Source organism: Ursus arctos, unplaced genomic scaffold, assembly GCF_023065955.2.
Source record: "Ursus arctos isolate Adak ecotype North America unplaced genomic scaffold, UrsArc2.0 scaffold_13, whole genome shotgun sequence".
In the NCBI taxonomy this organism is placed as follows: domain Eukaryota; kingdom Metazoa; phylum Chordata; class Mammalia; order Carnivora; family Ursidae; genus Ursus; species Ursus arctos.
In genome coordinates this window covers 68,647,230-68,924,755 of record NW_026622797.1, presented here as the reverse complement: position 1 = coordinate 68,924,755, position 277,526 = coordinate 68,647,230, and the positions used below count along the sequence as shown (strand labels likewise).

At 38.5% G+C, this 277,526-nt stretch overlaps 5 protein-coding genes across 14 annotated transcripts; 3 read left to right on the top strand and 2 right to left on the bottom strand.

The window, feature by feature from the left end:
• Positions 1 to 24,662: 24,662 nt before the first annotated feature.
• CFAP206 (cilia and flagella associated protein 206) lies at positions 24,663 to 55,544 on the top strand. Of its 3 annotated transcripts, XM_057311204.1 has the most exons (14): positions 24,688 to 24,762; positions 25,675 to 25,706; positions 26,855 to 26,967; positions 27,571 to 27,654; positions 30,278 to 30,368; positions 31,814 to 32,002; positions 32,797 to 32,955; positions 34,190 to 34,398; positions 41,288 to 41,407; positions 42,708 to 42,906; positions 44,590 to 44,730; positions 47,846 to 48,039; positions 51,692 to 51,832; positions 55,086 to 55,544. In XM_057311204.1, the coding sequence occupies exons 3-14, from the start codon at positions 26,860 to 26,862 to the stop codon at positions 55,314 to 55,316; spliced, it is 1,866 nt and encodes a 621-aa protein (XP_057167187.1). In that variant the 5' UTR covers positions 24,688 to 24,762; positions 25,675 to 25,706; positions 26,855 to 26,859; the 3' UTR covers positions 55,317 to 55,544. The 3 variants fall into 3 exon arrangements, with proteins under 3 accessions (XP_026367625.4, XP_057167186.1, XP_057167187.1); XM_026511840.4 differs by lacking the exon at positions 25,675 to 25,706 and having other exon boundaries at positions 24,663 to 24,762; XM_057311203.1 differs by lacking the exon at positions 25,675 to 25,706 and having other exon boundaries at positions 24,665 to 24,878.
• Positions 55,545 to 61,688: 6,144 nt separating this feature from the next.
• SLC35A1 (solute carrier family 35 member A1) lies at positions 61,689 to 94,290 on the top strand. The gene is made up of 8 exons (XM_026511839.4): positions 61,689 to 62,009; positions 63,579 to 63,756; positions 78,119 to 78,278; positions 78,454 to 78,606; positions 88,536 to 88,602; positions 90,610 to 90,786; positions 91,229 to 91,363; positions 93,370 to 94,290. The coding sequence occupies exons 1-8, from the start codon at positions 61,907 to 61,909 to the stop codon at positions 93,495 to 93,497; spliced, it is 1,101 nt and encodes a 366-aa protein (XP_026367624.2). The 5' UTR covers positions 61,689 to 61,906; the 3' UTR covers positions 93,498 to 94,290.
• Positions 94,291 to 95,542: 1,252 nt separating this feature from the next.
• On the bottom strand, positions 95,543 to 151,645 carry RARS2 (arginyl-tRNA synthetase 2, mitochondrial). Of its 7 annotated transcripts, none has more exons than XM_044388892.3 (21): positions 151,552 to 151,637; positions 150,204 to 150,276; positions 137,866 to 137,939; positions 133,430 to 133,532; positions 132,140 to 132,223; positions 125,846 to 125,940; positions 122,586 to 122,641; positions 119,913 to 119,996; positions 117,113 to 117,189; positions 107,812 to 107,970; positions 106,369 to 106,475; positions 105,101 to 105,196; positions 102,216 to 102,276; positions 100,747 to 100,823; positions 100,141 to 100,265; positions 99,514 to 99,581; positions 99,319 to 99,428; positions 98,860 to 98,955; positions 97,655 to 97,729; positions 96,256 to 96,319; positions 95,543 to 95,787 (listed from the first exon to the last, which is right to left on the bottom strand). In XM_044388892.3, exons 4-21 carry the CDS (start codon positions 133,445 to 133,447, stop codon positions 95,701 to 95,703), a joined length of 1,539 nt encoding a protein of 512 aa, XP_044244827.1. In that variant the 5' UTR covers positions 133,448 to 133,532; positions 137,866 to 137,939; positions 150,204 to 150,276; positions 151,552 to 151,637; the 3' UTR covers positions 95,543 to 95,700. The 7 variants fall into 7 exon arrangements, with proteins under 7 accessions (XP_044244827.1, XP_044244825.1, XP_026367621.1 ...); XM_044388890.3 differs by lacking the exon at positions 150,204 to 150,276 and adding an exon at positions 139,916 to 140,001; XM_026511836.4 differs by lacking the exon at positions 150,204 to 150,276 and having other exon boundaries at positions 151,552 to 151,645.
• A 93-nt stretch (positions 151,646 to 151,738) lies between these two features.
• ORC3 (origin recognition complex subunit 3) lies at positions 151,739 to 209,276 on the top strand. Of its 2 annotated transcripts, XM_026511832.4 has the most exons (20): positions 151,739 to 151,823; positions 155,392 to 155,446; positions 159,897 to 159,994; positions 161,706 to 161,850; positions 164,094 to 164,198; positions 165,219 to 165,367; positions 166,629 to 166,762; positions 168,409 to 168,568; positions 170,431 to 170,544; positions 174,291 to 174,424; positions 174,907 to 174,970; positions 184,800 to 184,916; positions 185,790 to 185,869; positions 198,527 to 198,660; positions 201,286 to 201,362; positions 202,213 to 202,313; positions 206,034 to 206,175; positions 207,357 to 207,473; positions 208,208 to 208,287; positions 208,846 to 209,276. In XM_026511832.4, the coding sequence occupies exons 1-20, from the start codon at positions 151,800 to 151,802 to the stop codon at positions 208,949 to 208,951; spliced, it is 2,136 nt and encodes a 711-aa protein (XP_026367617.2). In that variant the 5' UTR covers positions 151,739 to 151,799; the 3' UTR covers positions 208,952 to 209,276. The 2 variants fall into 2 exon arrangements, with proteins under 2 accessions (XP_026367617.2, XP_026367618.2); XM_026511833.4 differs by lacking the exons at positions 198,527 to 198,660; positions 201,286 to 201,362; positions 202,213 to 202,313 and having other exon boundaries at positions 151,741 to 151,823.
• A 5,866-nt stretch (positions 209,277 to 215,142) lies between these two features.
• On the bottom strand, positions 215,143 to 234,354 carry AKIRIN2 (akirin 2). The gene is made up of 5 exons (XM_026511834.4): positions 233,526 to 234,354; positions 218,937 to 219,080; positions 217,112 to 217,261; positions 216,119 to 216,190; positions 215,143 to 215,865 (listed from the first exon to the last, which is right to left on the bottom strand). The coding sequence occupies exons 1-5, from the start codon at positions 233,758 to 233,760 to the stop codon at positions 215,855 to 215,857; spliced, it is 612 nt and encodes a 203-aa protein (XP_026367619.1). The 5' UTR covers positions 233,761 to 234,354; the 3' UTR covers positions 215,143 to 215,854.
• Positions 234,355 to 277,526: the final 43,172 nt, after the last annotated feature.

Here is a 277,526-nt window from a genome sequence, read left to right as displayed (position 1 = left end):
CCCCTATTTCATCTCAAAGGATAGCACTAGGGTCCATTTTAGGAATGCTTGCATTCATGATCCAACAATCTCTAGGCGTGCTGTCGGAGACACTGAGCTTTTCTGCAGGGGGAGACGTTGCTTGAGAAGACAGGAAAAGTGACAATGCCATTCTCCTCCATCACGGACACATCTGCACATATTTTCCTCCATAATCCCAGGGCCAAGCCCCCTAGCTTGCTTTCCTGGCTCCTATTTAACCTAAACGCAATTTAGTATTTCATTTGTTTCTATTTAAACATAAAAAGCTTTGGAATGTTGGACTGGCTCAGTCGGTAGAGCACGTGACTCTTGATCTCAGGGTACTGAGTTCGAGCCCCACGTTGGGCGTAAAGTTTACTTTAAAAAAAACCCAACATAAACATAAACCTTATAACATAAGCCTTATAACAGAGTCTGTTTATAGAAAATCATGAGGATAGGTTATATAAACCTTTAAAAGGAAACATGAAAAAGTCTGTGTATGGGGGGGGGATTGCTGAACTTGAAAGGGGAAAAAAACCCAGTAGCTTTTAGAGGAAATGGCTTTTGATTTTAACAAAATTAATTCCTTATGTTGCTAAGAAATCTGAGCTGAAAATATATTGTATTTTCTTCCTAAGTGATATCCATCTCCCAAAGGACCATCTGTGGTCATTATGATGTCACCTTGGCAGAAACTTGAGGACATTAGTGGATCAGATGTCTTGGGTCTTAATAAAACACCATTAACATTTTAAAATAAATGATTATATAACCTATTCCTACTTTTTTGTAGAGGGGGTGCTTCCAAAAAATATCATCAAACATATTCTCTTTCAATTATAAATGGATTCAAATGTAATTTTTTCCAGGATGCTAATGTCACATTTTATGACCCATTGCAGAGAAATAAATAATTCAGAGTGTTTTCTGGATTACAGGAATCTAAAAGTAAAGCTAGCCTTGAGGTCATGTAATAGTTTTGCAAAACCTAAATCCATCCTAAAGGTCAGCCTCAGATTCGTAGTCATGTTTGCCTAGTCCTTATGTGATTGCCCTACTTAAATAACTGTCGATGGCAGATGTTTTTCATTTTTCCCAGAACTATGATTTTAGATGGAAAAACACCTAGCTGTGGCATTTCGAACTTCATGTCAAAATGCTCAGGTGAAATCTGAAATGAGGAAAGTGATTTGACTCCAAAATATAATGAAAACCTTTAAGAATTGAATTTTTTTTTTCCTATCTTACATAGAGAATTTAGGCTGGAGGTGGTAGGTTTGGTCATTTCACGAAGCATTTGTGGAAAAGCTGTTGTAGTCAGTCACTGCACTGAATCTGCAGGGATTACAGAGATCTATCAGGTAGTGGGAGATGATGGGTTGAAAAACAATAATAACACCGCAAGCCAGATGTAGGGAGTGGTCCAGTGAAGGCATTAACAAAGGGCTGTAGGAGTTGAGAGAAATGTAACAGCCGGTCGTGATCAGGAGGACTGCCAAGGACTAGTTCAGTCCCCATTGGCAGGTGGGTGAGAAGAAGGCAGGGCAATCTAAGCAGAGAGAGATTTATGAGGATGGCACAGTCAGGACGATGTAAACCGTGCGGTACATAGAGGGGGTTACGAGGAGGGAGACTGGGAAGAGCGGTCAAGGGGAATCTTGGAGGCCCTCCAATACCAAGCTCCGGAATCAGGAAGTTACTTGCTAGTCAGGAGCATAATCATGAATATCTTCAAAATGGATCAGAGAAAGATATCCACAGTAAAATCAGAAAATAAAGAGCTCAATCAACCAAATGGCGCTCCAAATCCATGATGCAGGAGGCTCTTTCACTCAGTCAAGAGACACTTCCCTATTTAGAAAAAAAGTAGATGAAAGCTTGTTTGCTATCATTATGTGTTTTTTAAATTTGGAGATTGTTTTCTATTGGGGTTTTGAGAAGACCCAAGATTGTTTTCTATTGGGGTTTTGAGAAGACCCACGGATTAACAAAATAACACATGTGAAAGAGCTTGCAAACAATAAAGACCTATTTTTATGTATTCATGCATTTTTAAAATTCCAGTATAGTTACCATACAGCGTTCTATTAGTTTCAGGTGTGCGATATAGTGATTCTCTACATCACTCAGTGCTCATCCTGGTAAGTGGAATAAAGTCCTATTTATCTCTTTCATCTCAAGTAACATGAAACAACCATTTACACGAGCAGAAGAATAAATAACATTCAGGACTTGGAACAGAAGTATTTTATTGTATAAAAACTACTAATACTCTTGAGGACAGAGAGAGAAGGAGACACTGAACGGCATGCAGGCAGGGAGATGGAGGAAGGGAACAGGGAAGACAGGAGGAAAGGGGAAGACGGGGGAGAAAGGAAGGCAGATGGATGGAGGTACACAGGGTCCATAGAGAGAGACACGGGGTGGGGAATGGTTAGGTACACAGCTGGCAGGGACTTACAAGAACCCACACTTGTTCTCTTTCCTCTGCTGACAACTTCTCTTCTCATCTTCCAACACTGGTACTCCCTCCAAGCTTCTGAGCTGGCTACTTCTTTCTCCTTTCCAAGTCAAGGAATAAAGAGAACCTAGGGGTTAGATTTAGGTCATAATTCACCTGATGACCGGATTCTCAATAGCGTATGAACAGATAGCAATCTTAGGAATCACCTACTTTTGCAAAAGGCTTCATAGATGTATGATTTTACTGCAAAGACATTTCAATTCTCAAAGCGCCTTCACGTCTATTACCTCCTGAGAGCTTCTGGTTACTGTAGAAGGAGCGTCCTTATTCTTGCTGGACAGACCAGAAGAGGAGAAATGGTCATAAGGCCTTCCTGTGTAAGTGATATCCGTCTCCCAAAAGACCATCTGTGGCCATTATGATGTCACACTGGTAGAAACTTGAGGATATGAGTGGATCAGATGTCTGGAGAGTGAGTAGAAACTCTCTCAAGTCTTAATAAAACAATCAATGATTATAGAACCTATTCCTGTTTTTTCTTTGGGGGAGTACAGTTTATTACAGTGAAAAGGGTACTGGGTCAAATCAGAAGACCTGAATTTTAATAGTATTAATGATACTATTGGCTAATAAAAATAGCTACAGTTAGTCAATGCTTCTGGCAGACACTGCGCTAAACCCCTGGAACACGTCATTCCCTTTCCCCTCCACCACGTCTGTGTGAGGTCAGCACCGTTTTTTGGTAAGTGATAGAACTAAGGTTTAGAGAGCTTCAGGGACTCGGCCAAGTGTTTTAGTGCAGGCTCTGTATCGCTCAAACTACTTATAACCTCTTTGGGTCTCTTATTTCCTTATCTGTAAAATCAGGCCACTAAGATGATTTGAAAAAGAATGAAGATATAGTTTATACATCAAAGATAGACAATGTCAGGGGTTGCTGAACTTTTTCTGTAAAGGACCAAATACAAAATATTTTCGGCCTTACAGGCCGCACCATCTCTGCTGTGGCTACTCAGCGGGCCGCTGTAGAGCGAAGTCGGCCACGACCACGCAGAGGATGAACGCGACTGCGTTCCAGTCCATGACTTTCATATCACTTTCACATGTCACAAAATATTATTGTTCTTTGGTTTTTTTTCCAACTACTTAAGAATATAAAAATTATTCTTAGCTTGCAAGTCATTCAGAAACAGGCAAGGGGATGAATTTGGCCTGTGGGCCAAATTTGCAGACCTTTACTTCCTGTAAAGATGGCACCAATATCTATGTCCACAGATATTCCTAGAAAACAGGTGCAACTATAAATTACATTTTTTGTAAATGACTGGAAATAAGTGTTTTTGGAGTAGAAGAAACCGTTTCATCTGTTTTCATCAATAACCAAGGACTCTGCAGTGCCTCGTATTTGTGACGGGTGCCAGGTTAGAAGGACCTGCTGGAACACACAAGAGTCCATATACCCTGGGACTAGATGAGGTCAATTCCTTACAAGCTAAGACCAAATTGATCCCAAAGGCAAGCCCAGAAAAAACTTCTAGGTAAAGAAAGCAATGTTCCTAAATTAAGAAAGAGTTGGTTTTTAAAAATAAAAGTATTCAACAGTCATTTAGTAAAATTAACGGATAACTATTTGAGCATCTACAATTATGGGTCTGGGCTTCTCAAGGTAGTCAGGCTCCTGGCAGCAGCAGGCAACAGGTTTGGAGGCAGCATCATAGACGTGATTGTGAATGTCCCATCCTCGATTTAATCTCCATGTGTAGTCTTCTTGATGCTCTCCCAGTCATTAGCACCTCAAATTACAGTATCTAGAAACAAATGCCCGTCACCACCCCCTAATGCACGCACATGCAACCTCACGTGCACATGTGTGCTGTTTTGTCAGACGTGCTCCTGGCTGGAGGGCATTCATCCGCTGGCTTCTTTAATCTCTCAGGCATTCTGCTGTGAGAATTCTTTTCGTTGTTTGATACCCTGAAGAAAGGAGTTGGTTTGTGGCCACCTACTACGGGACATATAAATATCTTATCCAGACGTTAGATTTAGGATGTGCTGTCTCAAAGATTACTGTTCTTGTTTCCCATACAAGACCTGAGAACAGGTCTCAAAAAATAGATGAAAATTTAAAAATTAATAAAAAAATAAAACACAGGTCTCCTTCCTGGAGGGAGTGGCTAAATGGAAGTCATCTCCCCAAGAGAGCACTCAATGCGTGTCCATCGTCTGTGGAGGAAGCGTGTGTCCTCATACCGGAAACAGGAATCTGAATTCTGTGTCACCCCACGGAAAAGTCTTACTTCTCCCGGACCCAACCCTCTAAGGGCTTAGACGAAAGGTGCCATGTGAGTGCTTTTGCGGGGTAAACACAAGAATGGAGCCTCAGCAGGAAGGCAGGTCAAGAGTCCATTTTGTTCAAGCCTTGGAGAGCTGGCCACATCGTGTAAGCAGATTGCGGTACTCTTTGTTATGCTCTTTCTTTGTTTGTTTTATTACCCTGGGCTTTGGTAAATTCTGACTGAAATGTTCCAGCCTTGCATTAGGATCGCTGTGAGTTTTAAAAGGAACCTGGTAGAAGCCAAGGTGTTAAAAGGGGAGCAGTGCCCCCCTGAGGCCAGCTCAAGCTGGCAACAGTAACCAGTGACCCCACGGGACTGCACAGTGTCTGTGGACACCCTCCCTCCTGCACCACTCCTGCAGACTGGGAGTCGGTATAGTATGGGGAAAGCATCTTCCTCATTGTACAGTCTTCACAATTTCTAAACTCCTTTGCAGATAAGCATTCTCCCATAGTAAGTGTGAGGTGATAGCGCTTAGAGTAAGCCTAGGCTGGAGTATCTGTGACCTCAAGCAAGTTACTTGACCTTTCTGTGCTTCGGATTCCTTGATGATCAAATACGTATAATTTACGTCTCTGAAATGACATATAAAAGGATACAATAGGTTACTATGTAAACACCCCTGCCACAGCGCCCGGCTTATAGCACATCCTCGGTACAAGCTTCCTGTTACTACTCTAGTATCTTGCCAGACCAGTTTTTCATCAGCCTGATTAATGGGACAAAATGACCTTCTTTCCTGGGTCTTCGGACTTCCTGTAAAATTAGTAAACTGTAGTAAAACTCTGGACATCAGCCGGTAGGATCCTAGTGCTAGGCTAGGCACCGTGAGAACTCTCGAAGAATTCTACAACATAGTTTTTGTCCTCTGGGTGCCTATAAACACATCTGAAAAGCCGATGTTGGTTTAATGGTGGCCACAGTGTGTAATAGCCTTGATGATGTTGGGCAGGGTTTTTTCAGCCTCACTAGACCTCAGTTTCCCCTTCTGCAAAATGGAGATTATAATAGTAACCACCTCATAGGGTTATTATGAGAACTAAATAAGTTAATGGAAGTGCTTACAACAGTGCGGACATATGGTAAATGCTGGCTCTTAGCATATGTTACCAGGAAGCAGCGTGTGAATGATGAAGTGTGGACGAGAGTGGGGCCCCAGGGACAGAACAGAGGTCCCAGGAGAGGCCATTGTGTGCTGGAACAATGACAAAGTCTTCATGAAGAAAATAAGACTGCAGCTGAGGTTGTGGTTTGGGTAGGATGGGGACAGGCAAAGACAAGCTCAGGAAGGAATAGTATTACCAAAACACTAAGAAGGAAATTGGCAGGGACATTTGTTATTACAGGGTGCCTTATGAATTCCAGCATGACAGAACCCCTTTTGAGCATTGCAATGGGTCATAAATGGATTTAAGTGCTGATGAATATTTCCGGACTTGCAAAAGAGACAGGGGACGGTGGGTGACTTCTCTCTGACAGTGATCTCATGTCAGTTTCTTGAATTCTACAGAACTGTTGGTCTGGAGCTAGCTTAATGCAGTAATGTACTTGGAGGGAAATGGAAGAATTGTAGCCAGGGGATCCTCTTCTGACAGCAGACGGCCCCTGACATGCAGGTGAGAAAAGAAGCACTGTGGTCTACATAGGAATTATTTCAGTCCTTCGTGTGGCTGCCACATATTGTATATCACGGAGGCTGAATTTGGAAGTAATCCTTTGCATTGATTTTTTGTATGAAAGATGATATTAATGCAGCAGGAGGAGCTCCCTTCCTAGGAGCTGTGCTTACTTCTGAGGATAACAACCTGATTATTGTTCTTTCTGGGAATGAAAGTCACACACTTGGCCTTATGTACTCCCTTAATTCCCTCATAGAGGTTGCTCTTCAGCCTTAAGAGAGCCTCACTTACACACGCTGTAGACAGCAGAAATTTGGGCCTCCAAGCATTCCAACATTAGAGGACGATTTCAGTGGCAGCACTGGTCACACACCAGGAAGCTTTCATTTCACCATGTCTTGATACCTAGTCTCCACACGCCTCAGCTGCATCTCACTGAGCCGCAGAAGTAATAGGACTATTCGTTTTTTTCACCCAGTGGACCTCCTGAAATCCACACGTGGTAAACTCCACTCCATCCTGGTCAGCCTGGCACATTTTCCCATACTGTTTCTCCATCAGTTTGACCTTTGCTAGTGTCCTCTGCTCGGGGTACTGCTGGAGAAAGTATGTAAATGGAGCACATCTGGGTCGTTGAAGATTTAAAATAATAGGATTGCTGTGTTGGGAGGTTATTTAGGACTCCTCTGCCTTCAACTCCTCCTTTTATGGTTTTCTAAAGCACAGAAACAAGAACGGTTACCTGATCCATCAATTCCACCTTTGCCTCCGTAGGCCAGTCCTAAGTCTACCTTCCTGGCACATACACTATCAACTAACTTATTTATTCCAATGGCTGCACCCGGAATGTTCAGTGTAAGCTAGGCTGTGGCAGCAACGTCCTGGAAGGAGCTGAGGACTTGTCTAGAAGCTATATTCACATAGCACACTGCTCTACTTAGATATATTTACTGGGGAAGTAAGATGACTCTAGGGCTCTTGCCCCCGAGGCACCCCTTGGTTCCACCACTGTGCTGTGCTGCTTGGCCTCCCTGCCCAACATGATAATTGTGAAGTTTGTTTCAATGAGAAGATGGAGAATGTGAGGCTGGAGTGTTGTGGAACAGGCAGGTCCTCACCACAGCACACTCTGTTCTCACCCTCTCGGTCTCTTCAACCCTTCTTCGGCTTTATGGAATCATAAAAATCCTGAGGATCTGATAGAACCATGACCCCTCTTTCCAGAAAAAAAAAAATGCCCATGGACATAACACTTTGACTATAGTATCAGGTCCACACAGCCTTAGAAGCTCCCTAAGGCTCTGATTAAAACTCTGTCTTAGAACATCGAGGACACAAAAAGATGGAAAAACATTCCATGCTCATGGATCGGAAGAATTAACATAGTTAAAATGTCCATGCTACCTAGAGCAATCTACACTTTCAATGCCATCCCGATCAAAATACCAAGAACATTTTTCAAAGAACTGGAACAAACAGCCCTTAAATTTGTGTGGAACCAGAAAAGGCCCCGAATTGCTAAGGAACTTTTGAAAAGGAAAAACAAAGCTGGGGGCACCACAATGCCGGATTTCAAGCTGTACTACAAAGCTGTGATCACCAAGACAGCATGGTACTGGCACAAAAACAGACACATAGACCAATGGAACAGAACAGAGAACCCAGAAATGGACCCTCAGCTCTTTGGGCAACTAATATTTGATAAAGCAGGAAAAAACATCCAGTGGAAAAAAGACCGTCTCTTCAATAAACGGTACTGGAAAAATTGGACAGCTACATGCAAAAGAATGAAACTTGACCACTCTGTCACACCATACACAAAGATAAACTCCAAATGGATGAAAGACCTCGATGTGAGACAGGAATCCATCAAAATCCTAGAGGAGAACATAGGCTGCAACCTCTACGACATCGGCCACAGCAACCTTTTTCATGACACATCTCCAAAGGCAAGAGAAACCAAAGATAAAATGAACTTGTGGGACTTCATCAAGATAAAAACTTCTGCACAGCCAAGGAAACAGTCAAAAAAACTAACAGCCCACGGAATGGGAGAAGATATTTGCGAATGACACTACAGATAAAAGACTGGTATCTAAGATCTGCAAAGAACTTCTCAAACTCAATACACGAGAAACAAATAATCAAATTAAAAAATGGGCAGAAGATATGAACAGACACTTTTCCAATGAAGACATACAAATGGCTAACAGAGGGGCGCCTGGGTGGCACAGCGGTTAAGCTTCTGCCTTCGGCTCAGGGCGTGATCCCGGAGTCCTGGGATCGAGCCCCACATCAGGCTCCTCCTCTATGAGCCTGCTTCTTCCTCTCCCACACTCCCTCTGCTTGTGTTCCCTCTCTCACTGGCTGTCTCTCTCTCTGTCAAATAAATAAATAAAAACTTTAAAAAAAAATGGCTAACAGACACATGAAATAAGTCAAGCAGAGAAAGACAATTATCATATGGTTTCACTCATTTATGGAACATAAGAAATAGCAGGGAGATCAGTAGGAGAAGGAAGGGAAGAATGAAGGGGGGGTAAACAGAAGGGGGAATGAACCATGAGAGACTGTGGACTCTGGGGAACAAACTGAGGGCTTCAGAGAGGAGGGGATGGGGGATTGGGATAGGCCAGTGATGGGTATTAAGGAGGGTGCATATTGCATGGTGCACTGGGTGTTATACGCAAATAATGAATCATGGAACATTGCATCAAAAACTGGGGATGTACTGTATGGTGACTAATATAACAACATAAAAATTATAAAAATAAAAAAAATCATTAGCCATCAGGGAAATTCAAATCAAAACCACACTAAGATACCACCTTACACCAGTTAGAATGGCAAAAATTGACAAGGCAAGAAACAACAAATGTTGGAGAGGATGTGGAGAAAGGGGATCCCTCTTACACTGTTGGTGGGAATGCAAGTTGGTGCAGCCACTTTGGAAAACAGTGTGGAGGTCCCTTAAAAAATTAAAAATAGAGCTACCCTATGATCCAGCCATTCCACTACTGGGTATTTACCCCAAAGATGCAGACGTAGTGAAGAGAAGGGCCATATGCACCCCAATGTTCATAGCAGCTCTGTCCACAATAGCCAAATTGTGGAAGGAGCTGAGATGCCCTTTAATAGATGACTGGATTAAGAAGTTGTGGTCCATATATACAATGGAATATTACTCAACCATCAGAAAGAATGATTACCCAACATTTGCAGCAACGTGGACGGGACTGGAGGAGATTATGCTAAGTGAAATAAGTCAAGCAGAGAAAGACAATTATCATATGGTTTCACTCATTTATGGAACATAAGAAATAGCAGGGAGATCGGTAGGAGAAGGAAGGGAAGAATGAAGGGGGGGTAAACAGAAGGGGGAATGAACCATGAGAGACTATGGACTATGAGAAACAAACTGAGGGCCTCAGAGGGGAGGGGGTGGGGGAATGGGATAGACTGGTGATGGGTATTAAGGAGGCACGTATTGCATGGTGCACTGGGTGTTATACGCAGATAATGAATCATGGAACATTGCATCAAAAACTAAGGATGTACTGTATGGTGACTAACATAACATAATAAAAAATTATTATTAAAAAAAAAACCTCTGTCTTAGAAAAAGAGATATTTTTCCTTAAAAAACCAAACCAAAACAAACAAAAAACCCACTCTACCTGCTACATCACATTCTTTCTCTCTTTATGAGAATTTTTTCCCTACAGTAACTGTTAGCACTTCCTTTTTTTAAAGATTTATTTATTTGAGAGAGAGAGAGAGAGAGAGAGCAAGTGAGTGCATACAAGTGGGGGGAGGGGCAGGGGAGAGAGAGAATCCTCAAGCGGACTTCCCGCTAGACTTTTCCAAGATCACACAGCCGTTTATGTCCATTTGTCTGTCTCTTTTGGGGCATACTCAACTTGTAGGTTTAGATGAGCAGATGGTACCTGAGAAAGTCGTGTATTAATTTCCTAGGGCTACAGTACCAAATAGAACATGAACAAAGTGACTTAAAAGAACAGAAATTTATTCTCCCACAGCTTTTAGAGGTCAGAAGTCTAAAAATAAAGTTATCGTCAGGCCCCGGGAACTCTAGGGAAAATCTGTTCCTTACCTGTTTCAGCTTCTGGAGATCGCTGGCATCCCTTGGCTTGTAGCTGCCTCTCTGTCTTTTCACAGTGACTTCATGTGCGTCTTTTATCTTCCTTTGCCTCTCTCTTATGTGGTACTTGGAACGGCGTTTAGGACCCACCCGGATAATCCAGGGTAATCTCCTCGTCTCAAGATCCTTAACTTAATCACACCTGCAAAGACTCTTTCCAAAGAAGATAACGTTGATAGGTTCTGGAGATAAAGGGCCAAGACTGGATGATAATATACGCACACTTTTTAACTGGGTAAATGACAACAGCTTAAGAATGCTGATGGTAGATTAATGTCAGCCTCGAGAGAGGTTTCCATAGCAGTGTTTCTCGACTGTGGGGGCACAATATAACCCCTGGGCATCTTGGAGAAATATCAGTGCCCAGAACCTGTATCAGGCCAATTGATTCAACATTTCTGCGAGAGGGGCTCAGGCGCCAGTACTTTTCCAATAGTCCTCAAATTAACAAAATATATACCAAACATATACACAGGAAACGACAAAACAGTATTGAGAGAAATTAAAGAACTAAGTAAATAGAAAAATACCCCATGCTCATGGATTGAAAGACCCAATATTATAAAGATGTTAAAATTAATCTATAGATTCTAGTTGATCTGTAGAAACCAACAAAAATGTGACCAGTATTTTTGGGAAAATTAACAAAATGATTTTAAGTTTTATATGGAAGGACAAAGAGCTAAAAATACCCGATTTAATCTTAGAGAAGAACAATGGGTACTTTGTTCTTACCAAGATTTATTATAGAGCTACGATAACTAATACAGTATGGTATTGATGCAAAGACGGATAAAAGCCTGCAATACACAATCCAAACAGGCCAATAACAGCACATTTAGGCACACTTGACTTGTAACAAAGGAAACATCGCAATGTGATGAGGAAAGAATGCTCTTTTTTTAATAACTGGTGCTGGATCAACTGGATATCCATATGGGAAAGAAAAAAAAATTGGCTTTTACTTCACACCCAAGATGGAAATCAATTCATAGTATTGTGTGGATCTAAATGAGAAAGTCAAAATAATACAGCTTCTAAACGGCAGCTTAGAGTATCTTCATGACTTTGGGGCCAGGCAAAGTTTTCTTAAACAGAACACAAAATGTATTAACCACAGAGAAAAAGATTGATAAGTTAACTTCATTAAATTTAAATGTTTTGAGATTCCCTGTTATACCTGCTACCAACATCTTATGATAGATTTCTCAGTTCATATTTTATTCTTGCTTTCCAAATTCTTCACCTTCCTTTGCTTTCTTTATTTCTTTCAGACTTTGATCTCATCACAAAGATCCTACCTTTGATCAAAACAGTCTTTTCTCATAATTTATTCTTCATGTCCTTGTTTGGGGAATTTCTGTAATGTTAAAGAGTTTCTTATCTGTTCTACTGAGCCAAATAACTTACTTTTACCACAATAAAAACTTGGATTTACTAGTGATAAGAAAATCGTGGTATATCCATACAATGAAATACTAATCAGTAATAAATGGGAATGAACTACTGATATACACTGCATGGATGAATCCCCAAACAATTATGCTATCTGAAAGAAGCTAGACAAGCAAAAAATCCATGTTGTGTGATTCCATTTATATAAAAATTCAGAAAATGAAAACTAATCTATTGAGACAAAAAGCGGATCCGTGGTTGCCTGAGATGGGAGCGTAAGGGAGGAATGAAAGGAAAAGATTACCCTGCGACAGGAGGGAGCTTTGGGGGGGCTAATGATACGTTCATTATCCTGATTGTGGTTATAGTTATACGGTTATATGCAATTTATTGTATTAGAAGTCTTCAGCAATTCTAATATTGGTAAAAAAATTATAAGCATCAATAAATTATGACAGCTTTTGGTATTTTAAGTCAGTTTGTTATTCAGTCATCAACATAGCTAATCTATTTTTTAAAGTGTCTAATACACAAGTGTATCATTGTCCATCAGAATCAAAGACAAAATTTGTATATGATGCTGAAAAGATAGGGAATTCCTTGCTGGACCCTGTATTTCCTTTGTATTAATTACTTTTTCAAAGTGTGTGTCTCTGGACCACTTGAACTAGAATAACCTGGAATGACTGTTAAAATGTGGAATTTAAGAAACAAAACAGAGGATCATAGGGGAGGAGAGGAAAAAATAAAACAAGATGAAACCAGAGAAGGAGACAAACCATAAGAGACTCTTAGTCATAGAAAACAAACAGAAGGCTGCTGGAGGGGAGAGGGGTGAGGGGTGAGGGGATGGGGTAAGTGGGTGAGGGACATTAAGAAGGGCATGTGAGGTAATGAGCACTAGGTATTATGTAAGACTGATGAATCATAGACCTGTACCTCTGAAACCAATAACACATTATATGTTAATTAATTGAATTATTAAAAATGTTTTAAAAAATAAAATGTATTTAAGAACACAATTTTGTTAATAACAATGCATTGCAAATATTTTCTACAAAATTAAATGGTTTATTACTTTCCAAAAAAAAAAAAAAAAGAAAGAAAGAAAAGCAAATCCCCATACCAGGAATAGCAGGGAACTTCCTTAACCAAAAAAAAAAAAAAAAAAAAAGAAAGAAAGAAAGGTACTTATCTTCAGGAAGTACTGTAATTAATGTAATAATATAAGCATTTCTCTGAAAATAATGGAGCTCAGTATTACCATTACTACTATTCAACATCTAACCAGAAGTTCAAATTCGAATAGTAAGAGATGAAAAGACATGAGAAGTAAATGGAACAACTGACGGGGCCTGACTTCCGGACTTGCTATAGGGCTACAGTAACAAGACAGTGTGGTACTGGTTACAGAATAAACAAACAGATCGTGGAATAGAAGAGAGAGACCAGAAATAGACCCACACAGATACAGTAAGCTGATCTTTGACCAAAGGAGCAAAGGCAATTCCAAGGAGAAAGGATAAGCTTTTCAACAAATGTGCTGGAATAACCAGACATCGGGAACAGAAAAACAACAAATGAACAAACACAAGCCTTAAACCTGTTACAGAAATGAACTTACAACGGACTATAGATCTAGCTGTACAAACTGCAAGGCCCCTGGAAGATGAGCCTGGAAGAGTCTAAGCGCCTTTGAGTTTGGCAATAACTTTTTATTTTTAAATTATTTAATTTTTTGTGTAGGCTCCATGCCCAACGTGGGGCGTAAACTCATGAACCTGAGATCAAGAGTCGCGTGCTCAACTGACAAGCCAGGTGCTCCGTGTTTGGCACTAACTTTTTAAGTAAAGCATCAAAAGCATGACCGTGAAAGAAAAAATTGGTAAGTTGGACTCATTCAAAATTAAAAACTCTGTTCTGCAAAAGAGCTGGTTAAGAGAATGAAAAGACAAACCACAGACGGGGAAAATCTTGGCAAAACACATTATCTGATAAAGGACTATTTCTCAAAATATCCAAAGAACTCTTGAAATCCAACAGCAAGAAAACAAACAACTTGATTTTTTAAATGGGCAAAAAATAGGAACAGATTCCCCACCAAAACAGTTATACAGATGACAAACGGCATTTGAAAAGCTGTTACAACATTACATGTCATTAGGGAGTTGCAAAATTGAAGCCATGAGATACTACTACACACCTATTAGAACGGCAAAGATCCAAAATATTGACAATATCAAATGCAGGTGAGAGTGTGGAGCACATGGAACTCTCACTGTTGCTGGTGAGAATGCAAATGAGATAGCCACCTTGGATGACAGTTTGGCAGTGTTTTAGAAAACTAAACTCACTCTTACAATATGACTCAGTAATTGTACTCTTTAGTATTTATCTAAAGGAGTGGAAAACTTAAGTCCACACAAAAACCTGCACCCAAGTGTTTATAGCAGCTTTATTCACAATTGCCAAAGCTTGGAAGCAACCAAGATGTCCTTCAATGGATGAATAAATAAACTGTGACACATCCAAGCAATGAAATTTTATTCAATGCTACAAAGAAATCAAGCTATCAAGCCAGGACACTTAAATGCATATTGTTAAATGAAAGAATCCTGTCTGAAAAACCTGCATACTGTAAGACATTCTAGGGAGACAGAAAAAGGTCAGTGGTTGCTAAGGATTGGGCGAGGGGGAGGAGAAGAATAAATAGGTGGACAACATCAGAGAACTCTCTTTTTTTCACTTACCCACACTATACTTACCTCCCTAACCCATAGTCTGGTGCGACTGTTTGATCCCAGGCTCTGTTCTTAGGTCCTGGAGATTCCACAAAAGATGTTCTCTGCCTTCAAGGAGCTTATGGTCTAGTGGAGGAAGCAGACAGGAAAATAGACTTCCCTAGAGTATTGAGAGCTCTGCCACATGTAAGTACTGTGGGCAGGGGGATGCAGAGTATTCCTTAATGGGTATAGAACTTTCTTTGGGAGGTGGTGAAAATGTTTTGAAATTAGATAGAGGTTAAGGTTTATGACCCTAAAAACTCAATATTGACAGGTCAGAGAACGCTTCATAAGAGAGATGACTTCTGAAAACATGGGGAAATAAGCCAGGCGAAGAGGGAAAAGGGACATTCAGATAGAGGGAATAACCTATGTGCAAAGCAGGCCAGTGAGTAATCCAACGTGCCCAGAGAATGGGAGGAGTGCGGTTTGGGTGGAGGAGGGAGGCAGTTGCAAGAGCTGAGGTTGGATGAGTGGAGCCGAGGTCAGGTTATAAAGTCCCTTATATGCCATGCCAAGGAGTTTGGACTTCACCCCAAGGCCACTCAGAAGCCTTCATGAGATTTTAAGCAGGGGACTGACACAATCAGATTAATATTTCTGAGATATCATTTTAGTATAGGCAAAGATTTGGAGGGTACAATGTTAGAGTCAGGGAGCTCAGTTAGTTGGCTGTTGCAGTCACCCAGACAAGAAAAGATAGTTGCTTTAATTCAGGAGAAGTGGGGACGGAGAGAATTGAACTGATTTGAAAGACATTAATGAAGAGTTGGTTGTTAAAGACGAGGAGATGGGTGTGGGAATGGGTGGGTAAAAGACAGGGAGACATGGTAACATTGTCCACAGACACAAAATAGGTAAGTAGGGCCTATCAGAGTTCATCACGGGGGACTCCCATAGTGTGCTACCCCTCACTTTCCAGTTGGGAATCACTGCCACAGAGGCTACACTAGCAAAGGTTTTTATGCTTTGGATCCTGTTTTCCCGATGAGGACTATGTGTATGAAATTTACCTGGTTTAAGGGAAAAATAATTTTAAGAAAGAATCACTATTGCCTCCACTTTTTCATAGAGGCTTTAATTTGATTATAATAGTATTCACTGATTTAATTTTTATTCATTTTTTGTTTTTATAATTTTGATTCTTTTGTAATACATGAAAGAACAGGACCCCATGTTTGGGTGGCTACAATATAAGTCTCCATTTCCCCCTGATTAAAGTGGTGAAAATCCGATCCGAGGGTTTATTGTTTTTCTACTGGCTGATTCATGTGATGGAGAGAAAGAGGGAAACAAAGAATTAATGCTTTTGCCTGTCATTTGTTACCTTTCGAGATAATTGACAATTATAAAGAAAAGTAGATTTTGAAAAATAACTTTATTCATTTGAAGTGTAGTTGACATGCAATATTAGTTTCACGTGTAGAACACAATGATTAGACGTTTATACACCTCACGAAATGCTTACCATGGTAAGTGCAGTTATCATCTGTCGTCATTTGTACCCATATAAAGTTATTACAATATTATTGGCTATATTTCCTAGCCTATACTTTGCATACCTGAATACTTGTGACTTATTATTTTCTAACTGGAAGTTTGTACCACTTAATTCCCTTTACCTACTTCACCCATCCCCCCCACCAACCTCCCCTTTGGCAACCTCCAGTTTGTTCTCTGTATCTATGAGTCTGTTTCTGTTTTGTTTTGTTTGCTCAATTATTGTTTTTTAGATTCCACATGAAAGTGAAATTATACGGTATTTGTCCTTCTCTGTTGGACTTATTTCACTTCGCATAATACCATCTAGATCGACTTATGTTGTTGCAAATGGCAGATTTCATTCTTTTTTATGGTCAAGTAATATTCCATCGTGTGTGTGTGTGTGTGTGTGTGTGTGTGTGTACACATACCGCATCTTCATCTACTCATCTATCCATGGACACTTCTGTTACTTCTATGTCTTGGCTATTGTAAATAATGCTGCAGTAAACATAGGGGTGTATATATCTTTTCAAATTGGTGTTTTCATTTTCTTTGAGGAAATACCCACCAGTAGAACTACGTAATCATATGGTATTTCTGTTTTTAATTTTCAAAAAAGTCTCTATACTGTTTTCCATAGAGGGTGTATCAATTTACATTCCCACCAACAATGCACAAGGGTTCCTTTTTCTTCCAATCTTTGCATACGAGTTTTTTCTTGTCTTTTTGATACTAGCCATTCTGACAGGAATGAGGTGATATCTCATTGTGATTTTGATTTGCATTTCCCTGTTGATTAGTGAGGTTGAGCCTCTTTTCATGTGTCTGTTGGCCATCTTTATGTCCTCTTTGGAAAAATGCTCAGGTTCTCTGTCCATTTTTAAATCAGATTGTTTGTCTTTTTGGTGTTCAGTTGTATATTTTGGATATTAATCCCTTATCAGACACATCATTTGCAAATATCTTCTCCCATTCAGTAGCTTCTCTTTTTGTTTTATTGATGGTTTCCTTCACTGTGCAAAAGCTTTCTAGTTTGATGTAGTCCCATTTGTTTGTTTTTGCTTTTGTTGAAGAGACAGACACAAAAAATATTGCTAAGACTAATGGCCAAGATTAGGATGCGCTGGTCTGGGTTTGCCTTCTTCAGCTCCATATAGTATTTCTCAGTGAATTTCCTGGCACCCTGACTGTTAGGAAAGCACTGGAAAAGTGGACACCAATCTCTTACAGGCCCAGGTTGGCCTGGATCCCTTGACTTGCTGCAGCTACCAACATCTCTGCTGGTACCCAGCCCCTGATCATCTGATTTTTACTCTTCATTTTTTAATGTGGTGTTATCAGGTTGACTGATTTGCAGATATCAAACCATCCTTGCATCTCTGGAATAAATCTCACTCAATCATGGTGAATCATCCTTTTAATGTATTGTTGAATTTGATTTGCTAGTATTTTCTTGAGCTTGTTTGCATCTATGTTCATCAGAGATACTGGCCTGTCATTTTCTTTTCTTTCGTTTTTTTTTTTTTTTGTAGTGTCTTTATTTGTCTTTGGTATCTGGGTAATGCTGGCCTTATAGAATAAATTTGGAACTATTCCTTCCTCTTCAATTTTTTGGAATAGTTTGGGAAGGGTAAGTATTAACTCTTCTTTAAATGTTTGGTAGAATTCACCTGTGAAACCTTCTGGTCTAGACTTTTATGTGTTTTTTTGATTACCAGTTCAATTTCATTACTAGCAATTGGTCTGTTCAAAGTTTTTATTTCTTCCTAACTCAGTCTTAAAAGATTATGTATTTATAAAAATTTATCCGTTTTTGGTGGGGTGCCTGGGTGGCTCCGTCAGTTAAGTGCCCAACTCTTGGTATCAGTTCAGGTCATGATCTTGTGGTTGTGAGATGGAGCCCCATGTTGGGTTCTGTGCTCAGCGTGGAGTCGGCTTCAGATTCTCTCTCCCTCACTCTCCCACTCACCCTCTCTCTTTCAAATAAATAAAGAAAGAAATTCTTTTAAAAAAAGAATTTATCCATTTTTCTCTAAGTGGTCCAATTTGATGGCATATAATTTTTCATAGTAGTTTCTTATAATCTTTTATATTTCTGTGGTGTCAGTTGTAACTTCTTTTTCATTTCTGATTTAATTTATTTGAATTCTCTTTCTTTTTTTTCTTGATGAGTGTGGCTAAAGATTTATTGATATTCTTTATCTTTCCAAAGGAACAACTCTAGGTTTCATTGATCTTTTCTATTGCTTTTTTCAGTCTCTATTTAATTTATTTCCACTCTGATCTGTATTATTTCTTTTCTTCTACTAATTTGGGGCTTTGTTTGTTCTTCTTTTTCCAGTTGCTTTAATTGTAAGGTTAGATTGTTTATTTGAGATTTTCTTATTTCTTAACATAAAGCCTTTATAACTATAAGTGTCTCTCTTTAATTTATTTACTGTGTCCCAAAGATTTTGAACATTTTCCTTTGTCTCAAGGTATTTTTTAGTTTCCTCTTTGATTTTTTTTGTTGACTCATCAGTTGTTCAGTAGCACGTTGTTTATCCTCCGTGTGTGTGTTTTCTTTAGTTTTTTCTTGTAATTGATTTGTCGTGTTATATCATTGTGGTTGGACAAGATATGTGATAAGATTTCAATCTTTTAAATTTATTGAAACTTGTTTTGTAGCTTAACATGTGATCTATTCTGGAGAATGTTCCATGTGCACTTGAAAAGAATATGTATTCTGCTGTTTTTGGATGGAATGCTCTGTATATTTGTTAAGGCCATCTGGTCTAATATGTCATTCAAAGCTGCTGTTTCTTATTTATTTATTTATTTATTTATTTATTTATTTATTTATTTATGATTTTATTTATTTGAGAGAGCGAGAGAGCAAGCACGAGTGGGGGGGGGGGGTAGAGGGAGAAGCAGGCTCCCTGCTGAGCAGGGAGCCCAACTCCCGGGCTTGATCACAGGACCCTGAGATCATGACCTGAGCTGAAGGCAGACACTTAACTGACTGAGGCACCCAGGTGCCCCAGGGCCATAGTTTCCTTACTAATTTTCTGTCTGAATGATCTATCCATTGATCTAAGTGGGATGTTAAAGTCCCCTATCTTATTGTATTACTGTCAATTTCTCCCTTATGTCTGTTAATATTTGTTTCACATATTTAGGTGCTTCTGTGTCAGGTGCATCAATATTTACACTTGTTATATCTTCTTGTTGGATTGATCCCTTTATCATTATGTAATACCCTTCTTTGTCTCTTGTTACAGCCTTCTTGTGAGGCTATTGTAAGGGACAGCTCATTTATTATCTGTGAAATAACTCGGTAAACTCTAAAGTACTCTTCCAAAAGTTAATTATATATCTCTGTGAATAAATGGAAATGGAAACTTTCTTAGTAAGGTCTTTACAATATCTAAAGAACTGCGTAATTGCTTTTGTTGATCAAAGCCGGTTGAAAAGCCTTAATCTATCATCATAACAGCTAGTCTGGCAACACTCCAATTCCAGACAAGGCCAAAGAGCTGCTCTTGCCATGCTGCTCCTGGAAAACTGAACAATGTCTGAAGTAAGTCACTTAACATGGCAGATTGGTTTCACCTTATATTCATGATTGGGACCTTCAAATGAACATTCACACTTCCCAATAATGAGCTGAAAATTTTTATTAAGCATACTTCTCTATTTTCCTAGATGACTATTTCCTATTATCCTCTCTCCAAGATTATTCATGGTTCCACCTCTGACCCTGATGAATAAGAACTGGACTTCCTGTCACAAACAGCCAGAAAACTGGACAGAATATGGAAAGCAGTTATTTTCAGATATTGGAAAACAAAGACTGTGACATCTGAGAGAAAAGAAACATATGAAGTTGATTGCCCCAACTTTCTGCCTGGAGGCAATTTCCAGATCACAAGAAAGTGAGTAAACTCTACAGAGTCTGGAAACCCAACTGGGTTGAATGGACAGAGATCAACATTCCCAGAGGCTGAGGCAACTGGAATCCTGCAAGCTTACTGAACTCACTTATCAGTTCTAGTATTTTTTTGGTGGAGTCTCTAGGGTTTTCTAGATATAGTATCATGTCATCTACAAACAGTGAAAGTTTTACTCCTTCCTTACTAATTTGGATATATATTTCTTTTTCTTGTCTGATTGCTGTGGCTAGATCTTCCAGTGTTATTTTGGACAAAAGTGATGAGAGTGAACATCCTTGTCTTGTTCCTGATCTTAGGGGAAAACTCATTTTTCCCCCATTGAGTATGATGTAAGTGATGGGTTTTTAAGTCCACAACATTCTTGAAAGTAATCCTTTAACTTTGAGATAAAAAACATTTAATAAAATGAAGCTCACTTCCTCTAGTATGACTTCCATCACAAATGGTCAGCTCTATTTATTTAAGTTAAGTTAAATCCACTACTGAATGTAGGTTTGTGCTCTGGTGTTCTGACACTTAAAGTCCTTTCTTTTAAAACAAAACTGATAACAGTTCTCATACCGAATTTTTTCAAGGTAACTTTATTCAATTCCTACCCTTTTTTTTTTTTGACAAGATTCTCTGGAGGTACTCTAGGTCTCGCATGTTTCTTTTTAAGTTGCTGTTATGTTAAAACTAGGAAAAATTAGTTCTATAAGGACTAGAAGTCCAATAAATCATGGGAATATGAAATATATTTTCATACTTGATTTTTTCAATAACACTGATAAAGATAATAATAATAATAATAACACCTAAAACTTAATGATCCTTTTATTTATATAGACATATGCTAAATGCTTTCTAAGTAGTACCTCCTTTTATGCTCAACTCTGTGAGGTAGATGCTATTATTATCTATGTTTTATAAGTGAGGATTTGGACTGTTGAAAGGTTTACAGATGAACTGTTACCACTATAATAATGTACGATAAACTCCCAAAAATCTTAGTGGTTGAAGACAATACTTATCTATTATCACACATCTACAGGTTGTCTGGAGTTGGGCTGATCTGGGTCAGGCCCAAGTGGATAACAGTATATCTTACTGAAAGATTGGTTTAGGCAATTTTGCTCCAGTTGCCTCTCATTCTTGTCCTGGGACCAAAGAGCTAGCCAGGGTATGTTCTTGTAATGGCAGTGACACAGGTTCAAGAGGGAAAGAAGAAATGGGGGGTCTCTTAAGTGCTTGGCTCTGAACTTGGCACACTTGTCACTTCCACAGATCCCACTGGGCAAAGCAAGTCCTATAGCTAAGCTCAAAGTCAAAGAGGGAGGAAGGATACAAGTCCGTAGTAAGGGTGTGCATGCCAGGGGGAGCGAGGAATTAGAACCACTAATTCAGTGTAGCACAAAAAGTGAAATAATATTTCCAAAGGCACACCTATTGTAGGTAGCAGTTAGGGTTTGAATTTGGCTGAATGTAGCAGAAAACCTACATAACAATGGCTTAATGAGGTAGAGGTTTATTTTCTCTGATGTAATGGAAAGTCCAGGGGTAGCTAGACAAGAGGACTGATATGGATGCTCTATAATATCACCAGGGACCCAGGCTCCTTTGTGGAGTTTTGTTCTGCCCTCCTTAAGGTGTGGTCCTCATCTTCATGTTCACAGTACATTCTCATTTCAAGCACAGAGAAAAGGGAAGGAGATAGACATAAATGTAAGGGCTTTCTCTGACATCCTATCCAGTGATTCACTTATATTTCACTGGCCAGGACCATCTCACATGCCACCACCCCTAGCTGAAAGAGGGGGCGAGATACCTTTTTCTTTTTTGGCACAGAACACTGTCATTCACAACACAATCACACAATCAGGTTTAGTAAGAAAGAAAAGAAAATTGATACTAAATGGGCAATTAGCAGCATCAGACACATTCAGGAAATATTTGTGCCGGGATTTGCCTCTTCATCTAAAATTATACTTAACATGATGACCTTATTGTTAGCATCTTAAAAATATTTAATATTCTAATTTATAAGTAATACATGCTCATGAAAGACACTTTCGTTGATATCTTAAAGTATAAAAAAGAAAACAGCCACCATCTCATTGCCTAGATATCACCATTGTTAAAATTTTGCTGTTTCACTTTCCTTTTGGTTGTTTTACCTTGTATATTTACAGTTTCCAAATTGGGCTCAGTCTATAACAAATAGTTAGCCCCTCTCACCATTATTTTTTTTCTTCATTTTATTTTATATACAATATATACTCATCATAGAAAATCTAGAAATACTAGAAAAGTATAAAGGAATAAAAATAATAACTTAGCCATACTCAAATAATAAATAAAATAAAATGAATAATAACTTACTCTTACTCAGATCCAAATACTGCTAATGATACTGGTAAATGATTTATACACTTTATATATATATTATATATGCACATATATGAATATAACTGAGGTCATGTTGTATACACATTTTGCATTTGGCTCTTAAAAACATAAGACAAACACTTAAGGTTTTTGTGCACATTATTTTTAACATCTGCCTAATATTTCCCTTTATCAACATTCCTTAAATATCAGGTGTTTAGATTTCCAGTGTTTTGTTATTATGTATCTTACTACTCTACGCATCTAATTTTGCACAAGCTTCGTCCATATTCTTGGAAAATTTTCTAGAAGGGGAAAAATAAGCAAAATCATTTTATACTATGACTTGTGCATTTTTGTGTTTATTCATTTCCTAGTAATCTGAGAGTGTCTTTAAGCAAAGTATATTCTGTACAGTTGACCCTTGAACAACATGTGTTTGAACTGTGCAGGTCCACTTATATGTGGATTTTTGGATAAATAGAGTACAACACTGTAAATGTATTTTCCTTATGATTTTCTTAATATTTTTTTCTCCAGCTTACTTCATTGTAAAAATACAGTATATAATATATACAGCATACAAGATATGTGTTAATTGTTTATGTTATCGGTAAGTTTCTGGTCAACAGTAGGCTACTAGTAATTAAGTTTTTGGGGAGTCAAAGTTATATACCATTTTTCCACGGGGGGGGGGAGGGGTCGTGTGGGGGTGGGGGGAGCAGGCAGGCTGGTGTCAGAGCACCTAACCTCCAGAATGTTCAAGGGTCAACTCTATTCCTCTGCTGTTTGAGAAAAATTACTGGCAGTAGACTGTTTAAAAATAGAACTTTGTTGATAGTGGTTTCTGGTATAGGTTTAATCCTGTTTTGTACTTCAGGTCAGTAGGCAGACCTAACGAACCTTACTGTTAAGGAACAAAACCTTGTTATCCCAACTCCAGTCTGGGTGTGGTCCTTATCATGTACTTCCTGAATGTGCGGTTTTCTCTTCTGACATCTCATACCATCCTGTTACAGACTTCCTTTGACTAGAACATGAAATTAAACTGTGATCCTTTTTGCTATATATATATATATTTCTTTTTTTTTTTTTAAAGGTTTTATTTATTTATTTGAGAGAGCGCGCCCTCAGGAGAGCACAAGCAAGGGGAGCGGCAGGCACAGGGAGAGGGAGAAGCACGCGGGAGGAGCAGCGATTCCAATGAGATTGATCCCAGGTCCCCAGGATCACGACCGCGGCGGAAGGCAGACACTTAGCCCACTGAACCTCCCAGGCGCCCCTTGCTTTTGTTTTTTTTAAAACTAGATACTTTTATATCAACTCCATACAACAATACAACCTCTTGATTTTCCCATCCTTTCCAAACTGGCTTGTGCCTCCCCCTGGCTCCCTTTTAAAGGTCATATAGGTTCCCATGCTAGCAAGTGTTAACCTTAAAAATAAAGCTGCCAGTTAGTTTACCAGCAAAATAGTTTTTTTCAGGAATAACAGACTACTGCAGTTTGAGACAAGAGAGTTACCCAAAACCATAGGCAAATCCATCAAAGGAAAGGAACATTATTTTATTGAGAAGAAAGAGGAAGTTGGGAGGGGTTGTTTTCAATAAAAGTCCATTGGAGAAAAGCGAGCGTTTAGGGGGATAAGGGTTTCTCATTGGCTGAGTTGCAGGGGTAGTCAATTTCTTATAGGCTACAATGTTTGTCTTTCCCTGTTTAGGCCTGTAATTGATTATTCCTTCCTTTTGAGGATTCTTCTGTTGGGGTCTGTAATTGACAATTCTTCCTATAATTTAATGGTAGAGTGGTAGGGGCTCCCCCTTCCAAGCTCCCACTTCTAGCCTCCCAAGTCTGCTTTTAGTGAGATTTCTCTTTGTTTTCTCACAAGTAAATATCATTAAGAAATCTTGTGTTTGACACCCTTAACCACTAACGTGTAACGAACCTGCCTGTCTCTACCTGCGGTTTGGGACCTTCCATATTTTGTTTCTGTTTTTAAAAATTCTTGCCCATCCTTTCCGGGAAAATCTCTGGGGTTTGGACCCAGCCACGCCTCCCCACGTTGGCCCCGCCCATTCCGGCCCCACCCACGCCGGCCCCAGCGTTCTATCTCCATGGTTACTGGGCCCTCGCGGAGTACCCGCAGCTTGCCTGACGCAGGGCAAAGCGGGGGCGGAGGGGAAGAATCGGAGAGACTGGGCTCTAGCTCTCCAAGCCAAGGTGAGCCCCCTCGAGGCTCTGCGCCCTTCGGTACCGCTAGAAGAGGGAGCGTGGGGAGATTGTAGAGCCCCTGTGGCCGGAGATCCCGTGCAGCCTCGGTTGAGACTTCATGGTCGGTGAGAATCCCTTTCCCGGCGCCCAAACTGGGCGGAGACAGCGGTGGTTTCCGGTCGGAGGCGCCCAGGTCCGCCGCTCGGACCTCCAGCTCGCTCTGAGCGGGAGTCTGAGCCTTAGGGTCTCTGCCCGGCGCCGCCCGCACCCACAAAGGCCAGAAGTCCGGAAAGGCGGAGAAGTGGGGCGGGAAGGAAGGGCACCGAGGGGAGTCAGTAGTGACCCCCTGCGCGGTGCCCGGCAGCGCTCGCGAACGCGCACACACGGCCGCGCACACGCGCAGCTCACACTTTGAAGATTTACTGCAAACTGCTGTTTTTAGCGCTTACTTGGTGCCTCGCACTATTTTAACCACTTAGGTATATAGAACTCATTTAGGTCGTGGGACAACTCTGGGGAAAGGGTAGTCATAGCAAATTTTTCAGAGGAAACCGGCTTACAGACACGGAAACAAAATGCCCAGAGTCTCGGCTAGAAAATGATCAGGTCACCGCGGATTCCCGGGCAGTCTGGTTCTACTGGACAAAATGCCAAGTGCTGTCTTATCTGAACGCTAATAATGCTGAGACTTCGCTTTATCTACACGGATTGCCTTTGTTATTTTCTACACGCAAAGACTTCTGTGCTCAGTGACTGATGCTTAGATCGGGAAACTCAGTATCATTAAAACGTAACACCCTTCACTGATTTGTAGTGAATGGAATTAATAACCAGGAGTTCATCTTTCAAAAATTTCATATTTCACATAATATGCTCTATTTTAATTATTATTATTATTATTATTTGCTTTTATGTTTTCAGTCAAAAGTTCAAACTCCAACTTGGATGCGCAGGTAAGAGAATTTAGACGATCCGAGCAAGAATTGTTTCCAAAAGTCCCAAATAATTTTGAAAGATCACTTAGTGAATGTGGTGGAATTAGCATTTCCTCCTAAAAACTGTACTCTGCCACCTGCACAGAGAGGGCTGGAGTTTCTCATTAAATCTACCTCCCCAATACTGTTTAGTCATTACATTTTTAAAAAAACTTCATGATATAAATATACTTTTGGTGACCACTGTCATTTAACTTGTCAGCCTAAAAGCAAGAAACCACTTTATTTTCGATAAAAGGATTGCAATTGGGGATGTACGGATTTGGGTTGAAACCCAAATAGTGTGCCAATTAAAGGAGGTGGACTTAGGTTTTTTTAATGGAAGAAAAAGTTGAGGTAAGTTGTTTTTAAGAAGAGCTCATTGGCGCTATCAAGCAGGGCTAGATTTGTACTTCAGTCATTGGTCAGGTGAAGCAATAGCTCGTCAAAAGTTCACATTTATCATCATGCTTTTCAAACGGGGCTATCTCGTTCTTGCGGACTTCTTGGAATGTTGGCAGTTTGGCTTAGTTCAAAGATTTAGAAAAGAAGACATGTTAGGTATCCCATGAAATGCCTGCTCCAGCTATTTATTTATTTATTTATTTATTTATGTATTTATGTATTTATGTATTTATGTATTTATTTATTTATTTATTTATGTATGTATGTATGTATTTATTTATTTATTTAACAGAGAGAGACAGCCAGAGAGAGAGGGAACACAAATAGGGGGAGTGGGAGAGGAAGAAGCAGGCTCCCAGCGGAGAAGCCTGATGCGGGGCTCGATCCCAGGACTTCGGGATCACACCCTGAGCCGAAGGCAGACACTTAACGACTGAGCCACCCAGGCGCCCCTCCAGCTCTATTTTAAAAATGGCTCTACTTATGTCATTTTCACAAAATAGGAAGTATTTCAATTCCAGTTTGAAGGCCTGGTTGCTCTTTCTGTCATCAACAGATCCTTCATTTTTATAAATACAGAATAGTTTAAATGTTTATAGATGCTAGTAAACACTAATAAGTTCATAAATAATAGTATGACTCTTTACAACTATAATGAGAAATCTAAAGAGGAAAAAAATCATATATAAATACAATTTAAAAAAACTCATTGTTTTATTTAGGCAGAATGCCTCCCACTCAAGCAGAAAGTGTTATAAAGAATATCATTCGAGAAATAGGACAAGAATGTGCAGGCCACGGAGAGATTGTTTCTGAAACTCTCGCTGCTTTTATGGTAAGAATGAATATTTTTGAATTACTGCTTTATTAAAAAATAGCTCTAAGTGGTGCTCATTTCCCTCTTAAAATTTTGTGAAGCTTTCCTAAATGTTATTTGGTTGAAACATATTGAGACTATTGGACAAATTAGTGAAAAATATTTTCTCTACGAAGCATGTCATTCTAGATTTATAGAGACTGATTTAAAAGATCTCGGTTTGTTTTAGAAGCATCAATCATATTGCTCTGTGTCAGAGTTGTAACATGTATTTTTGTTCATGTTGTAAAAATTACTCATTGGCTTGGTGTCTCTATTCTTGCTTTTGGTTTAACAAATACATAATAAAAATATGATAAAATATTCAAACAGTTTCCCAATTTAAAATCTAGTCACTGCTTTCAATTTATTTCTCCGTATAATTTTTCAAACACCATATTCAGATTTGATGGTTATTGCTTCCTTTCTTCAACTTCTAATGAAGGTGCTGATGAATTGGGTAATAAAATCAGCTGAATAATTGACCCCCGAGTAATCAGAAGGCAGTTTAAAAAATGGAAACAAACTAGTTTCATAATTATGTGAAATAAAATTATTTATTAGGTTTTTTCCTACTCTCAGGTGAAAGCTGTTGTCTTGGACCCAAGTAATGGCTTTAACATGGATAGAACCCTCATGAAAAGTGATGTACAGAAACTTGTTAAGGTGATTATACAACAATTCTCAAATTTTAATTATTTATTGGCAATTCTGAATACAATATTTGTATGAGCCATTGTGGTGCAGGCAAATGTGAGATTTATTGTTTCTCATAAAGTCTAGAGATACATAGGTTGTTTTTCTTGGCTTCCTGGAGTCACCTTCATGCATAAGGCTTTCATGTCATGGTTAAACGATAGCTACTCCACCTCTCCGTAGGAATGAGGGGAAAGAACAAAGGGCAAAATGTGTGTGCCAGTTGGGTCTGTCACTTTCTAATCAGAAAGTAATAGCTTTCTCAGAATTTTTCTCATCTGCTTACATTTATTGACCAGAATGATACTGCAAACAGGCCTGGGACATTGATTTCTTTTTCTTTTTTCAGCTGCACAAATCTTTCCCCCAGTCCAGATTGGGGCTGTTAGGAAGGAAGGATGGGTATGGGTACTGGCAGGTGGCAACGTCTGCCACAGTAGTTTAAAGACATCTTGTTATTAATCTGATGTTACGTTGAGAACATTAATTGACTTGTCATATACTATAAAATTGCATAGCACTAAATTAAGATTCAGATAATTATTGATTCAATGTAATTTGTGTTTTCCAATTCTAAAGGAAAAATTAAAGCCATAGCAAATAATTCATAGTTAGAAATCAAGGATATATGCTGGAAAACCAGTTTTAAGAACCAAAGAAGTCAGCAATTTTAGACATTGTTAGTTTTTTTCACTTTTTTTTTTTTTTGAAGATTTTATTTATTTATTTGAGAGAGCATGAGCAGGGGGGAAGGGCAGAGGGCCAAGTGGGCCAAGTGACCAACATGGGACTCAATCCCAAAACCCTGAGATCGTGACCTGAGCCAAAGTCAGACACTTAACTGAGCCACTCAGGTGTCCCATTTTTTTATATGTTTTAAGCTTCATTCACTGGATATAGGTGCTTACATATTTATTTTCTAAATATTCTTAGATGTATTTCCTAAAAATTCAACAGTGTTTTTTTTCTCCCCTGCTTAATGATCTTAATTTTAATTCCTTCCTTCACACAAAGGACTTGAAGCGAGCTTTCCCAAGCTTGTGTATGGGAATTCTCTGGGCTCAAACAAATGGCAGAGAAGATGTTCCTCATCCCCATCTTCTCTCACGTCCAGCAATTCACAGAGTGGAGCACAGGTCTATATGCAGATGCCAGAGGGGTCAGGAAGCGCCTCGGAAGCCTGGACTGGGGAATCCGTTGTTAGGCTGCTCCTGCAGTGGAGATGCCTTGATTCTCCAGGCAGCCTAGAGCTGGGTCTGTCTGTGCTGATGTTAAATGTGGTGGGAAGCCTGTTCTTAGCAATATGACTTTGCAAATGACTGTGACGGACAGTCAGAAATTTTATTGGAAAGCTCTGAAGGAGAACCAAGGAGAGGAAGACAATAAAATTTTCTCTTTTTCAGGGCTTGAGAAGAGTTTTTCTTTTTTCCTCTAACTCAACTAAGTTGGAAAGAATTAAACTCAATATACTTTTAATATGGCAGGTACATAAACTATCAATGTATATCCTGCTTCAAAGGACACAGACTGTTTTCTTTTTTCTCAATTAAAAATCATGTGGACGAGGGGCGCCAGGGTGGCTCAGTTGGTTAATGTCTGCCTTCAGCTCAGGTCATGATCTCAGGGTCCTGGGATGGGCCTGAGTCAGGCTCCCTGCTCAGTGGGGAGTCCACTTCTCCCTTTGCCTCTGCCCCTCCCCCCAGCTTGTGCTGTCTCTCGCTCGCTCTCTCAAATACATAAATAAAATCTTTAAAAAAAATAATCATGTGGATGAGCTAACTTTTGTGTTTGGTAAGTGTGTGTTTAGAACAGTACTTTTCCACCTGGACGGAGCCAGGTGCACAGGCTCCATAAAGGCACAGCGTCCAGGCCTCACTCTGGCATTTCGTCCCCCCTCCCGGAAAGGCAGGGTTGGTGCTCAAGGAGGTGCGTGGAGGTGGTCGGTGCTGATGTGCCTGCCACGTGTAGATATAAAGCCTAAGGGGTGAGATGGGAAAGAGAGGGGAGGAGAGGAGAGAAAAGAAAAATTCGGGTTGTTGTTCATCTGATCTAAGGGGGCAAAGCAGAGAAGTGGAATGAGCCATCGATGTGGTAGGAAAAATGCGAGAAAACAGAGCAGAGGACAGCAGTTTGAAATAGAAGGCAGAAATGTGAGCAGAGGAACAGCTTTTCATAAAATGCAAGTTACCCCAAAATCAGCAAAGAAGAAGTGTTGTTCAAGGCTCCGACTGACCATAACAAGGGGCCCTGGGTGAGCTCTAGGCGGGAGCGTAGCTTCATGGAGCACTTACCCACATTCAGACTGCATAGACTAGCCAAGGGGTCAAGTTTCTTGCCTTCAGTGAGGCCCTTAGCACCTGGTGGTGATGCTAGTGATCTCAGGGAAATAACGTATACTTAATGTTGTCAGTTGGGTCAGCTATGAAGCTTGAAGTCCTCAAAGAGCAAAATAAAACAAAAGGGGTTATTGGTGGATAAACGTCAGAAACCATTGTTTTGATGTTTCTCTTAATTTTTTGAAAATAACTTTAAAAAGTACTTCTGAGTAGTTCAAAAAATATAACTAGAAACACTCATGGGTATTCTTTTCTAGCTTTGTGTGTCTCGGCTGTTGGATAGCAAAAATCCATCCCTGGACACCATTAAGATGCAAGTCTACTTTGATATGAATTACACAAGTCGAGGTAACATATATCTAACTATTTTGAAACACTTTTTGACAGATTCCTATTGTATTTCGGGTAATAAAGGCTTTATTTGGTTGACAAGGAACAATTTTTTAAATCTATCTTTTGAAATTTTTTCCAACTTCGAAGAATATAGTAAAGGTGGAAATGCTAAATAAGAAAAACACCAATGGCCTTTGTGAGTGTTAAAAGTAAGTTCTAATTATTATGCCTGTGACAGTTATGCTTCCAAGTCTATTGTGTTTTAACGGTTGTATCACTAATAATACACAATAATTAGAGATTAAAACAACCAGCCCATTAATTTAAAAGTTTCTAATTTGCTGATTTTTTTTGTTTTTGCTTTATATTGTTATCTTATAATGCTTACCTAATTAGATAACTACACTAAAATGAAATGGATGATGGGAAATTTAAATTTAGAACATATTTCCTTATGTAAATAGTTTAACCCATGCATCAAAGACACATTGGCAACCAGAGGAAAAGGAAAATAAATTCCTCTCTAGACTAGACTGCCTTTGTCCCACTGTAACGCAATCATTACTAACCATTTGGTGATTTTTGTTGTCTTTTTTTCCCTCTATTGAACTTTCAGTTATGCTACATATAGTCATTATATATCTTGCTTTTTTGCTTAATACTAATGAGATGTTAAAGTGCTAAGTAATTATGGAATTGACGAAATTGTAATTTAGATTTTTAAAATTTGCATAAAATTCTCAGTTGCTTTTGTGGTAAGAGTATAGGTAGGTGTGAACGGCGCATGGGTGATACATGAATTATTGCCCTTGGAATAGTAAAATGGGGTGTCTTACTGAGTTAGTTGCAAGAACTGTAGTGCTGGTGAATCGTGGCTCCTGCCACAATGAAGCCTAGACCTCATCATATCACAGGAAGAGGGGAGAGGGAAACAGTTCTTGATGCAACATCATGTTATCGGTAATGCTATTCAAAGGAAATTTATCTAGAACTAAAATAAAAATACACATAATTGAACAGGAAAATTTACGCTACATACGTGTGTATTTCTACTGTATGTGCTTGTGTGGAATGTTATGTGTAAATATATGATAGTATGTGTATTTTTACTGTTTGTGTTTATAACGTATATATTATAAATTGCCTTCTACACTATCTACTTAACTAGGAGGTTTTAGCCCTTTTGGATATTACTGTTTGGGTTGTCTGATGAAAGTGTTCCGTATTTTGACAAAGTATGCCATTTAAAGCACTGCAATAAATCTTTCCTACTAGATTTTTGCCTTGAGGGTACTTGCTGGCCACTGTGTGTTTTGTATTTTGGTTACTACATCTTAAGAAAATACTTGTTTTTCTGCAATAGAATTGCCATACCCAAGCCATTTTTTTCCTCTGGCCCTGCTCTCTTACGTGAGGATTCTAAATCAAGTATATGGAACATTGTCCTTTGCCCATTTTAGAGGAATTTCTTGAAGAACATCACCGAGTCTTGGAGTCTAGGTTAGGCTCCGTTATGAGAGAAATTACAGATAACAGAGCATGTGCTAGAGAAGAATTGGAAAGCCTCTACCGAAAGATTGTCAGCTATGTGCTACTGCGCTCCGGGCTGGGGTCTCCTACCGATATCAAGATTGTCAGAGAGGCGACAGGTAAAACACCTATATAATTTCCATTCCACATGTGAAAAGATGTGAACATTGTATCTTATAAAAGATGTTAAATTAAAAGTATTGAAGACTGAGGTTCCCTTTTTATCTGAAAAAAAAAAAAAATCAGCACAAATAAGAGGCTAAAACTTAGCCAGACTCCTTTTACACTGTGTATCAACTCTGAAACCCAAGCACGGCCCCTGCGAAGTGTGTGTTGTTAATTTTCTTAGCACTGTACCTATCCAGGGGCCCATCACTCCTAGAGAAACAGCGGCGGTGTGATTAAGAGTACCAGGCTGGCTGGGGGATGGGGAGCGCTGGAAAGGGAGATTTCATACTGATGAAAGGAGTTGCTTCTGTCAGCTAAAACGGACGATGGAAAAGGACACTGTTTTATCCTCAGGAAGTATTTGCCCACTTTGATAATTTAAGGTAAGAAATAGGCAAGGTTTCTAGGCTTTTAATGGCTTTCCTCCACAATTATTTTAAAGCAGCGATTTTTCTACTCAGAATCCTATTGGAAAGCTGATTTTAATGTCCATTGTCAAAACATTACTGACGGGTGCTTAATTATTGAAAAGAGACGCAAGACAATGGCATTATTTTCAGTAGCTCAGCTCTGATATGTGATAAATGTTACTATGTATTCTGTAGCCAGGTATCAGAAATTTGAAGAATCATGTAAGTAGCTCTATAAAGACAGGCCTCTAAACTTTCTGCTGAAAGAAACCTGTGATTTAAGTTCTGATATCTTTATTCTACTATTTTGTTGTCCTTTTTGTGGTTTGTTTTAGCCGCTCTACAGAGTGTTTTTCCTCAGGCTGAACTTGGGACATTTCTCACGCTCTCTAAGAAGGACAAAGAACGCCAACTGAAAGAACTCACCAGGATCGTTACGGGGATTCGTTTATTTAACCGAGACTGTGGAAAGGGAGGAGAAGGCGTTGATGACTGTAGGTATATCTAGGTATATTCAGTGGGTATATTTAAAATCTAATGGGCACGGTGAGGAAAATAATGCACAGTATTTCGCTGGCATTCTTAGATTTAAGGTACGCAGGGTCTTTAAATGTAATTTTCTTTTAGAGAGGGAGAGAGAGTGCATGTGAGCTGGGGGAGGGGCAGAGGGAGAGGGAGAGGGAGAGAATGCTAAGCAGGCTCCACACTTGGCACAGAGCCCAATGTGGGGTTCAACCTCATGACCTTGAGCTCACGACCAGAGCTGAGGTTGAGAGTTGGATGCTTAACTGACTGAGCCACCCAGGTGCCCCTAAGGTGTGTAGTTTCGACTCTACCTTAGTACAGTTAGTGTTCATAACAGATAGTAATTTTTAATTTCCAGGGGCGAGACTTGTAGGAATTTAGTACAATGAAGCTAGTGTGGGAGAGTGAATCAGTGGAAGGAACGCGGGGTCTTCCTGAAGGCCAGCCTCTCTAGTTTGTTGGGCTCTATGTTCTTTATTCCAAGTCAGATAACCAAAAGGGAGTAAAACTCAGTGATCTACACATAACAATCACCCTGAGAAGAGTGGTTAACGCAGCTAATGGACTGGAAGGTCCAGGAGGACATATTTGCAAATCTGCAAGTGCAGGAGCACTTATGTGCTCTTCTATACTTAATGCAGTCATCACCTATGAGTTTGAAAGCGCTCATGAAATATTTGATCAGGGATCAGAAGGGACTTCCTTACGTAGGCCCACTGATGAGGTGTTCGTGTCTCTTACTAGATCACCTATCTAGTACAATAGGGTCACTTTTTATATAGTCAAATTCCCATTCATTACAAAGTTTCCTGTCTTGCTAGACTATTCTGTTATTTTTCAGTATCCTGATCAGTTTCTTTTTTTTTTTTCTTTTCACAAAATATGCCTTTTCTAGAGGCCTATGGTCAGTAGCACATGATACCGAAGCCTATCTGTTCTTTAGATTCTTATATATTTTGGTGGCAAAACCTGATCTGCTACCTTTTGGTTATCATTCTGACAATATCTTTTGTTCGTACAGGTTCCCCCCCCCCCCCACCCAATTCTTTCCTTCATGGTGTGGGAAGAAGTGCATGAAATACATGTCTTGTTATTGATTTGGTTGAGAAAAAAACGAACTCAGTGTAATGCTCAAGTTATGATCACTTTCTAGAATTCTTTTTGTAGATTCTTTCATGGTTCTCGATATCCTTTTAAAACCAGTGCCAGCCATTCTGCACGAAGCAATCCCAGCCACCACGCAGCACATCGATGCCCAACTTCAGACTGCCCAGGACCAGGCATACCGCTACACGGCCATCCTCGAGAAAGCAGCCAACAACCCACTCCTGAGTATAGAGCTCCAGCCCTATATGTTAAAAGAAGCACTGTATAACATGCGGCAGTACGAGATCTTCCTTCAGATTATTTTGGTGAGCGAATGTCGTAAGATTTGGCCTTTTCCATGCAAGACAACCACTTTATATGTTGCGGGGCTACCCAAAAGGCAGAATCAGGTCATTGCTTAAGGAGGCAACCTTCATAACTGCTCAATTTATATTGCATCTGTATGGCCGGGAATGGAAATAGAAATGGGGAAGTTGGATTTTTATTTTAATGGAAAATATTGGTAGGAATTGATTTCTAGTAGTTGATTCTCTTCAGTACCCAGTGGAACGATTGTTAGCATGCTGTGGGTAAGCAGTGGTATGTGTGTGTATGTAAGTAATGCTGCATTGTTTTTATACACAGCAAGTATCTAACATATTTTTTGGCAGGGATTGACACCTAAATCATTTTTATGTAATTATTTATTGTTGTAAAAGTTGGATGAAAAGATTTTTATTGCTAATATTTTTAGATTTAATGAACAAGCCAAACAGTATCCCCAAATAGTTGGAAAATTTGGTAAAGTGGTGATTTTAAGCTTTTTTTTTAAAGTGGCAGAGCTCTTTCTTTCAGATGGAAACTTACTCAGAATCCCAAAAATACAAAATAGGTGTCTAGATGAAAGGACTGAAGGACCTTGTCACCAAGGGACATCCCCATTCCACCCTAGGGTTCTAGGGGACACGGTTTGTTAACTACATCTTGGCAGCAAGCTATGTTCCTACCAGTCAATGTTTTTGCTTTGTTTTTTTTTTTTTTTTTTTTTTTTAGCTTTATTGAGGTATAATTGGCAACATTGTAAGATATTCAGAGTGTCCAATGGGATGATTGGATGTACGTCTGCATTGTGAAAGCACTTCTCCCATCAAGTTCATTAACACATTCGTCCCCCTGGGCACTGTTTACCTGTACACAACCTCTACCTTCCAATAACTGTGAGACTCAGGGTCAGTGGACTGTCTTTTACACGAGTGAATACTAATGTCTTGAGGGATGGAGCAGGATGTGTTTTTAACTTGTATCTTAAGGATTTGTTACTACTTCTCGATGCGATCGATCTGTCTCCTCTCCTTACCTTCACTGTAAAGAATAGAAAGATAAACATCCAGATGACTTCATGGCAACAAACTAGGAGGCGGTCCTCACAACTGTCCTGCTATCTAACTGCCTTCAGAAAGGAGGACTCTAGATCAGCTGTTCTCAGCCAAATCATTCTTTTGGGTCGATGTTCCTCTAACACTGAGTTGTGGTTTTCCGCCTTGTATAGCTAGTCAGATACTAAGAGGATTTTACGATCCATTTATCTTACTCCGCAGGAGTAAGAGTCTAACATTTACTTTGTCATCTGTGTTGGGAAGGGATATCGGAAGAAAGAACCTTTGGAGACCGTCGCTCATGAAGTAAGGGTGTTGTGGAGAATGTTGTGCATTATATCACATCTTCTCAGAGCTTTCAGTCACGGGCATATTCAGCTAACTTCCAGTCTGAAAGTCTCATTGGAGTTCTCGTTCTCAGCTAGGGGGACAGCGAATAGAGGGCGTGAGGGACAAGCACGCTCTGCAACCAGAATGCATGGGTCCTGATCCTGACTTTGCCACTTACTAAATCTGTGTCCTTGAGGAAATCGCTTCACTTCTCTGTGTCTTGGTTTCCATATCTGTAAAATGGGTTATTGATAGTCTCCATTTTCTAAGTAAGGTAGAGCAGTGTCTGGCACATAGTTACGGGCTCAATAAATTGATAGTCATGCGAGGCTGATAATGGTTATTAATGCCACCATCATCACTGTTAGGGCTTTAGCAGAGCAGCTCTGATTTTATTTCTGTAGGGGTACGAACTGGAGAGCTCTTATTTTTCTACACAGTATCTCATTTCTAAGCTCTTTGGTCCTTATATTATTGAGAAAGTTAACTTTCTGATCTCACTATTCTTTGTGACTATTTCATGTTAACTTCAGTCAGGGTCAGAATGAGTTCTCTTGATCATCTGACTCTTTTTGGCTGAATCAGTGTTTCTTTTTGTTGTTTTTAAGTATCCAGTCTTCTCCCATGATTCCACCTTAGTTACAGTGAAGGTTGCTTATTACAGAATGGATGTTGGTTTAATCAGTATTATCTCTAGGTTATAAAATATGTCAGTTTATGTTGAGCTGAGAATTTTTCCTATCTATGAAATCTGTGAATATTCTTTTTTATAAAGTCACATTATTTGAACAGATATATTAATATAACTTTCTAAAGGGTTGATTTTGATTTAAAAAATTTTCTTTTGCCAATACTACATGCAGCTTATGCAAACATTTTAAAAATTTAATTATAGCCTGGGTAAGGTAGTGAGTTATTTTATTTTCTTTCAATTAGGACTTTGCTGCAGTAAGCAAATTCAGATAGTGTGAAGGAGAAGAGGGAGGGGTGATTACAGTCTTGTTGACTCAGCTGGGAGAACAGAATCCCATCCTCTGGGCTTCCGAAGTGCAAGGCAGTCACCAAAGAGAGGGCCGCTTACTGTTGCGGTGCCAGTAAGTGCTGCGTTTGGCACGTAACACTTCTTACAACGTGCGAGTCAAGACTTTTGTGGACTTCTCCCGAAGCTGTGTTTGCAGGGCCTAGTCACAGAATAGACAACAGAATAGACAACCCTGGACTTCTTGATTTTTCCTGATGATGCAAGTAAAAAAATCAGGTGGAATTTCTGCTTGTTTTAGACTTGTTGAAAATGTCCGTGGAACAAAGCATCAGGAATTTATCAATTAAAAGGGAACAGGGAAGGACCATGCCGGCATCACATGCTTTTTTTCCCCAGCATTTTTTTTTTTTGACCACATTATGAAAATTAAAAAAAAAAAAAGTGACAGCACTCCTAGAGGACTAATTTCATTTTTTTTTTCACCAACAGTCTCATTAGAAATATGTTTAAGTGTTAGGATGCTGTCAGTTTCATGGTGGCAGATACAAGTTTTTCAAAATGCAAATTTGATCTTCGGCAACAAAAGCCGTTGTTTCCCTGCGGTGATGGACTCATTTTATTTACTTTCAGGAAAGTATCCGCCAAATCGCTAAGGCTCAAAAGTCCTAGTTTGTCGGTCAGTTGCTCTTTCAAGTAAAAATGATGTTCTGCTGGGGGAAAAACACTAGTTCAGCTCAAAATTCAATCAGTAAGTGTTTTCCTCAAGAGAACTATGCATTTTAATGTGCAGAAGTATTTTATATGTACTTTCCATCTCATCACACTTATTAAAAAGCTTGTACTTAGAGATCAAGATTTAATAAAATTAATACTTTTACTGCATCATCAAAGATATTCTTAAGTAAAACTGGCTTTTTTGTGAGATATCATTGACACATAACATTATATTGGTTTTAGTTGTACAACATATTGATTCAGTTTATGTATATATTGCAAAAACATCCTTCACCAACCAGTAAAAAAAAATTTTGTGTGTGATGAGAACTTGTAAGATTTACTTTTTTAGCAACTTTCAAATAAACGATGCAGTATTATTAACTATAGTCACCATGCTGTTACATTATATCCCCAAGACTTACTTACCTTGTAACTGGAAGTTTGTACCTTTTGACCCCTGCCAGCCATTTCACCCCTACCCCCACCTCACGCCTATAGCAACTACCAGTCTGTTCTCTGTATTTATGAGATTGGTTTATTTTTCTTATTTTTAGTTTTTTTTAGACCCCACATATAGGTAAGATCATACAATATTTGTCTTTCTCTGACCTGTTTCACTTAACATAACACCCTCAGGTATATCCATGTTGTCACAAGTGGCAGAGTTTCCTTCTTTATTATGGCTGAATAATATTCCATTATATATATATGCCATATTTTCTTTTTTTTCCCCAAGATTTTATTTATTTATTTGACAGGGGGAGGGAGGGAGAGAGAGGGAGCACACAAGCAGGGGGAGCGCAGGCAGAGGGAGAAGCAGGCTCACTGCTGATCAAGGAGCCAGATGTGGGACTCGATCCCAGGACCCTGGGATCATGACCTGAGCTGAAGGCAGATGCTTAACCGACTGAGCCACCCAGGCGTCCCTGTGCCCTATTTTCTTGATCTGTTCATCCATCAGTGGTCACTTAGGTTGCGTCCTTGTCTTGACTGTTGTAAAGAATGCTGCAATGAATATGGGGGTGCATATATCTTTTCTAATTATTGTTTTCATTTTCTTTGGATTTATACCCAGAAGTGGAATTGCTAGATCATATGATAGTTCTATTTTTAATATTTTGAGGAATCTTCATACTGTTTTTCACAGTGGCTGCGCCAATTTACTTTTCCCACAAATAGTGCACAAGGGTTTGCTTTTCTCCACATTTTTTGCCGACACTTGTTATCTCTTGTCTTCTTGATACTAACAGGTATAAGGTGATATCTCACTGTGGTTTTAATTTGCCTTTCCCTGATGGTAAGTGGTGTTGAGCACTTTCTTGTGTACCCATTGGCTATTTGTATGTCTTCTTTAGAAAGATGTTATTCAGATCTTTTGCCCATTTGTTGATTGGATTGTTTGGGTTTTTTGTTTGTTTTTTTGTTTTTTGTTTTTGTTTTTGTTTTACTATTTGTATGAGTTCTTTGTGTATTTTGGATATTAACCTCTTATCAGATATATGATTTGCAAATATTTTCTTCCATTCAGCAGGTTGTCTTTTCATTTTGTTGATGGTTTCCTTTGCTGTAGACCTTTTCTGTTTGAAGACCCACTTGTTTATTTTTTGTTCCTGTTGCCTTTGCTTTTGGTATCAAATCCAAAACGTCATCACCAAGCCTCATATCAGGAAACTTACTGTCCTTTGTTTCCTTCTAGAAATTCATGGTTTGGGTCTTAACATTCAAGTCCTTAATCCAGTATGAGTTGATTTTCTGTATGGTTTAAGATAGTGGTCCAGTTTTGTTCTTTCACATGTTGCTGTCCAGTTTTCCCAATAACATTTATTCTAGAACTGTCCTTTCCCCATGGTTTATTCTTGCTTTCTTTGTCATGAATTTGTTGAACATATACGATGGATTTATTTCTGGGTTCTCTGTTCTGTTCTATTGATCTATGTGTCTGTTTTTTTTTTTTTAAGATTTTATTTATTTATTTGACAGACAGCCAGCGAGAGAGGGAACACAAGCAGGGGGAGTGGGAGAGGAAGAAGCAGGCTCCTAGCAGAGGAGCCTGATGTGGGGCTCGATCCCACAACGCCGGGATCATGTCCTGAGCCGAAGGCAGACGCTTAACGACTGCGCCACCCAGGTGCCCCTATGTGTCTGTTTTTAGGCCAGTATCGTGCTGTTTTGATTATTACAGCTTGGTAATATAGTTTGAAATTAGGAAGCATGATGCCTCCAGCTTTGTTCTTCTTTCTTAAGATTACTTGGCTACTTGGGGTCTTTTATGGCTCCATACAAGTTTTAGAATTGTTATTCTATTTCTGGGAAAAATACCATTGGAATTTTGATAGGGATTGCACTGAATCTGTACATGATTTGGGTAGTATGGACATTTTCACAATATTAATTCTTCTACTCTGTGAACACAAAATATCTTTCTATTTATTTGTGAGGACCAACTGTACAACTAAAACCTCCACCTAGTTGTGAACGAGTTCTTTTAGATAAATGTAAACAGAGTGATTGTTTTAGGTCATCATGAGGAAAAATCAAAAAAACTTCTCCATGCCTCCTCTGTGAGTCCCTGAAAACATAGCTCCAGGGAGGAGTCTAGAGTATCTTCAGTTACAGGATTAAAGACGTTATGTGTTGAAGTTACTTTGAAGAGCAGATGCAGATTTATTTCTGTTTCTTGTTGCTGTTGCACAAATCTAAAGAGGCTTTGAGGACACCATTTTCATATTTGATTTCTAAAACAAAACTAACAAAGAAGGGGAAAAACTCTATGGGGTAGATGAGAAACTTAGTAGAAGGATAGAATTACATGGGGCATGAAGCAAGGGGAAGGGAGATGCTTAAAGAATAGTATGGGTAAAATTAAAACAGGATGCATGTTACATTTGTGAATAAAAAATTTTGTTAGTTGAAATACAGTAATATTTGCTCTTTTTATGAAGTAATTATTTGTCATTTAAAAATTGTTTAGTAAAGCATGTGGTTTGACTACAAGTATCTGAAGACTCAAATGCATTTTTTTTCTCTTCAAGTAACTCGCTCTTGCACTGTACTGATGAGCCCATACCACTGCCATTTCTGGTCACATCTCAGGCAGTAAATATAATGGGTGAGAGCTGGGCTCTGGCTTCCAACGGTCTGGGACGGAACCATGATTCTACCCTTCATTAAATTAAATTTAATGCCCATGTCCTTGGGCAATTTACTCACCTTTCAATATCTTTGTTTTCCTGTTTATACTCACCTCTTTTTTACACTTACAAGTATTTAATATGATGCTTAGCACACAGTAAGAATAAATGTTAGTAATTGTTTCAGAGTCAGCATTTAACACCTTATTTTCAGATTACTGTTGTCATATCGGAAATATATTGTTTTTCTTTCAGTGATGTGATTTTTAAGATTTTCTGCACCCTTGGATGTAATTTTTTAAAAGCCTAGTATCAAAATAGTTTTCAGAGGAGCACCTCACTAATTTATTATTGAGGAGTGGGAGGGTGACAGCAGAACAGAGCCGAGTCAGGGTCCACTTCTCAGGGAGCTAATTACACTGCATAGCAAAGAGAAAAAGAATTCCTTTGGGAAAAGTTAGAGCCATTGTATTTCAAAAGATTCATCCATCCAACAAATATTTCTGGAGCACCCTCCGTATGCCAGGACTGTTCTTGGTTTGGGGATCCCAGGCGGAATAGAATTTCTGCTTTCATTGTGCTTACCTTCAGGGGATGTAGGGAGCAAGTAGGGCCTAAAACACATGATTTTTGTAGTGCAGTTATAAAAATTTTACTGTAAATTCTGTTGTCTTCACAGTCAGATATAATTACCTGTGCTCAAGAAGTAGAAATGATGATAAAGCAGTTAGGAGCCCAACTGGAACTTTTAAAAATGATTGTAAAATCAAAGACAGCTGTCCCAACATCACAAGTCTTTGTAAGTATTTGCCATCAACTTTGACCTTGCGTAAGGGTGAGTATACCTTTGAGTCCTATACAATTGAATCAGAAGTAATTCTAATTGTATTTAATTACTGCAAATAGAATATTTGTTTTATGCAGGTTGATCGTGCTCTCCACGGTTATTTCGTGGTAGTAGTAAGTCAGATGAGGGACTCCCCTTTGCAGGCAGTTGGTACTAGAGGAGATGCAGCTGTGTTTTGTAGTAGCCGTGGTATCGGTACAGGCTGTGGCAGCAGAGTGAATCTATAATGCAGCATTGGAAACGTGTTCACAGTGGCTGGTTAAAAATTGCCTTCAGCAAAGAAGTGGTGTAACTTGTGACCTTTATGAAGAGACAGAGGATAATCACTGTGTTTACCAGGCCTACACGTGTACAGATTTTTTGATTATCTGCACCATCTTACGGGCAAATCTGGTGGCCCCAAGGAGGTGTAAGATGTACGTGCAGTATTTTTTTTGATGTCATGTTAGTCACCACACAGCACATCATTAGTTTCTGATGTAGTGCTCCATGATTCATCGTTTGCTATAACACCCAGTGCACACCGTGCAATACGTGCCCTCCTTACCACCCGTCACTCAGCTAGCCCATCCCCCGCTCCCCTCCCCCCGGAAACCCTCAGTTTGTTTCCCGGAGTCCATAGTCTCTCATGGTTCATCTCCCTCTCTGATGCAGTATTTTTATAGAGCATTTTGAGGCTCTGATAGTTTTCTGTAACCATTCCTAATACTAGGTTTTAAAAACCAGGAAACAAAAGGCTAAGTTGTTTCGCTTATTAGTAGGGCCTGATTAATTTTTTTTATCTTTGTTCTATAAGTCAGTGACCTTTAATATGAATAAAAAACTTCAACTGAATAAAAAGCTTTCACTGAAGCTCACAAGATATACCCTAAGATGTATCTCTAGATTTTCCAGGTTCTTCTGAATCATGATTGAGTCAGATAAATCTAATAGTAATGAGTCATATTTAGCTTTTTTTTAAAAAAAGAAACTATTTCCCCTTGGCCTTTTGAGGCCAAGCATCCATAAATGTTTGCCTTTTTTGGGTAAATTAACTTTATGACAATCACTCCAAGATAAAATGCATTGAAATAAAATGCAAGTTTTTTTCTCATAAATTATGAGTCCAGTTGTTATGTAGATTTTATTGTTTAACCTCAGGAGGCTTTGACTTATCTTCAGGAAGAATTAATTTCTTTACGAACACGAATTTGTTAAGAATACAGTGATCTATAATTTTATTAGACAGTTACATTTCCTTTCTCTTCCTCAGCCCATCTTCATCGCACTTTCCAACCTGTGGACTAGCTTCCAGGATGAAACTGTTTTGATTAGTGTCCTCAGTAATTTAACAACTCACCTTGAACCATTCCTGGGTGCTCATGAACTACTCTTTCCTGAGAGAGTTATGCAGAATCTTCTTGATGGGCTGACTGTGAAAACTGACGTGTGTAGGGTGAAAGAACACCTGGGTAATAGAAATCATCCTTGACTTCCTCTTCCTCTTCAGATTGCCTCTAGAATAAAGTTCCTGTCTTGTTTTAAAATTTTCATGCTCGGGGCACTTGGCAGCCTCAGTCGGAGGAGCATGGGTCCCTGAATCTCAGGGTCGTGAGTTCGAGCCTCACGTTGGGTGTAGAGTTTACTTAAGAAAAAAGAAAAAGTGAAATTTTCATGCTCTATTTTCCTGATAAGGTATTCAGCATCTTTCTTGATTAAAAGAGTACTAATATTCACCAAGGAAATTCGGGAAACAGTAAGTATATCAACTGAGGACCTTACTATCCTGCAATAAACATGCTTAATGTTACTGTCAGTGTTTTAGTTGACAGTGGTGTTCCTTGCCTGTGTGTTTCTATTGTAGTCTCAATGATTTGATTATTGGTTGATTCGTAGTAGAAAAGGGTATTAATCCTTGCCATATTGGTTGCAAGTAAAGCTCTATTTGTGGTATATCTTCCTCAGAGTCAGGCTGAAATTTGTAAATCAATGAATTTTATCCCTGTAAATTTGAGGTTATTTTAGACCCTTTAGGAGACGCATTGATTCTCATGGAAAGGCTGTCTTTATTAACAAACTGCTTTTTACTTTTTTGGTGTCTTCTATCTTAGTTACAGACAACTTGAAGTTCATGACAAGTACCAAAATAGAGTCTGGGTGTTGTTGCCTAAAACGGTTTTTCCAGAGAGTGAAATTAGATAAATGACTCTCTAAATTTCCTTTTCAAATTCGTGGAAAATAAAAATGAAGTGGTTATTTCCATTCTTAAACTATTAGAATAAAAAAAAACCCCTGAAAGCTAAATTAGAGTGACTCAAAAGCATCCTTCCAGTTCACGTTTTTCCTACTCCTTTTATTTTATTAAAATAGCATATCTACACAGATACTACGTGAAGTTGAAAAATGAGGGTCACTTCGACAATAGATAGTTAACTCAACCATGTTGGCAAAACAATTTCCTTCTTAGGGTTAATGTGTTTCTCCCCATATGCCACAACTTTATATTCAATAGGAAACTACCACGTTACCGATCCCAGTGAACTGGGAGACCTAATATTCTTCTAAAATAATTTAATTAACACTTGCCACATGTCATCACTGTTTTGAGGCTTTCAGGCATATCAGGAAGAAAGAAGGAAGGTTTATTTTCCCCAACATTTACATTCACTTCTAGCTGTGGCCACAGGGGGCATCTGTGGTATCTGGTGTTTTGATACAGAGCCCGAGCCCAGAAGCGTAGTAGGATTGCAAAAGCTAAGACCCTTGGGGATCAGTATTTTATAAAATACGTGTTTTTGTTTGGAGAAAAAAAATTTAGACAAAGTGTTTATCACATGTAAATAAGTAAACCAACCACCATTAGGAAGAACTTTTTAAAGTGTAAACAGCAAAAATTGTACACCTTGTTATCAAAAGTAAGTTACTGAGAGATATTTCCTTGAATCTTTCTGCTCAGAACATTCTCTGGTGTCTCACGAAGAATTGTCCTCGTATATGAGCACTTGGCCACCTAGTATGTTACGAAAAGCTCTGCTATCTTGAGTTGATCTATCTCTACTTTAGTCACAGAGCAGCCAGTCTTTTCTGCTCATTTCCTTGGGTTGTTTACTCTTCTCGTTGGTTAAAGTTTTTCTTGTCCTCCTCTTTCATTTTAGAAGATAGAGTACATCTGGTGGATTTCAGAAAACAAGAATGGCTTTTCCCAGAAACAACAGCAAATTTTGATAAGTTGTTAATTCAGTATCGGGGATTTTGTGCTTACACATTTGCTACAACAGATGGTCTTCTCCTTCCAGGTATATTGTTGGGAACAACCTTACTTGGACTTCCCCATTTTTCCTTTGAATAAAGCGCTATGTTGTCACTTACTCACTTTTGTTTTTTTTTTTTTACTTATTCATTTTTTAAAATTTTATGGGATCTGAGACGCCTGGGTGGCTCAGTCAGTTAAGCGTCTGCCTTCAGCTCAGGTCATGATCCCAGGGTCCTGGGATCTAGTCCCGCATTGGGCTCCCTGCTCAGTGGGGAGCCTGATTTTCCCTCTGCCTGCTGCTCCCCCTGCTTGTGCCTTCTCTCTCTCTGTCAAATAGATAAATAAAATAAAATCTTTAAAAAATACTAATAATAATAAAAATTAAAAATAAATAAAATTTTATGGGATCTGATAGTGAGCTAGGAAAGGAGCCACAAAGATGATCCAGACCATCTTCATCTTCAAGTACTCACAGAATAGTCTGGTAGACTGATATAACCAAGAAATTATGCTACAAATGATAAGTGATGGAATGTGTATGTAATGAAATATGGATGCCACGGTATCATAAGAAGATGGATGACTCATATGCCCAATGAAGGATTCCAGAAATTCACATGGCATTACTAAAATATATCATCTTCCAAAGTAATTACTTGAAAGAGCAACACTAATTTGGCTGGTTATGTTTATTAAACAATATGCTGTCACTTCATGGTTATAGTCCATTAACATAAATCAGGATTTCTGGATAAGTCAGATCTAAGGAAATGGCCAGTATTTTATCAAGTGAAATCTCTCTATGTTGTATGTATTACAAAAGCTTCCCTAAAACAAAGAGTAAACCAGAAATTATTATCTAAGAATTGGAAATAAGTCAGGGGTAGAATGAAAAGAGTGACAACATTATTTATTTATTTATTTATTTATTTATTTATTTATGAGAGAGAGAGAGAGAGAGAGAGAGCACGAGCAGGGGGAGGGGCAGAGGGAGAAGCAGACTCCCCACTGAGCAGGGAGCCTGATGCGGGGCTCGATCCCAGGACCCTGAGATCATGACCCAAACCAAAGACAGTTGCTTAACCGACCGAACCACCCAGGCATCCCTGACAAAATTATTTCTAATTTACCTTACACCATTAACCTCTTCCTTGTGTTTGTTCTTTATTATTTCTTTTGTTATATTTCATAGTTGGTATTACTTTTTTATTAGAAAGAATTATTAGAATTGTGTGCGTATACAGGCTAGAGAACACACAAACGGACTCATTTTTTATGGTATTAGATTTTTCATAATGGGAGTAACAGAAGGTTTACCATAGGGAGCTAAGAGAACAGTATTCAGAGGCCCCGTGAGGATCACTGATACTGGGGAGGAAATAGTCGAGAGCCGTGAAGAAGTAAAACATGACAGAATATAGATGGTTTCTTTCTTTCCTTTTCTTTTCTTATCTTCTTTTCTCTTTTCCTTTCCTTTCTCCTTACTTCCATCCATCCACCCATGCATCCCAAATAAGAAGGGAAGGGAGTCACGAGAGACACAAACACAGAGAATCATGGCCGTGGGGCCATGACAGGTAGCATGATGTAGTTGGAAAAGCTATGGGCTAAGATTCAGGAGAGCCTGGTTTCTCGTCTAGGTCTGTTTGGCCCTTTCCAGCTTCCACTAACTAGGATTCTAATAAAAAAAGAGAATTAGGAAATTAGAAGGGCTTGTGGGGCTCTTGAGTTTCAGAATCCTCTCTGAATACGCTAGTCCTAATTACTTTGTCTACCACATTGTTTCTATTTGCTACATTACTTTTCCGGGTAGCAGCCACCTGCACTGCCTCAGAGGAATTCTGTAGGACTTCCTTCCTTCTGTTCAGACTGCAGACTACATGGCTTAAATCCCAAGGTGACACTGTGCCTTACCAGTTAGGGTCCTTTTCAGATGACGTCACTGACTTCATTGCCAACCAATCTCCCTTGCTCACTACTCCAGCCCCACTGGCCGCCTTGCTCTTCGTGAACATTCCAAACACATTTTCACCTTCAGAACCTTTGCCGTGCTATTCGCCCTACTTGGAAAACTCTATCCCCCACACAGCTATGTACCTTGCTCCTTCATTTCGTTCAGCCTTCCTAGATCACCCAATTTAAAGTATCAACCTCACCCTCTTTCTTTTACTATGTGTTTAGCTGGCTTTATGTCTAATTTTTTTTCCTGCAGTACTCTCTGGCCGATGGTGTATTTGTTGATTTACTGAGACCAGGAACTTTGTTTTCTTTTATATTCTTAGTGCCAGGAATAGGGCCAATAAATTTTGTTGAACAAGTGAAAAAATAAGTAAGACAGTATTACTATTTCTCACCAACTATGTGGATATTTAATAATCCATATTTCAGGGGCACCTGGGTGGCACAGCGGTTAAGCGTCTGCCTTCGGCTCAGGGCGTGATCCCGGCGTGATCGGATCTAGCCCCACATCAGGCTCTTCCACTATGAGCCTGGTTCTTCCTCTCCCACTCCCCCTGCTTGTGTTCCCTCTCTCACTGGCTGTCTCTATCTCTGTCGAATAAATAAATAAAATCTTTAAAAAAAATAATAATCCATATTTCATGTAGTATCTGTTCACAGTGGGAAATACTTTCTAACATAGAAACTTGTATTGGGGGTGCCTGGCTGCCTCGATCAGTGGAGCATGCTCTTGATTTTGGGGTTGTGAGTTCAAACCCCATGTTGGATGTAGAGATTACTTAAAAATAAAAAATCTTAAAAAAAAAAAGACGACGAAACCTATATTTTGGAAAAGATGTCCCATCTTTATAGTTTTTATAGAATTATTTTTAAAACAATGCTTGTAATAGTTTAGTTAAAGGAGATTTAAAAAAACCAGATGACAAGTGGTTCTCATAAAAGATTTTCAAACACCTTATATCTGGATAGTAAATTTTTATATAACCCATACTTTAAAATTAATTTAATATGAATTTCACATAAAATCTAATTTAATAAAATGTATAATTTAATAATGCAAATTGTACCATTTTAGCAAAATGAAAACGTACATCGTATGTTAAATACGCAGTATATAGGGGTTGGTTTTATGCATGTATTACAAACATAGAATCACTTAATATTTCATGCCTAATTCATTTCCTTTTCTTAATTTTCAGGAAATCCAGCAATTGGGATTTTGAAATATAAAGAAAAGTATTACACTTTCAATACCAGAGATGCTGCATATTTATTTGCAGAAAATCCTGAAAATTATATTGATTTAATTAGAGAAAAGGCCAAAAAAAATGCAGAATTAATTCAGCTCCTGGAACTTCATCAACAGTTTGAAACCCTCATTCCATATTCTCAGGTAAGCAGAGTCGGTATTTTAAGAATATATGAGTTTTAAAAGTATAGTTAATTAAAAAGTTAGACTTTGTTGTAGAATGGTTCCTAAGTGCAAGCAGAGACAGGATCCGAAGAGGGCCTTTAATGCTCTCAGAGATTCACCCCTGAAGAGGGACACTGATGAGATCCCTAAAGAATAATGAAAACAAGCTAAGGAGTCAAATTGATGAATGAGACTGGAAAACTCTGGAAGAGAAATACTACATTTAGATAAATAATTGAAACTGTAGTATTTTCTTATCTAAAATTAAAGGAGCTTAGCACAGATAACACAGGTGATAACTTAGAGCTGTCAGGTCTGTGTCTGTCTCGGCCCTGGCACCATAGTGCTTTCATTACTATTGCTTTCTTTTTTTTTTTTTAATTTTTTATTTTATTTTATTTTTTTTATTTTTAAAGATTTTATTTATTTATTCAACAGAGATAGAGACAGCCAGCGAGAGGGGGAACACAAGCAGGGGGAGTGGGAGAGGAAGAAGCAGGCTCATAGCGGAGGAGCCTGATGTGGGGCTCGATCCCATAACGCCAGGATCACACCCTGAGCCGAAGGCAGAAGCTTAACCGCTGTGCCACCCAGGCGCCCCTCATTACTATTGCTTTCTAGTGTGTTTTATTACCTGATAGGGCAAGCGCTTTCCTCTCCCTTTTACTTTTTCAAAATTGTCTCAGATAGTCATGCATTAATCAAATAATTTATATATTTATTATATTGCATTGTCCCATCCATAAGAAGTACCCTTTACTTAGTTTTTTTTTAATAATTAGTAGTTTCATTAATTATGTCTTAATAAAACATATTGGTTTTAGTTATATTTTTTATTCTGCCTACTTCTAAAACTGTATGTGGTCCCCGCAGGGACTGGGAATGATGATAATAATACATGGTTTTCAGTATGAGGACACTTAGTATGGTGACACCTCCACTGAATGAACAATTCTCACACAGAATGGGTTTGTTTCTAGGCTCTCACTTGCGTTCCACTGGCCTAGGCTCTCCCAGTTTTATACTTTTTATTCTTTTGTGCTGTCTTTTCACAAATGACAGTTTTTCAATTTAATATGTATTTTATTAATCTTTTTTCTTTCCTGTCTTCAACATTTGTGTCTTGTTTAAGAAATCCTCAAGTATCATAGATCACAAAAATATTCTCCTACATCCTACATTGTTTTGCAAAAAAGATGGATTTACCTTTCACACCCAAGTCTTTAATTGACTTGGATTTGAATTTTGTGTCTAGGGGGAGGTGAAGATCTAATTTTAATTTTTTTCCATTTGAGTAGTGAATTGTCCCAGACCATTTGTTCAATACTCTGTCTCTTCCCCACATCTACAGTGTCTTATATGCACAGGCTTAATTTTTAGGCTATTTAATTTTTCAGTTTAAAAAAATTCCTGTACCTACACCTTACTAGAGCCTTATAATAAGTTTTGATACTTGTAGACTAAATTCCCCCAGCCTTTCCTCTCTAAAGAATCTTGGCTATACTTGACTCTTGACTTTCCATTATACATTTGAGAATTACATTGTCAAGTTCCATAAAAAACCTTGAAGGAATTAGGAACTTGCATGTCTATAGACAAGAATTATTTGGCTTTGCTACCATTTATTTATAACTTACAGACTTGTAAGATACCTCAAAGACAGTGAAAGACTAGAATCAGATCCTCAGAAAGGTGTGCTATATGTAGATAATGCATCGTTTCCCACTAAAGAACAATTTCTCCCCATTTATTTAGTCTTCTTTTTCTCTTTCTGTATCTTTAACTCCCAGCTCTTCTTCAGTGACCTTCATATTTCAAAGCTGTGGTCCTTATAATTATTTACTAGCCATTTCCTTGAATTGTGTAATATTGCTAATCATCTCGAAGCATGTTTTTATCTATCCAGCTTTATCATAACATCATTTTGAAGGCAAAAATTGTATTTTATGTTAAATGGTAGAGCAATCAGTGATTATCTGTTGCTTGATTTGGAATAAGAAGTTTGTTTTTTTTTTTAAAGATTTTATTTATTTATCTGACAGAGATAGAGACAGCCAGCGAGAGGGGGAACACAAGCAGGGGGAGTGGGAGAGGAAGAAGCAGGCTCACAGCGGAGGAGCCTGATGTGGGGCTCGATCCCATAACGCCGGGATCACGCCCTGAGCCGAAGGCAGACGCTTAACCGCTGTGCCACCCAGGCGCCCCAAGAAGTCTTTTTTTTTAAGATCTTATTTTTTTTAAAGATTTCATTTATTTATTTGAGAGAGTGAGAGAAAGCATGAGTGGGGGGGAGAGGCAGATGGGGAGGGAGAGGCAGACTCCCTGATGAGCAGGGAGCCTGATGTGGGGCTTGATCCAGGACCCTGTGGTCATGACCCGAGCTGAAGGCAGATGCTTAATTGACTGAGCCACCCAGGCACCCCTTGGAGTAAGAAGTTAATCTTGAATAGATAAAGGAGATGTGGTTATATATATATAACATATAATATATATAATGGAATATTACTCATCCATAAAACAAGGAAATCTTGCCATTGCAACAACATGGTTGGATCAAGAGGATATAATGCTAAGTGAAATAAGTCACTCAGAGAAAGACAAATGATTTCATTCATGTGTCGAGTTTAAGAGACAAAAACAAATGGACAAAGAAAAAGAGACAGACTCTTAAATATAGAGCACACACTGGTGGTTATCAGAGGAGAGGTGGGCGGGGGGATGGGTGAAATAGGTGAAGGGGCTCAAGAGTGCACTTATGGTGATGAGCCCTGAGTCATGTACAAAATTGTTGAGTCACTGTGTTGTACACCTGAAACTAATATGACACTGCTAGTTATACTAGATACAAAAAGAGAGAAGCTGTCTTCTCTCCCTTCTCTTCACTATGATCTGAGTTCCTTAAACTTCTACCACCCTCTCCAGCAATTTCATATCCAGCATAATCCTATCTTGTTTAGCCTGGAGTTAATGTTTAATATTTTAATAGTGAGGTTGTGAGTGCTGCAGCAGAAAATCAAAGTATCCAATTAAACAAAACCACCTTGGATAATATGCCGTGTATGCACAGTCTGGGTTTAAGATATATCTTAGGGGCTTCTGGCCAGCTTAGTCGGTAGAACACGCGACTCTCTTCTCGGCATCATGAGGTCAAGCCTCACCTTGGGTGTAGAGATGATAAATAAATGAACTTTAAAAATCCCATCATCCACTATCATTAAAAAAAGATATATTCTAAAGATGTTTTGGTACTTTAAACAAACGTGATTCGTATTCAATATTTAATGGTTATTTTAAACTTCTGTCAGTTTTCAACAAAGTATTCACTTATGCTACCAAATGTGAGAGGGGCATTTGACTTAGGAATGAGTGATGTTATGTTTTCCCCTTCCAAAATATACCTCCCATATTAAGTTCACAAAGTCATGTACAAAGAAAGCCATAAAGCCCAGGAAAGCTACCACATTTATCTCACTACTACAAGCTTATTTTCTCTGCTGTCTTTATGAGTATATTCCATGTTCAAAAATTCTTGTTTTTCTAACATTTTTGTCAGTTTAGCTAACTATTTTTAGTTACCCTAAATAATGCTTATTTTTAATAAGTACTAATTATAAAAACTTCATTTCTTTAGATGAAGGATGTTGACAAACATATAAAACCAATTACAAAGTGTGAAAGTAGCACACAGACGGATACGCACATATTGCCACCAACAATTGTGAGAGCATATGAGTGGAACGAATGGGAATTAAGAAGAAAAGCTATAAAATTGGTTTGTAACAATGTTTTCTAAAATTATTTGTAGGTTGGGGATTTTTTTTCTTTAGCTAAGATAGCAGAAGAGATGATTTTTTGTATATATGTTACATTCAGCCGCATATGAAAACAGAATTAGTCCCGCAAGTCACAGGTCCAAGGCATAGGACGAAAAGGGACAGTTTTGGTCTGGGCAGGGTGGGTCTCTCAAAGGCGGTTGTTGTGATTGGATGGCAAAGGATGTTCTAGATCCACTGAATCAAGTTCTAGAAAGTCGGCATGCAGCTCAACAATTTGTACCAGCGTCTCTGGCCTCTGGCATTCCTCACGTTTGCTCCTGTGGCTTCCATGGGTGTACAAGCTGGCTGTTGACTTGGACCTTGGCCTCATCTTTCTCGCTTCTGCCTCCATGTCACTTCTCCCTCCACTTGGCTCCCTTGGTGTGGGGGTTTCCAAGAAGATGGCGCTAAGGCCGAGAGCTATAGGTTGGGGGAACTTTAATGTATTGTTACACAGAGACTTAGTAATTTAAATTATTTATATAAACTAATAAGTTATATACAGAGTTCTTTGCATATTAATTTGCCAGCTTTACCTTGTAAGATTGTCTTCTAATTTTAAGCATATACGGAAGAATGAAACCATATTCTCAAATTATACCATCCAGTAACTAGAACAATGGTAGTTGCTCGCTCTCTCTTTCTATATCCATCTATTGTGATACTCTGTGAGGTTCTAGTATTTAAAGCACTCTCAGCTTCCTCTAATCATTGAAAGTATACCCTTTTTTGGATTTTTTTTTTTTTTTTTTTTTTTGAGGAGCAGGATATTACCTCTGTGATATCCCAGATAGTGTCCCCTCTTGTTGTCAACATCTTCTCTACAGGCACTGAGCTCTCTTGTCCTTCTGATTCTCAGTCACTTTAATCATAAGAGGTGCTTGTCCTCACAGCATGACTTTGAAACTCTCATCCGTGTCTGACTCAGTGGAATTCCTCCCCCTCACTCTTTTTACAGTACCTCGTCGTTTTAAACAAGTATTTAGAGTATGAAAGAAATAAACTCTTTAATATTTTCAGCCTTTTCTTAGTATATTTTGTCCATCTCTTCAACTGAAATCAGGTATGGAAATAAACAAAGTCTACCCAAACAAGAACAGAGGCTATTTATTCAAAGTTTGCTACAACAAGGGAGTCAATCACCATCAGTTGTAGTTGGCAGAAACGCCAAAGCAGGCAGGAGAAGTGGGAGAGCTTGATAGTGAAAGAAAGGGGAAGGTGTCAGGCATTTTCTGATTGGAGGTTGTTGACATGGGGAAGCTGGAGGTAGGCTAACTCAAAGTGGGGGATCTTATGTGATTGGTTTGGTGGGCCTCATTGGCTTTCTCTGGTTGGTCCTTAGTTGAAAGGTGGGGGCAGCAGAAAAATAGGGAAGCTGACCAACTCCTGCTTGTTCTGGGCTGATAGCTACGGCTACAGATGTTGTGGGTCAGAGTTCTATTGTCATTAATGTCTAGTCTTTGTCCGTTTGTATATTCAGTGTTTCATAGCCTTTTCACCAACCTTGATATTTTTCTTGCCACCCTTTCTGGTGGCAGCTTTTCAACCCCTTGATTTCCTGGGATGAGGAAGGATTAGCTTCCTGGTATATCTTCCACATCCTTTTGTTCCATTACCATTCCTATCAGTTACTCTTCTGTAGTTCATGAAGCTCCATCCCCATGTTCTTTTCTGTTATCTACTAAACTCACTCGAGCCCGTCGGATGGATATACACTAGGTAACAGAGCTGTCACTACTTTGTTCTTCTGAAGCCAGTCGTCTAGCAAGTAACACTGATACGCTAAAAATAGGTCAGTACCTTTTGGTCAGTGGTATAACAGAAGTGAAATAAAAGTTGACTGAGGTATAAATAGGTAAAGGAGAAGAGGGGAATGTTGGCTGGACAGGATATGAGAGGTAGAGGTGCCAACATAGGTCTGGACGGGAAATGTTCAGAGAATGGAGTATTCAGTGGAGCTGCGCTGCATATTGACTGACCCCTCTCTTCTCATTCCTCAACCTCCACTTCATTCTGATTCCCGCCAGAGACCCAGTTATCCTCTAGAGTTGCATCATGTTGAATGCCAGCTCCCCATGTATTACTGGTGCGACCTGCCGATAGGACAGAACTGAGCGTATTGCTTAAAGCTGTCGGAGGAACCAGCACCTCATTAGAGCCTTGGCAGTCTCTTGGGGGGGGGACAGCAAGGCCAGAACTGACTGAGAATGCGAAGTATGGTGCGAGGCAGGCCTTTGAGTGCCAAGGGTAGGTCAGGGGATGGGATGAAGGCTGGAACTGGCTTGGGTAAAGATCATGAAAAAGGAGCCCAGCACTGATGGTAAAGATTAATGGGGCAGGGGTACAAAGAATGTTAGGGCTTAGTCTCTGTGTCGATGCTCAGGACTGAAGGTGCGTCTTTGAGGATGTTCTGTAGTGAACAGTCAAGTTATTTGCTTTTGTAGGGGTCTCTCGGAATGGTCAAATCATGGTAACGAGGATAACGGAATAGCGAAGTCGTATTAATGTAGACAATAAACTCAGTGTGCGGGAAGTAGTTTCAGTTCTCACTCATCCACAGTGTCTGAAAATCTGGAATGTTTCCTCTCATTCCAGGTCTCTACTTTTTAACTCACAGGCTCTAATGCTTCTGAGTTTTTTTCTTAGAGTTCCTTATTACTTCAGTAAATTCTAGTCTCCTTTTTATAAACACCTCTTTGCTTCCCAGCCTGAGTAATCTGTTTAACTTCATGTTTACTAGTAATCCATAAAAAGAGCAAGCAAGATGTAGGATACTGTAAAATATCACCTGAAGACATCAGAACTTTTTATATTAAAAGTCTTGGGTGAAGTCCATTTAAAAAAGACAAAGGAAATCTTAGATTTTTGTCTTTTAAAACAATAAACCAAGTATGGTGGGAAAATCCAAATGGTATGAATCTCAAAATATAATAATAAAGGGATTAGAAGAATATATTAATAAATAATTGAGCTTGCTGTTAAGTTTGAATCTGTATGTTCTTTCTTTGGGTCCTTTTTTAACCTTTTATGTATTTTCCTACATCTTGGCAAGGATATTTATTATGTTCTAGTTTTTCTAACGTTTTAATGTTTTGTAGAAAAATGCTGTGTTGTAGGGCTGATTTCTTTGTAGATTGAGAAAAAAAATTAGGCTGATATTATTTGTTCTTTAGAGATGGGTTAATTCCCGTGTATTCTCTTTCTTTTTAGGCCAATTTGCGTCGGAAAGCTACTCACTCAGTACAAACTGATCTCAGTCACATGAGAAGAGAAAATTGTTCACAGGTGTACCCACCCAAGGACGCTAGCACGCAGTCTAAGAGAGAAGGCGGCAGCCGGGTGCCCAGGCCCCAGATTTACATAGCTGGTCTCTGTGGGGGACAGGGTAAAGTCACCTCTGGGGTCAAGGTGAACTTAACTAGAGCTGTTGATGAGACCTAGTTAGAGACTGAATTTTTGAAGTAGATCTCACCAAGTTATGAGTAGTGGCAAATATTGACAAGTATCTTTGCATCCCTGACAATTAGTTAATTTTGTGGGGCTGTCACATTCATGGGTTGTGTGAATGTTTTCTGGATACTCATGTATGTTTACTGTCAACCTGCTACAAAAAACTAAAAGTTGTTCTCTAGAAAACATTTTGTATTCTATTAAAATTGAAAAGTAAAACTCTGTCCACTCAGCTTTTATTTGTCAGAAAAAGTTTGGCAGCATTAAAGGCTGAAATTATCATGCTCTTTAGATATTAATATATTTATAAGATTATGACTGAAATAGAAGCTTATTTATTTCTAAAATCATATTTAATGTTAAATATTAATATTTTAAAGTCTAGTCAATCTTTTCAGCCTCATTAGCTATTAAATGTTAACATAGATTAAACTGATATATAATAAGACCTCATTAATTTGGAATAATTAGAGCAGAGGTCCACATGAATTTTAAAAATCTGGAAATTTGACGTCAAACCTGGATTTCTGGCCCCTTGAAAAAGAATCAGAGTATCTGGCAGTCCTTGGCTAGCATTCCCGTGAGTAGTAGCTGCGCTCTTCCATAAGACAGGCACTTCCAGCCCCCGTTGCTGCTGCCTTTATCTGCCTCATCCCCATTGGCGGTTGTATTCAGGGCCCATGTGAATTACTGATAGCTGAATTGTAGGGCTGTAGTTTTATTATTGTCTCAACATACTTCTAACACCAGCTCCGAGAAAATAAAGACTCCCAGGAGGAGGGACTGTGAAATATGCTTTAATGACGGGGGATCATTTATATTTAGTGCATTTTTTCCTGCCTTGGTGACTTTTATTAAGGTGTTTATATAATTTTTTTTCTATGTAGGTTAAATGTTATTTATAATATGAATATGTTTCAAAATCCATTTTCTACATATATCATACAGGTAAACTTCAAACAGACCTACTTCTCAGTGCTTATGATTTTCATACCTGTAGTTTAAAAATGATGTTAAAGATAGGCTGGCTGGCTGTTGAGGCAAGGCCTGGGGTGAGGGGTGGGGGCAGGGATCTATCCTTGAAGGAGGTGGGATGGTGAGAGCCAACACTCAACTTTACAACATCAGCTTTTTTATTTTATCTGTTCTGTCAACCTCATTCAATTCTGCAGGATTTTTAAACACAGAAAAGAAGGGCTGGGAAGTCATAATGCGGGATTATCAAGCTAAGGCTGAAAATAAAATTTCCAAATAATAAAAATACCAAACCCAGTTTGAAAAGCTACATTTGATATCGGAAAGTTGCCTGCTAAGTACAACGGACCAGAATAAAGGGAGCTAGACCAGATGGTGCTTTCGTAGGATCTTACCATCTACCCGAGCCCCAGGGCTCTCTAAAGATTCCCAACCACATGCTGGACCCTGAGTCAGACAGTGACCCATGTTTCAACAGGTTGCAGGCCAAATTTATCTTCTCGGACAGACTTGTTTCTCCCTCTGAATTTACTTCTGTGGTCAAAAGCACCACCATCTACTCAGTAGTGGACATTAAAAACCTCTTGACTGCCTTTCTCTCACAGCCCCTACATTTAATAAGTCATCAAGCGCTGTTGATTTGGTTTGAATTGTCTGTGTCCTTCTGTTTTCACCACCACTGCTATTGTTAGAACTTAGTTCTATTACCTGGTTCATTGGCATAATGTTTCTAACACATAAATCTGATCACTGTCACCCTGTCCCCTTTCCCCAGCTTTTACTTCCCTCACCTAAACACCTACCAAGACTCATTTCTGTTACCTAGGGGATAATGGAAAAACTCCTTTACATATTATGTAAGACTTTCCAGAATATATCCATTTGTCTTCCAGTTTCATTTCCTGCCCCTCTCTTGCTCTCTCCGTATACTGTACATATTAGGCAGGTTGAGCCAGACCTTCAGATATGTCATCAGCTTTAATGCCACCACCGTCTGCTCTTGCTTTTCATTGTCACCTGGAGCGGATTCCACAGACACCCTCATGAGATTATATTTGTCCTCAAACAGCCTGATCAGATTTTACCTTTTCCGTGAAGGTTTTCTTCATCACTTTTGGAAGAATTAATTGCTTCTTCCTTTGAATTTTCACTAGATTTTATTTATACCCTTAGTGTAGTACTTAAAGTCAATAGGTATACATGTGGTCGTCCGTTTTCTCCCTGTTAGATTGTGAATTTCTTGAGATTCGGACTGTGTTCTAGCTATTTTTATACCCCTGGCATTTGTATAGTATGTTGTTGGATGAATGAAGGAAGAAAAGGGAAATAAATGAAAGAACAAACTGGAGGCAGGATACTAGTCAAGTGATCATTTTAATAGTCAAGGTGGGAATTGATAAGGAGCTCAGCAGCAGAGTAATCATTGGAAAAGAAGAGAGGGACAGAGGAAAAAGGCGATTATTTTTTGAGAAGTGGTGGGGAAAAAGTTGGATAAGTTGTGTTGGTATAGCTTTTGGAGAACGTTGAAAGCCAGGCAGAGGACTATGTTGCCTGTCTGGAGTCAGACATTAGGAGACCATTGCAGATTCTTGAACAGAAGATTGCGGGAGAGAGATGCTGTGTTTGGGGAGATGGCTAGGAAGCTGTGTTGCAAGAATTAGGGCATGTGGTAATGGATGACATGAAGGGCAAATGTGAAATTTAATGAACAGGATAGAACATCTCAGGAAAAGGAAGGAAAAATCACAGTATGACGTCAGGGTGTCTACCCTAGGAGACCGAGGATAATTGGGAAGAGGAACAGGTTGATCAAAAAAGAGAACACATTCAGTACTAGCAAAATTGTGTTTAAGGGATGACAAATAAAGCAGAGGTGACTGGAATTTGAACTGGACGAAGATAATTTGGGAGGTCATCCCCAAGGGGATGGGGATGGAATGAGGAGGAAGAGACAAAATGAAACCGAGGAGCAGTCAGAGGAGTAGAAAAAGACATAAAGGAATCTCTGTGGCCAAGGAAGTAAGGTCAAGGTCTACTCCTTACTAGCTGTGTTCCTTAATATTTCTCTGCTGCAGTTTCTTCATCATGAAAATTGGGATACTAATAGTTCCTGACTCATTGGGTTGTCAAGAGGATTAAATGAGTTAACCCATGCAAAGCATTTACATGGTACGTGCTTTGTTAATGTTAGCCAAGAGAGAAGGGAGTCTCCAGTGTCTCATTCTACTGCACTCCCATCCTCATTTTGCCCACTTTCTATTTTCAAGCTCTCAGTCAGTGCCTCGAATAATGCTTGGCACATTATGGCTTTCAGTCAATGTCTGATGAATAAACAGAAGAGGATGAGAAATGAGAAAAGGTCAATGGAGTAGGCAGTTGCTGAGCTCCGTTTTAATAGAGTTGGCTTGAGTAGAAGTAAGATTGCAGCAAGCAGAAAATGGTAGGAATAAGTACAGACTAAAATCAGTACTGCTTGCAGGAAAAGGAAAATGAGATTATGGTAGCCAAAAAAGGAGGCAGAGGCAAGGGAGAGTTAAGCTCCAATAAGAAATGTTTAGATGTTGTTGATTGCTACTCATGTTTTGCTCTTTAAGTCTAGACACTGAATTTTACATTGTCTCCTTGTATTTTTTAACTTTCTCAATTACAAACTGCAACAATTCATTATATAGCTACATCCTTAAATTTAACTGTAACTTCCTTAAGCCTTTTGGTATTGCTTACCGCACACCCTCCCTTTTTACTTTAGTACCAATGGATAGAGTAATGGGCTTCCTTTTATATAATTCATTGAGACTAAGGTAGCTCTCATGCCTGAGTGGAGATAGAAGTGAGCAGGATTTCAAGGCAAATGCTGCAGCTTGGTACTGACAATCAGGCATATCAGTAGGGTTTCAGATGGTGATAGCAGTAGCTGTTTGAGACACACTCAGGTTAGCTCATTATCAGGCGAATGACCCTGTGGTTCACATGTTGAAGATGACTGCTTCTTGCAATAACCACGGTTGTATAGAAGGCTAGGTATACATTAAAGAAGCACATTAAGTCAATAGGTTTTCCTCCAAGACTTAGGGTAATTCAGAATTAGAAAGTAAAATTTAGCTCGAATGTAAAGGATGTAAATATCTGCTTGGCCATTCGTTGGGCTGAGATAACAAACAGAAATGCCAGCTGGAAAGTTAACAGGAAATACTATTTCCCTGAAGGGTATGCTCAGTAAAGTATAATAACCACCCTTTCTTCTGAATGTCTACTTTGGGACTCAGTGAAACATTTTGTTCTCTGAAAGCATACACTGTTAGGAATCCTGCTGTTGAAATTGTGATTATCAGTAGGAATGAAACTGCCTGCTTTTGCTTGGAGGATTTAAGTCATTCTGACACAAAGAAGCAGCCTCAATTTCCAACCGAGGAGCAAAGCTCTCATTTCAGGGGGTCCTGAATACAGCAGTCCACATCTGGTAACTTTGGATCCTGGGACTATTCTTCAGTCCAGATCTGATGTTGACTTCTTTATAAACAGCCCTGCTTCAAATCTATCAAAACACTGCTTCCTTTAAATTTCACCCAAGTCTATCCTTCCCCTAGATTTTATAATTCTTCCTTTTTTTTCCAGAGACATCCCACACAATTTCTGTGGTGTGAGATTTCCCTCACTGGAATGTGTCAATAATCCTGACTTCTCTCTAAATATAGGTTTGTCCCTGGTGGTTTTGGGCTAAACAGGTTAGGACAAGAGGCATCAAAGTCTAGTCCAGGTTCATGCCAATGGAGTAGGAAGCCTTTTGGGTATTTAAAATTTATTAAGAAAAGTAGGGTTCAGGGGCGCCAGGGTGGCTCAGTCGTTAAGCATCTGCCTTCAGCTCAGGGCGTGATCCCAGAGTCCTGGGATCAAGCCCCACATCAGGCTCCTCCACTGGAAGCCTGCTTCTGCCTCTCCCACTCCCCCTGCTTGTGTTCCCTCTCTCACTGGCTATCTCTCTGTCAAATGAATAAATAAAATCTTTAAAAAAAAGTAGGGTTCAGCAGCATGATATGTTATGTGAACCAGAAATGCCACAAAAACAGTCCAACAGCATTTTACCTACCACCCTAAATATAATCAGTTTGTGTGTGTGTGTGTGTGTGTGTGTGTGTGAGAGAGAGAGAGAGAGAGAGAGAGAGAGAGAGAGATACTATTCTCTAGCAGAAAGAACTATAGTTCCTTGAAGTATAGTTGATTCCATGACCTAGGACAGGGAAATATCAAGATTGGCTGGAACCTCTTGTTGCCAGAAGTAAAGAATGCTTCACAAATCTTGTGCAGATGTAAAGAAAGGAGTAGACTTACAAGGGCCATATTGGGATAACCTGAGTATCAAAAGGAGAATAATTATACTTAATTGAATTAAGTTGAGACCATAATGATACTCCAAAATGGGAAGAGATAAACTGTACAAAGCAGTAATTGTAAAACAAAAGAAGGAATGTATGATAGAATGTTTTCCATTATTAAAATTAATTTCAAGTCCACATGTGAGTTTTTGGTTTAAGTGTATATATAGGATCATATGCGGTAGGGAACTGTACCAATTACGGGAAGAGGTGAGAAGCACCAGTGAGCACACATACAACCTGGTAGAGGGAAGTTCCAACAGTGTTCCAAAATGAGATTAATCAAATGTCCGACTCTGCAAAGCTGCTTCTAATAGTAATGTGATGCTAACCAGGCATGCATTTTCCCGATAATGTTAACAGACTAGGTTTATCTCTGTGTATGTATATCTAAGACAAGACAATGGTGTATAACAACCGCTCAAACCTCTAAAAAGTCATTTGAGGGAAAGATGGTGCTACAGGAGGTGCAGGCTTCCGGGTATCTCAGATTCTTGTATCCCTGTTCCTGTAAGGGCTGAGGTACCTTTATAGTATTTTTAACCAATCCACGTTATCTAGAAAGCCTTTCATTTTGCCAATGAAGTATTTCTAACATCAATTACGCTAATTAATATCCTCTAGTAAAAGTGAAGATTATAGCGGTTGAAGTGAATGCCTGTTGACACGCCTAATATTTTTGAAGCCCCTTTGTTGTGAGAAGATCATGTAGTTAGAATGTTCGGCCAAGTAAATACAATCAATGACAATGCTGACAATAAGGACACAGTCACAAGACTTCTGAAAAATACATAAGTCATATTAAGTTTAAGTAAGAGGTAACAATGCAAGGTCATGAGCAAGGTGGAAGTTACAAATGTTGCCGAAAGTAGTTTCAGTTACTTTACCGGTTCTGGGGGTTTCTACAACAGCTTTGACAGGCATAAATCACCAAGTCCTATTTGCTACCAAATCACCTCGATGAGGACTACAATTCCCAGAAGGCAACGCTCTCCTCCCTTGACTCGGCTTCCTTAGCCGGCCGGGAGGTGTAGTTTACAGAATGACGCTTTCGACCCGAGTTCTACGCACTTGTTAGCAAGGACTCGGCCGTAAAGGCCTCTCCTCCATCCGGGTCTTCCCGTTGTCGGGGGTAGGTCGGATTGCTGAGCCTAATCTTGGTGCCAGGCTGGGCAGGAAGTCGGCGGACGGTCGGCCGGCGAGGCGCTCTAGGCCCAGGGATTTTTCGTCTCTATGACCACAAGGAGGCGGTGTCGGGTGTCCCGAGGACGGCGCGCGGAGGGGGCGTGCGTCAGTTCCGCGCGGGGCTGTCGGGGAGCCATGGCTGCCCCAAGAGGTGAGGCCGGGGGCTGCCGGGACTGGGAAGCCCGCGGGGGGCGGAGGCGCACAAGCGTCAGCACCTGTCCGCGCCCGCGGGGCTCCGGGGCCAGGCCGAGGCGTCGGGCATCAGGAGTTTGTTTGGAGCCGCTCTGTGGCGTGAGCCGGCTCCGCCGCCTCGGAAGGCGGCGCGGGGCAGCCAGCGTCCTACTGCGGCTGTCTTCCCCCAGGCGGGCTCCGCGCCGGGCTGTTTGGCCGCCCCAGACCGCGCCTGCCCCGACGATTTTGTAGTGGGCGGGGGGGGGAACCAAATTCAGACAGGCCCGGGCTGGGGCGGACCCGGAGAGGGGCCGCAGCGCAGGTCCCGGGCTGGACCCGCATCACCCCGCGGGAGGCAGGACTGTGCTCCGTTCCGGCCGGGGTCGTCGCGGCTGGGGTCTCTTCTGCGCCTTCTGTCCTACGGATGCTCAGAGGCTTAAGGGCATGCTCAGGGCGCGGAGCCCAAGCAGCGGCTGGTTCCAGAAAACATCACTGGGGCATTAAAACAGCGCTGAAACCGTAACGAAATGGAGAAAGCAGTCGTTAACAGAGTTCCTTCCCTGGAGAATGTTGTTTGTGTTAGAAGGAACACTTTGATATTTTGGGTGGAGGGTGAGATTCACCGCTTTCCCCCCCAGGGATGGCACATTAGAGTAATGATATTTGACGACTAATTGCCATTTCATGGGCGTGATTCTGATTAACCCCGAAGCACTTTGTTTTGCTGAGTGGGGTATGTAAGGAACAGAGCTGAATTTCTGTACCTCAGAACTGTAGCTAGGACAGGTTGGGCGACACCCGGATTCCTTCTCCACCCTTCTCCTACAGAGCATTTGGCTTCAGCTCTGAATAAATGTTAAACAGATACTTAAAGGGTACCTTTCTGCATGGGTGCCAAGTTACTTTCCTGGTTGGGGGACCCACGTTTATCATAAAGCCCTGCCCAGGGTCGTTGTCTGTGGTTGCGTATCATGCTCTTAAGCATTCTCCCATTTCTAGTAAGACCAACCTTAAGAGTCTTTTTGTAGCAACGCAGGAAATAAGTGGAAAAAATAGAATTGTTTTGATAACTAACACAGGATGGGGACAGCAAGATTAATGGTGAGCAAAACTTCAAAATGATAGAACTCAAATAATCTGAAATAGTTGGCAGTAATTTACAGATTTAGGCTTATTGTCAATAAATATTTGTTGTGCCTTATATGCCTACTATAAATGTATAATACTAACATTATGTTATAAAGATATATTAAATATGTAATTAAATCCCAAACTAGTGTCAGTATGCTACAGAATCTTGCAGTTGAGGCATTCTTCAGGAACAAAATCTTTGTTTAACTGGTTGATTTTTAAAAGTCAGCTGTGTTTTGTGTATGTATGTTTGTGGTCATGTACTTGGAAAGTATTGTTTTGCAATAAATTTTCAAATGTCATGGGTTTTAAAAAGTATTTTGTGCTTGAAATTGGGAAGCATTTTGAGGTATAACATTAACTTCTATAAACATAATGCTGTCTACTAAACGATATCTTTGTTGCACATATTTTCCAGAAAATGTCAGTTTATTATTCAAGTTATACTGCTTGGCAGTGATGACCCTGGTGGCTGCAGCTTATACCATAGCTTTAAGATATACAAGGACATCAGACAGAGAACTCTACTTTTCAACCACAGCCGTGTGTATCACAGAAGTTATAAAGTTATTACTAAGTGTGGGAATTTTAGCTAAGTGAGTATAAATACTTTTTAGTGTGTTAAATTGTTAATTTTCCACTTAGTTAAGGTATTTTCTTTATTAGAAGATTCAAGCTACACCTTCATATGTTCGATTGCTCTAGAGCTGTGTTTCTCAACTTGGGGTGGTTTTGCTCCACAGGAGATCTTTTTTGGTTGTGTCCACTTGGGTGGTGCTACTGGCATCTGCTGGGGGGAGGCTAAGGATGCTGCAGAACTTCCTACAATGCACAGAACAGCGCTCCGCAGCAGAGACTCATCCAGCCCCACGTATCAGTAGTGCTGAGGTCGAAGAACCCTGCTCTAAACCAGGGGTTGGCAAATTACGACCTGTGGGCCAAACCCTGTTTGCTGCCTCTTTTTGTTGCCGCAGAGACTGTGTGGCTCACGAAGCCTAAACTATTTACTATTTGACCCTCACGGAAAAGAATGACTGACTTCTGTTTTAGAGGCATATGATGATAATAGTAGTTAATGTTTCTTGAGTGTTTTGTGTGTTAAGTGCTAGGCACTGTGCTAAGTGCTTTTCATAGAAATTATCTAATTTGTATACATTTTCTTAGGTAAGTACTATACCCCTGTTTTACCTGTACAGCATTGGCGGTTCCTCAGTATTACACTTCTATTAATATGTGGCAGCACTGGGCTTTGAATTGGTAACACCGTATGAGAACCATTTTAGCTAAGTATACAGTATAAGAGGTTTAGGAATAGGGGCTTTGGAGTGACACAGACTTAATTTTAAGCCTAGATGCACTGTGATTATGACTTTGCGCACATCTCTTAACCTCTCTAAGCTTTAGTTTCTTTATTTTTTAATTGTAGAAAATAATTTAGGGTTGTGAGAATTAAGTAAAATCTGGTGGGAAATTGCACTGGGGAAAGATTTGTGAGATGTGAACCATTTTGGGTCACATGGCAGGTGAGAATTCATACAAGTTTCAAGATGTGAGTTAGTGAGAGTGGGCCACCAGTGAGGAATAGCATGTGTGTAAGCTTTTATGTAGAAACAAATTTCATATAAACACTTACGAATTTCATTTAACAAATATTTATCGATTTCTGTGTTACAGTTCTATCAAAGGTGTTGAATATACAAGTATGAATGAGATAGATATGGTTTGTCCTTGGAGCCTAGGCTTAGAGGAGGAGTGAGAAAATAAACCAGTAAATACACACATGATAACAAATAATCATGTGAAGAAAATACTCTAAAAATGGTTTGCAGAGGGAGAAAAGAACAGAAAGATAACTTGAGGCCACATGGTGGCAAGCTTTAATATATTTGAGTTTCAGGATGCCTGGGTGGCTCAGTCAGTTAGGTGTCTGCCTTGTGCTCAGGTCAGGATCTCTCAGCGGGGAGTCGGCTTCTCCCTCTTGGACTGCCCCTCCCCCACTGGTGTGTGTGTGTGTGTGTGTGTGTGTGTGTGTGTGTGTGTGTCCGCGCGTGCACGCGCATGCTCTCAAAATCTTAAAATTTATCTTTTGGGCTGAGATACTGTGGCAGCTTAAGTTGTTAGGTTGCAAGTAGGGTAAAATCTCAGACCTTTCACAGTTTCTTACTTAACAAGATATTTTTTTATGGAGATTTGGCTTTGCTTAGGAGATTCTTCATTCTGATAATGTCTGATAAATAAGAGGTCTTATTGTACCTTTATTTATTTTTTAATAATAATTTTTATTATGTTAGTCACCATACAGTACATCCTTAGTTTTTGATGTAGTGATCCATGATTCATTGTTTGCGTTTAACACCCAGTGCACCATGCAATATGCGCCCTCCTTAATACACATCACCGGCCTATCCCAGTCCCCCACCCCTCTCCCCTCTGAAGCCCTCAGTTTGTTTCCCAGAGTCCACAGTCTCTCATGGTTCATTCCCCCTTCGGTTTACCCTCCATTCATTCTTCCCTTCCTTCTACTGATCTTCCTGCTATTTCTTATGTTCGATAAAAAAGGCAATGTTACTAAGGCAAAAATCTCTCTCTGTCTAAAATTCAACAACTTCTATATAAAACCTAAGAGTTTAATAAAATCTTAAGGCTTGGCTTCTTTTAAGACAAATATAGGGATATTGGAAGAAGAGGGATAAGGGAACCCATCTCTTCTTTTTATTCCCCAAATTCCAAGGGGAGACAAAATTGTGACTCAAGAATGAAATAGGACTGTAAGGCATGGCATCAGCCATTTTAAACTGTAAGGTCAAATCATGATTCGGTTGTTTTGTAACTGCTAGGAATTTTTAAAAACCAACGTTCAGAAAAAAGCAGTGAGGCCTTTGGTGTAACTCAGCCATTGTGCTGTGTTCTGCCAGCGCACCTGTACAGACTTTGTTTTACTCTGATGCTTTTCCAGCCTTGCAAAGCTTGGTGTGTAGTATTTCTTATCCTTCAGTTATTCAGTGCTATGGGTATGGGCAGTTGTAGTTTATTTTGTGGAAACTTTTTTGATAATTACATAAAAATAAAAGCACAAAATTTTCTAAGAATTCACCAGACAAGTCATAATGGTGCTGAAATAACAAGTGTGGAAAACCAGATACTGTACTTGATCAACGTCATCATCATCACTAATTAGTTGCTGTGTCTGTCGCCAGCACAATATAAAGGCTTACAGGAGAGGCTCTTCTGTGAACCTGCACCTGCAGGGTGCACAGGACCAGCGAGAACCAAGGAAAGTAAAGAATAATGACATACACAGTTTTGGTAGTTGGCATTTGACATGTGGCTAACAATATTTGGCGGTCAAGAAGAATCATTTAAAGCACACAGTTTCTAAGTGGAAAAAGCACTGGCAAAAAATTTACAAAACATGAAACTAAATGCATTTGAAATTATTGGATTTTAAAGTGAATATAATTTTTATGGAGAACATGTTGGTAAATCTTCAAGTGCTTATTCAAAACACATTGGTAGAAACTAAATACCTGCTATTCATAACAAGAAAATATTTTATTTCTTCAAAGAATTTACTCAGAATAGTAAGAATGCTCATTTCTTAGAATGGTAAAAAAGTGAAAGATAAAGGAGAATTATTTCGACCTAGGAAGTCACAGACTGATACTTACAAAATGAGATGAAAGGACAATGCAGTTGCTTCTTTAGCAACATGTGATGAGACCCTTGATGATGAAACTAAAGCACAGCTATGTGGGAAAGATACCCAGTGAAAATGCTGAAAGTTGGTTCTAGATCTTGAAGGGACAGCTAGCTTATATTAATAAGCTGTTAGGAAACTGTAATATGGAAAAGATGAATAAAATACATGGCCAGACTCTGGGCTACTAAGAATGAATTGAACAGTTAAGAGTTGCAGCAAATGAAAGACCCAATAACTTTATATTTGTCTTTTTGATTTAATCCTGTGAGGTTTGCAAAGTAGTAAAAGATTTTCTAGATACTCTCCATGCTGTCATTTCTTTGTACACCTATTAAAACTGGTAACTTAAAAAAAAAAGTGGGTCAAAGGCAAATGGGATGTTACGTGGTTTGTCAGAAACACAAGTTGGATATTACTGATTTGTTCTACTGTGATGGAAAAACTTAAAATATTAGAAAATATTTGTGGTAAGAGATTAGATTTTTGTTTTCAAAGTAGAAGCAATACTTCATCATTTCAGAGAGGATAACAATTTCAGGACATTGTGGGAGAATTTGAAAGAATTATACAAGAAGTAACTAAAAGTTTATACCTTAAAAATCTTCTCTTAAGAGAAGAAAAAGTAAAAAATTAGATCCTGATGATAAAATAAAATTTCTCCCATATTGTGATCTAAAGTTAATATAAAAATTAGTGTGTTACCATATTCTGATTTGAAAATTTTGGAGGAAAGCAAAAGGAAAAAACATGGAACTACTATTTAAATGGAAAAAAAAATTATTAAAGGAAGTACAAGCTTCTTCCCTTCTTCCTACTCTTGACCCTGTGATAAAGTGCAATAATTTTATAGAGTTGACATAAATACTATTTCAGAACTTCAGTTTTATCTGAACTATGCAGAGCCTAACCTCATAGACCAGTTTGGCTGTTTATTTAGTATGGTCTCTACAGTAATGCTCTTTGCTCAGTAATATGTTCAGTCTTGGCTAATTGTTAAAGAAGTACGTATCATTTTATAGTGTGTAGAGATGGGGGCAGAGACTCAGGAAATTTCTTGAAATTCTTAGTGTCTTGCTCATGATTAAGGTTTACTTACAGAGAAACAGATCACTGCCACATCCACATAATCTGTGTTTCCCTTCCTCCAAACATTTTAAACATAGTCATGCCATGTCTGTTTCAATATATTGTTAAAAGATGTGATGGGACAGTCAAGTTCATTCATTTATTCATTTGCTTATCAAGCCCCAGTTATGTGCTTAACACTGTTTCAGATGTAAGAAGTGTAGTTGCAAACTACACTGGCATAGTTCTGTCCCCACGGAGCTTATAGTCTAGTGGAGAACCAGATATTAAGCAAATAAGTAATAAATTTGTGTTGTTAAGAGTAAGTAGAGGATGCTGTAAATAAGTATAATAGAGGGTCTCCATTTGGGTTGGAAGGCTTTCTCTCTGAGAAAGTTATATTTAAACCTAGACCTGAAGATTGAGTAGAAGTTGTGTAGGAAAAGAGCATAGAGAAGGCAGAGAGAACTATGTTTGAAGAACCCAAGGCAGAAAAATCCTTGACTCTTAAGTAACAACAGTAGTGTTGTGAGAAGGGAGTGGGGCTAAGCTGAAGCAGGAGAGGTCTGCAAGGTATCAGAGAGTAAGTTCATGGGCCTGTGAAGAATTTTGCATTGAAGTGGACTTGGAAATAACTGAATGGTTTAATTCAGGGACTAACCATGGCAATCCATTTTGCTTTAAGAATCACATTGATCTTTGAGGAGATGGATTAGAAGGGTGCCAAGAGTTGGAAGTAAGGAAGCTTATTAGAGGCTAGACATAACGGCCTACTCTGAGAACACAGGATAAGGAGAAGCTAATGGATCTGAGTTATGTTCTGGAAGGAGAATCTATAGGACTTGGTGATGGGTTTGGGTACACAGTCGATTCGTACTTTTCCACAGTAGTTTTGTTCTGTGAAGTCACCATGGATACTGAATTAGTGAATATTGATCTAGTGCTCCTAGGGGAAAAACAGTGTTCGGTTCCTGTGAGCCTCTGTCACAACATTTTCATCAACTGATCAATAACCTTGTTTTATGTGTGTTTCTGTTTAAAGACACCTTATTTAATATATGTTGATTCATTAGCATTGAACTCACAGCCAGTAGCACTATAATTCATACCTAAAGAAATCTTATGTAACATGTATTTTCTCCTTAAGGCACATTACAGCTGTCTTGGATTTGGACAGTATGCTTGGGGGCCATTTTAAAGAGCAAAATAACCACCAGAAAGCCCCCAAATGTGGAAAACATGGCACTAAATAGACTACATTAGCTTACGGTATGAGAGCTGAAACAAGGCGGGAGATCATTGTCTTTTTTGACCTCAACTGGGAATGTGTGTATTAGGCAACTCAAATTTTTGGCCTCTCTGTACATGTTTGCCTATGACTGTAAAAGTGCTGAGAGTATTGATTTTGGGGTTACAAATGCACTTTAGCAAATAGGCAGATTCGCACATACAAAACCCAGGATAATAAGGGTCAGCTACAGTAGGTGAGGGAACGGGGTGTTAAGAATCATATTCCTATTTCTTAATATAAAAAACTGGGTAAATAGAGTTATTTTTTTCTGAGACAGGAAGAAAAGCAGATTTTAGGGAAGGGGATATCAATAATTTAATTTTGGGTAGGTACAATATAAAGTTTTTTGTGCCTCTGAGACATCCAGTGGGCTATGGAGAGTAGGCAGTTGCATCGATGAGTCTGGAACACAGAGAGGTCTGGGCTGGAGAAATAAATATGGATGTCCTTATCACATAAAGTATTTAATGTCATGGGATTAGAAGGGCTTGTCAGAAGAGAGTAATCTCATAAAAGTATTCTCAGTTTTAGTGCCCTTTAACTCCATATACCTTAAAGATTCCTAGTTCTTGGACAATTTAACCAGAAACCACAGAACCTGCATAAAGAGGAACACACAGTCATAGGTGCAGTACATTTAGACAAACGGAAGTCAGCTTATTTAAAATATAACAAGAGTCAGTCTGGTCTGAGGCAGTGTCCTACAATTTTGTAAGAATTAAATTAAGCGGACTGAGGTACGCATAACTTCAACCAAGTGCCCAGGTAGGTAAATTAGAATATTTAGGTCCTAAGAATTTATGCAGAGGCAGTTGTAGGTCCAGGGATGGTTCCTGGTGAGTCTGGAGATCTAAAGTCTAGTCACTCATCTCTTGTGTCAGAACTTTGAGACTGGAAAGGGACTAATTAATATAATCTCTGTCTCATAAATCTGACCTGACCAAATGGATCAGCAAGGTTCCAGACTCATGTTTTGAGTGAACAGCAGTCTCTCGGGATTTGAGGTGGTAGGTAGTTTCTGTACCTAGGGAATCCTGTTTGGATAGAATTCATGGCAATCCAGGTCATGTGGCAGAGACTCCATTCTCTTTGGTTCCCTCTCCTTTTCCCTTTCCTGGGGTAGGACTAGTGGGGTTGCGTCCCCTGAAGCATGGGTATTATTAGTATGGGAAAAACCTTTGTAGTCTGAAGGGTATGGCTGGCTTGCTGAAACACTGGAAGACAAGAGCTTAATTTTAATCTCAAATCTTTTCTTTGCCCTGTTTATATATGGTAAAAAAAATAAATTGTAAGTGAAATTCACTTGAAAATTTTCTGTGTGATGTGTTTAGGATATTTAACTTTTTAAAGGAAACACAGACTTGGTTTGGTGAGGAGTGCACTATGTATTGGGGCAACAACCACCATGGATTTCATTTACATTTCTTCAGAAAAAAGTTAAAACACGTCTTTCAGATTGTGGTAAGAGAACAGAAGGTAGAGAAATGCATACCTTGGTGTGGTCTCCTAAGAAAACTGGGCATTAAATGTGGAAAATCCTTACTGCTGTAATATATGATGTTGTAAGTTAAAACCACCTTAGAAAAACCAGAGTAATGCTGCTTTTTGGTGCTATTGTGAAAAATGAATTTTTGAAAACCTAATGAGCAGATATCTAACTATCTTTAGAAAGCAAGAAACTACATTCTAGAATACAATCTGTTAATCACTGTCAAAATGTGTTATGTAAAAGGCCAAACATCTTTTAAGATTGCAGCAACTAAATCTGCTGCATCAGACATTCAGGACTGGTGCTATTGAGAGTGGCAGGCTGCCAGAATGATGGCGTTAAGGAGACATTCTTTCCTGTTTCCCTCAGACTGTGAGGGAAACATGCAGGTAAATTCAGCCAATTTTCATTTCATTCTTGTCCTCTATTTTAGTTGTAGCTATAATTTCATCTTCTGTGATGAGAAATCTTAGGCTGAGGGAAGATTATTTGCCAAAGATACCTAGAAAGTGATTGGCAGAGATGTTCCCTGATCTCTAATTTTCAAATTATGAATCTTTCAGAACAGTGACATAATTGAGTAGTTTTTGATTAGCTAGGACAAAAAAAAGAATGTAGTAGCATTGTTAGACATTTCAGTAATTTTCAATTTTATTTTTTGCTTTTTCTCTTTTATTTCTGAATGCCAACATTTTGCCCATGCATATTTTATATTCTTTCTCTGTATATATTTGTGCATTTTTTTTGAGAGGAAGTTCTATATAAGATGCCTCTTTGTCCCTAGATTCTTCAGTGCATAATTCCTGAAAACAATGACATTCTGTTACCTAATCATAAAATACCAAAGTCGAGACATCAGTATTTATACAACACTATTATTTAATTGACAGACCTTAGATAATTTTGCCATTTGCCCTAATGTCCTTTAATAGTAAAATAATTACATTTAGTTGTCATACCTCTTGATTCCTTTGAGACAGTTCTTCCATCTTTCTTTTTTTCATGTCTTAGACATTGTTGAAGAGCATAGTCTGTATGTCCCTCAATTTATGTTTATTTAAAGCTTTTCATGATTCAGTGTAATCGTATTTTTTGTTTTTGTGGTCAGAAATACCACAGAAATGAATGTGTCCTCAGTGCAGTGTATCATCAGGCACACAATATCCATTTGCCCCATCACTGGTAATTTAATTTTGATTTGATTAAGGTAGTGCCTGCTAAGTTTCTCCACATAAAGTTATCAATTTTCTCTTTGTAATTAATGAATAGCTTGTGGAGAGATACTTCATGGCTAACTAAATACTGTTTCTCCTATCACTTTCACTCACATAAGTTTATTACCCATTGATGTTGCCAAATGGTAACTTCTTAATTCCATCACTCCTTGTACATTTATTAGTTGGCCTTCTACCCTAAGCTTTTCCTATCTTTCTCTGTCTCTTTCTCACACACACAGCATAGATTCATGGATTCGTTGTATGGGCTGGAATCCATTATCATTGTTTAGTTTGATGCTAAAATTATCCCAGATTAGGGCAGTGGGATCTTCAAGCTTCTTCCTGTTTCATTCCTGATTTCCTTTCATTTCCTTTTTTTTTTCCCCATCAATCTTTGAGCAGTTTATTTAGTTAGCATAGGAAGACGTTTAAGGCTTATCTTATATTACCTGCCCCAACCCTGAAATCATAACATTTCTCCAAGAAGCCTTATTTTTTTTTTTTTTTTGAGAGTGGTATTTAGAAACCATAGTCTAGAACACTAGGTGTGCCCATTGCTTCTGGAGTATCATTGCTTCCTGGCCCTTTCAGCAGAGGCAGGAAATATATGTATGCGTGTACATATATACCGGTCTGTTTCTGTACTTCTGTATGTATATGTCTGTGTGTATAACATGAGATATATATTGTTTGATACCTGTAATTCTAATACCACAGTTTATTTTAAACTTCCCTTTCCATATTTGCTCCTTTTCTAATGTGATAAATCTAGCTTCCATTATCCTTAAGATATTTGCTCAATCTCCAAGTATATAAATAGATTCAGAGTTTCTAACATTACAGCTGTGAAAAACCTAACTAAAGTTCACTATTTTTTATGTAGTTCTTTTGGCCTTTAGTTTTAGAGCATATAGTAAAAAGACTGTTTCTTAGACTACTTGGGTTAGTTTTTTTTTTCCCCTTTAGTGTAATTTTGTTATTCACTTAAAAAACTGACAGATTTTGTTTGTATTTAATTTTAGGTTTTCCCATCCTTGTTGATTTTACATATAATTTACAGTAATTTTTGGAATGTGAAATTATACTTATTTTAGTGAGCTAGAACTGCAAGAAAAGGAGTGCAGGGAAGAATTAATGGATGGCTGCTTTGATAAGATTTAAAGTTTACATGGTCTAATTGGTGAGTTTTAATTACGTGTACTTAGCATATGTACATGGTATGCACTGTCTCCACTTTACTTCCCCTCCCACCCTGCTTCAGTGTTTTATCTTAGAGAGTGTTCCACGTCAGTACATAGAAATCTGTCTCATTCTTCTTAAGAGCTGCATGGTGTTCTGGTATATGGGTGTATTATATATACTGGGCTCCGTTGATGGCGTTTGGGTTGTTTACAGTCTAAACAAAGGTGTAATAACTGTCTTTTTACATACCTGTTGTGCATATTTATGATTACATCAGATGACTTTTAAATTGAAGAGGAAATTGCTAAATCCTACTTTTTTAGGGGAGGGGACAGATTTGCAGTTTGATGTTGCAAAAGTTCTATATGTAATTAAGTTGGTTTTTAAAAATCTTCGAGTTATAAATTACCAGTTTCTAAGTTGTAATCTGATTGAAACATAAAACAGTATAGCATTTCAAATATTTTGGTTTTGCAAACTAGTTACTGCAGTTCACAGGAAAATGACTGATTAGCTGTATGCTTTACTAAAAGCTATCATAGCTATTAAAACTGACCGTTTTTATTTAAATCTGTCACTTGTGGGATGAAGAAATGGAAGTGCAAAGCTTTCCCATTGTCTTAGAACAAAGTCAACTTTTTATTGTTTGCTATTCACCAGTCTATAAAGACTAAGTAAACCTAGCAGGATGTGTAAATGTACTATGTTTTGGGTGTGTTTAGTAATAAAACAAATACATTATGTAAGACTGAAGAAAATATTTTACTCCAGAAAAATTATTTTCTAGTTACCTAGAATAATGTAGCCATCAAATACTTATTATATTATAGATTATCCAGTTCTATTCTGTTTCTCCTGCTGGGTTTACATTTTCTTTTTATTGCTAAAACTTGGTTTGTATTTTTTCATAACTTATTACTACACGTAACATTAGATCCAAACATTTACTTAACCTTTCAAACTTCCTTTGTTTCCTTTCAAACTTTCCTACTGTTTGTCAGTCACTCTTCCAGAAGACCAGAAATACTGTTCTTCTAATAAAATCTTAACACTGGGTTTACATTTTTCACTGCCTCTTTGTACCCATGTTGTAATGGGTTTAGGGTCATAGGAAGGAAGTACAAGTCATGTACCTTGATGAGTATTTTTGTCCTCAGATAACCTCGTTATTGGTTACATCTAGTCCTCAAGTCTTTTATGTGAGTTACTCATATTTAACTTTGCAGATGATAAGAAATTTATAAACGAGATTTAACTTTAAGCTCATGAGTAACTTCTGTGTCCCATTTTGCACAGTGCCTTGGTAACTATCCGAGGAACTTATGCCTCCTAGTAGTTCCTGTCAGATCAGGAGCTGGAAGAATTAGGTCTACTTTTTGACCAAACATAGGTCAGAAAGAATTCATTTCAGCCGGTTGATAAGAAATTTTAGGTGGGGGGTGCAGTGGAATCTCTGCAATCAATGTGGAGTTTCAGAATTTCTTCGGGTAACAAAAGGTTGCACAGAGTCTGTAACAGTGATAAAAAAACAAATTGTTTAAATAAGACACTTAATGGGAGACTACATCTAAAAAAAATTTGTTACGTGCTTTTTGATTATACATGCTTATCTAGCAATGTCATTTATAGAACTGAATTTAATACATATGTTTTTTTTTTTTAAGATTTTATTTATTCACTTGTGAGAGAGAGAGACCACAAGCAGGGGGAGCTGCAGAGGAAGAGGGAGTAGCAGGCTCCCCGCTGAGCAGGGAGCCTGATGTGGGGCTTGATCCCAGGACCCTGAGATCATGACCTGAGCCAAAGGCAGTCACTTAATTGACTGAGCCACCCAGGCACCCCAGTATATTTGCTTTTAACAGAAGGTGCTTAGTAAAGGATTTGATTTCTAAGAAAACAACAGGGCAGGAAAATGGAAGAAAAAACCACCTTTGGTTTTTATGTGTTCCTTTTTATAGTATATTCAAGGCTGTAGTATATTTAGAATTGATTGTTTTAATAGTAGAACAGTAGAGGACTAGTAGTGTTTTCTGGAAGATATATTGTTATTTCTTTTAAACTTTAGCAAGTGAAGCTAAATACAGGCTTTAAGAGCTATAGTCTTAATACATGTGTTAAATTAAGCAGGATTTAATCTGATTAATACTGACATCATTTACTTCCTTTAAAACTTTGTGTGCTAAGATTCCCACATATTCTTTCTTATGCTTCCTAAATCTTTTTATTCTACTTTCTGATGTTTTTCTATTCTTCAGCTTTTGTTTTCTTTTATAAGTTATTTTCGCATTTTCTGTTTTTTGTAACTTAATTCAAAGTATCTTATTATAATTATATAATATTGCTGTAGTTTTAAGGGACTACAGTGAAACTTGAACTCTCCAGTAGTTAACATTCTGATATAGCTTGGCTTCTCTAATATCTGCATTAGAGAAGGAACCAGAAAAAAAATACTAAAGCCTTCCTGGCAGTGAACAGTAGCTCCTGAGCATCCAACACAAAGAACGTAGCCCGGAGAGCCAAAGACCTGAAGGTCAGTCCTGATACACTGTATTTACTGGTTACTCAGATTGGCCAGTGATGCCTCATAGGCTCTTCTTTTTATGTGAAAGCTGAAAGTGCAATAGAAGAGATAAGGAGAAAAGTGTCAGGGAGAAAAGGGACCACAGCAATTTTGTTATTGGTGCAGGCATGGTGGTTATTAGGAATAGTAATGAGGGGCGCCTGTGTGGCTCAGTCGTTAAACATCTGCCTTCAGCTCCGGTCATAATCCCAGTGTCCTGGGATTGAGCCCCACATAGGGCTCCCTGCCTTGCTGGGAGCCTGCTTCTGCCTCTCCCACTCCCCCTGCTTGTGTTCCCTCTCTGGCTGTCTCTCTGTCAAATAAGTAAGTAAATAAAATCTTAAAAAAAAAAAAAAAAGGAATAGTAATGAGGTACTTACCTAGTCCATATTCCAACAGGGCAAAACGAGTCTGTGATAAAAAGACCACCTCTTTTCTGGATAGGCAGTAATTCATTTGATACCATTAAAAGCTTAAGGTATCTCTAAGGGGTGGAGGTAAGATGGCATTGCCCAGAGCAAGGGATTAGGGAAGGGATAATAGCCACTCTGCTACAGCTTGGGGAATCCAGTGTAGGAGATCAGTGGACAAGGCAGTGCTATGTAGGAAATGGGTACAAACAGGTACCTCTTAGTAGTTCTTTAGGGAACCACTCTGCAGATACAGCAATATATGTATTTTAGAAGGCATTAAAAGTAACAGTACAGTGAAAGCAGTGTCCTGTATCTTATAGTCCGTAAGACTTAACATCTCTGCTATCTTGTGCTTCCTAGTAAGAAATAGGACATTAAAGAAAATGTTCAGGTATGTTTTCTAATATATCATCCTGTTACGATAGCTCTTTTGAGTTGTACTCCTGTGGGTCTTCCTTCTTATTTTAATTATGTTTCTCTTTAATTTTGTTCTTCAATTCTGTAATTGAGGGAAAACATTCTCTGAAAAAATGTGGTTTGAGGTGTTGAGGAAGTACATAGGCCATATTAGATTTGCATTAAAAATTTTAAAAAGACTGTGAAATGTTTAAAGGGCCAATTTTCAGATACCTGGAAAACTCCACTACCTAGAATTTCTCAGTAGTATTCTTTTTGGTATGCTGTCCTTCTTCTGGGTGGAGTTTGTAGACTCCTACCAGGTTGTGTGCATTCCTTTTCAGCATACACATTTACCACTGTGGTTAGAGCATGTTGAATTTGGCAACAGAGGAAGACCTGTAACTAAGAAGGATGTCTTTTGTTTCCATGACCTAGGCCAAATTTCCTGTCATATTTAAGTATTTTCTTGGGGGCTGAAGAGTTCTACAATGGGTAGGCACAGGTAATAAGTTTGACATTGTGGACTTTCTGCTCCCCTTCAGAACATGAGTAATTATTTTTGCAGTATTTAAATATGACAGAATTCAGTTAATGACTTTTGATTTTGTTAACCAAACATAGCAGAGGCTCACTGTGACTCATTAACTTTGAGTTGAAACAGATCTATTTCCCTACAGAAATATTATGGTCCTCTCTCTTAAGGATATTGTGAATTGCAGTTAGGACCCTTTTGATAAGGACCCTTTTTTTGCTGCTGATGCTTGTTATAAAACATTTTTTTTAATTTTCAGGAAATTTTCAGGACAGGAAATAAGCCAGATTAGCTAGTTTCTCCTGAGAAAAAATAAGAGTAGTTAAGAGCATGTATAATCAGTAAGCATCAAGTAGCAAACTTTATGTACAGTACAAGTAGAGTTTACTTTTCTAGTAAATTATTCCCTGCAAATTTATAGATATGTACTTCAGTTTTATGAGGATATGCTTTGATTTATTGTCTATTTCATAAGCACTGAACTAATTTACAAATATTGGCCTGAATTGCTGAGTCCCTATCTCAAATAACTTCCGTAACTACCAAACCTTTTTCCTTGTAATTTAAATCTGTAATTAAAAAAAAAGTCTTTAAAGATAGCTTTGCAACCTAATTAAAATAATAAGGGTGAACTTGATGTAATGGCCCTTAAAGTGGGAGGGAATAAATTTTTATGGGTAGTACCAGCAATTCTGGCTTCCTGTTATGTCATTATTTAATATGCTTAAAAACTTCTGGAGCTTTGACCAGAGGTTGATGATGGTAAACCTAATTGTCATATTTTCCCAAATCGAACTTTCATACAGTTGTTGGTATGTTTCTTTTAATCTAAAATTAGCTGAAAATTATAAAAACAAAATAAATTTGCTAAATTACATCAGTGGACCTAACATAATACAGCATTCTGTGTGTGAAGGAATCTTATCAAAAGGACACTGCTGGGGTTCCTGGCTGGCTCGGTTGGTAGAGCATGCAACTCTTGATCTCAGGGTTGTGAGTTTGAGCCCCATGTTGGGTGTAGAGATTATTTAAAAATAAAATCTTAAAAAAAAAAAAGATGCTCTTTAATTTTCTTTCTCACCTTTCTCTCTCACCCTTTTGTTTTCAAAGAGAAACTGGTAGTCCTGGTAGATTCAAGGCATCTTTAAGAGAAAATGTCTTGGGGAGCCCCAAGGAACTGATGAAGTTAAGTGTGCCATCATTAGTGTATGCTGTTCAGAACAATATGGCTTTCCTAGCTCTTAGCAATCTGGATGCAGCAGTATACCAGGTAAGTGGAGGTAAATGACAACGAAAAGTGTAGAACCTTAAAAAAACTAAGTTTTTATGGTGAAAAGATTTTTATTAACCCTTTATCACATTATATTTTTCCCATAATTCTGTTAATATCAAATATTTGTGTCAGAGGCTGTTATGAGTTCATTAATTCATTGTTTTGTTTCTAGGTGACCTATCAATTGAAGATTCCCTGCACTGCTTTATGTACGGTTTTAATGTTAAACCGGACACTCAGCAAATTACAGTGGATTTCAGTTTTTATGCTGTGTGGTGGAGTCATACTTGTACAGTGGGAACCAGCCCAGGCTACAAAAGTCGTGGTAAGAAACAAAGATGCTCACCATAACCAAAATAGAAGACTTCTCTAAGTCTTATAATGCTTTAAACAGTCCCATTGATGAATGTAGCACGATTACATTTCTTTGACTGAAAATCATCTTTGCCCTACAGATAGGCTTTTTTTTTTTTTTAAATCCCTTAGGATAATTAAAGATAATATAACTGACTGGTCTCCCCTTCCCCCTTGAGTTTTCTAGAGGGGAATATGCATAAAATATGTTAGAGATGGAAGCTACCTTAATGTAATCAACCCCCTTTGTTTCATGGAGGACAAAATTAAGTCCGAAGAAGTGAAGTAACTTGTCCAAAGTTACACACTTAATAGCTAAACTGTGACTAAAATTGTGCCTATTTCCACAGTATGTATGTTCAGAACTCACAGGCCTCTTTTAGACATCTTCTAAAGAACACTGAGCAATCTAATTTTCAACTTTTCCCTCAACTCATGGTTTTTTTGTTTTTAAAAACTTTTTGTACATACTCCCACTGTCAGTGATAGGGATTAAGGGGTAGTAGTGTTTTTACTGATTATCAATAGCTAAAATAGGGCCAAAAGTGCCTTCCTAATTTTCAGTTTAGAGTTAAATGTTAAGGACATACCTGATCTCTTTTTAAAGTGTAAGACACTTTATAGATTATTTTCCCAAAGAGAATTAGGAAGTGGAACTCTAGTGAATGATCTTCTGGAGTTTCCCTCTACAACCAAATACTCTTTACCTTTTAGTAAATAAAAGACCATGGTTCTCCTGTAAGTATAAGGTGGCTGGGGATGTACAGAGAGCCCGTGAAAGTAGGAAGTCAGTTAATTTTCAGGTAGTTTCTCCTAAAACTAGGTGGAGGTTCCCCCCCCCCCCAGGAAATGAGGTTTAGATGAATATATATTGTCTTCACATATTTAAACATGCTTATATTCTTAGTGGCATTTGAAGACAGTGACCAAATATTCGCTGCACATTTAATTTAGTTGTAGACCCTCAGAAATAATTTATTGGGAGGTAAAGCAAACAGAAGTTAAATATGAACTTTTAAGTAACACTACACACCATTAGAAAAGATGCTGGGTCCACCTCATATACAGGTAATGTATGTGAAAAGCTCAGTAAGCTAAAGCAGAGTATAGGGCACCTTTCCTACTTTTGGGCCACTATAGAAAGTTCTTTCATATTTTAAGCCAAGTGCAGCTTCTTGTAACTGCCTCTTGTTGTTTTTTGTTCTTGTCAGAATAATTCAAATCCCTACTAACTCCACATGATGATCCTTTGAATGTTTGAGGACAGTGTCGCACCACCACCATCCAAGTCTTTCTTTCCTCCCCATCAAGACAGCACTGTTTGTTCCTTCCTCCCTCCCGTTTATTTATTTGAGAGAGAAAGCACGAGTAGGGGCAGAGGGAGAAGCAGACTCCCCAATGAGCAGGGAGTCTGACGCTCGACTGACTGAGCCACCCAGGCGCCTGTTTTTTTCTTTAATATAGTTCCTAAAGATTTCTTGATTCCTGGATTGCCCCAATACTGCCGTATATTTCTCTTCTAGATGCATTCATTGATTATTCCTCAGTAGTCTTAAAACTTCCCACTGTCTCTAGATGTTGACTGAGCAGCGTGAGGTATAACTTGTGAATTACCTCCTTTGTTCTGAATACTAGAGACTTGTTAAATTAGCCTGTAAGTTTTGGGGGGAGGATAGCCATTCTATAACTGATTATACACAAAGTTGTTTCACATACATAGAATTTATATCGCTAACGTGTTATGTGCACTGGGCTTCTACTAAACCAAAATGCAGTATATTTTTTAAGTGTATCTTGTTAGCTTTGGTTCATTGTTCAGGCCTTTGAGGTCTTTCCAGACCTTATTATCCATTATTAGGTTTTTGGGTATTATGTGTTCTACAGATTTGACACGTATGTCTTTGGGTCTTCACTGAAAATTTAGGACAGGACGAGAGTTCTGTGGCTATACTTCTTTTTTTTTTAATTTAATTTTATTTTTTTTTATAATGATTTTTTATTATATTATGTTAGTCACCATACAGTACATCCCCGGTTTCCAGTGTAAGGCTCGATGATTCATTAGTTGTGTATAACACCCAGTGCACCATGCAATATGTGCCCTCCTTACTACCCATCACCGGTCTATCCCATTCCCCCACCCCCCTCCCCTCTGAAGTCCTCAGTTTGTTTCTCATAGTCCATAGTCTCTCATGTTTCATTCCCCCTTCTGATTACCCCCCCTTTCTTTATCCCTTTCTTCCCCTACCAATCATCCTAGTTCTTATGTTCCATAGATGAGAGAAATCATATGATAGTTGTCTTTCTCTGCTTGACTTATTTCACTTAGCATTATCTCTTCCAGTGCCGTCCATGTTGTAGCAAATGTTGAGAACTCGTTCTTTCTGATAGCTGAGTAATATTCCATTGTATATATAGACCACAACTTCTTAATCCAGTCATCTGTTGAAGGGCATCTCGGCTCCTTCCACGATTTAGCTATTGTGGACATTGCTGCTATGAACATTGGGGTGCATATGCCCCTTCTCTTTACTACGTCTGTATCTTTGGGGTACACCCAGTAGTGCAATGGCTGGATCATAGGGTAGCTCAATTTTTAACCTTTTAAGGACCTCCACACTGTTTTCCAGAGTGGCTGTACCAACTTTCATTCCCACCAACAACGTAGGAGGGATCCCCTTTCTCCACATCCTCTCCAACAATTGTTGTTTCTTGCCTTGTCTATTTTTGCCATTCTAACTGGGTGGTTTTGATTTGAATTTCCCTGATGGCTGATGATTTTGAACATTTTTTCATGTGTCTGTTAGCCATTTGTATGTCTTCATTGGAAAAGTGTCTGTTCATATCTTCTGCCCATTTTTTGATTTATTTGTTTCTCGTGTATTGAGTTTGAGAAGTTCTTTGTAGATCTTGGATACCAGTCCTTTATCTGTAGTGTCATTTGCAAATATCTTCTCCCATTCCGTGGGCTGCCTCTTAGTTTTTCTGACTGTCTCCTTGGCTGTGCAGAAACTTTTAATCTTGATGAAGTCCCATAAATTCATTTTATCTTTTGTTTCTCTTGCCTTTGGGGATGTGTCATGAAAAAGGTTGCTTTGGCCGATGTCGTAGAGGTTGCTGCCTATGTTCTCCTCTAGAATTTTGATGGATTCCTGTCTCACATCGAGGTCTTTCATCCATTTGGAGTTTATTTTTGTGTATGGTGTGAGGTAGTGGTCAAGTTTCATTCTTTTGCATGTAGCTGTCCAATTTTCGAAGCACCATTTATTGAAGAGACTGTCTTTTTCCCACCGGATGTTTTTTCCTGCTTTATCAAATATTAGTTGCCCAAAGAGCCAAGGGTCCATTTCTGGGCTCTCTATTCTGTTCCATTGGTCTATGTGTCTGTTTTTGTGCCAGTACCATGCTGTCTTTGTGATCACAGCTTTGTAGTACAGCTTGAAATCCGGCATTGTGATGCCCCCCAGCTTTGTTTTTCCTTTTCAACAGTTCCTTGGAGATTCGGGACCTTTTCTGTTTCCATACAAATTTAAGGACTGTTTGTTCCAGTTCTTTGAAAAATGTCCTCGGTATTTTGATCGGGATAGCATTGAAAGTGTAGATTGCTCTGGGTAGCATGGACATTTTAACTATGTTAATTCTTCCGATCCATGAGCTTGGAATATCTTTCCATCTTTTTATGTCTTCCTCAATGTCTTTCAAGAGTGATTTATAGTTTCTAGAATATAGGTCTTTTATGAGAGTCTCTGGTTAAGTTAATTCCAAGGTAACGTATGGTTTTTGGTGCTATTGTAATTGGGATGGATTCCCTAATTTCTCTTTCTTCAGTCTCTTTATTCGTGTACAGAAATGCAACTGATTTCTGAGCATTGATTTTGTATCCCGCCACGTTACTGAATTGCTCTATACCTTCTAATAGTTTTGGAGTGGCTTCTTTTGGGTTTTCCATATAGAGTATCATGTCATCTGCGAAGAGAGACATTTTGACTTCTTCTTTGCCGATTTGAATACCTTTGATCCCTTTTTGTCGTCTGATTGCTGTGGCAAGGACTTCTAGTACTATGTTGAATAATGGTGGCGAGAGTGGGCATCCTTGTCGAGTTCCTGATCTTAAGGGAAAGGCTTCCAGCTTTTCCCCATTGAGAATAATATTTGCAGTAGGCTTTTCATAGATGGCTTTTATGAGGTTGAGAAATGTACCTTCTATTCCTACACTCTGAAGGGTTTTAATCAGGAAAGGATGCTGTATTTTGTCAAATGCTTTTTCGGCATCAATTGAGAGGATCATATGGTTCCTGAGTCTTTTCTTGTTGATATGATGTATCACGCGGATTGATTTGCGAATATTGAACCACGCTTGCATCCCAGGTATGAATCCCACTTGATCTTGATGGATAATCCTTTTAATGAACTGTTGGATTCTATTAGCAAGTTATCTTGTTGAGGATTTTGGCGTCCATATTCATTAGGGAAATCGGTCTGTAATTCTCCTTTTTGAGGGGGTCTTTGCCTGGTTTGGGGATCAAGGTAATATTGGCCTCATAGAATGAGTTTGGTAGCTTTCCTTCTGTTTCTATTTTTTGAAATAACTTTAGGAGAATAGGTATTATTTCTTCTTTGAATGTTTGGTAGAATTCCCCAGGAAAACCGTCCGGGCCTGGAGTTTTGTTATTTGGAAGGTTGTTTATCACTGACTCAATTTCTTCATAATTAATTGGCCTGTTTAAGAAATCAATTTCTTCCTGTTTCAATCTTGGTAGGTTATAGGTTTCCAGGAAGGATTCCATCTCTTCCAGATTGCTTAGTTTATTGGCATATAGCTGTTGATAAAAATTTCTAATAATCCTTCCAATTTCAATGGTGTTCGTCGTGACCTCCCCTTTTTCATTCATAATTTTAATAATCTGGGTCCTTTCTTTTTTCTTTTGGATAAGTGTTGCCAGTGGTCTGTCAATTTTATTGATTCTCTCAACAAACCAGCTTCTAGTCCTGTTGATCTGCTCTACTGTACTTCTGGTTTCTGCTTGATTGATTTCAGCTCTAATTTTGGTCAACTGCTTCCTCGTGCGTGGATTAGGCCTGTCCCTCTGTTGCTGTTCCAGCTTCTTGAGGTGAGAATATAAAAACTGCATTTTAGATTTTTCTATTCTTTTGAGTGAGGCTTGGATGGCTATGTATTTCCCCCTTAGGACTGCCTTTGCAGTATCCCATAGGTTTTGGACTGTTGTATTTTCATTCTCATTGGTCTCCATAAATAGTGTAATTTGATTTTTGATTTCCTGGTTTATCGAGTCATTCCTGAGCAGGATGGTTCTTAGTCTCCAAGTGTTTGAGTTTCTTCCAAATTTTGCCTTGTGGTTGAGTTCCAGTTTCAGAGCGTTGTGGTCTGAGAATATGCAGGGGATAATTTCAGTCTTTTGGTATCGGTTGAGACCTGTTTTGTGTCCCAGAACATGGTCTATTCTTGAGAATGTTCCATGGGCATTAGAATAGAATGAGTATTCTTTGGTTCTGGGGTGTAGTGTTCTATATATATCTATGAGGTCCAACTCATCGAGTATGGCATTCAAAGCCTTTGATTCTTTGCTTAGTTTTTGCCAGGGTGTTCTGTCTATTTCTGAGAGTGGAGTGTTGAGGTCCCCTACTGTTAATGTATTTTTATCTATATGTCTCTTTATTCTGGTTAAGAGTTGGCTTGTGTATCTTGCTGCTCCCCTGTTGGGGGCATATATATTTATAATTGTCATATCCACTTGTTGAATACTTCCTTTAAGAATAATATAGTGCCCTTCTGCATCTCTAACTATAGTCTGTAGTTTAAAATCCAGTTTATCTGATATGAGAATTGCTACCCCAGCTTTCTTTTGAGGTCCATTTGCGTGAAAGATGGTACTCCATCCCCTTACTCTCAATCTGAATGCATCTTTGGGTTCGAAATGAGTCTCTTGTAGACAGCAAATGGATGGGTCATTTATTTTTATCCAATCTGCAACCCTGTGGCGCTTTATGGGAGAATTTAAGCCATTCACATTAAGACTGAGTACTGAGAGATATGATTTTAATGATGCCATGTTGCCAGTAAAGTCTTTGTTTGTATTGGCTGTGACTTTCTGTTCTGTATCACTCTTGGGGCCTTTTTACTTTTATAGAACCCCCCGTAATATCTCCTGTAGGGCTGGTTTTGTGGTTACGAAATTGGTTAGTGACTGGCGATTCTGAAATGTCTTTATTTCTCCATCAATTCTGAATGACAGCCTTGCTGGATAAAGGATCCTTGGCTGCATGTTTTTCTCTGAAAGAGCTTTAAATATGCTCCCCCAACCCTTTCTCTCATTCCAGGTCTGTGTAGACAGGTCTGACGTAATTCTGATACCTTTGCCTTGGTACGTGAGAAATTTCTTTGCCCTGGCCGCTTTCAATACTGTATCCTTGGATCTAATATTTGCGAAATGCACTATGACGTGACGTGGCGTAGGTTTGTCGTGGTTGAGCTTGGGAAGGGTCCTCTCTGCCTCTTGGACACGAATGTTTGTTTCCCTCACTAGATTAGGTAAGTTTTCAGCTACAATTTGTTCAAATATCTCTTCTAGACCTCTGTTTTTCTCCACCCCCTCGGGGATGCTGATGATTCTAACATTGGATCGTTTCATTGAGTCAGTAATCTCCTGTAACCTACATTCGTGGGCGTGGATTTTTTTAAGACCATCTTCTATTTTCATTTTTTCCTCTATTAACCCATCCTCCAATTCACTAACCCGTTCCTCTGCTTCTGTGACCCTGGCCGTCAGAGCCTCTAGTTTTGCCTGCATTTGGCTCATAGAATTTTTAATTTCTGTCAGATTCACTCTCATTTCTGTCCTTAGGGATTCTATATTCTCAGTAACCTTTTTGTTAATACTTTTTTCAATTCTACTCATCATTTTGAGCATCGTTACTCTGAATTCCATTTCTGATAATTTGGTTACATCCATATCCATTATTTCTGTGGCAGAGGCCACAGGCTCACTGTCTTTTCTTTGCTGGGGGGGGGGGGGGCTTCTCCTTCTTGTCATTCTGATGAGGAGAGGTTGCGGGGTTGTCCAGAGCCCAAATTATTGACTGGGTCCCAGGCCGTGCCCCTTGTTTTATAGGGATCTTAGGGATGTGGGCTTCTTTTTTAAAGATTTTATTTATTTATTTATCTGAGAGAGACAGACAGCAAGAACGGAACAGAAGCAGGGGAGTGGGAGAGGAAGAAGCAGGCTCCCAGCGGAGGAGCCCGATGAGGGACTCCTTTCCGGAACGCAGGGATCACACCCTAAGCCGAAGACAGGCGCTCAATGACTGCGCCACCCAGGCGCCCCGGGTTGTGGGCTTCTTGATTTCTCAGCCTGCCTTCTATGTTCTGGGGGAGGGGCCTGCCGCGCGGATACTCAGGCAACCCTGTTTGGGTAGAGTCTCCGTGTCCCCTGTGAGGGGGGATGGGGATGGGCACTCTCTGAGCCGGTATTTCCAGGCTTTTGTTCTCTGGCGGCTTTCCCTGGCGGTCTGCTGTGCCTCTTCTGAGAGAGCAGCAGAGGCCGAATTTCAGCCTCTGTCACAGAACAGAGGGATTGCGGCCCGTTCTCTACTAATGTTCTGGCCACTTTAACTCCGTTTCTGTTGGTGCTGCTCAACCCTGCAGTGTCCCGGGATGTGCGCCCCACACCCGGCGTCCCAGCCCTCACTTCCAGGGCCGGCGCGTCTCTGTCCTTTGTGTTTCTAACACCACCTGCCGCCCCCTTGTGCTCCCGGAGCTCCCGGTCTCAGTCTGGATGCAGTGAGCACACCGGGATTCCGGAGTTCCGTGAGAAGCCTGGTGGCGCGTGCTCCCAGCTGTTTTGCGGATGCCGACCGCGAGTCCGCCCGCTTCCCCGTGCAGGTGGCCCGCCAGCCGCCCCGCGCGTGCTCCGGGAGCTCCCGGTCTCAGTCTGGATCCAGTGAGCGCACCGGGATTCCGGTGTTCCGCGAGATGCCTGGTGGCGCGCGCTCCCAGCTCACCGGTCTCAGTCCGCTCTCTCCTGGATGCCGTCCATGAGTCCGCCCGCTCTCACGTGCAGGTGCCTACTGCTTTCCGGCACCCGAACGCGGCGGCTCCCTCCCCCTTCCAATTATATTCCGATATCTGTGCACGGTTTCAGGGCTCCCCCTCTTCGTACCTCAATACTCAGCGCTGGAGATGTTCATTTGTAGAGATCCAGATGTATCTTCCTGCGTCTCAGGCTGATTCCGTGGTTATTTAGGCTGGTCTGGTACCTATCAAGCTCGACTCGGGACCAGCTGTAAAGGGGGTCCCCTACTCCTCCGCCATCTTAACTCTCCCCCTGTGGCTATACTTCTAAATCTCTCTTTAGCTGGACTTTTTTTTCCCCTCTTGCTTACTAAACCTTCTCTCTCATAGTTTTTATGGATCTGCCAGGAATTTGAGGGTGTCTTAGTTAGGCTGTTCTGGCTTGAGGCCCCTTAAAGGTTGCCATCAAGATATTGGCTAGGGCTGCAGTCAGCTGAGACCTGAGTGGGCCTGGTGGATGTTTCTAAGGGAGCTCATTCATATGCCTGGTAAGCTGGTATTGGTTGTTGGGTCTAGCTTGATTTTATTCCATTAGCACTTTGCTGTATGAGAATTCACTTAGCTATGATAGAATTGTACTGCTATTCTCACTACATTTGTCTTGTTCACAAAAATACTATGCAAACCTTCAAATTTCTTGCAAAACAGTGTCTTTATGGAATTCCCCTCATCACTTAATGCTAACCAGGAATCCCTTCAGAAGGAAATTTGGTTTGTCTCATTCTTAGGGAAGCCATACTGTGTTCCAGTGATGACCATTACATTTTTGTTGATTTATCTTTTTAGAGAGTGCGTGCGCATGCGGTGGGGTGCAGAGAGACAGAGAGAGAGAGAATCTTAAGTAGGCTTCATGCCCAGTGTGAAGCCAGACGCGGGGCTCGATCTCACCACCCTGAGATCATGATCTGAGCCGAAATCAAGAGCTTAACTGACTGAGCCACCCAAGCGCCCCCATTAAACTTTTTAAGTTAAGTCATCTGTTCTAGCATTTTGCTAGTAATCAATAGTAGCAATAACAGCTGCAATCACCTACACCAGGCTTTCTCATTTAACAATAAGCAATACTTTTATTTTGAAATGTGTCTCAACTCTTTAGTTTCACTGTTACCATTGAGATAGTATTTATCTCTGAGGAAAGACTGATGAAAACTCCTTGATTAGTTTAGGGAAGAAAGAGGAGATAAAGTTGAAACAATAGGGCACATATACATGCATCTTCTAGCACAGAATTATGATTATATACACCTGTCACTCTCTCCTATCCATGAACTACTTAAGAACCAGAGTTGTGTATCACCTTCATTTTTATTCATTTAGTATATAAGAAATATGTCTAGTACATAGCAAGTAAGGTATTAATATTTGGTAAAAATTCAGTAAAGTAGGAAAGCTTAAAAGTCATTGTATCGTCTTACAGGTGTTAGGGAATAAATGAGTTAAACTCTTAACATTTCCATTATTGATGCTATCAGGGCCCTGAGTTAGGGTGGTGGCAGAAGTTAAAATTAAGAGGCAGGCTGACAACGTAAAATACTGTGCTAGGGTACCCACTGTTAGGAAATAGGCACACATGTTCTGGTAAGCATTCACTATGGCTGCAATTTGAGGGATACATTTTGTAACTTAAATGCTTTGGTTAATCTCTGGGATGGCCTCTTGTTTGTTTCTATCTTATTCTATAGGATAGCTGTGTCTGATGTGGCCGTCCTTTCCAGAGAACCATAACACAGATTTTTGTAGTCCTTTGTTTGCTCTCTTGGATGAATTCTATTTGTGAGTCACTAGTAACTTTCAAAGCATTATTATTGCAGGTGGAACAGAATCCCTGGTTAGGGTTTGGCGCTGTTGCTATTGCTGTATTGTGCTCAGGATTTGCAGGTAAATCAAACACATCATTTTATTCTTTAAAATTTTTAAAAAATATTAAACTCTAAATAGGGATCTAGTTTATCTTATTTCATTGTAACAGTTTTATTCCCAGTAAGGTTTATTTTCCTATAGTTTTGTGTCAGCTGTATTTTCAGTAAATGGATGGATGGCATTGTTTAATTCAGTTCAGACCTCAGTCCTTATTCATACTTGCGGTTATGTAAGAACATACATCATGCTTACCATCCTCAGTCCACCTAAGAACCCAAAGTAAATGAACGAAGACTTCCGAAAATGGAGGAAGTTAGCAGTTAGAAAGCCTGAGTACCTCTTTCCATTTTTCTGGAAGTGACACTACCTTCAGGGGAGATTCTGATGCTTTAGGGTGTAAGTTACCAGCTCATTATCTGTTTTTCCCTGTTAACCTCAAGTTCTTCCTCTGCTTTAACAGATTAGGAATTATGGAGTAGGGAGAAAAGGGGGGTGGGGTGGAGAGCACCTCAGAAAAGTTAACACATAGAAGTAACAGCCAAAAAGGGAGGGATGAGAACCAAAGTCACTAACATCAAATAAACATGGAAGTCTAGAGTTGTATGTGTGAGACAAGGTATGAATGTTAAGTGCAACATGTGTTTTAGAAATAGTTCCAACAGAGAAGAACCTGAAAGTTCTTTTTAATAAAAGTGTATTAGTTATAGCTATGTTTGTTATCTTCGTGTTATTTCAAGAGTTAGGATTCTTCTTCCTTTTGACTAGGAAAGGAGGCTGATATAATATGGAAGTGAATTATTGCTTGTAAAAAAATGTTTGATAAGGGGAAAATCTAAACTTGGGAATATACTTAATGATAGCATCATGCTAAATTTTTATTCTAGGAACCAGCAAATTAGAAACAAGAACTGAGTTACCCAAAAAATATGCTACTAGACTTTTAGCACCATTTTGAATAATTAAGTGTTTATGTCCAGCATTCTATTTAGTTCAACCTCTCAGTACACAGTTTAGGAAATGGTGGTTTAATATCCCTTTATGCTTGGAGTAACTGAGCACCTAATAGTTGAGTGGTTTTCCCAGGAAGAATATTAAAAAATGGGAATAGGAAGAGCCATTACGTTTGTTCCCATTCTCTTTTTCTAACACACACTCACCAAGAACAATCTTGTTTTTCATTAGAATTTTTAGTTGATTAGTATTTGAATGGCAGTTTCTAAATCTGTAATTAACTTGGTGTTTATAATGAAAATCTCTGATGTCCTTGTATACATGTATTCATTTTAAGTATAAATCTTAAAGCAGTGCTATGTGATTTTGGGTGTATGTGGTGAGGAGTCATTTGCTCTTTTGGAGTATCCGAAAAAGACTATGGGCCCTCAACCCCAAGAAAATGTATGTATACCCCAAATGTATTACTTAGTGAGGGAGTTAACTTATGGTCCTTCTGACATCATGTATGAACTTGGCTTGTGGAACTCTAAAGGAAAATGACTTCACTCAGCAAGTTCTATTTAAATTTTATTTTGGTTGTGTTATTCTGAAAAAATCCCAAGTGGTGATTATATAGGTTATTTTGCAGAGCTGGGAGTTTTCATTACTAGGCAGATATTACAGGGATATGATTAAGGTAATTGACTCTAATAGTATAGTTTTCCAGCTGACCAAAGGAACTCTATTATTGGCATTAACAGAGCGCTTCTGTGATCTATCTTACTGCTACAATAAAGGCAGAAACTGTTCTTAAAAATAATTTACGAGTCTCCTGTTAAATGTGGGTTGGAAAGTTCCCTCTTTGTTATTAATTTTATATGCTCTATAAAAATACATGTTGATAATGTTTTATGTGCTACGTGTCACAACCAAAAAATAAATGTGCATTTGATGTAAAATGTGTTTGTTCCCTGAATCACATACTTTATATTATCCTACCTGTTACTGTTCTGTTAGCGTTCTAAATGAAAGGCATTTTAAATTAATTTTTAATAGTATCTTTCATATTTGCGTATCTAATTTTTTTTCCAGGAGTATATTTTGAAAAAGTTTTAAAGAGTTCAGACACTTCCCTTTGGGTGAGAAACATTCAGATGTATCTATCAGGGATTGTTGTGACATTAGTTGGCGTCTACTTGTCAGATGGACCTGAAGTTAATGAAAAAGGATTTTTCTATGGTTACACATATCATGTCTGGTTTGTCATTTGTAAGTATCCAGGAATTAAAAGTTCTGGATAGTCTTTTAAAAAAAAGTTGTCTGTTTTAAGCCTTTATAGCATTTTGAAATTGTTCCTTTGATACTGTGAACACCAGTTTGAAAATGTAATTTTGGTTTTATTGATGACTTTTGTGGCATAGCTATCCCAAAGCAATTTTGCCTTTCACAATCAAAAGTATTTAATGTGTTAGCAATAAATGTGTACAATTTAGTAGTAGACCACATAGCTCTCTGGGCATGTGAAAAACAATGTTGTTTTGTAGGAACTATTATTCGATTTTAGTACAAACTCTCTCAGATGGCTACTTGTAAGGAAAATAGTATTTTCCTAGGTAAATTAGTATGGCATCTCTGGGGGTGAAAATTGCTTTACCATCATAGAATGTTTCATTGTTTGAGTGTTAAGATTTTATTTCTTTGTATATACAAGTTCTTGCAAGTGTTGGAGGCCTGTACACTTCTGTTGTGGTCAAGTACACAGACAACATCATGAAGGGCTTTTCTGCGGCAGCCGCCATTGTCCTTTCTACCATTGCTTCAGTGATGCTGTTTGGGTTACAGATAAGTATGTCTTCGTTTGTATTTTTAAGTTTTTAACATAGAAGAGCTTCCCACTTGATTCATTTAATCTGTTCTTAAATATGGCAGCTGGTCCTAGTGTTTACCAAAATTCCTTGTTTCGTTAGTTTATAGTTGTATGGGATGTGGTTCAGCAGTACTGACGTGGTCGCAGTGGTCCTAGAGCTCTATGCTGGGGGTGCTGGTTCTACTGAAGTGAGAGGGCTACTGATAAGCTCTTTTGTAGTCAGGACCTCCCCATCCCCCAGGTTTGAGATACAAGACAACTGAGTAGTTCTTACTTCTGGGTGAATATAGTGTGGTTAGGTATGCAGGGAAATGAATACAAGGACTTTATTTTAATTACATTGCTAAAAGGAATCATTCCCTAAACAAGGCTTTCTATGAGGAAAGAACAGAAAATTCCTAACTTTTGGGCTTTGGTTTTGAAGCAAAATCCAAATCTAAATTAAAGATATCTTTGTTTCATTTAATATGTAATTAATACAAATTTCATTACCATAGCTGGCATTCTGGCACCCTCACTATGCTAGTCCTTCTAATACATATTCCCTTAGCCTGCACGTAGCATTAAGTTGGCTTCTGAATTATTTGAGCAGTGATGTCGACTTAACATTTCATGCTGCCCTAACAGTCATTTTCTTTACTGATCAGTTATACCTCAGTCTGTTAAATAATGACATTAAGTAAGAGACCTGACCTATATTTATGTTTGATTTTAAAACTGACTCTGGTTATAAATACAAATAGAAGAATGCCAAGCCTGTAATCTTAAAAAACCATTTTATAGTATGGTTTAAGTCCTGCATGTACCATTTATTAGTGGTGCAGCCTTGGGGAAATTACTTAACCTGTGTCTTAGTTTCTTCATCTGCAAAATGGGACTAACAGTATCACCCATCTGCTAGGGTTGATTCAGGTGAATGCTCAGAATAGTGCCTAGCACACAGGAAGTCTTCTGTATGAGGCCAACCACTTACCATTTCAGTATCAGTATTTATAGGTCCTCTCTTAGATGTATTTCTTACCTGAATTGAGTGAACTTTTAATTGTAGTTCTGATCCTTCCTTAGCTCAACAAATCCTTATGCCTTTGCTCCTAAGGAATACTTGGGAGCAGTAAAAAATACTTTTGGTCAGTGTCCTTACTGATGGTCAAAGAAATTAATTAGAACATCTTAGCAGTCTTCTAGTTTTCTATTTAGATTTAATTTACTCCCCTTTTTTGAAGGCAAACCTAGTCTTCTCTAGTTAGGAGTGAACTAAAAATCACAGCTTGATGTCATTTCTGAGTGCTTTTTTTTTTTTTTTTAATAAAGCTAATGAGATTGTGATGTACTCTATATAGAATACAGTTCAGTTTTGAACAGAATATACAGTTTTGACACTGATTTTGACGTAAGTGTTTATGTATAAAATACCTACTTGTCAAGTTTGGACAAGCTGTAATTTCTTATGTCCTGATTTTCAGGATTAAGATTTACCAAAAAAAAAAAAAAAAAAAAGCTAACAGAAAATGGAATTGTACTCAGTAAATCACCACCTTATCTCTTATTCAGAAATCTTCACTAGTTTGAGTCATTGGTCATCTAACTTGGAATTCTGCTCAACTACCTTTTACTGTAAACTTCTACAGGTTTTAGTACCTTGGAAAAGCCACGTTCCACTGCTTTTCTTTAAATTAGCATATAGGGAAGTTGGTATGATCTTCAGCAGTGGTCCAGGACAGGCATACTTGTGTTCTTGAAAAGCACATAGTCAGTCCCTTGATTGTACCTTTTTGGCGGGGGGCTGGGGGTTGAGGGATGGGGAGCTAGAATTGATTATCTTTCTAAACCTTACCATCATAAAAATAGAACGCTTAGATTTATTTTCCATATTATCTAATGGTATAAACCTAAAATTGAAAGATTTCAGAATTTAAAATTGATTACTGTTATACAGTTATAAGGACACAAATACATATAAAGCTATTTTATTTTCTTCTTTTCAGCACTCACCTTTGCTCTGGGCACTCTTCTTGTATGTGTTTCTATATATCTCTATGGATTACCCAGACAAGACACTACATCCATCCAACAAGGAGAAACAGCTTCTAAAGAGAGAGTCGGTGGCGTGTGATTTCAGCCTCAAAAGAGATTCCTACCAAGACTAAACTATTTGCATTAAACTAGAGCCTTAAGTCAATCCCAGAAGGTAGCTTAAACAAAAAACAGTATGTTAACTGTGTCATAAGAATTAAGAAGAAAACTGAGTGAATTGCTACAAAGATTTAATGTGACCTGTTTTGGGTCAACCTGTTTTGCTTTAGAATGAAAGAATTTTATTATTGTACATATAATGTATATAAAAAGTATGGAGAGGTATGGTGTTAAAAAAAAATCATGTGAGGATACAATATTTAAGTAACAAGGTTTGGGACAAGGTTAAGGGTTAAAGTGCCAAAGCCATTTCTGTATGAACTGTTTTCTTGTTCAGGTACCAGGGGAGAAGGACAACCCCTCCTTGTTCTCCAATTCATGTACAGTATTTCATCCCAGCAGCAGTAAAGACCTAGCTCTTTTCTTACAAAGGAGAGGGAAAACCAAGATCGGCTAGTTCAGAAACAAACTGAATGTGTAACTTCTCAAACTGAATCTATTTCACAATGCAGACAATGACTTCTGGGTGGTGAACGAGTACTCCTGTAAGTGCTGTATTTGTGCCAGTCATTGTCTGGATTCATGTGTCTTTGCAGTTAGATGATCTACTTTTCTTCAAAAAATATTTCTAATGTCACTTTTGTACTTTTTTTTATAAAGTATGTTTAAAACTATTGGGCTGTCAATAATTTGTGAAATTTCAGTGTTTTTAAAAAATTTTCTATAATGTTAATGGGAAAATTCAGCAATAAACTTTATTTATATGAAACCTATGATCATTTTGGTATTGTGATTATAACCATTAAGATAATGCAAAACGTAAAAAAACCCCAAAACATTAAATTTTTCATTTTTTCTATGTTGGAATTTTAGGGTTCTTTGGTTGCATATAAAACAACTCTTGGCTAGCCTTCAGCAAAAACAAGAGTTTATAAGGACTACAGTCAAGGCAGTGGGGCTCTAGGTTGTAGGAGATAATGTACAGTCTTTTCAGGGAGCTGCTTTTGGAAAGACTGGGCTCTGTCACTGTCCCTGTGTCATTTCACTCAAGATTCAAATACCGAGGCAGCTACCACAGATCTGGGAAGGGAAACATTTCTCCAAACAAGTGGAGAAGGCTACAGGACATGAAAAACATGTCCCAACTGTACATTTTTATTCCATGGCTGGTTTGTGCTAAGGAAATAATAACAAGACTTTAAATAAAAATTAGTAATCTGGAAGCTAATGTATTTAAAATTGAGACTGCATGGATGAGTCTTTTCTAGGACTAAGAAGGTGTACCATACTTGCCAATATACAACTATGTTCATTCAACTAGAGAAGCTTTGGTTTATGCTAATATGCTTCTCTATTTGTAAAAGTAGATTGTCACCAATATTCAGAAGACTTCCAGTAACAACATTTAGAATAAATGATAGCAGTCTGAATGGAAATAACTGGCAGATGAGGATAGCCGTACTGACTGAACAGACTGCATCCTACTTACGTTACCTGAACAAATCAAATCACACAAAATATCCTTGACCAATATAGAGGTACATGAAAGAAATAGTTTAAGAAACTCCATTTCAAATTATGCTTTAAGGGACTAATTTTTATAAAAAAGTTCCCAGTAAAATATGTATACAAGTAACTCCTTGTTACTCAGATCTGTTCAGTCCCTAGCTCATGCAGAAGAGTTACCTGTACAGACCAACGACAGACAAGCATGAGATCTGCTCTCTGGGAGTGGCTGTCAGCTGTATAGGTAAAAAGGCTTAATTCTGGTCTCCCCAAATTGATTCAGAACTAGCCAGTATTATAAGAAAATTGAAATTGCTTTTATCAGTTTTATCTGAGGCAAACATGAGATAATCTCTGTTATAAGAACAGTTTCTGGAAGAATGATGCTGTGAAAACCTCAAGCTGGAGCTTACAGTCTAATCTTTTATCCCCCTTAGGACCGCAGTGAATTTTAGAAGATTTGAGTTAGTTTTATAAAACTCTATTTAGTACTTACTGACCAGGAAGGAACTCAAATGATTTTTTTTTTAGATAAAGATTTAATAAGTTGATAAATCACTTAGGCTTACCAAAATATTGATTCTGATACAGAATAACAGTTTAAATTCTAAACAAGGCATATGAGAATAGATTAACTAGAATTCACTCAGTATTTAGAAAGCTATTTTAATTAGAAATTACATCCTACATACAGGTGTTATTCCAAGAAGTTTCATTCCATTGGCTAGGACAGAACGCACAGCTCTGAAAAGATGAAGTCTGGCCTATGAAATAAAACAAAGAATGATTAAATGTTCAATTCAACAACAGGCTAACTATAAGTGAATAAAGAACATTTTTAAAAGTAATTCTTTCTTCCAATTTAAAGTAGGAACAGTATCTCAGAGTGCGCCAGTGTTTGCTGTCGGCAAGGGAAGACAAATGCCTAGCATCCCTTATGACTGGTAGCCAAGAGCTGGGGAGTGGGAGTGACGGTATCATGTTACCCGAAGTATAGCTTCAGATAAGGGGAACTCCTCACTTGAACACTTGACGTAGGAAGAGTGTTTCATAGTCCAGTACTGGGAAATACATAAACACTGACTGTAACAGTCCAATTCTAATTACCACCTGAGTCCATAAGTACACTACTGTAGCCGAACCACAAGATGCTATTTTAGGAACATTCACAAGACTGACTCAGTAACATTAATCGGAGGATGTAGAGATTACATAGAAAACACTTAACATACCCCAGCCACTTCGGGAGGGCTGTCTTTTATAAGCAGTGTCTTGTGTGCCATAGCTGCAAGATGACTGAATCGGGAAGAAAGAAAGAAATGATGAAGACCAGTAGTAATTTCCTGTTGTAACACACAAGCTTGGTATCTTACTCCCTCAACTTAAGGAAATCGAAAGCCCAGAGCCAGTAAAGGATGTGTGTAACACTGGAAGTTGAGACTTGAATTCACTGCTTTTCTGTAACAGGAAAAGTAAAACACGTTAAACTAAAACTTTAGATTTTGATCGTAATACCTTAAGTTCTTAAGGTTATGATTTCACTGCTTGACAAAGGGGATTCCTTTCTAAAAATTAGTTTTTCTCATTTAGGCATCTTTTAGGATGAAAGATACAACATGACCTGGATATTGCCCCTCTGTACGGTGAGGAGGTGGGGTAAAGACTAGGTATGGGTCCACTGCACACACACTGGCCACTCTTCTCTAAAGTATCTTTTCTGTTTAGGTAGAGCAGCAAACAGAACAATATGCCAGAGAAATGATGCTTCTGACATTCATTTCAATGACTGACATTTAATTAGACTTTTTGGCTTCTTTATTTCTCTATGACTAGGTAGAATTTAAAGGAAAAAAATTTATTTAAATCTGGGGAAGACAGCTAAAAAGGATAATCAAGAAAACAGTACCAATAAATCTGATTTCAGTAAATCTTGAGTAAAAACAAGTATTTCCTTTCTTAAATAGATTTATGGAAAGATACAATTGATCTAGAAGATACTCAACTTCTATTCAGAGTTTCTGAAACGTGCTACTAAGAAATTCCTTTAAACTGATTTGCCTTCCAATTCATCCTCTGCCCTTTAGCTGACTGATTTTTCTATGTCTCTGTTTAAAGTCTTTTTATGGACTCCACTGCCCTGAAAATAAGCTGAAATGCCCTAATACAGGCAGAAGAGCTTTTATACACTCATTTCTCACCCTTCCCAGGACCATGCTTGTAGTTCCATCAACGCGCTATGTTCTTGCTCAACCGTGGGCTTTCTCTTCCTTTTCTGCCACCTTGCTTCTCCTGATTAATATCGACTCCTCTTCTCCAAGAAGCCCTCTCTCGTCCAGCAAGGCTGGGCTGAATGCCGTAACACTGTCTCTTACGTCCACTCTATCCGAGCACATATGTGCTGTTAATTAACTACCTGTGACGAAGCTGTTGGTTCTTATAGCACACTGAATGAATAAATGAACATTAACTGCTGCTTTGCAAAGATGAAGCAAGAATTTCTGTAACTTAAGGCATCTCACTTTTTAGGCCAGGAGGTTTGTTTATAACAAAACTTTAGAAGAAAGAAAGGTCCTTTGTCAGATCACATCTCCAATGTCTTTAATATCTGAAAACAGCAAGGTTATAAAGTACCTTAGAGTTAGAAGGTAACTGACAATGTGCCTGGGTTGAAGGTCCTGAGAAGATCTATAAAGCACCTCGTCGAACCTAAAAGAAATGTGACAGGAGCAGCTGGCAAGGGAAGGCTGCACATATTACACTAAGCTGTTAAGATCTTGGATGTAAGGTTGACTGGACATCATTAAGAGTAGAAGGTATAGGGGCACCTGGGTGGCTCAGTCAGCTGAGCATCTGACTCTTGGGTTTCGGCTCAGGTCATGATCTTGGGGTCATGAGATTGAGCCCTGTGTCAGGTTCTGAGCCCAGGGTGAAGCCTGCTTAAGTTTCTCTCTCTCTCCCCCTCTGCCTCTGCAACTACGCATGCTCTTGCTCTCTCTAAAAAAAGAGTAGAAGGTATATGAAAAAAGACCTTGTGTGCATTTGAAGGTAAAGGCACATTTTTCTTTCTTACAAATTCCCTGATGGCAGGTACTTTCTAAATCATTTTGATATCCCTTACGCCTAGCCCAGAACAAGGACTCAGGCTGTTAAATTGAATGTAAAAAGCCTATGGCCATATTTAAGAATATAATCTAGCCTTCGATGCCAAGAAAACCAGGTTGGCTTTTATTTTCTAACAAAAATTGGTCAAATGTAAGAAAACTGACTCCTCTGATCCCACGAAAGAGCCACTGACCACTGTGTGGCAATCAGAGAAAACTACCTTGTTAACTACCCACATCCTTTGCAGAGACTAGTATCTCCTGACAAGCAGGGCTACGAGAGCTCAAAGCGTGGTCTCTTGCCTAGTGTCAGGGCGTCAAGTAGGTGTTTGAGACTGTGCCCGGAAACCACGAGGCAGGGTTCACAGAAGCTGCACACAGGCGGAAGTTTTCCTTCACTTGGCAAACAGAGTGAGGAGAAGATGATCTTTCCCAAAACTAAACATTTATGCTTTTACACCAGGCTTTCCATTCTCACGCCATGACCTGGAGGATGTCAGGCACCTGTACTGATTCAGGAGTGGTATTTTTAAGCCCCAAGGACTGACCTTAACTGTGTCTTCTACTGTCTGCCCTCAAAGGGCAGGTCAACACTTTGGCCAGACCTTCAGGAAAGTGCTGTCTGGAGGCAGGGGGGCAAGAGCTAGCTACTGGTTTGTTCACCCCAGGGTCAGCAAACCATCAACAGTCATTTCACTAAGCAGGTCCAGACTCAATAGTACCAGAAAACTATACCTGAGAAGATGCTGGAGAATGGAAACAGACTGTGGCTCTTGTAAACAAGCAGTGTTGAAGTCATTTAGATAACCACATCCAAAAGTCTCCTCCAAACTGTTATCAAAAGTTTAAAAGCAACAAAGGATTAAACAAGTCATCCAAGGACACATCATTGCAAGTTGTCACAATACCTCAATTTTTCCTAACTCTGTTTCTTCCTCTGAAAAGAATAATGAATAATGGCAGCATTATTCTGAGTACTAAATAAGGTAATATACATAAAAGCACTTCTCAGATGCTCATTAAATATTTTAAAAACCAAACCTAACAGGTGGTCCACTGTACTTCTAACTAGTTTTGGATATGAGATACTGGAGAAGCCCAGCAAACAGGACCTTTGATCTTAGGAGAACATCAGCCCACCCCCACCCCAGGAAGGCCAGAGGGGCTCAGCGTTTCCCGGCAGACGCCCCTCACCTGTGGAGGCGGGCGTGTGTGTACTGCAGGAAGACTCCTGTGTCCCCACGACTCTGGAAAACACGATCCCAGCTGAACTGATAGTCAGATAAGAGTAAACCTTTGAAGTCCTAGAATGACAAGAGTACATTTTTAGCGCTGGGGTTTGTTCTAATACCAAACAAAAGGGTCTCACAGGAGGCAGTCTTAACAGACCTGAATAATGAGTGCAGCGAGCCCGACCCTCTCTGCAGTCTCCTGTGGGTTCTCCAGTTCTCTGGTAGCTGGAACAGACAAAGGCAGCTATCTTTAACTTACATGAACAGAATCAAGGATTCTGAAAAAATATGCCAAAAATGTACGTTGCCAGTAAGAAGAACAAACAGGTTCACAGTGGGCAATTTACTTTCCAAATTTGGGCTAATTTACCTTGGATAAAGACATTCCCCTGCCTACGTTAAAAGGAAAGAAACACAAATTCACATTTCTCATAAACAGCCCTTATGATACTTTTCCAAGGTTGAACAAAGACATGAGTACTTGTGACCTGTTTCCTATTACATAACACGGGAATGTCACATAACCACTCCAACAGTGGAATGACAACGCTAAAGCTGTCCATGAAAAGAGGCCTAGGGTCATATCAATTCAGATTACTGAACTGAATGACACCAAGCAGCAAGTCTAAAACCTCTGGCACCTCTAATTAGTGTGAGCTATTTCTGACAAGGTTAGTGAAAGTGAAGAGAGGGATGGTCAAAATAAATCGTACTGCACAAAAGTCCCGCAAAACATCCAAGTGGCATGTAAGTTATGACTGTAACAACAATAAAGTGAATTCACTCTTAACAGAAGCCATGTTCTGTAGCATCCTTGATTGAATCTCATTTAGAACATCTTCCAGAAAAGTAACATTTCCTCTTCGAGTCTTCATTCCCTGCACCACTCCAAAGGGCACATGCTGGCACCTGAAATGGAAGAGAACAGAACGGATGATCAAAGTGCCTAATACCCTTTTAGAGAGTAGTCTGAATTTCAACTCTCATAGAGGGCCTTTTCAAAATTAATCAACTGAAACAGGATGTGATTTGTTATATGCCACAAAAGATGTTAAACACACAGCTTCATTTTACAGAGATAACCACTAAGCTGTGATTAAATTACTAGTTGCCTTTGTGAAAAAAGGGAGGGATCAAGAATTTTGGAAATCAAGCCAGTGAGAGCAGATGTCTAATAAAGACACATTATTAAATGTTTATAAGTTAGAAATGAATATAACCAAGACATAAATTAATGTAAAAAACAAATCTGCTTCTACACTAACACCCTGAAATAAAGAAGTGAAATTTGAATGACGACCTTTAACAACTTGGTATATTTTGGGACTTGGCTGACCTAACAAACCCTTAATGATCTAGAGCAGACAGTTACGAACCATGCAGACATTACCTTTCTGCCCAGTCATATCCCATGATCTGCAGCATTTGGAACACTTGCTGAAAATGCTTTTTTTGCCCTTTATCTGTCTTGGGGAAAAAATGTATTTAAAATAACAGTGATAAGTTAACCTACAAAAATAGGTGAGGCGTAAATCAAAATATTTGAGTTTTGACACACCAGAGTCATTGCCAACTGATGTATTTTAAATAAGTACACAAAGAAGATGCCAATAGAAGGTCTAAGCTGAGTGCACTACAAGAGAAGAAAGCCGTAGCACTCGACTGAGTCAGGAGGAAATATGAACTTTAATCTCAGTATACTATTTCAATTCTTTCTCCTTCAGCTATCATGACCTTTATCTCCAAGAAGGATGAAGCTCAGCTCTAATAAGATATTTAATGGCAACTTTCTTTTCTTAGGGGAAAGGGAGAGGCACATGGAGAGGAAGAAAAGGGAAGAGACCAGAATAACCCTTAGCAATAAGAGGAACAAACTACTGATGCACACAACAGCTTGGGTGGATCTCAAAAGTATTCATTATGCTGAGTGAAGAAAGCCAATCTCAAAAGATTACCTACTGTGATCCATTTATATAACATTTTCAAAGTGACAACACTGTAGTGATGGAGAACAGAGCAATGGTTGCCAGGGGTTAGGGTAGGGGGTAAATGATTACTAAGTGGTTGCCAAGAGGGTGTTTGCTGCACCATGGAACTGTTGTCTATTCTGAATGTTATGACGGTTACATGATCTACACATGATACAATTTCCCAACCCCTGCCTCCCAACATATCTAGGCCCACACACAAGTACATGTAAAAACTGGTGGAATTTCTCTCTCTCTTTTTTTTTTTTTAAGATTTTATTTTAGAGAGAGAGAGAGAGCAGGAGCAGGGAGGGGCAGAGGGGGAGGGGGTGGGAGAGAAGTGGCGGAGTCTGATATGGGGCTCAATCTCAGGACCCTGAGATCATGACCTGAGCCAAAATCAAGAGTCAGACACTTAACTGACTGAGCCATCCAGGTGCCCTGAAATTGGTGGAATTTAACTAAGGTCTTTAACAATGTCAGTTTCCTGGCACAAAGTACTATGGTTATGTAAGATACTATCTTTGGGGAAGGCTAGGTGAAGGGTCCATGGAAACTCTGTACTATTTTAAAACTTGTGATTCTTAAAGATTTAAAATAAAAAGTTATTTTTTAAAAAGTGCATTATGGGAACCTATACATATTCATTTCACATAACCATTTTCCTGATCTGGGTAATTTTTTTTTTTATTATGAAGCAATGTGAATGTTTTCACTTTTAAAGAGTTTTGTTTTTCTTTTAACATAGCGGTTTCTATCTTAAATAAACTTAACACTGAATTCCTTTTATATTTTGACAAAATTATTTTTCCATAGTTTTCAACATGATGTATAATTTCTATCTTTGTAGTTTTCATGAGGTAGAGATAACTTTTTTATTGTGATTACCTACCACATAAATCATTGTATCAAAATTATACTTGTCCATTCGATCTATAGCAGCTGCAAGATCTCTGAAAAAAAAATGGCCATAGATTAAGAGTTACTAAGCAGATCTGGGTAAAAATTTGTTTTACCTATTTAATAGTAATGAGGCTTTTCTAATTAAGAAGTCCTATTATCCCACAGCCTAGAGTATATTACCCATGATTATATAATCCCAACTCCACACTTTGATATAAAATAATAGTAATAAAAATAGCTTTGGGAAAAGCAATAATAATAAAAGTACTGTGGAAAGATTAAAAAAAAAACCAAAATAAATAAACATAAGCTCTGGGAAAAGTAGTAGTATTAGGCAGAGTGTCTGTAGGTAAATACTTAATGATTCGTTAATTAAGCCTCTACTGGAAAGAATCACCTAAGTGTCACTTTTCTGCAGTACACTTTCTTAAAGAACATATTCAAAACTCAGGTGATGTGGCAGCTACCCCGGTATCTTTTAGCTACTCTTCTATTAGTACTATCGAGGACTTTCAAAATCTTCAATCAGTCACAAGCAACACCTTCTAAAGCACTGTAAAAGACCATAAAGTCCTTTGACAAAAAGTCAACTCTTCTTTCTCTAAGTAAGACTCAGTTTGCATCTAGTATGAATTAATGAAAAACAAACCATAAACTACGAAATTTCAAGTTGAAATTATGAGAGTATTGAAATTTAAAATTAAAGCTATTTTTGGTTAACAATATACGACACTGGGAAGATTTCTAAAGTTCCTAGATCTTTTGAAATGTTGAGGATCAACAAAATGTCTAGCCCCCACCTCGTGATCTTGATATAGAGCATGCATTTGCAACAGAGGCAAAAGCCGGCTCTTAAGGAACAACAAAATCTTACTCTTTTTTTTTTTTAAGATTTTTTTATTTTGAGAAAGCAGGGGTGTGCACGCAAGCAGGAGGGTAGGGGATGCGGGTGGGCAGAAGGATTGGGGGAGAGAGTCTTAAGCAGATTCCGCACTGAGTGTGGAGCCAATGCAGGGCTCGATCTCATGACCCTGAGATCACGACCTGAGCCAAAAACAAAAGTCAGATGCTTAACTGACTGTGCCACCCACACGCCCCCAAATCTTACTCTTTTTATGTATAAAGCACATACATGCATACAATACATACAAATGTACAGGATATCTGTGATATTAAAATTTCATGAGGTGGGGAAGTAGGAAAAATTGGCAAAAAGGCTCCAGAGAGCAGGGCTACAATGAAAAAAAAAAAAAAAAAGGCTGTGAAACACAAGATTATCCCCCAGATGAAGTCACAAATATAGACCCCTATTGGAGTTTTGGTTTGGGCCAAGGACAAAACAAAGAGAAGCCTTTTGATCCAATGAAATATAAAAGGAGAATGTTAACAAAAAGCTCTAGGTTGAGTTTGTAGAACTTGAGTTTGAAAGCAGGAAGGAATCCAAGGTTATTTAGTTCAGGCCTCTTATTTCAAAGTAGGGATTCACGGCCCAAGGAGGGTAAGTGGTAGTTGTGGTCTCAGAACAAAACTCTAGGTCTCCAGCCTCACCCTGCGCTCTTGTTAGAGAAAAGTGCAGGAGAATACTGACAACTCCTTTAATTCACATCCATATATAGATGTATTCTATAAGGAACCCACTGAAAGGGCAGAAACTAAAGTTAGAGGTGAAAAATCAAACATTTCAACAAGCGGCAAAAAACACAATTATTCTCCCAAAGAGAAAAGACAAAGTATACGCATTAAGGTAAATACACAGAAAAATCCAGACCTAATGAATGTTAGCCCAAGAAAGATAACCAAATCAGGAAAGCTATAATCATTAGGACATGGAGTATCTGATGTGCATGGAAACATTTCCTATAGCCACTGCTTAAGGGTTTCTCTAGGTAATCTGTCCAGCAGTAATTGGTTGGCACAAAATATTTTTCTACTATTATTTTTTAACCTAGAAAAAGAAATGTACTTCTTACATACAGAGGTTCTTCTGACTTCCTAACTCCAATTGTATGGAATTGATAAAGGGAAATGCCAAAAAGTAACAGAAAGCAAGGGATCAATTTTCTAAGGCACAGGAGGAGAATCAGATGGTTGTATAAAGCTGTTGGAACAAATGATGGTAGTTAACAAGAACAGTAAATATCATTTCTTTAACTATGCTATAAAAGTGGGTTTATGATCCAAGATAAAACTCCAGCCTGGAAGACACCAGAGCCTTTTGCCAACACAGCCTGAGTATGGCCGTGTTGGCTTGTGTGCCTTTTTTATGGTCCCCTCTTCTTCTTCCTATTGGCTTTGTCCCAGATATAAGTGCTTGATAATCCAGTTTTTACTGATTAACAGAGACTATTCCTTTCCACAGGGGTCAGTCATGGAGAAAGAAGAAGAAGAAGAAGAAGAAAAAAAAAGGCAAGATGGCTTACTTCTCCCTTGGCCTATTTTACCGCAGTTAGAATGAGGACTGACACTTATATGCACGTAAGATGGTCTTGACAGAGTGAGGACACCACTGAGCCACTATGACCACTTTCTAGTATACATTTCCTGCCAGTGTGCAATTGGAAAATATTTATAGTTAATTATGAGGTGCCTCACTTTTACAGTTTGTAGAACAATGTATTCAGCTGTGGAAATCCTATAATGTTTAACTAACTGTAAATAGTTTTTTCACATTTCTGATGATATCAAAACTTTCCAGGAACTATAACTGGCAATAAACAGAAACCCAATTTATTTTGAAGTGATGACGGCAAGAGATTTAGAAACTAGGATTTAATAACAGCTTTGAGGATAAAATGATTGTTTTAACACTGGTCCTACAACAAAGAACATGAAGTCATGTGCATTCTGATGTTGACCTTCATATTAGATACAAACCTAGTTGCATAGAGAGAAGTCCCATCGCTTCGCATTACAGTACAAACTGAGGAGGGGTCACCGTTCCCAGAAAGATCCACTACAGCTGTTCCTTTTCTAAAAATACAAAAAGGTAACTGAAGAAACATAATAAATTAAGACCTTTAAAAGAACAGTATCTATAACATCACCTTTAGCAAACCAGAAGCTACTTTCTATTACTTGTAACAATAAGCAGTATAACCAACAATAAAAAAAAACAAGAAGGAATCTAACCATGAATCTATTAAGAGTGGGTAAGTATGATGTAATTAATATTTGGTTATCCTATCTTTCTAAACTCTGTAGCTCTGGATAAGGTACTTAGTTAAGTCTTTAACATACCCAGTTGAAAAATGAGATTTCAACTGTAGTTTAACCATGAAACATATTCTTCCAATGCAAATTATAGTATTCAATATTGGGCTAATTTTTGACATGCCAAAAAAATACTCGAGTATTAAACCACGGAATTTTGTTATTGTCTTCCCTGTCTTATCAAAAAGTAGAATCTGTATATGGCAATCTAAGAATCTGCCTACGGACATTACTAAGCATGTTATGAACCACATTCTCCGTGTCTTCCTCATAAAGATGATGAGAGAAAGTACTCTTTGGTACTATGAAAACTGGCACTTCTAAGCAACTGGTTTGCTTCTGTATTACAGATGCTTGGGCTCCTATGACTGGTACTACTTCTGTTTGGCTGACAGGAAGGTCAAAGATAAATTAGAAATCTGCCTTAAGTAAGGGAACAGCATCCCAGTACGTGTAATACAACATGCCATTATCATTCCCGATTCTGTATTAGTTTTTCTGCCTCTGCTTCCTGATTTCCTCATTTTACTCTTTCAAAAGTTTGTATTGTACCTATTTACGTAAGGTGCCTTAAATACATTCTGAACAGGATATGGTTTTTTAAAAAGGCAGGGTTGAGTAAGAAGATGCAATTTCTATTTCCTTTTCTCAGTTATATCATTATCAGCTTGTGTGACAGTAGGTCAGTCACTTGTACTTTCTGTGCTTCAGTTTCTGCATATGTGAAGAGCAGGTAACAACTCTTCTTCCAGCCTTACCAGGATTTTGTCATGGGCAGCAGAAGACTGTATGTAGAAAAGTACTTTGAACAGGAAAAAGCACTATAAAATGCCAGGAAGGCTGCACACCACATTCTGTTGTCCTGAGACTATACCAATACCCATTTTTCACAGAAGAAATAACCTTACTAAAGAAAAGTAACCCAACCATACACTGTTTTCTGTAGGAGTCCTTTACTGTCCAGCAACTTTAAGACTTCTTGAGATTTTTCACGATAAAATGACTCTCCGGAGTATTCATCAAAGTGTACTCCTAGACGCTAAAAGGGTTCAGAAACAAAAGAAAGTTACTTAAATGTCCTATTATCTTGCCCTCAGACAAGACAGGATACTCTATAGTCTGTCACACAGATGGGGAAAATAAGAACAAGTCACTCTTTCGCATCAAACCTTCTGATAACTCCTCCCACACCAGTCAAGTCCTCACAATAGTACTGTGCTGTCTGATACGGCAGTTGCTAGGCCCACGTGGCTATTCAAATTAAATAAAATTGAAAATTTAATCTCTTAACACTACTCATGCTTCAAGTGCTCGACAGCCACCTGAGGTTAGTGGCTGGACAGCACGTCACCGAACATCTTTAGCACAGCAAGAAGCTAGACGGGACCACCCTGGACAATGTCCCCTATTAGGCCCCACCCTACAACCTCTTCACGTTCCTCTCCTTCTGCTCTTCTTCCTGCGTCCTTACTCCAGCCGCATGGGTTTCTTTGACAAAACTCTTTTCATTCAACCCACAGACAGCATACTCCATCTTCCCTCCCCTGCCTCATTTTTCTTCATAGCATCATTACCACCTAACAGACTGTATATGTTCTTGTTGAATTCCCATGGTCTTTAATTTGGTTAATTCTCTGTGCCCATGCTGGACTGTAAAGTCCATGACAGAAGGACTCATATTTCTTTTATTCACTGTTGTTTTCCCACCCCTTAAATGTTTATCAAATGAACAAATTTATATGTATCACATACAGGCCTAAGGAAGTGAAAGGAGAAAAAAACGATTAAGAAAAAGTGAAGGAGGGGCGCCTGGGTGGCACAGCGGTTAAGTGCCTGCCTTCAGCTCAGGGCGTGATCCCAGCGTTATGGGATCGAGCCCCACATCAGGCTCCTCCGCTGGGAGCCTGCTTCTTCCTCTCCCACTCCCCCTGCTTGTGTTCCCTCTCTCGCTGGCTGTCTCTCTCTCTGTCGAATAAATAAATAAAATCTTTAAAAAAAAAAAAAAAAGTGAAGGAATGAAAAGAGAGAAAAGAGAAGCCAGACTGAAACAAATACCAGAATGCCAGCTGATATTTGCCTGTGAAGTTCATAGGATTTTTTCGAAGCTCCAACTTCCAGCTCAAAGAATACTATTTGAGTCCTAATTTTCAACTGAATTTCAAATCTAAGTTTTAAAACACGAGCTTTAGAAGCAAGTTCACAGGGCACCTGGCTGGCTCAGTCAGCAGGGCATATGGCTTTTGATCTCAGGGTCATGAGTTCAAGCCCCATGTTGGGCATGGAGCCCATTTTAAAAAAAAGAAGCAACTTCACTACTTGGTAGTACCGTCAAGAGCTGCAACCCATCACAGGAGAGCAGGAGAGTAGGTGGGCACCTTGTAAATCCGCACATATTCTCCTACGCTGAGGTCCCGAAATTTCTGCCACAGTGCAAGTGCTTGCGTGTCACCCAGTTCTAATCGCTGGAAGAACTCATGTGCTGATTTTGCAATATTTTTATCATCTGTTGCTTCTTTATTAACTTGTACATAAACCTAAAAGCACAACAGTACATTAAATGAAGTACATTAGTCACTGTTACCTTTAATGGAAGAAAACAAAACACAATTCTGATAATTTTCATTTAAAGGTTAGCCCATTGCCCTCATCAGAGTAAAACCTTTTTTTCCCCTCTTTTTTTTGCCATGGGCCCTTATTGAACCCTATAGACCCCTTCTCAATATGTATCTAAATGCGTAAAGTAAAACACATATGCTTATAAAGGAAATAATACATTGAAATAGTTATCCAATTATTATTTTTTTAAAGTGTGATATTGTAATGGAAGAAAATGCTAAATTTCTGATAAAGGTTAGGGAAAATGTGTAATTTTTTACTTCCCTTCCAAATTCACAGACTCTTAGGTTAAGAATGCCTGGGTTAGATTAAGCTAGCATTTTTTTTTTTTTTTTTAACAAAAAGGCAAATTATTACCGCTGCAACTTCTCTGAGAAAAGATCAAAGAAAGTAGAATGGCTCAATTTGGCTAAGACAAGGCCAAAGATTGATGTGGCAGTTGTTTTAAGAAAGATTTTTAAAACTGTTCTCTAAATCTGCAAAAGACTAGGAAAATAGCTGATCTAGGAAGACCTTTGGATAGTTGGCTTACTTACACTCCCACTTAGGCTCCTGAGAACTGTGGGGACCACTTACTTCTGGAGTGTTTTTGCATCATCTATCTTGGCTGGTTTAGTTCTGCCCCACCCAGTGACAGCAATGGAGCTGGATTGCTTAGTAAGGGTTCTTCCATTTCTATGACTCTATGTTCACAGTTTAGTTAATAGTACTCCAGTCTCCAAAATGCAAGATTAATAAATGATACTGAAACATCAACTTTGCACCTCAAGTAGTACTGAAGTTACGCATATAAAGATTTTACTTCTAGGGGCATCTGGGTGGCTCAGTCGGTTAGGGTCCAAGTCTTAATTTCAACTCAGGTGGTGGTCTCAGGGTTGTGAGATGGAGCCCTGTGTTGGGCTCTGCGCTGGGTGTGGAGCCTACTTAGGATTGTCTCTCTCCCTCCCTTTCCCTCTCTCTTTCCCTCTCAAAAAAAAGATTTTACTTCACTTACAGGATGAAACATGAATGATAAATTTACTCTCCTCATATTTTTTCCAGAAAGCTATGAAAGTAGCATAAAAGTAATAAAAATCAGCAAATAAATTACCAAAGAAATATGAGGAATCTAAACTGTTATAGTAATATCATCAAAATATCAATGGCAGATAAAGTGATTTTACTGCTGGAGAGTAAGTACACTGGGACAACTGTAATGTGGCTTATACCCACTAGATACCACCAAACAAAAGGAACAGGGCATTAAACATTTCTGTCAAGGTCAAAATGCCTTACCTTTCATAGATGGTTTGTGTTAGTTACTGGAATGGCAGAATTAAATGAATAAATATTCCCCCCAAAAGTTAAAGCTACCTAATTTTTTTTTCCTCTTTAAAGCACATTGTGCAGAAAAGAGTTAATATAGCAGACCAGAGACTGCTATCCTCAAAATGTCCTGTTCGCAAGGTTAGCCCTTGGCTGGCATCTGGGATCTTGGATTTGGGAAATGTTCCCACCAACCTAATTGATAGGAGTGGGTCACTATGCTTAAGTTATGAAAACAATAGAGTTTATGCTATTTTGGAACATGCTAAGCAGAGGGTGCCTACGTGATCAAACTCCAAAAGAAACTTTGGGCATGGAGCATCTGATGAGCTTCCCTGGCAGACAACATTTCATGTATACTGTTCCAGTTTGTTGCAGGAAGACCTGCGTGTATCCTGTGTGACTCCACTAGGAAAAGACTCTTGGATGCTTAGACCTGGTTTCCAACAGACTTCACCACATATGCCTTTCCCTTTACTGATGTTGCTTTGCATCCTTCTGCTGTAATGAATCATAGCTGTGAGCACAACTATACGTGGAATCCTATGAGTCCTCTTAATGAGTTACCAAACTTGGTGGTGACCTTAGAAGACCAGGCACACATATCATAGAAAATTAATCTCCATGTGCTCCTATGAAATAAGTCCAGAATAAGTTAGCAACAGAAGATGATGATATACATAGGTCTCTAAATGATTTGTGGTTCAAAATCTCTTTCACACACACCCCCATCACACACTCATGTTCACACCATTTATAAGCAAACATACACAAAATATCCTTGTTTTCAGAAAAGGCTTTTTTTTTTTTTTAAATCTAGGACTCCAAACTCAGATAGCCAACATTTAAAAATCTAATATGCATGTGAACTACTGATAAGAGGATTTTTAGAAAAAACTTCACCAGAATCTTTTCCCTTCCTTAAAACTTAAAATAGAGATAATTAAAAAAAAATAAACAAAACTAAACCCAAGAATCTTGGCATTTCAGCAATTTGTAGTTATAAACCAAACATTACTGAAAATCAACTGGCACTATTAAGCAGAACAAGAGAAGAGCCTTAATTAGCACTTAACAATCTGCCTGTAAATGCACAATATAAAACTATAATTATTAACATTCATCACCATTTTAGAAAAGAAATGCATTTTCCTTCACAAAATAAATACTATGTACTTCTGAAATTATAGACAGTTTTAAATTTAGTCACCACAAACTTTTAATGCTTAGAAAGTATGCATTAAAAAAAAGTATGCATTTTGAAGACAGCTTCCTTTTGAGGCTAGATCTAGACACAAAAGGAATAAAAAGGAAATTTTAAATTTGGGTTTAATAATAAGAATGTCGCTTAAGCAAAATGTTCTTGAGGATGGAAATAATTTTTCTTTTAGTTACCAGAATGCAAAAGTGAGCTATATTTCCATTATGGAATAAACTAAGTGTTTAAGACTTTAAAAGGAATATTAACTTTTTCACTATTTCTAGATGATGGTATTCCCAAAAGGCACATGACATTTTATTTCTAGTTTAACTGATTAAGATAATTACAGTCAGCTCTTAAGATGATCTGTCCATACGTAAACAAAGAAGTGCAAAAAATGAAAGTAGTATGTAATGCCCTCTTACTCTCTTAAATTTGATTCTAGAATACCGTTAGCAACACAGACACAGTTTAATTCTTTGGTACAGGGCTCTAACCCCAACACTGGTTATTTTTGTCTTTAAATGGAGAATAACTGCTAAGAATGGTTAGCATTACTTAGACACTAAAGACACTGTTAACTATATATTTGTCTTCTATCATAAAATGCATTTAATTTTGATTTCATTTTTTAGAAAAAACAATGAATTCATGATTATAATTCAAACAAGCAAGCTCATTGTTAGTTTAACGTTGTTTCTTGATCAGAAATTTCTTATAGAACTGCTGGTTGAGATGGATTTCTAATGTTAAACTAAACATTAAAGAAATTCAAACAAATTAATAGTTATAATTTAAAAGATCAATATACCAGTTAATAATAAAATCTAAACTTGCTAGATAAAAAACTTGAAAAGTGATTATCAAGTTTCTCTTCATTGGTATGTCATTACCAGCATATAAAGGCATTTTAGTCTATTCATCTTCTTTCAATATTTGTAATCTCCCATTTTTATTCTTTGTTTATAATAATATCCATGATATCTTATTCCTTTATTCAAGGGTGATAAGGATTAACTTCTATATATTAGGTAATAGTACACAGTGTTACACATTTCTCATGCTAAAAAAATTTTTTTTGCACACTTCAACGGGGTGTGATAATTACTGAACTATTAACATGTACTCTGGCCTTACTCAGTATTCCCATCTTTGTTCTAAGAACACTCAGAGGACAATGGACACTGTAGTAACCCTCAGAAGTGTAGGGTTTAGGGAGAAAGGCTAGTAGCTTTGGAGAAGATGGTCAAGAGCAATGGTAAAGCAGAAAAGCTGCCAGGAGAGAGGAAAAGAGAATTGCTTAGATTGAGGAGGGGATAGGGAAACATTCCCAGGAAAAACAAAAGTTGGGCAGTCGCTGGGGTGGCAGCGGGACCTCTGAGGGAAATCGTTTGCAGTATTCCCACACAGGGAGGCTGATCTCTAGGCCTAAGGAACTGGGCCACAGCAAGGATCTCCCAGGTTAGGTTGGTCATACAAGCAGAGCTGTGTGCCTCCAGGTCATTATGTAGGCTTGCATACTGGGCATATCAGTCAAGACCAGTGTGGACTGAAGCAAAGGAAAGGCCTCCATGCCCATCCTGAGATGCACATTAGAGCCTGGAGAACTCTGTGATTTGGGAGATGAGAAATCCTTAACAGTGACTTAAGTTGACTCTTAAAACCACTCTCAAAAGTATGGCTGGGTTCAGATTTAATTAGGCTTATAATTTAAGAGCTATTTCTTGCATGTAAGTGTTATAATGAGTAAAATACACCCCAAACTAACAACCACTTTCTCTGGAGAAAAGTAACATGACCTAAATAAAGAACTCTTGAATTCACGTCTTTATAAAATAAAAATTTTTAACTGCATAAATAATCCCCTATGTGTCTAGAATTGATTTAGTCTTGAATTATTTTAAGTTTGTGAAATTTTTTTTGAGAATCTAAAGCTAGGAAAAACATGGTCTCTTGAGGAATAGATACTATTCCACATTTAAACAATGAGAGCAAGTAAATATTATCACTCGTGAATTTGGTGTTTTGATTTTGCCCTATTTTCTACTTGACCCTCCCCCCCCTTTTTTGCTACTGATATAGGGAAACTCGGGGTCAAACCGCTAATATACTGCTATCTAGCAATATACTATCCTCTGACTTTCTATGTCCTTTCATTAAATGCCCATCACTGTAATTACCTCAAATCATTTTACAAAGGGGAAGGGTGAAAATAATAAATACTTTTGAGGTCATTATGAACTTAAGAGAAAATTTATACTATTGTATTAATATATCATGTTACCTTTATAAGTGCCAGTGGTAGGATACAGTGTTAATGCATGCTTTATTGGTATAATATTTATCTCTATGAGAGGCTGCTCATATTTTGGAGGCATTTCTATGATTATCAAAATTCTTATTAATAAGCATTATGCAATGAGTCAAGTTCTAAAAACTTCTGTAGCCAAAAAAAAAAAAGAGACTGGATTATACATTCTTAAAACAGTGTTAGATGTTATTACAGTCCATTCAAGTATGGTTTTGTTTTTGTTTTTGAGAGAGACAGAGAGAGGGAGAGGCAGAGGGAGAATCTTAAGCAGGCTCCATGCCCAGCACGGAGCCTGATGTGGAGCTAGATCTCACAACCCTGAGGTCACAACCTGAGCTGAAATCAAGAGTTGGATGCTTAACCAACTGAGCCACCCAGGTGCCCTGAGGTCCATTTTAGTTTAAACCTAGGAGGAACCCTGAGAAATTACTTTAAAAAATTATCATTAAAACAAGTAAAAAAGTAAATGATGACATCCACATACTCAGGATTTAGATTTAACACTTGTTAACTTTTTACCATAAGAAAATTTTTTTTGAAAGTGGAAAGGCTTTTTGATACATGTTTCAAAGCTTATTATGTATGTTTTCCTTGAACCAATACTGTGAATTCTAAACAGCAAATATGTTAGTTATTTAACTTATAAGCTAATTCACGGGGAATAAACTATTATAAAACCACTTCCTCCGTTTCATGACAATAAATCAGAACTAAATAAAAGGTTTTAAATGCTGACCAACAAAAGTTCCAAGTCCACACATAATACAGCCAGACATCATGGGTAAAAAATGACTATAGGTACATAGAAAAACCAGTACTGAAACAAAGCACAAAAATGGAATGCAGCAGAGAAATGACTGCAGGTGTTAAATATTTTCATCACAGAAAAAGAAATACTAAAAACTAACCTATAATTTTTACATACAAAAACTGAGAAACCCAAATTGGGCAGGGGGTACTGATCGTGGTGCCAATCAGAAGGAGGTAGGGCACAAACTGCCACCGGATGGCTGAAGCCAAATTCAGAACAGGTGCGATGGAAGGGTGAAACTGCGACAAGTAAACTACCAACTGTGTTCCTGGTACAGCAATTTGAGGATGAAAAAAGGAAAATGTCATGTAAGTAATTACAACCAATGGAAATGAAGGGCCAGAAAGGCATTCTGTAATGCCAGTGGAGGGCAGGGCAGTGCAGTGAGCACTTGGGAACCAGACTGCCCACGCCAGAATCCTGGGTCTGGCCCTTGGGTTCTTCATCAGTATACTGCATGATGAAGTTAGATTCTGAAGAATGGTAACTAGTGTATCCTACAATAGTTAGTTCTTTCCTGAAGCTATACAGTAGGATTTATATTACACAACTTAATGATTATAGCTTGAAGTCCAGAATTGTGATGCCACCGGGTTTGTTTTTTTCAACATTCCTTTGGCTATTTGGGGTCTCTTCTGGTTCTATACAAATTTTAGGATTATCTGTTCCAGTTCTGTGAAAAAAGCTGATGGTATTTTGATAGGGATTGCACTAAATGTGTAGACTGCTGTAGGTACTACAGATATTTTCACAGTATTTGTTCTTCCAATCCATGAACATGGAACGTTTTTCCATTTCTTTGTGTCTTCCTCAGTTTCTTTCATGAGTATTCTATAGTTTTCTGAGTACAGATCCTTTGCCTCTTTGGTTAGATTTATTCCTAGGTATCTAATGGTTTTGGGTGCAATTGTAAATAGCGTCCTTAATTTCTCTTTCTTCTGTCTCATTGTTGGTATATAGAAATGCAACTGATTTCTGTGCATTGATTTTATATCCTGCCACTTTGCTGAATTCCTATTATGAGTTCTAGCAATTTTGGGGTGGAGTCTTTTGGGTTTTCCACATAAAGTGTCATGTCATCTGCAACGAGTGAAAGTCTGACTTCTTCTTTGCCGATTTGGATGCCTTCTATTTCTTTTTGTTGTCTGATTGATGCTAGGACTTCTAGTACTATGTTGAACAGCAGTGGTGATAGTGGACATCCCTGCCATGTTCCTGACCTTAGGGGAAAAGCTCTCAGTTCTTCACCATTGAGAATGATATTTGTTGTGTGTTTTTCACAGATGGCTTTTATGATATTGAGGTATGTACCCTCTATCCCTACACTATGAAAAGTTTAAGTGGGAGACAGAGAAAGGGACAAAAAGAACCATAAGATCAAATTCATTCAAAATTTAACACAGGCATGGTGTTTGGGGCTGGCAATAAAAGATTAGGAAAACATGCTCCTTCCTCTCAAAAAGCTTACAACTAACTACAATTTGACAAGGGAAAAACCCGGGATCCAACCAAAGTACAGGTTTTCTTTTAGGAACAGGCTAAAATCATTTATTAATATGTGCCTAAAGCTAAAAAATAAAAAAAATTTAAAAAATTAAAAAAATTCCTCATTTATGCTACACGTTTTTGTTGAAAGTAATCCACAATGACAACTATTATTTTAAAATGAAAACTGGGTCTGCAAAAATTAGCACAAAGATAAAAAAACCTGGAGGCTGCCACTTTAGGCTCTGCATTTTTTTCTGTCCTGCCAAGGAAGGAGGAAGAGAGCCAGTTGGCGCCCTACTGGATTTCTATCTTATATTACAAACAGCAAGGTGGGTGTATTTGACTTACTCTCTTTTGTTTATAAATGCTGCTTCCCTATGAAGTTTTAGACAAAGAACATTTAATGAAACCAATGCCACTGTTCCTCGAGGTTTCAGTTATTCACAGACGTACCCCTGCCCTTGTTCCTTCCTTTCGTCCACCCATCAATTAACAACCTCTGTATAGATATGCAATCTCCCACTTTTTGAGGCTCAAAAGCCTGAAGATTTGTGGTACACTGAATAGAAAGAAACATACATTTAAGTTTCTATGGAATTTGAGAACAGACTTTACTAAAATATTTAAAATATTATGAGCAACAAAGACTATTTTCGGGATTAAATAAAACCTTTGAGGTGGGGTGGGAGATAGGAACTTCATATGAAGTTGTACTCTAAATTCTTAAAAATGTTCTCCTAATGACATAAGATCTTCGAGGGAGGTGTTTGTACTTTCTGTGGCACGGGTGTCTTTGTGGGCCTGGAGCTGAAGAAAGGCTCACTAAGCTTGTGTTAAAAAAAAAATACTTGCCATTATTCCAAGTTTTAAAAAATAATACAATAAAAATTCCAGGCACTAAGGTGGCACGTTTTACTTAAAGACAACCATAAAGAATTACTAATTCTGAAACTCTTGCCTATGAACAAAACTCAATGAAAAAGAGAAAAAAAAATCTTTTGGTTAATATTCTAAATCAAAATGTAGGCATTTAAAGTGCAGTGCAGGCCTGGACTCAGGAGGAAATTACAAACCCTTAAAGGTCTTTAAGAATTACAATGTGATTTTTGTTAAATTTAACTACAAAGCCCCAGGACAAAAATCACTTATCAAAAAGGAAAATGATGAAGCATTCTTGGTAGCGTTGGCCAGAGAAGTAAAGCATTATTTTGCTAAGTGCTCTTCCTCACACACAGGTATAACAGCTTTAGTCGATCCCTAGAACGACACCAACACAGCTGATGTTGTATCAGTGTTTCTTCTTGTGAGGCCCAGAAGCCGCAGAGATAACAAGCAGGATGATGAAAAGGAAACACATCCCTGGAGATTAACTGGACAGGAAGACCTTTACTAATGAACTCCAGGAAAAACTGAGGACAGAGAATCAAAGTACCCAAGGACTAAATGAGGCAGAAAAGGAAGGAGTTCACACTGGGCAAAAGCCAGGAAAAGGAGGCAACAAGAAAGGAAAAAAGCACACATACATTCAGAGAAACACATGTATCTTCCCCCACAGAACAAGAGGAAAAAAGTATATAATCATGTTTTTCAAGTCTAAAAGAATTATAGTTATTGCCATGAAGACAGCTGCAGTTACATAGCAACCGACAAAAAAAAATTAGAGAAATTTCTTTGTTGAATCTGTTATCTTATGTGTTTATTCTAAGACAACTCTATACCTAGAGAAATACTGTCCCAAATCAACTAAAACAGAAATATAAGAAAACATGGATATGAAAACGAAAAGAACTCCCTAGTAAACTAAAAGCAACATTTTCAATTGTTTTGGTTCCTTGTTTTAAGGAATATTTTTAAAACCTCTGGGATTAAAATTAATCCAAGCTGCCTGGGACTCTGAAAAGAAAAAACTGAAGCATTTTCTACTATTGTTTCTTGCCAACTTACTTCAAAGAGATGCTGTAAAGGATTGGATTGAAGTTTTTCTTCATAGCCAAACAGTTGGAAGCCAGTTCCCAGAAGACCTACCACAATAATCCGTACATGAAAAAATTATAAAATGGAACAGTAGAAAACAGTCATGGCAGGGAACAGGTATAGTTGTATCAAAAGATCAAGCTCTCATAATTATGTGTCCTGAGAGCACTGCAAACACATGCTATCATCTTCGGCTACCCCATAAACTCACATAAGTTAAATTCAATGTACTGAATCACAAATTCACTATATTGAATAGATCACTGCAATTAACTTCACAGACACCAATAGATTATGAACTCATAAAAGGCAGAGTCTAGGACTAACCTGTCTTTGTACTAACAGTGCCCAACACTTTCCTAGCAGACATAATAAAACAAGCAAAATAAAACAGCTATCCTGGGGAAGGACATCATGATGCTAGAAACTGGATGCTTAAACTTTGCGAAAACCAACTGATGGGAAGTGATTTCAGAACTTTCTTTTTAAACTTGCAGGTGTTAAAATAAAACAAAGGTAGAAATTGGCTTGGTGTTATGAGTTCTTAAACCAATAACTGAAGGAGAACATAAAAGATATAAAAGATAAAACTCAAAACATACCTGATTACCTCTTCCATTCAAGGTGACTGATCAACAAAATTCTTTTTTATCTGGCTATATATGTGTCTTATATTTGTCAATGATTTTTTTTTTGTCTTTGATTATAAGTTCAGCATTCAGGGTTAGTGTTAATTTGAACCTTAATTTTTTTTAAAATAGTAATTGAGGTAATAGACTATGAGTACTTATATTCTTAAGGTATTCTTGCTAAAAGATGATCACAATTTCAGTTTAAAAGGATATATGCAGCCTGGGGTCAGGAGCAATAAAAGGTGGTTTAATTATTTTAAAAACCAACCTGTTTCTACAACTATATCAATTACTAAGCTTCAGATCTAAAGGAGCTATTGTCAGGGGACCTTGCTGACCAACATTTTTCTATAGAGGCTCAGCAAAAAGTGGGATGCTACTGAACACGGAAGATACAAAATATTTTGAAGCTTTAGACAGAACTAGAAGGATGACTGAAAAATGTACCAGCCCTATTCACTTTAAGCAAAAGCAAATGTGATTACAATTCAGGGTCTTGGGAGCGGAATGTGGAAGGATACCCACAGTGCCTAAAAAACGGAAACAGGAAAAGTAAAGGCCAATCCCCATTTAACATTCAACCTAATATATTTTCAAATACTAAGTTTGTGCTTAGAAACTATCTGCCAACTTTCAACAGAAGAGAGCTGAAACACCCAAAATTAAAACTCTTCAACAATGATGGTTATAATGGAAATGGAGACAGATCATTAGCCGTAGCAGTTCTTTAGAGAAACATTGCAATAAAATTCTGTAGCTAAAATTAAAGAATACCATAATCACCATATTTGCTAATGCCTGTGAAATGCATAAATCGGTTAAACTAATGTACAGTGGATGCCATCTATTAAATCTGACTGTTGAGCCTAGAGCCTAAACCTCTGACTACCAGCTGTAGTGAACTGCAGATGGATCTTTAAAATGCAGGGCATGTTTACTGATTCCTCCACAATGAATACTAACGGCAGTGATAATTGGTTCAAGTTCTACGCTTTTTAGAGTCTAAAAGAGATTTTTATTAACTGAAATGAAAGAGAAGGTCGTGATAAATCTGTCTTTGGAAACTCCGATTTCATTTCACTAGATATGATAGAACATAACAGTATTAGTGAACTTCAGAATTGGTAGTGCACGCTGCACGTTATAGAAGCTTTAAAATATTATCTAGCCTTTCTTTTGGATTAGTACTATAAAATACTTCTGAGGACGGATTCATTCATCACTCTTAGTGCTTCCTGTGTGCCAAGCACTATGGACACAAAAATAATCAAGACATGGTCCATGCCATCAGGGAACATATCATATGGCAGGCGAGAGAAGCACACAAATAAGAACAGACTATGACAAGCGTATGTGAGTAGAGCTGGATACTAGGAACGTCATGATGTGAGATGTAGGCAAGTCTGTGTGACACTAGGGCTGGATCTTAAAACACACAGTAGTTGCCAGAGGTTTTTAGAATCTTGCGTATCACATGCTACCAGTACTTCGCTACCGTAGCAACTTCGTTTCATCCTGCCCCTCCTTGATTACTGGTGTACTGTGAGCAAGGAATGGTTCCGAGTAAACTCAGGACGTTAGAGATAATTTACGGCATTCAACTATTTGGGTCTCACTCCTTTCTTCCTCTCTTTTCTTTCTGACCCCCTGCCACTGTACAATTTAAGAAGGAGCCCAAGTATTCCACTTTCTTTTTCCTCTACACCACTGGCTCAGGGTACAACAGATAACCTTCCATGTATGATGGCCCAGGGAGGCTGGACTTCACTTGTTTTAAAAATGACACGGTTGTAGTTGAGAAGGATATACAGAGCTAGACTTACTTCTTCCCTGGTACATTCACTTCTGCATTTGACACATGTAAGCTACTTTTCTTTAATAAAACCACAAAAGCCTGTATTTTTCAGGTATTGCTCTGAATGCGTGAAGTTTCCTCCCTCAAACTTATTTCTGTGGTGAGAATTACTCTAACAAATAGAAAACAAGCTTTATGCAAAAAGCCATTAGGGAAAAAAAAAAAAGGTAAGAGGCACACTTTGTCCATTGGATTCTCCTATACTGTCATGATCAAGTGACATAATATTAAAAGAAATTAAACTTAACAGTGAAATGAAATATCAAATCTCAGACTTACTTACCAAACTGCATGCCCCAATCTCCAAGGTAATTTATTCTGGTTACTTGATGTCCTAAAGCTTCTTTGAGATTTGCTATAAAATTTCCTAGTAATCAACAAAATATATGGTTTCTCATTCTTGTTATCCATTTTGGCATAAGAACCATGTGCTTTTCTATTATCAAAGCATAACACAGAAGTTTTTTTGTTTTGATAAAATTTACCAACTCATTTTTTTTTTTTTTTTTTTTTTTTTACTAAAACATTCATTATGGTGTTTTCATCTATGCTATGGAAAGGGAGAAGAGAATTATTTTGGGGGCAGTTATTCAAAAGAATCTCACAATTTTCACAAGAACTGAATTTTCAGAAGCATCAATGGGAGCTGGGAATACATGTTAGAATAACTGCAATTCCAAAAACAGAAAATAACAGAATCTCAGTAATTAAGAAGAAATAATTTGGCTATGCCCGAAAGAGCCAGAGCCATACAGTGTTTCTTCTCAATAGCTCACTCTTCCTTCTTCCAATCCCTGAAGTCCATCTCCTCATGCCTGCTCCCTAAGAGTACACGGTAGTCCAAGAACTTCATCTTCCTATACTACTGATACTGGTTTAACATTCGACATCTACTCCACTCTCCTAGTGTGTCCTCACCTGCTGCAGAGGCTGGAAGCCTAAAAATTTCATTTCTCAGAATCTCCTGCAGTTAGGGTTTCAGAAGTCATTCATGTCTGCGCATTCAGATACACTTTGCATGAGACTCAGAAGGCAGAAACGAAGTGAAAGGGAAGCTACTTCTATTTTTTTCTGAAAGGCACAGCTGTGGAGGGTTTTTTGTTTTTTTTGGTGGCATCGCTAATAGAGAGCACAGTGTCCTGTCATATGACCTCCAAGGGAACTGAAAGGGTATGGGGCTGCCTCTTTTGCTAATATGAATTCTAGAAGGCATGACAGGACTAGCGGCAGCTTCCTGTGACAGTGGTAGCATGGTTGCCACTGGAAGGGACTGCAGAAAAGGCAGAAGCACCCTTGATGACCAAGCTCTATGGTATGATTTGGGGAGTCACTTATGTTACTTTATCCAAAACTTCTTCAGCACTTCCAACAACTTTGCAAACTATTCAATATCTTGTAATAAATCCTTGCCTGCTTTTACAACAGTGCATTTAGTTTCCTGCAAATAATCCTTCACCAATATGCATATCTGACTTAAACTACTGCAGCTACTTCTCTTCCAGCTTCTCTATGTCTACACTTTCCCAGTCTACATAGTTCCTACAGCAACCTTCTTCAGCTGCTACTCAGACTGTATTCCTACTTTCAATTAATTTTTTAATTAGCACCTTATTATCTTGCAAATCAACCAAATGACACAAACCTAGGGTTTTGGAATGATTTTGGAAAAGTTACTTCTGGTATGTAAGTTTCCATAGACCACAGTTAACCAAATTTACCAAACAGGGCTGTTGTGAAATTAATTGAGCTAATACATGAAAACACTGAACATGGTAAATAAATTCTCAGTATTATCTCTTCCTGGTCCAAATTTTTCCTTAACAACTTTAAACAACTTTATCACGTTCTGTCCATCATTTACTCACTCCTATAGTTTTGACCTACTCATGAAGCTTTTCATATACAGTATATTTTTTATATTCTTTTTAAAATCAAGTCCTACCATTTCCTCTCTCAAAATGCCCCACAGGATCTTTCCAACAATGACAGGTGACTCCAGTTCAATAATGATCTATGCCACAAAGTGCGGGTTGTGCCAATTCTTAAAAATATTCAAACGACAGGTTAAATGACTCTCCCTCAAGCATGCAATAGACAGATTTGTATACCATAAGATAGACTGCATGAGATAAACTTCAAAGTCTCTTCCAATTCTAACTGCAGGTTTTAAATTACGCTAGTGGATCATGTCATGTTTTAAATGAAAATCTTAGCACATACATATACACTGAAGCATTATAGCTATGAAGTATAATAGCAATCTTTCTTCTTATTTTTTTTTTAAGATTTTATTTATTCATTTGACAGAGAGACAGCCACTGAGAAAGGGAACACAAGCAGGGGGAGTGGGAGAGGAAGAAGCAGGCTCCCAGCGGAGGAGCCCGATGTGGGGCTCAATCCCATAACGCCGGGATCACGCCCTGAGCCGAAGGCAGATGCTTAACGACTGTGCCACCCAGGCGCCCCAATAGCAATCTTTCTTAGAACAGTCTTACTTCAATTTCCAATCTTGAAAGCTCCAGTTAGTACTCAAATGATTGAGACTGAGCTTCTTTTTTAAAATTGATATAATTAATGTATAACATCATTTCTTTTTTAAAATAAAGTATATGAACAAAAAACTCTTATGATTATCATTCCCACATAACTGTTTTCATTTTTGCATCTGTCAGATCTTCTCCATATGCATATGTATTTTTAAAAAGTTAAAATTATTAACAAACCTAACAGTTAAAATTGGTTTCTGAGTTAATCTTTTGGTTTTGAAACAAATTTTTTTTTTTACCTCTAAACCAATTTTTCCCATTTTATGTAATATTTAATTAGCATCAAGCTCATATAAATCTGAACTTTGTTTTTTGCCTTATGTTATTTAAGCATTACAGCATTAGAATGCATTATAAAATACAGCCCCGAAGTCATGTTTAGTATTTTCTGTGAAACTAGCGACACTTACCTATGATGGTAGAACGCAAATGTCCAACGTGAAATTTTTTGGCAACGTTAGGTGAACTGCAAATAATTACGAAAGTTATATTTCTGTTCTAAGAACAAAAGCTCTAAAATGAACTAGGTCATGCCTCCACAGTTTAGCATAATTGGGGATTAAGGCCTTTGGTAATTTAGGGCAAAGATAAGTGAAAAATTAGAAATTTAGAGCCAAGCTAAATTAGAACTCAGAATCATCCTTAGTGAAACTGATCCTGTCACTCATGAGGTAGTACCATCCACAGAAATGGCACACTTAGGAAGCAGATACATTTAAGGATAAAAAGGATGAGGAAATTCAGAGATATTGTTTTGAGACAAAAACAATGCACATTACTGGGAATTAAGTTTCATATGCCAGCTGTAAACCCTTTATCCTCTTAAAAATTACTGACCTCAGAGAAATTTTGTTCATATGGATATTATCTATCAAAAGTTGTCATCAATAATTTAACAACAGCAAATGCTTCCAGAGCACTCACTACCTGACAGGCACAGTTTCATGCACTTTACACGTATTAACCCATTTAATACTCGTAAGAGTTGTGAGGTAATCTCTCATCTCTTACTTTACAGATGAGGGAACTGAGGCAACAAAGAAAAAGGAAAATGAAGCAAATGTGGCAATATCTTGATGACTCTTGATTCTGAGTGAGAAGGATGTGGGACTTAATTATACTGTTGTGTTTTGTGTATGTTTGAAAATTTCACAAGTTTCTCAATATTAGAAAAAAATAAATTAACATGAACACAGATAAGAGTGGTAAAATGAGAGCTTAATTTTGATCTGTTTCTAAAGCCTTATATAAAGGGTATTACAATTTAAATACTTGACTCTACATTAATATGTGCACAACTGTAGAATTATGACTCTACAAGAATATTCATTTATTATTTAGAAAGAAAGCAAATGTCCTTCTATAGGTTAAAAAATAAGGAATCTTCCACTTCCCACCAAGACAGAATAACAAGGATTAGATTTACCCTTCTGCCTTAAACAACCATAAAACCAGAAAAATATATGAAACACTGGTTTTATAAACTGGACAGTGAAGGACTGTGATTCCTGACAGAATGAGAGCAAAAAAGTTGACCCCTAGCAAATTAAATAGCAAATTTGTGAGCTGAAGCACAGAAATCTACAGCATGGAATGTTTGTATTAGAAAAGAAGAAAGGTTTCAAACCAGTAAGTAACCTAAGGTTCTCCTTTAAGAAACTAGAAAAGGAGGACTAAAGTAAGCAGAATAAAGTTGATTTTTAAATTTTTTTAAATTTAAATTATTCATGGTAACATGTTTTTATTTAAATTCAATTAGCCAACATATAGTACATCATTAGTCTCAGATGTAGTGTTCAGCAATTTATCAGTTGCGTATAACACCCAGTGCTCATTACATCATGTGCCCTCCTTAATGCCCATCACCCAATTACCCCTTCTCCCTAACCACCTCCCCTCCAGCAACCTTCCAGTTTGTTTCCTATAGTTAAGAGTCTCTCATGGTTTTTCTCCCTCTCTGATGACTTCCCATTAGTTTTCCCTCCCTTCCCCTATGATCCTCTGTGCTGTTTCCTATAAAGTTGATTTTTTAACAAATGACAATAAAATACTATGAAATAAAATAATAAGCCAGTTGGAGAGACACTGGGGGGGGAGAGAGAGATGCCTGGCCAGCCTTCAGGTTAAGTTGCCAGACAAGTAAATGAGCCACCTAGATTTCTAACCTCAGTACAGTCTCTGGATGACCAGAGCTACACATAATAGGAAAGTCAAAGAACCACTGAGCCAAGCCATCCCTGATTTCGTGATCTACGGAGTCACGAACATTAAAATGGCTGTTTCAAGACACTAATCATGAGCTGACACACTTTTCCGTGAAGAATCAGACAGTGAAAATTTTAGGCTTGCAGGCCACCTGGTCTCTATCTCAACTGTTCCATTCAATTCTACTCAACCGTCATTGTAGTATGAAAGCAGCCACTGTAGACAACATGTAAATAAAGTACAAGCCTATGTTCCAATAAAACTTTATTTACAAAAACATGTGGTGGGTTGGATTTTGCCCATGGGCTGAACTTTGCCAATTCCTGTATTAAATTTTAGAGTAGCTTGTTATACAAGAAAAGACAACAAAAATGGCAGGCAACTTTCTTTGAGGGATGGCTTTAGTGTAATTCCTTCCTGGTGTGAAGATGACCTCATGAAGTCCATATCCTTCCTGTGATGTAACTAATGTTTAAACTCAACTTAAAATATCATGATTGGGGTGTATTGGTAGTATAAGATATCTTACTCATAAAATCTGTTTACTCCACAAGAGCATGAGTTTACTCACCAATCAGTCTTGTCATAAACAAACAAGTTTACTTAAGACAGAGAGTCTGTCTTTTTTAAGAATGGCAGAGACAGTACAAGTGTGGAATCCATAAAACCTACTCCTGCCTCTGGTTATCTAGGGGCTAATCATAACTAAGTTTGTTACCATAATAAATTATAATAAAGAATTAGGAAACCTGAAATAATTCCCTCATCAATTTTTAAAAATTCTCCACAGGAATATATAGTTAAGAAAACAAAAGGCTATAACAAGTTCTAACTTTCCGAGTGGGGAAACAGTTCATCAAGACTTTCACTTTTAGGAAGGCAAATACAATAAAATAGAGTATCTCTGATCTCTTCCATGAACTGTCAACTGGTCAGCTATGCTCTGAAAGTGTTCCCTTTCTGTTTTGGTTACCTAAAAACAGTTCAAAAATTAGATGGATGTACTGTACTGATAGCACATCAGAAAGTTATTATGAGGATTATTTAGAGGCATATAAAAACTTCAAGCTATTTTTCCGGTAATTTAAAAATATATACATTATAAATACTACAAGACTCTGTTCTTCGGCAATCACATTACTTTAAAATTCTTAATATTATAGTAACCATTACCTCAGCTTTAAGACTCTACTAAAATGGAAGAACTATTTCTTCCAAAAAAAAGTTAACTATTAAATATTTAATTAAAAAAAAAGCCCATAATCACCAGACTTTTTTTATTGGAGTCCAAAAGTTTTATTCATGGTACAGTGATCAATTCACTGTAATATTAAGAAAATAATATAATCTCACTGGTTTTCTATGTTTCCATGTGTAATTTCCTGAGGCCCCAGATGATAATGGTAAAACACTTACCTGCCCAGCTACCTTGATTAACCAACACATAAGATGAATAGGTACTCACCTGAATTCAACCACGACCTTCTGGGGAAGCCCAGAGAAAAGCTCACTTTTTAATCCATATTTTGAGCCGTCATTGATTACTTGTTGTAGTACTGTCTGAAAAGCAAAAGGCATGGAATATAGAAAAAAATTGCTGTATTCTTAATTACTACGCTTATTCATTCTAATTTACAGAAGTGAGAATTTTACAGCCTTGTCAGTACCACCACCTTCTGTTGCTAATGCTAGTCAGAACAGTAATAAGAACAACTAACATCTATGGGGGCTCTATGCCCTTTTTATACATCACATATATTCATTCTTACAGGAACCAATGATATAGATATTTTACAGATAAAGAAACTAAAGTTTAGAGAGGTTAAGTAACTGCTGAAAGTCCCACAGCAAATAGTGACACCAAAAGCAGAAGGAGCATCTAATATTTATTGAATGTATACTATATGCCAGGCACTGTTCTGACATTTCTTATGTATTTAATCCGCACAACAACCCTAGGACATAAGTATTATTTTTACAAATGAGGAAAGAGAAGCACAAAGAAGTTAAATAACTTTCCCACGGTCATACTGCTATTAGGTCATGTAGCAAAACCTTTTTCACTCCATAGCTAATATGTGTTAACTACTGCATGCTGCTGCTACTTCTGTAATACTAAGGATCACAAGAAATGGTAGAAAACAAATACAAAACTGTAATTCAAATGCCTACTGGCTACATAAATAAAAAACAAGGAAACCTAACAGAAACAACAAAAACATTCTAGGTTCATTTTTAGAAATGTATACAGAACTATTACATGGTTCACAAAATTCATACTTCGTTTTTTGCTAATGGTGTGATGTGTTTATTTATAAATGTATTTATCTTTTAGTGTAGGGGTTTCAATTTATCGTGATAGGCTATTTACTCTTATATTGGTTTTGCTTCACAAACTGGATTCTGAGTCCTAAATATATAGTTTACGATGTGAAAAATTGACTATCGTTAAGAGTTGGTTAAGATGGCCACTTGATGGAAAAGGCGGAGAAAGTAGCAAGAGGTAGCAAAGCAATACTTTTAAGAAGCATCTACAAAGCGCGAGGTTAAAGTCCAGATGCTTTTATGTTATCTTTAAGCCTCACAGTCTTAAAAATGGACATTTCCCATTTAATAGATGCAAAAACTAAGGATCAGAAACAGCATGTATTTGCACAAGGACACAGAAGAAATAATAATCCTTTCATTCACACTATATAGTAGGACACAGAGAGAAAGGATTAATGTATGGAGACATTAAAGAGAATAGTGCTTGTCATACATTAGGGGCCCATTAAATGTTAATTATTTACTCTAAGACTATGGCTGCAAGACTGCAAGGGGGGAGGTAAATATTAGTGAGGAAGAATTCAGAGTCAGATTATTCTAAAGGTAACATCTACGCATCCATTTCACTTTCCATCCCTTTTCATGTAATGGATGGTAGACTCTACAACAGGCAATCACAGGAAGTTAAACTCTCCTTTAACAAATGACCCTCAGCTCACTGATATGTCTAGCACAAACAAAAAAGCAACTTTAATAAAGGACTATCTTACGTGCCTCACTTCCCAACCTTCCATTGATAATCTGATCCATCCGCTACCAAGAGGCTCCTTCTCTACTATTTCACTCCAAGTACTCTCAAAATCAAAATTTGAAATGCCACACCTAACAGAATGCTTAAATTGTTTAATATATTACTTTTATGAGTACATTTTTTGTAAAATAAAAAAGTAAACAAGATAAGGCAAAAGTCTAGAGTCCTTTTTGATCATCTGCCCTCCCCAGGGGACCACTTTTCAAACATCATCTTAGCTGATGACTACTCTCCTTGCAACCATCCTCCCTCCTTGGTTGTAACGATATCACGCTCTACTGACTTTTGTTTCTCAGTGTCCTCTGCAGGCTCCTCTTCTACTGCCTGCCACCCCACTCCCCACCCTGTACTCCCTTCTTGCTTCCAGCTCCTTACTTCATACTTCTCCTAGGTATAAAGTTCTAAGACTTCAACTACTACTTACCTAATAAAATCTCTCCTGTGCCACAGACTGGTATGTCCAACTCCAAGATTGGACATTTCAGGCACTTCAAATGGAATATACTCCTCTTCCTTCTGCATTCTCCATCTCCATCAACTTTACCCCCTCACCCAGCTAACCGAGCCAAAGACCTAGGAGCTCCTAAAATTTACCCTTTTCCTTCAACCTTCATAATCAACCACCTATTTATTCATCACCAAACCATGCACATGCCATCTCCTAACTATCATTATAGTTATCTCCTCTGCCCTGGTTTAGACCCTCATCATCTGTCAGCTATACCACTACTAAAACAACCACAACAAAACAATAATATGTAACTATCTCCTTATATAACATACATATTTAATTAAGTCTGTGTTCTATTTAACTCCTTCAATGATTCCCAACATCTGGAAGATTTTATCAATTTCTTGTTTGATTTTTACTTTACATGCATTTCACCTTTGTTTTTTAACTTTGAGAAAATCGATTTGTTAAAAGGCACATTATAATATCCATAAAAATCACAAGGTAGAAGTGGTAGGGTCTTATTTTTTTGTAATAAATATTAAAATGCGATGAATTTTATTAGTATAATACTAAAAAATTATCAAATGTACCACCTGTGGTACACATAACAGACCATGGAAAATGATGACACAGGAAAAAGCTGAAATTCTTATGCAGGGCATAAGACCCTTCACACTGTAGATTTCATATCCTCCCCATGCCATCTTATGTGCGAACCATACTCTATCATCCACTGAAATCCAGACGATGCTATGTTCTTGACCTTCTGTACTCTGGCTCAGGCTGTCTCCTCTGCCTGGAATACCTGCCCTTGTATCTCCCAGATACAATTTTCTTCTTCTTCTTCTTCTTCTTCAAGATTTTTTAAAAAGTTTTATTTTTTAAGTAATGTCTACATCCAACATGGGGTTCGAATCCACAACCCCGATATCAAGAATTGCATGCTCCACTGACTGAGCCAGCCAGGCGCCCCAGATACAGTCTTTATCTTTAGCCCAATTTGAGATTACCTCTTTACTCCTCAAGACAGACTTCCGTACCTTTCTTTACACGGGACTGCAACTTATACATGCCTCCATTACATCATCCGTCACATTATCATATCCACTACATATTATACTGTGATATTTTTTATGCTCTTCTTTTAGATCATAAGCTCCTTGGGGGGCAGAATCCATGCCACTTTATCTTTAGATTTCAGTAATATAGTCCCCAGCAAATAATAAGCAGAAAGTTTATTAAATTAGTGGGAACACAAAAGTTTTAAACTATAGAATGTCAGTGAGCTAGTAAAATTTCTTGATATTCCAATAGATGAATAAGCTAGAGGCCCATCTATTCATTGACAGGTACACTAAAATGTAAGATGCGCTTGTAAGGACTTCTAAGGAAGCTACTACTACCTATTTGTTCTTTGGTCAATAGTTGAAAAGAGTTTAACCATTCATCCTTTCCATGTGTTCAGCCACTTGGTACTACATGTGACTTGAATGCATCTATTGCCTTCTGGCCTAAGCTCAGTCAGCAAAATAATAAAGAATCAGAGCCATTTAAACTAGTATCTCTTTTTCTGTCTTTTTTCCCCTTAAGTTTTAGTAGAGCATGCAAAATTGAATTTGGCAAATAAGAAATACATGTGTACATGTAAAACAAAAATGATGTTATCCATTGTGTACTTTAAAGGCACACCTAAAAAACAGAATTTTGTTTGCCTTTTTCCTTTTTAGCTAAACTTGTATTTTCTTTTTTTCCCTCCCCTTAATGAATTAACTATTATTCTAAATGACTCTTGAAAGTCATCTGTAAGCTACTGACAGGCGGAAGCTTGGTACCAAAGTGACAGCTCTTCACAATGTATGAATTGGTCATACCACTTTATAGCTTTGAAAAATTCACTATCTAGTTCCAGTGATTTGGCAGTTCCTACTGTCTTTAATTTCACATTCTAGTCTCCTACGTTTGAAAATGATTTACATGAAGACATTATACTGCCACAGTTAGTGATCCAAACGTAAGCTAACATTAAATCATTCCTGGTGCTGCCCATGTTAATTCAATTGCAATGCATGAACAGATACGTTTTATGCAAGGCTAAGTTTCTACATGTGTAAGCAATGACAAATTCATCTCTGCTTGAAAAATAAGTTTCAGACACAGGTCATTGGCTACGTCAATCTTGATGACTTTATTATGTAAAAATATGTATTAATAATGGTCCCAGGTGCACCCGGGTGGCTCAGTCGTTAAGCATCTGCCTTCGGCTCAGGGCGTGATCCCAGCATTCTGGGATCAAGCCCCGCATCGGGCTCCTCCGCTGGGAGCCTGCTTCTTCCTCTCCCACTCCCCCTGCCTGTGTTCCCTCTCTCGCTGGGTATCTCTCTCTCTGTGAAATAAATAAATAAAATCTTAAAAAAATAATAATAATAATGGTCCCAAAGGGTTGAATTTTTTTCTTGCTATGATCTCAAAAATTCATTAGACATGCAAATGACCACTGCTTAAAGCCTGAAAATAATGGAGCCAGATGTAGAATTTAGGTTTTGAGCAAACAAGAATTATCATTAAAAAACTATAACTTACAACACAGGTACATTCAATACTCCTTTTTCAACACAGGTCTATGGGTGTTCACTAGTTTAGGATGTACGTTTATTGTGACACTGAGCAGGGCTACTGTGAGCAATCTGCTTGTTCCTTTAATAAAAATCACACTAACAACCAGACTCTCAAGGCTACAATGAAGGGAGGATTTCCAGGTGAGAAAGAGTAGCTGGACCTCAAAGGCCCAGATCTTGTCCCTCTGCTATCAACTGAGAAGGATTTGGGAATACTTTTAATAAGCAAGCTAGTGTGCATTCCTAAATCAGAGAAAATCTCATAGTTTGTTCATTGTAATAAAGCATGAAAATTTGTGGCCATTGAAATTTTAAATTATTAAGTAAACACACGCCTTGCTTGATATATAAACCATATCTCTGTCAGTTATGCTGGCTGGAAAGGCAAACTCCATCTAACAGCACATTTTCCCATCTCAGGGAAAACAAAAGAGGTAACATACTGCTGCCTATGAAGTAGACTGGAGTTTGGTAGGCACTCTGGTGAGCTGCATTTCTGCTTTTATAAAAACTGAGACTGTTGGGGCACCTGGGTGGCTCAGTTGGTTATAGTGCCTGATTTCAGCTCAGGTCATGATCCGAAGGTCCTGGAATCGAGCCCCATGTCGAGTTCCCCACTGAGCGGGGAGTCCACTTCTCCCTCTCCCTCTGCCCCTCCTCCTATTCATGCTCCCTCTCTTTAATAAATAAATAAAATATTTATTTGTTTATTATTTATTAGAGAGAGAGAGAGAGCATGCATGCCCAGGAGCACAGGGAGAGGGAGAGGCAGAGGGAGAAGCAGACTCTCTGCTGTGCATTACTAAGCCCGACCAACTCAATGCCAGTATATATTTCTTTTTTAAAAAAAAATAACAGCCTAAAGCGTGCACTATGATAAATTTTAAATTTCAATTGAGATGAAACTCTCAACAAAAGATTTCATACCACTGCCTATCCAGCATTATCTGTCCTCCACAATCTCACATGAGACCCAATTCCTTTATGTCATTTCCCCAACTCCTCCTGGCCATCCTGAGTTTTCTCATCTTTCTTATGCTTATTGTATCAATCCACTTTTTTTGTTTTAATACCTGTTTTATTAAAAGAATAAGCTATCTTATAGTTTCTTCTGTATAAATGCTTCCAACAGATTACAGGCTACCAGAGAGCTGAAACCAGCAGTACTTTTCGTGTATTCAATACAAAGTTCATTTATTTATTCAACAATAGTTATCTTACACCTACTGCATGCCAGGCACTGTGCTAGGAACTGGGGATCCAATAGCGAGAAAAACAGATGCTATAAGCCCAAATGGAAATTATAATTTAAAGGGTAAGAGGCATTAATCAAATAAAAAGAATGTAAAATAGTAACTATGGTAAGTTCTGTGAAGGAGAGATACCCATTGCTGGTAGAGCACATAAACGAAGGGGACAGAAAGGCACAGCCCATGAAATATCAAGAACTGAGTAAGCAGGACTTAATTTGGAGTGGCACTCCAGTAAGGGGAATCAGAATGTGTAAGGTTTTGAGGCAAGAGGAGGCAAAGTGTTAAGAACTGGGGGAAAATCACTGTAGCTAAATCAGAGTGAGTAAAGGAGCATAGCTGGAACAGAACCCATTCTTACCTTTGTTAATAGTTCTCTGTTAATTTTGAAATTTACAGTCCCTTGACCAGTGCTGATTTCACTCACCACTGTATCACATTTTAGCTGAAAAGATAAAAAATCAAGTAAAATAAGTACGTTATAAATGAGATTTGTAGTTTTAATACTATCAAATTGGAGCCCAAAGGCAGCAGATGCATCTCATCTCTTAGTCATGGCATCTGGACCTGGGCCTTGGCCAATCTGTTCAAGTCCATCACTCTGACAAGTTTCCTTCTTTTCCAGCCTAGAACACTATTCTATTTTCAGAATCTCTTCCTCTTTCCCATTCCCTCACTTCAAATTCTCCATCTAACATGGAAGGAAGCCAGCATCACTTCACCCCCACCTTATGTGCCTTGACATGCAGTGAACTCTTTTTATCTCACCCACCTTGCACAAGAGCCACAGGACAGGTCATTCTGTCAGGCCCTATGCTGCAGCACTTGTACCCACACATAAAATGGAAATCATTTAAATGCTTGGTCTTTAGTGAATATACCTTAAAATTTTAACCAACTAGATTTCTACTCCTGGTGTGCTTCCTGATAAAAATCTGGTTTGATTTTCTGATCAAATAAATATTTACTCAGCTACCAAAGCTCTTTGATTATACTCATTCTTTACACATCTTTTTCTGTGATAGTGACTTTCATTGTTCCAATCCTTCAGTGTGCCCAGAAGCCTCTGTGTCACATGTAATAACCCTATTTTAAAAACCCTGTTTTTTATGGTATTACACTAATAATTTAAATTTGGTCATTCTCTATAATCCTTTCCTCTTTTAGATACCAAACCCATCAGAGAAATTAGAAATGAAAGAGGTTTATTAAATCTTCTAGCCACTTCTTCTCTGCAATCATGATTCTATTTACATCTAATCATTTTTTCTCATATTTTAATGCTCATCTTCTCAGAAACTCATTTTAAAAATTACAACCCACTGCTCTAATTTATCAAGCTTGTTCTTTTAAATTCAGAAGTCCATCCAACTTCAATCTGTAAATTTAATTAACACTTCAGTCCTCCTGTAAGTAGTTAATCAAAAAATTGAACAATGTCAGCTCAAGAGGAATGCTTTATAACTAATTTGAAAAATCATCTTAACCTTATAGCACATGGCTAAAATGAATTTAAATTGTATTTTCCAAGGTGCCTTTAACAAAAAAACACTATTAAATTCATTATTATGCCTGAGATAGCCTGCAGAGTTTCTTCTTTAAAATAATAAGTTTGTTAAAATGTCTAAAAAAGATAATAGTGCTGAAGTACCTTCTCTGCCAGTCTCATGGCTTGAACTTGAATATCTGGTCTTGAATGGTCATTGTTGTTTTCCAAAATAGAATCCACAGAGAGCTGAAAATCAGCTACTCCTCTAAAGACAGAAATTGAAATAGGATAAAAACATTACTAGTGTAAAAACAACAACAACAAAAAAGACTAACCACTATGGATTCTCCACATCGACACAATTTTATCAGAAGGGAAGGGTTTTGTTTTCAAAATATAAAACAAAGAAATTAGAAATATCAACTTCTATTTATTTAGAACTTTATCTTCTAAAGTTCCTCCTCTTCTATTATCTAATTGTAACTTTATAATATCTCTGTGAGATCGGTAGTTCAAAATGTAATAAAAATGTAAACTGATGTACACACATCTACATAATTACCCAAGCTGAAACATCTTCTGACATTTAATAAGGAATTAGAGAATTAGAAATTAGAGGATGAGACTCTATGGGCAGAATAAATGGACTAAACCACTGTCTGTCTAATCCATTGTCACTGACACAAAAGGATATATTTTAGAGGGGTACAAATGACTTAATTCTTACTCTTGAAATTCAGGGACATGCCTAAAATACCTGATATCTGTTTCACATCACATTAAACCACCTAGTCAACAAAGACCATTAAGAATTTTCTTGGGCCTTGGGGCATGTGGGTGGCTCAGTCAGCTCGGTGTCTGACTCTTGATTTTTGGCTCAGGTCATGATCGCAGGGTTGTGGGATTGAGCCCCTTTTTGGCTCCATGCTGGGTATGGAGCCTGCTTGGGATTCTTTCTCTCCCTCTCCCTCTGTGCCCTTCCTCATCCCTACCACCCCGATCGTGTGCTCTCTCAAAAAATATATATTAAAAAAAAAAAAAAAGACTTTTCTTGAGCCTTAATACATTATCCAGCAGCCTAGTATGGATTATGCTTTACAACTAAACTCACCTACTGACATTTGAGCTGTAACTACAGACCCAAGTACATCTATTTTTTTTTAAGATTTTATTTATTTGACAGAGAGAGACAGCAGCCAGCGAGAGAGGGAACAGAAGCAGGGGGAGTGGGAGAGGAAGAAGCAGGCTGCCAGCAGAGCAGGGAGCCTGATGCGGGGCTCGATCCCAGGACACTGGGAAGACGCTTAATGACTGAGCCACCCAGGCATCCCCCAAGTACATCTACTAATCAGTGTCTGTGTGATCTTGGATATTTTGCTTAACCTCTCTTGTACCTTAGTAAAGTGGTGATGATAATGGTACCTACTTCACAGTGTTGCTGAGAAATTAAATCTTGGTTAAATTATACTAATCCTAGTTCTGATGTTAAATAAAAATGTTAAACAGGCCCGAGTCCTGAGGACATGACAATTCAATTTTCTAAAGATTAACTGAAATTGTGGAAATTCACATAAAGTTTGAATGTATTTATTGTATTTATTCTTACCAAAGGACTGATAGTTTAGCCAAGGACTTGTGCCAATAATGAGCGAAACTGAAGACAGTAGTTTAACAAAATGGGAAAAAGACACGAACACACAAAGATTTAAAAAAAAAATCAAATTAGAAGTAATGAGCACAACAATATTAATTGAAATTATACAGATTTGAATATACCAAAGATTAAATTTTTGGCAAACAGCTAGGATACTTTATATGAGGTATAATAGGACCATCAACCTATAGGATGGCTCTCAAACATCCAGGAAACACCAGGAGGTCACATGATTTTTCTATACTTATCTGTAATTTTATTCTAGACATGAATAATAAATGAATGCATTTCAATTAAAAAATTTTTCTCAGTAGAATCACAAATATTTCCAATTTGTTCCGTGGTAGAAGGACAAATAAAAAAAATCACCCATTTAGTCTATTAACAATAATTAACAGCAATTTATTAAGCTAGGAGTATTTCAAACATGAATTCTGAAATTATATGAAGGGTGATTTGCCAGGAAGGAAGGCCCAACAGAGAAATAAACTCTTTAGGGAGGTGGGCGTGGATAAACCAAACTTGATCTGTTTCCCAGTTTTCCCTTTTGGGAGGTTTTAGTTATATATCTACAAGGAATTTTTGCTTTGTCTGTCTATCTATTTATTTATTTAAATAATAATTTTTTATTATATTATGTTAGTCACCATACAGAACATCCCTAGTTTTTGATGTAAAGTTCCATGATTCATTACTTGCGTATAACACCCAGTGTACCATGCAATACATGCCCTCCTTAATGCTTTGTCTATTTAAAGAGATAATTGTTGAATGTGAATTACGTAAGAAGTCAGAACAAAGCAGTCTGAAGGTCCATCAACAGAGGAGCATTAAAAGTGATATTTACCAAAAACAAATGATGTCAAAGGAAAAAGGGTTCAAAAATCATACATACAGTAGCTTTATAACTATGTTTTTAAATTTTTTTGAGAGAAAGAGAGCACGAGTGCACACACACAAACAGGGGCGAGGGGCAAAGATGGGGAGAGAGAGCATCACAAGCAAGCTCCACAGTTAAGCCTAGAGCCCGACATGGGGCCTGATCTCAGGATCCGGAGATCAGGACCTAAGCTGAAATCAAGAGTGGGACACTAAACCGACAGAGACACCCAGGAGCCCCCATAGCTATGTTTTTTTAAAAGCTGTTAAGACACATTCAAAGAGAAGTATGAAAAGTACACCAACTTGCTAACATATTAGGGATTTTTTTCCTTATTCTTCTATATTTTCCTGATTTCCTCAACATTATGTTTTGCTTTTGTGATAGAAAAATTAATTTACCTGTCAAAACAATCCATTGTGAAGAAGGAAAGTGGGTAGGGGTACAGACAAAACACAACTGCTGTGTGCCAATGACAGTGAGTGATGACACATAGAGGTTTCATAAACTATTCGCTCTACTTTCATATTGTTTATTAAAAAAAAAAAATTTAAAAAGCAATAGCTACTTTTCCACTACTTCTGAGGAGCTGTTTTGGTGTTAGGGTGAAACCCCACAGACTTGAGTATTACTGGCTGGTAACAAAGTCATTAATCCTGTCTACTATGATCAGTATTAAGCAGGAATTCCACCATAGCTGATAATATAATCGAGAAAATTAGGAGGCCCGCATAAACTGATTCATAGGACATTAAATAAACCATATAAACAAATTCTCCTGGCGCTTAATAGCATTTTAGAATAAAGTGAGAAATACAGAACAGTTAGGCTTTGTTTTTGTAAAGGACATCTGAGTTTATTACGACACAGCAGCAGAGATTCTTTTTATTTTAAATCAATTTAATATGCAGAACTTTAGACTTGTAGCCTAGAAAAAGTTTAAGATCCTCGCCAATATTTATTCTCTATACCACCGAAGGTATAGTGAAGTATAGTATCATTAAAGTAGAACTGCCCAAAGGAGCTCCAGGCAGGTGAAGAAAATCTTTTTCAAAAGATGGGCCAAGATCGTTCAGCTTATTAAAGGCCTCTGAAACATAACATAAAAGCAGATATTTTCACTATTATGCAAAATGCCATTTACAAATTTTTATGAAATAGATAACTGGCTTGGAATATCACATTAATCGATGTGTAATTATGAGATCCTCTTGGACTGTGGTTGCCTTTGTTCTTAGAACTCAGTAAAGGAAGTTGCAGCAGGCCCCTCTAAAGATGCTTTCTTTCAACAAGCCCACATGTAGCCTTTCTCTTCCTCTTCCACTTAACTCTTTGTCTATTCTGGGAACAATAATATTCATCCTACCCTCTCTTAAATTCCTGACAAAGTTAAGGAGACAAAATATTAGGTCATAATGGCACTGATAATTATATCTTTTCAAAGCTTGGGGCTTAAATGCCTACCATATAGCTAAGTCTTATCATTATTAATTGACTGAGAGGGCATTTTATCCAAGTTCTGAAATTGTTCTAGCCAAATGGTAAAGAAGTATCAATTAGAAGGACCAACCTTACAAAGAGATATCTTCCTGTATCAAAGAAACTAAGGGTTATATGTAACCAATAGTTTTCTATCACTGGGAGTCCTCAAAGGGAATCAAACAAAAAATCGTAGCAGGTAAAAACAGTACTATAGTAGTCAAGCATCAGATAGGTGTATAATCTCTTAAATCCCTTAAAACCCTGAAATTCTAACTGCAATCTTAGTCCTTTTATTTGCTACTACAGAATTAAATTTTGACCTTGTTGCTAATTTTTCTTAAAGACTTCGCCATAACTGTCATTAATAGCATAAACATCAAACAACATAAGAGTACTAATTTAACGTGCCATGTCAGAGTAGGTAAAATACAGATCTTAACTTCATTATTTAAGTGAATCCGAGTAATAGGTTACAATGTATTTTATGGTTAATTTCAAGGTCTGTTCTGTAAACTGAAGAACAACAATTTTTTTTTTCAATACTGACAAAGTCAGCATTTTAAGTTGTTACAAATACTTAACTCTTTTCTGGAAATTGGAACCGCAGATATTGACTTGATCAAGTTTTCTGGTGGAAGATCCAACACTCTGGAAAGCTAAACATTAAAAAAAAACAAAACAGAGCAAGATTGTTAATAATTTGTACCAGATTCAATGGGATACTACTCATCAATAAAAAGACTATCTAGATACTTAACTTAAATGAGCCTCGAATACACTATGCTAAGTGACAAAAACCTATGAGAGACAGAGAGAGGGAGAGAGAGAGAGAGAAAGAGAAAATCTTAAGCAGGCTCCAGAAGCTTGGTGCAGAGCCCCGACCCTGAGATCATGACCTGAGCAGAAGTCAAAGGTCAGATGCCCAAATGAGCCACCCCAGCCCCAGAGTATATGCTGATTTTTAAATTTAAATCTCAGACTGCAGTCTTTTTTTTTTTTTTTTTAATTCTAGTCTTTGGGAACTACATTACTAAAGCCCTTACAAAAAGGTTATTTCCTTAGGCCATTTTCCTAGGAGTAGATAAACATTTCCAATGCATTTATAGAATAATGGCTATAACAGTTCATGTTTATACTATAAAGTGTTTTGCCAATACAGGTACAGCAATAATATTATATTTATATATTATAATTTCTCCTAGAAAAAAAAAAGGATTCAAATTCCAGCTCTACTTTTACTAGCTATGAGTCCATGGGAAAGTCATCATACATAAATGAGCTTTTCACTATGAAAAATGGGGATAATCTATTAAACTAGAGGTTCTTATAAGGATTAAGAAAAATGTGTCACATAATAAGCATATAATAAATATTATCTTCTTCCTTTAAAATTAAGGTTTTATTTTGGACATAATGTCTCCCAAACTTAACATAACCACTAAGATTTTCTGCCTATCTTAAATATAAAGTCTGCTGGAAAACAAAACAAAACATAGTTATACAGGTCAATTTTAAAGCTTTTCAGCTGACAAGTTTTGAACTTTGATAATAAAATGTTTACATTCAGATGAATAACACACAAAAAATTCTGTTTCCAATATAAACTAAAAGCTACTTAAAAATTGCTTATTTCTGGGGCTCTTGGGTGGCTCAGTAGGTTAAGCGCCTGCCTTCAGCTCAGGTCATGATCCTGGGGTCCCTGCCTGGCAGGGGAGTCTGCTTTACCCTCTACCTCTGCCCCCCCACCCCGTGCTTGTGCTCTCTCTCACTCTCTCCTCTCTCTCAAATAAATAAATTTTTAAAAGAATTGCTTATTTATTATACCTCACTTGCTCCAAAAAAGGCTCTGAGGGGAATTAACACATAAAAATAAAATGGAGGTATAAAATCATACCAGAAAACCTAAGGTAAAGATAGTTACTGTGCTTTTTAGCAACCAGGTACAAAAAGGAATCTAACTATATAGTACAGTGCTGCCTGGCAACAAGCTTTTCCTAAAAGTAAATTCTAAGACCAAGTTATATTCACAAAGATTTAAATACCAAAGCAGAAAATATCCTCAATAGCAGTTTTCCAAAGGCACAGAAACATTTTTATATGATGTAAATTAAAAAACCAAAATAAACAGACTGAGGGAAAAGGAGAACTGGAGAGTCACTTTTTACAATGAACACAGTTTCAGTTTTACAAATGAAGAGCTCTGGATAGGGTTGGTGGTGATGGCTGCGTGTTAATGGACTTAATGCCACTGACTGCACATTTAAAAATAGTTAAAATGGTAAATTTAATGTTGTATATATTTTCCCATAATTAAAAACAAAACAAATTAAAAAACCTAAAAAGACTCTGGGATGAAATAGTGGAATGAAGTCCTCTTTATATAATTTCCCACCTCCCAACTCCCACCCATTATCAAATTAAAATGAAAAGCGTGGAAGAAAGAATGGTGAGGAGAAAGAAAGGAAGGTAGGTAAAAAAAACAGGCAGACTGGTTGGTTCTCCAGCAACAAATATACAGGATAGGCACAGTCCAAAGTTAGAAACTTCAAAAGGGATAGCCAAGAAGACAAAGAGCAGCTTCTGAAGAGGAATGGAGAAGCCCTGTTTGGCAAGGCTCCTAACTTGAATTTACAATTCTCATCAATACCCCAAGCTGGAGAGAAAAAGATGAATCCCATTGATTTTTTTCATCAACGACTGGAGGGAGATGCTATAGAGCTGTGGGAGAGGAGTAAAACAAAGAAGTGAATTCCATTACTTTTCAGAAGTGAAGATTCTAGGCAGGACACTAAAGCTCTCTCCAATGGAAACACAAGACATTCCCCAGTTAAACGGAGATCTTGATATGGTTTTGTGTGGGCAGTAAGAATCAGAGGAGGAACTTTTATCAGAAAGTGAAAAAATATCAGAGCTGGCTAAGCAAAAATTTAATATGCCAAGTCAGAGTTCAGGAGTAATGTATACAGGACACCAGAACCTACCAGAGAGACAAAAGAGTGGAAAAGCCCTGGAGTTTATATTTTTGTAATCACAAAAGCAACGTAATTGGGCCAAGAACAAATCTCAAATGGAAAGTGAAATCTCACACAATGCAGGAACAAACAGAAACGTGTGGGCAGAATGGTCAAGCATGAGCAAGATGAAAAATAGGCAAAACAAGTAGGCAAACTGAAAGTGGGGGAGAGGGAGGAGAGGGAGGGAAAGAAGATCCAAGAACTCTTGTCTAGAAAAATAAAACCAAATGAATACAAAGACATTCATCAAAAGTCTTCACAAAAGATTTGTGATTGTAGTAAGAACTGAAAGGCAGAAAAAGAGATAAAAGGCAGTTTAAATATTAAATAGACAAATTGATGATCAAACATTTTTTACTAAATAATTAAGAAATACAAACGAACATTCATAATTGAAAATAAATAACAGAGGCCTATGATAATCAGAGAATACAGATTTTAAGAAACATAAATTGAAAGCAATCAGAGAAAGAGAAATAAAATTGGATACAAGATAATCCAACCTTAGGATAACTGGTGTCCCTAAAACACAAAAGAGCAAGAAAGAAACAAGCAGACAGGAAGATAGGTACAGTGGTTCTCCAGAAGCATATACCATAACGATAAAGAGACAAAACCCAAAGCCACACTGTTCCAAAAGCGATAGCTGAGGAAAGATGCAAGGTTGTGAAGCAAAACGGAGCAGTCTTGTGTAGCACAGAGCTTCATGGTCTCTCGTCAGAAGGTATAGAGACTAAGCAACAAAACCCAAGAAAAATAAAAAGTATTCATAGATACAGATCTTGGCTCCCCCAAAAGCAAGGCCTGAGAAAAGAACTCTGTGCAGGTAGTTTATTTGGGAGGTGATTCCTGAGGGGGTAAGTGACAGACTGAGAAGCACGAGGAGGAAAAGTTAAGACTGTGCTGTCAAGGTTACTGCTACAGGCAATGGGGGCTTAATTTCCACGGTACCTCCTAAGAAGCACATACAGGTCTCCCAAAATGGTCTATCCAAAAATAGGAAGCAGGAGCTTCCATTCCCCACCCACTTGAGGGTGTTAACCGCCACATTTGACCTAAGTATAGGCTGGAATCAGTAGGCTTTTAGACTAGATGAGGCGCTACTGGCAATAAGTGATTGGAAGCACATGTGAAACTGGTCGCACAAGTGGCGGCTGGAACCAGAAGTGTGACCAAGGTGATGGGAAGGCATAATAGTCAATAAAAGGGAATATCTCCCTGAAATAAGGAACCAAATCTAAATTGTGGTATACTGCTGCAATGATACCCAACAATCAAATGCAAGAGCTAGACCTCCATGCATCATTATGGATACGCCTTTAAAAAACTGAGGCTAAGAAACAAAAAAACCCAAGTTGCAGAAGGACGATTACAGTCTGACTACAACTTAAATAAGATTAACTTGTAAAAGAATACCATTTAGGGATACATTCATAGGTAATAAGTGACATGCATGAATATAATAAACACAAAACCTCACATGGGAGGAAAGAGTTTGCAGCCAGGGATGGGTACCCAGGAGATTTTAACAGTAATAGTTTATTTTTTAAGCTGGGTGATAGGTACATAATAACTATACTTTTCTCCATGATTAAATATTTTGTTTAAAAAAAATCTACAGATCAAAATAAACTACTATGTCAGGAAAATATAATTTGGAAAATTCAACAATGAGATACATCCTGCTTAAGTTACGAAATTTCAAAAATAAAGCACCCAATCAAGAAAACTCCAGGAATGAAATAAATGCACTTTACTTTGTAGCCATATTACCTAACCACAAAGATCACGAACTGGTTAAAGTAAATAATTTAGCAATGATATTATATAGGACGAGATTCTCCACAGAAATTGTAAACTGATATGCTTCACCTGCTCAGCTCTTTTTTTAATCTGAATTGACAACATATGAAAATTGATAAATTTTAAAATAACATTGGATGGTTGTATGCATTTGCATCTGCAGTATCCATCTTTGGAAAATTCAAATTCAGAATTAAATAATCTGGTGTTACTGACTTATTTCTAAAATGAAGATTTTTGTATTACTTCTAAACATGTGAATTTTTAAAAAATTATTTATTTTAGAGCACGCACACGCATGTGGGGGGAGGGGCAGAGGGCGAGAATCTCAAGCAGAGTCCCTGATGAGCAGGGAGCCCCACATGAGGCTGATTCCTGGACCCAGGAGATCTTGAATTGAGCCAAAACCCAGAGGCCGACACTTCATCTAACCGACTGAGCCACCCAGGTGATTTAAACCTTTTGATACTTCTAGGGTTATTTTATCTGAGAAGTCAAAATTTCTTAAAAAAAAAAAAAACAAAAAACAAGTTAGGGGCACTGGGTGGCTCAGTCAGTTAAGTATCTACTTTCGGCTCAGGTCATGATCCCAGGGTCCTGGGATAGAGCCCCGCGACTGGCTCTAGAGGGAGCCTGCTTCTCCCTCTCCCTGCTGCTCTACTTGTGGTATCTCTCTCTCTCTGTCTATGTCAAATAAATAAAATCTTAAACAAGATAAAAATTTTAAAAAAAAGTTTAAAAAAAGGTACCATGAGCCCTTCTGAAAAATCTGCTTATAAAGAAATCCAGCCAATTAAGCCATACCTTAGGAACAGGACTGGTGGTAAGCATCTTATCCAATTCAATACAAAATGTGTAGGAGGGGCACCTGGGTGGCACAGTCGGTTGAGTGTCTGACTCCCTGAGTTTCAGCTCAGGTCATGATCTTAGGGTCATGGGCTCTGCACTCAGTGGGATGTCTGTCTGAGATTCTTTTCCCTCTCCCTCTGTCCTCCCTGCCCCCTTCCACTGTCTCTCTCTCGCTAAAAATAAAATAAGTAGATCTTAGAAAAATAAAATAAAAATGTGTAAGAAACAAGTTGTGCAGATACGGTTAATAGACAATAAGTGTTACACAATTTGAGTGAGAAAGGTACCCAAATTAGGAAATGCAGAGGAAAGTTATACCAACTACGATAATGTCCTCACCTCTAACGGCAAGGATTGATACTATATAAACTAAAAATATCAAATTTTTTTTTAAAGATTTGAGAGCGTGAGAGCGCACGTGCGCAGGAATGGTGGTGGTATAGAGGGGGAGGGCGAAGCAGACTCCCTGCTGAGCAGGGAGCCCAACATGAGGCCCATCCCAGTAATGAGGGAGCAGAGGGCTAGCTAAAGACAAAGCATAAGCAGACACCCTGCAACCTCCCGCCACCCCTCACTCCTGGGTGGGACTTGTATGACATTCTTTCAGGAATCTCCCAACTATCTTAATGTTAATACCTTGATAGAGGGGAAAACCACCTTAACTTGACAATGGCAAGGCCTCTGATATCTTCTGGGTTGGTCCTCTTTAGCATATGAAAGTTGTTTTAAAAACCTTTTTTCTTACTTCCCCCAAATCCCGAGTATATAATCAGCCACGCCTGAAGACCCCAGTGCAGCAGCTCTTTCTGCCCGCGGGCCCTGTCGCTGTGCTTTAATAAAATCACCATTTTGCACCAAAGACATCTCAAGAATCCTTTCTTGGTCGTTGGCCCCAGACCTCACCCCACCAAACCTCACCTATATTCCAAAACCACATTACCAGGACTGCAAGATCATGACCTGAGCTGAAGGCAGATGCTTAACCAACTGAACCACCCAGGCGCCCCTGAAATACCAAAAATTTTAAAAAAGACTCCAAATTGTAATGTTTTTCGGGGTGCCTGGGTGGCTCAGTCGGTCAAGCGTCTGCCTTCGGCTCAGGTCATGCTCCCAGGGTCCTGGGACTGAGGCCTGCATTGGGCTCCCTACTCAATGGGGAGTCTGCTTATCCCTCTGCCTGCCGCTCCCCCTGCTTATGTTTTCTCTTGAGTGTGTGCACGCTCACTCTCTCAAAATCTTAAAAAACATTGTAATGTTTTCCAAAATCTCATTTCATAAAGTAGAGGACTCATTTCAGAAATACAGCAATAATTATTTGAATTGCATTTTAATTTCTCCTTAAGCTCAAGCAAAACTGTTTAATATTTTTAATTTAAAGCAGCATTTTGGTCATGGGTATGTGGGGAATCATAATACTATTATACATGTAGTAGTTGGATACTTTTTTTTTTAAGATTTGAGAGAGAACACGGGCTGGGGGAGGGGCACAGGGTAAGAGGGAAGTGGACTCCCCATTGAGCAGGGAGCCCAACATGGGGCTCGATCCCAGGACCCTGAAATCATGACCTGAGGTGAAGGCAGACACTTAACCGACTAAGCCACCTAGGCACCCCAGTAGTTGGACATTTTCTATCATACAACTTAAATCAAAAAAACCTCAAAATAAAAACTCATTACGATACAGCCCAATTTCTGTAAGAAAGCGTTATCTATCCAGTATTCCTTTTATTCTGCGTGTATATCTGCAAATATTATCTAAAATAAAGGTCAACCAATGTTAATAATGATTATTTATGAGGGAGGTGTTTTTTTTAATTCTTTTACCTCTTTATATTAATTCTTTACAACGGCCACACAGTTATTTTTGCAAAAATGAGAAATATTTTTTTATCAAAGCACAACTTTGTAAGAGTACTGTTAAAAAGATACTTATTGGAAATTCAGCCATATAATTCAGGTATGCAGTTTTCTGGTTACCTAACTTTATGCGGGGTTAAAATGTTCACCTAGGATAATGGATAATAATTAGGTCCCCTTAATAAGGCCTCTGGGATTGTAGTGTGAAGAAGGGGTTCAAAACACCCTGACTTCAGAATTCTGAGGACATAATGTAACAATCACTAACATTTATTGAATGTATACCATGTACCAAACACAATCCTAAACACTATATACAATTCTAAGCACTATGCTTTAATTCATTGAATTCTAATGACAAGACTAAAAAGTAACTAAACAATTTTACAGATTTTAGAGAAGAGGACAGAGATTTTACATACCTATCAAAGGAAAGGCTGGATTCAAACCCATATGTCTTCCGCGGTCAATGTTCTTAATCATTATACCTGTGGGGTTTCTTTTTTTGTTTTTTTGTTTTTTGTGGTTTTTTTTTTGCATTTTTGCACATTGGAATGACCCAGGGATCTTTAGAGAGGGAGCAGGGGGAAGAGCAGGCAGGAGAGAGGTAGAAGCAGGCTCCCTGCTGAGCAAGGAGCCCAACACAGGGCTTGATCCCAGCACCCTGGGATCACGACCTGAGCCAAAGGCAGATGCTTAACGGACTAAGCCACCCAGGCAACCCAAGAACTTGTAGTTTTAAGCAGAGCTGAATGTTGGTGGGCCTCTGAGAACAGGTTAGAAGTGAAGTATACATAGACCATTCCATCAGTCCTGTTGTTCACGTGAATGTGGATGAGTATCTTCCCCACGTAAATATTTCAGCTTGGACTAGATGACAACTGGTCATCAAATTTAATTGCTCCTTGAGGCCACACCTGAAATCTTTTTTTTTTTTTTAATTTTTTAAATTATATTATGTTAGTCACCATACAGTACATCCCCGGTTTCCGATGTAAAGTTCGATGATTCGTTAGTTGCGTATAACACCCAGTGCACCATGCAATACGTGCCCTCCTTACTACCCATCACCGGTCTATCCCATTCCCCCACCCCCCTCCCCTCTGAGGCCCTCAGTTTGTTTCTCATAGTCCATAGTCTCTCATGTTTCATTCCCCCTTCTGATTACCCCCCCTTTCTTTATCCCTTTCTTCCCCTACCAATCATCCTAGTTCTTATGTTCCATAGATGAGAGAAATCATATGATAGTTGTCTTTCTCTGCTTGACTTATTTCACTTAGCATTATCTCCTCCAGTGCCGTCCATGTTGCGGCAAATGTTGAGAATTCATTCTTTCTGATAGCTGAGTAATATTCCATTGTATATATGGACCACAACTTCTTAATCCAGTCATCTGTTGAAGGGCATCTCGGGTTTGCCACGATTTGGCTATTGTGGACAATGCTGCTATGAACATTGGGGTGCATATGGCCCTTCTCTTCACTACGTCTGTATCTTTGGGGTAAATACCCAGTAGTGCAATGGCTGGATCATAGGGTAGCTCAATTTTTAACTTTTTAAGGGACCTCCACACTGTTTTCCAGAGTGGCTGTACCAACTTGCATTCCCACCAACAATGTAGGAGGAATCCCCTTTCTCCACATCCTCTCCAGCAATTGTTGTTTCTTGCCTTGTCAATTCACACCTGAAATCTAAAAGAACTCATCAGCAGTCAAGGAAGCCTGTCTTCTATTCACTGTTAGCAGTGCACCTCTTCTAGCACGTTATGTAAATATAAACTAATGAGAAGAGCTTAAGGCCACTTAAGATACAATTACACAACAACTAAGTGCAGCTTGTGATCCTATACTGGAAAAAAAGACTACTAAAAAACGCAGCAAAACTGGAACACACTATACATTAAATGAAAGTATTGTATGATATTATGTGACTCTAATGACTATATTGTGGCTGTGTTAAGATAAGCCTTGTTCTTAGGAAGTAAATAATTAGGTATCAACAGGTTAAGGAGCATGCTTTATGAAACCAACTCTCAAATGATATGGGAAATGTAAATCATATAGACAGAATGATGAAGCAAATGTGGCAAAATGTTAATAACTGGTGGCTCTGGATAAAAAAAGTATATGGAGTTCTTTGCACTATTATCACAACTTTTCTATAATTTTGACATTCAAAATTAAAAGTAAAAAAATTAAAAAGAACTCTCTGGATTTATTTTATTTATTTTTTTAGGTAGGCTCCACACCCAGTGCGGAGTCCAACACAGGGCTTGTCTGAAAACCCTGAGATTAAGACCTGAGCTGAAATCAAGTTGGACGCTCAACCAACCGAGCCACCCCGCCGCCCTTCAGCTGGATGTTTTAAACTTAACATCAATATCTAAATGAAAAGGCACTGAGAAAGGGAAACAAATCTACACTCCATCATTACATTTCTGAGCTAGATACAGTGAACAGTTTACAAAGGTTATTCTACAGAATACAAAGAATTCGAGCTTCGAGTCAAAAAGCTGGGTTAGTAGTTCAATTCTACAATTTTGTTGCTCTGTAACTTTAGGTTTTTCTTTTCATCTTCCTGTCAGTGTTCTCTATAAAATGGAGACTGCTACAAATAGGATGACTGAAAAGATTAAACATAATATCAAGTACTGTACATTTCGTGTGCACACCGTCCTAAGTGATGGGAGACAAATTTCTATGGGATTCCTAGGTTTCTGCATGTCTTGTAAGCAAAGCATAAAATCTTTCCAAGGATGCTCATATAGCAAACAGATTTGTAAGACAGAAATAGTGTCCTACTGCAGAGCAAAGGGAAACATGCTTACTGCCCATTCTAAAAGACTCAGGGTCCCTCTCTTATGTGACACAGCACCAGGCCTGTGCAGGTATTATCTGACCTTCTTCACATCACCCTGTAGTTAGAAGAGGGGTTTGGGGAACCGACACAAGAAAATGTCGACACTCTGGCTAATACTATTGCTGTGAATAATAAAATCCTTTTCTCTCACCTAGGGATCTCATGTTTTCCGCCACCATCCATGGAACTGTGGTAGACTAGTAGGGTAAAGTCACAATCCCCTCACAGTTCTTGATACTATGCACTTTCTGTTAACATTATGTCATCAGATCTTATCAACAGCCCCATAAAGTTCAGAAAAACTGCATGGTAAAAGTGAGATACTCCACAAACAGTAGCTATTATTGTATTCATCATCATTAATCCTTGCAACAATCCTCTAAACTTGGAATCAATACCATCATTTTATAGTTGACAAAATAACCTGCCAAGATTAAGTCAGTCACACAAATGGAGGGACTACAATTTTAATCCTTTCCACTTTTACCATTTTACCTCACAGTTTTAAAATTATGAACTCATTTGGTGAAGCTGCAAACTTTATATTACATCACAACAGCTTACTTATTCTTTAAATATGTATTAAAAGTCTTCTATGTTTCAGGCACTTTGCTGGTGCTAGAGAAATAGTGAATAAAACATGCTGTCTTCGGGGCGCCTGGGTGGTGCAGTCGTTAAGCCTCTGCCTTCGGCTCAGGGCCTGATCCTAGCGTTCTGGGATTGAGCCCCACATCAGGCTCCTCTGCTAGAAGCCTGCTTCTCCACTAGGAGCCTGCTTCTTCCTCTCCCACTCCCCCTGCTTGTGTTCCCTCTCTCGCTAGCTGTCTCTCTGTCAAATAAATAAATAAAAATCTTAAAAACAAAAAAAACAAAAAAACCCCCAAAAAACCATGCTGTCTTCGTGAAGCCTATAGAGAAAACACACCAAAACAAGGAAAACAAAACAACAAAATAACTAATTCCCTAATAATAATTAATTAGCTAATGAAATAATTATTAACTCATAAATGCTATGATGGAAGCAAACATGGGTCTGAGAGAGCAACTGAAGGACACACTTTTCAAACTATAGATTGTCAGTTGGGTATAAATTCAGTGAGTCCCAACCAGGATTTTCCAAAAAAATGTAGTACAGAAAAGAAGGCACACGCATTATAAAGTAGTGTTCTGTGAAACTTCCATCTTGCACAAAGGGTCATGATATAAAATCATTTCCTTTAGACAGGGAATAATCTATGCAATGAGAACGGAAAGACCTTGGCTTTGTTAGAAAAGTAAAATTATAGTGTGGGTAGAATCCTGCAGAAAGGAAGAACAGGGTGGTATGAACGGAAGTTGGAAAGAAAGATGTTAAGGTTCTGGCAGAGAGTTCGTGCAATGTAGTTTTAAACAGATAAGTGACACAATTTGATTTACATTTGAGAAGTCACTTTCCTTGCTATAAGGAGAACGTATTTGAGGGAGGGCAAGGATGAAAACAGAACCATCAGAATGCTGTTGTAAGCAGATGACATAGGTGATAACAGTAGCTTGGTTTGGGGTGACGGAAGGGAAGGGCAATAGGGATGGAAAAGAATGGATAGATTCAAGACACTGCTTTGAAGACAGAATCCAAAGGACTTGTTGAAGTGAGGCCCAAGAGGCATACTCTAAAATTTCAGTCATATCCAAATATTGTGGTTCCATCAACATACACCATCCTCTCCCATGGGTCTGTTGTTCACACATATGATGTTTTCGGAATACCCTACCACTCCCCAAGCTCTCACTCAACTAACCTGGTACAGTCCTATCCATCCTCCCTTCAGGACTGAGGCCCCACATTACCTTTTCCACAAAGCATTCCCTGGCATTAGGAAGGTGTCTTCTCCATATTCCCTTAGCACTTCACGCATGTTTCTAATACACTGGTTATGGACTGTACTGCGATTAGCTGTTTATACATGTGTATATATATACACATGTATAAAGTTAGTCCAGAGCCATGCCAGGACAGAAGCCATATTCTATTCAACCTTGGGACTGATGATAGTGCTTAAAAAAATGTAGATTCATTATCAAAATTTGCTGAATGAATGTGCCACTTCATGTAATACATTCCTTCATTCCTAAACTAGCAAAGGATCCTCATTCATAAAGATATGTATTGCACATATTTTTATTTAACCTCATTTCAGATCATCCTTCAATGACTCCATGTTTGGAGAAATATATATTTGCTTAGTTTATGTTGCCATACGAATCTATTAGATACCGTCTATTGATCAGAATGTGCTTCTTGCCTTCATAAACTGATAGCACAGCGTATAGGAAAGGGCTGATTTTGAAGTTAGACCCCTGTTCATAAACCAACTCTTCAATTTATTGACCATGTGTAGACTCTGGCCTACCGTAGGTTTTTAATCTCTGGATTTCAGTTTGCTCAACTGTGTAAGGTTAATACTTCTACGTCATAGGGTCATCATGGGGCTTAAACGTGAATGTACAGTAATCAGCACAAATACACACTGCATATTAGTTCCTGTTTCTCCAACTTACCTTCTTTACAAGGAAGAATACAGCCTTTGCAAAACTAAACACAAAATGTTTCTGGTCATGGCATTATCTTGACCTATGGGTTGAGAACAGAAACCATCTTACCTCTCCCCCTCCAAACACAGCTTGGACATGGTCCAAAACCACCTACCCTGGATATAGCCTACTGTCTACATTAGTATGACTTTATTATTTCTTTTTCTTCATTGGCATAACTTTACTATTCTAGGAGACTCCTGCCCAGATAAATAGCTTGACTATTCATTACAGGAACTTCTTGAAAATCACCAATTCTTCAAGAAAAAGGACTAACAGTTTATACCCTAAGACTCCTTGCACTCACTTGCCTTCTCCCAATCTCGGAACTGTGAAGATCAGTAACAAAACCTAATCAAGCCATCTCCTCCACTGCCCTGCCCTCTCACCCTCTGCCTCTGAAAGACCAGCCTTAAACCATACCTCAAATTCTCAAGAAAAATCTGACGTTGCCTTCCCAGACACTACCGAAACTCTGCCGAGGTGTTCTTTCTTACCCCGGTAAACCATAAACTCAGCTTTGTCCTATCAGAAGGTCCCTTGGTGGTATCTGAGAAGCCAGCTTTGGGCAGGGCAATACATCTATAAGCATAAAGACAAGGCAGAGGAATTTTCCCACAAAGTCCAGAAATACTATAAAAATGAACTGAGGGAAATTATATACCAGGCAAAATACGTCCCCTAACAAGTCTATTAATAAAATGGAAATTAGTTTGTCAAGACAATAAAAAGTTTCGTTGCAAAATTCCGAAAGATGATGAATTTCAGAAATATTTTTTTTTGCTGAAATCTAATGCTGAAGTGTTTTATTCCTTTCCTTATTCCAGAGTTGTTCACACAGAGGACTCTAATCAAGAAAAACAGCACCTCACGTTATCTTTGGAGTTACCGAAGATAATGCTAGGACAGGCGGCCAAAATGATTGCAAAACAAATGACCAGTTTCTAAATTAAATCCTTTCGAATGAAAATCCAGATCCATTATCAATTTCACTAAGTGTAAAGAACACTAATTTCTAAAGGGTTCTAATCGTGGCCCAATGACTTTCCACTAGGGTAAAGCATACAAAGCTGTGGGGTGGGAAGGAGTGAGAGAAGCAACATTTGCTTCTCAAGGTTTACTTTCTACCTTGAGAAACCGATTTGGGTCGCATGGCCGACGCTCCACTAGGTCGGCCTCAGCAACTCGAGCAGCTGCATCGAGGGAGGAGGCGGCAGAAACGGTTTCCGTGGAATCCCCCCCCTCGCTGACTGAGGGCTGCCTTGGGGTAGGGGTTCCGCTCGGGCCCTCCTTCTGCCAGTTCCTGGGTCCGTACCTGACAGGCGATGGACCTGCGGAAGCCACAAGCCATGCCGGCCTCCACGAAGCGCGCCCCAACCGCCCGGCTCGACTCCTCGCCCCGCCCCCCTCTGTACGACCCTCCTACGCGCGCCGGAAGCCCGCCCGGAGGATTCTGCCAACCAATCAAGAAGCCGCGTGGCCTGCCACTAACCTCTGCCCTGCTGCCGCGAGGGAGCGCGGGAAATCCCGAGTGCAGCTGCAATCCGGCGGGCCGCGGTGACCATGGCCACCTCTTCGGTGTCCAAGGTACGTGGGGGGCGGAAGCCCACTAGACTCAGCCGTCGCCTCATTGTCTTTTGGAAAAGGGATGTAGCAGAGGTTACGTAGGCCTCAGTGAACCGGCTCGAGGGGAGGGAGTGGCGGGCTGAGCCGAAGCGTCCTTACTCCAGGTGCAGTTGAGGTCAGTTTTGCTCGAGGAGCGAAGACACCGATCTGCCTTGGTTGTTTTGGTTGGGAGACTTTTAAGTTCTAATTGTGGCGGTCGAATTCCCCGAGGATGTGCCCCAATCTCCCTTTTTCTTTCTCATAAATATTTATTGTGCGCCAAGCGCTCCGTTAGGTACGACGTAGAGTAGTAAACAAAATAGACTTAAGTGTTCGCGCTCAAGAACGGCATTAAACACAGATGAACTGATGATAACAAATTGTGGTGTTAGCAGATTGCTCGGGGTCTGCGAAGGCCTTTTGGAGAGATGGACATTTTAGCTGAGACCTGAAAAATAGAAGTTAGGCAAAGGGTTGGAGGGTAGGGAGACTGTTATGCCATAGAGAATGACATGGTTTTTGGCCCAGAAGATAGAAATAAAATGACCTGTTAAAGAAGTTGAAATATCAGTATAATCAGAGAGGAAGCGTTGTGAAAATAAGAATGAAGTCGTAGTGTAGGGGTGTGTGTGTCAGAGGAGATCACATAGACCTCATATGGGCTGCCTAGATGGCCAGGGCTTGCAGGAAGACCTGATAGTGTGGTTGTTAAGAAGATAACCCTAGATCACTATTGTCTAATGTCAGTAGCTGGTAGCCACATGTGGCTATTTCAGTTTTAATCAAAATAAAGTAAAATTAAATAAAATTAGAAATGCATTTTCTCAGTTTTACTAGCCACATTTCAAGTGCTCAATAACCCCATGTGGTGGTGGTTACCATATTAGTGCAGAGACGTGATATTTCTCCTTCATTACCAAAAGTTCTGTTGTACAGCACTGCTACAGACCAAGTAAAGTAAGACCTTTAGTAATATGAGTGCAGCCAGAAGCCCCTGAAGTCAAACTGCGATACAGTTGAGAATGTAGATGAAAAAACTGCAAAGTCCTTTCTCCCCACGTTAAAACTAAATAGATTAGAAGGCTCTACCATGGATCTTATCTTTAATTTTGATTAAAATTAAACTAAAATTATGGGAAGGAGTGTCAGAACTGAAACTACATATCAAAGGGTAACTTAAAGCCATAGAGCTTAAGTTTACAGCAGATTGACTTATGATGCTAGGTTCAAATATACCAGAAGAAGTTTAACTGTCCTCTTGTAGTCTGGGCGCAGGGGTACGAGAGCACCTGGCTCCAGATATCCCAAACAGACCAGCTTCAGCCCCTCGCTGCTGACAAAATCCAAAGTCAGAGAAATGAGCGGTAGTGAAACAAGAAAGGAATTTATTTCAATGAGGCCAACACTGAGAAGACAGCAGTTTATAGTCTCAAAGACTGTCAACAAAGTGCTGAAAATACTTCCAAGTTTTTATGAGGAAAATGTGGGACAAAGGAGGGCAGTAAAGGTCAGGTTGATCCTTGTGTAGGAGTCAATCATGGGCGGGGTCTTGCTGGCTCAGGGCTGTCCTTACTGCTTGAGGGTTTAGTTCGGTTCCCATCAGGAGATGCTGTGCTCACAGGATCTTTTGCCTGTGTTAAGAGATAAGCTGGAAAGAAGATCTTAAATCAATTGGAAAATTTGGGGTCAGATGGAGGTAGTTGGGGTTCTCTTACACTGGTATTTTTTTATTAGGATTGGTACTGTTTTTGTTTTGTGTTGGTTATATTCCATAGGTTTTGAGTGGTCTGCCCCCTAACTCTTTTCAATGCAAAAGGCTCATATTTTTGTGTATCTTGCAGAATTGTGAGGTTTTGTTCAGGAAAGCATTTATGGCATTGTAATAGAAATGCTTATATTGAGATGATGATGAAGGGGACCTTGCATCAATAAGAATCTTTTAGGACTATTTAAGGAGCTCATAGGACTGCTAGCTTTTTTTTTTTTTTTTTTTTTTAACCTATCTAAGCTTCCTTTTCTTTGTGATATTTTCTACCTGTTAGCTCACCTCCTAGACTGCTTCTTCTATCTCAAACACCATCATTTGAGCAGCAGTTCAGAGAGGTTAACCATATTAGTACCTGCCATACATTAGGATCTATTCTGGGCACTCGTTTATCTCCTTCATAGCTCCTTTTCCTTGTACTGAATTGCTGGTGGATATAGAAAGGAGGCAATGACAAGCTCTTTGTGGTACTACAAGATTTTTCTAAATGTGAATGCGTGTTTCAATGGTTCACTAGTTGCAGATATAGGAGTATAAGGCACAGTTTATTTTGGAGCCTGTAATCCAAATAGCCACTTTGTATTTGCACAGCTTTCTTTAGCACTATCCTGAGAGTACTTTTTCTAGGTATATTTTTTCATTCTTTCTTTAATTTTCCATAAAAAATGGCAGTCTTTAGGAAGTTGTACATGGTGCATGGCTGTAGGATGGGTAGGATAAACGCAGGACCAGTAGCTTGGGGACTATATATCACTTGGCAAATAATAACATGAAACTAAATGTAACTAGGAAATTACCAGGAAAATTACTTGACAAGCATTCATTCCATATACTGATTGCCTAATGTGTATGCTAACACTGTCCTAATGTGTATCCTAACACTGAGGAAATAATTATGAATTATATGCAGTCTGTGCTCTGAAGGCACTCGTGAACTACTTGGTGAGACAGAACCGCAAATAACTATGATACGCAGTGAAAGTGATTCAAAGCAAAGAAAATAAAAGTATTCAGGTATTGTGAGATCTTAGGGAAAGGAATAATTCTAACTAGAGAACTGGGGAAGGTTTCCCAGAGCAGATGAGTAAGACTTATCAGATGAAGAAAGATGTATAAGATGAAACAATAGCCAAATTACCTATTTCCTGACCAGGTTATGGATATTTGAAGTTTAATTAAAAAATATTTCTTTTGAAATGAGAGAGTGTCACTATTTTTTATCTTTGTTTTAATGAATAGTACTAATGTTCTTCTTTAAGTTTTATAAAAATGGAACCTTTCTGGGTTTAAGTTTCATCATCTTACATTTTCCTTGTCTCTTAGATTAGGTCCCTAAGAGCAAAATCAAAGATGAGCATCCCATGGGAAGGAGGAGAAAGAAATGGATACTCCCCTTGTTTAAGAATTTTCCTGCTAGGGGCACCTGGGTGGCTCAGTCGGTTAAGCCTCTGATTCTTGATTTCAGCTCGGGTCAGGATCTCAAGGTCCTGGGATTGAGCCCCCTGTCCAGGCTCCGCGCTTTACAGGGAGCTGCGGGGGATTCTCTCTGGCTCCCAGCCCCCCTCTTGCATGTGCACACGCTCTCTCTAAAAAGTAAATAAATCTTTTTTTAAAAAAGAATTTTCCTGCTATAAATCAGAAGAGAGATGATTTCTTAGCACTTTAAAGAAATTCTTTTAAAAAAATCTGCTTATCCATAAAATACTTGGTTAATCAGATTTGTCGATATCCTTGGCTACTTTGACTTTATGCTTTTTTCTTTCTTTCTTTTTTTTTTTTTTTTAGGGCTGCTTTGTGTTTAAGCCAAACTTCAAGAAGAGAAAGATCTCTGTGCCAGTAGGTAAGATGTCTTAATATCGAATTGGCTAGTTTTCCTCCCCTAAATCTTGAACTTACCTAACCCTAGCTGAAGTTAGTAATTCTCTTGTTTAAGTTTGCCTTGCTTACCTTCTTGATGTAAGGTATAGTCATGTTAGTCATGTTCCAAGGTACAGTCAAAGGAATAAGGTACATCCCAGACTTTCAGTCTAAAAGGGAGTCCAAATGTACCTTCAAAAGGCAAATTAGAAAGTAAATTTCCTTCAAAGAATATGTCCCCATTCTTCAAAAGAGATTGTCTTAGGGGTGCCTCGCTGGTCAGATGGTAAAGCATGTGACCCTTGTCTCTGGGTTGTGAGTTCAAGCCCCACGTTGGGCGTAGAGCTTATTTAAAAACATACATAAATAAAATAATAAGGCTAACTCAGAAGGAAATTTTTTAAAAAGGGAGAAACTGTCTTAAAAATATCAGTGATTTCCTGGGGGGCAGTAGGGGAAGTTGACTGCAAAAGGGCAAGAGGTACTTTTTGGACTGATGGAAAGGTTTTCTAGATTGAGAGAGTAGTTATGTGAGTGTATACTTTTGTTAGGACTTATTAAACTGTTAAAATGGGCGTATTTTATCATTTGTAAGTTATTTCTCAATAAAATTAAACTTAAAAAAAAAGATACTGTCTTTCTTCATTTATCTTCAGATACCTGCTTGGTGATTATGTTAGGAAGAATTGACTTTTTCAAACAAATCATGGCATCACTGTCTTAAAATGTGTGTTGTGCTGGTTTTCAATTTAGCTGCAGATTAGAATCACTTGGGGAACTTTTTTTTTTTTAATTGTGGTTGGGGTTTTTTTGAATATAATTGTGTTTTCACATATACTTGCAAGAAAGTGTAGAGAGTTGTACACTTTACCCAGTAATCTCCAGTGGTAATATTTTGGGTAACTGGTACAGTATCACAACCAGGAAACTTAACATTGGTACAATCCATTGACCTTATTTAGATTTCAATTTGAGGAACTTTTTAAAGATACTAATGCCCAGATCCCGTCTCAGACCAATTGAATCAGAATCTCTGGGAGTGGTACCTGGGTGTTGGTACTTTTTTAAAAGCTCCTCACAGGCTTATTACTTACACTCAATATTCAGTACTGTAAAGATTAATTCTGATGGAAAAATTATGATGTGGAATTACGTGTATTCATGCAATAGGTTTGAATTAAAAAAAGAAAAACTGAACTATACCATTGTTTGACTAAGGAAATAAAGAACTTGCGTTTAATGAATAGGATTTTTCTAAATCATTGCATGATGCAGACCTTAGGGTGTTACTCCTTCAGTTTGAGACCAGCTAGATAAGAAACCTGTGCTCAAGGAGCAAATAATAAAATCACGGTTCATCTTGAGGGAGCCAGAGGGTAGAAAATACGATTTATAATAAGAATCCAGTTTCTCTTAACAGAATGAACAGTGATCTCAAGTTCTACACTGTCTTAGACTTAGTTTCAGTGAAACTTTCTATATTCCCTGCCCACCCCCAATAAAAAGTGACAGTAACAGACTTGGAAATAGTGAACAAAGAATAGCTACATTATAAATTGTTTTTAAGTGACTGACTTGTGAACAGACTTCTTTAATGTTGGAGATTGCTAAACTCAAAGTAGTTCATTTTCAGAAAAAATTCAGGTTTTGTTTCCCATTATCTATGAAGGATACAGAGCATGAAATGACATCTAGTATCATCAGCAATGTCATTATAACTAATGAAATTGCTAGCATTTATTCAGTTTTTATTATGTGCTAGATTATTCTCAGCCCTATATATGTGTTACTTTGTTTAATCCTCTCAGCAAACTGTGAGGACTGTATTATGAGTATCTCCATTAAAATATTATGAGGATACTTAGAACTTTCTTAGTGGTAGTGCTAGTAAGCGACAGAGCTGGGGTTTGAACCCAAGTTGTCTGATTCTGGAGCTTCTGGTCTAACCATTACTTGGTACTGTCTCTCATGATAGGCGAGTTTTTGCTTAGAACTTTTTCTGTTGAATTTCGGCTATAATTAAGATTTGTTCAAAGTTTTAGTATTAGTAAACCTAATGTGTACAATTTGAACTTTGCTTTGAAGTGCATTAGTTTTTTTTTTTAATTGGGCTGACCTAAGCCTAGTAGATACTGTTTCAATATGAGAATCTTAGAGGAATTGACCCTGATTATAAGACAGATGGTATACAAATAAGGAAAACATATCCAGATTTTAGCACTTGCCTTCACTGGCTTCAATTCTTGAAACAGATTGCCTGAAGTAGGAAGATGCCCTGCATTTTGCCCACCATCTGTCCCCTGACTTGTAGACACTTGGATGTGTACCTAAGAGAAGACTGGTAACTCTCTCTCTTGTCTGTGTTCTGTGGATGACTGTACATCCATGAAGACGACAGGGCAGGAACTGGAGAGAGAGGGGGGCCGGGAGAGACTGAGACCAGTGGTGGCACCGGCCCTATAGGAGATGTTCACACTGAAGTCAAGCACTGTGCGTAGGAGCAAGAGGGAACCTGTCAATAGTGAGAGCTTATATTCTGTAGGTCTTCTCAGTTCTGATTTGTTTTTTACCTTCCTGATCTATAAATGTTTGAGAGAAGTCATGATGATAAGTTACATTGTCCTGTTGCTGTTGTTTCCCAGTTTCTGACTGTTTTTTGGTTAGTATTCACGTAAAAAATTAATGTCTTGATTTGCCATTTTAACATTTTGTATGATTTTACTCATTAATGACTTCTTTCTTCTATTTAAGGCTACCTTGTTATTTTGCTTTGTCTCTTAATGATGGTGTATTTCCCTTTTTTGTTTGCATTTTTGTACTATAACTTTGTCTATCATTTTACCATATGATAGCTTCAGTATATTCTAGGGCTTTTGATAAATTTAAAAAATATTTGTCTAAAACTCTGAGTCAACTATGAACAGAAGGAAAGTTCCTTAACATAAAAGAGAATCCGTATTCCAAACTACCAGTTAACATTAAAACTTGATGGTAGAATGCTAGTGGCTTCTCAGTGGAGTCAGGAACAAAACATGTATTTTTAGTGTTATTGAATCCTTTAAAAGTTGTAGTTGTTACAATACAATATCTAGCAGCAAACAATAAGAAATATTAAAGAAAGTAGAAAGCTACAAGGAATGTAAGATATTTGATTAAAGGAAGAGACCTGTAGTGTTTTGGATGTAGATTTTCTAACATGTTACAAATATCATTTCTTCCCAAATCAACCTACAGATTTTATTTTATCCAGTCAAAATACTATTTTAATTATTTTTGAGCAGTGGAAAAGTTTATTTGAAAGAATGGCTCAAAATATTTTGAAGAAGAATGATTATGTGTGATGGTGGTAGGAGGGAGACCTGGAATTATCCCATATGTGAATGTACTGCAAAGCGCCAACCATTTAATGATTTCAAGTAGTTCAGGACAGCTGTGGGAATAGACTTGGATTCAGTAGAACAAAAGAAGTTAAAAAAATAGTTCCAAGTGCATTTGTAAGTATTGAGATAAGAAGGGCACCTCAAATCAGTGGGAGAAAGGATGGGTTATTTAGTAAGTGCATGTTACATACTGAGTAAAGCCCAGGTGTGAGTCATGAAATGAACTTAGTCTTTAATAGTTTTAAAAAACAGAATAGAAAACATTTGCTGTCACATGATAAGTACTGTTTTGTGGGACCTTTGTTTTTGTTTCTGTTAAACATCTGTGTGTTGGATTATGATGTAAAATGTATTCCTTGATGAGGATCATGGTTTAAAAAGTTTGAAAACCACTCATATTTTGACAAATGGTGTTTTGATGAATGGCTAACCATTTGGAGGAAAACATTAAAAAAGCATGTAAAATAATTGACTAAATAAAATGCCGGGCTAACCTATGTCAATTGAATAAAAGAGCAAGAATCGTCCTAAGAATCATTTCATAAAGGAGTGTTCAGAGCAAATATATGAAGCAAAGTATACAAGGCTTTCGAATAAGAGCAATGTATATAAATAATATGTTATATATGATATATATAATATGTTATATATAATGTATATAATATGTTATATATAATATGTTATATATAATGTATATAATATGTTATATATAATGTATATAATAAAAATATGTTAATATTAAATGTTTAAGTTTCAGACCAAATCCATTATATACTGTTAGCAATTTAAAAGTACAGATAGAAATATAACCTAAAAATTAAAGATATTTTAATCTTATAATACAATTACTATAGTAAAAATATATAAATAAAATTAAATATAGGATATTAAATGTTACCTGTCTCCAAATATATATATATATATATATACTTAATACATATTTCTATTTTTGATACATATTTCAGTCCCATCCCTTACTGTGTGACTTTGCACAGACTTTCTAACTTTTATTACATAAAAAAGAAACTGACCTATTTCTTTCTGTGTTTTTAGAGGACTATTTTAATAAAGGGAAAAATGAGTCTGAGGACAGTAAGCTTCGATTTGAAACTTATCAGTTGATATGGCAGCAGATGAAATCTGAAACTGAGGTGAATACTTTCTTTAATGACTTAGTATTTCTCTAATAACGTAAATCTCATATTTGTTCCTTCCCATCCTCCTTTCCATCAGTTTTCAAGACTATTGTTGAAACATAGGTAATATTAGTTTAGTATAATCTGTATATTCTACAAAAAACCCGCTCATGTTCCAAGTATTAAGCATAGCTTCAGGTACTGGAACATACATTTATAATAATAACTGCCACGGCATGGGGCTCTTTACATATCCTCACAGCTTTTAAATGGTGGCACTCTTTAAATTGTCCATTCAGTTATTCAAGTAAGAAGTCAAGCTGTTTTTAAACTACTTCACTCCCTCATCCTCATGTCCAGTTTCTATGTTCTTTATATTCCAGCTCTGAAATAATTTCTCTACTCTGGCAGATTCGTAGCTCTAGGGCCAACATCTTGAGTGGACTTGTTTTGTTTGACCAGCACAGTATTGTATTTTTGTTTGTTTGTTTTTTAATGCCTAGGGGAGGGTTATGCACTTCATTTATTACTGCTTCCCCTCACTCTTCATTGCTTTCCACCTAGGGCTTTGCCATTTATATATTCCAAGTGACCCTTGGAAAGTATTGGAGTTTGTGGTTTCCAGCTCAGGCCTTCATTTCTTTTTTTTTTTTTTTTAAAGATTTTATTTATTTATTCAACAGAGATAGAGACAGCCAGCGAGAGAGGGAACACAAGCAGGGGGGAGTGGAAGAGGAAGAAGCAGGCTCATAGCGGAGGAGCCTGATGTGGGGCTCAATCCCATAATGCCGGGATCACGCCCTGAGCCGAAGGCAGACGCTTAACCACTGTGCCACCCAGGCGCCCCCAGGCCTTCATTTCTTAACCTGCATCATGATGATCCTCGTAACTGATGTCTGTGCCTTTGATGTCAGACCCCTCAGGTCTGTCACTCAGCCCCTGTGGCACCAGTGGCCAAGTTAGAAAAGTCCTCCCTTCAGACAAGTACAGCCCTGTGCCAGGCCGCAAGGGTTTTCCCACCTCACTGCCAGTACAGCTTCCCCTTCCACCTCACAGTGCTGCCTGATTCACCCTTCTTAACCCTGATGGAATCATTTCTCTACTTCATATCCCTTCAGTGGTTCTCCCCACAGGATAAAATCCAACCTATTTAACATCAAGTATAATTGTATAGGCCTAGCCCCTTGCTTATTTGTCCAGGCTCATTCCCTACCACTTCTCATGTCCTTGATGCTTAGCTCTGTCTGTGGTTCCCAGGTGCTTGGTGCTTCCTTCCTTGCTTCCTCTACTCCCCATTCCTTCTAACTTTCTTCTCCCTATAGTCACCTCCTCCATCACCTGCCCTAATGCTTTGACTCAAATATGTCACCTCCTTAGCTTGTGTTGGATGGTCCTACTCTGTATTATCACAGCACTATACACAATGTGTTTTAATTGTAAGTGTTCTTGTTCAGTTTTTTTTCTTTCACTTTTTTAGAAAGACTACCTTTCATTTGTAAGGTGGTTAGTAAATGTTGAATGAATAAATGAGATTCTTTAATGAGGGAATCCAAAGTACTAATGACTGGCAGTTTAAGGAAAAGACTTTTTTTTTTAAATTTCTTCCATCTAATAATCATTTTACATGTAATCTTTGGAATTCATGACAGTTTTCATTCCCAAACTTTGAAGGATACATCTGATTACTACTGATAATAATTCATAAAGTTTTGTGTTTTCTTCATAGCAACTACAAGAGGAATTAAATAAAAACCTGTTTGATAGTCTAATTGAATTTCTGCAAAAGTCTTATTCTGGATTCCAGAAGAATTCAAAAGACTGGGGCTGTCAAATAAAACTCAGAGAAATTCCAACTGCTGCTCTTATTCTAGGTATGTATGGGTGTATGTTTGGTTTTTTTAATTAGTGGTTTTGTGGTTGAGGATAGTGGAGAGTAACCTGTTTTGATAATAGAATTAAACTAATTATAGTTTCTTTACATACTTTCAAAACCAATAAAAGTTCTTTATGCTAATCATACATCTGTAAATTAAAAGAAATTGATCCAGGATTAGCTAGTACCTCCTCAACTTTTTGTCAGAAAAATGAAGGGGAAATATATTTGTGTTATTCTTTTTAGTTATTTTATGAGAATATATGAGATCTGTATTTGATAATAAAGGAAACACTGGTGGGTAAATAGATTTACTTTTTTTTTTTAATTGTCTCTTCAGTGGAATTATCTATGACCTTAATTTTATTTCCATGTGCTTAGTTTATCAATCTTAGATTGTTTTATAATATGTATTAATATTATATAATGGAAAAAATTTTTTAGAATACTAGCAAATTTCCTTATTTCTTTTGGAAAGAAAGTTGGATTTGTTTGGATTTCAAATGTACTCTTCATTGCAGTTACAATTTATTATTTATTCAAGGTTTGTTAAACTAGTGGACACTGAGATAAGAACTTAATTTTGTTGTTTAATACTGCCTTTACTACTGTTCATTACCTAAATCTCATTCCTGATGTTCAGGGCAATACTTACCAAAATTCAGTGTACCTACAAATAACCTCCAAGGGATTTTAGTAAATGCAGGTTTTTGTCAGTAGTTCTGAGGTGGGGCCTGAAATTCTGCATTTATAACAGGCCTCCTGCTGATGCCCACACTGCTAATCCCAGGAGCACTCTGAGTAACAACGCACAAGGAATGATTTTTATAATAATTTTATATAATTTTTATAATTTGAACAGCTTTTCAGCACAGCCTGCACTTAATTTCAAAACCCTTTCCATCTATGGATGAGAAACTGAGGCGCAGTGATGACTGGATTATACTGTTTGGTACTTTGTTTCTCTATGCCAGGTTATAATAATTGGAGGTGGGAGTGGGGAAAACGTAATCAAGAGCAATGGCTTGATAGATTGTTGAGAGCACTGTTTAAATCCCTTCTCTGTCTGCTTACTGCCAAAAGGAGAAAAGAAGCTAGTGGAGATGTTATATTTCAAAGTCAGTAGTTTTTGGAGAACATTTTCCAGTTAAAGATATTGTTGATTTTTTGTTTCCAGTAGACCAGTTCATTGTTTTAAGCAACTGAATGTTAAATTGCTTATAAAGTCAGTCAGTGAAAGACAAGATAAACCAGTGTTTTGTTAACCTGCCAAAGTTGTTCAGAGATGGCGGTATCACGATCATAGACCATAATGCATGCTAGGACTATCATTTCGATGCTATAAAAAAAAAAATCTGCGATCAAAGAATGCTTACAGCCCGGTTGCACATTTTCTATTTTCAAAAAGGTATGTGTCCATTTAAAAATAAACTGTCAACATTTTTATTTGTTGGCTCTTCTAGAAAAAAATTTTTTGCTTCTTGGTGGCCTGGATTCTGAACCTTTTGTTTTTCTTCTAGCCAGTTGAAGTTTTATAGTAGCAGTTATAAACCAGTTTCAAGATGCTTGCTCTTGGCACCTACCTAAGTGCCAAAGCACTTTCTAGAAATTACAGATTGTGACGTCAAGGAGAGTTATCAGTCAGTAGAACTTTTTCCCAATGTTATGGGGGAAATTACACTTAACTCTGATAACTACATGCACAGCACTAAACTGATTTGTGGACATGAGAACGCGAGGGGCTTAGTAAATACCTAAAGGACCTAAAGTTTTATTCGTTTTTAGTCTCTTCCCTCAGAAATCAGCTTACTGTATACTTTACCTATTGTGTTTACTACAACAGTCATTAATTAGTGATTGGATTCTCCTCACTTGTTATGTCAGGGTCACAGTAAGCCTGGAATCCATAGCTCTTATTTTTGAATCATTGTTTTAAAGAGTTCTTCATGAATTTGACAAAGTAACGAAATTACTCTTAAGATGTTTTCAAGAGGTAACTACATATCCTCAGTAACTTTTTTTAAAGAGAAATTGTGTAAAATACCTTTTCTGACAAGTATTGTGTGTGCCTCCAAGTATCTGTTGTCAATGGAGGTCTCTTCATTTATGCAGTATATTTTTTTGGTTTGTGTTATTGTGTTTAAAAATATTTTTATTTACTAATCCACTTGACATGTTAGCCTTTTTGTTAAATTGTTAATACTACAAATGATGGTGTAATACTGATATGTTATTCCATAGGTGTGAACGTAACAGATCATGATTTAACATTCAGAAGTCTAACAGAAGCCCTTCAGAATAATGTCACTCCGTATGTAGTCTCATTGCAAGCTAAAGATTGTCCAGGTACAGAATAAATGCCATAATAACCTTGGTGAGATGTTATAAATCTCTTCTGACCTTCTCTCTCTCTCTCTCTTGCTTTCTTTATCCCTTTTTATTTGTGGGAAGAACATGGCACTGCATTTTTGGCAGGGTGAGGCTTATTGCCTATGGCAGTAATCTTGACTGTTGCAGGACTCTGCTACCTTTTGCTTCATTTATTCCAGTCCCACCCCTGCCAGATCAGCTTCACAGTCAGTAATAGTCTCGGCATTTTATCAGATGTGTTCCTTAACCCATTAAAAGTTGAATACGTTGGAAAGTTTGGGACGGGGAGCTGAGAATTAAGGATTGGGGATTTGGCAGCTCTTGTTTAGTCCAACAGAGAATAGAATATATAGGTTCATATTTACAGCCTCAAGTCATCTTATTGTTGTACCCTGAAAGACCAGCATGGTAAAAAAGTAGTCCATCACCAGAGCCAATCTTAGGTATATGAAGCCATTGAATCATAAAGGATGTGGACGCTAAGAGAGTAAAATGGGCTTAGATTTGAACTGACATAAGGGCTTTATGTGCTTATATTACTTTCATATTCATAAGCTGACTAGAACTGATTGATTTTTAAAAATGACTCTAAGGAAGGTTTGTAATCAGTAAAGTAACTTATGTAAGTGACACTTTCCATCTTTTTTTCAGAGGCCTTAAAAACCTTTTACCGTCTAGTGTAATTTAAATATAGATTGTTTCTCATATAGTTCATAATTTTCATATTTACACATTTGCTTAGGTAACACTTTTATTATGGACAATATACATAAACTCAAACTTTGGCTTATTGTTGGTCTGAATTAGTGAAATTTAAATATTAAAGAGATACTAATGAATATTAACGTTAATATGTTATATGTTAATAATATGTTAAAGATGTTAATTGGGTAGAAAAACACATTCTACCCAAATATATACTGATCAAGAACTTTCAGATGTTTCATATTTGCTTTAAAGGGAGATAAACTTTCACATTTTTTACCTGTTTTGCAGATATAAAACATTTTTTGCAAAAGCTGGCCTCACAGTTGACTGGCTGCTGTGTAGATGAGGAATCCAAAGAGGGAAGTACCCAGGTTGCCCAGAAAAAGACACATTGTTCAATGGATTCTCTTTCCAGTTGGTATATGAATATCACACAGGTAAGTGTAAACTGACAAGTTTTCTCTCAGGAAATTGGCTTATGATTGAAGAGGCTTAGAATTATATTAAACATAGTACGGTTTTGTTCTAACAAGAATATGTTTATGCGCTCTAGCTATTAACAGTAGCTACCTATTTTTCATAAGGCTATTAGAATTTAAAGGTATTCTTTTATCAGTATGCAGTCTAATTCCTGTTAAGTGTTTCAGTTCTTGCAAGGCCATTTTATTTGTGGAAGAATGTCATCTAGTGACAAAAGCAACGTCAGGAATTGGTTCTGCTCTGGATGCTACCTCTGACAGTGGATGCGACTTTAATGTATTATCTCTTAGGTCCCTCAGTATTTGCTTTGGTGCAGTAGACCCGTGCTGCCAGTGCCCATTGTCAACTTAATCCAATGAGAAATAGTAATTTTTTTAAAAAAACCTAATTTGTTCCACATTTAGAATTCTAGAGGAATAAATGGTCTGTAAGTAAAGTATATTCAACAAACAGGTAGCTAAAAAGAAGTTCTGCTCTTCCATGACAGTCTCTGGTGAAAATGAATAACCTAAATGATTCATGGAGAACTGCACCATAAAACCACAGCTTTACTTGATGATGCTGTGTAGCCAGATAGTATGGGAAAAAATACTGTGGCAACGTTTTCTGATAAAGGTGTTTGCTGAAGTCAGTAATAAGTGAAGTTTCATTTTGCTATATATAGGGATGAAATTGGGTCTAATGCTTATCATAATAATTTGATCCACAGTTTTAAATATTCGAGAAATCAAATGTACATTCAGTTTATGTCAGGTATCTTTAAAAGATTGAGATTGGACCAGATGATATTAAAGATGCTTTTCAACTTGAAGTTTAGCAGTAGTAGAGCAGCGAGTAGTAGTGTTCATTGTGCTTTTTATTTAAAAATACTAGTTCTCACCTTAAAGCAAAATAGAGCGTTCTTTTAGCAGCAAATACGATCTGTAGAAAATATTCTCCCCATGCTTTTTTCTCTTTTCAGATAGCAGAAAATATAAATATTTCATAGGAGTTATAGATTTTACTGAACCTTTTTCTTCTTGGTTATTATTCCCGTGTCAGACACAAAAAGATTCTGCTCATAACCGTTGGAATGAGTTTCTCTTTATTATGTGGGAGAAATAAAAGAAACTGCTTTACTGTAAAATGTAAAGGGAGATATGTCAACATGTGGCATTGTAGCATCGTTTGGGTGGTAAGGCTTACTTTTAACTCCTTCTCTTCACAATGGCTTAAAAGAAGACAGACCCAAAAATGCCAAGGAAAAAGAGGACTTCTTCTAGCCAATGGCAGTCTCCTCCTGTTGTGCTTATCTTAAAGGATATGGAAAGCTTCACCACAAAAGTACTCCAAGACTTCATAATTATGAGCAGGTAGATCATATATCACCGGGGTTTTACATAAATTTCTTTTTATTACGGAAACATATAACTTTTAACTTGAAGAGCACCCTTTTCCAGAGAAAATGAATGTCAATTTAATCTTCATTTTAATGCCAACTGTGTAGAAACCAGAATGATTTCAAATTCTTTATAATTGAATGTTTAAAGATCTCCTATAAGATTTTCATTTGCTTTTTGACCCAAGAATGAGATCAAAAGACTAAAGGTAGCCAATTTTTAATTAGTATGATACGGCAGTATAAAATGTAGTTTTTCTCACCAAGGTCATCCCATTAATGGATAAACTACTCCAGATTGAGATACGTTTGTCAGGTCTTATTTTCTGATACCTATCCACCCTTCGGAGCTCTGAGTTATATATAGCTCTTCTGAGCAAGTATGTTTTCTAAATAACATCTTATATAATACTTACAGTGAGAAACTACTTTCTTGGTCTCATTGGATTTTCAAGGTAGTGCTGTGAGATTCAGAATTGAGGTAACTAACCCCATTTAAAATCCAGTGACATGTATTTCCCATGGTGTATTTTTTAGGACATAATTTATTTTGGCTTTTTCTATATGTAAACTTGCTCAATAGTTATAGCTACATTTGCGTAAAGCTATATTGTGTTATAATTTACTAATATACTTGTAATTCCTATTTTAATGGTGTCTTTTTTTTCTCTCATTGAAACTAAGATTTCTAGATCCTAAGACTTTTCTTAATGCTAAAACCAAACTGCTTTACATGCTTTAAAAATACAGAATAAGAAAGTGACAGAAGATCTGTACTTTTTTGGAGCTTAAATTTGTGGCTACCTTTGCCATCTAAAGTGAGGAAGAACTACAACAGTAACAGAATCCAGGCACTGTACTTCTGTGAAGGTAGAACTGCATATTGCTAGAACACTAAAAAGCAATAGCCAATAGGAGGGAGCAGGCACACTCATCAGCCATGATCCAAAGAGCTCAGAGAGCCGCGTAGCTATCAAAGACCGTGCTGTTCTACTCTGTGGAAATCGTTTGTGTTCATACTGGTCATGCTCCGAATAAGTCATGTCCAGTAAGTTTCAGTTAAGAATTCAAGGAAAGGATGTAACATCTTTAAGTGGTGTCCTTTAAAATTAGGTCCTACGTATGTGTAAGGAAAGTTTTCTAATGCTTAGCTATTATGTATGGCTGGGTGACCTAGTGTGTGTTAGAAATGCGTATAAATAGAAAGAGTTACCTTGAAAGTTTGTGAGTTTCATGTCCCTGAACTCTTAAAGCATAGGCTGGATATCTGTTAGGAAGACTGTAGGTATGGCTCAGACTTTGAGAGGTTAAATTGAATGATACCTAACTCTTCTAACACTTGAGATTGTATAACCTTAGAGGGAGGCATCTGATCTCTCTGGACCTCTGTATTCTTATATTTAAAATGAAAGGATCTGTTAGTAGATCGATTTCAGAGCTAGAGTGTGTCGGAAATAACTATATTACTTTAACAGAGGAAACTGCGTGACCTAGAAAATTTGAGTATTTGGAATGATACTCCTCAGCAGTGCCTTATAAAGGTTGTCTTAATTTGAAATTTGATGTATTGAAATATATTTCTTAATGAAATTCCACTTTGTATTTTCCTTTGAAAACTAGTCAACATCTACATGAATTTCCACTAATACTCATTTTTGGAATTGCCACATCTCCTGTTATCATCCATCGGTTGCTTCCTCATGCAGTATCATCTCTGTTGTGCATAGAACTATTCCAGTCTCTGTCTTGCAAGGACCACCTGACTACGGTACTTGATAAGGTAAAAAGAAAAAACTGTACCAGTGAACTAGGATGAGAAGTCTGCCTAGAATAGATTATGAATAAAAACGTTAGTGATAAATTTCTGCGTCTCTCAGAGTATGATATTGAATATATTTCTTCACATTTTTTTGTATTTAATGATTTTTAATAGGGTACAATATTGCCTCCTCAGATAAAATACAAGCTTTTTAAAAAAAAAAGATTTATTTATTTGAGAGAGAGAGAGAGAGAGAGGGAGCACAAAGGGAGTGGGAATGGGAGAAGCACACTCCCCGCTGAGCAGAGAGCCCAATGCGGGGCTCAATCCCAGGACCCTGAGATCATGACCTGAGCTGAAGGCAGACGCTCAACCAACTGAGCCACCCAGGCACCCCAAAATACAAGCTTTATAAAAAGAATGTATCTTTCTATATTTACCTACCTATCAGTCATTACTCAATGGAAATTTTTAGGTTTTTAATAATTTTTAATAGAATTTAATGACTTCCTAATAACAGTAACAATGTTTTGACTCTTAATTTTGTATAAAATAATTTGTAATTTTTAGTGGACTCTTTCCTGTCATTGCTGCTCTTGACAGAAAATAAATACTAACGTTTCCTTAGACCTTAGCTCTGTTTTTCTTCCTAAATTAGTATTAGTTCTGTGTTTCTACCTAAATTAGTAATGAACTTCCACAAATTGTTTGCTAAACTCAACTGTTTTAAGGTGTGCCTTATGCCACTTGTGAAGGTAAACTAATGACAACCCTCCATTTTTTTAAAAAAGATTTTTTATTTGAGAGTGCAAGAGAACCCATAAGCAGGGGGGAGGGGCAGAGGGAGAAGCAGACTCCCTGCTGAGCAGGGAGCCCGATATAGGACTCGATCCCAGAACCCTGGAATCATGACCAGAGCCGACGGTCGACGCTTAACCGACTGAGCCACCCAGGTGCCCGACAGCCTTCCATTTATTTACTAACTGCTTCATCTTTTTCCCATGAAGGTGGTATCCATTGGTTTACTGATACTTTGGGGAAAATTTTTCCAGCTACAGTATTTAAAATTGCTTGGTTGGGGCGCCTGGGTGGTGTAATTGGTTAAAGCATCCAACTCTTGGTTTCGGCTCTGGCTCATGGGATCGAGCCCTGTGCCAGGCTCTGCACTCCATGTGGCATCTACTTAGGATTCTCTTCCCCTCTCTCCCTGCCCCTCCTCCCCGCTCTCTCACTTGCCCTCTCTTTCTCTCAAATAAGTAAATCTTAAAAAAAAAAAAAAAATGGAATTGGTTGTGGCCAAATGCAGTTGGCCTTCTGTAACTATGTTTCTGTTTTAAAAGCCTAGAATGACTTTTCATTTTCAGATATAAATTCTTCACTATAGGCCATTGAAAATTAGCTGAATAATACAAATTCAGCTATTTTGTATTTTTTAATAGACATCTGTTGTTTTGGGGTTTTTCATTCAACAGTACATAATGTGTTACTCTTTGGTAATGTATATCAGTAGGGATGAAAAAGAAATCTGATAAGAATTGCCAAAACCTATAGCTTCTTCAGTGACTTCTGGTAGGAGAAAAGGGATTGTATAGTTAATAGATTGTATTTTTTAAAATTAGCAATTGGGTGGAAGGTGATGGATGAATATCTTTGATTCTGGAGATGTATGAATAGCTTCTTTTTTGGTTGTGACTGTTGTATAAGTTAATTTAAAGTTTTGATTGATATTTGACCTAAAAAAAAGAAAAAAAGCGTAGCTACTATTACAGCTTTCGTAGTTATATGTCATAGTATCATTCTTTGCCTCATTACGTATACTTGATATTGATGAAGAGTAAAGGCTAATAAGGAATGTATCCTACCCTTCCTTTTATCTCTTTCAGCTACTTCTTACAACTCAGTTTCCCTTTAAACTAAGTGAAAAAGTGTTACAGATTCTGACCAACATCTTTTTGTACCATGATTTCTCAATTCAAAACTTTATAAAAGGACTTCAGGTAAGAAGACACTAATGGGTGTGAAAGTTCTTGAGCTGATTCTAAATAATTTGCATTAATTTGCATATTCAAACCATTTAATGTGATAAGGCATTTTAAATGGCAAACTCCAAAATAAGTAAATTCATGTAATATTATTCTAGGTCCTATCATTCCTTTGTTACCTTGCAGCAAAATGTAGAGAATTACATTAATTAGGATTTCAAAAATGGAGAAAGATACCCTCCTTCCCCCTGCATTCCAGTGATTCTTAATATTTGGGGGTAGGGTGTAAGGACTTTTTTTGTGAGAGTCTATTGAAAGTTTATATACTTTCTACCTAAGAAATGCTATTTATAAGGGATTAGCAAACTTTCTGTAAAGGATCAGATATTAAATGTTTTTGGCTCTGCATGCTACAACTCTGTTGCATATTCTTTTTCTTCTTTTTAAATAACCAGTTAAAGATATGAAAAACATTTGTAGTTCCTGGGCCGTACAAAAATAGGTGTGGGCCATCGTTTGCTGTCCCTTGCACATGTATGTGTGTTTATTCATTTATATTCTTCTGTATTGGGAATACATTTTTATTAAGGTTTCATGAACTGCCAGAAGAAAATTCATGAACTCAGCTTCATAACATCGGTTCTAATCTAAAAAAGGACCCTATTATCCAGTTATTTAAAAGTTAATATTAATTCCTTCTCTTGGCAACTACCTAAAATACTTTAGCGAGGTATACTCATTGTGAATACATGCCAGTTGTCAAGTTTCCTAAAACTGATATATTAGTAATCTTCAGTACAAAAGTACAATATGATAATACCTCACATTTGTGTAGTGCCTTAGAGTTTATAAATTATTTCTCATATGTATTTTTCTTCCATATAAAACTGCAGTGCTCTCTTATGGCTAATATGTATCTTTTTTTTCAACTTGACTTTTTTTTTTTTTTAAAGGTTTATTTATGAGAGAGAGTGTGTGCACGTGCATGAGGGCAGGGGGAAGGGCAGAGGGAGAGGGGGACAGGTAGACTCCCCGTTGAGTGGGGATCCCAGCAACATGGGGCTTGATCCCAGGATCCGGAGATAATGACCTGAGCTGAAATCAAGAGTCAGATGCTCAGCTGACTGAGCCACCCAGGTGCCCCTCAACTTGACTTTTTAAAATAAGTATTTTTAAAGCAACGAAATATTTACCTTAGCAATACGTGAAATTAAATGATATCAAGATATACTACATTTCTGATTTGCCTCTCTCATACATTTTATTTCATTCATTTATTTACTCAGAAGTATTTATTAAGAACCTACTGTAAGCCAGGAACTATGCTGAGCCCTGGAGATACAGAGGACAAGGAAATCTTGGCCTTCCAATTGCTCATTTGTTTAGTGAAGGAGGCAGAAGAGGAAACTCATAATTACAGTTCTCAGTAGTAAGTGCTGTGAAAGAAACATGCCTGGAGATTCCATTGGAGAACAGAAGTATAGCCTAAGGAATAGGGAATCACCAAGTTAAAATGGGAAGGTATTCTAGGTAAAGGCAACAGTAGAGGGAGATAGACAAGATATAACAAGGGCTAACCTAAGGTAGTGATAGTGGAATTAGAGAGGAGGAAACAGATTTGAGGATGAGCTAGAATCGACAGAACCTGGTGACTAAGTGGATGATAGGATGTGGCAGATAGGAGCATAGGTGACACACACAGGTTCTAGCTTGGCAAATGGATTGGAGGTTGGTACCATTAAGTATACATGTTAATATAAAGCAAAGAGCCGGTTAGAAAAGGATGAGTTTCTTTTTGTATATGGTTAATTTCGGGTATGTTGGGTAGAAAGATTTGGCACTCAGAAGATCTGGAAAAAATAGATTAGGATTTATCATTAAAAGGTGGTGGGTGAAGTCACGTGATGAGGATGAGGCATCATCTAGAGGAGTGAAAAAGGAATAAGATTAGAACTTGATGGCAAGCTGAAGGGAGAGCAATAGGAAAGACTAAAGAAAAACCAATAGAAAGTAGCATAACACTGAAGTCAGGAGAAGAGTTTTAGGAAATAGAAACTGTCATCTCAACATTGAGAAAGCGAGTGAAGAAGAGGACATTAACCAGATTATGTAATCTCTCTGGGTCTCAGTTTTCTCATCTGTGAAATAGGGGATCAGATGAGGCGATTTTATAGGTTCCTCGTAATTTACTAAGCACCTCCTTTGTGTACTAGGCATGTTACTAAATATTTACATTGCTTCATTAGTAGGAACTATTATCCTCAGTTGAGCAGGTGAAGAAACAGAGGCTTAGGTTAAGTAGCTGGGCCAAGGTCACGTAGCTAATAAGTGGTAGAGCCATTAAGACCCCATTTGGCCGGTTTCTTAATCATCAGTAGAAAATATGTGTAAGTCCTGATTTCTGTAGGAGGTACAGTAAGGTATATAATCATTCTGTGTATGTTTAAGTGTTTCCTTCATTAGATGAATTTGTTAACTGGCTTGTTAGTTGACCCACATTTTGAGAACACATTTGGACAAAGTGGTGAAGTGATACTGGATTCTTACTTAGAAAGCTAGCTCTACTATAACTCGTGTGACTTCCTCCCATTCTTCCTCCCCACCAAGCCCCTTACCTTGTTTGGTTTTTACTTTTCTCATGTTTAAAAAGTGATGTTAACACTGGAATAAATATTACCACAATATAATTGGAAAATATAAGTAAGAACTGAGATTTTGTTAATATGTGCAAAAATAATTTAGCACTTGGCATGAACAATGCTATTTGGTATTTGTTTCTGAGTTAGGCTGCCTCTTTGTCTTATAGGTTTATTCTTCCTCCAGAATGAACTATTTTGGAGGATTTCCTCTAGCGTTGGGTTTCTGATCCTCAGCTCTATAGGCTTAGAAATTCATTATCAGTTTACCCAGGAAGGATCAAGCTCAGTACCTTAATACTGATATATAAGCCAGCATGTTAATTTATTAATCTGTAATGGGAAATTCCATTTTCCAGTCCAAGAATGTGTTTGTCTACTACCTAGGGAACTGTGTCTCTGGTATCAAGGTATCTAGAAACTAAACCAAATTGGTAATGAGAAGGTTGCTTAGAGTCAGAGTTTTTAACATTTGTGTAGTCTTGTGAGATATGTCTTACGAGTTACGGTCGACTCTGGAAGATCATTCCCCTTGTGCTGTAGAGACCACAGCATTCTAGTTACTGTGACACTGAAATTTACTAGATACTATACCGTGTTTTTCTCATGAAATAAAACTCAGTTTAAAAAGATGTATTTTCTTTAGTCATCCCTCATTTTTCATTATTCTTTTTTATCAGTAGGCAAAGCTTCTACCATTGTAACATTTTTACTTATTCAGATCAGATTTTTTCACTGATTTTGGATGGGTGTTTTCTTGTATTTGGGCATCTGTTAGACACTGAGGTCACACCCCAGTCCCATCCCCACAGTATTTACTGTTATTGTGAGTTGCTTCTGTAGAAAGCTCATCTATCCATTTATATTAGTTTTTTCTGGTTTATACTTCAGAGATTACAATTTTCTGACCTTGTCCACAAAAATCAGTCTTAAAATATTAAAGATATAGAACCATTTATGCAGTTTGCAGTGTTATTGTGATGTTATTAAATATATTAGTGCCATACTTTTACCGTTTAAAAAAAAAAACCCTGAAAATTGAGTAGGCAAAGGGCAAAAGATTTACTACCAAAATATAACAAATATATTAATCTTCATATTTTTTTATCTTCACATTTCTTTCAGCTTTCTCTATTAGAACATTTCTACTCCCAGCCCCTCAGTGTTCTGTGCTGTAATCTCCCAGAAGCCAAGAGGAGAATAAATTTTTTATCAGATAATCAATGTGAAAATATCCGACGTCTTCCATCGTTTAGGAGGTAAAAAGAGAAGTGCATATTTAACACATAATACAGGTTGGGGTAAAAAAAAAAAAGGATCTCAGATCTAGCTATTTTTGAAGTGGGGAAAAGGAAAAATAACCTTTTTATTTAGAGCACAATAAAGTCCTGTTTCAATTGTGAGATTTCTTTGTTGGACTTGAACTAATTTAGCATAAAGAAAAATATTTTTACAAAGGGACATAATTTGCAGGTTCTCCAGAGTTACTTTTATAAATAACATTTCCAGATTCTGGAATTTACGGCTTTTGTTTATGATTAGATCCCTAGATTATGAAGTATAGCTGATTTAAGGAGTTAAAAATTACCATTAAACCACGAGTGTTATCTCTTGAGTTTATTTTTGAGAAGAAATGAAAGAATGTGACCAACGATCTAAGTAGTTCTTTCCCCCATATGATATTCAGATCTTCAGAATGTTTAATTTTCTCTCTTTTTGTATGGGATGGTGAAAATTTTAGGTACGTGGAAAAGCAGGCTTCAGAAAAGCAAGTTGCACTATTGACTGATGAGAGATTTTTGAAGGTAGGAATGTGGATGTATTTGTTTCAGTTTTATTCTTTTTTTCTTCATGAGAAACGATATGCATATAATGTTTATTCAGTGAATTTATAAAACATATCTGTCCATCCTAATATGTTTTTCACAGTGAATTAGTGGGTCTTGATAATCATACAGGAATGTGACTTGAAGGTGACACAAAACTTTAGTTTTAAGATGACATTTTTTATTGAGAAAAAAGTATTAACTACAGGTTTATCCTGTAGTGTAATTGAAACTGTTTTTAGATCTCAACTTTGTTTCCACATAACAGTTTTGGAATCTGCCGGCAGTCTCATTTTAATGTTCTTTTAAAAGCTATCATAAATAAAGGCACATAGAAGCCATGTAGCTTAGGGACCCACTGCTAAGTGGGTATTGATTTGATTTGAAAAAATATATATTGATTATACAATGCCAGGAGAGAAGTAATGAGCTTAGAAAATTAAGAGTTAGCAATCCAACATAGGGAATATCAAAAGAAGGAGGGTTTTTTTTTCTTTTTTGAATAAATGATACTTGGACATGGTACATAATTCAAAAGGCAAAGATAATATACAGTGTAAATACTCCCTCACACATTTATCCTCCAACCACCCACTTCCCATTCCTAGATATAGTCAGTGTTACTAGTTTCTTACGCATCATTCTAGAAATACTCTTAACATACACAAGTAATTTTACACACTGCCGGAGTTCCCTTCCGTATCGTAACAAGATAAGTACACCATGTATGCTGTTCTGCACCTGTTTTGTTTTGCACTTCATCTTGGAAATCATTCCGTATCAGTACTGAGAGTGGTATAGTACTCTATGGAATGAATGTACCTTCATTCTACTTAGTAAGTCCCTTAGTGATGGACACTGGAAATGCATGGTGTCACATTGTTTTCATATTTTTCATGCCTTTTTTGAGGAAAAAGTTGTAGAAAATTATAATAAAATTAAGATGAGATTGAAGTAGCCCTAGTGCTGTGTGTAGGTTTTGCTCATACATACTATTTTCAAATTTTGAACGGAAGAATATTAGTTTCTAGAGGGCATGTGTGCTGTATAGCTCTGAATACTAATTTACCTCCTTTTTATAAATTCTTGAAAAATAAAGAATGACTTTTTTATAATTGAGGTATAATTGACATACAGTGTGACACTGGACATTGACTTATATTAAACCATTATTTCTAATGCAGCATCCACACTGGGCCATAATGTAAAATCACTTCTAGGCTGGGCTTAATAATCACTTTAATAATCTCTGTAACCTTTTTAGAGCAGAATAAGAAGTTTTCAAATCCTAATGCAGGTTTTTTTGGTAGAGAGGAACTTGAAGAACCAGTGGAAAGGGATGTGTGCATGTTTACTGAGTTTTAAGATTAGATGGATTAGCTCTCTGCTGAGTCAGCTAGTTGCCAAGTGCATTTCCTGCTAGAGTGTATTTTCGGAAGCCAGGAATAGATTTTTAAAGAGTACCTTTAACCACTGAGATGACAAAGGGAGAGCATCTCCAGGCTGATCTGTTGTAGAAATAGCTTGACATTTATCTGTGCTTCTCAGTAACTTTTCATGTATTTTCTGAGCATTTATTTATACTGTACTTGTTCCTAGTGCACTTAGCAGCCCTGTTTGTTATAATCTTTGCTGTATTCATTTTAGGATTGCATACTTTGTTAAAGGCATATTTTCTTGAGATTTACATAGTGAGAAATATGAAGGTGCACAAGGATTTGTACCCTTACCCTAAAAAAGTTACATGCGGGTTACCTGCTAAATTCAAAGGATAGAAGAGATCTATGAAAATAATTAATCAGTGTGTCTGTTGGTTTTTATAGTGTAGAGTGAAAGTATCTCTGTGTATTTTATTCTTATTATAATGCTTTTTCTCTAGTTTATTTTAAAACACATAATCAATTTTTAAAAACATTTTATTTATTTGAGATAGAACACGAGTTGGGAGGGGCTGAGAGAGAGGGAGAAATAGACTCCCCACTGAACAGGAGCCCAACTTGGGGCTCCATCCCAGGACCCTGGGATCATGACCTGAGCTGAAGGCAGACACTTAGCCGACTGAGCCACTCAGGTGCCCCCATAATCAATTTTTGTATGTATTTTACCACAATAAAAGAAATTAGGAAGAACTCTACATGATAATATGATACTACATGATACAAGGGAAGATCCTGATTTTAACCTCAGGAATCCTGGATTTCAATGCCAGCTACTCATTAGCCAGATGTATCTTAGAAAAATCACTCATCCTATTTAAGCCTCAATAAGAGGACAGTAATTCCTTGTGTGATTTCCTCATAGGGTTAGTGATAATCAAAGTCTGTTCAGCAAATGGGAGTGAGTTAAAAACAAATATACAGTAAAACATAAATGTAAACCATGAATATTGTTACTGCTTTTCACTATGATAAAAATTAAGATCAATACAAACACATAGTTTTATATATTATGTATTCTGTATTATAAATATTATATAGAATACTCTTGTGTTACATGGTTATACGGATTATGTTAGTTATATAGACATGCCTACTGTTAAGTTTGTCACTTTGTACCCATTTTCTGCCCTTAGATTCTGAAGACCTAGACCTCAAAGTATACTCTAGAGAAATTTATACTCTTTATAGCCAGATTCTTTCTGCCCTGAAAATCTACTTTGCTTTCCACCCTGATGAACTAAACCAATGGCTCTCAAACTTTAGCGTGTCTCAGAATCACGTGGAGGGCTTGTAAAATACTGATTTCTGGCCTCCATCCCGAGAGTTTCTGCTTTTGTAGCTCAAAGGTGGGCCCCAGGAATTTGCATTTCTAGCAAGGTCCCAGGCAATGCTGATGCTGCTGGTCTGAAGACCGTCTTTGAGAACCACTTGAATTGGACTGATTCCCTAGAAGGAAATGTTTATTGTTTCCTCTACCTTGTTTTCTTAAATTTAGAACTAATCTAAATTCTCAATTACTTAAATGACTCATCTCAATTATCCTCTGACTAGACTTAAAATGTTAAAAAAACAACAACAAACCCTTTAACTCCTTTAGAATTATGGACACTCAGTTTCATAGTTACAGCTTTTAAACTATATGCCAGGTTTCTATTTCATAAACTTCATGGGTTTTTTGAGAGTGTACTTTTAAATTTAAAAATTCAGGGGACTAAAGCGTAGAACATTTGTAGAAGATTCACTAGAAGTTCAACAAAGGCACCACGTTAGAAGGCCATATAGCTGACAACAGACTAAAGATTCTGTGCATTCTTCCATTTCTAAGTAGTCTGTCTTGTGAATGATTGTACAGTGCAGCTGGGTACAGTGGCCAAAAAGTGTATTCTTTTTTTTTTTCATAAACATCTTTTCAGTTTATTCAAATATATATTACAACAAAGTCCAAAGTGTACATTAGTTTATGAATCTATGCTATATCCGTATCTAAAGTCTCTTTAGATCTAACCTTCCTTTTGTCCCCTGCCACTAACTCGTCACAGCAGCGGTACCAATGATCTTGTATACTGTCCCGTATATTGTAGCTGTTTTCTTCCTTGTGCATCATATAGCCCAAGAATGGATATTATCTCTAGAAGTTAATTACATTCAGGTCTCGATTTTGACAAGCTTGCTCCAGAGAAGGTACCATGTGCTTCAAATTAATTCATGCCAAAAGGCACAGAATGACTAGTTACCCTGACTACTTAGATAAAAAGTGTATTCTGACAGTTAAGTTTTTCTACGTTTAAGCCGAGTAAGCTTGCACAAGCTCCCATTAATGCAAACTTCTGATGACTCAGTAGCTTTCAAATCCTGTGGTAGATGTTTAACCAGATAATCTTTAAAGTTTCTTTTGGCTCTAAAATGCTAGTTCATTTACTTGTTCATTAAACAGATTAGTAATAATTTTTTTTCTGACTAGTTAAATTATTTAGATTCCTCATTAAAAATTTTATTTTATTTTAGTGCATATGTTTAATTGAAGATAGGTAAATTATTTCTATGGGTTTTAGGTGTAATAGGAGCAGTTACTGTATATATTTTTACCATGTTTTTGCCTCATAGTGTTGCTCTAGTAATCAAGCTGTTTTTTTAACTTAAACCTTTAACTTAAGAAACAATAGTTCATGAGAAATTAAGCTGTCAAAGTGCCTTTAACAGAACTTTCAAATTCTTCATAATTACAAAGATACGATTTTTATTACCACTTGTGCTGAAATTTTGTTTCAAGTCCAGTATTAAGGAGAGCTTTGAAGAAGATTGTGGCCTCATATCACATTTGCATAATTATTATCTGGTAATAAAAAACATGAGGTCTTGAAATACTGGAATTTTTTTTTGAATAGTGAGAAATTTTTTCTTTCCATGAACAAATGTTTTGGGGGACTGGAATATTAACAGCTTTTCCCAATTAGTAGATAGTTTTTATGCATTGTTTCATTTTGAGTCACAGCCACCACGTATGACAGATGTTTTTATCCCTTTGTGTAGATGAGGAGAGTCACAAAATGATTCAGTAACTTGCCTATCTAAAGTGTCACAGTTAGCAAAAGGAAGATCTGGCGTTAATACCCAGGCCTGACATCAAAGCCCACACATTCTCTGTGACACTTCACTGAAGAATAAGTGGTTGAGGAGAATTAGTATAAGGTGATGCGAAGGTGCCTGAGGTTCTATATTAGTGTTTGAGAAATGGGCTTTTCAAATACTGTAGCAAGTTAACAGTGAAGTTAATTTACAGGAGGCTTAGAACACCACTTGGTATGAGGCGGCTTTGCCCGTTATTTCCGGCAGCAGGTGTCATGCAGCGCTGCACGCTGCTGCTCACATTGAAGCCGGAACAGGAGACTTACCCTTCTCCCCAGCAGATAGATACAGTTGTGTACTTTATACAGATATGGGTATATACCAATGTCATTTGCATAGACACACACTCATACATACACTTTATTTTCAAAAGACTTTTTTTAAAAAAGCAAGTGCTAACACCATAGCTAAGATTAGGTCCATTTTAATTCTGTGCTGTCTACACCAACCACACCTCTATATTATCAGTAATGATTTGCCATTTGTGTTGATCCTGTATTGTCAAGTTACATTATGCTCAGTATATTTAATAAATGACTAATTCCATGTATTTCACATAAGGAAATCAGTTTGTATATTTTTATTCAGATCTTCCCTAAAGCTATTTGGCTTGGTTTCAACCCTTAGAGTTCAACTTTATGTTATGTAGAAAACTTAGATTCAGTCCCTTGCCGGGGACAGTTGAAGTTTTATTATTCTGACTCGTTAATATTTTATGTCTTTATTCCCTGCATACCCTATGTACCCGGCTATATTTTAAATCGGTTGAGAGTAGGAAGTCAGTGTCAGACTTCTTAGAATTGTAATATATTCTTGCTAGAAAGATAAGCTGATTCACTGTGCTCAGTTCACAAATGAAGATGTGCAGCCGAGAGAGGAAGTGAACTATCCAGGGTCACAGAGCAAGTGAGTGGTAGAGCAAGGATTTCCTTTCACCATTCAGTATGCTTTTTGTGGTGATTTGTGTCAGAAGGCACAGAATTAGGTCACGGGTTTGATGGAAACCGGCCTTTCACCTTTGCCTCCACCTCTTCGTTCTGGTTTCTTTGGACAGACCTAAGGGCAGGAGGAGGGAAAATTTCATTAGAAAAAATAATGAAAAGAGAAGAAAGGAAGAAAGGGATTGCAGAACAAACTAACTAGTACTTGTGATCAGAGGCGCTAGCCTGGTAGTGTGGTGGGAAGTGGCAGCGCAAATCCAAACCCTTCATCAAGTGCTCCCGAGCCGGGGGAACGAAAGGCTGAGGCTGGTGAGAGGATGAGTGCTCACGCCCCACTGCAGCTGGGAGAAAGCTGCGGTTTGGCACTCCAGTAGGCAGCCGTCACATGGTGAGACACAGGGAACCAAACACTGTCAGCCAGCATTTCTCTGATGAGAAAAATAATGCTTAGTTGTAGCAAGAGGATGACCGAGAAAGTGCTGTGTTCTTGGACAGCTGATACCTCTTATTTCTAAAATCCAGTGTGTGTGTTCCCCGCGTTTAGTATTAGTGAATTGATTGAAAGGAACTAATTATAAAAATGTACAGCCATTTTTACAAACGTTTTAAAAATCTTCTTGGAGTCACTCTTTGCCCTATACCTAAAATCTGGACACAAGAGTGATATAAATACCATGGAAGTTAAAAGAGAATTGCAAAAACTGAGCATCATGGCAAATGTAATTCTGTCTGATCATATTTTCTTTATCCGTATATATTTAAGTTTACATAGCCATTGATTAGTTTCCCCTCCAGAGGAAGTAACCAGCTCAATAACAACAGAGGCCTTGTCATATTAGTAAGCAGTAATACATGAATAATTTTTAACTGAATGGCAGATGGGATTGATGTGATTGGAGATGGCTGATTTTAAAGGGTATAGAGTAATGTAATATACATATAAAATGTATAGTAATACGTTGACTAGCAACCACAGCCTAATATTAATGTGGTTTTTTAGGTCCATAGCGTTTTTTTTTAAAAACCTGAGCCAGGGGCGCCTGGGTGGCACAGCGGTTAAGCGTCTGCCTTCGGCTCAGGGCGTGATCCCAGCGTTATGGGATCGAGCCCACATCAGTCTCCTCTGCTATGAGCCTGCTTCTTCCTCTCCCACTCCCCCTGCTTGTGTTCCCTTTCTCGCTGGCTGTCTCTATGTCTGTCAAATAAATAAATAAAATCTTTAAAAAAAAAAAAAAAAAAACCCAAGCCAACATACACAAACTGAGACATTTTACATTACAAATTCGGACTTTGGTTTTTTGTTGAAAAATTAGTAAATGTGGCCCACATCCAGCAAGACAACATTGACATTTTATTTTTTTTTTAAAGATTTTATTTATTTATTTATTTGACCGCACACAAGCAGGTGGAGCGGCAGGGAGAGGGAGAAGCAGCCTCCCTGCTGAGCAGAGAGCCCGATGCGGGGCTCGATCCCAGGACCCTGAGATCATGACCTGAGCTGAAGGCAGACGCTTAACAGACTGAGCCTCTCAGGTGCCCTGACAACATTGACATTTTAAATTCACATTACTGAGAAGGTGAATTTTGAATAAAGACTAAAGGAGGTTACAGAGCTTGCCATGCAGGAATGTTGAGGAAGGCAATTCCAAACAGAGACAGCAAGTGTAAAGTACCTGAAGCTGGAGCATGCATGGGTGTTTGAGGAGGAGCAAGGAGTATTGGATAATTTGATATCAGGGAAATATTTGCTGTTCACATCTCTTTGTCAAAGATCAGGAAAGACCACAAAGTCTTCGTGTTTCAAGAATGCAAGAAAGTATGTTTGTTTTTTTTTTTAAAGATTTTATTTATTTATTTGAAAGAGAGAGACAGCCAGCGAGAGAGGTAACACATAAGCAGGGGGAGTGGGAGAGGAAGAAGCAGGCTCCCAGCAGAGGAGCCTGATGTGGGGCTCGATCCCAGATCGCTGGGATCACGCCCTGAGCCGAAGGCAGACGCTTAACGACTGAGCCACCCAGGCGCCCCAAGAAAGTATGTTTCTTTGGGAAATAATATTACTAGGCAAAGTGTATCTCTGTTGAGAAGAATCATCCTAAATACAATTACGAAATGAAACAGTGGCAGCTATGACCAGTGTATAGCAATGATACCAGAGGAAGAATTTAATGAATGGAAAGGAGGAGTATTTCAACAGGCTTTGTTTTTATTTGTGCATATAGTGTGATGCTGCAGTAATGTATTGAGTGGAGAGTTTTCTCAGTGTCACAGCCTGTAAAAGTGCATCAAGAATTGTTGCTCTGGATAGGCGGTAGAGAGGCATTTGGAGATAATGTATCTCAGACAAAGAATTTAGAGAACAGGGTACATGAAGAAAGTTAATCATTTGTGACGTTTCCTGCTATAGCTGATAACACAGATACAAACAACAGTGAAATCTCTTTATGTGGAGAGTAGGTTCCAAAGTCAGTGCAGAAGACAAAAGTGTGGGAGGTCAAAATAACTCTTGAAAATCCCTTAGAAGGCTATAACAGATCTTCTCTCATGTTGGAACCAGAACTCCATTTCCTCAGTTGAGCATCAGATGAAATAGTTTGCTATGCTATGTGAACAAAACAAAACATGTTTTAAGTGTTGGAATTCCACTGGGCATGGGGATATAATCACGCACAAGCATAAAGGGTCTGAGACCATTTGGGAGAAGAGCATGTGCATAATTCTCGTCTCACCCTTACCCAAGGCATAGTTCCTGGAGTATAGCATTGCCCGCAAACTGAAGTATTTCTTTTCTCCTCATCCGTGTAAATTCAGTTCTCCTGCATCACCCATTATTTGTGCATGCAGTTACTCCGCCATGCAAAGGTAATAGGTAGTGCAAGAAGCATGAGGTACAATTATTATTCATAGATTCCTTTCTCTCCAGAATACTTTCTTTGTTTAAAAGCTTTTTAGGCATACGTTAAGCAAACAATTAGTGGCTCTGTGCACTCTCTATGTTATAGCTTATCGTAAAATTAGAATTAAAATGTACTTTCCCAGTGGTGGTAAAAGTACCCTTTGTTATGATAGGAAACCTAGATTTTTGAAATTGCCAATTAACTCAAATACTGGGAGGAAAAACATTTTGATACTAAAAGCTCTTCCTTCATTTGCCCTGTGCTTTCGGATAATAACCTATAGATCGCTGATAAAGGAATTGATGTCTAAGTGTGTTAGAATTTAGGAAAATATAACAGATTTTTGTTTTATATAGGTTAGGTTTGCTTGAATTTATTGATATCTAGGTGTTACTTTCTGCATGCTTGACTGCTAAAAATAATGGGTATCTGCAAGATATTACTGGGGTATAAAACCCAGCCTAGCAGTTAAAGTCCTTCATTTGACTTAGAAAAGAAAAAAATGTGAAGGCCATGCCCCAGATCATAATCCTCTTAAGAAAATGTTACAGGATGAAGCAGTTATAAAAGTATTTGAGATCTGAAAAATACTTGGATGTTGCTAGGATGTAGTGTTTTAAAGTCATTTCTAAACTACTTCGGAAGGGTCTAGAAAACATAATACCCCCATTTAACCTCCCCCTCAAAAAACCCTTTTGAAACTGGTTTGTGAGATTAGTCATCCCATCAGTTTCTTAAGACACTGCCTCCCATATTATACTTGTTGGAGTCTACATTATAAAGCTTAATGGATTTCTCTTTTTCATGTTTTTCTTAATGGTAAACTGAATAAAGCCAGTATTGGAATTCTTAACAAAAGGCAGGCATTTATCAGAGTCACCTGTGGTGTTTCTTCTATAGTCTTTCTTTCTTTCCTTTGAAACACAGTTCTTTCTACCAGTACTTTCAGAAAGCACAGACGGTGAGTAGAACCTCAGCAACTGTTAATGACGTTGATACTGCACTCCCTGGTGATCTCCTCACCCTTCTGATGTCAGCAAGGTAGAAGGTAGTGGGCCTGCCTCACTGTGGCACATGCCAGGTGACTGGCACAGGCAGGCATCTAGCAAGGTGCATTTTTGCACACTTACATTTTTGGGAACCTAGTTATAATGGCAGTGCTGTAGATAGAAGGAAACTACAATATCACATTTGGTGTGTGTAAGGTACCACCAGACTTGGTACTAAGTCAAAGATACCCAGCCTTTATCCTGGATTTTGTGTGCATTACTAATTCTCAAAATTGAGGAGGTTAATTTGTAATTCTGAGTCTTCTCGAATCAATTTTCCAAAAATTATACATATTCATGAAATAGATTTTATTTTCATTACTGACTTGCATATTTATAACGTATCCTGTGATTTTTAGGAGGAAATACAATCATTACTAGAAAACTTACATGCGTACCATTCAAATTACTTCCTGGTTTTGAGATGTCTTCATCAGTTCACCTCTTCTCTTCCCAAGTACCCATTGGGTCGACAGGTAACCAGAACTTCCTCATTTGCAATCTCTGCAGTAAGAATATTCGTAGTTTCTTGCTTTGATTTCAGCAGCATTCAGGCAGCAGTACTTGAAATGGATCCAGATCATGCACTGAGGGCACAGTCTGAATCCATCCCAGCCGTACACATACCGGTCACGGAGACAGTACGTTTTGTTCTGATGGCCACGACTAGAAACAGCCACATGGATCTCGGTGGTGGTGCTTCCCCTGCAATGTATGTGTCCTACGGCATTTCAGCTCTTTTTCTTTCACACTTCTTTGTCTTGTATACTGAGAGAGCTCATCCCTCACCTTACCAAAATGGAGAAAAGAATCTGTTTGAGAATGTTTAATGGTTAACCTTGCGTTGCACCAAGAACTAAAAGGTAGGCAGCACTTCGGTGCTTGCAAAATTATGCCCCACTGGCCTTCATGTCCTACCGTAAACCTGTGAACCATCCGTAGAGTGGATGTTAGTGTAATGACTCTGTATTCTTAAATTCTTGCACCCTTCACTCAGAGGCTTAGAGAACAAATATAATTACATAGGAATGATTTGTTGAGAGATGATTTCTGCCGTTAAGCATTCCTTTTAATAACCACCTATCGTGTTTATTTTATTACTTTCTTATTTCAGTGTGATCAGTGATATCAGCCAATCCCAACATAGTCTCATTTTGCTTTTACGTAAATGTTATTCTTACAAAGCCTGACTTATGTGATGTATGCCCAGTCTGTAGTCATCTAAAGAAAATGGTCATTTTTAATAAGATTTATTTTTTTATCTTGATCGTTGATGATTTTGCCAAACGAGTAGTGTGCAATTTAGTACATGACTTTTGGTTCCTCACAAGTGTACTTGTTACTTACAGATCAGAGAGCTGTACTGCACTTGTTTGGAAAAGAACATATGGGACTCAGAAGAGTACGTGTCAGCCTTGCAGCTGCTGAGGTAGTTTGGTTTGTTTTCTTTTTGTCTGCTGTAAGCCTGCCAGTAAGTAACACCCTCCTGCGGAATTCTGCCTGCGAGGGGGTTCATAAGTAGCCATGTTGTGTCTAATATCTGTATATATGTTAAATTTCTGTTTGTGGTTTATGGTGTTTTTAATGTAACAACCATCCATTTCTTTGCTGGTTTTACCCTGTTTTTGAACTTGTGATTTTTAAAGTAAAAGGGGTGTTTAGTCAAATATTGACACTATCTGAGGAGAGCTTAGATTAGGTATGGATAATTTTATTTTTTAAAAAAATTTATTTATTTTAGAGAGGGAACGAGAGTGCGTGGTGAGGCAGGGGCGGGGGGAGAGAGTCTTAAGCAGACTCCAAGCTGAGCATAGAGCCTGACGTGGGGCTCGATCTCATGATCCTGAGATCATGACCTGAGCCAAAACCAAGAGTCGGACGTTTAACCGACTGTGCTACCCAGGCGCCCCAGGTATGGGTAATTTTAATCTTGCTAGGGTGATGTCATGGCAGGGGAAGTAGTCATAGAAAGTGAGCTCGCCATGGCCCCGAGCAGGATGGGTGGAGAAGCAGCATCACTGGGTAAAATGTGTCCTGTGCAGGCGGTCACTGCCGAACTGGATGAGCAGTGATGAGGCAGTGGGCTTGGTGCCTCCCCCTCCCAATCTGAGCTAGCCCTGTCTGCATGAACACTGGGTATCGTAAATTACCTAATCCTATGTAAGTGAGATCTCTTGGTGGTGGTATGAGATACCACAGATCGCTTACCACCCTGACAAATTTACCTTTTAAAGTTAGAGTCATTTGTTTTTCTTGGCTTTACTTCTTACATATATGGTGACTTTTTAGTCTTCCATAAAAATAATGACCACTTGGATAATGAGAAAAGGGAAATCAGATGTGAGTTAAGTTTCTGCACACAGACTTATAATTTTCCTCAGTGAATATAAATGCTTCTATGAAAGTATCATTAAAAAAAGTCTGAGAACTGAGTATTTATTAAGTCTTGGCTTCCTCTGGGCCCAAAAGAAAAGAACAGATGGGCACAGTAGGAGGAAAATTCACACTGAAAGCACTTTAAGTCCAGAGACTTAATAATACAAATTGGTGATGTTGCAGGTGCAGCTTAAGATAGGACACTAATTTTATGCTATCTGGAGAAATAACTCCCCATGGAAACTAGATTGCCACTGAAAAGCTGTGTTTTATTTCATTTTTTAAAATGCCAGTAAGAGATTTCTGTGTACTTCTGTATGTCAACCGAGACTTCGTTTGCTTTCTATTCAAGTCAACATGCCTGTCTTAACACCCAGTTGATTCTTGCCGAGTTTCCTCTTTATCTTTGTGATTAACGATTTTCTTCCTTTTCCAGTTGAGTATTCTCAGATTCATAGATGCCTTTGTCAGAGAGGGGCTTGTTCTTTTCCTTCTCTTTCTGGCATCAGTAATCTTGGGATACAAGTCAAGGATCAAGAATGCCAAGGCCAATTCCAAACTAGAGTAGGAAAACATGAGCAATAATAGTAATGGTGACAGTCATAACCACTGTTTATGAAGGCATGCAGTGTGTCAGGCACTGTGTTAGGCACTTCCAGTACATTTTCCTGTCTAATACACAAGCACACCTTCGTGGAGATACTATTATCCAAACTTTACAACTCAGGATACTGAAGCACACATAGGGTTTAGATGATTTGCCTGAGATCTCTTAGCTGTTGATGAAACCAGAATTCTAATCCAGATCTGACTTCACAGCTGCTGTCCCTTCCATTGTTCTTCGCTAATAAGATCTAAAATATGGATTTGGGGATCTGAGTAAAGCAGAAGCAACAAATAGAAAGTGAAGTTTCAGTCGTCTGGCTAAGCTGAGGTCAGAAACATAGGAATAAAAAAAGCACTAAGGCTAAAATATGGCAGGTGCAACAAGGACAGGTTAGAGTCTGGGCACTATAAGAATCTGGGAATCTCCAAACTGGATTTCTTTTCCCTTTTGTGGGAATTGGATGTGGACAGGAAGTCAGGGACACTTGTCAGTTTAGGCATTCTAAGGAGCAATCATCTGAATTTAGGAAACCAGACATTCTCATCACCTATCTTCAAACAGTTCAAGTCATGAGAGAAAATAAGATTAAAATGATCACTGAATGTCATTTGGGAAGAAAAACTAAGGTGCTGTAGAAACATAGTCTAATAACATTTCCAACTTGAGTATTTTTGGTTAAGTTCCTTAAAGACAGTATTTCTCTTGAAAAATGCCTTTTATCTGGAAAACTGACATGTTTCACCATAGATCAACTTGATGAAATATTCTGTGACCATTAAGAAGTATTTAATTCCTAATATTTGTGTGGAACCACAGAAGAACAGCCAAAACAATCTTGAGAAAGAGCACAGGTGGGGAGGCATCATGCTTCTTGATTTCAAACTATATTACAAAGCTCTAGTAATCAAAAGAGTATAGTATCGATTTAAAAAAAGACAGATGAATGGAACAGAGAGCCCAGAAATAAATCCACACATTTGGACAATTAATTTATGACAGAGGAGGCAATAATATATAATGGGGAAAGGACAGTCTCTTCAGTAAATAGTATTGGGAAAACAGGACTGCTTTCTTACATCATTCATAAAAATCAACCCAGAATGGATTAAAGACTTGAACATAGACTCGAAACCACAAAACTAGAAGAAAACATAAGCGAAGCTTCTTGACATTGGTCTTGGCAATGATATTTGGGCTTTGACACCAAAAGCAAAAATAAACAAGTGGGACTATTTCAAACTAAAAAGTTTCTGCACAGTAAAGGAGAAACCATCAACAAAATGAAAAGCAGCCTATCAAATGGGAGAAAATATTAGCAAATCATACATCTGATAAGGGATTAATATCCAAAAAATATAAAGAACCTCATACAACTCAGAAAAACAATGGATTAAAAAGTGGACAGAAGATCTAATCTAAACAGACATTTTTCCAAAGAAAACGTATAGATGGCCAGCAGGTAGATGAAAAGATGCTTTAACATCACTAATCATCAGAGAATGCAAATCAGAACTGAGTGAGATAACACCTCACACCTGTTAGGATTTCTCGTCTTCAAAAAGAGAAGAAATAACAAGTGGTGAGGAATACTTGTGCCCTGTTGGTGGAGAGGTAAATTAGTGCAGTCATTACAGAAAACTGGAGATTCCTCAAAAAATTAAAAATAGAACTACCATTTGACCTAGCAATTTCACTTCTGGGTATTTTTCTGAAAGAAATGAAAATGCTAACTCAAGAAGATACCAGCACTCCCATGTTTATTGCAGCATTATTCACAGTAGCCAAGACATGGAATCAAGCTAAGTGTCCCATCAGTGGATGAATGGATAGAGAAACACACACACTTACACACTGGAATGTTATTCAGCCATAAAAAGAAGGCAGTCCTGCCGTAACACTGAACTCGATACAGATTAGTACTTGTCAGAGAACAGATGAGTGCTTGCCAGAGGTTGGGGGGTTGGTGGGCAAAATACGTGAAGGTGGTCAGAGGGTACAAACTTCCAGTTATAGAGTAAAGCATACGTATAGTATGATGACTATAGTTAATAACACTGTGCTGCATACTTGAAAGTTGCTGAGAGAGTAGATCTTAAAAGTTCTCATCACAAGAAAGAAAATGTGTAACTGTGGTGATGGATGTTAACTAGACTTACGGTAATCATTCCACAATATATACAAATATCATTTATGTTGTGCACATTAATATGTTTACTAATATGTTTATTATCTCAATTTTATTTTTTAAAGATTTTGTTAATTTGAGAGAGAGCTCACAAGCAGGGGGGAGGAGCAGAGGGAGAGGGAGAAGCAGACTCCCCACTGAGCAGGGAGCCTGACAGACACAGGGCTCAATCGCAGGACTCTGGGATCATGACCTGAGTTGAAGGCAGACTCTTAACCAAATGAGCCACCCAGGCTCCCCTAATTATCTCAATTCTAAGATGTATTTACAAGGTATTTATAATGGGGGGAATTGTCATGTATTCGTGAGTAGGAAAAGACAGGATTTTATATCACAGTTATTTTTAAACTGTGTGCAGCAGATGTTGATATGCATGTGGGAAGCATGCAGGTATGGCTTTATAATAGTCATAATTTGATATGAATGCATTGGTTCCGCATGTCTTCCATAGACTTTCAGTCAACTCTTGGAGCATGAAGACCACATCCCTATATAGGATATGAGTTGGTTAATTTTTCACTCAAGCATGTATCATTATATATGGATATATTTCACTTAAAACACCATTTGGGTGGTAAAACTGATGCTAACCCAGCAGTGAGCTAGGTGAGTACACTGGGTTTTTTGTGATCAGCTGTGAAAGATCGTAAGAGGAGAAATTTACCTTTCTATTGAAGAAAATTTCTAAACAGCCATAGAAATCAAACACTTGACCAAGAATTTTTCAGATTTCTGAAATTTGAAAATCCTTGCTTCAGTAGTAAAGTTTTAAGGGTTAATAAAAGTCATGGAGTCCTTGGCTTACAGGAACACGATGGAACCAGCTGGACCTGAAGAATATTGTGATCTCGCATCAGTTGCCATGGATTGCTTGGCAGTGATTCTTGGGTTGAGGGTAATGAGAAGTGTGCCGTCTTAGGGAATTTATTCTGCCCCTCGCCCCATAATTGAGAATTACTCATCAAGGATTATCTCATTTTCTTCCAAATAAGGAAACCAGAGCCAGAAACATGGAGTGACTTTTCTGCAGTTGACAGAGCTGGAATTTAAATCTGAATCTTCAAAGTCAGGTCCATTTTTTAGCCCTGTTCCAATTATTTGAGAGGTAGTATAAAAGGTAATTTCTGTAGGTTTGTGGCCAGTAGTCCATGCGCAGAACACACCGCAGTTACTAAAGTGAACCAGCCAGGCAAGCTTCTGTGGACTCAAAACCCCCGTCCTACCCTGAGACGAGGCATCTGGGCACAGAGTGTAGACCTGTAAATGAAAGGAGCCACTGTTTCTAGTCTGCTTATCCCAAGTGTAACCCTATGAGTTTGCTATAGAAACAGATTTGTAAATTGAAGTTGATTGATAGCTGAAGGAATTTACTTTAGGCTGAAAGAAATTACTCTGATTTCTAAGTAAGGCTTTTGAGTTAAACAGTAATATATTAGCAGGTCAGCTCAGCTTTCATTGAGTTAAAAAAAAAACATGACCCAAGTAATAATATTAACATTTGATCACTTCAGCTTAGTTCACAGAGACTAGAGATTTGGAATCTAAACAATGCATTGTTTCCTGACTTTGCAGATCAACTTTAGATGAGATTTAAAGATCTAGTCAAGAAAAATAGCACAGCTCCACAGTCTATGCAGTGCTTCCTAAATAGCATAATTGAACTTTTGATGTTCAGGATCTGTCCATGCAGAAGGTATGAGACTGGACAGTTAAAGTATAATTTCTTTCTTAGAACTAGGATTGCCAGTCCTGAATTTGCATCACCCGAGGTCCTCCCCAGTCATCTTGTACCCTTGTGGTAAAATCAGATAGCTGAATTGTTGAAGCTCATTCTGTAGCAAAAGACGTTGATAGTTGTGGTTTTTACAGTACTGATTTTTAGGCCTTCGTGTGCATAAGAATCAGCTGAGGAGTATTAAACAAGTATACTTTTGCCCTCTCCCCAGAGATCCTGAGTCTCTTGGGAACCTGGGTGTGGCGGGCCCAAGGAATCTGCCTTGAACAAGTACTCCACCACATGTGGACAGGTAGTCAGTCCAAAAGACCACCCTTTGAGAAATGCTGTTCTAGAAAATAAAGGGGAATAAGAAGAGAGTACACAAAAATTGAGGAAAAAATGAAGCCATCAAAGGAAAAGAAAAGGCTATATTGGTAGAGAAGCTGGATGGCTTGAGGGAGGTGATCTCAGATTGGTTCTGAAACTGAAACAAGGTAATCCACTGCTAATAGCAGTGGTTTTTTATCTCAATAGACAAAAAAGATCTGAAATTTTAAGTCTTTCTGTATTAAACATTTAGTGCTTACCATTTTCTGTTAGAAAATGAGCAGGTAGCTAAGAAATGTTACTTTAAAAACTCAGAAATCGCTAATCAAATTTAATTTGACAACTTTTTTCTTTTGAAAAAGAAATGTAAATATATAAGATATATATGATACATAAAAATTTAAAAGTAGTGCATCAATAAGATATATATATATATATTTTTTTAGTTTACTAAAGTTGTTTCTAACCATATGATACAATTTAATTTATTCGTTTTGACATATAGAAAAGAGCATGGTTTCCACAAAGTGAAACCTACCTGAACCAATTTGTCAGTAGAGAAACTATTGTTCACTGAGGCCTGAGGTCATGAAACTATCAGTGGGTGCCCATTGCCTTGTTCATCCATTCAGAAAAGGTTTTTTAAATGCTTGATATGTGGAGCCACTGATCTAATTACAAAGATGACCCTAGTTCTTACCTACACTGAATTTTGGTCAAGTGAGAGATTAAGGTGGCCAAGTAGGCAATTACAATACAGAGTAATAAGTGCTGTGATGGGTGAGGTCTCAGGTGCTAAGGAACTAACAGGCCGGAGGGTGAACTCCGTTGAGGAAGGTCGAGCAGCTTCTCAGAGGAAGTAGCATCTAACATGAAATGTCAAGGCTTAGGAATTATGCATATTTTTGGTTTCTGTTTCACTTGTTACCATATCGACTGCTTTGTTGTTTGTCTTTAGAGCAGATAATCTCTGTGAATATGTTTTTTTGTAAGCTTTTTGTTCTCGTCTTCGTTGATAACATTTGCAGGTTTGAGTTTTTGAATATTTTTAAAAGCTGATTAATGAAAATGTTTAAAACGTGAGAACTCATTATTTAGAGGATTTTTGCATTAGCCATGGATTGACCAGTTTCTCCTTATTGCCTGTCCTCAGTCAGACATTTATATAATCAGTACTTAACCAGGAATTATTGGCTTTCTGCATGATGAAGCAGAACACTCCATTGCCCTGCAGGATGATTGTTTTTAATGATTGCTAAATGATTCCCTTTCTGTCTTAGTTAAGGAAACTTTTTTTTTTTTATTACAACCCATAAAGCTTTTAACACATTAAGTAACACAAGCCTTTTTTGAATCATTTACCTGATGGTGATAAAAATCATTTAATCAGGGGCGCCTGGGTGGCACAGCAGTTAAGCGTCTGCCTTCGGCTCAGGGCGTGATCCCGGCGTTGTGGGATCGAGCCCCGCATCAGGCTCCTCCGCTATGAGCCTGCTTCTTCCTCTCCCACTCCCCCTGCTTGTGTTCCCTCTCTCGCTGGCTGTCTCTGTCCTGTCGAATAAATAAATAAAATCTTTAAAAAAAAATCATTTAATCAGGTTGGTTAAAGATAAATAGCTCTTCTTCAGCATTAATGTGACCTATCCTAATGTGCTTTTTCCTTTCTCTTAAATCTAGTGGGGTGGCTTTCACACTTTTTAATTCTGATATTTTCTTTTCAATTTTATTCTATTTCTTTTAAAGCTAAATGCTAAATGGAATCCGCCAGAATTCAAAAGCATTGTCACACTGTCTCCAGTTCCTCTCTTCTCATTCTCTTTTTAACTGATTTGGTTTTGCACTCTTATTAATAAACTACTTTGATCAAGGTCACTGGTGACCTTCATGTTCCTAAATCTGGTGGTCAGTTCTACGTCTTCATTTGTGTTCACCTGTTATCAGTATTAGCACAGTTTGTCAGTCCTTCCCTTAATGACTTTCAGGACCCGGACTCAGTTTTTCTCCTACCTGGAAGCATGCTCCTTCTCAGTCCTCTTTGATGGTTTCTCTTTTCCCTGCCACCTTAACTTTGCAGTGCACCAGGGCTTAGTTGAAAGCCCACTTTCTTCTGAGTGCCAGTCCGTTATTCCATGTACCTATTTAACGTCTCTGCTTGCATATCCAAAATACATCTCAAAGTTAACATGTTCGAAACTGAATGCCTGATCTTCCTCCCTCTAAACTTAGAATCTTCCAGTGGTCTTTTTATCCTTCTCTTTGTTGAAAGCCAACAACTTGGGTTCTGCCTTCAAAGTGTATCAAGGATCAAACCTCTTCTTGCCACGTTCCCTCACCGGTACCCCCACTGTCCAAGTCACTGTCCTCTCTCACCTGGAAAATTGCAGAAGGTTTCCCTGGCTTCCATACATGTTCCCCTACAGGTTTTTCTCAAAATAGCAGTCAGCACAACCCTTTTAAAAAAATACGTCACTCCTTTGCTCAGAACTCTCCATTAACGCCCCCTTTCACTCAGTAAAAGCCACAGTCTGTACAATGACCCCACATGATCTAGCCCTGCATTGCCTCTCTCTTACTTCATTTCATTTCTTACTACCTGTTCTCTCTTTGCACTTCAGCCACCTTGGCCTCCTTGTTCTTGAACATGCAGACACACTCAGTGTAGGACCTTTGCGTGCATTATTTTCTGTGCCAGATATTTATATGGCTAACTCTCTCACCTCCTTCACATATTTGATCAAATGTCACCTTCTCGATGAGGCCTAACAATCATTTTAAAATTGAAACCCAGCTACTCCTCCCCAAACTTCCCCCCCTTAATTCTACTCAATACTTTTTTGTAATACCAATTTTTAGCATATATATAGTAATATGAGGCAGTGAGATACTGTTTTTTGTCTGTGCCCTACCCCCTCACCCCCCACCCTTTGCTAGAATATAAGTTTCACGAAGACAGGGGTTTTTGTTTCACTGAGATGTATCCTAAATGCCAAGAACAGTGCCTGGTATGTACTGGGCATTTAATAAGTGTTCACTGAAGAAAGGGAGGGAGGGAGGGAAGGTCTTATGACTTACTGATTGTTGACACCCATTTTGAAAACTCAGTTTGAAAAATGCCGGTCTAGTGGCTAGACTCAATCCTTAATTTTCTATTTGGGGTACTAGTATATTTTAACAAACTTTCAGGGATGAATTAAAATTTTCATTTTTTAGTTTTTAGTTAGTTTTGTTCAGTTAGGTTTGGTTTGTCCAAAGTGCTTGTTGGAGTCATTCTAATGATAATGTAAATGAAAACAGTGCTTTTCTGATACTGCCATTTGTGTTCTATAACTTTGAAGTCCGTCATTTACTGTTAGCAGTTTGTCCTTTCAGATTTTTTTCCAGGCACAGACAGGTATTAAACCCCCATGTCAGCTTGGATTTTTGTGGACTTTGGTTGGTTTTTGCTGTGGTACTTACTTGTTTTGCACCTAATACTCTACCATGGACACTGTGTCTTAAGATGCAGTACATGGATGCCAAGCCAGACTTGGTTCAGATCAGTTTGGTAATTTGTCAGTTACCAGACTCTAGACAAGTTACTTAAGTTTTCTTTGTCTTCGTTTCCTCATTTCTTAACATGGGAATGATAATAGTAACCACATCATACAGTGTAGTAAAGGTCAAATGCCACCAAAGCTCATATAAATGTTAGCCATCATCACTAGCATTACGTCATTGTTTGTCACAGCTACATAATATCCCCTGTTTTGAAAATGTAATATTTTAATCAGTTCCTGGTTTGATGTGTATTTAGGTTCTCATTCTTCGCTGTTAAACAGTAGTCACCAAGAGTGAATGCTTTGGTACATTTGTATAATTATTTCCACAAAATAAATACATACATACAGACTCTCTGGGTCTAAACTAATAGTATTTTTCCAAGGTACACTTGTGCCAGCAGTCTATCAGTATTTGTTTCCCCACACTCTTGCTGATGCTAGATATTACCAGGCTTAAATAGCTTCATTTTCTTCTAGTATCTTACAATTGATGGACTAGTTCTTTCCCCAAACCCCATGTCGTAATCGCATTTTTATTCTATCTGAACTATATTGAGGTGTAGTAATCTCTTTTTCTCAAACTAGTTACTTCCAGTGCATCCCATGTCTTCCCCAGTGATTAGAAATGCTATGGGATTAAATTCCCATATATTCCTCAACCTCTTTATAGACTCTTACTCTCACTATTGCCTGATCATTCCTATAAAGTACCGTCTGATTTTAATCGCTGTATCTTACACCTTTTGATATCTTCATAGCCGTACTACACACACTTAAGTATATACAACATTGTTCCCCTTTTTAGGAACGATTATTTTTCCAGGTAAGTTTTAGAATCATTTTACTGGGTTTTAAACAAATACCCACTGGAATTTTGTTTCAAAAGTGTTAAAGGTATAGATTAATTTGGAATGAGTTTGTATCTGTACGGTATTGGGGGTAAAACTTAAAAATGTCCATTTATTCAGGGCTTTCATTTTTTGATGTGTCTTACATATTTGTTGTAAAGTATTTTGCTGTGTTTTCTGTAGTTTTTGTTACCATTTTGAACATGCTTTTTCCCCCATTACATAGTTTAATATAAGATGGATTACATGTACATGTAAGGCATTAACACAGGTGTATGTGTGTACATGTCTTCATCCACGCATCCTTCAACTCTTGAGTACTTACGCGGTTCTTTTAGATTTCCTAACCTTACAGTCACATCATATGCAAATAATAAATTTCATCTTCCTTTGTAATGTTTATACCACTCCTTTTTTCTTAATTTGTTGTAGCAGCTAGACTCTAGAATGATGTTAGGTAATAGTGATGATAGCAGGTATATGTTGATTCTGTGTATGTATAATTTAATTGAAAAAATTTAATTAATGGCTTTATTGTGTTGATCACATTATTAGCTCTAATTAGCCTTTCTTCAAGTCTTGTTTTATATTAAACCAGAGAGTACGATTTTGGAAATTGTAAGATCATTTGCTACTCTGGAAACTACAAGAACATCGTCTTTGGCTAATAATGAAAAGAGTAATAACTCTCTGAATTCTTAGAAGTTTACATCTGATGTGAAGGATCTACCCCGTCCAAGCAAATGCCACATTAAAGGTTATGACTATAAAGTTTGATTTCAAAATTATATGACATGCCATTTTTTCTAGCGCCCTGAAAGTGAGTAATAGGCTGGGCTTTGTCTACCTTGATACTCAGTTTTCTAAGCTGCAGACAGATGCTAGGTGTGGCTGCCTGAAGCCTGGGACACTAGTTCTCATGGTGCTGCCCGTGTGAATTCCACCTCACCTTCTGCCCCTCCCAGCAAGTCAGTGTCAGTGATTCCTTGGACCCAGGAAATGCTGATCTTGGCGATCTGAGTAGGGCTAAAGGTTAAGTGTAACAGATTGTTCAAGTGTATCTGACTTTGAGTTAACTCTTTTAATAGTTTAACTCCATCTGGGCAATGGAAGGGCAGACATCTTAAATAATTAATGGCAAATGTAATCAAGAATTAAATGTGTTGGCTTAGTTTTCTTTGACCTGTTAGTTGCCTTTCATCCCCCAGATAAAGATTACTTAATATTTTGGATAAATATTTTGTTGTTGTGAGAAGAGGAAGAGAAGATTTTATACGTTTTCTTAAAACTAGGCAAAAGTTTATTTTTGTCCACCCCTACCTACCAGTTTCCATATTTATTGGCCGTTTGACATTTTTTTAATTTTTAGGTTTGGGTTTAAATTTTAGTTTAAACCCAGCTTAATTTCTCAGTAGTCTTCGTCTACTTAGCTTTATATCTTTTAGCTAACTTAGTAATATTAATATTTTTCCCAGGCTTTTAATTATGAAAAATGTCAAACCTAAGTTGGTTATCTTGTAGAATGGTCCACATTCTGGATTTGTCTGAGTGTGCCTTCATGATTGATATAAGAACTTAAGATCATCTTAGTCTTCATTACTGAAGTCCCATTTGCTGAGAATAATTTTTATACTTGTGTCTTGGCACTTAATAATTACTAATATTGACCTGATTCCATTTCATTCTGTTACCGAATATGATCTTAGTGGAGAGATACTGTAAGTAATGGCTCTTGAGAACAGGATCCTAATTTTAGAAGATCTGTGTTCTCTCCATTTCTAACAAAGATTTCCTCTGTGGCTTTGAATGAGTTATACAACCATTCCACCTGTGCTATATCAAACACAGAGGATTGCTTACCTCTTAAAGTTTAGTGGATTTACTGACTGATGTTCATAAAGCCCATAGAAGATGTAAAGCATAGCTAAAATGACAATAATTAGAGAAATGATTGTGATTTTTTTTTTTAAATCCTTTCAAACAAGCTTTCATTTAGCCTACGTGTTGTATCCTCAGCAGACATTCTGTCTCATACTTAGATCTGAAGAAAAGGGCCACTAACCTTAAATGCCTGCTGGGTGGTAAGCACTGTGCTAGAGTCTCAAATGCGTCTTTTCACTTAATTAATTTTTAAGCCTCTGTCTAACGTGTGAGATATGTGAATTCTTATTTCCATGTTATAGACAAGGAAACCAGCGGTCAGAGGGGTTTAGTAGCTTGTCTGTATTACAAACGTAGTGTACATGCCACCGTCAGGCTGTGAGTGCGGACCTCTGTACATCTTCTAAGTTGAGCTTCATCATGAGAACTTTTCTAAATACTTCTGAAATGTGTATGTTGAAGATCTCTTCCCCCAAATTTGGTAGCTACTAGTGAAGAATTTACACCATCTTCATCTGACCAGAAACATTTAGTATGCAGACAGTGTTTTTTAAGTGTATTACTTTTCCAGTTACAGTATATCTCCTGTCACTGATTCTGTTCTAGGATGTTGGCAAAGGATGAACTGATGACCATACTTCAGAAATGTTTCCAGGTTTTTAAGTTCTCTTCTGAAAAGCAGCTTGGGAGCACGGCAAAGAGAATAGAGGAGTTTTTGGCCCAGTTTCAGAGTCTTGATGGTGAGAATATAATATCTTGCCAATTCTACTGGCTATGAGAGTCATTTTGGTAAAATAACATGGAAGATCCCACTTTCTGATGTTTCAGAGATGAAGAGATAAGTAGTTCATGGTCAGTCAGCATACCAACCCTCAAAATATCAAATCTTGACCATCACAAATAAGACAAATGGTTCTCTTGCAGATTTGGCTTAAACAATGAAAATCATCAAATGGGCAGGAAAAAAAATTCTTCCCCCAGGTGGACAGTTTAGAGGACTTACCTTTTAAAAACAAAAAGGCAACAAAAAGAAATAAAAAAGATTGGAGAGAGTAGCAGGGCTTTGTAATTAAGGACTCTTTTTAGATGTTTTTTCTTAAGCATTTCATCAAGTTCTTTATAGATTTCAAAAACACTGCATAAATCATTTGTAAGCCTGAAAAATTAAGAGCCGTGAATCACTTTCACAGCACTGAGGCTCATTGGTATGCTGATTACCAAGACATGCATGAGGTTGGCTTTAATCGGATTTATAAAAGCTGGAATCTTGCAGTCCTAAATGAACTGAGGCAGCCTGCCATTCCTAGGGTTGGAGTGGTACAGTTTCCTTGATTTTGCCGGACTGCCGTGCCGCCATTTCTGTATGCTGAGTGCGGGTGTAGCCTGACTGTGTATAGGTGGCCACGTTCTGTGTTCTGACGCAGCCGGACTTCTGTGTTCTCACGGGGCACCGTGGACTGATACTGATCATTCGCTTTTCGTGGGCTCTTCTCACTCTTGTTGTAGCAATAAAGTATGGCATTCTTTAGGTAAGACAGAACGAATGTGCACCCTTTATTTCCCCCCGGTTAGGGAAATTGCAATTTGGGAGGTTGGGGGAAAGAGGCAGCTTGGTGTGTAAGCACATAGATGGGACATGGCATGGTGAAAATAGTTCCCTTGGAATGTCTGATCAGTCCTTTCTAGGATGTTTGGCAAGTAAGTGGTCTTTTGTCTTGAAAATCCTTTGGATTAAAGGAAACTGCTTTTGCTGAAATCCCTGCATATCTCTCCACAGCTGAATGCTAGGTACCTGATGAGTGCTTAGTCAGTGGAGATGAAGAGACAGTTCGCTTGCCTGGAGTGATATGAGCAGCCAGAATGAGGAAATGCAGTAGTAAGAGGGTAAAGGACTCAAAACTAGTGTAACAGCAATCACTGAGTTCAGTTACAAACAGACACTAAAGCCCGGGAAGAGATTGTAACTTGCTCTAGGTCCCCAGGGAGCCCGTGTTAGCGCCCAGGCTAGAGCCCGCTTCTCTTAAACCAGCCCATTGTTTTGTTTGGTTTTTCCCCTCTCATTCATAATTTAAATGCCCCTTAACTGTGGTCACTGGGACAGTGAGGGGACACCCTTAAAGACATAAATTAGGTAAAAGACTTAATATAAGTAAATTAGGTAAATTTCAATCTTTTACAAAATTGGACTCATTTTTATAAAATAAAACTTCAGATATTATAATAAATTAAGCTGGTGAAATAAATTCTGTGATGTGCTAAATAAAGGAATGCAGCTTTAGAAATGGGAAGGTTGGCGATTAAGATCATTAACGTTCGAAAGGTGAAGAATTTTACTAGTTGGAGCAAAACAGTGTCTTGAAGAAATACCTGTGTTTCTCTATTCTCAAAAAGATACACTATTAATAATAAGTGAAATTAAACCCCCCCCCATTGGACAAGTACAAATATTTGACTATATGCTATTTCTGGTTCCTTAACAGTTAACTACATTTTATAGTCTGGGTTTAAAATTACATTTGGAGGGTTAAGTAAGTCAGAGTGTCATAGCAGATTTATTTTTAAGGCTCTGCTATGTGTTAATGGGACAAAAACTTTATTAGATATTTTAATCTTAAATTATATCTTTCTTGAACCAAAAATGATCCATAGTGAAGAAATGTATTGAGACCGGCACACATTCTGCGGCTGCGTCCTCTCGTCTTAGATTTAGTCCAAATACGCCATGGGAGCGTGAGGTTCCGAAAACCTGCCTTCGCTAGGACTGGGTTTTTAGAGCCTCGCACTCTCGGGAAGCACAACCACACCTTCTACCAGATTCGGTCTTCTGTTCCCTTTGCTAAACAACTGTGGTGCACTTTGTTTTAGTAGATGATATCGAACCTTTTACACACTGCATTTTCCCTACTCAAATAGCTTGTGTCAAAAAGAGTGAATTGGAAGGTTGAGGCCAGGTTTGCCAGGGTGTAGGTTTGTGTTGTTGACCGTCTTGGCATAATCAAAGGAATACAGTTTAAATTTGTTTGTTTTTAATGGCTGTTTATAACAGCACAAAGATTTGGAGCTTTTTGCTCTTGGCTTTGGGGCTGGTTTGTATGTTTGTACTTTGTTTTGCTTTCATTGTGGTCATGTTTTTAAAATCCAGTAGCTGGTTTTTTTGAAGCCATCTCTGCAGCGTAATTTATGTAATATTTATTGACCTTCAGCTTCCTGGAGAAATCATTTATTTGATGGAAACTTGGTCCCTTGCCACATTGAAAAAAAATAGATGAAACTTTATTTCCCTTGGAGTAGTAGAAATACTTGTTCTCTTTGACTTGAATGGATTTAACCTAGTTGCTGTATATTGGTTTTGCATTAAAAATTAGAAGCCAAAGAAGAAGAAGATACTTCTGGGTCACAGTCAAAGGGGCTTCAGAAGACAGACCTCTATCATCTTCAGAAGGTAACTTTTCCTTCCAGCTGCATCCTGGCACTCCTTGTTTTCAGAGCATGGTCTAGATTAGCTCTGCCCAAATGTTTTTGTTTTTATTTTTAAGCCACAACCGGGAACAAAGCAGGTTTTGTGACTCATTTATAAACTGAACATCCCGTTTATGTGATCCATTGCCGTCCTCATGCTGTATTTGCGAAGTCTGGAATTTACTAGCCAGCATAGGTGGAAACTGTTCCTTTAGCCTCAGAGAGAAAAAGAGAATCAGCTACTAGTAAGGAAAAACTGGGAACACTGTTGCAGAAAGGAATCTGATTATTTATCCTATGTATTTGTTTTTGTTTATCAAACAGAGAAATCCAAACGACCCTAGCCCATTAATTTTAGATACTTTTGATTTTTTTTTAATGCATATTCAGTAGAGACCAGAAACTGATCCACAGTATGTCCAACATAATCTTTTTCACATACTTCTAACTTTCGGATCTGGGTGGTCAAAGTAAAGGTCCTTCTTTGTATCATGATACCGAGTTATGATAAATGTAAACTTTCAACCAAAGCAAGACAGAACACATTGAATTTATTTTTCCCCTTACACTTTTAAGTCTTTCTCTTCATTGAAGTAGTAGGCACTCTACCATAACAGCAGTGAAGCGAGCTATCCTTTTTCTCCTTGCCTGAGAATCCACTTGATAAATATTTGAAGTAAGAGCACTTAGGAGAGATTCTAGACCTTAAAATAAATAAACAACCCATTTTGATCTGGTTCTTTCTCTACACATTCTGTGTATGGACCCAGGACTCCCTGTGAGGAATTTTCTGTTGCAGAATCACCAGAAAAAATATGTTCTTTCATCCATAGTCCTTACTGGAAATGAAGGAGTTAAGAAGAACAAGTAAGAAGCAGAGCAGGTTTGAAGTACTCAGAGAAAAAGTTGTCATCTTCATTGACAGTCTGGTGAGGTGAGTCTGTTGCTCTTAAAAGCTAAAAATCAGGCTATTTTCCCAACACAACTGGGGTGACAGCTGTCCATAGCCAGTCCAGGACACTTTCTCCTAGATTAGGCTTTGTGCTTTCCAGGTGCCTCCATCCAGCTTAGAATTGTAATTTTGATTCATTTTTCATCCTTATTAAGATGTATTAAGATGTCTGATCAAATGACTAGTTCAGTCCTTTACTGCCAGTTCAAGAATACAAATTAAAATTTGATCTAGGCTGGAGTTGGGGTTGGGATGAGGGTGAAAACAAAGTGTTTTCCCCCTTTCTAGTAACAGAATGTTTGCACTGCACTTTATCCTTGCTCTGTCTTTGCTGGGAGTATGCTGGATCGGGCCACGCCCACAGGACAGAGCAGGCTAGCTGTAATGTCCTCTTTAACCAGAGTAAAGGACTTCTAACTCTAAAGAGTACCAGTGCAACTTATTATCAGCACTGAATTCATGTTGAGAAATGTGCTCCTAGTAATTTGGAAGTCCATTAGCCCTGCATGTATTTTAAGATGATTCCATTTTGGGAAACCCAAGTCATTCTAATTCACAGATTTCCCAAAAGCCAGTTTTATGTAGGTGTGTGAAATTACCCACCGAAAAGCTGCCTTTCAGGCAGTTAGGACATGCTATAGAAAAAACAAGAAATGTGAAAAATAAAATGATTTAGTAGTTAAAAAATAGGAAAAAAAACTTATTTATCATTACTTCTTCTGTTTTTTAACAGCAGTTCAAACAGGAGGCTAGGCATTGAATAAAATCAAGTACTGACTGAAAAGAACAGCTCAGTCACTGAAGACGGAGAGTAGTTTTCTGATAAATTACGTCTTCTTAAAAGTGAAAAGTTCCATTTTCCAGGACACTGGGAAGAGGGTAATTGTTCCTAATCATGGGGGAGAAATTACTAATGTCACGAAGGAGGTCCAGGTGATCAGCCAAGTGTGACAGAAGGAAGGTTAAAGTGAGAAGTGCGTCCTGGACAAGTGACGCAGTACTGAACTGACCTTCTGGAGCTCATACAGTGACCCTTGCCCTGCTGGGCTTTCCTCTTCTGGTAGTGTCTTGCCCCAAGCATCTGGCTCCTTTCTTTTACCAACTTGTGACCATTGCTATTGCTGAAAAAAATTACATGTATTTTAGCATAATTTATAGGCCAAATGTCAGGTTCCTTTCTGAATTCCCAGAAATCCCAAATTGCAGGCTCTGAAATCTAACAACATTCCTTTTTGATCTTTGACCACGATCTTTGACCTAATTGAGTCTGACTTTTTACCTCTCAGAAAGTCTGACTTTCTGAGAAGTCACTGAAATAAAGGTGAGCATGACGGAGCTGTGTTGTGAAATCACAAAATTTTCCGTACCAGGATTTACTATCTTCATCAAGATTGACTATCTCAGGCAGGAAGAGATTAGGACTATAGCATGTTAGAGCCAAAAGAGACCTAAGGAGTCATGTGGCAGCTAAAACTCAGAAAGAAGCCAGGACTTAATGGAAAGTCGCACAGTCCTGGTCTGCTGGCATTCAGCAGAAGTCCCTCTCTGTCGCTCCATACTTTCTCCAGGGAGGCCACATCACCGGTGTTTGAACAGAGCTTGGAGTCCTGGAGAAAAGACATTAGTTAAAGATAAATATAAGCAGTAGACTCCAAGAGACAGAGTTCCCAGTTTACCATGAGCAGTTCTTGATGAAACTCCTGAGAATGGAGAATAAAAGTGCTACTTTCTACATTACTGTTTTTATCAAAATACAAGCTTCAACTTTGTAGCCCTTGTTGATACTAAGTGGTTCCTCCCCATTCCCTCAAAACCACCTCTCTTTCGTTCGGGAACTCTGATCTGAATCCAGAATGAGCACCATGCAGTGCTCTGGTGCTGGGCTCACGGCTTATTTCTTCTCACAGCAAGTAAGGTGCAGAAGTAGATTTCTGTGCTAATTTCCACATTTGCCGTTGGACAGAAATTATCATGTACGATGTTTTGTCACTTGTGGTGGTCAACTAATGTAGCAGCCCAGTGTGAACAAAATACAGGCAAATATTTTATTTTTGCCTCAGATGGAGGTTTTTTCGAGGATATCCAAAAAGGCCTTTTGCCTTGGGAATTACCTGAATTTCTAAACATTAAATATAAAGATGTTAAAAAGGGAGAAGAGTACAAATGTGAGATAATAATTTTTCTTGAAATTGACTCTGCTTGCTTTGTTTGATTTCCAGCCCTTATTATGTAGCAGGACTTCAACAGGGTCTTTTAATGAGTCATTGTAATGATTGGGGAGAAACAGCCTAAGGTTGGTGTAGGAAGAGTTTATGGTCAGAAATTACAAATGGGTAGGTAGCCGTCGAGGGAGGCAGTTGATGTTACAAAACCCGTGCCAGAGGCTACAGCTAAATTAACTTGAGTAAGAGGTTAGCAGTACTTAAGGTATAGAATGCTGATCCTTAGGGCCAAGTCAAAACCACATGCTTTGCAAATGGGTTTTTTTCTGCTTTACTCTGGGGACGGAGCCTTGGCATCTACAAGTGGAATGAGCACAGGGCCAGGAGTTCTCTTGAGATGGGAGGAGTGACATACATGGTTGATACCCTCTTCACTTCCTCTCTTCCTCAAAGCCACTGACCAAACAGGTGGAGCAAGTGTAGTGGGATTTTCTCCCAGGAAGGGAGAAAGCCAGGACACCAGGAAGGAGGGTAATTTCCCTGTTGGCTGGGCAGAGGCAGCTGCTTTGTTCTGCCCGCACTTGGTGGGAAAAGGAGCTGACACACATCTGTCATGTGGCCAAAATATTAAAGCCCAGTACAGGACTAAGCCCCTGAATCGTCATGAAGGCATGTGAGTTAACTACTTTAATCAAGTTAGTGACATACTACTCTTAGCTTTGGGTTGTGTTTGCCAAAGTTTCTCCCTTCCAGTTTGCTCCCCTCTACGCCACCCAAGAGTGATGTCACTGTCATGGCACAGGCAAGCTGATAGGTTCATTAGACACTGAAAGTGAACTTTTTAATGCTTTATTTCCTAAGTTAAGATTTCATTAAAATTAGGTTGTCATCTAACTCATAAATAGGAAAAAAAAAGTTACGGTGGTTTGTTTAACGGAAATCTTAACAATGAATAATTTGCTTGTTTTCCAATATTCTGAAGCTAAAACTTAGCCTTTTCTGCCTTCTTAAAGTAAAATTTAATTCTAACATAGAAAAACCTTCCAGGTATCATTGCTGTGAAACGTATCAATTGAAACATTTTTTCCTAAATTCTTAATCCCAGGTCTAAGGCCTGTGTTTAAACATACTGTCGAGAGCTAAATGTTTGTTGTGGTAAGGAATGTGACTATCTCAGTTTTCTAAATAATTACTTTAAGGAAGTATTCATTAATACGGTAAGAAATTCTACCTTTAAGGTTTTGAGCAGAAATGTAGCTTAGGTACATTCGCTCCTAAACGTTTAAATCAGAACTGAAATATGGTTTCTTAAACTCGAATGAATATGCAAGTTTTAAACAATTACATTGGAAGAGGTACAGTTCTGACTGAACCTGTACTAACTTTGCTGTTTGGCTTTTGTTCCATCTGGTTGGTTTTGGTTGTTGATTTTGCTTTTTAAGTTAATTGCTCAGTCTTCCACAGAGGACTGACAAAACTCTTATACTGAAAATAAACCTGTGCTTATGTAAAAGCGGATACGTCACTTGGGCTGTTTCAGAGACTACCTTCTGCCTCCAGAGACACAGCCTCTGCACGAGGTGGTGTACTTCAGTGCTGCCCACACCCTGCGCGAACACCTGAACGCTGCTCCAAGAATCGCCCTCCACACTGCGCTCAACAACCCTTATTATTACCTCAAGGTAAAAAGCAGATTCAGACCCCAGGCTTTATTTACCACAAAAATACTGTAAATTTGCAGTCCTGAGTAGTGGGGGAGTTGGTAGTGCAGGATTATACCTCTTCCAGGTTTTTAAAAAAATTTTTTAGACTCCATAAAAACCTATGAAGAATGTTCCAGTGTACCATTTCCTATTCCAAAATAGCACTCAGGCTAGCATGTTGAGCATTGCAAGAGAGTACTGAGTAGGAACATATAAATCAATGGTTTTCAGTGATGGTGGTAGTGGAGAGCTTGAATAATTTCATATTTAAAGCACAAAGTATTTTTATTATATAAACCACAAATTAAAATTCTTCTCTTTAATGGTAGGTCACAGAAGAGATCTGGTATGGTTTTAGGAGTCTTTGGGAGATTTAGTACAATCTCTGTGTGTATTTATGTGTGAGATACTTTCTCAGTAAGAACCGTGGGTTTCGAATAAATTAAACACTGATTGTTGCGGTGCCTGGGTGGGTCAGTCAGTGAAGCGTCAACTCTTGGTTTCCTCTCTGGTCGTGATCTCAGCGTTGTGAGATTGAGCCCTGTGTTGGGCTCCACTCTCAGTCCAGAGTCTCCTTGAGGATTTCTCTCCTCCCTCTGCCCTCTGCCCCCCCCCCCGCCGAATAATTAAATCTTAAAACAAACAAACACTAATTGTCTTTGTAGGGGTTAGTTAGGCTCTGCAGCGTTTGACAACATAGTCTTTTCTTGGAGAGCTAACTTACAGCCCTGGTAGTGATGTGTTGGTATTAATAGAGTGTAATTATTGCTATAATTACAAATGTTGCAAGTGGCATTTTACTGAAAATCCCCAAGGAAGTCCATAAATTTTTTATGGAAACCAGAAATGCAGTAATTTCTCAGTAATTAATAATGTATGATTATAATGAAAAAAGAAGTAATTTGATTAAAATGAAAAATACACTTTTCTTCTGATCCTGAGTATTCTTCTAGTGACTAGGAGCTAAGGGGATTATGATGAAGACCTAATTCTAAACAAGAACTAGGTAACTGCTGGGGAGTAAATGCAACTCACTAAATAAAGGAAACCAAAGACTCCACTTACTGGCTTACTAAATTTAGTTTGGGGGTTCATTAATGTCTGCTTTTGTTCCTAATCATTTCTAAAAAGTAGTCATCTTAGTTTACTATTGTTTTTAGAATGAAGCACTGAAAAGTGAAGAAGGCTGCATTCCAAATGTCGCCCCGGACATCTGCATCGCATATAAACTGCACCTAGAGTGTAGCAGGCTGATCAACCTTGTGGACTGGTCCGAGGTAGGTCATGGGGAACAGAGCAAGCTATTTGTCTAACCATCTATGACAGTTCTCTTAGGGTCTTTATACTTTTGGGACTTTGGAACTCATCTTTCTTTTTTTTTTTTTAATGCCCTGTTCTTTTGTTTGGAAAGCATAAATGACCTCATACTGTAAAATCTCCTCCAGAAAAGCAGCTAATTGCTCAACAGTCTCACTCCACGTCCCTTGCACTGATTCCACACCTCGACCAAGCCAGTTCTGTGTTCATGCCAGGTCAAAATATGTGATCTAACCCCACCGTTAACAGTGAGCGAAAGCTAAACAGTGCACGTTTGTTCTGTTTTCCCGCTAAATAAAAGTGATTATTAACTAGCATTTCCTTTATCACAAAAAAGAAAAAAAATACTGGAATAACTATACAACAGATTTAGCAATCAGAAAGTACAAGGAATACATGGCAAGGCAATGGAAGACTAGTTACTAAGATAGTGTCTTTCCATACTCAGAAGGGTATTACAAAGTTAACTCCGTTGAAGGCCTTATTTGACAGATGTCACCATTTAAAAATATGCATAATTGGCACCTTAAAAGAAGAGAAGTTTTGAGAATATGAAATTTGGTGTAATATTTTTAAAATGTGCCCCTATCAGCGGCAGCAGTGCTTGTACCTGGCTTTGTACAGTCATCAAGTGCAATAAAAAGTATTGGCAATGGTAGAGATTTTTATTTTCTTCTGTCTTGTCTCTCAAAAGGCTTTTGCAACAGTTGTGACAGCTGCTGAAAAAATGGATGCAAATTCTATAACCTCAGAAGAAAGGAATGAAATTATCCAGTATCCTTTTAACAAACCAGTTTTGTAATGTCCAAGTATACATAGACTATAAGTTTATAGTTTCTCTAGACCTACAACGGAGATTTATAAAGACGTTTTCCAAACAACCTTATTATTAATATTAACCATACCATCCCGGAATAACTTGTTTCTAAGTATCTATTCTGAATTTAATCTAAAATGAGACCAAATGTAAAATATTTGGTCTAAAACTTCTACTTAGGTCATGCTCCAGAATTCAGCAAAAATGTCCAAAAACTGTCATTTTTGTAATTCTCTATTTTTCTGTGATTATATACTTATAGAAATTGAAGGGGAAGCAATTTTTATAGTGTATGAAAAATTAGAATTAGGTAAGCATTAGGTACTTTACCATTCATGTCTTAATGAAAGTGGATTCTAATTACATTTGATGTTTTCCAGTAAGGGCTATAGTTTCATTTAGCATATGTATCTGAACTGTACTGCAGTTTAGCAAGTGATGTTTTAACATTGAGATTTTAACCTCTTTTTGTCGAAAAATGTAATGTGGTGAATTTCCTTAGCCATAGCTTCCAGTGCTCGGTTTATTAGAGCTGTTTCTGAACTAGAACTTTTAGGATTTATAAAACCTACCAAACAGAAGACTGACCATGTGGCAAGGCTAACATGGGGAGGCTGCTAGAAAGCCGGTGAATGAAGCCAGAAGTTACCACATTAAGCTTAAGAGAAAAAGGAGACCAGTCATATTTACATACCACCAGAAGACTGTTGGTGAGAAATGTGTAATCCTTGTGTGGTGTCTGATCAGAAAGTAGACTGTTAACCCCAAAGGGGAATATATCAAAACACCTTTCGAATACTTTAGAACCCAACAAATGACATGCTTACATTGTAACTAAAACTTCTCCACATTATCACTGTAACTTTCATAGTCATTACTAAATTATAAATACATTGTTCTTGAGCACACACAGTTTACAATGATAATAAATTCCTTTATCCAGGAGTATAAATGTGTTAGTTGATTTAATATCACTCATTCCTGCTCCCCCAGTTTCTTGGACTGGCATTCCTCACTTTAGTAAATTGTATAGTAAGATAAATATCCTGAAGGTTGATTTCTCCTAATGACTATATAGGTTCTAAAACTGCCTCTGCTGCCCCATTTTTTTTAGTCTAAAAACTTAAAAAATCCCAAGCTCTTGGTTACACTTAAAGGCAGTAAATATTCTACTTTAGGATGACCTGTCGTGGAGTTGTAGAGCCTCTAAGACCTTTGCAAATCAAATCTCAATCTTACAAAATCCAGCTGAGGAAAAAGTAAAACCCAAACGAAACGACATCTGGATGGATCTCTTCCATGACAAGAACTCATCAAGACAATGAAACAAAGATACCCGCAAGTTCATTATTTAATGTTCTACTCCCATGAGAATTCTGGGACATATCTTTAAGAGTATTCACTAACTTACAAAAATTACCATGCAAATATGACCACGAGGAAAACATCCAAATTCAGTAAAAACTATCTTGGGTCACAAACATTAGTGCTGTGAAATTGTAGGCCTTTTTTGTGTGTGCTTTGAAGACAAATTTGATGTATAATTATTTTAAAATTTTTATAAAGAAATTGATAGCTTAAACCTCAATTCTGGAGTGTGAAGAATGTATCATATAGTATAGAGTATCTTTGTTCCATGATGGGCTGAGGTGACATTAATGGGTAACTGCTGCCTTCCCCCTCTTCCTGCTGCAAAAACTTAAAAAATGTTAAATTCACTATATCCTAAAAACAAATTGTCAGAATGTTGCCAGGCTCAAAAAGAAATGGAAATTTGAAGGTACCAAATACAAAGAACTGCATGCCAGAACAGAAAGCATCTAGCCCGGTAGAGCTTTGAGAAAGACAATTACCAGAAAGCATTACTCTGAGATGACTGTCTTCTCATCTTCATCTAGAAGACGCCAGGGTTTCTTACGGAGTAATAAACACATGTACATAGGTGCACAGAGCTGTCAACTTGGAAATAAGGAATTTATGAGATGCAAACACAAACATCAACACGATATGGGAAGAAACTGGACAAATCGAGGCTTTTGACACTTTGGAATCCATGTGTTAAAGGCAGAGCCTCTGCCAAATGGGTATGTTTGGAGCAGAGACTCCATTTCTGTTCTGTGAGGTCTCCATGACTCACCTTCATGGCAGCTAGCTCTGTATTTTTTTCAATATTCTATAGTCCTTCCCCTGTAGTCAAGTGTACTGTCATGTTTCATTTTTGATAACAGTTGGTAAAATCTAAGGAAAGAATGTATGAATGATTTTGAGCATTTTCCACCTGTTGCCTTATTTAAGTGAGGCAGTCAGCAATGGGAAAGGTTCTCCAATATTCTGTGCTTGTTAATGTGAAGACACCATCAATACGTACAACAATGGGATTTCTTCCAGCTTTCCAATGGTGCCAATGAGTAATATGAATTTCAACAAGACTCATACAGCAAAATGCTTACACAGTTAGATACAGAGGAACTGGCCTCATCCAGACCAGATTTACCTCTGAGGCACCCTGAGTAGTAGTAGCTTGTTGGGCACTTAGTTGAATTCATGCTACCTAAATGCCTATCATATAGTGAACCACTTTTTCTTACTACCATAAAGATTAGGTAAGAGTAGCAGGATGGAAACTGTTGTGTTTTTATAGTGAATACCCAAAACTATAAAATTAAAGCTCATGAAGCTCATTTGTTGTGATCATTATGGAGCACAAACCCCTCAAAGCCAGCCCTTTTAAATGTCACCTCAATTCTGTGTCTGTTTCTTAATACGGTAAAACCTCATCCAAAATACTTTACAAATGGGATATTCTGATTCACCGAATCTTTGTTCAATGAAATACTAATCTGCAAACTCTGAAGTAGTTTGAAATTCATTCAAAAACTACTTACAGCCATACCATGCTCCAGGCACTGTGATACTTCCGTGAAGATCTTTGCCCTCATTGCATTCTAGCAGAGGGAGCAGAACAGATAACTATATAGTATGTTACAGAAAAAAACAAAAAACCCCACCAAAAACTAGGCTACCATGCTGCAGTTTTAAACAGTGGTCACAGCAGGGCTCATTGAGATGAGTTTTTGAACAACACAAAAGTTGGTAAAAGAATTACCCATGAAGTTTTATAGAAGTGCACTGAAGGTAAGAGAACAGGAGTAACAAAGGTCTTTAGGCAGGAGTATGCGAGCTACATGGGAGATCCGCAGAGGTGGCCAGTGTGGGGTAGGCAGGGTGAGCAGGTGAGAGACTACAATGAAATAAGGTGGGGTGGAGTACAGGTAATTTAGGGCCCTGGAGACCACTGTAAAGTCTTAGATTTTTACTTAGGAAGCTCTCTAAGTAAAAGACTTAGACCTTTACACAATCACTCTGCTATGAGAAAACTGGGATAGAGTGGTGAGACACAGATGAAACAAAGACCAGTTAGGCAATCACTGAATAATCTAAGACATAGTAAAGAGGGTGAGACTTCAGATGGAACCAAGATTAGATGGACTGTTCTTTGGCTGAGAAACTAGAAGAGAGATGCCATTAACTGATTGGGTTGATCAGGAGGGACCGTTTAAGAGGCGGAATAAGTTTGGTTTTAGACCAAAGTTTTGAGAATTCTATCAGATATCCAAGTGGAAATGTCTCCATAGAGAGGTGAATATAATCTTATGTCTCCAGGATTAGATGTGATCACCAGACTTGAATATGAACAGAGGCAAGGAGCCCAAGGTCAAACTCTGGGCCATATGTATGTTTTAACACTTGGAAAAATGGGTAGCAGGGAAAAGGGAAAAAAAGACAGTTATATAGAAGAACCAGATCAAGAAGCAGCAGCCAATAAATTGGGAGGAAAATCAGGCAAGTGTGGTATCTTGCAAGCCAACTGAAGAGTGTTTCAAGGTCGTATGTTGATTAGATTTAGCAACATGGAAATCATTGGTGGTTAATAAGAGTAGTGGAGAAATGTCTGATAGGGAATATGTATCAGATGACCTACCAAATGTCCTGTGAAAGCCATACACTGCGTGATGTAAATGAAGACCACAGCATCATCTTGTGCTCTTGCACAAAAAGTTTAAATAAAAACAGCAGACCTAACTTTCAGTTATTACAGGGAGTGCAAAGTGATCTAAAAGGTTAAATTCATGACATCACAAACATTCAAATAACAGGTCTAGCTGTTTCAGAAAGTCACAATCTTGATTGAATCCTGCTTTAGGGAGAAAAAAAGCTACAAGTGACATTTGGGGAACAAATGGGAAAATCTAATATGGACCGGATATTAGGTATTTTAAGTGAAATAATGGTATCACAAGAGAACTACCTTATCTTGAGGAGATTAATCATGTATGTTCTTTGGAAGTTAAAAATACACGTGAAACAAATATGGCAAAACAGTTTTTCACTTTAAGTGGATCACTAGACTGTTCTTTTAGCTTTTCTGACTTTTTTTCCTTACAGAAGATGGTGAAAAGTGGCAAGGAGGAAGATTAGAAAATTCTTGACTTTTGCTATAAAGGTTATAGAGCAGAAAAATAGAGTAATAACTAGACAAGGGATCACAGGATCAAGAGTTTTTTTGTTTTTGTTTTTAAGACTTAGAGTGAGCACAGGGAGGGGCAGAGTAACAGGGAGAGGGAAACTCTAGCAGACTCCTCTCTGAGCTCAGAGTCTGACTCGGGGCTTGATGTCAAGACCCCAAGATCATGACCTGAGCTGAAACCAAGACGCTTAACCAACTGTACCACCCAGGGACCCCTCAAGAGATTTTTTAATAGCATGTTTACTGTGATTTGGGGAATGATCTAGTAGAAAATGGATACCGTACAGAGAAGACACTGTTTTTGAACGAGATGGGCTTGGATCTAATGCTCCCTACCTAGGGCAAGTGCAGGAGCAGGGAATTGCAGAGCCATGTCTAGGAATAGAGAAGGGACAGGCTATTAGGTGCTTTAGCAGAGTATTTGCTTATTAACACCAGTTACTGAAGTCAGGGATTAAAGAATTCCCAAATAAGACAAAGACAATTATTTCCAACCTTGGCTGCTTGGATCACCTAAACAGATTCCAGTAGTCCTCCCCTCCCCACAACCTTCTAAAGCAGTCTAGGGGTTGGAACCTGGGAATCTTCCCTAAAAGCTCTCCAGTTAGTTAATATTGCTGATGCAATTAATGTCTCATTTATGTTTACCATTTTGAGAGAAGTTCTTGCCATAGGCCAAAGATAACTTTGATATTCTAAATTTCCAAAATCTATTCTCAGATTTTTGAGCAAAAATAGGCATAGGCAAAGAATTATACCTGGTGATATGCCCTTGTTAATCAGGGATTTACCGAATACTTTATAGCAACCTAAGTGTAGTACCATACCAGTATTGGCTTTTACTAAAAGAATGATTGATAGTTAGCACATGTAATCCTGTAGCTGTTTATCTCTTAAAAAGCAATTTCAGGGATCTCTGGGAATTCAGAATTCCTAGGTAGTTAATATGATCTTTCTTATTGAGGTCAACTGTGGTTGGTATTTGGACTAGAGTATTAAACTACTGGGTCCCTCTAATTATAACTAAATCCAAGAAGTTGCCTACATTTTTTATTTTCTGGCATTACCTCACATAACTACCAAAAATCAGTAAGTAGCCTATAAGCTAGGACTTTTTGGTGAGGTAATAAGCAGAAATTTGGCTGTGGAGGAAATTTTATTCTTGATCCAACCTGAATCTAGAATTAAAACTATATTATTTGTGGCTCCATTCAGATTGCTGACTTTCCTTTTAGTATATCTTGCCTTCCAAAGTTTAAAAAAAGAGCTTTTTTAGAAATTTAAATCATGAAAACTCACACATGCTGACTTAAGAGTGGTGGTCATTTTGATCTTACTTGGGTTAAGAAGGGATAAAATGTATTTACATTCACTCTACTTCCACTCCTCCATATTCAACTGCCTGCATTCTCCTCGAAATCCCAATATACCAGTGGTTCTTGGCTGGGGACTGTTTTCTTCCTCAGCCCCGAACACTGGCAGTCTATCTGGAAGTACATTTTTGGTTGTTACAGGTTGGGGGGTGCTACTGGCATCTAGTGGTAGAGGCCAGAGATGCTGCTAAACACCCTATAATGCACAGAACTCCCACAGCAGTGATCTGGCCCAAACTGTCAGTAGTGCTGAGGTTGAGAATCTCAGTCCATTAAAACTAGGTAGAATTATCCACCTTACTTATGGTTACCCTGCACTATACCAATGTTTCTCAAGCACTTAATGGGCACATGAATTATCTGAGGATCTTGTGAAAGCCCTCAAGTCCTGGCCTTGTTTAAACAAAGAATTGGTGAGGTATAATCACCAAAATCAAAAAGGCAAAAAAACCCTTTTTCTTCCACTAATTAGGTCAATTATAAATATATATGCCCCAGTACATTTATGATTGGCTTAATTAGTGGAAATATGCTAAAAGAATTCAACAAAAGAAATCACTGAAGCATTTTTTGCTCACTTCATTATAACAAAGCTATGTTTGGAAAGGGAATTAAGTGTGCTGAATCATGCTTTCATCTATCATCCTGTAAAAAAAAAAAACTTGGATTATACTGCTATCTTGGAGGTAAAAATTCTATAGCTGTTAAAACTGATTTATTCTGTAACATTCTATCATGCAGTCAGTTATAAGCAATTTGGAATCAGAACTCAGTTTTTGAAAATAGCACTCACATCTTAGATTATTTGGTATATGAAAAGATTTTTAAATCTTATTAGAAAATTAACTTCATTGATTCCTGGAAAATGCTTACATTTAAAACACTGGCTTTATTCAAATACTACCCATCTGTACATGAAAGCAGATTAGAAGTAAATGTTTTATTCTTCCAACTATATTCCAGTACTACAAGGGCAGTAAAACAATGACACACTGGGGGAAAAATGCAGCAATAAACATTTGTTAAAAAGACAGAATAAATAAAAACTACCAAAAAAAAAAGAAAAGAAAAAAAAGAAAACTTAAGAAAAAAAAATCCTAGAAACCCTTTCTGAAACCCCAAGAAGTCCTGGAATACGGAAATGCCCTCCCTCCTTCACTATTTCACAGGAAGCACTGCAGGCTATTTGCTTAATAATGTCCTGGGATTACATTCTAAATTATTAATAACTGGTTACAGCTTGGTTGTAGTGCACAATTAAAATCACACTAACTTCATCTGAAGTGTCATTCTACAGTTTTATTTACACAACCAGTGAAGGGCATGTTCTTAGAATACCAGCTTTAATCCTTTTCAAACATATTAATATAAGAAGCCAAATTGTAATGATACAGCAAATGAGGCCACTGGCATTAATACAGGTAGCAAAGGTCCACATCCAGATGGTACTGACATCAGGGAAATTTCCAAAACCAGTTGCTGCCTAAGAGTGGTTGCCACTGACGAAAGCTTGAAATAACCTGTATTCACAGGGGGGTATTGGCATTGCTGCATGTCATAATTAGGACCTCTCGCAACAACTCAACAAGGAACAAGGCAGCCCACAAATGCAGAAAACGTGATTCATGAAACATCTAAAGGGGGAGGAAAAGGAAAATTAGTGCAAAGTCCAGGTCAAAATTCAAAGACATACCAGATTTTCATCCCCAACACTACCCTAGGTATTTAAGAAACCAAAAGTAAGCCTTAGTAAAATTTTGCTGCCTATTTCCTCCAGCCTTTTTCTCCATGATTTTCTGTTAAATTCTCTTGAGTATGTAGATAATTACAATTAATGTTTCTCCTTAAAAGATGGTTTTGTGTTCAGTTCAAAGATGAAATACTTACAACTAGCAGGCTGTTCTCCATATCGTCGCATTATCTGATCATGCGTAAACTTCACAAATGCATCGTATTGTTCTGTAGGTAAAGGTACACATCAATTACATGATTAGCAAATGTGCTCTATTAGAGCCAGATAAACTGAAAAATCTAGTATGAATAGTGAAACAACTATAAGTTGGCCTTTGAATCAGACACATAACCTCAGTAATAATAAAAAAATAATAGTGTTATCAAATGAAAGAGCAGAACTCCGTCAAGAAACCTACATTTTAGTCCAAATCACATGACCTCATGTATAGGCTGGAAGCATATTTCTTAACCTATTAAAGGGTTTGAAATAAAAAGGTATCTTTCTACTCTGAAAGTTTAAGTGATCTATGAGTGGCAGTTTGCAAAGAGGAAAGAGGAAAACAAAAGCTTAACAAAATATGTTCAAAAGCATCCACATGTAACCTAATAAGATGTCATAGAAAAACTGTTACATAACTAAGCAAATTCTCTTGCCTGTATTAGCACCTTCATTTAACAACTTTAGAATAAAAAACTTCTACTTATCCATACCCACTTAAGTGAGTGTCTGGCTTAAAAATCAGGGGGAAAAAAATCCTAATTAATTTACCATGCACAAAAATTGTCTAGACTGATGGGAAAGTTATCATGAAAGATGTAGTCTAAAAATCTAAAACCAAATTGAGTTAAGTACCCAAAGTCAAGTTTTTAGCACAGGAATATCAAAGGAAAAATCTAGTTCACATTACTACTGTTGCTGATCTACAACGGTCACTGATACTATTTCTTGAGTTCACTAAGGAGGGCCATGAGCTACAGGATGGTTCATTTCCTTTCTTGAACTGAAATTCAACTGGTTCTTAGAAAACATACTGTAACCAGGGGATAGAAAGGGTAATTTAATCGACATTAAGGACATGTGGGAAATAATGCATTTCTTACAGTGAGTTTCTGGGAGACTCTAACTAAAACAAGCTCATCTTATACCTGCAAGTTTTGTGTTCAATATTTCTTCATACTCTTCTCGAACTTTCTCTTCACGTTCTTTCAACAAACGTTCACAGATCATCCCAACCTGCCGTAGAGTGAATAAGGGCTGTTCTTTTTTTAATGGTGAGGATGTTGCAGATGAAGTCCCTATGTATAACATGAAGAGAAAAAGCACATGATTTAGAGCCGCCATCATAAAAAGTATCTTCTAACTGAAGATGTTTCGTTTAGATCTTTTCAGTGTTCATATAAAAGCATTTTTTATCAGCAGCTTACAATTCTAGAAAAACACAGCAAGATATATGCAACCTAATTATAAGGTAAAAAGTCTAATGGTGACTGGAAAAAGGTACAAGATACAAACAAAACTTAAAGTTTTTGTTTTTTAATTAATTGTAACAGCTAGGAGAATGTTTGGTAAAAATAAATACTAAGAATATATTCTTAAAATTCAACATTAAATTTTATGGTTCAGAGTCCTTAAAGATTATTAAACAGCCACTTATCATCAGAGAGTGATACTTGATATAAAAGATTTCTTCGGAATGCATTCCTCTTAAAGTACTACTTAAGGAACTTTGATTTTCCAAAAACATCATTCTTCATTTATTGAGAAGAACATCTGAAATTAATCTTTTGAGAACTCAGGATTATGACATCATATACCCATTTTAACATTGCTGCAAATATTTTTATACACACTCAAACGCACAGATTTGTTATCAGTAGTCCTGCTCTGTGTATCTGTCCCTGGTACCCTCAATTCCTCTTTTCATTTGCTTTTTGTAACCTGCATGGCTGGGACCAGTTACTTAATTATACTTGTTAGAGCTGTGTCTATTACAAGATAAAGTATACCAGCTTTACAACTATGAAGGCTATCTTTACTTTCAAATTCCTAGCTTTGTTAGTTGAGGCTGCCCATTAATTGATCCAAGTAAACTGACTAGAAGAATGATGATGAACTTAGTGTCCTGCTGATTTAAGTCTAGTCTCTACCCTCACCTCCCCTAACGTTTCGCCCACTTACACACCTGCCCCCGCCCCCAACTGGCAGAAGTACTGCAGAATTTAGTTTTGAACAATTTTATGTCTTCTAATCTATTTTATAGCTTTTGAATGTTTTGTTTTTAATAAATTCTACCCCCAACATGGAGCTTGGACTCACAACCCTGAGATCAAGAGGTAAATGCTTTACTTAACTGAGCCAGCCAGCAGCCCCTGAATGTTTTTCTATTCTGCCAGGTTTTCTTATCCCTGCTGGGAGGGAAGGGAAAGGGGCAGGCAACTTTGGTCACAAGAAAACTGTTCTGCTGAGAACTTTTCTAAAAATAAGAGCCACTTTTCATCTCTGAAAATCTATCCTAATAGGACAAATGTGTGAAGGTATATGTACAAGGACATTTTTGTAAATGCTTTTAATACCAGAAATTCAGTCTGATTATCTTCATTAATGGTTAAATAATTATGGCAAGTCCAGAAAATAGCATAGTATTCAACCATGGCAAGGTACATCTATACTTAACAGAGAAATACATGGTATATTGTTAATACTTTTTCCTTAATGAAGGCTACAAATCATCATCACTTATGGGGAAGTCCACTTGGGAGATATTCTATCCAGGTGGTCATCTCTGAGTGGTGAGAATCCAGGTAGCAAGTACTTACTTTGTGCCATTTCTAAGAGATCATGAATTATTTGTATTAAGTATTTTTTAAAAACCAAGCAGGAGAAACAGAAGCTTGAGTGATTAAAAACAACTTAGATCACCTTTTCCCATATTAAATTATATTTCCTTTCATTTATTAAGTTTATTATTACCTGGTGAAGCTGGTCCACTGAGGAGAAATGCATGTGGTTGTGCCTCAGAAGTACAACATGGATCTGTCTGTTGGAAACTAGTTTCTAAATGTCTTCTCTTCTGCATGCGTTTATACTCTTGTTTTATGTTGTACAGAATTTGTTCTAGAAAAAAAATTTTGTCAAGATCTAAGAAGTTTAAAAAAAGGTTGGGTTTCCAATAATTAGTACAATCAATCCACTGAAAATATTCTCTTCAAATAATATCCAGAAAACTGATGTTTCAAGGAATTTGTTTCAGCATTAATGGGGGCACTCATTCAGAAACAGCATATACACACCACGCGGAATTCAGCTATTCTATAACACCATTCTCTCTTAGCACTGATTAGCAAAAGACAAATTTTTCATTCAATGTAAAGATAAGGGAGTCTTGTGAACTTCTAGTTCACTTTACTTCACTCAGATTCTTAAAAATCCCAAATTCAAAGGCCACTTATTCATCACACACAGAACTGTTAAACAGTCTTTTTGAAGACCATAAATAATTAGAAGTGGGGGGCACTATGTACAAACACAAACCAGTGAGAACTGACAGTAAGTAGATCTGACAGTGGATGCGAACTGAAAAATTACCACACATTAAATTGGTCATGGCCATTAATATTCAACTCAACAGAACTGGTGACTATGACAGTATTAACAGCAAAGATTGTTACAGTATTAACAGCAAAAAGTGTTGTTCTGAATCTTGGTGGTAAAAACCTGTGTAAAGCGATTGGTACATAACAGGTACTCAAAAGAACTACTATACCACAGTGCCATTATCTTCAACCACAACCACCCAACCAGGGGTAAAATCCTTTCAAGCATATCCTTTAGGCAAGTATAGTTCATTTTAGAAAGACTTCTAATCCAAAATAGTTACCATTTAGGCTCTCCAGAAAATCTCTCCTTGAGGTTTCTACTTCCCTTGAAACAGACTTTCTCACCACCACCATAGCCCCTAAATAAGATTATCCACGTGGAACTACATCCTAAATTTATTAATCCCAATCCAAAGCAAAATTAAACAAAAATTAAGGTGGCAATTATCGGGCAATAAAATGATTTATAAATATAATGGAGTCTAATTTTAGCAATCAATTTTACAATTTTGTGTTAATTTAAAAATGAAAACTTGGCTGAAGTCTAAAAATTTATGTAAGATGAGACTAATCCTTTTTAAAAAAATTTAATACTGGTGGTTTTCTTAGATATATACTTAATTCTCTTTTCTCACATCATATTGTTTCTCTAGTAAGAAGAACTTTGGGGCTTTTGAGAGATAAGACTCTGAGAGGACATCAATCAGTCCCTTAAACATTCTAGATTCTGCCAATTTCATTATTTTAACTGAGGAAGAAAAAAAAGAAAACAAGTTGCAAAAAGATACATCCTGTGAAGAAGATTCCATTTATGTAAATTTTGTGGGTAAGCACCACAGAATCATATTGGACAGTTGTATAAGGGATACTTTATCTGCAACATTTTCCAGAATCTTAACATTTGTTTATATTTAAAATGGTCATTTTCAGTCCTTTTCCATTTATTTGAAATAGTCCATGATTTAAAAATGAAGTTACCGACATGAAATAAAATGGCTGTCTACTGAACCATTAAGCACCTTGATAGAAATGAGTTTCCTAAGAGTCATAAGGGGTCCAACAAAACTGCAACTTCCTCTAACAATCAGGACAAACACAGATATCCTTATTTTTTAATAACAGAACTCTTTAGTAGCAAATAAAAGGTTTTAAAAGTAATGCTATTTTGGTCTCTGACAGCAAGCTTCACTCATTTATCACTTTGTGATCAAAGCCACCACCATTCTGATAAAAAGGGCCATGTACATAAAGCATCCTAAAAGTTTATTCACAAGCAAAGGCTTCAAATGTACTAGACTCAGAGTAACTTGACCTTCACATCTTTTGTGTGACTTATTCTTTGATTACAACAGTTCAAGATTACGTTAGTCTTCTTTTTGCTTCACAAAAATCAAAGGACAACTGTGATGTACCAAAATAATAGTTGTAACAAACTCAATTTGTTCATTTGATGGTCTCAAAAGATCTAGCCTGGGATTAAGATGTAGTAAAACATTTTAAAATTTAGCTTTGTAAACCTCCATACCATCTAATACTTAAGAGATGACATAACAAGGAATTTTTAAGGTATAATTTACAAAACGAATTCACCAATTTAAATGTACAATCTGATGGCTTCTCACGAATGCATGTGTACAGGTCTTGAAACCATCACAATCATAATAAAGAAATGTATCACCCCAAAAAGTTCTCTCATGCCCCTATTCACCACCTTCATCTTCATTACCATGGCAACATTCATCTTTCACTACTCAAAATTTTTTTGCCTTTTTGAAAATTTTATATAAATAGAATCATAAAAAGTGTAGATTTTTGTGTCTCTCACTGAGCAAAATGCTTTTGAGATTCATACATAATGTTGCATGAATCATTAAGTCCCTCCTTCTTATTAATTAGAACTCCATCGTGTGTGTGTGTGTGTGTGTGTGCTTATCTTTTAATGGAAATCTGGAATGTTTCCAATTTGGGGCTATTATGAATAAGGCTACTATGAATATTCGAGTACAAGTCTACAGGTGGATAAATTTCATTTCTCTTGGATAAATACTTAGAAGTGGAACTGGATGGCCTGATTATGTGGTAGGTGCATGGCTTTACTTTCTAAGAAACTGCCAAACCATTTTCCAGAGTAACTGTACCATTTTACATTCCCACCAGCAATATATGAGAGAGTTCCAGCTGCCTTACCTCTTTGCCAACTTGATATTGTCAATTAAAGAGCTGAAGAATTTTTAAAAGATTTAATTTATTTTAAAGAGAGAGCACCCATGCTCACATACGAGACGGGGGAAGGGCAGAGGGTGAGAATCCTCAAGGAGACTTCCCGCTGAGCACAGAGCCATACCAGGACTCAGATCATGACCTGAGCCAAGATCCAGTAGGATGCTTAACTGACTGAACCACCCAGGGACCCCAAAGAACTGAATAATTTTGAATGCTATTGCCTGCAATGCTTTTTTACATCTAATATGATGCAACTATGTCATGTAAGCCTCACTATGTGCATAATTGCTCTAATACTGGTAACATGTAATTCACAATGTTATAAAGTAAATAGTCCAATTTAACTTGACCAAGACCTAAGCTAACTGCAAGCCTCAAACACATTTATCTCAGTTTGGATAGGTATACAGTTTTAAAGCTGTTAACTCAAGAAATTTCCCCAGACTGAATTTTCCACAATTTACATGCTAAATTCAACCTAGATACCTGGCTGACTGAAGTCACTTCTTAGGCCAGCTGGATAAAGGTCTTCTATTCCGTCAATAAAGTTCTGACGTCTACTTAGTCTTAAACTACTTAAATCTAGACATCTCTAATCAAACTAGCAAGTGACATTTTATCCCAAGTACACGTAATATCTGACACTGTGTTGCCAACACAATTTATGCTCCATTAAAGAAAAAGTCAAAGGAAGCTTCACTTACGTATCAGTTGCACATTCCAGTTTTAATAATGCAGCCTTCATATTTGGCTTATGTGCGCAGACTGAATTTGCAGCAAATCACTTAGAGCAAAATACACAGTTATCATTATAACAACCTACACCACAAATAGTTCTTATATCCCTTTTCAAAATCCTAAAAACTATATCCTCCTTTTACCATAAAATACTAAGACTTTCTAACACTGTACTAGGTCTACATGAAAGTCAGTATCAGCAAATTCTGTGACTAATGGCACTTTCATTCCCATATTTAGTAAATGCCATTAAGATTGCCAATATAATTCTCCTCCTTAACAGGTGAGAGATTATCAATGAGCCAGCACTTATTCCTTTGGGATTTAAAATAACAAACCGAGCAAAAAATCTAGGTAAAATGTGAAAAGAAAAAGCCTGGCTTGTGGCAACATTAAGCCTACTCCCCAACTGTTTTAGTTGCCACTGATTATTTAAGAAAGCCTGGGCACAGTAAGGTCAATACAAACAGAAGAAAGCAGTTGATGGGATTAAGAAATAACAGTTGAGACAGGTAAGAGAAACAGCAACAAGATGGAACTGAGAGCAAAGGGAGGAATACGGAATTAGAAGCAACTACAAATATCTTTCTAGAGTATAGTCCATAAGATGTCTAAAAATCCACGACATGTGAAACTAATCTTTTGCTCCAGACCGGCACAGACTTGCCATTTTCCTACTGACATAATTAGTAAATCAAATATAACAGGTCTCATTAACAGTTTAAAGTTTAGGAATTTAAGACATTTTTGTACCCTCACATGCCAATTTCTCTATGGATTATCTCTGAAAAAATTAAGTGAAAGTTCATCTAGACAGATAACTGAAACAATGGGATTAAAAGTAAATAAAATAGGGTCACCTGGGTGGTTCAGTCCGGGTTAAGCGTCTGCCTTTGGCTCAGGTCATGACCCCAGGGTCCTGGGATGGAGACCCGCACTGAGCTCCCTGCTCAGCAGGGAGCCTGCTTCTCCCTCTATCTGCTGCTCCCCCTGCTTGTGTTCTCTCTCTCTGTCAAATAAATAAAATCTTTAAAAAAACATTAACTATTAATTAATAAAATAAATCTTCAAAGTTTGTCAGTTCTAAGCAGGGACACAAGTGAATTGGAAAACCTGTGCACAATTAAGCACAAAAAACCTGAGTAGAAATTAAAACCTAAAAATAAGGAATTGCCCCAAATAAAATAACAAACCAAATCCAGATCTCTGAACTACATACTAGACATTGCCACGTCTACTTTATAAATTAAAACATACAAAATTAACAGTTGCTATGGAGGCCCATCTCTGGAAATAAATTATTTTCCCAGGATATCTGTCCAGAAACTAAAACAGTTCTTCTTGAAGGAATCCTAAGGACAATGTTCTTACTCAGCCAAAAGCTATCTAACTAAAAAGAAGGAGTTGATGCCTTTTTTAATTCACTTTAAAATTACTACCATGTCAAAGGGACCTGGAACCAAATTTTAACACAAGACTGTCAAATTATATCTAGAGTTTTAACTATTTGGATTAACGTTAGTCCTAATAAGCATAATATAGCTGCACACAATTATATAAACATTAGGGTACTCTGTACAGTGATTCAAAAGCAACTGGCTTAGATTCTAAGTTTACAATACATAATATTTTACTGTAAAGAGGCATTCATTTATCTCCTACAAGAGGAAGAAAAATCATAATCACTACAGGTCAAATTCTATTATTTCACTGGTACTATAATAGCCAATGATTACTTATTTGAAATAGATGACTCAATCTGTTAAAACCCTGCAGGTCTAAGTATAAATTTTACAAATTAACTACACACTGGGAGTCACTAATGCAAGGAGTCCAACAACACTCATTCAGCAGGAGGTTCCTCCCTGATATCCAATAATTATTATTTCATACCTCTATTTTATATTACACCAGATTCTAAAGGGATATGTTAACTTTGTTGCTTTTGTTGTTTAGCTCTTTACTATCTGTAAGTATCTTCTCAAATAGCTTACAACCTTGGAAAACCAAAAAAGCAGTAAACAGGGAAGAGAAAGGAAAAACTGAACAATCCAAAACCCGAAATATACATGCTACAGAAAACATTTAATGCCATGCAAAAAGTCCAGCTTCTATTACAGTTAACCATGGCCATGAAAACAAGGTGAGGTCCAGAAGGACAGAGAGCTGACTCCTTGAGGACTCTAGGGCGCCACGATCAAGCTGAAGAACAACCGCGAGACTACGACGACTTATTGAAAGCACCACACCCACACCCAGCTATAGCTTACCTGGAAACCAGAGGTTGCAAACTGGTGATACACAGGATAAACTGACCCCAAAGACATGGCTGGCTTGAATAGCTTCTTTTTAAAAAAGAAGTGTGAATTTATGCCAACATTTTAAAAGTTAATGATCTTAATTGAAAGATTTCTGGCTACTGTTAAGAGAGGAAAACTGGACTATGTGGAAAATTCAGCTGAAGAGTGGCTGCTATATTTCAGGCAGAAATTCTCAAATGCTTCTAAAACTTTGATGCATACATCACCCAGGGATTTTGTTAAAACATAGACTCTGAGGGATGGAGCTAAAATTCTGTACTTCTACTGTGTTTCCAGCTGATGCTGCAGATCAGTAGCAAGGTTGGAATTCATTAACTCCCAGGTAGTTTACTTCACTCATTTATATTACTTGCCTGGGAACTATGGGCATTTATGTTTCTATCCCCTCCTTAAAATAGTAACTCCCCTACTGTAGCAATTAAAACATGAAGTGGTTGTTTTGTTTATTATTGGACATTCTGGGAAATGGAGGGGAGAAGGAAAGCAGTAACAGCAGACTATTTCAAGTGGAAAAATATATGCCATCCTAACCTGCATGGCCTTTGTAGTTCAAAATTAGACATGTCCCTCTCTAGCAGGAAAATATTCTATAAATCAATTTAAACTTGATTGTAAATCAAATTAAACTTAGATTCATTACATGAAACATATATTGATTCATTTTTCCTAAAACAGCTTCCTTAAAATATGAAATTCATGTTATGTGATTGACAGTAAACAAATGCATTTACTTTTCTATTATATCTGCTTTAAAAAAGGAATTAAGACTACCTTTCATACCAGAAGGCAGTGATTGGAAGTCCACAGACATCTTTTGTTTACCTCATATTGCAAATTAGTTGTGAATATTTAAAAGTCAACACATTTCACAAAAATCCTTACTTCTGGCGGAAGGAATGGCTTCTGGGAAGATAAAAACAATAAAAGGTCCAAATTCACCATGACCGGATACTGAGAAGAGTGATCTGAACTAAATATATAAATTAGAGCTTCATCTATAAGTGACAAAGTCAGGAGCATGCATGTGATTGCTTATGGAGCTATTAAGCTAGAAAGGAGTGCAGCTGAACCTAGAACTCCTAAGTTTAATGGCCATTTGAAAACAGCAACCAGAAGTGGAAGAAAAGCGTTGTCACAGAAGGAAAAAAGTTATTCCAAAAAGAAGTGAGTGGGAGAACAGTATAAACGCTGTAAGAAAGGTTAAACAAGATGAGGATTGATAATAAGCAATGGAAATCATCGGTGACTTGACAAGAGCTATTTGAAAGCTCTCTGAATTTGTTTTTGAGGTGAAGAATCTGGATGACTGCTGGAAGAAAAGGAGGATGTTTTATTTATTATTTTATAATGGAAGTCCTGACAATATTTAAAGCCAAAAGCAAAGGTCCAGTTGAAAGAGAGAAATAATCAAGAGGATAAAGTTACTTCGGAGAAGGGGAATCCTTCTCTCATTGTATAAAGTGCTTTAATTATCTCATTTAAACTTTCTCAGTGTTATTAAAGGGAAAACAGGATAGGCACAAATACTGATGGTGTTGGTACTGGGAAAAATGAAGAAGCTGCCATTAGATGGCCCCTATTTTATCTGTGAAGTAGAAGGCAAGGTTACTCACTGAAATGGCAGGACTGCTGGACAGTGTAAAAAGTCCCATTTGAGGCTGCCCCACTGTGACTATCTCCAGCACTTAGGGACAGGAAATGCTCTTAATCCTCACAACCATCCTAGGAGGCAGATATTACTATCATCATGTGCATTATTTTATAGATGAAGAAAATGTGGCTTGCTTCAATGTCTTCTGAAAGGTCACACAGCTGGTACAAGGCAGAGCCAAGCCTGACGTCAGGGCTTAAGCTCAACATCTACTGCCCTCCCCAGTATTGTATTACTTCAATACCTAGCCGGTATTCCACAAGTACCTAAATTACAATAAACCACAAGGAGGAAAGCTACTTGTTAAAAACCAGGATGTCAGAATAGAGGGATTATTACTATATATTACTGATACTTCATACCCTGAAACTTCAAACCTGGTTAAGACAACAGTAACCAAAGCAGTGCATAATTCTCATCTACCCACAGCCCTAAAATTGTGACACTGGCAAGAATAATTATTTAAGTCTTCATGTTACATTCAAATATTTATATAAGGGATACTTCAACATCTCTAAACCGCCTCCTCTTAGGACAGGCAGCTATATCTAACCAGAAATGTTTTACTGATGTTTTAAAAGGGAGAATTATTCCAAATTGGTAGGTCAGCATTGCCACACATACAGGACTGATGACAACAGGGCCAGCCTCTGATAATGTACTATTTCACTTTAGGCCAAGGATGGTTGTTAATCATGAGCATCAGGTTCCCCTGTTCTGTCGCATCAACCCAAAACTTCCTGTACTTTTAACCAATTATACCACTTAGAAAAGTTTTTCTTTCAGAGAATTGTATTTTAGGAACAGGAACAAGGCAATTCTCTGTTAACAATTAAAAGGCAACTGGCTTTCTGCAACTTTTCAAATTCCACTCTACATTTTTTTTTTAAGATTTAGTTATTTATTTGGGGGGTGGTTAAGGGACCAGACGAGGGAGAGATCTCAAGCAGACTCCCCACTGAGCCAGGTGGGCAGGGTGGACAGGGCTTAATCTCACCACCCTGAGATCACAACCTGAGCCAAGACCTGAGCCAAAACCAAGAGTCAGACACTTAACCAACCAACTGCACCACCCAGGCACCCCTCCGCTCTACATCCTATTTTTCAATTGTTAGATCAGCTCAAAAATACTGTATTTTTTTTTTTTTAAGAAACAAAACAAAATCAACGCTTTCAGGTGCCCCCCCTCCAACCTTTAGTTTGATTTTTGGAGGGAGTTTTCTAAGAATTAACATTAATGGAAATGAATGCTAGACCAAACTCAGAATATACACCATAAACTAAGACAATTACAGAAAGAGCCAATAAACAAGCTTCAACTCTCACCTTAAAAAGAGAATCACTTTAAGGTTTCAAAGTAGTAACAGTGTGATTTAATTAGTAAATCAATTTCAATACTTATGCTGCCAAAGGTGGATATAATGTTTAGGTAGATGAAGTTCCACAAGGAATTAAAACAGATAATACCGATGAATAAAAATACTGTAATCTTTATGCTTTAAGTTTAGCTAGCTAATAAAGTATCCACAGTGGTGGCTCTATCAGTCCCTTGAGAGACTGTCTCTTTGCTTAACCAGTATCCAGAACTCAAATGAGGTTCATAAAGGCTTGAACAAGTGACTTCTAAAGTAAATATTTAGATTTTTAATAATGTTGAGAAAAACCAGGTACATGAATAGATCTAGAAATGAAAAATTAAGTCAAACCCAAAAGATGTATTAATGGAAAGATTACAATTTTAGTATAATCAAAATGTCGCAAAGCTCTAGTTCATTTCAGGATGTCATCTGCCTATGACATTTAACAAAAACTAATGACAAGATTTTTAAAGGGAGGAGGAAAGTAAGTTATAACCCCCTAAGCAAACTACAAGCATATTATAAGCTGTCTTTCTAATGGTGGAAGGTTAAAAACCACTACCAACCAAACAAAGCCTACTATCACAAAGATGATTACACAATATGGCATACTGCAAAATTCTAATCAAAAGGCCCAAAATAAATACCAGAGAAAGTATTGTTCAGTTTTAAAACTGCTGTATTTCTTGTTACTACTCATTTGTTTGAGTCACAATCTTTTTTTTTTAAATACGTTGTCACATATTGTGGCAATATTGTCATAAAACGATGTAAAAAGAAAAAGTGGTACAGAAAATGGGATGGAAAGGAAATTACTTTTTTTTTTTTTAAACTTCAGCATCTCTAAGAACCTTGGGAAATGCCAAGGCTTGATTAATTCAACAAATAAATGTGATAAATATCTTAAAACTCTGTGATAACACATTAAGAGGGAAGGTATGGCAGATAAGAATACCTTTGGGGTTACTTTCAAACTATACAAGTCCCATATAACCCACTGTAACCCCTCAAAATCCAGGGGGCAATTCCTGTTAAGAATCTTTCCTACAAGACTGATATTGATAGATCACATTTCCCAGATGTGTTTAGAAAGCTGAAAAACACTGGTAAGCTGAGCAATAAAATCAAAGATGAATCTTCTTTACCATCTGCAGATGCCAGACTGGTTCATAGAGGCTTGAACAAGTATTCCACTCCTCACACTTTTTCAAAGTAGTCTTTTCAAAGGCAAGAAATTCACTGTGGTTTCACATACGCACACAGAACATCTGAGAGTCAACAATACTAGCACAGTGTTAATGCAAAGACTACAGGGACCACAACTTGCTGGTTAATTAGTTACAGGTATTTAAAAAGAAAGACCAAAACCCCAACACTTTTATTTAGTGTCATCAATCACCTATCCAAGAGGTCCAAACTTAACCCAGGTTATCATTCTGTATTCTTCTTTAAGTGGAGGGAGAATCAAGAGTTTGTTTTCAAATAGAAAAAACATGCAAAACTGGGCACTTCCAGGGAATCTCTTATTTACAACCTTTTAAAACAGAAGTGATTTTCTACCATTGTGTCTTCCTGAGTCCATCAAACACTTAGTAAAAGATCTGAGTACTTACACAGTCTATTTTTTTTCCTATAAAGCCATTCAAGAACTAAAGAAATATATTACATCTCAAATTATTTCTGTGGCAACCACAGTAACTATTAGCATCTATAACTAAAGAAGGGCTAGCTGCTCTCTGACCTAGCCCTGTTTACCTTATGTGTTTCTGTGCTCAAGTTAGGCTTTATTTTTCTACTTTCAAAACAAAATAGCTCAGTAATGAATACAGTTGTACTCTGCTTTTAAAGGCCATAAACTCACATGATTCTTAGATGCATAATCCACATTAATATGAAATAACTGTAGTTATATACACAGTCCTAAGAAAAATATCAGGTTTAAAATTTGAAGTACAAAGACCATTAAAAACAGTCTATTTGCCAAATCCACTGAGAAACTAGAAGCAATTTAACAGATGTCTAAATAACCACAAAATATTAAAAACACTTCTGGCTCAATATAAATGACATCTGAAGTGAAATGCTGCCTCCTCCAACAGACATCTCATTTGTTTGCCTAGAACCGTTTATACTTCATTTAAGCCAGCTGGTGTCTCCGTTTGCAGGCATGCATCAATGTCTGCTGAACAATCTAAGTTCCTGTAAACCCTTCCCCATTCACAAGCTGCAATTTCCATTTTTAATGGCAAGTTTCCAGCAAATACAATGAGTTCTTACAAAGGAATTTAACTCTTCACCCAACTCAATTCCTAAGGCAGACTAGAGCAATGGTAACAAGACCTAAACAATGTGTATGAAAGTGCCTAGCAAATTCCCAAAGTGCTGACATCCACAGAAGGGTCTCTTCACCAAACCACTCATTCAATACACAATTATGAAAAATAATGTGTTTGATTTGACTGACACAGTCTCTTGTAATGTTATATGGTATTTCAGTTTTATGAAAGTAATTTTGTTCTTGGGAATGTTATGACAATCTTTGGCTAAGAGATAATATTCTGAGATGTTTCAAAAACCAATGGAGAAATATACAGAACACTCTGAATCTGTTTTCAACTAACTTACCAGGGTGAGTACTGATGTAGCTACTAGTACAAGTATTCATTTTCCCAACCGGTTTACCCGCCCTCCCCCTATTCACTTTTCCTTTTTCATATCCTGGGCATTATAAACCTTACTGCTGACATTCTAGAGCACGGGTGGACACTTTTTCTGTAAAGGATCAGGCAGTAAATACTTGAGCTTTGGGAAAATACAGTCCCTGTCACAAATACTAGCTCTGCAGTTGTAGCCTGCAATGGATCATACTTTAAGGGGGGGGGGGGGAGAATGAGCACAGCTGTGTTCCAATAAAACTTTTTTTTTTTTTTTTTTTGCTAGCCCTTTCCTTTTTCCTGGCATTAAGCTGCAACAGTTTGAAAAATAAAAATTTAAATAATTTAAATAGTCATCAAGTCAAACTTTGGAATCACCTTCCTGGGATGACTAAAATAAACTAGGGGTTTCAGTCCAAGTTCCTGAAACTAGTAAAGCCACAATGTGATTTCAGCTACAGGTCAAAACACACTATGTAAGTATTTGGAAAAGAACGGTGATAAAACAATAAACTATATGCATGCACTGAAAAAATTCACTTCAGTACTCTAGTTCTAAATTGTTTAAATTATACTTGAACTCACAGAAACGAAAGGAAAACAAAGTTTCCGCAGAGTCCCAGTCAATCTCTACTTTGTAAGTCACTTTCCACTTCCAACCCTAGCTACTTATTTCAGCCAAAGATATACAGATATTCACTCTTGTAAAGTTTGAGAATCACCAGTGTTAAAACAAAAATCTAAAAATTAAGTGCTTGGAAAAATTATATCCAAGATTGGGGGCATGAAAACTGAAAAGGTTTTTGATACCTGCACAACACTGCAGCTCCCATTATGACATTACTACAAAAACCATACAGGAGCCTGCCCAAGCTGGCCATCTAAAAACAAAGCCAAATTAAATTACATGTAGAATATCATTCAAAATTACAGTAAAAAAAAAAAGTAAATTTTAACAATTCAAAACTTCAGCAATTTCAACTGCTTTTCAAGTCAACTTTTTCTGTTAATATTCAAGTCAGTTGAAAAAACTAAATTATCTTTCAGCAGACTCAAAATTATCAATGACGTTATGATTTTAAGAGTTCAGGATATGATCAAACTTTCAGAGTAGATGTCAAAAACATCTTGAAGACGAGAAGACAGCAGTATTTTGGAAAACGTTAATTTGAAACATCAGGCTTAACCAATTTCAATAACTCCAGTCATTTTACTAAAATTTTGTCCATTCAATTGAAATTGAGACAATGTGGAGCCAACTGCATTAACCAATGCTACAAAATGCATCAATGAAATGACAAATTTGTAAAGGATCACAATTCTTTCTGAATAAATTCCCTTTAAAGTGAAGACAAATATTATAGCTCCTGGCTGGTTTACCATATGTGCTCAAGATTATTGCAGCACGGAGATATACTTTAACTCCCCAACCTAACACTGTATTAATTCACCAGCTCCGCTGAAATTTATGGCTAGTTAGCCAGGGCTATTTTTAAGTGGCCTTATTTGTTGTTACGTACAGATTCCTAGGTATCCTTTCAATTTTCAATGATATCATTTAGAGTTGACAAACTCTAAAAATGATGTTAATCACCAGCACATGCTTAACACTGTTTCTTTTTTAATGCAAAGCCTAACAGCAAATCAATGAATGCCTTTACATACTAAGCAGCTTAGGTATAGTTACTAAATAAAATTATATGAGAATTCTTCTAAAAACTCGCTACAACTCTAAAATAGTATATACTTAAGTGAGGTCAAATATTTAATAGCAGAAATGGTAGCCTAGGCATTTGAGGCTGTCCCTAAAAATTTGAGGAAGGATAGTTAAAAACCTGACTTGAACAAAACAATTCCAAATGGAAGTTACTAAATATAGAGGTATATATCGCCCACAGGTTTTTTAAAAAGTTAATGATAACAAAACACTTAAAAGGCTTTGTCTGCAGATGATATTATTACCAAGGGCTCAAACATGAAACCTTTGCATGCTATACACACAAAGAAGAGAGATTTACACTACCAGTCCACAAAAGCCTATCCTAGGACTGTGCCAGTGGCACACAAGGATTTTCAAAGTACAGAAAAAACTGGGCATACACATGCAGTACAAAGCAGCCAAAAGGCATTTCCCCACAGTCACTTTCAGGAAATGTTTCAAGATAAAAAGCAAAGGCAGTCTTAAGTCCCTTAGAACCTTGGGTTGATTTCTTTATTATTCTCAAGGCCTAAGCTGTTCTCCCCCAACATACTTTGTTGAGGAGAAATAAAGCACCTCCAACTAAAAGCAACTACTCAGGCCCAATTTTCAATACAATTCGCTCTTCATTAAAAGTTCAAGTTTCTCAGGGTCTAGACGTATAGGATGATCATATTACAGTACTCGGGAAGAGCATTTTCTTTGTTGTTGACCCTGCTAGGGAAACAGGTCTTGACTCAGCCAAAGTGGCGTTCTTGTGGGTGATTAATGACAGGCCTAGATCTCGCCCCAGTGACATCCATCCCCACCCCCCACCCCCTCTGTACTAAAATCAGCCATGTCTGAACTGGAGGAGGGGCTGCCGCCTCGCCTCAAACCACCCAGTCCCACAGTTAATAGCTGCAGCCAATCGATTCAGGGAGACAGACATCGAGATTCGGGTGAAATATTACCCTTCTCTCGCCGAAATTTATGAATAATATCACCCTCTCTGATCATTTCCGCTGGGGCTCTCCAGACTACGGAAACACTCAATTCCAGTCATTCAGCCCAAAAAAAAGGATCTTCCTCTTCCCCACAATACCCGGCAAGACACAGCCCCTACCCTCCCCACCTCCCGACTCCCCCACCCCCTTGACATCAGGCCATTTCCATTGTGTCGCCGAGGCTGGAGGACCTAACTAGAAGAAATGTGGTCGCTCTACTACTTCGCTAAGAAAAAGAGGACCCGTCCGGCACCCCCACCCCTGGGGCCGCGTTCCGCGTCCAGGGACCCCCGTTCCCTAGCCCACCCCAGCGGCTGCGGGGCCGAGTCCCACCTGTGGTGAGGCGGGAGGAGACGTCGCCAAAGGGGGACGGCTCCATTCGGAGATACTTCTGCGGCGAGGCGGCGGCAGCCGAGAAGGAGGCGGCGGTGGCGGCGGCCGCCGACGACGGAGAGGCAGCAGCCGAGGTGGGCGCCGACAATGGCGCACATCGCCTCCGCTTCGGCGACGCCGGGCTCAGCAGCGGGTCGAAATCCAGAGTCCTTTTCAGAGTGGCTCCGCACGCCATGGCCGGGGCAGCCGAGGGCCGGGCTCGGGTGGGGTCGGGGAGGGGTGACGGGAGGGGAGGGTGAGGGAAGTGGGGGAGAGCTGCGACTCGAGGAGAGCCTAACCGACCGGCTGAAGAGCAGAAAGGCGGCTGGTGGAGCGCCGGTGAGGAGATAAGAGCCGCCGCCGCCGCTGCCTCCGCGGCAGGGGCAGGGGCAGTGGCCCGGTCGGCCCGGGCGAGAGCAGGAGGGGCGGTGGCGGCCGCTCACGACAGCCGCGTCAGGGGGGCTCTTCCGCCTCCTCAGGCACAGCTCCCCCGGGAGAGGCTCCGGCCGCCCCCGCCGTCCGTTCGAGCTTTGCGCCGCGCCTGAGAGGCGCTCCTGTGCTGAGACCGGTTCCCTTCGGAAGTCGATACCAGCCCCGTGAGGTATGAGGCTGGAACGCGGCTACTAATACGCCCGAGTAAGGTCAGAAGCTTGAGAGCGGCGGTCGATGTAGAGAGATTGCTAGGTGGCGGCTGCGGCAGGAGCTCAAGCGGACACGTCCAGCCGCTTCCCCCTCCACTGTACGACTATTCCACCCGCCGCCGGCCCCAATATGGCGTCAATAACAACGCCGCCGATTCAAATTCTGCGGCCTCAGGGCGCGTGCGCACAGGGGTGGACGCCCCCGTAGGCGCGTTCTGGGAGTTGTAGTTTTTCACTGTGGAAGGGAATCGGCGTGAAAAGCGATTAAGAAGGAGTCACGAAAACTACGACTCCCGTCATTCAAGGCGCGCCATTCCGAGTTCCGGGTTGGAATTTAAATCCCCTACACTGCTTGAGTGTAAAAGGAACTAAGCAAAAGAGAAAAAAAGAAAAGGCTGTGAGAGAGTGGGAGAGGGGAAAGCCAACTGATGCAGAAAACAGTCTTAAAAGACCTTTAAAATTCAGGACATAGTTGTTCTGATACCATTCCCACAGTGATTTAACAAATAGGAAATAGAAAACTTAGCCAACCTAACAGTCCAAGACAGATTAATTTCAGTAATAAGAGTGCTAAAAAAAAAAACAAAAAAAAAAAACCTGTCATAATGAGGGGCTAGGAAATAAAATTATGGAATCTATTTAGGACTGCAAGGGAGAACAACAGTAATAGTATCAGATTACGGGATCCTTGAATGGACTGGATGCTTTGCCCTTCCCAGGTAGCTTCTTGCATTCATTTATTAAATTCTGCAAAAGCAGCTTTATCCTGTAAATGAATAGATTTGAAAGACATACAGAACCAAATTGTTTCGCCTTGGATAAAAAACGAGTGATAGCAGAAATTGTATTATCTGTTGAATATTGTAGTATAGTTCATCTTGTGAACTGTAAAAATTAAATAAAAAACCATAATGAAATGTCTAAGAGAGTCGATAATGAACCCATTTTATAAGCAAAAATTTTTTTTTGGTAAAAATTGTACTGTTATTCAGGTACCTAAAATAAGAATCAAATACAGCATTAATAATGTAAAAAAGTGTCACCAATCTTTTGCCTAAGAAAGCTATCATCAGTCCAGTACAAAACTAGTTATCTGTATGAATGCCATATTATCAAATGATCATTGATATCACATACTGGCTTCCAGTGCTTATTTATTCCTGTCATTTATTCAGTAACTAAAAGATATTCTGTGCCATTTGTCTATTATTCCTCATATCATTTTTGACAGTAGTTTAAACTATTCTTGTTTTATTGAATTGTTCAATACCTTAAAGATCAACTGTCCTGATCACATTGTGTCAGTGACTAAGCTGCACTAATTTTAAGATATATTGTTTGGGAAATATTTTTTGAAAATGATCAGCATTTAATGAAACAACAGCTTAACTCTGACACCTAATAGGTAAATTTTTGCTAAATTCTAAACACCATGAAACATAAAACCTATGATATGAAATTAACAGAATGTACATATTTTATGTAAATGAGTAGGAAAAGATAGATTAAGCTGTGGGAAGCAAATAACAAAGCACTTATATTTCTGATAAATATTTTCTGAAATTGAGATTTTACCTTGAGTTTAGAACTTACATTGAAAAGGGACTGTTAGGAATTGAATTGTGTCTTTTAAAAATTCATATGTTCTAATCCCAGGTATCTCCTAACGTGTCCATATTTGGAAAGAGGGTCATTTCAGAAATAACTAGTTAAGATGAGGCCATGCCAGAGTAGGGCGGGCACCTTAATAATATAACTGGCACCTTAATAAAAAAGGGATTTTGGAAACAGACAGGCAGAACACATGTGAACCTGAAGAAGATGCATCTATGAACAAGAAAGCTAAAGATTGCCAGCAAATCGCCAGAAGCTAGGAGAGAAGCATGGAACAGATTCTTTCTCACAGTTCGCAGAAGGAACAAACACTGCAGATTCCTTAGTCTGAGTTCTAGCCTCCCAAACTGAGACAATACATTTCTGCCGTTCAAACTGTCTGGTCTCTGGTACTTTGTTATGGCAGTCCTAGGAAACTTATATTACAGGGGGGTTACGGTTATCATTTGTGTCACCCTGCACTGCCTGGCAAATGAGGAGATTTATGTAAAGGTGGTAGGGGATATCTGGTAAACTTGACATTGTAGTTCTAATAGCTGTCCATGCAATTACCACTGCACAGCGTATCTGCAAAGGGCTCTCTGTTATTATTAAACAGTGGCAAGGCTCAGGCAGCCTCCTCTATTACCAATGACTAAGGAGCCTGTTCAGAAGCTAAGAGAAACAAGGGGAACTCTTCCCTATTCACTTCTGTGTCTTTGGTCTGTCTCTCTGCTCCATACTTTTTGCCTGACTACTTATTCTTTAAGACTCAACCCAGTCATTAACTCCTATAGTAAGTCTTCCCCCAACACTTCAAGGCTGAATTAATTTTACAGCTTCACAGAGAGACAGATACCTATCTTTATATCTTCATCATTAGTCTAACCACATTGCAATGTAATTTCTCTGTTCATGAATCTGCTTCTCCCACCACTGTATTAGTTCCTTGCCAAGATGATAGTAACTTGCACACTTCAACGGATACCTGTTGAATGTTTCTTAAATAAACATTTTTTTAATCACCCTATTCTCCCAGTAGCCCACATTATCCTTGTCTCTTAAGATAGATGTCCACTAAAATGTAGCAACCCCTTCAGGGTAGAAAAAAAGCAATTGAAGGCAAAAAAACTTTAAAAAGTTTCCTAGGTTAAAATTAAAATAAAAACAATACTTGAAAGCCCTTAAGTCTTAACTTGGTTTAGAAGTAAATATGTATTTTGTTGATCAAGAGGAAAAGAAAACTATATTTAACACATTAATAAGTTGAATCAGGTCACATGAATCTAAATATATAGTACAGCTAATGTCTCTAGTGACCTACACAGACCAAAATTGCTCTTGTTGGGACTAAAAGGCCCATAACAAATCTCAAACACTTGAAATAATTAGAATATAGTTTTGCGACAGTCTAGCAAGTATTTCCTGACGTGCACAATCTCCGAAGCCTCTAAAGAAAAACTGTTTTACCAAGATGCTGGTCTCTGTTTGGTATTGGACTTTTCTAGCACCTCCCAAAATATTCCCCAGGATCTGATTCTGATGAGTCATTCTTTGACTAAAGCCAGTAAATGTAGACATAGCTGGGTGACATCAAATATCATCATCCTGAGCCTGAAGATCTTTTTTATGCCATAAATCATTTTCAAACAATTTTCAGTTGTCAAATAAAGATAAATGCAAATATGTAAGGTGTGGAGAGGTGTTTGCTGACTTTGCATGCTGAGTTTGAGTAATCGTAAGCTCAGCTTTAGGAATAGCAGTTCTAATTCAGGAGTCACTTCAAATCTATATTCAGAACAAGCATTGCCTACAGAAAAAAAAAATGTTTAATCATTGTGTAAATGAGTGCAGTAGGGAAGAATAGACATTATAATTCCTTCCACATAAGGTTTTGCAGGCTGGCCGGAACCTCTTCTAAGAACCATATTTGGAATACATATTAGAATACATATTTTCCATTGTGGATATGATATGGCTAATATTACTTTGGTTTCATTATTTTGGATGTGGTCATTATTTTTAGTTGATTGGATAGTCCTAGAATAATCAAAACCATATATCTGTGACCGATTTCAAGAGGTCACCTAGGCTAGTCCTCAGCTCCAAGGCATGATTAACTGTAAGATACTCGAGCCAAATCAGTATCTATTTCACTCTTCCTAGAGATTTTCAGGATCAACATCCAAAATCTTGCGGTTAAAATGTGATTGCAAATTCTCTTCTATCTAGCTTTAACATCTCCATTGGAGGCTGATTTCTAATTGTATAGTGCTCTATAAAGAACAACACACTCCAGGAAATAAGCCACGATTCACTTATCCTGAGGGACTTTCAAAGAAACCGCAGTATAGTCTCTGAGCAGTCAAAATAAGTTTTTATGAAGTCCTTATTTTAAAATGTGCATGCTTTTCTCAAGTATGTACCATCAAGTACCTGTATCCTTATTCAGAAACCATTTACTCTTACTTTATGAAAAACTCAGTCATGTTTGGGGATCTTATCTTCCAGCCCAGACCAATTAGAAGAATCAAGTGGAAGAGGGAAAAGGGAATTAAAGATGCTACAGTGCAACTACAACAAACAATGCAATCATTGTGTAGTAAAGAGAGGGACTGTACACAGTAACTGCAAAATTAGGAAAGCACGTCAGCCTTGAGCCACTGAAATGTCAGGACAATCAGTCCAATTGCACCTGAGGCATCACTGTATTACTACAGCACCATATAATTATGGTATGGTTGCCAGATTTAACATAAAAATATAAGATGTCCAGTTAAATTTGAATTTAAGATAAACAAGGAATGACTTTTTAGTACAAGTATGTCCCAAACATCACCTGTTTCTATCTGAAATCCACATTTAACTGGGTATTCTGTATTTTATCTGGCAACCCTAAATAAGATGGTGACCCCCAAGTCATCAATAAAGCACAAACTATGTTTAATATGCACTTCGAAAACTGTGTAACTAATAGGATATTGGAAAATGTTCCATTGATAGTATTTAAGATTAAGAAAATTAAAACTTCCAGTTGTCTGGAAAGTTAATTTATGTTAAATACTTTAAGCCATGCATTTTCTACTCATTCACAGAGCAACAGGCATAAAATAAACCTTTGATAAACATTGGATGAGGGACGCCTGGGTGGCTCAGTTGGTTAAGCATCCGCCTGTTAATTTCAGCTCAGGTCACGATCTCAGAATCCTGAGATCCAGCCCCGCATTAGGCTCCACACTCAATGCAGAGTCTGCTTGTCCTTCTCCGTCCCCCTGCTTGCTCTCTCTGTCTCTCTCTCTCAAATAAATAAATAAAATCTTTAAAAAGCAAAATAAAACAAAAAAACATTGAATGAACAGTGAAAAGCTTAACACACCGTCTTCGCAATGGTGAGGCACCTCATGCCCCTGAAGTTTGTCTCTAGCAGTTGTCAGTTCTGTCGTCCTGCCTGAGTCCAAGCCTGATTCAGAGTCGGTGTCGCTGTCCATGTCTGACTCCTGTTCCCTCTTGTGCCTTTTGTCCTGGGCTTCCATGATGCCGTGGTGAACCTTCCCTGATGAGGCTTTTCAAGAGACCGAGATAGTACCTGCAATTCCCCAACATTGGGGGCTCCCTGTGCAAGCCCACTGTTATAAGGGTCAGTCAGGTGGTGTGAAGGAAATGAAGAAACAGGCCCAACTCCTCCTCTGGGAGCAGCTTTTCCAACCCCATCCCCTGATAACAAGCATGAACCTGGGAGCAATTATTGGTTACTTGTGGATCTCAGGGCCTGTGTTAAAGCTAGGGCTTCACTGGGTGTCCAAGAAACTGCTAGATTTCATCTGGACCTTGTGTCCCACAGTTATTCTTTGTGGTCTGATTAGTCCAAGAAATTGTTCCTATCTTAAAGGACAGAGTCTGTGCTCTTGACAGGGTCTACCTCTGAGCAGTGAGACATGGAGGGTATCTGTGGGAACAAGATGAATAAGACATGTTCCCACCCTCAAAGAAGGTTAACTTTCTACCTTACATGATTGTCTGAAGATTCTTCTACAAAAATCCCATTTATCACAATAATTTGAAAAATAAAATATAATTTTCTGGAAAAAAATAAGTCATCTTAATTTTAGTAAAAGTAAAAGCCAGTACATCCCCAAACAGTGTCTAATACATAGTAAACCCTTAGGAAGTGATGGCTACCATTATCATGCTAAGACAAACTCTACTTCAAGTCTGAAGTAGTGAATGAGTTTCCAGAACCTTCTTTCCCAGAGACCAATCACAACTGCTAGGGTCTAATTTCTGAGCCAACCTCTCTTCTCCCTTCTGTAGCCCCTTGTTAGGAGGGAACTCAGACAACATCTAGGTTCCAAATCAGTGTAGTTGGGTTACAGGGTGTGCCTCACTTTAATTCCACTTATATGGGAGAGCCTAAGTGGGCAATATTTGAGGGGAATAGAAATATTATTTATAGGGACCCCACCATGGCCGAGGTGCTTTCTCAGCTTATCCTAATAAAAATCTAAGGTAGTAGTATTAATCTCATTTTACTGTTGAACCTATGGCTCATGCCTAAGATCACACAGTCTTAAATGGGTCAGGGTTGGTATGATTACCTAAGTTTATAGGATCTCAAAGGTGTGTTCTTGCACTCCGCACTGTTGACTTGGGTAGTGAAAAAACCTGGAGAGAAAGAGATGGATTAATTTAAATTTTACAAAGCATCATAATGGAAATAAGTAACAAGTGGTCAAGAAAAAAAATAGAAGTTTTTTAAGGACAGCGTCAGCATATGTTCCAGAAGACATCAAAGAATATATCCTATGACTACTTCACTGTGTTTTGTTTCCCTGTGGAACTTGATACTTGAGTACCAAGCTTTGAAAGATGATTGTTGCAGTATCACATTTCTGTTCTAAGGCAATTGTGAGTTCCCAGGGAGTATTATGGAATCACATGTGGCCCACATGACTTATTTTCCTTTCCTAAAAAGGTCTTTCTTCATGTCTCCAAAACAGCTAGCTACAGATCACTAAAAATCATTCCTAAATATATTAACGACATCTTTCACTTTATTTGCTAACAAGCAGCTAAGTAGACGTTCAGGTTCCTTTTATTCCCCTTGGTTGCTTGCTACTCAAAATGTGGCCCACAGACCAGGCATCGCCTGGGAGCACACCTGGGGACACGGGGACACACACCTGGAGCTCCTGAAGCAAAATCTGCATTTTTAACAGGATTCCCCCAGGTGATTCCTGTGTACGTTTAATTTGAGAGGCTCTGCTCCCGTTAGCTTCTCCCTGGCAGATGTGCTAATAATAGCGTGTCATGGTCCTCAGGTGTGTGCCAGGCCCTCTGTGAGATCACAGCGATACTAAGATACCTAAGACATGGCCTCTGAGATAGAAACTGGAGTAAAAGAAAGAGGGCGAGGCAATCTAAAAACGCCCACGTGGATCAGTGAGAATTCCCACATCCAAATGTCTTTCTGCTCTGTGAAAGAGTAGCATTCAGAATGGCTTTCAACGGAGACAACACACCCGAGTGTTGTGTGTGGAAAGTAGAAAGAAGAAAAAGAGATGCGTGCATTTCCCATGCTGCTAAACTGTTTCTTCTTTCCCTAGTAATTATCCCCCCACAGAACTCCAGCAGAGATGTAAGACAGCTAAGCCTCTTAGGATCCACTTCCTCAACAAATGTTTAGTGAGTGATTGCTATATGCCCCTCTCTGTGGTAAGTGCTCCAGTGACAGATGAGAACTACATGGTCCCAGCCCTCATGGAGCTCATAGGTGTGTGTGAACAATGACTTCTGAAGTCTGTGGGTATGAATAGAAGGCCGGGGCTTGCAGTTTGAGAGGAAAGGATTAGTTCTGCCCCAGGTTTCTCTCCTCTGCACACTTTGTAACATTATGTTCACTGCCTGGGTGTTCTTCTCAAGTATTTCTCCAGCACCTGAGATGCCAGGTGTATGAACAGGAGACAGCTGTTTTCTTCAAAAGTGGAAATGGTCTGGATAAAAAAACTGAAGCATTATCTGTAATGTTAAAACAGTATTTCTCCTAAAATTATGCAACTTGTCATTCCAGCACTGTACTACTCAAAATGTGGTCTGTGGGTTTGCTCCAAGCCACAACCCACTAAGTGTAGAAATCAACAATGAGGGTTTAGAAACTTTTCTGGTGATTTGACATCATCACAACATGCAAGGGCATCACCAGAAGACCAGTTTTGTTGACAAAGTGCTACAATTGAATGCTTGTGTCCCCCCAAATTCACATGTAATGAATTTTGTATAGACCCAGTGTGACGGTATTGAGAGGTGGGGCCTTTGGGAGGTGATTAGTTCAGGAGGCTGGAGCCCTCATGAACGGGATTGGTGCTCTTATAAAAGAGACCCCAGAGAGCACCCTTGCCCCTTGCACCATGTGAAGTCACAGAGAGAAGGTGCTCTCTGTGAAACACAGGTGAGCCCTGTTGGACTAAAAAATGTGGACTTGTATCTTACATTTACTTTTTTATTCTTTTTTCTAGCAATACACTTGTTTTGTTTACAAAATATTGGTCCTCATGTATTGTGAGAGAAAAACCTGGTCTTTCACCTCAGTTTGAGAAGCACTTCTCAATAGTAGCCTGTGAATGACTACTACTGTCAGACTCAGCTGGTGAAAAAGAAGGAACCCTGTTAGCTCATAGTGTTGACCACCCGCCAGGCACATTCTGTGTGCTTTACATGTATTAAGTCATGTACTCCTACCTTATGAATTAGATGCCATCGTATCACCATATTACTGATAAGAAAATTGAGCCACAGAGAGGCTGAGTCCCCTGCTCAAGGTCACACAGCTCTAAAGTGACAGAACTCAGTTCCAGAGTCCATGCTCTTATCTGGGGCACATAAGTTCTCGACCAAATAACTATGGGCTTATGTGGGTCATTTAACCTGTGTGGGAAAAGAAAAAGAAGAATTAGAAAAGATACCAAAAGCTACAAAGGCAGGGGCGAGGCCTCGAGCTAAGTGCTTCATATGCATGAGCTCAGTGTGTCCTAAGCGTGGGGCGTTACAGGAAGTGATTTCAGGTGGCAGGGGAGGGGACTTAGATGCATGGGCCAGACAGAAGTCAAATTGCATCACAGAATGAGAAAGCTATTTCTTCTTTAAGTTTCTGTGCCTAACCCTACTGCTGGAGTCTCTTCGGTGCAGGTCTGGAATGACATGGACTTACTTCCTTTTGTTGAAAAAGGAGAGCGGGCCTTGGGCTTAACACTGTCTCTGGCAACAAGGTCTGTTTTACTTTCATTGCACCTTTGATTTAGGGCGCGTTGTTTTGCATTTATAATAAGGATATACAATTTTTTTAAAAAATATATGTTTGAAAAGTGGGCTATGGAAAAAAATTTAAAGATAATGTAGGTGTTACATGGAGTTGACAAAAACTGGGACCAATGAAGTTTGGAGAATACTTCATTATCTTTCAACAACCTGGGAAGGTAAGCACTTTTGTTCTCTATTTATAGGTAGGAGATTTAAGGTTTAGAAATGTTCAGCAACCTTCCCGAGGCCACTCTGTAGGAAGCTGAGGAGCCGGGATCCAATCCTAGAAATGCCTGTCTCCCCCAGTCACACCCATGAGTATCCGCCCCCAGGACTGGCATTCCAGCATTCTCTGATTGTACTTCGGGATCTCGGGTGGTGGTTCTCAAAGTGCTGTCCTCCCCTAGGTGTTTTCATCATAATACTGAGCTGTTTATCTCTTTCACTCTCATTTGCTCCCGGGGGTACGGGGAGGTTTTCCAGAGGCTGTGTGATGGGAAAGCTGAATGCAGACGCAGATACGAGGACCCAGCTGCCTTCTATGAAGCCAGAAACTAAAAAGATTTACTAAGATGTAAACAATGCCATTCTTCTTATTGAATCTTTTTTGTTTGTTTTTGCTTGTTTTGGAAATTACAGTTATTTTAAATAAAAATATGTAATTTGTGTTAACATGTAATGGGCTTATTGTCACTATTTTTAAATGAACAAAGATTTTACATATTTATCCATCTTAACTTCTAATATATTAAACATCGATACATATAACCCACACAAACAATTTTTGGGGTCTGTCAAGAGTGTAAAGGGGTCTTAAGACAGAAAATACGTGGTGGGATAATATATTTTAATATGAATGGAAACTTTTCTCCTAATATTCTGCCCTTCCGTTCCTTGTACCCCCTTCTCCCCACCCCAACGGCTTCCCTCCTCTATTTAAGCAGTAATCACTGTGATTCATTGCTTTAGGGGAGGGACATTACCAAGTGGAAAGCAGAAATAGTGTCTAGCTTTTGTATTTCCAAAAAGCCTAAGCCCGTTAAGGAAGTTATGCTAGGTGCTTTAAAGCGGTAATATCAAAATACAGTGAGGGCCACGAAGGAAAAAAACTAGCAGTACTGAGAGAAGGCAGCTTTGCCAGGACTAGAAAAATATTTCTCACCTCTTGAGGATGGGTGTGGGGAAGAACAAAGACATAAGAGAGACTAGAAGAACAGAAAAGTGGGGCACCTGGCTGGCTCAGTCGGTAGAGCGCGAGGCTCTTGGCTCTTGGTCTTGGGGGCACTGCAAGTTTAAGCCTCATGCTGGGTGTAGAGACTACTTACAAAAAATCTTAAAAAAAAAAAAAAAAAGGAGAAGAGAAAAGAGAGGACGGGGCCGAAGGAGCAGAAAGTCTAGACAGTACTCAGCCACAGTGGAGCATCTTCCGTTGTGGGAGCTGGGAACTGCCACTGCCTAAATCTGGTGTTTCTGGGAGCCGGCGTCCCTTCTCCATCCCCATGACCATTGGCAGCAGTAACACCAACTGATTCATCCAACCTGGACAACTGTACTCTCAAAACATCCCTGGCCCATCCAAAACCCAACAGAGGGGGGCTGGGACCTTGGACCCCTGAAGGGGTGGTGAGAGTCAAGAGACAATAGCTCTAGACCCTGAAATTGGAAAGTCTGACTCGAATCAGCTGCAGATCCACTCTGAGCTGGAAGAGCAATTCAGCACATTTTTTTTTCTCGAATATTAGGAGCTCCCAGCATAACTGTTGGGTAATAAGCAAACAAGGAATTTTGTTCCATGCTAGCAGAATTTGTGAACTGATTGCACTGTCATTGAGTTCAGCCCACACTTAAGTGTTCTTGGTCCCGTACAGCTTTGTTGTTTTCGTTAGAATGCTTTAGGAGTCCATGCACTATCCAGGGCCCACTGTCCTTTCTACCTCTATCTTTCTACTGTCCACTCTACCTTTCTGTCTCTTCATTCATCAACATTCCCTGCCTCGCACCTGAGGACACCTGAGATTTCTGAGCCCTGTAATAAAAAGCACTTGACCTATAGTAGGACTCCTCAAAATAAAACCCTGAAACTAGACAGAATTATGAGTCTGTGCATTTTTCTGAGGAAAGAGTCCTAGCTTTCATCATATGCAAACTATGCAAAGGAGTTTCTGACATCTGGGTTGGAATCCTGGCAGATGTTCACTGGCTGTGTGACCTTGAACTTGTCACTTAACCTGTCTGTGTCTCCATTTCCTCATTTGTGAAGTGTGGGTGTTAGTATTTAACTCTAAGGGCTGATGTAAGGAGTAAATGAATGGCAAAGTCATTCGTTCTAAGTGTTGGCTGCTGTTGTTATCGAGGAGGTAGACCATGGCGGTTTGGGAGGGATGGAAAGCCTGCGTCAGAGGGGCTAGCCTGGGGTAGAGAGGTGAGTGCAGGCACATTTGGTGGCCACAGCCCATCTTCAGGATGTAGCCTGCACAGTCCTCAGAGCTCACTAGTTCAGCAAAGGGTCCCACCACTCTGGAAATGAACAGGAAAGCTTCTCTGTATGCGGTCAAAAAGGTTGCCAGTGGCTGGGATATATGTGCCTCCTGTTCTGAGAAAGACAAGCATCTGAAGGTGGCAGTCAGACAGGGCTTGGAGCCATGAACTTGGAGACCACGATTACACCTTAGAGACCAATGCTGCCTTAGTTCTGGTCTCTAGACACGAACCAGGGAGCAGAAGGTATAGTGGGGTCAGATAGCAGAAACTGGAATCCAGCTTCATCACGTCCTAGCTGAGTTGTTTTTGAGCAACTCACTAAAACTCCCTTAGCCGTAGTTTCCTCTTTTGTAAAACTGAGTAAAAATATACCTACTGACCTTATTTAAATTACAGTTAAATAATGTAGCGTGCACAGATATGCTATAACGGGCAGCTAGTAAGTGCTCAAGAAGCAGAGCCATTGCTACGGTAAGGTGTGCAGTGCTGGGAGGGCTCATAGGGAGCTGAGTGGAAGCAGGGGTCCAGGTGTCTGATTGTACAGAGAATTCTGGAAAAACAAATCAAAAGACCACTACACTGAAGATACATCTGGCCCATTGCACAATTTCTGCTTCAGCTTCCCTTTGAACTTGGGAATCAGATTTCTTAGGGCTCCTTTGGGCTTCTTAGGAAACATGAAGGGGAAAATCAAGATCAGAATATTTTCTCAAAATCATTTCTTCCCCACAATATTCCCATGGTGGAGAATTTGTGATACTGCTTATCTTAACAGAAATCCACTCAAACTAGTTTAAGGAGACAGAGCTTTCCTATAGGCCTGGAAGACAGGAAGTACTCGAGGCCAAGACTCTCATCTCTGCTTCCAAGGTATGCCTACTTCTTTCTTTTCTCTCTGCAGATCTACTTTGTCGTCTTTATGATGCACGTAATCCCAAATTGCTGGCCTAGCCCAGCTTGGCATCATTTTCTGGTTTAAATATAACAGACCACGGGTGCCTGGGTGGCTCAATCGGTTAAGCGTCTGCCTTTGGCTCAGGTCATGGTAATGGTCCCAGGATCCTGGGATCGAGTCCCACATCGGGCTCCCTGCTCAGCAGGGAGCCTTCTTCTCCCTCTCCCTCTCCTTCTGCCTGCCACTTCCCCTGCTTGTGCTCTGTCTCTGTCAAATGAATACATAAAATCTTTAAAAGTAAATAAATACAACAGACTAGAGGTGCCCTGTTTCCAAATCCAAATTCCTAGGAGAGGAAATTTATTGAACATCTGCCATATACCTGGACATGCAACTCTCAACCAAAAGTGCGTATACATGGGGTGGGAGAGGAGGGAAATGGGAGTGGTATAGACACACAGGTTCAAGCAATTAATAGAAGAAAACCAAATGGCTAAGGAACACCTGAAAAGGTGTTCATGCTCAGAGAAATGCAGATCAGCACAAGAACGTGAGGTGCTCGTTTTCATCTGTTTGGACCACCACACTGGTGACAATGAAGAATAAGGGGAACTGCAGGAAACTTGCTGAGAGTATAAGGTGATCGGATTTTTCTGGTGTGTTACTGGGCATTATGTTGTAATATTTCTAATGTGTTTAAACTTTAACCCTGCAATTTTAGTTGTAGGAATTTATCCTAAGGAGATATATATATATATATATATATATATATATATATGCATATATATATGCCTGTACTTATGCTAATTATTTCTAATTATTCTAATTATTTCCTTAGGATAAATTCCTAGAATTAATATATATATGTGGATATTTATTGCAGTATTTTTAATGTTTAAGAAAAACTTAGAACACTGTAAATGCCCTTTAGTGGAGGGTAGAGGTTATGGTACAAAGGCACACTGAGAGGCCATTATAAAGAATGAGGCGGATTCATAGGTAAGATGTACGCAGCAAGCTATTTAGAGTAAAAAGAAAAAAAACCTGCAAACCAACAAAAAGAATAAATAATACGATCCCATTTTTGTTAAACACGTTCAGTGTATGCTATGCTTTACACACTGTATTTGGAGTACGTGTACACACATCTACATGCATTTGCCTGCACGTGTGTACGTGATATGTACACACACGCATACATCTCTGAGGACAGATACAAAACCAAGAATTGTGGCCATCTCTGGGAATAAATAGAAGTACGGAAAGTTCTTACTTCCTGTTTTATCCATTTCTATATTGTGTCTTTTTTTCTAATTTTGGCTTTAATTTTTTTTTCTTTTCTATATTGTTGAACTTTTTAAAAAACAAGCATGGATTACTTTTATAATCAGATAAAAAAAATAAGGTATTCCATTTTGGGAAGGAAAAGAGAGTACAGAGTTTATGTATAAAAGTGAAACACTTGATATATTAAAATTAAAGAAATACTACAAAATTATATTTTCCCGGTGGCGAACAGGCATGGGGGGTAGGCAACAAAGGCTGCCCCTGCCCAGGGTTTGGGATTATTGATGAGAGCTTTCTAGAACGGAAAGGAGAAAAGTCTGCTTCTGCCAGTGCTGCAGAGTGCATTAGGGAGAGAACACATTTATATATTTACATACAAAGAGAAGAGGCAGTTAAATGATGAGAGCTGAGGTGTGCAGCCAAGTGAGGGTTTGGATACAGGAAAAAGTAGAGGCCAGACTGGGAAAAGTGGAGGTGGCCTGGGTCAATTCCAGAGACACTTTTACTTACTGCCAATCATGGGCTCGTGTGGGTGCTTGGCGCTTTTTTAATAGGTTGGGAAATTGAAATTCTCACTGGGATTATTATTGTTATTTTTAAAGTGTTTTTGTTTGGATCCTTCCTATCTTGTTAGGAATGTGCTAAATATTAAAAGAGCCAGTTGTAATTTCTTTCAATACTGCAGGGGATTTCAATGGGCGAAAACTTAATCTCACTGTGTAGGCAACTTTATAAGAGAGCCTCAATTTCACATATTGTGAGATAGCTGTATTAATTTGGCATAGAGAGCAGTTTCCATTAACAGTCTTGTCTTCATTTGCAGTAGGCAGTTCACCAATAGCGCATTTTAGAACATAGTTCACCGACATTAGAATTGAACGAATTTTGTCATATTACTTTTCAAGCTGCTAACACCTTGACAAGCAAACTCTTTTATTTTTTTATGTTATTTTTTATTATTTTTTCTTTAAAGATTTTATTTATTTATGTGAGAGAGAGATAGCAAGAGAGAGCATGAGAAGAGGGTGGGGAGAGGGAGAAGCAGACTTCCCACTGAACAGGGAACCCGTCACAGGGCTCGACCTCATGACCCCAGGACCATGACCTGGGCTGAAGGCAGACGCTTAACAGACTGAGCCACCTTGGAGCCCCAGGGAAACTCTTTTAGAACAAAATCTGTCTCTCCTCTTCTTTTAGAATTCTACTCTAAGCAGGAAACATTTGCTGAATTCCGTACCTAGCTAGGGACTTCAACATTGCTAGGGCATGCAACGGCCTTCCAAAAATGTTTGCAGTAATGGTAACGTTGGGGATAATACACCACTGGACTTATTGCAAAGACAGCTCTTTGAATGATTGTTCATATAAAACCTGCCAAATCGTTGATATTAGAGTTGGTCATTCCTTACATTATGAGATTCTGAAGATGAAAATAATAATCATAAATAGCAATAGCTGGAAGGTCATCTTGTTCAGCTCCCTCAGGTTACATATAAGGAAACGAGTCTCTGAGAGATTAGGAGCCTTGTCTTCTTTCATGACTAAGAAGTTGCAGAGATTTTTTTTTTTTACTCCAGATTTGATGCTCTTTTTATTACAACTCAGCATACCTCTCTCAGATCCAAGTCTGTCTCAGAGATGCCAAACATTCCCTTCTCCCTACCCACATTCCACCTTAGAGAGACTCTGCCCCACTCATCACTCTGGGAGGGACAGCACTACACACCATGTGACTGTGCTCCACCAATCTCAGTGACTGACCCAAGGATAGACATCTGACCTAAGCTGGGCTGATCGGATACTCTCCCAAGAATTTGGAATAGGGACAAAGAGGCTGAGTCATTTAGCTGTGCTGAGCCAAGCTGCAAGGTCATGCCCCCCCTCGCCTGCCACAGCAGGCCAAAGCCTCATGTTAACATGCGAGGGGAACCTGAGAATCCATGAGTCAGCAGAAAAAGCGGATCTGCAAACAAAGGAGCAGAAGGATGGAGCAGATACCCAGAGACAAATTAAGAGACATGGACCTCAAAAGGTAGAAGAGAGGCAGGGAGAGAGGAAAAAATCTGCATAATCCCCTTCTGGGTCCCATAATGTCCAGCTTTATCTCCTGCACTGGCTTATTGTAAGCCAATAATAAAGTCTGCCTTTTAAACAATCCTCTTTTTATTTGAGCTAAGTGGAACTCTGTTATTTTCATCTAAATTCTTCCTGTCTAAGACACTCCACAATTTATAGTGAATACATTTCTGGGTGGAAAGACTGCTCTGTTTTTTATGAAGATTATTGGAATTGAAGTCTTATCTCAAAACCCACAACAAGTTGAGTGGTTTTCTGCATTTTCCTCAGTAACTATCCAGACCCTGGAGACAAAAATTTCCAGGTGAGTGGTTTCCAGAACTTCAGGTGGGAGCTAGTCCCACTTTGGATCTTCTCCCAAAGTGTGCTAGAGATATTCTATCCAAAAATAGAGATCTTACTGGGGTATCTATGTCAGGACTTGTAGGGTCTTTACATTTAAAGTTTCCAAGGTTGGGCCTGTTTTCTCATAAAGCTTCTGTTTCTTTAGATGTGTTTACGGAATCTCCATAGGCCCAACACTGACCCAGCTGCGAGGTCATATCCCTGAAAAGTGGTTCAGGTTCTATTCTTATGCTAATCTCTTTTGAATAATGGAAAGCGCCTTTTGAGAAATTCTACTCACTTTTCTAAAGTTCTTAGGACTAACATAAATATAAAATGATGGAAAATGGTTGAGTAAATTAGGCTTCATCGGCTGATGAAATACTATGTAGATATTTTGAAAGGATAACTACCAATATTAAACAACATCAAATGATATTTATGACTCCGTGAATAAAGAAAAAAGCAGAATGCAAAGTTGTAAGTATCGACCATGTGAAAACAGGTTCCCATAAGGACATTTTTCTTGATAGTTCTCAACAAGGTATTTGAGGTAGCAACAACCAATCCATAGATCTTGATGTGTGGGATAAGATCCATTGGGCCTTTCTGTCTTTGACAATATTGGCTAGAGAAAAGTTGCTGACATGGTTCAGGTCCTGAATTTTTTCTTATATTAGTCTGATTTTGTTCCTTATGCTGATCTACTTTTGTGCCTGTCCGTGGCGCTCCCAACTGACGTGACCCACTGATTATGGAGAATGCTCATTCTCTCTGTCTACAATTACTTAAATTGTAGCGTGGAAACTTTTTGCTTTGCACCACACAGATTTTAACATCTTTATTTAGATGCTTTCATTAGTTTTTTCCTATCTACTATTTCTCAAATCTGGGACAAGGTGGAGACATGACTTCCCTCTAATGTGCTAATACCTCTGCATAGTTTCTGGGAATACCCTCTAAAGCTAAGATGAGAGGGAAGGACATTTTATCTCCTTGCATTAGGTGGGAAAAAAAAATTATAGACCAAATACTGCATGAAAGACTTCCTTTTGTTATGGAAAAGTTCTTCTATGGCTGTTTCCTGAACCAATCATGTCAAAAGTCCTAGACAAACACAAAGAGAGAAACACTGGCCTCTCACTGCTTTCCAAGAGTTTGGTCGCCTATCTCGTGCCTACTCTAGTAGACATTTGTTATGTTTGTGGCCATGTACTGTTTCTTAAAAGCCTTTCCCAGATCAAGGAAACTTATACATTATGAATCCCGCCTTCTCAAGGTAAAATTAGAAAACACTATACCAGTCTTCTCTGCAACCAGGGTATAAGCACGTGACCTGGTTTCTGCAGTCAGATGTAGCCATTGAAAGGCTGCAATGCAGAAAAGAAGACCACGAGAAAGAAGGGATCATGCAGAATCGTTTTCTGGAGAGGTCTGTGGAGGCATCGGAGGCAGATGGCAGCAGCCCCAGCGTTGGCAACACCCGCGGAGGATTGCCAAATCAGCCCCAGCCCCTCTGCGTGGGGCCACCCCTGCCGCACTGGCCAGCAGTGTAATTAAATATAACTTCTTGCAAAATAGCTTCAGAGCATTATTCTCTGACCCCTCCAGAAATCTATGTGCTCTTTAATATCCTTTGATATATTCTTTTTAAAAAATATTTTATTTATTTGAGAGAGAGAGCACAAGCAGGGGGAGCATCAGGCAGAGGAAGAAGCAGGCTCCCCGATGAGCAAGGAGCCTGATGTGGGACTTGATCCCAGTGTTCTGGGATCATGACCTGAGCCGAAGGCAGACCCTCAACCGACTGAGCCACCCAGGCGTCCCTGATATATTCTTTTTAGTTTTAAATTAGTGAGAGGGAATTCTGTCATCTGCAATTAAAAATCTTGACTAATACACTGATTTTCATGATTTTATATTAGGGTGAAGGACTTAGAAGTGATTTATTTTTCTTATTTATCATGCTTCACCAGCCACTAGATAGGAAGAGGGTCACATGAATGGCAAATCTTAAATTTTACTGGCTCTTGATTCTGCTTGCTTCATGCAGTTTTCCTGGCCTCGCCCAAAGTCTCTTCCAGAGTCCCCAGGGTTGTCGCCTATGTGCTCACAAACAGTTCTCTTATGTTCTCTTCTACTGCTTCCTGGGTTTTTGGCTATGGGCTAAGAAGCCATTTGCTGGTGTTGGCTCAGTACCTATGTCAGTGCCGAGCATGGCAAGACTGACACCACGTCAGATGTGTGCTGCCTCTGATGTCTTCATTCTGTGTCATCTGTGACCAAAAGCACAACAGCACCCCCGTGTCCACTTGTTTTACAGGTGTCCCTTATAAAAATACTTCCTTTGGTGGCTACATACAGCCCTTCTCTCTGAGGCTCAGATGTGAGCACCTGGGACTGAGCTGAAGGACCAAATCGGGTGCTGTTTTAATCTTTTCCATTTCCTTATTTTATCCCCCAACACACAGACTTGTCTCCCCACTCGCCCATGCAAATCACCTCATGCAAATAGACATCTGCAAATAAGCATCACTGGTTGGGACGTTACAGTTCATCATTCAAGCCTTATTCTACCTGTTGTCCTCAAAGTGGGAACAGTTTAGGACCAAACTGGCAGACTTTTGAGGCATTATTTTTTATTTTTCAGCATTTCACAGTTGTCGTTATAATGCTATTTTTCAACAAGTAAAGAAATATGACCTGAAACAGTCCATTTATCCTGTGAAATTTATGCTGACAGAGCCTGCCTTTGCCAGGATACTTTCTTCCAGATGTCTTCTTCCCCTACACCCTCGGGTATTTGTCTATTAACAGAATGCAGGCAAGTTCTTTGGCAAGTAGATTCAGAATGTCAGCACAAGCGATGAGTCTCAGGAAAATGGAACAATTAGGGGATTTCTCAGCAGTACCCCTGCCAGTTTTCCCTGGGCACTTGTATCAGTGTTTATTTTAATGACTTCAATCAGGAGTTTTTACTCACCCTAACTCAGAGGCTCAAGATTTTAGAGAGCAGCAGAGGATTCAATGTATTATAGACTTGCTTTGCAGAAATTATTGGGTGGGGTTTTTCTGTGAGTAAATGGAGCAGTAAAATCCCTTCTTACCACTACTTTCCACCCCAGCCTTGCTATTTGGCATTTGTCCACCCATAGCTATTTGAACAATTTCAGCTTATGGTTCATAAAAGATCATAAAGCAATATTATGCCCATAGATCAAGTCCTGCAAATAGCATTCAAAAAAATCTCTTCTCTAGAAAATGTTATAAAAAATGTCTCAGAATTCTATAGGTACAAGATTTCCATTGCTTTTTTGATGTATATGATGACTCCTTTGGGAAACACAGTTCGCTCCTATAAAGTGAACTCCAACAACCTTTTCCAACTTTATCAGGGCAAAGAAAGGAAAGACTGGTGAGTGTGAGGAGGGAAAGCCAGCCACATTTGAGAGACAGAGTTCACAAGCTGCCAAAGTGGCCCAAAAGGACTTAAAGGGAAGAGACATTCCAAGGAAGGCGTAAGCCCTCTAGTTGATTTCAAACTGAAGATGAACTCTGGAAAAAGTATCTCAGGATCTCAGTTTACTCCTCCTATGTCCAGTTGGATCCTAGAGGGGAAAGGAGATATATTTTGAGGAACGTGGTAAGAAGGAAGGCAAGCTACAAGACAAGGGACAGCAGGAGATGTAGAGGGGAAATGTGATTCAAGATGTGTTGGGGTTAGTTTGACTTTCAGGGAGAAGGGGTTTTTTCATCAGTGCCTGCTTCCACCACTGTAGTGCAGAATCTATCCTCTCTTAAATTTTCTGACAATCAATTCTTCGAAACATCCACAGGGATATGTACAAATACTATTTTAAAGTATCTAACCACACGTGAGCTAAGCATGTTTTTATGTATATGAAATGGTTTCTCAGATCATTTTAGCAGTGGTTATATTGAAAATGTAGAGTAAAAAAGACAGAGACAGAGAGAGAATGAGGGAAAAAGATACTGAATATGTCTAATTATTTTTGTAGAATATAAAAAGTGTCATGATACATGTATAGTTAACCTGAAACCTTAGAATGTATTAATTCTAAAGGTCAAGCAGTTCTGAGGTGTGATTTTAGTCCACATCCATAAAATAAAATTTGAGATTGGGGCACATGAAGGAGATTTCCCAGATATTGTGCTTTCTTTTTCATTTTTCTCATTTTAATCAGAAAAGTATAAGAATAAACTACAAAATGTGTGGCAAGATTAATACTTTCTTGCATCTTCTTGATGACAAAAAGGTGAGTGAGTCATTTGCTCAAATACCAGCCCAGAAATTTTATCTCATGCATTGTCGAAGAAGAAGCCTCAGCTGGGCACCCCACCAATTGGTAAGAGGATCTCCAAGGTGCATTATGTAAAGGGAAGATTGAATCTGCAGCCTTTCCTTTCCCTTCTCTGGTTTCTGGCAGCCTTTCTGCACACAGATCATCCTTGACCATGATTCTAAGTACAAATTTCCAGTGCCATTTCCCCTCGTCGCATTACCATTCGGATTAGAACCCTAAGCCTCTGTGGAGATGTAAAAGCAGGCACATCTGGCTCAACCTCACTTTATGACACAAAGGAAATGTGACCTTTAGGTTCCCCGAGAATGGTTTGTGCAGTTGGCTGGGCCCCAAGATCAAGGTCATCTGTGTGATTCCTGGAAAGAGATGAAGAGTGAGCATCCCTAGTCCAGGCCAGGTGCCTCAAATCATAAAATTTTGGAAGAGGAAACATGTGCTGTGGTTCCTGAGAAGGACCAGGCAAGTGAGAAAGGTTGCAGGGACAGTGAACACTTCCACTTTGGAGATGCAAAGGTACGTGTCCTGAGCTGGGTCACCTAGCTCGGCCAGGTCACCTGCACACGAGAAGCTCAGCGGCATGAGTATTAGAAATCAGGCCAACCCCCGTGCATGACAGCCCAGGCTCCTCACCAGAAGTGCAAGTGCCAGTCACTTTCCCTTGCAGGGGGCAGAGAAGTCCTTTCTACTGTGAATTTCTTTCTACTTTACATTGTGATAATTACACAGTTGGAAAGGAACTCAAATGAAGGAGACTCTGTGGCTTTCTTGGTGAAGTAAGCCAGTTTTGGCCAGAAAGAGGTGAGTAGCTAATGTCAGAGTAGGAGCAATACTTCCTGTATCTCCTCCTGAATCATTGTATAATAAATAGGCTTCTGACGTGCAGAAAGCCCTGAAGAAATGTAGCAGAGAAGGAAGTGAAGAGCCAACTTCATTGGCTTAGTGCCTGAGGAACACCCTGCTTTGAGGATAAAATCGCACCTTTCATGCCAACAGTTCAGGCAAGGGAATCTACACAAATAATGCTTGGAATTCAATTGAAGAACAAGTCAAAAGAGGTCTTGTAGCGTTTTGTTTGTTTGTTGTTTGTTTTTAATGGCTTCTAAGATTGTTCTTTTGCTTGATTTGCTTGCTTGCTTTAGCTCAGGTGATGAGATGAGGGAGCAAATAATCCACCTTCTTGTTGTGAATAGCATCGTTTAAGATGACACAGAAGGACGTCATCCAGGTAAAAGAGGGTGTGGAAACTTACTACCTCATACCTCCTTCCTGGGTAAATGAAAAGCCAAGGGCTACTATAAAAAGTAATTTGTGTCTAGCTCTTAGGGGAAGGAAGCATTTTCACATTGAGAATGTCACACTCCAGATTTTAACCTAGTGTTGTTTCCTGTTCTTACTCATAAAGTGATCCACATGACTTTCAGTAGCTTTAGCTTCTTCAGAATGGAGGAACCAGAAAGCCAGTGGCTGCCCAATGAATTACACAACGTGGCTTATTTTGGAGGAAAGGGAAGTCAGGATGAGGATCATTTATTTCATCAGCCTCATGATCACAAAAGTTACCCAGGCTAAAAATGGTCTTCAGTCACTCTGCCATTTATACTTTTTCCCTAGCTTCCAGATTCTCATGCTTAAATTCTCTTTTTGTGAAAGCCACTTTTAACTTAAAAATTCTTCCTTCTGTCTTTACTTTTCTGTCACTTTTCTCCTTGTTTAATCCTCTCCATTATCCAATAATAGAAATAGGCTAGCATAAGAAGCTAGCATAAGAGAAAACCAGGGAGTAAGAAGAGAAGCGGAAGACCCTCAGACCCAGTTTCTTGGCTGTAATCAAGAAACCAATATATGGCCAAATCCAAACAGATTAAATGAAGAAAGCTGTAGACTTATCATGTGCGTTACAACCAGACTAAGGGAATGATGAATGTTAGCTAGTATGGTGGTTGACAAAAGAGACCCAAAGATCAAGAATTTTGGGATCTGGGGGTGCCTGGGTGGCTCAGTTGGTTGAGCGTCCAACTCTTGACTTCAGCTCAGGTCATGATCTCAGGGTCATGAGATTGAGCCCTGAGTCGGACTCTGCACTGCACATGGAGTGTCCTTAAGATTCTCCCTCTCCCTTTCCCTCTGCCCCTTCTCCCACCATGCTCGTGCACATGCACTCTCTCTCTCTCAAAAAAAAAAAAGAATTTTAGGATCTAATAATAAACACTAGGAAGACACTTGATCTGGTTAAATAGCTAATACTTAGGAACTTACTGTGTGCTAGGTACTGTTCTAATCACTTTACACATATTAACTCATTCAATTTTCATAACAAAATTACCAAGTATTCACCATCATCATGCCCATTTTGCAGATAAAGGAAACTGAAGCACAAAATGTTACCTGTGGTAGACATGAGAGGCACTGTCTTTCAAAGGACTTTTTGCCCAGCTGCGTCCACCTGTCAGTGCCTTCAGAATCTGCCTTGGCTATTTGGCCCAAGGTCATGGTCTTCCCAGAGCAGCCTGCACTGGGGGACAGAAAGACAAGGTATAAAGCCCAGCAGTCCTGGCCCATCATGGGACAATTCTGATGGGTAGTAGTCACAATAGAGCTCCCTGAGTGGTTGGCAGAAGCTTTGATAAGCTTGTATCACATTTCAACTTCTGTCTTAGCTAGGTTGACCAACCAACCCATTTTTTTTCCGGGACTGTCCTGGTTTTTGTACCAAAAGTTCTGAGTCCCAAGAAACCCTCATCCCAGGCAAACCAGAACAGCTGGTTGCTCCAGCCCAATCCTGCTTCCTTCTCCTTCCCTCTTTGTTGATCCCTAATAATCATTTGTACCTTAAACTCCATCTCAGTGTCTACTCCCTGAGAACCCCATGTGTGACAGGGCCCTGAGTATATCACAGAGGATGGGCATTCCAGCATCAGACTGTGTGTTCTTAATCTCCAAACTTCACACTTTCTTTATAAAAGTGTTCTGGTCCTTAGAAAAAGGTACTTAGAGGATGTCCAGACAAATTCTCCAGGCTCCGTAGAGTCCAGATGAAATATTTCTCAATAAGAATGAAGGTAGTTCATGTTTATTAGATATGCCAGGCAATTAGCTAAGTGCTTAAAGCTGAGGCTTGGAGTTTACTGCCCTAGGATTTTACCTGGGCTCTCTGCCCCTAAATTAGAAGTTTAGGCAAACCTGAATAGCTTGACATTATAAAATGGAAATAGTTTTTTTTTTTTGAGTAGAGTTGTAGAGTGGAGTTAAAGTAGGTTAGTGAAGATGTTATATTAAAAAAAAAAAAAAAAGCCCAGCAAAATGGGGGGAAGCTACTGTCCAAGTTGTCAAAAAGCTAAAGAACAGGGATGTTAACTATTGTAAGTTGTTTATATTGCAGTGAAGTAAATCTTTATCACTCTTTCCATCTTGTCAAGCCTTCCAGAGTCTTCAGTAAAGTCTGGCACAGAAGGGCCTCATACTTAGTATGTGTATAAACCACAAAGGGGCTTCCCAAGCAGAGAACAGGAATTAGCAGAGGCAAGACATCAGATCTAGAGGGGCCATGTGACAGCCCTCTCCAAATTGCCCTTACCTACACCTGCCACCAGGCCTAGAAGAGTTTGCAGAAATAGTCAGGAAGCTATTGAACTTTCCACAGGCCTGGAAAGAGATTTGTGTCTAATTTGTTCATATTTTTAGGGATAGGGAGAGTCCAGATGACAGCTGAGATGCATAGGCATGACAAGAAATTTATTAAGATAAATCGAAGTGATAAAGGCAGCTATTTAGGAAAGGGAAGTAGGAGAATGAGTAATTTATATCTTTTTTGCGCTTTTTCTGGGTTTTCAAGATTTCTATAACGAATACGTATTACCTGTGTAATCTGGAAAAAGAACAATAAATGATCAGTGTCTATTTCTCCTGCGTTCCTGATTATATAGAGTCTTCTGTCTCTTGGGTGTGTCTAGTCATGAAAAAGAAACAGATGGGCAAAAAAACCCCACACATATAAGCCATTCTACTGATTCATACATAGATATTTCATATAGTTACAGAAAAACGCCTGCATATTGAGTGAGGACTCATTGAGTTAGTGTCGGAGCACCCAGAATGTTTCACGTCAGTACCGTAGGTACTACCGTAGGAAGAGCAGAGGATCTGTAAGATTTTAAGTCAATCCTTGAGATTTCAATTACTCCAAATTGATATTGTCAGGCCAAGGTTTAGTCTTGATTTGAATCTTGACTCATGTCATTTTGAAAGTGCAGATAATTTTCTCTTCTTAACCTTCATATCCTCAAAGGTATCAAGATTATTTGCAAGCAGATAATGCTTAAAGAACTTTAAGGTCTCTGGATTAAAGATTCTATATAAAAGGAAAGTTGTAATTATGACATATTTCAGTGTTACTGATCAAGAAAGTAACCCACATTCTGATGGGAAAACAGAAACAAAAAATTGTAAACAAGTTCTCTTGTTTCTTTCAAATAACACAGGTGTTATTATTTAATGAAAAGCTTAATTTAAAATGCAATTTACCCCCTATTCATCAGAAGTATTTAATAGAAGAACAAAGGCACAGTTTATTATTTTGAAATAGCTCAAATACTCTAGGGTAGAAAGGGATGAAAGATTCATGGTTTCACGTCTTGGATTTATCGTCTTTGACTTGCTAATTTCCACACTTGGGCAAAGGGTTGTTGAGAAATGAATACTCTCTGTTCTTTTGGGAAATGAACGGATCCTGAGAGAAGACATGGAAAGTTTAAAGTGTCATTATAAAGAGAAAGGAGATTCTGTAATCCTTCAGACCTATGTCCTTTTGACTGACAAATAGAAATGTATTGTTTCCCTCGTCCTGATGTCTTGACTTGAACTTGGCCGTCAAACCTTGTTTTCTTCTGTTGATACAATACTCACTGCTGAGGAGCTGCTTCTGCTTCTGCTTCTGAGTCACTGGACAAGATTTACTTTTGGGGCCCAACTTTTAAACATATTTAAATCTCATGGTGATTTTAGGACTTGGGAATCATGAGGGTGTAAATGTTACCAGTGTTGGCAAATTTTAGAACCGAGAACACCTGCAAATATCCTAACCAGATGCATGTGACATCCATTTGCCGCAATGACAACAATAAAATATTTCTTTCTATTAATTAGCAGGTGAGATATGATATTAAAAAGAAAAGTCTGTATGTAAGTAATAGATGATTTAAAAATTTTTTGTATGATCATTTAAAGACTTGTTTCTCTGGTTTAGATCCTAGTTTGGAAACCAGCTATAAAAAACATTTTGGAGAAAATTGGGGGGGGGGCGGACTTGAACATGGACTGCATATTAGGTGATATTAAGGAGCTAATCTTAATTTTGTTCAGTGAGATACTCTCATTCTAGCTATGGAGGAAAATGTTCTTATTTCTTAGTGATATGCGCTGAAGGGTTTATAGTTAGGATGTCACTATGTCTCTAATCTGCCTTAAAAACATCAACATAAAAGGCAAAGTGAGTTGAAAACTTAAATTTGTTTCATTCTATTGCTCTCTGTTCATATACTTTTCCACGATTTTTCTTCTCAAAACATCTTAACTTGTTGCATTCCTATTTATTTATACATTTAATATTTTTATTATAAAAGTAAGATAAAATTACAAAAAGCTGAAAAACTCATAATCCCATTCCCCTACCTCAAATATCATTAGGAGTAGTATTCTTTCAGTTTGTTTTTCTGAATTATATTTCTTGGGTTGTTTTTTTTTTTTACTTTAATCAGAGTGTATGTACAATTTGGTCTCCTGTGTTTTTCCTTAACGTTGTATCTTGAGTCTTGGATTTCCTTAAATCTCCTAACATATATCCTTTCAGTGCTACTAAAGGGCAAGCTACTTTTGGCTTCCCTATATCCCATGCCTGTGTCAACCGTCTGTCTCTTAGCCAGTCGTGCCCAGGTGACCATTGCTGAACATATGTGGGTTGTCTCCTGGCCAGTGCAGCACAGCTGGAATGAACAAAGAAGTAAACCATAGTACACCGAAGCCTGGGATCCTCCTGTCCACCCTGCACACAGTGTAGATGCAGCCTTCAGGTCTCCTTTTTTCAACATGGGGAAAAGTCCATTGTATATGTGCATGGTGCCAAAGGATTAATCCACAGATGACTTGCCGGTTATAAGGGGGAAAATAGAACATTATAATAGTGAAATCTGGAGGTCACCACTCAAACCCAGTGACTAATTTCAGCATCACCAATAGAGAGACACTAGACGTTATATACCTCTTAGCATGATACAGTAGGAAGTACAGTTCTTTGTCCGTGAAGTGTTGCTGCCAAAATATTTAATGGACATCTAATCAAGTCTTCTAAATCTGCATTTCAGTTTGCAGGAGATATAGGGGATTAAGGAACACGGTAAGTGATACCAGAAGGAAACAATCACACAAATCAAGGAGTTGGGAGATTCTACAAGGAAAATGGCCCAAACTTCTCAATTCTCCACGAGTCCTGTGATGAAAGAAGGAGGGAAAAACACAGAATGTTTTAGATTAAAAGAGACCTGAGAGCCATAACAGCAAAATGCAACGTGTGTTCCTTGTTTGGGTTCCGGTTTAAACAAACCAGTTATAAAAGAAATTTTGGAGAAAAGTGGGTATTAGACGGTAATAGAAATTATTGAATTTTTTGCTAGGTTTGTTACCCAGAGAATGTTTTTATTTATTGGAGGTGAATATTCATTGTATTATTCTTTCTACTTTTCCATATATTTTAAATATCTCATCATTAAAAATATCTCCTGGTACTGGAGTCGAGGCAGGGGAGGGGGATGCTTTCACAAGGAGCAGGATGAAATGTTTCTATTGCCTTTTGTTATCATAATAATGACTTACTATTCAAGACATGAGAGAAGAGATAATCAAATAATGTAAGTATAAAGCTGCACAAGATTAAACAGAGTATATTTTCAAAGTTTGTTGTGGAATTCAATTTCATTTGCTTCTCTCCAACGTGGGGATAACACAGGCAAACGGTCTTAAAATGGGAATACCTAATACAAAGCTTTTCACCACACAAGGGAAAAGAGAAGATAATCACAGTACATATTTACTGAGCACCTACCACATGCCAGGCACCGTGCCAAGTGTTGAAGATACTACACCAAAGTCCAGTGTGGTCCCTGTCACAGTGGAATGTATTCTCTGGAAGGGAAGGCAGACAAAAACATGCAGAGAAATAACAGGAGCAGTTCCTCTTGTGGGGGAGACAAGCAAGGGCTGCGAAAGAGAACAGGCATGATGGTCAGGAAAGGGCTCTCCTTGAAAACGCACTCAAGCTGAGTCCTCCAAGAGGAGGAGGAGTCGGTGAGAGGAAAAGTAAAGAGAAGAGCATTGTATGCAGAGGAAACCGTGTGCAAAAGGCCTTGTAGGTGAAAAGGAGCTGAAGAAAACCGGGATGAAGTAGGCTTAGTGAGCGAGGTGCACTGTGGCATAAGGTGAGCTAGAGAAAGAACTTTTATGCTGTGGCAAGGAATTTAGATTTTTTTCCAAAGTGCAATGGGAAGCCATATTCAATAGTACTCATTCATTTAAAAATATTCAATTTTTAAGAAGATTTAGGGAAATTGCTAACACATGAAAAGCTTAGGAACTATAACCATATGTCCTCCACACCAGCCACACTCAATCCCTCAGCATAGCCCTTTGAGTTCTTCTGATTGGATAATTCCACCCGTCCAACGTGGCGAACTGAGGCTTATTTGGTGTATTAGGAACCTATTGCTGGATCACAAATTATTACCAAATGTAGGACTTTAACCAATAATGAACATTTATTATCTCACGGTTTCTGGGGGTCAGGAATTCAGGAACAGCTTAGCTGTGTTGTCTGGTTCAGGGGTCTCTCACGCAGTTGCAGTCAAGATGTTGGTCGAGGCTACGGTTATCAGAAGGCTTGATGAGAACTAGAGGAGCCACTTCCAAGATGGCTCACTCACATGGCTGTTGGCAGGAGACCTTATTTTCTTACCATGTGACCCTCTTCATAGACCTACTTGAGTGTCCTCATGACATGGCAGCTGACCTCCCTCGAGTGAGTGATCTGAGTGAGAGAGTAAGGAGGAAACCACAGTGGTGTTGATAGCCTCGTCTTGGAAGTAACACACACTGTCAGTTCCTCCTATTCTATTCGTGTCACCCCGAGATAAGTCACTAAGTCCAGCCCACACTCAAGGGGGGGGGAATTAAGTTTCACCTCTTGAAAAGAAGAGTTTCCAAAAATTTAAAAAACCACCACATTCAGTGACTCAACTCAACTGTCCTCTTCTATGTAAAGCCTTCCTTGCTCTTCCTGAGAGGAGCCAGTCACTCTTGTCTCTCAGTTTTCACAGCTTTTCCTTTCTATCTCTGACAGCTCTTGCCTTGTTTATTGTGGCCAATTTCTTTACACTTCTACCTTTCTCACTAGACTGGAAGCTCCTTCAGGCCAAGGGGATGTGTTTTATTAGTAATTTGCCACTTCAGTCTGCTCATTAATGAAATTCTCAGGCCACCACAGGACACTACCATCTACCACTCCTAAGATAGGATTTTGAAAAGACCCCTTCACACTTAGTGCTCTTCTTGCTTCTCTTTTTTCTTGATTTACTTTTTGTTTTATATATAGACATGTCTTCTCAACTAGATGAAAACTCCAAAAATAAGACTATCTTAGTCATTTCTTTTTTTAAATTTCTTATAGCACCAAAGGCATTGCTCTGCATTATAATAATAAATATATTATAAAAGGAATTAAACCAGAGAGGGCCATGCAGAGTTCAAAAATCATTCCAGCTTCTTTGGCAATCAGAATATCTACTAGCTACCTCAGCTCTATGTAAACTCTAATAAAGACAAATGACCTCAGTTCATAATGCATTAAATATTCATCATTGCGAAAGACGTCTGAAGCACAAGGGGTCTTCTATTCTGTTTTGTTTGCTTTTTATTGTTTGGGAGAGTCAAGATCTAACCCTATAAGGCTCCCTTTGGTATTCAGTGGAAAGAATTTGAGATCCTGTTTTTATTTTCTCTCTAAAAATTCCCTCTGGTAGTTACAAAGTGTCATCCTGTCCTTGGTCCTAGTTCATGGAATGTTATCAATCCAGGTAGTTTTATCTAGATTGAGTTGGAGGCCTGGATGGCCTTGGTTCTGGTGACCAGAAATATTGTGACATCCCAAGAGGTCCTCTGGGGCAGATTTCTCTGGGTTTGAGACAAGTGGTTTGACCAGCCCTGAGCCTGTGACAGGCCCAAGGTGGGGGTAGAGGGAGAAGAAGTGAGCAGAGGCTGGAATGTGCCCTACACCTCTGTTCTCTTCACTTTGACAAGGAAGTTCTTTCTCACAGCTCTTCATTGAAGAATCAAGATTACTATACATTAAAATTAAAGAGGAATAATGAAAGAGCCTCCAGTAAAATTACCAATGCAGCACATCCAAGGGTCACTTTATTTTCACAAGGAAGAGAAATGAGTGTTATGAAATGTCAATTTTTTAGCAGCTGAACCATGGGGCACTCGTGTGTCTTGACAGGACAAAAATGCCTGCTTTTCCCAGCCTCATCTATTTCTAAGAAGGTGATCCACCCGTGCCCAGTCAGACAACTCGGTGAGCCCAGGGCCTGGTATCCAGCGCACAGTAGGCTCTCAAACAGTGGTGGTTGCTCTGATGGTTACAAAGTGAATGCTCGTTGGGTTCTCTGGTACCGGGACTGCTCAGCTGCCATCAAATCCTGGATGACTTCTCCAGCAGGAGAGCAAGTAGGTTCTGCAGGAAGAGGCAGAGGATCTGGATTTCATTAGGTGGTATTTATTTGGCCTACCCACGTCTCAATTAAATCGCAGAGTCAACCTGAAAAAAGGAACTAGGCTTGAAAAGGTTTGAAAAGAGGTGCATCCTGGGAAAGCTGTCCTCCCCAGGGAAGCATGGCAGGAGGCCTCTTGAGGGAGAAAGACACCTCCACCCTTCTAGGAGAGGATAGAAGACAGAAGAGTGTTTGTTTCACTTAGGAGTTGACGGTGCGAATTATTGTTTTCTTTGTTAAAGGGATTTCTGAAACATGTCAGTACCTTGTCTGACTGTTGCCTGACAGGGTGGACGGCAGAGAATAAAACTGCAAATTGCTGGTTAGTTACCCAATATTCGAGTTTTGACAAATATGGAATTCATGCTATTGTTATCTTTCATTTAAATTTAATGTTAAATCTGGAAAATCTAAAATCTCAGTGAAAACAAATGAAATCATAAGTGAATTTAAAAGTAAGCACAGAAGGATCAAGCATTTAAAAAGAAAATCATTTCAGTTAATACACTCTCTCCCTTGTGGTTCTCTTTCCTGAGTCACCTGAAAAATGCTTGATCACTTGCCTTTAATCAAAACTCTGCATCCACGAAGAAGCACAAGGTGGAAATTGTTTCACTTACACGAGTGTCCAATGTGAAGTTCGGTTGCTAGAAAATTGATATTTAATACCATTTCTAGCAGAACTGCCATTTTGTGTCAGGCTGTGGAAAAACTGAACCTTGCTGAGGAGGGAAACAGCCTTAACGACCTCCCTTTTTACTCCTTACTTTTTATCTCATTCACAGCGATGATTGCTGGTATATTAACTTAGCTGGAACATATTCAACATAATCGTCTGGGTGGAACGAGCACCCTGAGATTCATTTACTATGAAACACGGACTAATTTCACCAACTACTCCAAAGCCAACAAGGGGAATTCTCATGACTGGCACCGTTTGGCTATCCAGACGCTGCACTGTGAGAAGGGGAGAGGTCGGGCTCTGTGGTGGGAGAAGGTACTCTGGACTGACCACCAGGGCCCTCGGTTCTAGCCCAGCTCTGCTGGGAACAATCTGTATAAAACCAGACAGGCCATTCACCTCCATGGTCTCAATTTCCTTCTCGAGACCTTAAGTGGGTTGGCTACATGACTCATAATATGTAGCTAATATTTAATGAGTCTTGCACATCTGTACACGGCAAGGTATCATCCGATGTGATGTGGAGCATAGGCTCCAGGGCAAGACCATCTGGGTCCAGAGTGACTCAGGTGAGTGACTCACTACCCCATTCTTCAACTACAAAATAGAGATGATAATAGGCCCCGTGTTACAGGGCTGTTGTGAGGTCGACGTGTGATAATACAACGAAAGCCCTTACCATAGAGTCTGGTGTAAATGTTAACTGACATCTGATTCAAAAAATGCTTCCCCTTCCAGATGGATTTTCCTGAGTTCAGTACTTTTGCCTGGTCCCCATCCCCGCTGTCTGGAGTGTCCGTATGTCCTCTGTGAAGATTTTGTGCCTTTAGTCTCCTGTGGAAGTGTTTGATGGGTGTTCTACATGGCTATTAGGGCTCTGATTTTCAAGCTGTGAAGAAGTGAAACTTGTCAGGGAAAAAAGCCTTAAGCTTTAAATACCTTTAATGTTCTTCAATTTTAATCCCATGTGCAATGACTGCTCTTTAATGTCTCTGCATAGCATTAAGTACCAGGATCTGAAGATTAAGTGTCAGGATCTGGAGAGCGGTATTAGAAATGCTGCCGATGGCTCCCATGATTTTACATGTCATTAGACCTTGCCTAGACCTCAAACCAAAGGCATTTATTCACTAATGAGCTTTAATTGAGCGCTTACTATGTGTCAGTCAATGTACAGAGTGAATGATACACAGTTCCTCCTTTTGAAGAGTTTGGAGCCTATGAAGAAGACGGATGAACAAATTTATAAATTACCAAAGTGGAAAGTGCTGTTGCAGGGACGTGAATAAAATGCTGTGGGAGCCCAAGGAACTGAGCAACTAAAGGCCTGGAGGAGCCAGGAAGTGACAACCAAACTAGGCCTCGAATGTCAAGTAAGACTCTATGTGTGATCTTGCGTGTGTTCGTCTGTCTGGGCGTTGCCGGGAGAGAGAAGAGCAAAGGCATCGTGCAAGGGCCTGAGGCCTTTTGGGAGGCACAATCTCTGCCCCTTGGAAATGATACATATATTTTTTTAGTGGTGGGAGAGAGATGGGGAATAACTCATCCAACACCCCATCTTCCTCCTGGCATGAGAGAATTTGTGTCGGATACCCTGATGGTAAAGGGAATATCGCTATATTAAATGTTCAGTCTTGAACTTAAAAGCAGATGCATAATGATTTCGAGTCTCCCCAAAGTACCTGGGATAGCACACAGCAGCGAAATTCACCCTAAAGTATACGTAGTATGGGATGCCAGCCACAATTCCTAAAAAGTCTTTTTTGAAGCAGGCTTCTAAGGTAACGAGGATGTTAGCGTACAGAAGATAAATTAACTGAAGGGCTTTAGAAGCCTACAGAATCAGTACAATGAACACGCATATACCTATTGCCTAGATTGAACAATTGTTAACATTTTTCCATGTCGCATATTTGATTCACATATAGATATGCATGTCTGCATATGTATATATCTATATCTATATATAGAAACCATTTTAAAGAAAATTACCAACATCATGGTATTTTATACCAAAATACCTTCGTACATACACATGCATACATGATCCAAATAAAGGCCATTTTTCTACGTAACCAAACGCCAGTATCTAACAGAATAAACAATCATTCCCTAATTTCTAATATTGAATACATACTTATTTTCCCCTGATTGTCCCAGATTCTCTTTTGAAGCTCCTTTCTTTTTTAAGAGATTTTATTTTTAAGTAATCTCTATTTCAAATGTGGGGCTCGAACTCACAACCCCAAGATCAAGAGTGACATGTTTTACCAACTGAGCCAGGCAGGTGCCTCTAAAGCTCTTTCTTTACACAGGGCATATGTATTTTTAATGGGTGGCTAAGATTTTTGGTCTTCTTGGACATGGACAAGTCTACTTTCTACTTTAAACTGTATTTTGCACCCTGCCAGGTTTCTTCGAAGCCTAAAATATCACTTAAGGCTTGTATCAGGACACATGAATGTGTGAGTGAGTTGGGATTAATGTGCTAAGGAAAGCTAAAGAAAAGAAGAGCTGGGATTTCGGAAAGAGTGACCTTTTCAGAACCTCTTCCCTTCAGGCCAAGTCTCCCAGAATAGTTGGTCTGCTTTTTTCTAACAGAGAGCCCTAGGGAGATTAAAGTGACGGCAAAACAGAAATGCTAACCAGTGGCACTCAACTTTTCTACTTGATACTTCACAGCCAACTGGGGAGTTTTAATCAGATGTTAGGAAATAAGAAAAAGGGAAGCAAGAACGTTCTGACTGCTTTTCACAATCATCTCTTTACACCTCTGCTTGCATCTCACACTCCCCAGGATTTAATCAGTGCTGTGACCGGTCCTGCTGGGCTCCATGCCCCAGACGCAAGACATCCTCGTTAAGGCGTGTGGCCTGAACATGCTCTGCCTCCCAAGTACAGGCAAAATACCCGTTTCCTGCAATGCTTGGAAGGAGAAGACTTCATCTTAATTATACAGTGTAAGAAAAAATTGGGGGACCAAAGGGTATACATTTGCAGTTTTTTGAAATGATCTCTAATTTATGGAAATGTTTTAGGTGCACCACAAAGAAGTTTGTTCCAGAAATGTAGGAGAGTAATTTACCAAACTAATGCCCCATAATGCCCTGATACTTTATTCTCCTACATACCCACAGTGCTACTATCAAAATTAGGAAATTAACACTGGAACATTACTATCATTTCACACTCAGATGCTACTCAAACTTTGCCAAACTCCTTTATAGCAAAAAGACTCAACTTGGAATCACAGGCTGCTTTAGTTGTCATGTCTCTTTAGTCTCCAATCTGGTAGAATCCCTTAGTCTTTGCTTGACTTTCAAGATGTGAAAACGTTTAAATAATCTGGGCCAGTTGTTTTGTAGAATGCTGCTGAATTTGGTTTCGTCAGATGTTTCCTTATGATTAAATTCAGCTAGTGCCTCTTTGGCAGGAATCTCACAGAATCGATGCTGTGTTTTCATTGCATCCTATCAGGTGGCCTGCAGTTTTGATTTGTCCCATTACTGATAATATTCACTCTGATCGTTTGAATAAGGTTTTATCTGCCAACCTGCTTTGATGGATAACTATTCTTTTCCCTTCTGTAATTAATTAGTATTTTGTGGGGAGGTATTTTGAAATGATGTAAATGTCCCATTCCTAGTCAAACTTTTAATTTATTCATTTATTAGTTGATATCTTTAGGGGCTGTGTTTTTATTTTATTTGGTGATTTATAATGTGTTGCTCAGATTGTCTGAGATTTGTCCAAAGGCCACCCCTTCAAGCTGATGTCTGTGTCCTTTCAACATGGCCCCACTATTCTTTGAGCACTTCCTTGCTTTCTGATACAAAACAGATTTCAGACTTATTTTATACTTCCTCAGCTCCAGCCCTGAGGCAGGTATTTCTTCAGGGAGACTTGGTCCCTTTCAGTGGACAGTGGTGTTTATAAAGTAGATGTGCTCCTTGCTGCTGAGGTATTACTGGAATTATTGAGATCCCAAGATCTCTCACTGGACAGAGCTAACCCATATGTATCTGACTGCTGCTTTAACAAATGACCACAAACACAGTGGCTTTAAATAACCCCAATTTATTACTTAACAATTCTGGAGATCAGAAGTCCTAAAATTAAGGCGTCAGCAGGGTTGAGTTCCTATAGGGGAGTATTCATTTCCTTGACTTTTCCAGCTTCTAGAAGTTGCCCGAATGCCTCAGCTTGTGGCCCTTTCTTCCATTTTCAGAGTGAGTAGCACAGCATCTTTAAATCTCTCTCTCTCTCATCTCTGCTTCTGTTGTCACATCTCTGTCTCTGACCCTCCTGCCTTCCAATATGGTCCCCACCCAGAGAATTCTGGATCACCTTCCCATCTCAACATCCTTAACTTAATCACACCTGCAAAGCCCCTTTTGCCATGTAAGGTAGCACATTCATGGTGTAGGGTATTAGGATGTGGACATTTCTGGGGGTCCCATATTCTACTTTCCACAATATGTATGTAGGCATATTCACATTTATTTCTATATCTATATAAATATATTGGAATCCATGAGTTCACCTGGATACTTCCAATTCCAGTGCAACTTCTGTAAGGTTCATTCCAGCTTTCTGTTTCAATATTTGTAACTTCCTTTCCCAACAATGAGAAACCTGGCTCCATTACCCTTAATAAGTTACTTATTCGATTTATCGACTCTATGTACCCAATCTTCTATTCCACTTTTGTCCTCTTATCCCAGGAGGAATGTCCTCCACTGGGCCTGGACTCTGATACTTTACACCCGGCTGCCCTTCACAGGGACGCCCTCCTCACCCGACTCAGACTCTGCCTCCGCACGCTAGGCTGCCCCCTGCAGGAACACTGTCCTCACTCCAAGCAGCCCTCCTGTGTGGACACCCTTCTCCCCCTATTGGGGGGGGCCCTGACCTCTGGCTCTGACCGCTGCCGAGGTGCCTCCTCATGCTTTGCTCTGTCTCACCTATTGGTTTTAGGAGCACATTGTTGAGAGAGGAAAAAGAAGAGAAAGAAAAGCCGAAATGACATATTTTTAGGAAGGAGAAAGGGCACTGAACCTTTGAGGCAAACAAGGGTTTGAAAAGTGGAATGGGGGGGGGCAGGGGGGAGGAGGAGGAGGTGGGGCTTGAAGAAATACTGGTTCCTGGAATTGGCTCCCTGTTCTTGGGCTTGTTTGCATATTTGAGGAGTCGCCTCAGATTTTTCTGGTCTGAGATTGCTGCCACCAGCCTGGAGCCTCATCAAACCACTTTTTATTAAAAAACCACCCTTTGGCTCCTGATGTTTTTTATGCTGATTAAGAACAGTGACTTGGCTAAACGAACAAGAGGGCTGATTGTTACCCTGCCTCTCGAAGTAGAAGAGGCTTTTGATCAAGTTGAGAGAGAGTTTATGTTTGAGGTACTTTAAAAAATGAAGTTTGGAGATAAGCTCATGACCTGAATTTGAACTTCATTCCAAGCTCATTGAACAGAAATGTTTCAGATCCTTTTAATCTGGAAAAAGCCCATTGCAATTGCCCTTTTAATCCCTTATTTTTCTTTAAAATAAAGAGCTTTCTCAGATTGCTTATCGTTTACCTACCTCCTGAGAAGGACACTTCGAAAATAAACTCTGAAGTTTAAAGATGTTTGAACTTCTTTCTTTTTGAGGGGTAAGGCACCTTGGCTTGGGCGCCTTTTCCCTTCGCCGCGGCCCCCAGAGCAGGGACACTGTCTGGCAGTGACTAGGGGGGACCGGTTTCTCAGTGGCAATCTGGGGTCATGCTTGGCTTCACAGTGTGGCTCTGTGGGATGGTTGCACAGAAGCAGAAGCCTGTGGTTCCTATCTCAGTTCCTCCACTGGCTTCTGAGTGACTTAAGGCAAGCCACTTAATTTCCACATATTTGGTCTGCCCCATCTGCCATAGGGAGCTAATGATACCCTCATCTACTTCTCTCATAGGGATGTTGTAAGGGCTGATTAATGTACAGGGCGGTGAGACATTGCATATGTGCAATGAGCTAAGAAAACTGAGACTGTGAGCCCAGAGACCTCTTCAAATTAAAGGTGATCTTTCCTTTCAGGAATGAGTTATGCTTATGGTCTGGTATTTTTTGGCCATCTCTCTGTTTGTCTTATTAATTCAACTCATGCTATTATTAATTATACACATAATAATACACCTCACAAGATGAAGTCAGCCTCTTCAATATTCTTTGTGTACTTCCCATGTGCCTGGCACTCTCTGCATGAGAATTAAAAACCCAAAGAAAAACTGAATTAGGGGAAGGTCAGAAAATGTGAAGTATTTATGAGCAAATTCATGATTATGTTTCTACTGTTTACCCTGATGATATATGTGAACAGAAACTTCTCTTTTTATCACAAAACTTATCTGAGGGAGAGCTTCCTGAGTGTTTGTGAAAGGCACAGCTTAGTGTTTAAAAGGCAGAGCTCCCCATTAGCCAATTTCTCATAGAAGGACAGTTTTCCTAAAGACATGGTGTTCCACTCAATTCATTTCCATGTAGCTGTTCCCCGGTAAAAAGAACAGTAACCTAAGTTAAGCCACTTTGCCATGGTGAGAATGTAGTAAAAATGGATACCATAGGCATATCCTCAACATAGGGAAGTGAAGCCAGATTATACATGAACTTAAAACTAAACTAAAAATGATTATTTCATACTCCTGGAAATTCCTCATGCATGCCCACCCAGAAAACATTGCTTTCCACATCATATCTCCCACCCCATGCAGATGGTCATTGCCTTCAGTGACATTACCTTGAAACAGGAAGCTGAGGGAAAACTTCGTGCTTTTGTATCAACCAGAGTTCACATCTAAGTTCAAAATGCCAAGGGAAAAATAAAAAACACCAAATAATACAACACAGAGTGGGAAATAAGGGTTTGGCAACTTCGTTTCCAGTTGTTGGCTTTGGCTCTGAGTAGGGCTTCTGGTTGGCCGCTGTAGAAAAACTTTTGGACTATTTTCGACAGACAGAACAGGCCACATGAAATTTCTATTATTACTTCAATCTTGGCTGGCTCTGGTGCACAGAACCAGCTGCCTTCTGTCCCTTGTCCTGCATGCAGTGTGTCGTTACTGAGTGCAGCTCGGATATAGTAGGGAGCTCCCCCAGAGACTGGATCGGGGTCATTACCCCTCGGGGGTGAGACCATCCCCAATAAGGTCTTCTCACTACTGTAGCTATCTGTAGCTGTAGCTGAGGGGAGGAGAATCAAGCCCAACCTGATATTTCTTTTCTAAAACTAGGTTACAACTAACTGTGTCAAAATCTATGCTACCAACAAGGCCTTAAATCAGAAAGGAGATACATTTTTATAGGATTGTAACATTTAAGACTTGCACCCCTTTCTAATACGCATTGGGGAACCAGGGAAAATGTTATCGGTTCTCTAGGCAACCCCCACATGGAAAGCTTGGCTTTGATTCCCAAACCCTATTTTCTCCTCTTCAGTTAAGGAGGAAAGATGGGGTTGTTTAAAAGGCCTCCTTGGGATTTAAATAGAATCCATGAAGCATCACGTGTTTGAAAGTAGTAACTCTCATGCCTTTATAGGTTGTAACTTCAGCAATGAAAAATCCCCAGAGGCCTGTGGTGCCCCCACTTGGTGTTCACATTCCCTGGTCTCTTAAGCAAGAGGAAAGACTTGTCCATTGCTCTGGATTTTGGACCATGTGAAGTTCATTCTGTGGTGTGCCAGAAGGTTGGGGTTGACTGATTTCTCTTTTTATTAGGAATCCTGAGCTTTCGAAAATGGAATTTTAGCCCAAGGGCAGCTTTGCTTTTGAAATGGATTTTTGTTTCTTCTTGCTCAAGTCCCATTGCCTTGGGAACCATTAAAAGTGGAAGGATGATGATAAGAGAAGGAATGTCTTTATACAGATTGGATGATAGAAAAATTGGGCTGAGAACACCAGGATTCTAGAGTGTTCTGACTTTGCCACTGATTCACTTGTTCATTGGCCTGAGGCGATTCTCTTCATTGTTTTACAACTGAATTTCTCTCTCTGTAAAATCAGGATGCTGCCTTCATTACACAGGTAGAATGGCAAGACGGTTGAGAGTGTGGGCTCTGCAGGCAGATTGCTTTATCTGAATTCTAATTTCACCACTTCCAACTGTGTGACTTTGGGCAAGTTACTTGACACACCTCTGTGCCTCAGTTTCTTCATTTCTAAAGGGAGGATAATAATAGTACCAGTTTTTAGGGTTGTTGTAAGGAGTATGTCATGATATAGGTAAAATCCTTGGCACATCTGTCATCATGAGCATTTTACTTCTTTTACTTCTCTGGAGCTAGTATTGGTATTATTATTATTATTATTATTATTATTATAACTTAACCAAACATGAAAGTCCAAAGAAATAAAGAAATAAGTACAAATAGAAGTTTAGCTTCAGTCTATTTTATTTTTTTTAACCCAGCCACTTTACATGAGAGCCAAGATTTCAAGAGCTTTTGCAAATTTGGATACACTGGAGGAATTTCACAACTATCAGCACGTGATGTCGGCAAACATTTAAGGAACAAGCAGAGTGATGCGCAGTCGAGGAGCGGAGAGGGTGGCCCCTGTCTTTGTGTGCATGTCTGCGGCTAGGCCACGGCATTTGCAGGATCTCCAGCAGCATCCTCATACCAATCATTTTAAGTAGCATTTGGATTTTACAAACAGTAATTATTTACTTGGGTGAGGTGTACACTCTGTCACTCCCTGGGCTGGGTGAATTGAGTTACAAATAAACAGATGGTTAGAGATGATGCACCCCAAAGTGATCCCTTACAGAGAAGGGAAAACCCAAAGTTACAGAGATGAGGCAAGGAGTCAGGGGAAACCTGACTCTCATTTTGGGTTCATCTTTCCTGAGCTGGCCACTTCTCCATCCTATTCTCTGTTTATGCACGCAAGCTAATTTTCTGCTTTTCCTCGACATACCCTCTTCACTGCTTTCAGCTCTGCCTCCCATGGCCCCATGGCTGTGAGGCACTCAGGCTTATACTAATGTTGGTCCTCTTGGAAAGCTTCCCTTTCTCATCTTCTTATCCATATTTCACTCATCCCTTAAGGCCTAAAGCACCATCTTTCCCTTTCTATGCTGCTCTCATGATTGCTCTCAGCATTCAAAAGAATATAGAGCCAAAAATAAGGGTTCCATTGCTTTGCTATAGCCATAGCACCGTGTCCCTGAGAGTGATCAATACATTCTTTCTTTATGTCTCATTGCACATTTATCGAATGCCTATCATGTGGCACATCTGTGCTAGCAACCAAATGTTATAAGTGGATTTTGTTACCATTTCATAGGTTTTTTTTTTAAATGAGACTTTAAGATATTAAGTTATTTGCTCAAGGCCCCACAGCGAGTAAGTGACAAGGATGAAGTTTAAATCTGAGTCCATCATTTTCCACCCTTCTGTAGAAACTCTCACGTGCTGAATGTGAATAAGTCACGGAGAATAGGCAGGAGGGATGGAAAGGCCTTCTTAGAAGATCTGGAGATGAGCTTGATGGAGGAATTAGAACTGGTTAGCAGAGTCAGTGGATGCCTGAGTAGGGGTGGGGTGGGCGAGGGTTCAGGACTGAGGACACAAAGGAATGAGAGGCCAAGTGGAATGTTCATAGAAGAGTAGAGGGAAGTGAGGCCTTTGAGATGCCAAGGACCACATGTCTCTGACCTCCTGTCTTGTGGGGAGACTTGTCTAAGCTTGGCCTGAGTGCTGGGCAGAGGCCTAGTGCCAGGGCAAGAGCACACAGCACAGTGAGAGATTTAAAGATGAATGCAGACTTTGCCCTTAGTTGTGGAGAAAGCCAAATTGGACTCCTTCCTTAGTCACTGAACCTCAGTACTGACATTAGGGCCAAAACTGGGAGACAAAGCTGAATTTCAGAAGCTAGGTAGACAGTTGAATGGAGTGGAGAGGTGGGAGTAAGTATAGGAACAGAGCTTGGGTTCAAATCACATTTGGTGGGTAGAGCTGGTGGGCTGGAGCTTGTTTGAAATAGTTTCAAGGGACAAAGGAAGACCCATGTGGCTTATAGGCACAAGATGTGGAAGGAGAAGACAGTGAAGAGCCTGCGATGGTCATATAAAAAATGTAGTCTTTAAAAAGATCTCTCATACCTCTGGCCTCAGAGTAAGTTATCAGGGGTAGAGGGTAGAGGCAGAGAGCAGGACTGTTGGTGGCAGAATCAGTTAGCTGGTTCGCTGGAAGCAACAGAGATAGAGCGGAATGTCCTAACCCCCAAATTTTGCAGTTACTCTGGAGTGAAATGTGTCTTGAAGAAACTATATTGAGTCCTCTGGAAGTCTCATGTTGTCTGTGGGAGGGCTCAGCATAGAGGCTGAGGGATATTTTGGGGGTTTGTAATTGTCTTCCTTCCACAAATATTCATCTGTTCATTCATAGACTGGTTATCTGTTGAGCACATAATGACATTGTGCTGTGTACCTCTCTGGGCCCTGGGAATAGTGGGGCACAAGGCATCAACATCCCTGTATGCATGGAGACTTACTATAGTGGAAGAGGTAGACATGGAACAAATAAACACACAAATTAAGGTGTAAATTTGAAAAGTGAGTGCTATGAGAGAAATGAAAGAAGGGTCTGATTTAGATCAGGATGAATGGAAAGGCCTTTCTGAGGAACTGATACTTAAGATGAGATCTTAATGATTGGAGTTAATCAGGCAAAGCATTCCGGGCCAAGGAAATAATGTGTGCAAAAGCTTTGAGATAGGAAAGAACTTGTAGTTTCAAGAGAAATCAAGGTCAGTATGTTGTTGGAATTCAGTGAGCAAAGAAGTAGAGGTTGAAGAAGCTGTCAAGGGCCTTGCTCTGCAGGGATTTCAGAATTTATCTTCTACTCAAAGGGAAGCCATTACAGAGACTTAAATAAGGGGATGACCTGATGAGTGGATGTTTTAGCTCAGCCTGCTGTATAGAGAATGGATCGGACAGGGGAAATTAAGATCAATTCAGAGGCTACTGTAGAAGATACAATCACATTCAGAAAGAGAAGTAGCAAAATGACAAAGAAGAGATGACAAAGGATGTGAGGTATACTGTATTTTCAAGGTAGAATCCACAGGACTTTATTATATGCTATACTCTCTAAAAGTGAAACAACTCTTCAAAATCGCATGGAATATGGAGAATCTATGACTGTAAACTTTGTTTTGATGCCAAAGTTTCAATGAAGATGCTGAAGATGCTTATATTCTTTACAACATTGACCAAAAAAGAAACAAATTATGTGTCTTCTCTTGATGGTCCCAGCAAGTTGGTATATTAGGTTAGGAACAGTCAAATCTGGAGTTCTGCACTTTACTAATGTTCTCCTTTTAAAACATTTAGATTCAATTAGCCAATATACAGTACATGATTAGTTTCTGATAGCATTCAATGATTCATCAGTTGCATATAACACCCAGTGCTCACCACAACATGTGACCTCCTTTATGTCCATCACCCAATTACCCCATCCCCCCACCCACCTCTCCTTCCGCAACACTCAGTTTGTTTCCCAGAGTCAAGAGTCTCTCATGGTTTGTCTCCCTCTCTGATTTCTTCCCATTCAGTTTTCCCTCCCTTCCTCTGTGATCCTCTGTGCTATTTCTTATATTCCACATGAGTGAAACCATATGATAATTGTCTTTCTCTGATTGACTTATTTTACTTAACATAATACCCTCCAGTTCCATCCGCATTGATGTAAATGGTAGGTATTCATCCTTTTTGATGGCTGAGTAATCTTCCATTGTATGTATGAATCACATCATCTTTATCCATTCATCTGTTGAAGGACATCTCAGCTCCTTCCACAGTTTGGCTATTGTGGACACTGGGATGCAGGTGCCCCTTCTTTTCACTACATCTGTATCTTTGGGGTAAGTAACCAGTAGTGCAATTGCTGGCTCATAAGGTAGCTCTATTTTTAACTTCTTAAGGACCTCCACACTGTTTTCCAGAGTGGCTGTACTAGCTTGCACTTACTTCCCTTTCTCCACATCCTCACCATTTGTTGTTTCCTGTCTTGTTAATTTTTGTCATTCTGACTGGTGTAAGGTGGTATCTCATTGTGGTTTTTTTTTTTTTTTTTTTAAAGATTTTATTTATTTATTCGACAGGATAGAGACAGCCAGCGAGAGAGGGAACACAAGCGGGGGGAGTGGGAGAGGAAGAAGCAGGCTCACAGCGGAGTAGCCTGATGTGGGGCTCGATCCCGTAACGCCGGGATCACGCCCTGAGCCGAAGGCAGACGCTTAACCGCTGTGCCACCCAGGCGCCCCTCTCATTGTGGTTTTGATTTGCATTTCCCTGATGCCAAGTGATGTGTAGCATTTTTTCATGTGTTTGTTGGCCATTTGGATATCTTTTTTGGAGAAATGTCTGTTCATGTTTTCTGCCCATTTCTTGACTACATTATTTGCTTTTGGGTGTTGATTTGATAAGTTCTTTATGGATCTTGGATACCAGCCCTTTATCTGAAATGTCATTTGCAAATATCTTCTCCCATTCTGTAGGTTGCCTTTTAGATTTGTTG

Bases quoted from the DNA above. Each gene is read 5' to 3' on its own strand.
- ORC3 (XM_026511832.4), top strand. From the start codon at position 151,800: ATGGCCACCTCTTCGGTGTCCAAG. The intron at 174,425-174,906 runs GTAAAAAGAGAA...TGAAAATTTTAG, and splicing joins CGTCTTCCATCGTTTAGGAG to GTACGTGGAAAAGCAGGCTT. The intron at 208,288-208,845 runs GTATCCTTTTAA...CATAGCTTCCAG, and splicing joins GAAAGGAATGAAATTATCCA to TGCTCGGTTTATTAGAGCTG.
- RARS2 (XM_026511836.4), bottom strand. From the start codon at position 151,587: ATGGCTTGTGGCTTCCGCAGGTCCATCGCCTGTCAG. The intron at 137,940-151,551 runs GTACGGACCCAG...TTTAATGTTTAG, and splicing joins GCAGGTCCATCGCCTGTCAG to CTTTCCAGAGTGTTGGATCT. The intron at 133,533-137,865 runs GTTAAGTATTTG...TTCTGTCTTTAG, and splicing joins GTTCCAATTTCCAGAAAAGA to AGGAGTAGCTGATTTTCAGC.
- CFAP206 (XM_057311203.1), top strand. The intron at 32,956-34,189 runs GTAGGTATATCT...TTTTAAAACCAG, and splicing joins AGGAGAAGGCGTTGATGACT to TGCCAGCCATTCTGCACGAA. The intron at 44,731-47,845 runs GTATATTGTTGG...CTTAATTTTCAG, and splicing joins AGATGGTCTTCTCCTTCCAG to GAAATCCAGCAATTGGGATT.
- AKIRIN2 (XM_026511834.4), bottom strand. From the start codon at position 233,760: ATGGCGTGCGGAGCCACTCTGAAAAGGACTCTGGATTTCGACCCGCTG. The intron at 219,081-233,525 runs GTGGGACTCGGC...TTTTTTTTCTAG, and splicing joins CTCCTCCCGCCTCACCACAG to AACAAATTCTGTACAACATA. The intron at 217,262-218,936 runs GTAATAATAAAC...TGTTATACATAG, and splicing joins CAGTGGACCAGCTTCACCAG to GGACTTCATCTGCAACATCC.
- SLC35A1 (XM_026511839.4), top strand. From the start codon at position 61,907: ATGACCACAAGGAGGCGGTGTCGGGTGTCCCGAGGACGGCGCGCGGAG. The intron at 62,010-63,578 runs GTGAGGCCGGGG...CATATTTTCCAG, and splicing joins AGCCATGGCTGCCCCAAGAG to AAAATGTCAGTTTATTATTC. The intron at 88,603-90,609 runs GTAAATCAAACA...TTTTTTTTCCAG, and splicing joins ATTGTGCTCAGGATTTGCAG to GAGTATATTTTGAAAAAGTT.